The sequence below is a fragment of the Prionailurus viverrinus genome, chromosome A2 (genome assembly GCF_022837055.1).
Source record: "Prionailurus viverrinus isolate Anna chromosome A2, UM_Priviv_1.0, whole genome shotgun sequence".
In the NCBI taxonomy this organism is placed as follows: domain Eukaryota; kingdom Metazoa; phylum Chordata; class Mammalia; order Carnivora; family Felidae; genus Prionailurus; species Prionailurus viverrinus.
This window is the reverse complement of record NC_062562.1, coordinates 95948744-96210802: the sequence shown is the minus strand read 5'-3', so window position 1 is coordinate 96210802 and position 262059 is coordinate 95948744. Positions and strand designations below refer to the sequence as shown.

At 37.8% G+C, this 262059-nt stretch overlaps 5 protein-coding genes and 1 long non-coding RNA gene across 20 annotated transcripts in view; 3 read left to right on the top strand and 3 right to left on the bottom strand.

Moving 5' to 3' along the window:
• The window catches only part of PEX1 (peroxisomal biogenesis factor 1), a 66232-nt gene extending 57818 nt beyond the window's left edge, over window positions 1-8414 (top strand). Inside the window, exon 26 of the mRNA XM_047850927.1 lies at window positions 6564-8414. Within this exon, the coding sequence (XP_047706883.1) occupies window positions 6564-6610 (47 nt within the window). The 3' untranslated portion in view covers window positions 6611-8414. The remainder of the gene's footprint in view (window positions 1-6563) is intronic.
• On the bottom strand, window positions 2611-12302 carry GATAD1 (GATA zinc finger domain containing 1). Its single transcript, XM_047850939.1, has 5 exons — window positions 11845-12302; window positions 10933-11058; window positions 9184-9243; window positions 5485-5668; window positions 2611-3162 (listed from the first exon to the last, which is right to left on the bottom strand). Exons 1-5 carry the CDS (start codon window positions 12094-12096, stop codon window positions 2972-2974), a joined length of 813 nt encoding a protein of 270 aa, XP_047706895.1. The 5' UTR covers window positions 12097-12302; the 3' UTR covers window positions 2611-2971.
• Window positions 12303-22839: 10537 nt separating this feature from the next.
• LOC125161168 (protein lifeguard 1-like) lies at window positions 22840-53724 on the top strand. Of its 2 annotated transcripts, none has more exons than XM_047850820.1 (11): window positions 22840-23084; window positions 23225-23349; window positions 26557-26825; window positions 37407-37485; window positions 38197-38250; window positions 38938-39028; window positions 44520-44557; window positions 44641-44728; window positions 46459-46548; window positions 49115-49162; window positions 53207-53724. In XM_047850820.1, exons 3-11 carry the CDS (start codon window positions 26561-26563, stop codon window positions 53357-53359), a joined length of 906 nt encoding a protein of 301 aa, XP_047706776.1. In that variant the 5' UTR covers window positions 22840-23084; window positions 23225-23349; window positions 26557-26560; the 3' UTR covers window positions 53360-53724. The 2 variants fall into 2 exon arrangements, with proteins under 2 accessions (XP_047706776.1, XP_047706775.1); XM_047850819.1 differs by having other exon boundaries at window positions 23211-23349.
• LOC125161169 (uncharacterized) lies at window positions 44569-54626 on the bottom strand. Its single transcript, XR_007150493.1, has 3 exons — window positions 54306-54626; window positions 45833-45954; window positions 44569-44883 (listed from the first exon to the last, which is right to left on the bottom strand). It is a non-coding gene; the product is annotated as an uncharacterized LOC125161169 (long non-coding RNA).
• Window positions 54627-62156: 7530 nt separating this feature from the next.
• ANKIB1 (ankyrin repeat and IBR domain containing 1) lies at window positions 62157-215853 on the bottom strand. 7 transcript variants are annotated; one of them, XR_007146392.1, is made up of 22 exons: window positions 215342-215852; window positions 160773-161053; window positions 151168-151468; window positions 138658-138840; window positions 128437-128554; window positions 120480-120688; window positions 118965-119053; window positions 111973-112117; window positions 110314-110480; window positions 100181-100269; window positions 91902-92032; window positions 83970-84104; window positions 82937-83023; window positions 82784-82850; window positions 80272-80417; window positions 78996-79174; window positions 78131-78182; window positions 73966-74080; window positions 71980-72113; window positions 69118-71638; window positions 67250-67251; window positions 62157-62170 (listed from the first exon to the last, which is right to left on the bottom strand). XR_007146392.1 is itself a non-coding variant. In XM_047830709.1 (20 exons), the coding sequence occupies exons 2-20, from the start codon at window positions 160958-160960 to the stop codon at window positions 70898-70900; spliced, it is 3258 nt and encodes a 1085-aa protein (XP_047686665.1). In that variant the 5' UTR covers window positions 160961-161053; window positions 215342-215853; the 3' UTR covers window positions 68979-70897. The 7 variants fall into 7 exon arrangements, 2 of the variants coding, with proteins under 2 accessions (XP_047686665.1, XP_047686642.1); XR_007146393.1 differs by lacking the exon at window positions 67250-67251 and adding an exon at window positions 67237-67239; XR_007146394.1 differs by lacking the exon at window positions 67250-67251.
• A 65-nt stretch (window positions 215854-215918) lies between these two features.
• KRIT1 (KRIT1 ankyrin repeat containing) lies at window positions 215919-259011 on the top strand. Of its 8 annotated transcripts, none has more exons than XM_047830775.1 (18): window positions 215919-216248; window positions 221143-221273; window positions 221429-221532; window positions 222471-222630; window positions 228016-228108; window positions 229209-229338; window positions 231031-231274; window positions 231469-231584; window positions 231816-231959; window positions 238790-238946; window positions 239856-239963; window positions 242293-242449; window positions 244709-244860; window positions 249996-250162; window positions 250893-250980; window positions 251572-251778; window positions 257918-258034; window positions 258522-259011. In XM_047830775.1, the coding sequence occupies exons 3-18, from the start codon at window positions 221431-221433 to the stop codon at window positions 258588-258590; spliced, it is 2211 nt and encodes a 736-aa protein (XP_047686731.1). In that variant the 5' UTR covers window positions 215919-216248; window positions 221143-221273; window positions 221429-221430; the 3' UTR covers window positions 258591-259011. The 8 variants fall into 8 exon arrangements, with proteins under 8 accessions (XP_047686731.1, XP_047686723.1, XP_047686695.1 ...); XM_047830767.1 differs by having other exon boundaries at window positions 215919-216358; window positions 221211-221273; XM_047830739.1 differs by having other exon boundaries at window positions 215919-216358.
• The last annotated feature ends 3048 nt before the right edge of the window (window positions 259012-262059 follow it).

Below are 262059 nucleotides of genomic sequence, written 5' to 3'. Positions count from 1 at the left end.
GAAATGGTGTCGCCCAGCTACCCAGTGTCTGGTATCGGAACTCTGCTCTCCCCAACAAGCAATCGCGTACCCATCCTTTGTCTCTGGCTTCCATCCACTCCCCGCTTTTACACTGTCTGTGACGAAGCCATCAGGTTGCCAGGTGGCACCTCCCTCCTGAGTTTTATCTCAATTGTGGCTGTTTTTCCTGCCCCTTGCTTCTGAGGGACTGAAGCTTTGACCTGTTCTGACCTTCTGGGGGAGGGTCTCACTGAGCAAGGCTGAGTGCCGGCCACACCCAGGAATGTTTGCGGGACCATGCTGTTGCCAATGGCCAGAGACTGCAGTTGGGTGGCAGCCTGACCCAATAAAAGTTCATGGGATCGTGTAGCAGCAGTGTTTCATGGATTATGGAAAATCACAACACACATCTGGCACCAGGCTTAACCCTTAACAATCTTGTTCCAGCATCAGCAAATATGGTTGTTTTCCAGGGTCCACTGGGGCCTTTGCCTGTTGGGGGGGCCACACAGTCTCTACCAAACAACCTCCCTGCAGTGGAATCGCCTCTCCCCATGTGGCTCAAGGACCCCTGGATTCACTCTGCTCCTGGGGATTTGCCCTTCTCACCAGAGCACTGTCAGGTATTGACTTGCGGTGTTTCAGACTCTGTGCTCCCCCTGTTTATAGAGTCTTAATGGAATTTAAACGCTCTCCTTTCTCCCCTTTTAGTTCAGTCCTTGTGGCTGTTTTCACTTTTCCACTTTCCAGGTGCTTTTGGCGGGGGGGGGGGGGGGGGGGGGAGGGCTTTCCCATACTATCCCCCATCTTTGTCCTCTCTTTGCAAGCAAAAACAGCTCCCTGCCCTCCATGGCTTCTCTCTCCTGTTCACCTCTCTGCGCCTCATACCTGCTGAGTTCTGTGGTTCAGGTTGTGTAGATTGTTGTGTTAATACTCCAATCAGTTTTCTAGGTGTGCAGGATGGTTTAGCATTGATCTGGCTGTATTTCATGGCTAAGAGACACACACAAAAAAACCTTCCATGCTGTTCTGCCATCTTGGCTCCTCCCCTTGGTTTTTAATTTTTTTTTAAGTTTATTTTATTTTTTTGACAGGGGGTATGTGCACATGGGAGGGGCAGAGAGAGAAGGAGAGAGAGAATTCCAAGCAGGATCCTCGCTGTCAGCACAGAGCCTGACTTAGGGTACGATCCCACACACTGGGAGATCATAACCTGAGCCAAAATCAAGAGTTGGATGCTCAATTGACTGAGTCATCCAGGCACCCTGGTTTTAATTTTGTATACACATTTTACTGACAGAAATTTAAAAATTTTGGGGGGTACCTGGCTAGCTCAGTCTGTAGAGTCTGTTGAGGAAGAACGTGAAAATTCAATCTTTATTTTAAAAGATACTACAGAAGTATTTACCAATTTATAAACACATGGTATTTATTGTTTTTTCAATATTTCCTAATTTTATTCATTAATTTTTAAAAGATTTTAAGGAATCTCTACACCCAACATGAGGCTTGAACTTACAACCCCAGGACCAAGAGTACCATGCTCCCCTGACTAAACCAGCCAGGCCACCCCATTATTTTTACATTTTAATAAGTATCTTACATTAAGTATTTCTTTTCCCAAGTAGCCATTCTTTGAAATTTTCCTAAAATCAAGTATATGTTCATCAATCTGTTGCTCCAAATTAAGAGTATAACCTGGGTGTTTTCTATTTATACCATTAGAAAGCCCCACATTTAAATGTTTAAATGAAATAAATCCAAAGTGAATACAATATGAAAAATACATTTTAATCCAAAAGTTTGAATATTGGCACTTAGCTATTTACAATAGTATTTACAACAAATTTTACTGTAACTTTTGTAGAGATAACTATGTACATAGAGCTATCTACAGTTGCTTGCTTCTAACATACAAACCATCACTGTGTACAAAAATGTGAACAGGTAAAACTCAACAACTCAAAATCACTACGATTAAATAAGATTCTGACAAATTTTCCTGGAGTTGAAAAATGCTGGTTAAGTCACGACAGAATTGGAGGCACGAGTGTATGGTCCCCACTTCTTCCCATTTTCACATTGTTGTCCCCTTACTTAGCTGACCTGCATTTGAAGTAAAACTTACACCTGAATTCTGGACAATTTCATAGAAAACAGGGCTTCTAAGTCTAAGACTTTGTTTTAGGCCTGTTACTAGGACTCTATAGCAGATGGTAGGCTTTTTGAAGATATTAAATGCTTATGGCCGATTAATCATTTTTATGACTGCCAAGAGGTTGTTCTAATGGTAGTCAAGAAACTACCAAGTGGGATGCCTGAACACTAGGTGTCTCCTATGTGCTTTTCATGAAGTTCAGTCTGCTCTACAAAATTTTATTGTTTGATTGGAAACCTCAGTTTGAGAAAGGGAGGTAAAAACAATGAAGAATGAGCAGCTCTGTTAAGATCAACAAAATAATTCTGAATCTCTTTGCTGCAGAATAAAGTTTTAAAAAGCCCAGTCTAATACAATCATCCACCTATCAGTTTCTTTAAGGTTTAAGTGGCCAAGAGTCTACCTAACATTTTCTAGATGAGAAAATAAAGCTTGTGTAACTTTGTGATAGATACAGTTGGTCATAGCTATATTTTATTTGATTAAGTCCTTAGTCAGAAATCTAAACCTTAATTACCATTTTGTTCTTGTAGAAAAATACAATCCATTTAGAGAATACAATCCATGGAGAAAAATAGATACCACCTGTTCCTAATGGTCTCCCTGGAAATTATAGCCTTTGCCTGTAATTTAATTCCTTGTTATCCCTTTTCACTTTCCAAGTGACTAGTAATAAATAAGCTACTGGTTACTGGGTAGTAGGGAAAAACTTCTTAGTCTTCTTTCCATCTAGGAATTTCATGAAAGAAATATGTGGCAAGTCTTAGAGTACTATGAATCCAAGATAACTGGAAATAAGTTTTACTTTCTAAACTACAAATGGTTGGCAACTGTTTCCTTAATAGTGATTGCAGGAGTAGGTCCAACATGAGTCCATATATAGCCCTTCTCTGGTCTGGTTGGAACTGTGGGAAATGGTGATGAACGTGACTTGAAATATTCAGAAGGTGCGTGACACACAAATTCCAAGTATTCCATCTTCCTTGGAAGATCCTCCTCTGGTCCTAAAAGGCAGTCAGTGGAAAGATTAAATATCTTTTGAACATATATGTCATTTTCACAAAGGGTTAAAATTCCTAAATGGTAGGACAAACCACTCTGGTGACCTGACATTAGTCCTTGACACATGTATTACTCTGAAGTCACTCTCCCCTACGTTTTCTACTTTACCTGTTTAACTCCCCCGAACAGTGACTCAATATAGGAAGGACTCTAAAAATATTAGCACACCAGTGTTTATTATTACGTGCCCATACTGTTCTAAGTACTGCACATACACGGATACTTTGAGTCCTCACAACTTTGCTTGGAGGAAGGCACTATTATTATTCCTGTTCTATGTATCAGGAAAATGAGGCAAGAGAGATTAAGGAACTTGCTCAGGGCCACACAACTAGTAAGTGCTTGGCTATGAACCCAGACAGTCTGGCGCCAGCACCTGTGTTCTGAATCTCTATGCCATACTTCCCACTCTAGTATCTGAGGATTAGAGGAGGAGGTGGGAGAGGAGCCCCAGAGGTGATTCTTCACATCACCGCCTCTGCTGAGAACCCAGTCCTAGAAGTCAGGGAGATGAAAGTCCACTCTTCAATGTACCTACAAGCAGAAGACTTAGAACTGATTGTGTATCAAGCTTCACCCATAGGTGAGAATAACAGCAGTAGTTATTTGTCCCTGAGTTCCCTCTGGAAAAAACGAAAAACCCTTCGTATGAAAAGTAATGCAAGTTCACTGCAGAAAGGTTGAAAATATGGGGTAATTTAAAAACTCTGAACACGTTTTAAACTGTATTAATCAGCAACTTCTTCCTGCAAGTCTATGAGAAACATTTATACCACTTCTTTTGTCAGCTTTGAAATGCATAAAAGTACAGTGGCTGCCATTCCAACTGTACACAATGACATGTTATAAACGTCTAGGACGAATATGTGTGACATGTGGAGGGATACATAATGAAAATTTGTTAAGATGCCAGAAATAATAGGGACGGTTGCTTTTCAAATTATTTTTAACTAGATTTTTATAAGTCAATATGCCTAAATAAGCCTAACTCCTGAGCAATAAATTCTTTTAATAGAGTTTAACCTGGGTCGCTCAGAAAAATCTTATCCACATCACTTGTCAGTAGGTATGTATTGCCCCAACTCAAAAACTGATAGCACTCAAACCCCAACTATATAAAATATCTTTCATATTTTCTATGAAGTTCTTTCCTTTTTAACATTTAATGATGCTTATGTTTCTTTGCCATGGACTGAGTTATAGTCCCACAAATTCATATGTTGAGGTCCTAACCCCTGAAGTGATGGTGTTTAGAGATGTGCCTTTAGGGAGATAATTAAGGTTAAATGAGGTCATAGGTGGAAATGCAAGCTGGTGCAGCCACTCTGGAAAACAGTATGGAGGTTCCTCAAAAAACTAAAAATAGAACTACCCTACGACCCAGCAATGGCACTACTAGGCATTTATCCACAGGATACAGGTGTGCTGTCTCGAAGGGACACACGCACCCCAATGTTTATGGCAGCACTATCAACAACAGCCAAAGTTTGGAAAAAGCCCAAATGTCCATCGATGGATGAATGGATAAAGATGTGGTGCATATATATACAATGGAGTATTACTCGGCAATTAAAAAGAATGAAATCTTGCCATTTGCAACTGCATGGATGGAGTTGGGAGGTATTATGCTAAGTGAAATTAGTCAGAGAAAGACAAAAATCATATGACTTAACTCATATGAGGACTTTAAGAGAAAAAACAGATGACCATAAGGGAAGGGAAGCAAAAATAATATAAAAACAGGGAGGGGGACAAAACAGAAGAGACTCTTCAATATGGAGAACAAACTGAGGGCTACTGGAGGGGTTGTGGGAGGGGGGATGGGTTTAATGGGTCAGGGGCACTAAGGAATCTACTCCTGAAATCATTGTTGTACTATATGCTAACTAATTTGGATGTAAATTAATAAAAAATAAAACAAGTTAATAAAAAAAAAAAAATGAGGTCATAGGGTAGAGCCCTAATTTGCTAGGACTGATGTTCTTCCAAGGAGAGGAAGAGACACTAGGAGTGTGCAAACACAGAGGAAAGGCCATTTGAGGCCTTAGGGAGAAGGCGGTGCCTACAAGCCAGGAAGAAAGCTCTTATCAGAAAGTGATCTTGACAGCACCTTGATCTTCACCTTCTGGCCTCCAGCATTGTGAGAAAACAGGTTTTGTGTTTATGGCACTCAGCCTGTGCTATTTTGTTATGGCAGCCTGAGCAGACTAATACATTCCTTTATGTAATAGTGGAGACTTACCTGTGCCACTTGTCATACTCACCGATGATGTAGGATGCAGGATCAAACTGGCCCCGGGGGCTAGAGAGGGTGGGAATGAGCCACGTCAGTGCGGCACTCTTCTCGCAATACTGGTCCTGGATGAAGCCCCTGATCTGAGCATAGTAGGGCTTTCCATCTTGTTCATCAATCACAGAAACAACGTCTCCAATTTGGTAATAGACTCCCTGGGGGAGACAGAAGATAATCCCATATTTGAAGTGAAAATAAAAACCACAGCTATGAACTGAAACCTCCTTAACATGAAATAAATAGTTTGCAAAGTGGTCAGTAAAACACCTTTGAGATGGTCTAATATGCATCACCATTTATACTGTTGATGCCAATCCTGAAGTTTTTCACTCTTGAATGAAAACTACACACACACGAAACTTGCATCTGGAGGAAACATTTATTTATAATGACACTTTGATTTCATATCAGAATTTTCATATCAGATTTTCATATCAGACTTGCTGAAGGCTACATAAGGCAGAGAACGCAGCTGGGGCTCCTTTATCAGCTCAGTGGTCCTTCTCTGTCCTGTACTGAAAAGCAGTGCTTCCTGGATGAGAATATGCTCTATACATCTCCCTCATTGGCGTCCATAAAGAAAACGGACATGACAAATTCAAACCCAAAGAAATGACAGAAACTCTTCTGATTATAGTCAGTCTTCAGGATAGGTCCTTTCCCATTCACTTTGATATCCTCCCACAAGACAATTACCTGTATGTCTGGCACTCAAGCTTTCATGTCTTTTTTTAATGTATTTTTTATTTATTTATATTTATTTTTTTAATGTTTATCTTTGGGAGGGGCAGAGAGAATGGGAGACACAGCATCAGAAGCAGGCTCCAGATTCTGAGCTGTCTGCACAGAGCCTGACACTCCAACTCACAGACTGCGAGATCATGACTTGAGTCAAAGTTGGATGCTTAACTGACTGAGCCACCCAGGTGCCCCTCAAGGCCTCGTCTTATCCCCACTCTACTTCACAGCCAACTAACTAATCTGTACATGTCCTGTGTCTAGCCCTCCCTATGACTCTGTCTGCTATCTGTTGTATGTTTTCTCCCCTAGGTCTTGAAAAGGAAATAATCTCTCCTTCCAACACCTATAATGGCTGATCCAAATGATACTCAGCACTTCCTTAGGTACGTGTGGTTCTCAGCTGGTGAAGGAATCCTTGACTTGCAGGAACCAAGTGTGATTTATCACTGCTTCACTCAAAATAGGGCCTTGGCAGCCGGTAAAGCCATTAAAGATATTGTGCGTCTCAACCCTAAAAATAATTCTGAAGAAATACTTGCAGTGAGTGAACTGTGACAGGAGTTTCTCCAGGTGGATACTTCATTCATGTGTCTAAGGCTGACTGCTGTATGTAGATCACTATGGACAGGTAGGGTTAATGGGGGCTACCATCTGCTACTTCCTAGTTCACATCCATCATCATCTGGTCCTTGTAGACACTACTCAAAGTTCTTTGTCATATAAATACTTTACACTTATGGTTTACTTTGTCTACACATAGAATCATTATTCCCAAATTACCAATGATTAGTTTGTTTTTTCACACATAAAAAAACAGGACCTTGCTTATCGTAGGCACTCAAATATATGCTTAACAAATATTAACTCAAAATATATAATCATGTGAAAACAGAACTGCAAGGCAAAGACAATATCTTGGTGAAAGATTCCAATGGCAAGCAGTACCTGGCACATGGTAAGTGTTTATTAACATGTGTTGTGTATGTACCTACATAGAGCAATGGACGTGACTAAGGTACTTGATCTAAAGAGTCCCTTCATTTGCAGGGAGGTTTCAGGGTTTTTGGCAGACAAGAAAGAAGGTCAACACAACATATTGAAGAACACTGGATTAGGAGTAAGCAGAGTAGTTCATGGAGCTCTTTTGCCACAGGAAGGCCATTTAACCATCTGGGGTCTTGGCTGCCCATACTCTTGGCCATCAGACCCAGTGGTTCCCACTCAGCTCCCCCTAGCATGCCTGATCTGGACTCCAGTTCAACAGATGGCAGTGACCTTTTAACTCTCCTGCCCTGGTGCTGACCACAGTGGCACTGAAGTGATGGCCTCTGCAGTACTGGGTATGGTATCTGCAGCATTACCCGAATATCTTGTTGCACTTTGTCCTTATTGTTTAACAAATGTGGATGGTAGATAGCAATAAGAAATCCTGATGCTTGTGATAACAGGTCCCACACGCCATTGCCTTTTTGTCAGTTGAGACATGCGTGGAAATCACTAGTACACTAAATCCTTAGCCAAACCAGTGGCTTCTTTTTTTTTTACGTTTATTTATTTAAGTAAACCCCACATCCAGTGTGGAGATCCCCAAGATCAAGAGCCACATGCTCTTCTGACTGAGCCAGCCAGGTGCCCCCCAAACCAGCTGCTTCTGGACTCAATCTGTAAACTGTATGTTCAGCTGTGAGAGTGATACACAAATTTGAAAACATGATGGATATCAATTTCTACTCTTCATTGAGTGCTTACTCTGCTAAGTGTTTAACATACATGATCTTGCTTGACCCACTGAGGTAGCTGCTATTTACAATCCCTATTTTATAGATGAAGAAACACGAGAGAGGTTGCCACACAGCCCAGTCACACAGCCACTTGCCAGTGCAGCCAGGAGCTGAGCTCGCTCCATGACTTGTTGACTATTTTATCTTCGACAAGTTCATTAATTTCTCTGTGCCTCACTATTTTCATCCATAAAGTGGGAATAACAGCAGCACTTCATGGAGGGGATTGAATAAAGTAAAGCATGTGACATGCTCACCTCGGTGGCTGATGCATAGCAAGCACATGCTAAACTTCAGCTATTTTATTCTTAACAATGATGAAAGGCTGGAAATACAGGACAGATGTTTGCCTGTGTATACAGACCGTTAGTCTGGGCTAACAAAAAAAAAAAAAGGTACACAGTATAACACTTGAGTTTCTCAGCGTTTGGTCCACTTCAGTCAGGTATGAAGCACTAATTTGTGTCACTGCCCCCCAAAAGATAATTCAGATCCCAAAACATCAACAGTATTTAATGGCTGCTGCCTGTGCCAGGCCTGCAGGTTTTGGGGCTCTTTTCTATGTTGCAACTGCTTTCCTAAGGCTTCTGGTTAAAAAATAACAATAGGTCATGTCTCTCCGGAGTAGCAGATGTCTGTGGGCTTTGGATCCCAGGAAACCTGACTTCCTCACTCTTGTATCAAAACATTTTGGACTCTTTCACCATGGACTTCTAGTAGATGTTAATCACCACCACTATCCTTATTCCTCTCACTTCTCCTTAAAGGCATTTTAGAATCTCTGTGCCTCCTCTACCCACCAGATATCAGATCTATACAATCTCTACTAGTCCAAGCCCCTACTCTGCTTCTCACACAGTGACTGTCACGGTGACTAGGATGGTTCACTCTTTCATGACTCCACACTATACGTTAGCATTTCAAGATACTTAAAATAGTTAAAAATAACATGTTTCAATAAGCAACTACCCCTCAGCTCTGGATGAGATGTCTTATACCAGCCACCTATGAGGGAAAATAGTTTAGAAAAGAACAAGAAATAATCACATACCGTACAGAGGAGCAGAGACCTTTGGACTAACCCAACATTTGGCAGCATATCACACAACAGGTCCAAATCTTCCCTCAGTGACCCTACAGGTGCTTACCTTGTAGAAGATCGATTCTGCAGTGATTATAGTGGAAACAGACTCAGGAGCTTTGATGGGCTAGGAAAAAAAACAAAAGCAAACATATTAGCACACTCATAGTGTATTATATGTGTGTAGTGTGTATAGACATTTTCCCAGCCATCTATGAGAATTCTGTAACTTCAGAAATCTTAAATCTATTTATTGACAAGGAGTGCAAAAATCCTAAATCTATTTATTGACAAGGAGTGCAATAAAAAGACAAACGATTTTCTGAATGTTGTGGCAAGGCAGTTTGAATATTTCCACAGCTATTTCTGCTACCAGCAGCTTAAAAATTGCTGAGAACCAAAGCACAAGCTTCTGATTATGCTGCTTAGATCCACTGCATGCACTCTCAAAGCTTTATTACATATTAACATTCTAGTTATAAAAATATCCTGGCTCCGATGGCCTGGGCATGATAGAGGAGTGGAAGTCATAAAAAAAGTGTAGGTGAACACAAGGTGAAAAAGTGTCTCCTTTGAAGACATTTTCCATCTCAGCTTATCTGTGGAACTACTAGGATACTCATTGTCATGAGAAGTAATTTTCTAGCAAGGCTGAACTAAGGCTATATGAAGCTTCCTTGGGAGTTCTTAGTAAATTTGTCATCACCCAACCATTCCTGAAATCCCTTCTAAAGCTGCAGTATATGCTGTGTGCCACAACACAAAAACCAGACCTCCCCAAATATGTCTTGGCATCATCCTTGAAGAAAGGGGTTGCTAGAGAAATTGATACTGAAATAACTGCAGGGCATATTCAGCCACACATGAGAGGAAAATATGTGTTTAAGTGACACAACTATAGTCAAATGCACATTTACTTAACATGCTTTGTCTAGTCAATAAATGCCTCATTTTAAGAAAACTAAATTATAAAAGTCTTAAGTAAATTAGGGGCAACTCTTCTCAATAGGAAAAGAATCTGCAATCTGCACAAGAATATACTGCAGGGCCCCTCTGTGTTTTACAAATGAATATGCCCAACTTCAGAAATGCCTTTGCAGGTAAGTGAAATATTCCTGTTCCGAAAGAACACCATACTAAGGTTTATTTTATTTTATTTTTTTCACCATACTAAGGTTTAAAAAAAAGTAGTCTACATTTGTGTTTGACCATTTCCCCCTTGTGTTTACAAAAATCCTGAGTATTTAACTGCAAAAAAGGCGCTTTCAACTACCCCCAGCACAAGTCTGTCAACCATCTGTTTTCTTACAGCAGAAGAAGAAAAGGTTAGCAAAATATTTGATTCATATTCATCAAACTGATCATCATAAGTCAGTAAGATACATTTTCTGGGGCTGTAATAACAAACATGTAAATGAATAAGTTACGGTATTATTTACTTCAATCTTTAAAGAATAAAAAGAAATTTTTTTTCCTAATATACCTGGTGATACCAAGAACCATAATCCCACCTCCTCCTTTGCACAGAGGACCCAATAAAATGCATTTGAGGCTTAGGTTTCTTTTAGACTCATATTTTATATTTCCCAGTGGAAACAATTAAAAGCTAAAAAAAAAAAGAAAAAGGATATTATTAACTATAAACAGTAAGCCTCCTGCAACAGTGTTAACTTCCTTTCAGGTAGCGTGGACCACTCCCCAGAATACTGCAGAAAGGCTCCCAAGAGCGAAGTCCAAATGAGAGATGAAGGCAGTGACAGACACACTACACACACAATGCCATTACCGTAAAAGACACTGTCCACAATCATCTTACATTTTTTAATTTAAAAATATGTCTTCTCCCTTTTCCTTTGGTGGAAACTTTCTTTTCAGCAGCTGGAGCAGATTTGTATTTAGTGTTTCTCAGCCGAGCAGACCTCCTGTGAATTTCCTGCTTACTCTGTTATATGAACAATTAAAGAACAAAAAAGATAAATAAAACTATAGAAAGACTGCTGTCCCGATACAACCATCTTACAAAGACTCCAGAGTACGCACTTTATGCTGATTTATAAAAATTAAGTAAAAATGTACCTTTTCCTTTTATGCTGGGTAATCACAGGAACTGGGCTAATTAGAACGCCCTGGGCAAGCATCTCCATAGCCTCCAAAAACGTGTGAACTACTTACAGAAGGGCAGGGGGTCAGGAGTGCGAGTAAGTCTAGGCCAAGGCAAGAACTATTCATTTGTTGGCATTTATAGTAGTGAACAACCCTTAACGACTGAACTCTCCAGGGCGAGGGTTAGTTAGGTATGGCACTTCCTACAATGGAATACTTATGCTGCCATTTAAAACAATGACAATGATATTACTTAACATGACATAATGGTAAAATAACTTTAACAGAGAAAGGTCCAGTAGCGTGATCCTGTTTAGTGTCTGTGTATACGTGTGTGTATTGAGATGTCTGGTTACTCCTGCAACTGTTATTACAATGAGGGGGATTTCTGAAGGGTTTTTAATTTTCTTACTTTCTGTACACTTTCAATTTCTAAAAATAACAAAAGGTGCTTACGATGGGCCAAATCAACGAAGATCTTTTCGTGGTGGGAGGAGGCGGCCCGCTCTAGCAGGGTCCCACGGTCGGGGAAGGCCCCAGGGCGCGCCCCCTCCCCGCCCGGCCGGCCTGCGCCCACCTCAAGCCCAGTCGGCCTCCGCCTGCGGGAGGGGCCATTGAAGCTCACCTGCTTGCCGCCCCCGCCCCCGTTGCTCTGCGGAGGGGCAGCAGAGGTGCTAGCGAAGGTCGCCGCGCCGAAGCCGCCACCGCCGCTGCTGCCCCCCGTTCCGCCAGTCGCCCCTGTGCCGGCGCCCCCGCCGCCCGCGCCGCCCCGGCCCGTGCAGTGGTGGCAGAGGATCTCCCCTTGCGGGCTCTTCTTCCACATAGAGGACGACGTGGTCTTGCACACGCTGCAGGTAGGCTTCAGGCCCAGTGGCATCGTGGCGGGCTCGGGCGGCCCCCGCGGGCGCAGCGACACGGGAATGGCGACCGCCGGCCCGGGCCGCCCGCTGGTCGGCCCGCCACTCCCAGCGACAGGAAGAGCGGCGCGGGCGCCGAGCTGTCCACGAAGGGACCAGAGCGCGGCCGCTGCCCCCTGGAGGCAGGAAGGCGGTTCCACCCGCTCTGCGCGGAACACCTACACCCGGAGGCTCTAGCGCCGGGAGGTGGGCTCGGAGGCGGGACCCGGCCTGGGAAACTTCCGGCGATGGGCGGGGCCTGCGCGGTGCTGGCCTGCCCCCCCCCCCCCGACCGGAAGTGCCCCATCTGGGATTTCTGGAATTGGACCCTTGATCTCTTACTAGGGGAACTGATCTCCTACTAGGGCAGACTTTTGCAAACCTTTTGGCCTTAGGCCTGGGACTGGCAGGTAAAATGCAGAATGCCAAATTAATTTGAATTTCAAATAATATTTTGGTATGGGTGTATCCCATGCAGTATTTGTTTATCTGAAATTCAGACTTAACTGGGTGTGCTGTATTTTTATTTGCTAAATCTGGCACTCCTACTGAGGACCCCTTTACGGTCTTAAAAATTATAATTTGGGGCGCCTGGGTGGCGCAGTCGGTTAAGCGTCCGACTTCAGCCAGGTCACGATCTCGCGGTTCGTGAGTTCGAGCCCCGCGTCAGGCTCTGGGCTGATGGCTCGGAGCCTGGAGCCTGTTTCCGATTCTGTGTCTCCCTCTCTCTCTGCCCCTCCCCCGTTCATGCTCTGTCTCTCTCTGTCCCAAAAATAAATAAACGTTGAAAAAAAAAAAAATTTAAAAAAAAAAATTATAATTTAGAACGCCCTTCCCCCCCCACCCCCCAATACTCTTGTTTACAGGAGTTACATCCATGGACATTTATGCATTAGGAGGTGAAATACATTTTATTTTATTTATTTTTATTTTTATTTTTTTATCATTTCTTTTTTCAATATATGAAATTTATTGTCAAATTGGTTTCCATACAACACCTAGTGCTCATCCCAAAAGATGCCCTCCTCAATACCCATCACCCACCCTCCCCTCCCTCCCACCCCCACCAACCCTCAGTTTGTTCTCAGTTTTTAAGAGTCTCTTATGCTTTGGCTCTCTCCCACTCTAACCTCTTTTTTTTTTTTCCTTCCCCTCCCCCATGGGTTTCTGTTAAGTTTCGCAGGATCCACATAAGAGTGAAAACATATGGTATCTGTCTTTCTCTGTATGGCTTATTTCACTTAGCATCACACTCTCCAGTTCCATCCACATTGCTACAAAAGTCCATATTTCATTCTTTCTCATTGCCACGTACTACTCCATTGTGTATATAAACCACAATTTCTTTATCCATTCATCAGTTGATGGACATTTAGGCTCTTTCCATAATTTGGCTATTGTTGAGAGTGCTGCCATAAACATTGGGGTACAAGTGCCCCTTTGCATCAGTACTTCTGTATCCTTTGGGTAAATTCCTAGCAGTGCTATTGCTGGGTCATAGGGTAGGTCTATTTTTAATTTTCTGAGGAACCTCCACACTGTTTTCCAGAGTGGCTGAACCAATTTGCATTCCCACCAACAGTGCAAGAGGGTTCCCGTTTCTCCACATCCTCTCCAGCATCTATAGTCTCCTGATTTGTTCATTTTGGCCACTCTGACTGGCGTGAGGTGATATCTGAGTGTGGTTTTGATTTGTATTTCCCTGATAAGGAGCGACATTGAGGATCTTTTCATGTACCTGTTGGCCATCCGGATGTCTTCTTTAGAGAAGTGTCTATTCATGTTTTCTGCCCATTTCTTCACTGGGTTATTTGTTTTTCGGGTGTGGAGTTTGGTGAGCTCTTTATAGATTTTGGATACTAGCCCTTGGTCCGATATGTCATTTGCAAATATCTTTTCCCATTCCGTTGGTTGCCTTTTCGTTTTGTTGGTTGTTTCCTTTGCTGTGCAGAAGCTTTTTATCTTCATAAGGTCCCAGTAGTTCATTTTTGCTTTTAATTCCCTTGCCTTTGGGGATGTGTCGAGTAAGAGATTGCTACGGCTGAGGTCAGAGAGGTCTTTTCCTGCTTTCTCCGCTAGGGTTTTGATGGTTTCCTGTCTCACATTCAGGTCCTTTATCCATTTTGAGTTTATTTTTGTGAATGGTGTGAGAAAGTGGTCTAGTTTCAACCTTCTGCATGTTGCTGTCCAGTTCTCCCAGCACCATTTGTTAAAGAGACTGTCTTTTTTCCATTAGATGTTCTTTCCTGCTTTGTCAAAGATTAGTGCGCCATACGTTTGTGGGTCTAGTTCTGGGGTTTCTATTCTATTCCATTGGTCTACATGTGTGTTTTTGTGCCAATACCATGCTGTCTTGATGATGACAGCTTTGTAGTAGGGGCTAAAGTCTGGGATCGCGATGCCTCCTGCTTTGGTCTTCTTCAAAATTCCTTTGGCTATTCGGGGCCTTTTGTGGTTCCATATGAATTTTAGGATTGCTTGTTCTAGTTTCGAGAAGAATGCTGGTGCAATTTTGATTGGGATTGCATTGAATGTGTAGATAGCTTTGGGTAGTATTGACATTTTGACAATATTGATTCTTCCAATCTATGAGCATGGAATGTTTTTCCAGTTCTTTATATCTTCTTCAATCACCTTCATAAGCTTTCTATAGTTTTCAGCACACAGATCTATTACATCTTTGGTTAGATTTATTCCTAGGTATTTTATGCTTCTTGGTGCAATTGTGAATGGGATCAGTTTCTTTGTCTTTCTGTTGCTTCATTGTTAGTGTATAATAATGCAACTGACTTCTGTACATTGATTTTGTATCCTGCAACTTTGCTGAATTCATGTATCAGTTCTAGCACTTTTGGTGGAGTCTATCGGATTTTCCATGTATAGTATGTCATCTGCAAAAAGTGAAAGCTTGACTTCATCTTTGCCCATTTTGATGCCTTTGATTTCCTTTTGTTGTCTGATTGCTGATGCTAGATCTTCCAACACTATGTTAAACAACAGCGGTGAGAGTGGGCATCCCTGTCGTGTTCCTGATCTCAGGAAAAAAGCTCTCAGTTTTTCCCCATTGAGGATGATGTTAGCTGTGGGCTTTTCATAAATGGCTTTTTTGATGTTTAAGTATGTTCCTTCTATCGCGACTTTCTCAAGGGTTTTTATTAAGAAAGTGTGCTGAATTTTGTCAAAGGCCTTTTCTGCATCGATTGACAGGATCATATGGTTCTTATCTTTTCTTTTATTAATGTGATGTATCACGTTGATTGATTTGCGAATGTTGAACCAGCCCTGCATCCCAAGAATGAATCCCACTTGATCATGGTGAATAATTCTTTTTATATGCTGTTGAATTCGATTTGCTACTATCTTATTGAGAATTTTTGCATCCATATTCATCAGGGATATTGGCCTGTAGTTCTCTTTTTTTACTGGGTCTCTGTCTGCTTTAGGAATCAAAGTAATACTGGCCTCATAGAACGAGTCTGGAAGTTTTTCTTCCTTTTCTATTTTTTGGAATAGCTTGAGAAGGATAGGTATTATCTCTGCTTTAAACGTCTGGTAGAACTCCCCTGGGAAGCCATCTGGTCCTGGACTCTTATTTGTTGGGAGATTTTTGATAACCGATTCAATTTCTTCACTGGTAATGGGTCTGTTCAAGCTTTCTATTTCCTCCTGATTGAGTTTTGGAAGAGTGTGGGTGTTTAGGAATTTGTCCATTTCTTCCAGGTTGTCCAATTTGTTGGCATATAATTTTCATAGTATTCCCTGATAATTGTTTGTATCTCTGAGGGATTGGTTGTAATAATTCCATTTTCATTCATGATTTTATCTATTTGGGTCATCTCCCTTTTCTTTTTGAGAAGCCTGGCTAGAGGTTTGTCAATTTTGTTTATTTTTTCAGAAAACCAACTCTTGGTTTCGTTGATCTGCTCTACAGTTTTGTTAGATTCTATATTGTTTACCTCTGCTCTGATCTTTATTATTTCTCTTCTTCTGCTGGATTTAGGCTGTCTTTGCTGTTCTGCTTCTATTTCCTTTAGGTGTGCTGTTAGATTTTGTATTTGGGATTTTTCTCGTTTCTTGAGATAGGCCTGGATTGCAATGTATTTTCCTCTCAGGACTGCCTTCGCTGCATCCCAAAGCGTTTGGATTGTTGTATTTTCATTTTCGTTTGTTTCCATATATTTTTTAATTTCTTCTCTAATTGCCTGGTTGACCCATTCATTCTTTAGTAGGGTGTTCTTTAACCTCCATGCTTTTGGAGGTTTTCCAGACTTCTTCCTGTGGTTGATTTCAAGCTTCATAGCATTGTGGTCTGAAAGTATGCATGGTATAATTTCAATTCTTGTATACTTATGAAGGGCTGTTTTGTGACCCAGTATATGATCTATCTTGGAGAATGTTCCATGTGCACTCGAGAAGAAAGTATATTCTGTTGCTTTGGGATGCAGAGTTCTAAATATATGTGTCAAGTCCATCTGATCCAATGTATCATTCAGGGCCCTTGTTTCTTTTTTGACTGTGTGTCTAGATGATCTATTCATTTCTGTAAGTGGAGTGTTAAAGTCCCCTGCAAGTACCACATCCTTATCAATAAGGTTGCTTATGTTTATGAGTAATTGTTTTATAGATTTGGGGGCTCCCGTATTCGGCGCATAGATGTTTATAATTGTTAGCTCTTCCTGATGGATAGACCCTGTGATTATTATATAATGCCCTTCTTCATGTCTTGCTACAGCCTTTAATTTAAAGTCTAGTTTGTCTGATATAAGTATGGCTACTCCAGCTTTCTTTTGGCTTCCAGTAGCATGATAAATAGTTCTCCATCCCCTCACAATCTAAAGGTGTCCTCAGGTCTAAAATGAGTCTCTTGTAGACAGCAAATAGATGGTCTTGTTTTTTTATCCATTCTGATACCCTATGTCTTTTGGTTGGCGCATTTAATCCATTTACATTCAGTGTTATTATAGAAAGATATGGGTTTAGAGTCATTGTGATGTCTGTATGTTTTATGCTTGTAGCGATGTCTCTGGTACTTTGTCTCACAGGATCCCCCTTAGGATCTCTTGTAGGGCTGGTTTAGTGATGACAAATTCCTTCAGTTTTTGTTTGTTTGGGAAGACCTTTATCTCTCCTTCTAATCTAAATGACAGACTTGCTGGATAAAGGATTCTCGACCGCATATTTTCTGTTCAACACATTGAAGATCTCCTGCCAATCCTTTCTGGCCTGCCAAGTTTCAAAAGAGAGATCAGTCACCAGTCTTATAGGTCTCCCTTTGTATGTTAGGGCATGTTTATCCCTTGCTGCTTTCAGAATTTTCTCTTTATCCTTGTATTTTGCCAGTTTCACTATGATATGTCGTGCAGAAGATCGATTCAAGTTATGTCTGAAGGGAGTTCTCTGTGCCTCTTGGATTTCAGTGCCTTTTTCCTTCCCCAGTTCAGGGAAGTTCTCAGCTATTATTTCTTCAAGTACGCCTTCAGCACCTTTCCCTCTCTCTTCCTTCTCTGGGATACCAATTATGCGTATATTATTTCTTTTTAGTGTATCACTTAGTTCTCTAATTTTCCCCTCATACTCCTGGATTGTTTTATCTCTCTTTTTCTCAGCTTCCTCTTTTTCCATAATTTTATTCTAGTTCACCTATTCTCTCCTCTGCCTCTTCAATCCAAGCCGTGGTCGTTTCCATTTTATTTTGCATCTCGTTTAAAGCGTTTTTCAGCTCCTCCTGACTGTTCCTTATTCCCTTGATCTCTGTAGCAAGAGATTCTCTGCTGTCCTGTATACTGTTTTCAAGCCCAGCGATTAATTTTATGACTATTATTCTAAATTCACTTTCTGTTTTATTATTTAAATCCTTTTTGATCAGTTCGTTAGCTGTTGTTATTTCCTGGAGATTCTTCTGAGGGCAATTCTTCCGCTTGGTCATTTTGGATAGTGCCTGGTGTGGTGAGGACCTGCAGGGCACTTCCCCTGTGCTATGGTGTATAACTGGAGTTGGTGGGCGGGGCCGCAGTCAGACCTGATGTCTGCCCCCAGCCCACCGCTGGGGCCACAGTCAGACTGGTGTGTGCCTTCTCTTCCCCTCTCCTAGGGGCGGGATTCACTGTGGGGTGGCGTGGCCCGTCTGGGCTACTTGCACACTGCCAGGCTTGTGATGCTGGGGATCTGGCGTATTAGCTGGGGTGGGTAGGCAAGGTGCACGGGGGCAGGAGGGGCAGGCTTAGCTCGCTTCTCCTTAGGTGATCCACTTCAGGAGGGGCCCAGTGGCAGCAGGAGGGAGTCAGAACCGCTGCCGGAGGTTTGGCTCCGCAGAAGCGCAGAGTTGGGTGTTTGCGCGGAGCAAGCAAGTTCCCTGGCAGGAACTGGTTCCCTTTGGGATTTTGGTTGGGGGATGGGCGAGCGCCTTTGTTCCCCACCAAACTGAGCTCTGTCGTCCCGGGGCTCAGCAACTCTCCCTCCGTTTGTCCTCCAGCCTTCCCGCTTTCCGAGCAGAGCTGTTAACTTATGACCTCCCAGATGCTAAGTCCCACTTGCTGTCGGAACACACTCCGTCTGGCCCCTCCGCTTTTGCCAGCCAGACTCGGGGGCTCTGCTTGGCCGAGAGGCTGCCCCTCCGCCCCGGCTCCCTCCCACCAGTCCGTGCAGCGCGCACCGCCTCTCCGCCCTTCCTACCCTCTTCCGTGGGCCTCTCGTCTGTGCTTGGCTCCGGAGACTCCGTTCTGCTAGTCTTCTGGCGGTTTTCTGGGTTATTTAGGCAGGTGTAGGTAGAATCTAAGTGATCAGCAGGATGCGCGGTGAGCCCAGCATCCTCCTACGCCGCCATCTTCTCCACCCACATTTTCTGAAATACATTTTAAAGCCTACAATGTCAAGCATGTGTTCATTAGCCGTTGGGTGTTGATGTCGTCACATGCCCTGTAGCCTCTGATCTTGAGCACTCCACTGAAAGCATGAGAGTGGAAAGGCAAATAACTGGCTTGGCTTTGTTGGAAACACTTTTGACCAGGAGGACCTTCAGAAAGGGTCTTGGGGCCTCCCTGGGCCACACTGGCAAACAGCTGACCTAGTATGAGGGCATTATGACAAGCCAGCCCCCTTCTTAATAATATTGCTAGTCAAACAGGCTTCACCAGGTAAAGGGGTCTCTGCTTTTCAGCCTCACTTCATAGTGTAGTGGTTGCATACCTGTCTTCAAGATCCTGGGTTTTCTAGGCTTGATATACTTGGAGAGATCTCAATGAGTATGTTGGTGGCATCTCCCAAGGAGAAAAAGAAGAAAACTATACTGAAAGGCTATGATAATACAAAATCTCATTTAGTGCTTATGACAACCCTGAAAGGAGTTATTATCCCTATTTTATTGTTAACTGATGATTAATGGAGGACCATGATTTGGACCCGCTGCAGGCACATAGCCTCTGCTCTGGCACCACATCTGGAAAGACCTTCAAAGCAGGCTGTGGCTCAGGCATTCTTGCTCTGAGTCTAGGTTTCCCAATAGTAGAACAAACTATTAACTACTTTCCAGGACCGTTCTGGGGATTAAGACCAAGTGTAAAAATGGTTGAGAAAAATAGGTAAGGACTAATGTCTCCTCATTTTAGAATAGTGCATTCTGTGAAGGGCACCTAGGTGGTAAATTTCATGCCCCCTAATGCATCTCTCCGTCTCCTGATGTACTTCTCTTTGCAGTTCATCTGCAGATTACTCCCTCTCTTTCACTGAGAACCTTGACCCCTGGATCACCAGCTTCCTCTCCACCATAGGACACCATCCTGGGTTGGGTCAACATCCACATGTGTGAAAACACCCAACACTGTTTCCACCATTCCTCCTCAGCCCATATCTCCATCTCCTGTTTTTGTCAGCTCCTACAGCTCCTGGTCATCTCTTTCTGAGATCATCAGGAAGAACTACATTTCCCTCCCTTTTATCACAAAGTAACTCTGGCCACCAAATCAAGAAATAGAACATTACCACCATGAAAGCCCCTACTTGCCCCTTATCCAGAAATAACCAGGGTATTGGCCTCAGACACCATAGATTTTGTAGATTCCTCTTGTTGGGTTAAGAAAGTTGCCTTCTGGTTCTACTTTCATCAGAAATGTATACAGTTTTATCAAATAGTTTTCTCTATGAGATGATCACAATGTTTTTTCTTCTTTATCAATGTGTGGATAACACGGGTAGATTTCTGAATGTTAAACTAACATTACAACTCCTGGAATGAATCCAACTTGGTTGTGATACACCATCCTTTTCACATATTGCTGGATTTGGTTCAGTAATATTTTTCAAATTTTGTGTGTATGTTCATGAGATGGGCTTATAATTTCCTTTCTTGTAATATCTTTGTCAAATTTTTGCATCAAGATTATGTTGGCCAAAGTAAGGACTTAGGATTTCATTCTGAGTGACACATGACTATTTGAGGCTCTTCTATGTGCTTATATGAAGATAAAGGAAAGAAAGCAATTTATAAAACAGTGTATAAAATATGATAATTTTGCATACATTTGAAAGCTATATGTGTGTGATGAGTATTTGTGTTAGTCATTTAGAAAGAAAACTTGTCAGTTGATGGTAACAGAATTAGTGAGGGAGACTTTCACGTTTCATTTTGCATTGTTTGAATTCTTTTCACCACATCGTGTGTTCCTTTTATTTTATTTTTTTATTAAAAACCTTTTTTAATGTTTATTTTTCAGAGAGCGAGACAGAGCATGAGCAGGGAGGGTAGAGAGAAAGGGAGACACAGAATTCGAAGCAGACTCCAGACTCTGAGCTGTCAGCACAGAGCCCAATGTGGGGCTCAAACCCACAAACTCAGATCATGATCTGAGCCAAAGTCGGACGCTTAACCTACTGAGCCACCCAGGCACCCATGTTCCTTTTCTTTTAAAAACAGAGAGGGGCGCCTGGGTGGCGCAGTCGGTTAAGCGTCCGACTTCAGCCAGGTCACGATCTCGCGGTCCGTGAGTTCGAGCCCCGCGTCAGGCTCTGGGCTGATGGCTCAGAGCCTGGAGCCTGTTTCCGATTCTGTGTCTCCCTCTCTCTCTGCCCCTCCCCCGTTCATGCTCTGTCTCTCTCTGTCCCAAAAATAAATAAATGTTGAAAAAAAAAAAACTGTTGAAGAAAAACAGAGAAAGTATCAAATGGGAAAAAAGGAAACACAGGCAGTTTTTCAGTCCTTAAAATCCTCTCCCAGCTGGAGATAGTGTGCAGTGGATTGGGTCTAGTTCAAGGACTGGCAGCCGGATCTCCTCCTGTGGCTCAGGTCATTGTCTGTAAAGCAAGGATGGTATTACTCACCTTAGGGCTGTGTGAAGATTTGATCAGTTCTTGTACTTGGTTCGTAGTTCTAAGTCAATAAGTGGGGCTTCTCCCCCAAGCAGCAAAGCTGTCAGTCCTGTGCAGATGTACTAAAGTGTAACAGAGTGGTGTGCTGTGAGGACAAACTGGGCTGCTAGGCAGAGAAGGTGATGCGGTCAGGGGTGGAGAGACAAGTCAGGAGGTGAGGGAAATGGGTGGGAGAAAATAACTCAGGAAGGCAACTCGATGTAGGCTGTGACCCAATCCCCTGCTTCCTCACGGGTGCCTCAGTAAGAGCAAGAGCCACAATTGGCCAGGCTTGGCTCCCTGAGCTGCTAGAGGAGAGGTCTGAGACTGAAACAAAGACAGAGAGAGACACCCAGCCTGAACCCAAGCGAAGGGTTCAGTTGTTGCCCACAGAGACAAGTTGTACCTACGGGGATGCTTGAGAAAATTCTGTTCATGGTGTGTGTGTGTGTGTGTGTGTGTGTGTGTGTGTGTGTGTGTGTGTGTGTGTGACAGAGAGAGAGAGAGAGAGAGAGAGAGAGAAAGAGAGAGCTTTGAAGAGAGAAATAAATACTTCCTAAGGTCTTAAAGTTAACACTAAGGGAAAGGAATAAAGCTTAATTCCCCAGGGAATTATCAGTGTTGACAGTCTAATTTGCATGGTTCATTAATTTAAAGTCTTAAAATTAAAAAAAAAGAGAGAGAAGATGCATAAAATATATCACAGGTTGGTTTCAAAGAGAATGCTATTCATCCCAGTGAATACGGGCAGCGTGGAACTCCTTGACCACTCATACCTTTGTCCTTTACATCTCAGATGCAGAGCACCTGAGTCCCCACTTACTTACCTGTCAAAGGAGGATAATAAGAGCATATACTTCACAGGGTCAATGTGAGCATTCAGTGAGTGAGTACATGTGAGACTGTAAACAACTTCTGCATCTGATAAGTGCCCAATTTATTAATGTTGATTCTGAGGCCAATAAGAAAGGAGGAGGAGGAGGAGGAGGAGGAGGAGGAGGAGGAGGAGAAAGAGGAAGAGGAGGAGGAGGGGGAAGCATTTCTTTTGACCAGGTTGGTCAAGGCATTAGTTCTACTCCCCCCTGACATGTAACCTTGGGAAAACATAGTTAACTCAAGTTGTCAACTCACGACAAACTAGGGAGAGAGATTGTGGACGAGACAGAGATGGTGCAGGAGAGGAGAGCCTAGGCAGATACTCTTGCTGACCTTTCCCTTTGTCATCCTCAGGAGAGGCATCCTGATGTCCACATTCCCCCACAGACACACCTTCCGTGTCATAACCTAATACAGTTGTACGTGTGTCCCATGGCTCCCACCCCCGCGCCTGGAAGCCTTGGACCAAGGTTTTAGGACTCTCCTTCACCTGTAGTTAGTTTTGGAGGTTCAGGGGTAGGGCCTCATTGAGACTCAGGACACAGCACATCAGCCATGACCCTTTAACCACTGTGAGTCTAAGCACAGACTTGACTCAGAGCCCCTCTCCTAGGCAGCAGGGACTCTGTCCCACCCCAGGCTCCAACTGCCACTCCCCTAACTGTCACTCAGAACTTCCCTTCTCAGCCTCAGGGTCTGCCTATCCTTTGGATGACCTCTGGTTTAGGAGACAAGAAAGCTTTCTGAGGACCAGGTGAATGCCTTGTTCTAAGATTAAGGCACGGCTGACTGTAGTTTCAGGAGAAGAGCTCAGCTGCCTTTGATCTTTGTTAGTTTGTTTTTGTTTTCAAGTGCTTTGAAACTCTTGCTACCTCCCCAGCTTTTTATTTGCAGGACTGCCTGGGAGGAAACCAGCTCGGGTATTGAAGCAGCTTTCAGGGCTTGTGGGAGGACCGTTTTTCTCAGAGGAGCTCCAGACTTTATCAACACAGAGAAGTCTTTCTTTTTCTCTTAAAAAGGTAAATATCTTTTTTTATATAAATAATAAATGCTCATTATAAAAATTCATACAACTCAGAGTGTATTCCCCAACTCTGCTCTGTTAGAGATAAACATACTAACAGTTTGTAGTATATGTTTTCAGTCTCTGGAAATTGTGCGTGTGGTGTATATAATTCAAAAGTGTATCGTAGTGAACTTATGGCATGAATCCATATATATCTACCTTTTCTTTGCCAAAATCAATCTAACCATTTCCTTAATGGCTGATATTTAGTCTGTTTTAAAATTTGGGGCAATAACAGTGAATAAGGTAATGAGCTCCCTTATACCTGTATCATTGCCTGTTCAGATATTTTTATGGGATAACCTCCTGAAAATGTAATTGTTGGGCATTTTGAATCTGATGCTGCCAAATTACTACAAGAAAAAGCTTTACATAGCTGCCAACTCCCTGAGGTTATCTCAGGGCTGACTTCACCACTGGGCACAATAGGCATGTTGCCTAGGGCCCACTGTCCTTTTAGGGGTCATGAAAAAATTTTAATTTCTTTTAAAATCAGAAAAAAAAATGAATAAATAGTATACAATTAATCCATCCTGGATTGTACTTTTTTTACACTAGTGCAGTCATAAAATGTATATTTTAATATTTTTTGTGTGGAGGGGGATCCCCAAAAGCAAATGCACGTAGGACCCCCACAAGTCGTAATGTGGCCCTAGGTTATCCATTTTTTCTATACCCTCGTGACTCTGCGATTTATCTTTTTAGTTTTCACCGGTCTTTTATACAAAAAACAAAAACCACAATTGTTTTTACTTGAAGACTGTTCACAGTTGTTTTTACTTGCACTTCTTTGGATATTTGTGAGGGATTATCTCCTAAGTTCACTGACCATGTAACTTTCCTTTATGAATTTCCTATTTATATTCTTTTCTCATCTTTCTGTTGAATTGCTCATCTTTTTCTTGTTAGAAACTTTTCACAGTAAACATTGCAAACTTTATTTTCACAATTTTGCATTTCAGACTTATTGGTATCTTTTTATAATGATATTTTAAGTGTTTTTGTACCCCAGATTTAGCAAGCCTTTCTTTTATGGTATCATTCTTCCAAAGGCCTACGAAGATTTTTTTTGATATTTTCTTATAGAATATCTATGGCTATTAGATATTCTATATTTTATGAGAGATTATAATATCTTTAATTCATCTGGAATACATTTTTGTAAAAGATGTGAAATGGTTCTTAACTTTGTTTTCCATGCATAGCTAATTGTTCCAACACCATGGGACAATAATTTCAAACTCCACCTTCATCAGATTTTAAATTCTCATATATACATGGGTCTATTTCTTACATGTCTTCCATTCCATCAGTGCATTTATCTATTGACGTGCTAGCACCACACTTTTAATTCTATAGCTTCATGATATTTTGGTGTTTGATAAGGTAAATCGCTACTCCCCACCTCCCCATAATCCTTCTCTTTCAATTTTTTTGATTATTCTCATATATTTACTCTTTCTGATGAATTCTAGAGTTAACGTTTTCAAGTACTAAAAAAAAAATCCCAATGAATTTTGTAAAATTTAGAGATTAATTTGAAGAGAAGGACATCTTTACAAAACAGAATCTGTCTGTCCAAGAGTGTGGTGTTCTGTTCAGACCTTCTGTTTATGCCATTCCCAGTTGGTCTATGGTTTGCCCAATCCCTGGCCCTCTCAACAATCTCCTCAGACTTTGTGGGGCAGAAGGCCAGCAGCAGGGGCTTGTCTGAGTCTTCATGTCCTCCTGAAGTTAATGGTGGGGGGCCTTTATTTGCCACTTTTGGTTCATTTAGTACTGGTTTTCTAAGAACTGTGTTCTGCTCTAAAGCACTGTGGCAGAGCCACCGTAATCTCTTACCTGGATTTCTGGTCTCATTGCTTCTGTTTTTGCTTATTCTGGCTCTTTCTCCACACTGTGCCTAGTGCAACCTTTCTAGTCAGATCCCCATGGTGCCCTGCTAGAGAAGCTTCAGTAATTCCTCATTGTATTAGTTATCTATGGCTGCTGTAACAAATTACTATAAACATGATGCCTTAAAACAATACATATTTTCATCTTACAGTCCTGCAAATCAGAAGTCCAAAATCAGTCTCATTGGGCTAAAACCAAAGTGTCAGCATTCCTTTCTGGAGATGCTAGGGGAGAATAAATGTATTCCTTGTCTTCTCCAACTTCCAGAGACCTCCTGCATTCCTTGGCTCTTGGCCCCTCCCTCCATCTTCCAAGACAGCAACTCTATTACTCTGACCTCTGCTCCTGTGGTCACATCTCCTGTGACTCTGATCCTCCAGCCTCCCTCTTATAGGTATAATCCTAAGGATGCTTGTGATTCAGCTGGATCCTCCAGATAACCCTGGATCACATCCCTACATCAGAATCCTTAACTTACATCTGCAATGTTCTCTTTGCTATGGGAGGTAGCATTTGCCAGTTCCAGAGATTAGGATGTGCACCTCTTTGGGGGTGGGGGCATTTATTCTGCCTACCACAGTCATTACCTTCAGGATGAATTTGGCTTGCCAGCCCCTCACTGACCTGCCCTAACTAGTCCTCTGTCTAACCTCATTCTGCTTTGGAACCTGACCTCTCTGCTGCTTCCAGTTCTGGTCCAGGCTGATTCCCCTGCCTTTCCCCACCTCTTACTCCTACTCATCTTCCAACTTTGGCTTAAACTTCACTTTCTCTGGAAGCTTTTGACAACCTCTTCTACTTCCTGCATATTCCTCCAGATTTCATTGGGGGTTCTCATAGCATCCATTGTTCCTGACCCTGCTTATTTTTCCTTTTATATATGTGTTTTTTAATATGAAGTTTATTGTCAAATTTTGCCTTTTATATTGTTTGGTTATCTTCTCTTCCAAAATATAAGCACTTTGAGGGCAGAGGTGATGAGGACAGCTGCACACTTGGCACATAAGAGGGAGATTATTAAGTCTTTGCTGAATGAATTTATAAACATTAATTTTATAATAGAATGCAAGTTATTTTACTCTATAGACCTCATCTTAAAAGTATTCATCATTCATCCAATAAATATTTGTTAAGTACTGACTTGGTAAGTACTGAGCTAAGGCAGTTAAAATTAAGAAAAAAAATTCCTTGAATGGTATGAGGATGCTAAGGTTGTAGTGGGTTCATGAGCACAAGGACTTAAATAATGATTTTCGTCCTTCAGGAAAATGGACTTGGAGGTCAGTGAACCAATAGACTTTAGTTCTGGAGATCATCAGCGTCTGGTTCGGAAAGCAGTAGATAGTAACGTCCAGACCAAGTCTAGTGCCTCCACAAGTTCACCTTCATCTGAGCCACAAAGAAATCATGGAGAACCACATGCAAAGACTAGAGAGCCCATGGATAGCTATGTGGTACAGATTTCAGAGGATACCACCCCAGAGTTCAGCAATACTTTAAGCCATCCGTTCTCAGATTCATCAATCCGCAGAGGTAAGAATAAAGAAATTAACTTTTTGGAACAGAACAGCAAGTGTTCTCTTAAAATGTTTCCAGAGTGGACTGTTAGAAGACTTAACTTTGCCTTTACTGTTTCCAAGTCATACTTTACCATGAAGCATGATGTAGGGCCATGATGTAGATGGCCCCAGAGTGGTCCAAGGCATTCAGAAGTTCATCACAAACATATTATGGGGAATAACTTGTGGTTCCCTTAGGATATATGAATTACTCATTGATTGTGGAATGTTGTTACCTACATACAACGTGATGCCATGATCTTGTCTTAAGTTTTAAAGCATACTAATTCAGTGCCCTAGACATTAATTTTGTATAGGAAGTATATTCAGCTGTGAGCAACAGGAACCTAAAACACTATGGCTTAAATAAATATTTCTTTTCTCTTTCATGAAATGGGAAATTTGAAGGTAGGCAGTTCAAGGCAAATGCTGCAGGTCCCCAATGATCACTTTGTCACACTTAGACCTTCTTAGGGCCTAGACAACTTAAAGGTGGGCTGTGAACTTTGAATCCCATTGCCGACTCCCTGTGGCCCTCACCCCCCATCTTGTGGCTGGAAAGATGCCTTTTGGAGCTCTGGCCTTCCAGATAGGGAAAGGCAAGGGCAAAGAAAGGCCATGGCTGGTCTGCTGCCTTGACAACCGCAAGAGGTGCCATTCATGGGTCTCAGATGTCCTGAGAGTCAGCCAAATCTGACCTCTATTGAGAGGCTTTCCCAGAAACCACACCCACGAATTTCCAATCTCCTGTCATTGACCCTACCAGGATCATGTGGCCACCTCCACGTGTAGGTCTTCAGTTGGGCCCATTGCCATCTTTAACAAGATTTGGGGTGGATAGTGATGGAGCCAGGGAGAATGGATGTCACTAAGCAACTAGTCACCTCTGCCACGGGTACCAATCTTTCATCACCAGGTGTTGTGCAAGAGGAATATTTTTGCATTGGGTCCTTACAACAACCCTGTGAATGAAGTCACTGTAGTGTTATTTAACAGATGAGGGAATCAGGTTTAAGGGGTTGTATTGAAAACATATGTAAAGCCTCCTCACCACTGTTAGAGTTAATCATTTGCCTCTCCTGGAGGGCAGAGGCTGGGGCCTTTCCCACTTAAAAAAAAAAAATTATATGGTATATTGACAGCACTATGGAAACAAAGGAAAAATATAGCAGGGTAATGGATTAAAAGTTATGGTAGGGGTGCCTGGGAGGTTCAGTAGGTTGAGCATCTGATTTTGGTTCAGGCCATTATCTCATGGTTCGTGGGTCAAGCCCCACTTAGGGCTCTGTGCTGACAGCTCAGAGTCTGAAGCCTCCTTCAGATTCTGTGTCTCACTCTCTGTCTGCCCCTTCCCTGCTCATGCTCTGTGTCTCTCACTCTCAAAAATAAATAAACATTAAAAAAAAGTTATGGGGCTGGGGGGCTATAATTTTTTAAAGCAGCTTTATACAATTTCTATATCATAAATTCACTCCTTTTAAATGTACAATTCAATGATTTTTAGCATATTTACAGTTGTGCAACCACAAAAAGAAACCGATATCCATTAGCAGTCAGTCACCCCTCATCCCATCCTCCCCCTGGCCTCTGACAAACCACTAACCTACTTTCTGTCTCTATGAATTTTTGTATTCTGGATATTTCATATAAATGGGATCCTACAGTATGTGATCTTCTGTGATTGCCTTGTGCTTAGCATAATGTGTTCAGGGTTCACCCATGTTGTAGTACATGTCACTACTTCCTTCTCTATGATCATATAGTAGTCTATGGCTTGGATAGAACACATTGTGGTTATTTTGTAGCAGGATTCTCACACAGAGAGTCCTGACCCTGAGGCTTTTCTTTCTAGGAAGCAACTTTATTCCTGCCAGCACCACTCAGTTGTGTTCTAACCCGAAGAAATGAGCCCTGAACGCCACGTGGAGTAGTTTTTTTCTATGTATTTTTTACTTCTTTGTCTCCCATATATGGTAAAACACAAACATGCAGTCTGATTAAGTGGTCTCACGTTACAAGGTCCTGAGGGATGTTGTCAGGTAAGCGAAGAGCAGGGTTGCCTTGAGGTTTTTATTTTTTTCTTTCCTTAGGGAGGGGACCCTACCACATTCCCCCCTTTGATGCTCAGACTCCTCTATTTAGGGTCAAAGAGCATCATCTTGGTTTAGAGGTTTATATAGGCTGTCCTTCCACATATCTAGTATATAGTCCACCTGGGGCCCGCCATTTGATAGCTGCGTTGATGTTGTCCCAGGCCTCTCAGAGATGAGAGAAGTTAAGACAAGGAGTGGGGATCTGGCTCAAGGTGATCTGGGTCCCCCACCACTGGGTTTTTCAGGCAGTTGAGTTAGAAAATGTTTGGCCTAGGCATGTTAAGTTTTTAACAGAGATGACGATGAGCTTTTTTCACACTAAGCAAGACAGGTTTTTTTCAATAATTGACCTTTTGAGAAGCCAAACCCTGATAGTAGGACTGGGGTATTTTGTTTTACTATAAGTTTGTGGGGATCTAACTTTTTTAGTCTTTTATGGCCTTTGTTTCGCCATGTTGGTACCAACGAAGTATCCTATCCACAAAAGGAAGGTGAGTGTTAACAGAAACACATTTATCACATTTATCACATTACTTATCACATTTTTAGCTGGCCAGAGCGGCCTCAGCCCATCCTATAGCAAAGAGTAGAGCAAGAATCATAATAATAGTGAGAAGCAAGGTGTGACAGTGCATCACAGTAAGGAAACATATAGAAAATAAGGACAGTCTTTTGTTTCACTGGACTGTTGATTCCTCAGGCTTTTGCCCTGGGTAGATTAGTCAGCTTCTGGAGTGACTAAAGCGGGGCTGCAGTCTCCTGGAGCCTCTGGAGTTGCAGACCACTTCTTCCATATGGTGAGCTTGCACAGCATTGATAGATCAGGAATGCACTCCCGGTTTCGAGATTCCAGCTTCACTCTGCTGTAGTGAATCCAGGGACCCACTTCAGCGATCTGTACTGCAGTAGGGGTGAACAAAATGACAGTGAATGTGCCCCTCCAGAGGGGTTTTAGGGGCTGGACATTTCATTCCTTTATCCATGTTGCATCTCCTGGTTAAAAGGGGTGAGTGTCTGTGGTCAGATTCACATGTAATCGCTCCCTGACCCAGTGGTCTAAGGTGGTTAAGGTAAACCCAAGGGCCCGCATCTGTTGTCTTAGGGTTATATTGTCTGTCTCATTTAGATCCCCCTGCCTTATGCCCTTGATAATGGGGGGAGGGCACCTATAAAGGATTTTATAAAGGGAGAACCCCATCTGCTTCTTTAGCCTCCCACTGCAGCCGCAGTCTGCCTCCCTGGATGGCCCTTATATTTCCCTCCCTAATGTAACCCTTTCCCTATTTATTTCTCCCCTCGAACAGGGCCTGTAACTGCTGTTAGGGAACAGGGACGATAACTGTTCTGGCTTCTCCAAGCTGGTAAGGGATGGTGTAGGGGTATAGCAGTTAGAGTCTACCCATGGGTCAGTCAAGTGGCCCACAGTGTGGTTTTACAGGAAGGCTGGCAGGCATGAGGTGGCATAAACATTAGCAGACACAAAGAGAAAAACACAAAGTAAAGATTATACTGACCAATAAGATGGCATCTTAATGTCTACAGTTTCCAAATCTGTCAAATAATCTAGGAGAGACCCTGACTTTGTAAACAATATATGTCAGGGAATCTCTCATAACCCAAGTGATGGAGAAGCAGGAGCAGTAAGTAATCAATGGTGGCTCTATTTCGAAGACTTTGGCCCTAACTGAATTAAAAAAAATTTTTTTTTAAGTATCTAATGCTTGTAAGGTGTTACTTAGAGTTTTGCTGAGTATACGCAGTTTGTTTTATTTTGAGTTGTAAAACTTTTTCAAGAGCCAGGAGTTCTAGAGAAAGAGTCAAGGTAGCCATTTACCATTATTAATTTGTAAATTTTCAGTTAAGCCAAACCTGGGTATTATTTTATAAAGCAGAATTTTTATTACTTTTTATCCCTTTCTATCTTGTAGGGGAAAGCCTTTACCCAACTAGTAAAAGTATTAACCCCCACAAACAGATACTGGAATTTTTTTTTTTTTTTTTTTTACTTTGGCATCTGAGTGAGACCTTATTGTTAGTCTTTCCTGGATAGTCTCCAGTTCCTTGATTGTCTGGGAGAGCAAGTTTGTGGTTGAAAGGATTGTTTTTAAGACATACTTTACAGCCTGAAACTACTTGCAGAATTCTCTTTGACAAGTTTTTTCGAGAGACATCCTTTGGGCCATTTGATAAGTTTTGCCCCTCCCTAAATGAAAGGCCTGGTGCTGTATTTTAATAATCTTTTGCTCTGTGAGCATGGTAACAGTAATTGCCCTGCTCTGTTTGTAACCATTCCAAGGACTGGAGACAGTGTCTAGAAGTCAGACCCCAGTTTATTTGGGGGGGGGGTGCAGAGAGTAGGTGGGATTGAGTCTCCTTTAATAATTCATATAGGAGCAAACTATTTTCCTGAATCCTGTTATCTATAGCCTACAATATCCAGTAATTTTCGAAAGCTCACATAATTGTTGATCTGTTTGTAGTTAGTAGCACCCTAGTCTCTAATTTACTTATAATGTCCCTTTCTAGCTATGGAGTAAGGCTCTCTGGCATTATGAGAAAAGAATGAGAAGAAATTAGATTTCCCCATCTACATCCCAGGGGCTGAGAGAAAAATTTAGTTAGAAGTTTTCCAGAGGTCACGTTTGGGTAGTTGGCCTGGAGTGGAAAGGAGGACAGAAAAGGTAGCTCTGGTGTTAAGAAGGAAATCAACCAGTTTTCCTTCTATATTTAGAGTTACCCAAGGCTCTGGGTTTCTGATAGACAGTTGGTTTAGGGGAGCCAATGTGAAGAGCCCCAGGCCCTGGTTACTCCCTTCCAGGGACATTGGTTATCTGAGCCCTCACAGATAGAGGTCCCCGAGGACATTCAGATCTCCAGTGATTGTTTCTATACAAGGGGCATGGCTTATGGGGTTTTCATTTTGGTTGTCCCCTCTGAGGATGTTCTCATTTTAGTGCTCTGAACGGCCATATAAATGGCACTTGGTGCCAGGACCACAGGAAGTCCAGTCTGACATAGTACATAAGGCCACAACTAAGGCCTCAGACTTTTTTTTTTTTTTCCGTCCTCCTTTTCTGTTTTGTTTGTAATATACCCAATTGGCAGCTCATAAGAGCTCCTCCAAGGATCCCTTCAAGGCCAACAGCCAATTTTTGCATTTTCTCTGAATATCTAGGGCTGATTGACAAATTTGTCCTTTAAAATCATCTCAGCCTTAGGAGTGTCAGGGGAGATAGCCATATATTTGATGAGAGCCTCCCTCAACCTCTCCAGGAAGGCCATTGGGCTCCCATTTTGTGTTTGTAAAACAGTGGCTAATTTAGCATAATTTAAAAGCTAGATTTCCTTAAAATTTTTTTTCTCAAAACATCTATCTCATTAAGAGTCTGATTTAACAAAAGCATTGTATCTTTCCAGGTCAACTCAAAAAAATATGTAATATTCTGGAAAGGCTTTATATGCTTATCTGATCAGAAAATTTACCTAGATCTCCTATTATCTGTCTTAAACCTTGTAATGTAAACGTTTTTTCTTCTGGCATTCTAGCTTCCTGTAAGAAAAACATGCCTGTTACATTACAGGGAGGGCCTGGATAAGGTGGGTAGCAGGGAGCAGAATTGTATTTTTTTTTTGATAGATAGATAGATAGATAGATAGATAAAGGACCTGAAGAGGAGGAGGTTGAGGTGGAAGACTTCCCTTCCTCCTTCTCTAGGTCTGTTTTGGGTACAGGTAAGGGGCCCTTAATTGTTTCCCCTCCTGATTGCTGGACTTTAGAAAGGGTTGTCATTAAATTAGGATCCACCTATATATATATATATATAATGTGTGTGCTTATATATATGCTTTTATATATATGCTTATATATATATACATACATAAGATTTTTTCTTAAGGCCCAAAAACAATGAACATAAGGGAATCCTCCCCATTTCCCTTCACATTTGTAAAACATGTCCAATTGTAGGGTTGTATTGTCATTGATATTTTCCTCTGGTGTCCAGGTTCCCTTTTCCAATTTGTATTGCGGCCAAGCCTTGGTGCAAAAGAAAATGAATCATAATGCATTCCAAAGGAGTAATGGCCTTGGTTGGGGAATTACCCATCTATGGGAAAAAGGAAGAAAGTTGTCCCTTATCTCAATTTTCTATAGCTGGCCAGGAGAAACCTCATCTCCCTGGCCTCTTGTTTTGGCTGGCTATGCGACTGGCAGCCAAAAGCCCTGTCAGGCTTGTGAGGTGCTGGGAGTAGTCATTCTTACCCGGGCTTGACCTTACCTCTGAGAGCTGGCCTGGTCTTTCCAGTTTGTTTTGTTTTGTTTTGTCTTGTCTTTTTGTTTGTTTGTTTGTTTTTACCCCTCTGTTTCCCACCTGTAGGACCTTGGGAGTATGGACTGTGACTAAGCAAGACTTTCCTGGTTGCCATAGGATGCACTAATTTTATTTTGGCCCAACAGTAACTTACATATTGATCATTGGCCATTGAGGGAAGGAGTTAAAGAGCCAAAGTCAAGGTCTATTCCCCTGCCTTTTTCAACAACGCCCACATAAATATGTTTCAGTCATGTAGAAATCCATTTTTGGCATACAGTGGGCTACGTTTAGTAAAATGGCTCTCATGTATCTTAGTAAAAGCCCTTTGTATATTATCTATCCCTCATATGGCAGAGGCATCCATTCCTCTGCTAAATAGGAACAACACAAATATGAAGGATTTGGAGGACCGCACTAAGGGTATTGTCATCATTTTCCCAGCCTTTGGATCAAAGGAGGAAGAATTTTAATCTCAACCCTGTGTAGTTTTAAAATCCATTTATTTTAACCTTAGTCCATCCTGACCACACATAAAATTTCTTTTTAAATATTTTCCTTCACGAACATTCTACAATTTTTCCTTGCGTTTAGATTTTGTCCCAAGCCATTTCTCTCCAAATAACCAGTCTCATTTAGGACAAAATTACTTTCTTCTACCTTCAACAAAAATATATTTCCATTTCTTATATCTTTCTTTCATATCTACTACTTTCTACATAGAGAGTTGCTTTTCTTATTTTTATCAGTTTTAACTACATGTAGCAGAATTTTAACTCTTAGAAACCTTAGTCTTCAGTGAAAACTAAGTAGTAACCAATTGTGAACTCTATGTTACATCAGAATTTTTTTAAATGGCAAACTTATGAATCCATTAAGCACAAGGCATGTTTTTCAACAGTTCCAAATATGCTTTGTTTATTTCTGCAACAAGTCAGAAGCACAAACCTACATCTAGTAATTAGTGGTTTAGCCTCTTATCTCATTAGATATCGAATGAATTCAATCTCAATTTAGCATGCATGCAAGCAAAACTTTAACATTTTAGGTTACCAAAGACTTTAAAAGCTATCTTAACAATTACCCATGAAAACTTAAGAAACCAACAAAATTAACTGTCACTTTAAGTCATCCTTTTGTTAACAAATTGGAACAGAGATAACATGAGCTTATTTGACCCTCAGCAAATCAAGGTAGAATAAAAGTTTTTTCAATGTTGATAAACATCATCTATCTTAATATCTGTCTTAACAACAAACTTAAATTAGCTTAAACACTGAATACATTTTACTTGAGTCCATGTAAAACAATTTGTTCCCCTTGGTTAATTTTTACCTGCAATGTTGGTGGGGAAATCTGACATCGGTCATCTTTGTTCCTGGACATCTAGGGTGGGAGGAGGAGCTGATGGTGCCCGAGGCATTGAGGAGCCAGTTGTGCCAGCCGCCCCCCAGGTGGTGCAGAAACAGGATCGGGGAAGGGAAGACAGAAGAGACAGGTGCCAGCGGAAGGCAGAGAAGAGAATTTCCAGTTTTAAATCTTGGCAGCTCAGACAGAGGAGCCGACTCCAGGTTTCTTTTGTTTTGTTTGCCACCAGTGGAATGAGACAGTCCATGTCAGTCCTGAGAAGACAGGGAATTTCCCCGAAACAAAAGGAGTTTTGGCAGCTGCTTGGGAATATTCCCTCAAGTCCCCGTTCTGAGGTAGAATAACCAGAGACAGTTGGCTCGAATTATAGTCGTTGACCAAGGAAATGAAGGAGACACAAGTCCCCATACACAGTCACACGGCGACTCCAACCTGTTGCCCAGCACCAACACCTTAGTGTTGCAGCTTCGTTCCTCATCCCTTGTGGAACTACTAGTGGACCTCTGGGAGGTGATCAGGCTCCCCTTCTGCCTCTTACGGGCAGGTCTGCCAAAACGAACCTGGGTTCTTAGAAGGCTGATGGGGATCCCTGAGCCGGTTCCTGGGCCTCTTGGGTTCCATGAGCACATATGGGGCTTGTTGCCCTGGTGTGCCAGGAGGGCTGGTCTCCTGTGGATCAAGTGGTCTGCTGGCACCAGGTGAGTCTGCCTCTCCCGGCACCCCGAGGTTTGCAGCCCCGGTGGCAAAGGAGGTGGAAATGCACTGTCTGAATCCCAGACGAGCCCCCCAGTAATGTAGCAGGATTCTTGCACAGAGAGTCGTAACACCAAGGCTTTTCTTTCCAGGAAGCAACTTTATTCCTGCTGGCACTGCTCAGTTGGGTTCGTACCCAAAGAACTGAGCCCCGAACGCCACGTGGTGTAGTTTTCTATGTATTTTTTTACTTCGTCTCCCACATATGGTAACACACAAACATGTGGTCTGATGTTAAGTGGTCTCATTTTACAAGGTCTTGAGGGATGTTGTCAAGTAAGCAAATAGCAAGGTTGCCTTGAGGGAGGCAAAGTGACTGCATCATTTACATTCCAACCAGCAATGTATGAGGGTTCCTATTTCTCCCAAGTCCTTGTCAACACTTCTTATTGTCTATCTTTTTTTTAAAAAAAAAATATTTATTTTGAGAGAGAGAGAGAGAGAGAGAGAGAGAGAGAGAGAGAGAGAGAGAAATCACCAATGGGGAGGGGCAAAGAGAGAGAGAATCCCAAGCAGGCTTCGTGCTGATAATGCAGAGCCCAACATGAGACTCGAACTCACAGACTGGACTGTGAGATCATGACCTGAGCCGAAATCAAGAGTTGGACACTCAACCAACTGAGCCACCCAGGCCCCCCTCCATCCATTTTAAACTAATAATTAGTTTTTGTGTATGTATGACCTAAGGAAGGATCCAATTCACCCTTTTGTATGTATTGTTCCCCTCTCTTTGCCCCTCCCTCCCTTCCTCCCCCTCCCCCCCGTCAAAAATAAAATAAACATTAAAAAAAAGCATTCCCTCCCAGTCCCTGAGACATAGTAGAGGTGAAATAAATGTTGATTACATGAATGTTTTAATGTAGGCAGCCCAAAATCGGGCACATACGTTCTGGTATTTTTATTAACATAGCTCAGTCCCATTTCTTTGTTGTCACCCTTCCTGTGCATAGAAACCACATAGCAAAACGGCACAGTTGACAGTCCTTTAAGTCATCTTTAAGCAGCACTCTCTGTTTTTTTTTTCTCCTTTTAAAATTGAGAGAAAGCTACAAAACCGTTCATTGTCATCCCCAGGACCATATTCAGAGCACTCCAGAAAAACCTGTGCAGTAGGAAGTTAGCAAAAGGAGGTGCCGACATGTTCTGTATTGTGCTTGGGAGTGCGGCTGGGAACCCCTTGGTCTTGTAATTCCTTGTTTTACCTGATGTCTGCTCGAGTAGAAGGGAAGGGAGTTGCTGAAGGCAGGAAGGCTGGCAAGAAAAGTTGTGGGAAATCTGCAAACTTCAGGTGAGCCCAAGGCCATCTCCAAGGGCTAACCACCCTTGCTACCCGCAGCTTTGAGGCCTCTCAGTGCTCCATTCTGCATGCATGCGGGAGCTGGATCCCTAGTAATGGCCTGCAATATTCAGAGACTTTCAGGTCACTTGTGGTCCTAAGGAGGACAGGGTGTGAATCATAAGGAATTAAGTTCCTGGGTTTGTCTTTTAGATTTTTGGGACTTCTGTGGATAAATCCTCAGATGGCCAATAAAACACCTCTAACCATCCAAATGGAATATTTCCCACAAGTTCTGTAGAGCTGTATTTTTGTGGTTATTCCATTTGCTGACTCTAAACTACTACTCCTTTTCCTATCCTCAAAAAACAAATCAGAGGAAATATTCTTTTGTTAAGTATCAAAAATAGGTAATTACATTTCTATTAAAATTTTTTTAATGTTTATTTTTGAGAGAGAGAGAGAGAGAGTGAGTGTGTGTGTGTGTGTGTGTGTGTGTGTGTGTGTGTGTGAAAGAGAGAGAGAGAGAGAGAGTGAGTAGGGGAAGGGCAGAGAGAGAGGGAGACACAGAATCTGAAGCAGGCTCCAGGCTCTGAGCTGTCACAGAGCCTGATTCAAGACTCGAACTCACAAACCGTGAGATGATGACCTGAGCCGAAGTGACCACTTAACCGACTGAGCCACACAGACGCCCCTAAATTTGTTTTTTTACTTTTGAACATTGTATCGTAAACATAATGTTTCTGTCTCTTCAGCTTTCATTATAAAAGTGTTCCTGATCCTGTCGGCTCAGTTGGTGGTCACTGGGGCGATTATCAGCGTGTTTATTTTCTGGTAAGTCTTTGTTACTGATGTAAATGAAATATTAAGTTGTTCACATTAATTCTTATCGAATCAACTCAATTTTGTTCATTAAAAATTATCTATTTTTTCTTAATCATTCATAGGCTATAATATCTCTATAGCTTTGTTGTTTCTGAGGCAACTCTTAGACCAAGGTGTTGGTAGATTTCCACAGTTTTACTTCAACTTCCTAAGCCAAGATCTTTTTGTCTTAGTCTTTTTGGGACACTATTTCATTTTCTATTTTCCCTGGCTATTTCCACAGATGAAAGTGGATAAAGGAAAAAAGGTGAGATTATGGAGGCCTTGGAGACTTGGAATGTTGAAATTATTTCAGGGACTATGACCCATCACTGCTTAAACCTATCCTGTGAAAATCTCTATTTACAAAACAAATATATGAGAAATTGATTTTCTTTGCTTTGTACACTTAGCAGTATTTTTTAAAAATAAAAATGTCACCAGGACATTTGCATTCATACAAATTTAACTTACAACTTATTATGACTATCTTTTTATAAATATATTTTAAGAAGCAAGGTATGGTTATATGTTTCACCATTTAACTCCTCATTTATCATTGCCAATGATTAAGGGTTTACCCCTTTCCCATGAGATTGTTTTACTTCTACCGAAATATTACATTAGTTAGAAAAATAAACAATTTATCATTTAAAACTATATTAATTATTTTTTAACCAGGAAGGGTTTAAAAGCTTGGGTGCTCATGAATGCCTGGTTCACCTATGCAATCTTGTAAGTATTCTTGGATTTAATAAACTGTGGTTTTTTTCTGTTAGCTATTGACTGAGGTTCTTTATTAAAAATTAGGTGAAGGTATAACATTCTTGAAATGATAAAATCATAGAGATGGAAAACAAGCAACTTAGTGGTTCTAAGGAACTAGGGTGTGTGTGTGTGTGTGTGTGTGTGTGTGTGTGTGTGTGTGTGTGTTGTGTACCATAAAGAGATGGCATGAAGGAGATCTTTGTTGAGGTTTTAATGATGGGATAGTTTCAAATCTTGATTGTGGTGCTGGTTACACATGTCTACTCATAGATTTGTGTCCAAGTTCTATGACAGCATTATATATACCTTGTACCAATGTCAAATCACTGGCTTTGGTATTATACTATATTTATGTAAGATGTAACCTTTGAGGGAAACTGAGTAAAGGATGCATGGGACCTCTGTCTCTTGGCAACTTTTTGTGAATCTATAATTATTTCAAAATAAAATTTTTTTAAATTCTATGGATGAAAATGAGAAAAGTTAGTTTTAAAAGCTAAAAAAAAAAAGAAGTAAAGGTACTAATCTGCATGCACTTTTGTATATAATAGTGATTATCAGATAATAACGTATATTTCTGTCTCTATTCATCTACCTGTATCATTTGATAAAATCACTGGAAACAAATAACACATGGCTTTCAATTACCCTCAGGCCAGCATTTTTTGGTGTACTTATTGTATTTGCTTGTTGTGGGAATCTCCAGCGTCAGGTGCCTGTGAATTACATTCTCCTGGGAGTATTTGTAAGTAAACTTTGTTAGCATGTGTTGTTAGCTCACCTGTGAAATATATTTTTGACACATTACTAATTCTGCCTCTATTGTGGAAAATCTTCTTGTGGAATAATAGAGATAGAAATTATTTGTGAGATGTCCTCTGGGCTCAATCCTGGCTGTAACAAAGTCATAAACTTGTTTATGAGATTGTATCCATGCCCTTTTACTAAAGCTAGAGAATCTGGGGACACTGAGCAAGTCCTTATTGCCAGCGACCTTGCCTCTGGGAGGCCACGTGGGAACATGCTCAGAATCCAGGCTCCATTTCAGGAACAGTTAACTTGACTGTTAATGGCCCTCTGCCGGGCACAACAAACACATTCTGTTATGGAGAGTGGATTCCACATTTAGTTCACAAACTCATGTGTTTGAAGTATACTTTATTTTTGTAAGAGTTCTCTTATTTCTATTTCAAGTCTCACTGGGTGCAGAAACCCAGGTCAGCACAGGTTCCCTTAGTTCCCCACCTTGCACCTCTGGCTTTTCCAGAAAGTTGGGGGTGAGGCTGGGGCTTCTGGTCCTGGGCTCTCCTCATTTCAGCACAGTCTGGTTCCTGTTTCACCAGTGCCTCCTGTGGGGCTTCCACTCACAAGGTCTCACCACATAGGTCCTTTCTTTGTGGATCAGTGCTGCTCTCTCTGGGTCACAGAAAATGTGTGGCTCCTTTTCTTGTAGCCAGTTCCTTTCTGTGCTGCCCACAAGGATTCCAGGAACTCAGCACCCTTCCATTGTGAAGATTTATGTACCAATTGATTTATTCCTCATCTGGTTCCATATGAGTTTTGAGGCAGCTTATAAAAACACCCACACTATAAGAGGATAAGATAAACTGGTAGGGAAATCTGATGAAAGGAAAAATAAGGGTAGGAAAATAAAGTCAGTGGTTAGTGTACAAAATGCATATGCTCCCCGAATAGCCAAAGCAATCTTGAGAAAGAAGAACAAAACTGGAGGTATCACCATTCCAGATTTCAAGATAATTCTAGATTTCAAGATATGCTACAAAGCTATAGGAATCAAAACAGTATGATAGTGGCTCAAAACAGACACATAGATCAATGGAATAGAATAAATAAACCCACAATTATATGGTCAATTAATCTATAAAGGAGACGAGAATATATATTGGAGAAAAGACAGTCTCTTCAACAAATGATGTTGGGAAAACTGGACAGCCATATGGAAGACAGAATGACACTGGACTGCTTTCTTATACCATAAACAAAAATGAAATAAAAATGGATTAAATACCTAAGTGTAAGACCTGAAACTATAAAACTCTTAAAAGAAAACATAGGCAGTAAACTCTTGTAACATTGGCCTTAGCAATATTTTTTTGGATCAGTCTCCTCAGGCAAGGGAAACAAACAAACAAAAAAATTGGGACTACATCAGATTAAAAACTCTTGCACAGTGAAGGAAACCATCGTCAACAAAACAAAGAGGCAACCTACTGAATGGGAGAAGATATTTGTAAATGATTTATCTTAGAAGAAGCTAATATAGATCTATATCTTATCTATATAGCTATATAGATAGATACTCATACAAATGAAATCTAAAAAAATCTACCAAAAAATCATACCAAAAAAATCTAATTAAAAATGCACAGAGAATCTGAATAGACATTTTTCCAGAGAAGACATATGGATGGCCAACAGATGAATAGATGCTTAACGTCACTAGTTACGGAAATGCATTGAGATGTCACTTCACACGAGTCAGAATGGCTAGTATCAAAAAGACAAGAAATAAGTGGTAGCAAAAACGGAGCCCTCTAGGCATGTTGATGGGAATATAAATTGGTACAGTCACTGTGGAAAACAGTATGGAGTTTCTCCAAAAATTTAAAATTAGAAATACCATATGATCCACTAATTCCACTTCTGGGTATCTTCCCAAAGAATGAAAACACTAATTGAAAAAGATATATGTACTCTATGTTTATTGCAGCATTATTTACAATAGCCAAGATATGGGGGCCCCTGGTGGCTCAGTCGGTTGAGTGTGTCTAACTCTTGATTTCGGCTCAGGTCATGAGCCCAGGGTCGTGGGATCAAGCGCCCCATTGGGCTCCGCACTGAGTATGGAGTCTGCTTAAGATCCTCTCTGTCTCCCTCTGCCCCTCTTCTCACCTCAAGTGCAATCTCTCACTCTCTCTCTAAAATAAGAACAACAAAACAATAGCCAAGATATGGAAGCAACCTAAGTGCTCACTGATAGATGAGTGGATAAAGAAGATGAGGACATATGTACAATGGAATGTTATTCAGCCATAGAAAGAATTAAATCTTGCCATCTGTGATAACATGGATGGACCTTGAGGGTAAGTGCAAAGTGAAATAAGTTAGAGAAAGATGAATATCATACGATTTCACTTATATGTGGAACCCAAAACAAAACACAACAAAACAAATGAATAAGCAAACAAAACAGAACCAGATTCATAAATACAGAGAAAAAGCTGGTGGTTGTGAGTGGGAATGGGGAGGATAGGCAAAATAGGTGAAGGATTTCAAGAGTTACAAACTTCCAGTTATAAATGAATGAGAGGGATGGAAAGTTCCAGGGGAATATAGTCAATAATATTGTATGATGGCAGTTGATACTGTATTTATTGTGGTAAGCATTTTGCAACATATATAATTGTCAAATCACTGTGCTATATACCTGAAACTAACACAGTATTGTATGTCAACTGTACTTCAATGAAAACATTTTAAAATGCATAATCCTGTGCACTTGAGTGTGATGAGCCTAGATCTGGGCCTGTGCCTTCGGGTGGTCAAAGAGAGTAAGGACACATGACCAGTGGTGACATTCTCAGCATGCAGATAGCTCAGTGTCTAGTGTGATTTATATGTTGGGAAGCACATCTTCCTCTGGAGACTAGCTCTCTGATGCCCACATCTGGGCATCTGGGCATTCCTTGGCTGCCAGCGCATTGAAAGGCCTTTCTTACCTGGCGTGGATACCTTGCTCATCACTCGGGGGAGCAGATGGGGTTTCCTAGTTCCTGGACAGACTACACTCAGGAAGAAGTGCAGGTTAAAAGCCAGGCATAGAAAGCTAACTATACTAGAGCCTAGTCCTAGAGCAGAGGTGATAGGATGGGGAGAGGAGGTACTTTTCTAAAAATACTTGAATTTTTTATTTAAAAATTTTCCATGTTTTTAATGCTTATCACAAGAAGAGATCAAAGCTCTCATCTCTGAGGTTTTGTTGTTTATCCAGACGCAGGGAACAGCTTAAGAGAAGAAATATACAGGGGCAAGGAATTAGATGCATTTTGTAGACTTTATGTTTTGGCTAAGGATTAGGAAATATGTGGAGAAACCATTTCAGAAGAGGAGTTGAGGGGGAAAAAGCACACATACCGAAGACGGCTTTTGTCCCATAGAATTTTGAGCCTGTGTTCTGTGTTCTTGAAGCCATCAGGCAGGTTTGACTTCTAAGGCCTCTTGTTCTCCTCTTTGGAAAACTGAAGGGTGGTTTCCAGCTTTAAATCATTCTCTCTCCCTCTACTTCTGAGCCCTATCTTCCTCCCACTATCCTCCCCCCACACACACACACTTATGTGCTGCTAAAGATGGAAAAACATGAAGCATTTGAGCAAGTAGAAGAAGAAAATCTTAGGAAGTTTGGAAGCAAGCACATTATTAAAATATCATGTGGGGGCACCTGGGTGGCTCAGTCAGTTGGGCATCGGACTCTCGATTTCACCCCAGGTCATGATCTCACAGTTTGTGGATTTGAGTCCTGTATCAGGTTCTGAGCTGACAGCACGGAACCTGCTTGGGATTTTCTCTCTCCCTCTTTCTCTGTTCCTCCCTCACTTGCGTGTGCTCTCTTTCTCTCTTTCTTTCTCTCTCTCAAATAAACAAACTTAGGGGCGCCTGGGTGGCTCAGTTGGTTAAGCGGCCGACTTCGGCTCAGGTCATGATTTCGCGGTCCGTGAGTTCGAGCTCCGCGTCGGGCTCTGTGCTGACAGCTCAGAGCCTGGAGCCTGTTTCAGATTCTGTGTCTCCCTCTCTCTGACCCTCCCCCGTTCATGCTCTGCCTCTCTCTGTCTCAAAAATAAATAAACGTTAAAAAAAATTAATTAAAAACTTAAAAAAAAATCATGTGTAGGGGCACCTAGGGGGTGGCTCAGTCAGATAAGCTTCCAAATTTGGCTCAGGTCATGATCTCATGATCCATGAGTTCAGGCCCCATGTCAGGCTCATACTTACAGTTCAGTCTCTGTCTCTCTCTCTCCCCCTCCCCCCAGAGAGTCACACTCTGTCTCTCTATCGAACATAAATAAACATTAAATTAAAAAAAAACAATCATGTATACATGGAACAGATACACTGTTTTTAACCTGTGGTGGAAATAAGGACAGCTTTGGTAGATTTAACAAAGAAGAGAATCAGGCAACTACTCACCGAGTCTGGGAAATGCAAAGATGCAATCCAGGACTCTCAGGATTCCAGTTCTTCTCGTCTCTTATCCTATATGATGTTGGCCAGCTGGAGAAGTTCAAAGCCACTCTAGCAGTCCTTGCACCATGGTTAAAATGTGTCTTCATTCGTACTCCTGGAGACCAGAGCATTCTTTCCTGGCTCTTGCCATGGACCAGAGGGTTAGCCGAGTTTCTGGATTTGCCTCTGGTGGAGCTCCCTACCAGCTGGAGAATGTTCTCAGGCCCTTCAGCCACTGTTAACTGTTGCCTCACCCCACCTGCCCACTGTCCTGGAACCTGACCACGAACCCAGCTACAACCTCCTTGCCTTTTTTTGGTCTCTGGCTTGACCACCTGCTGGCTCTCAGCACCTGCCCCTCTCCCACGTGGTCCCAGCAAACCATGGAAACCCTCCGGCCTGATGCAACCTCAATGCAGCCCTCTTCCCAGCCCTGGATGGGCACCTACAGGTGCAGCCCCACCCTCTGTAGAGATCTGTCCTGGAGCCCCATCCCCAGTCCTGAAAAGGTCTCAATCCTCCTCCCTCATCTGGGGTTTGAAGTTTTCAACTCTCACCCAAGCCCTGTAGGAAAGGTCAGCACTTGAAACTGTTGGTGAAGCATTAGTAGAAACAGAATGTCCTGCTTTGATAAATTGTTAAGGTGTGTCTGTGTGGGTGGGCCCATTTGATCTGGTCTTACAGATAAACCTTTTGTTATGGTTTCCATATTCCTAACTAACACATATTTAATGCAATCAATATGCTACAAGTTACTCCTGCATTCTAAGGAATTTTTACTAATAGAAGAATCTTGTCAGGCTCGGGGGAATGTTAGGTAAATGTTTAGTTCTACTATTTTTGTCCCATAATTAACCTTCCCGTAGCTCTGGGCACCGGGGTTGTGCATATTCCCACTCGCTCCCTAGACCCCGCCAACACACACACTCTTTAAAAATCATCTCTGGATTCTGGGCCTGTGGGACCAGGGTTCTGATTGTGAATTTTGTCTTTAGACAGTTCTTCAAGGTCTGCTGCTGGGAGCCGTTTCAGTGTAAGTCTTTGATACATATTTCCTTTCTCGCGTGTGCTTTTCTTTGTATGTATGTGAACAATAATCACAGTCTCTGGTTTTAGTTTCTGTAATGCAGAGGAAGTGCTGTGGGCAACAGCAGCGACTGCTCTGGTGACGTTATCGCTCACTTTATTTGCTCTTCAAACAAAAGTATGTATCACCGAAAAAGATTTCTGTCACAAGGGAGTGTGTAGATGTGTTCCTTTGGCCCTTCCTGACCCATTCTTATCTCTCCTCCTTCCTGCTCACTGCTGTCCTGTGGGCCTCACCTCCGTAGCTTCTTTGCCTTCTGGCTTCTGACTTTCCTAGTAACCACGTTAAAAAAAAAAAAAAAAGCAAAAAGAAACAGGTGAATTTAATTTTAATCATATATTTTATTTAACTCAGTGTATGCAAGGTATTAACATTTCAGTAAACAATATAACGCAAATATTGAGACATTTTACATTCTTTTTTGAGCTAAAATTCAAATTCAGTGTGTATTTTATTATACTTACAGCATACTTTACTTCAGACTAGCCACACTTTGAATGCTTACCTAGCCACAAGTATGGAATGCATAGCTCTAGACAAGTATTTAAAAACAATTTTGGGGGGGCACCTGGGTGGCTCAGTCGGTCGAGCGGCCGACTTCGGCTCAGGTCATGATCTCACGGTCTGTGAGTTCAAGCCCCGCGTCGGGCTCTGTGCTGACAGCTCGGAGCCTGGAGCCTGCTTCGGATTCTGTGTCTCCCTCTCTCTCTGACCCTCCCTCGTTCATTCTCTGTCTCTCTCTGTCTCAAAAATAAACATTAAAAAAAATTTTTTTAAAAACAATTTTTTGTAAAATGTTTATTTCTGAGAGAGAGAAAGCAGGGGAGTGGCAGAGTAAGAGGAAGACACAGAATCTGAAGCAGGCTCCAGGCTCCAAGCTGTCAGCACAGAGCCCAACGCAGGACTCGAACCCACAAACTGTGAGATCATGACCTGAGCCGAAGTCAGATGCTTAACTGACTGAGCCACCCAGGCGCCCCTCTAGACATACATGTTTTAAACAGCCATCAGAATCCTCTGGAGGGTTTGTTAAAACACAGATTCTGGACACCCTGGAGTTGCTACTTCAGAAAGTCTGGGACACAGCCCAATAATTTGCATTTCCCAGATAGTGCTGGTTTGAGAACCACATGTGGAAACCTAGTGCTTCTAATTATTCTCTTGGTGTGCAAGAAGTAAGGAGTGAGGGGGGACATACAGGAGTTAGGAAAAAGCTCTTACAAGAAAGTATCATGGATTCAAGGGTCTTCTTTTGCTGTATAATATCATTCTGTTCAGGTCAGAAGATGAATATTCCCCTTTGTTTAAAAAAATTCCTCAGCTTCCCCAGGCTGTTTTCATCCCTGATTTACGAAGGCAAAACCAAAAGGCATATTAATAAATTTCAAAATTACAAAAGAATCAGCAATAATTTTTGAAAGCTTAATGTATATATTTTTATTAAAATATATGCATGCAAACATGGAAAGGCACCCAGTTCATTGCTGTATTTTATGCACATGCTTTCAGAAATATGACCATACTGTACGTACAAATGTACATTCTATTCCTATAAATACAAAAATAGAATAGTATAATGAGCCCTCGTGTATCCACGGCTCTTGTTATTTCATCCATACTCCTACCTTCTTCTCCCTCATGAAGCAAATTCCAGTCAACACCACACTTTTTAATGTAGTGTTTTTCAGTGATAGGGGCAAATGGATGTCTGTGGTTCTCAGAATTATCCAGGGTAGATTATTAGCAAATGGGCCAATTTCTATCTATGGGGCATAAGGTGCATCTCTAAACCTCCTGAAATTCCTTCCAGATGATAAGTGAGCTGTTTTTGTGTTATATTTCCTCAGTGGGATTTCACCATGCTAAATGGGATGCTGTTCGTTTTTCTCTTCGTACTGTTCATCTATGGAATTTTCTTCCTCTTCATACGCTCATATGTAAGTGGGATCTCGTTTGGGAACCTCAGAGAATTGTTAGAGGGCAAAGTGCTGGTTGTGTTGGCCTAGATCTTCTGTGAAGCAGACACTCGGTTGGGTGAACTGGATGAGGACTTGAACGGGAGAAGTGTCTGTGAGAGAAAAGGGGCTGGGGAGCCTCTGAGGGCTGGAAGACGTGCCCCACCACAGTAGCACATCTGACACCAGGTGAAGGGGAGGGAAGGTGGGCAGTGGGAACATTATAGACATGAAGTCGAGGAAGGTTCAACAAGGCTGTAGGGGGAGTGAGGGGGGGGGGGTTCCTTGAGCTAAAGTTGACTGTAGTTCTGTGTCTCCCAGGAAGTACTCTGCTGCTCCCCAGTGACTGACAAGTGATAGGCGTGGCCCAGAAAATCACTGCAGTGGGCTGCACAGCACAGCGGCCGGGCACCTCCCAGTTAGCTGGAGGTCTGTGAGGCCTGTCCTTGCGGCCGCCCAGCGTGGTGTGGTTGGGGTCCTGTTGGAAGTGTGGGGCATGAAAATGGAGCTACTTCTCTAGACTATAGCTGTCTTTCCCTAAGAGGGTCTTAGGGTGAACCTACCCACAGGGCTGGTCAGACTTCTCCCATACCTGGGTGCTGCTTGTTTGAAGTAATGAAAGTGGAGTGATGGGCTTTTCAGACTTTCCCGATGGCAGCGGAGAGTAATTCCAGCTTGCTTGCTTGCTTTACTTTCTTCCTTATATATATTCACTGACTTCTTACCAGATACCAGATATAAGCCTGTGGTTTTCTCGTAGGCATTACATTTAATTCTCATGACCTTTATGAAAAGTACATGTGTCATCTATTGTTTAGCTAAAAACACATGCTCAGAGAAATTAAATAATTCACCCAGGTCTACACAAGGAGTAAGTGGTAGGGGTGGGATGAAAGCCAGATCTGTGGGACGCCAGTGCCATGCTCTTCCCAGCGCACAATCTGTGGATGGAGGCTAGAGGGGGTGTGGGCCCGGCTTGTCATTGGCTCCTGTGGGGAGACCCTATGGGCAGCCAGCTCCACTGAGGATTGACCTAGAGCCTGTGACCTTTTGACTAAAGCCCTAAGGCCAACTTGGCCCAACTGCTGAATCCAAGAGTTTCTTTGGCAACAAGTAGACTTGTTCAGTGGTCTTCAGACATATAACTAAGAGTTAAGCCTGAATTGGTTTAGCTTTATGAATGACTATGTAGACTTATAGTTAGGGAGATTTTGTTTTATTTTATTTTTATTTATTTTTGTAGTATCTATATTTTAGAGGTAAACTCGAAGATATAACAAAGATGTACCTTAAAAGGCCACACAGCCCTCCATTTATTATTATGGCTGGTAGCCATAATAATACAAATTGGTAGGAATAATATTGGTAGGAATAATACAAATATTTATTAGGTTGGTTCCATAGGTCTTTACAATACCATTTAGGTGCAGTTAAGAAACAGTGTTTCCTACTAGATAGACCAAACTTTGTTCCCCCTGTAAACTTCCTTTCACAAATATTTACAATATTTAATCTTACACACATGTTTAAATGGAAGGGAAGACTTTTGACAGAGCCTTGTTGTAAGTATACAGGCTTGTTTGACTTTGGCAATTTTGAATTCTTCAGACTCCAGTAATCAGGTATTTTCTTACTATTAGCTCATTCCGGAAATACTGTCCCTCCCACACTATGTCACTGACTCCTGGTTTATGTCATCGGCCAAGGATCTTCCCTGGTTAGCAGAATGCTCTATTTGTCTAGGATGAGCTTTCTTGTCCTGAAGAGTGAATGACATTATTTTTCTCAGATGTTATATACCACTTCTTATCCTCTCCCTTTATAGAGCCAACCCCTTTGGCATTCATATCAGTCCCATATTCTGATCAGGGCTGTTTTGGTTGCAAGGAACAGACACTACCCAGACTAACTCCAGGCAAAGACCCAGGGAAGCTCATGGAACTCCTAGGTGGGAATAAGAGGCAGGATTCACAGAAATGGAAATCCCACATTGCTCTCTTGGGCTGAGTTGATCAGCCTTCTCTGTATAGTAATAGCCCCAACAGTAGCTGATGATGCAACAGCCTCTGGGAATTGATTTCTGACTGGCCTGGTGCATCTGTTTGATCTTACATTCTGGTCAGTCAACAGAGTCACTGCTGTTGGAGTAGACATCTTCCACCTCTTGTCAGTTAGCCCTAGCTAGGGTATATGAGGGTCACGATTTTCGCAGAGCCACCCATTCCAAGAGTGAGTATAGGGGCAGACGCCCTAGAAGGGCTATGCAATGGTGCATAAAGTGAACCATATCTAGTATGTTCTACTTGTCCTACCATGCGTGAGATGTTTAGCACTTATCTAGCAAAACTGATTCGGGAAGGGTAGTTTTCATGTGTTTGCTGAATGGAATTGAGTAGATGCTGTTGACCACTATGTTCAAAAAGATGAAATTCCCCACAGATGTGACTTTCCTTAATACTGGGTCCTTATCTGACAGCAGTAAACTAAGTGAGCCCTTTCGTTATTCCAGACCTTTTTCTTAACATACAATTGTTTCTTCTCTTTGCAGTGGTTGCACCTATTGTATGCTGGACTTGGAACTGTACTCTTCTCACTTGTGAGTCTAATTTCTCCCTCTCTTTGACAAAGAATATGGCCTGTGCATTGACAAGTGCTAGGCCCAGAGTCAACTAGAGTCAGTATTTCATTTTCCCCTCCTATGCCTCCCCCTCTTCCTTTCCCTCCTTCTCCTTCTTCTTTTTCTTTTTTTAAAAAATTTGTTAAATGTTTATTTTTGACAGAGAGAGAGAGAGAGAGCATGAGTGTGGGAGGGGCAGAGAGAGGGAGACACAGAATCCAAAGCAGGCTCCAGGCTCCGGGCTCCAAGGTCTCAGCACAGAGCCTGATGCAGGGGTCAAACTCATGGACTGCAAGATCATGACCTGAGCCAAAGTCAGACACTCAACCGAGCCACCCAGGCACCCCTATTTTTCTTTATAAAGACAATTTTTAGAGCACTTTTAAGTTCACAGCAAAAGGGAGAGGAAGGCACAGACATTTCCCACATATCCCTTGCCCCTACACACGCATGGCCTCCCCCCCGATCAACATCACTCACTAGGGTGGTACCTTTGTTACATTGCCGAATGTATATTGATGCGTTATAATCACCTAAAGTTCACATTAGACTTTACTCTTGGTGTTGTACAGTCAGTCTACGGGTCTAGATAAATATATATTGACAGGTTCCATCATTATGATATCATACAGAGTGTTTAAAGGCCCTAAAAGCCCTTTGTGTTCCACCTTTTGATTCCTCCCCTACCTCCAACTCCTGGCAACCACCAATCTTTTTCCTGTTGCCAAATTTTACCTTTTCCAGAATGTCATATAGTTGCACACCGTATATAGCCTTTTCAGAATGGCTTATTTCACTTAGTGATGTGCACTTAAGGTTCTTCTGGGTCTTTTCATGGCCTGATAGTTCATTTCTTTTTAGTGCTGAATAACATTCCATTGTCTAGATGTGCCACAGTTTATGTATCCATCCACCTATTGAAGGACATCTTGTTTGCTCCCAAGTTTTGGCAATTATGAATAAAGCTGCTGTAAACATCCCTGTGCAGGTTTTTCTGTGGACATAGTTTTCAACTCCAATGGGTAGATAGCAAGGAGTGTGATTACTGGATCAGATGGTAAAAAGTATGTTTAGTTTTTAAGAAACTGCCAAACTGTCTTCAAAAGTAGTTGTACCGTTTTGCATTCCCACAAGCAGTGAATAAGAATTTGTTACTTAACATCCTCAGCAGCATTTGATGTTGTAAGTGTTCCCGAATTTGGATATTCTAATAGTGGTATCTTATTGTTGTTTCAATTTCCGTTTCCCTTATGACATATGATGAGGAGTATCTATTAATGTGTTTATTTGCCATCCATGTATCTTCTTTGGTGAGGTATCGCTTATGTTTTTCAGCCCAGAGAACAAGTAATGATCTTTTTAAATCAGATTGTTTGCTTATTGTTGAGTTTTAAGTGTGTGTGTGTGTGTGTGTGTGTGTGTGTGTGTGTGTGTATTTGGGGCAACAGTCCTTTATCAGATGTTTCTTTTGCAAATATTTTCTCCCATCTATGGCTTGTTTTCTCATTCTCTTGACATTGTCTTTCACAGAGCAGAAGTTTTTAATTTTAATGAACTTCAGCTTATGCATTATTTCTTTCATGGATTATACCTTTGGGGTCATATCTAAAAAGTCACCACCCTACCTTAGGTAAAAGATCCTCTGTTATCTTCTAAGAGCTTTATAGTTTTGTGTTTTACACTTAGGTCAATGATAAAACAAATTTTTGTGAAGGATGTAAGGTCTTTGTCTAAGTTTTTTGGTTTTTTTTTTGTTTTTTGTTTTTTTTGCATATGGATGCCTAGTTTTTCCAGCACCATTTGTTGAAGAGATTATCTTTGCTCCATTGTATTGCCTTTGCTCCTTTGTCAAAGATCACTTGACTATATTTACATGAATCAATTTCTGGGCTCTCTAGTCTGTTCTATTGATCTATTTGTTTCTTCTTTCATCAATACCATACTGTCTTACTCCATAGTAAGTCTTGAAGTCAGATAGAATCAGTCCTCCAATGTTGTTTTTTTCCTTTAATGTTGTGTTGGCCATTCACACCTACCCCCAACCCTTTCTCTTTCTTTTTAGTGTAATCATACCATATAGAAGGTTCTACCTTTGCTTTTTCACTCAAAAATAATGGTATTCACATATTAGCAGTCATGGATTGAGCTTATTCTTTTTTTTTTAAGTTTATTTTTTTTTTTGAGAGAGAGAGAGAGGAGGGGCAGAGAGAGAGAGGGAAAGAGAGAATCCCAAGCAGGCTCCGTGCTGTCAGCACAGAGCCTGATGTGGGGCTCAAACTCACAAACCATGAGATCATAACCTGACTAAAACCAAGAGCTGGACACTTAACTGACTGAGTCACCCAGGCACCCCAAGTTCATTCTTTCTTAAAGGCACATAGTATTCCATTTTATGCTTTTATCATGTCACATATTTTAGGTTTTCCTTTAATTATTTTTGGCATTTCCAAACATACCCAGAAGTACCAAGAATGGAGTAATAAACTCCACATACTATTACCGGCTTAAAAATATCCACATTTTGCTTCATCACGTTCCTTTTTATTAGAATTATGTCTTGTCTATTTTCAAATGTCAGAAAAATTTAGACCAGGAAGTTATGTATGTATAATTCAGTTTTCTTATTTCTTCTCCTAATACCGAAAGGAACTAACTTGTGCTCATTTTCCTTTACTCTTATGCTCTCAGCCTTTGCAATTGATGCCTGCTGTTATATTTCTTGTGTCCTGTTTCAGGCTTAGTTTGTTTCCATGCAAAAGTACATTGGTGTTTCTGTTCCCAGTTTGGAGGCAGAGCAAAAATTCTTGTAGCCTCAGACAGGTCTACCCAACACTAAACAGATAAAGCAAGAGGGATATTGACATTTTTTCAGCGGGGTAGGGAGGGGATGCTTAACCACCAGAGTTGTAGGGAGTGAGGCAGGGTGTTACTCCCAAATGCCCCTGGGGATCTGAATCCCAACTGGGGCTTCCCTGTGGGCTGGCTGTGTCTTGGGTTGTGTCCTGAACCCCATTCTCCCTGAGGGAGAGGGGGACAGGTGGATCCCAGCTCATCTCACTCTCACTTTCCTGTCTGCTTTCAAAAACATAATTTCACCTGGAAGGTGTACTCCTAACCACCAAGGCATGTCTGTGAAACGATTAGAAGTTATTATCCCTCTTATGGGAAGAAATAAGGTAAATTCAGGAGTTCTTGGAGGGGATGAAGAGAGAAAAGCGCTTCTCTGTAGAAGTCAGGACCTCAGGGTTATAAATGAAGTCTGGAAGCTCAGCTGCTGTGCAGCCTGCTTTTTAGGGTGACCAACTGTCCTTGGTTTGCCTGGGACCGAGGGGTTTCTAAGGAAACCTCCTCTAATGTCCTCATGCTGCCCAGGGCTGCTCACCCAGCCACAAACACAAGCGTGAGCGAGCTCTCTGGCTCTTTTCCTGCAGTTTTAGGAGCTCCTCATTCTACCTACTGCAGCTGAGCTACACTTTTTATTTGGGGGAAATATTTAACTATATACAAATCCCACCTTCCCCTCATTCTATGTTTTGGAAATACTAACATCATCACAAAGCCATTCCAATGGCAAGGTTTGAAAAATGCTATCATCCAAAGCTCCAAGAATTTCAGCATTATTGCTGCACACCAATCTAAAGGTCAGGAACCATCTTTATTTTCATTCTTGGTTCACCAAGAACATGTGGGAAAATCCCAAATACAGGGCAGTTTGTAGTTTATCTCTGTGTCCAATTGTCCCACCTCATTGGCTAAAGGAACAAAGTTTTCTGGATTTGGAAAGCAAAAGAAGGCTCACAGACTTGATCCTGCTGGCCTCAGGAGGATGAAGCACTTGTAATAGAGTACAAACTCCGGGACATAGTGAATGGTTGAGGCTGTAAAAATAACCTAACTTAGCCATAAATCGACTTTATGCAGTATATTTTACTGATGCTAAAATATTTTCTCCAGGTAATTTAGGATACTTATTTGATAGAAATATACCATTTCTGTAATTAATTCTTCCTTCTTTTCTTTAAGTACTTGGTGATGGATGTGCAGCTCATGGTGGGAGGGCGCCACCATCACTCTGACCTGCACCCCGAGGAGTATGTTTTTGCTGCCCTGAACATCTACTTGGACATAATCAACCTTTTCCTTTTTATTTTGGAACTGATTGGACTGGCACGGTAGTCATATGGCCAAACTGGTTCATGTTGAAAAAAGGGAAGGAGGGACGCTTCTGAAATGTTGCCAGGCTCAGACATGAGAAGGTTACCGCTTCATAAACCTTTTGTTAACAAAAATACTTAAAGATACTTACTTTTTGTCAAATTAAATCAAGCATTCAGTAGATGGTAGCTGTAGCTGTGATATTTTTGGTTCTATTGTCACATTGCAAAACTATCTGGGGGACATTTCTAATTTTTATAAATTCAAAAGATGAGTATCAAAATTACATGCTTACAAACATTTGCAAGATGCCCATTACAGTGTTGAAGTTTTCCAGGCAGTATTTCAAGCAGTAAATAACATCTCTCTACATGAATAAATTTGATGACAGAAACCTATATGTACCCATTCTCTTCTCTTGGACATTCTGTGGACATTTTTGAATATTTTGGCATCTGACCTTTTTTTTTTTTTTTTTTTTGAGTAAGATAAACTAAAGAATTCTGCCTTTTCCCTGTATTCCAGAGTCAGACTGGAGAGAATAGTAGTATCTATCTAGTAGGGGTCAGAGGAAATTAAGAGTTAATGTGCAAAAAGGGCTCAGGATAGAGTATCAGCTATATTGCCACTGTCCCATCTATACTCCTGGGCTTAACTCAGCAACCACCTCCACTGATTGTCTGGAACAACTAAAAAAATAATCATGATAAAACACACATAACAAAATTTACCATCTTAACTATTCTTGTACGGTTCAGTAGTGTTAAGTACGTTCACAGTATTGTACAACCCATCTCCAACAAATGTTTCATCTTGCAAAAGTGAAGCTCCATACCCACTGCAGTAAGAAGTCTCATAGCATTTTCCATCACTTATTTATTTATACATATCTTATATAACTGGTTTGATTACGTTCCTGAAGGTCATAGATTAGACAGGTCTTTATATCCCTTCTGGAGTCTCTCACCTTGTTGGTGTGAGATGCTTGATGAGAAAATTTTCACTGAGATGTAAAAGTTCACAGTTTCAGAGCCATCCAAATGAACCTGTGGCTACATCCTTGCCTCACTTGTTTCTAATTTCAGCCAGTCTCTGGTGCTCGCCCCAGCAGGAAGCATGTAAGTCACGTCTGCAGGATGAGCAAAGGCATGAAGCAGGCCCACACCTGGTGTGCTTCAGGTGGCTCAGGGAGGGAGCTGGAAAGAAAGATTTATGTAGAGGAATGGTTATGCCAGGTGATTAAGGACCTCAACTTTCAGGCTCAGGATTTCAGACCTTTATCTTGTAGGCATAAGATTTGGATTGCAGTATCATGGTGAAGGTAGTGCTTTAGGAGAATTAGTCTGCATTATGGTGGGTGGGTTAGAGTAGAGAAGGGAGGTGTTAGAGAGGAAGGTTGTATGAGAGCTAATGCAATACACGGAAGGCACTAAAGGACAGTTGATAAATGGGGTAGAATGAGTCAATCATATGTGACCATGATAATGGCCAAAAGGTTTGATGGAGGTTGAGGTATGATTGGATGATTCTTCAGGGCAGGTTTTTACTGTGGGTAATTGTCACTTACTAAAGTAAAGCCTTCTGAAGAAAGAAAGAAATGGCTTGGGGAGTTGTGATGTGATAAAAGTAGGTTTGGATATTTTGATTACTTGAAAAGAGAGGAAATGTTAATCTGGCAGAGTTTCAGGAGATGAAGCTTGGGGCTAGAGGTAATTGGGGGCCATCACAAGCAAGAACTGAGGCTGAGAGAACAGATGAAATGGGAATGACATAAATAGGGGAGTCCAAAGACCAAGTTTTGGAAATGCCATAATTAGGATATGGAAGGAAGAAAAAGAATGTGGGACATGAAAACAGAGCAGTGAAAGCATAACATTATGGAGGCCAGACAAGCCTTTCAGGAAGGTGTTGATGAAGTGTACCTATAATTCACTTAGGGCTGTGGTGTTCTAGGCCCTTGAAAATACACATTGTTTCATTTAACCTACACTCAAAGGTCAAGGCACAAAAAAGCAATAACAAACCCAACAAATCTGACAACTACTGGATCACTGATCTGGAGAAGCAAGGAGAACAGAGTCCAGACTTCATGGAGGCAAAAATGGACATTGTGGAAGGAGAGGCCAGACCCTGAGAGAAGTCTGGTTGCTTCATCTCTGGAAGGAGAGAAACAGCAGGGGCAGGCAAAGGTTGTACGTTTTTTTTTTTTTTTTTTTTTTTTTTTTTTTTTTTTTTTACTTTTTGGTTTTTCACTTTTCAGGACAGGGGAAATTTGGGGCATATTTGAAGGCAGAAGGAAGTGAAGGTACTAGAAATGGGGGGGAAAAATCAAAATAAGTAGGGATATGAGGAGGGATAGCCTTGGATAGGCCCAGGGCCCTTTTTTCCAAAACTGGAGAAAAGCATTGGAACATTTACCTGTGGCAGCCTCTTTTGAGATGGAGCGGGGAGCTGTGGAGCAGAGGAAGCAGGGTCTGCAGAGCCCATGCTGGGGGAATCAGGGCTTAGAGAAGAATGGAAGAGGTTTGATCTGGCTGCCAGGGACTCTGCATTGGGAGTCAGCCAAAGAGAACTGGGAAAACTCCTTCCTCCTTAATCGAAAGTATTAGAGAAAATAAGGCTGTGAATCAGGCAAATGAACTTCTCAAAATTGATACTCCAAAGAGTTCCAGTTTGGGTAATGTTAGAACAACAGTGGATTACAATTCTGTGATGACTGGATTATGATAGCATAAATCTCTTATCATCTGTCTGAAATGGATCAATTGGCCAGAGATTTAGGCAAGTGTTGTCTGCACAGTCTGTTTTTGATGCTATGGTATTGCAAATTAGACAAATAGAATAAAGTAGAATCAGATTGAAAAATCCGGGCTGGGGGAATAAAAAGCTTACTGGGGAAGGAAGTTTGATTCCATTCATTGAGGAGGTTAGTCTTGGTTCTTCAGAGTTAATCATAAAGAAGGCTAACATGGAATTGAAGTGAACCTGACTGGGCAAAACAATTTGCAAATCCCACCTCTGTTTTCTGTTGGGGTCAGGCATCTGTCTCACAGATGAATTTACAGATCTCAAGTAATACATTTGAATTTAAGTACAAGCACTATAGTCATATACACCTGACTTTTTGGTTACCTATTGTTTCAGATTAGCCCTATCTCCACTATTTAAGTAGAGTTTCTTATGTGTTTATAACCACTTAATACTACTGGCAAAGTCCTGAAGATGAGCATAACCTTTGAAATATGGGCAAGTAGAAGACAAAGGGACTTTTTCAAAGCCACCCAGCAAAAAATCTGGGAGGGCCCTCTAAAGCTCCTGGGTCGGCATACATTAACAAACATTGCCACGTATACAACTGCCAAAGGCTTTGGTACCCAAGTCGTGGTGAATTAATTTCATAAAAGAAGAAAATTCAGCTGGGAAGCTTGAGGTTTTGCGTACTCTCCTGGCATCAAGAAAACCTTCCTGCATATAATAGGACATGCTGGCCAATTTCGGTAAGTTTCTGCTGTCCTAGCACCACATTAGGTATTTCTGTTGTTTTAGCAATGTTCACAGCCACACACAGGCTATTGTGTGAGTCTACTGTGTATGCCATTACATAGCGGTGACTTGATTAAAAGAAGTTCCAATATGTCTATGACAATCTTTTTTTTTTTTTAAATGACAATCTTTTGACTTTTGCATTTAGTAAGGACTCTGAGGAAGCCATACCTCTTGGCATCAGTCTATCCAGTAAGATAGACTATCCACTGAGATAATTTATTCACAGTATTGGAAATCTGTCTTCTGAGAAGAGTCCCCAGTTTGGAAATCTGTCAGGAGTGGTCTCAAATGTGTGACACACTTGAAAATCAACTCAGGATGTACTCAATAGGCAATGGAAGCTTACAGGAAAAGAGAGGAGAATCTATAGAATTCTATAATTTTAACTTCTTTTCTTATATTATCCCAAATGGGTTCCCTCATCTAGCTCTGGGTTTCTAGGTTGTGATGAGCACAAATACTTATCTACATACAAGTGGACCTTGCTGAAACTACTCATGTTAAAGGCTGTTGCACAGTCAACTTTGTTCATTTTTAAAAAATTTAGTTTGAGAGAGGAGCATGGTGGGGGGGGGGATGGGGAGGGGGTGGGGCGGGTGAGGAGGGCCAGAGAAGGAGAGAGAGAATCCCAAGCAGGTTCCATGTTGTCAACATGGAGCCCCATGCAGGGCTCGATCTCACAACTTTGAGATCATGACCTGAGCTAAAATCAAGAGTTGGATGCTTAACTGATTAAGCCACCCAGGTGCCCAAGCTTTGTTGTTTTTAATATCAGTATGCCACTTGGCACTCTGTGGCTCAAAGAATGTCAGTGGCTGAAATGCTGTGGCATATACTTGACATTACTGTCAAGAACAAATGTTGGCAGTTTCAGTAGGTTTACTTAATCCAAGTCATTGCAACAAGTCAACTGCTGAATATCTCATCAATGGTTCCCAAGCTGCAGCACTACTGACAGCTCATTATGCACTAAGACAACATTTTATTTATGATTGTTGCTCTAAAGATGCGGTCAGCAAACTATAGCCTGCATGTCAAATTTGGCCTGCTTTTTTAATTTTTATTTTGAAATAATGACAGATTCACAGGAAGTTACAAAGAAAATGTAGAGAGGCCCTCTATACTCTTTACCCACTTTCCTCGATGGTTCTTATATAACATACAACACCAGAACCAGGAAACTGACATTGGTACGACATGTATGTATATAGTTCTATGTGACTGTACCACATAACCAAGGTAGCCAAGATAGACTATGATATCACCACAAAGATGACCCTTGTGCTACCCCTCGATGGTCACACACACTACTCCCTGCCCCCACCATCCCAAACTCTTGATAACCACTAATTTGTTTGCATCTCTATTTTGTATTTTCAAAAATGGTAAATGGAATCACACAATATGTGACATGTTGAGACTGGCTTCTTTCACTCAGCATAATGCCTTTGAGATCCTCCCCAGCTGTTACAAATTGGGTCAATTGTTCCTACCCTTTCATTGCTGAGTACTAGTCTAATGCATGGATAGAATACAGTTAGCCATTCCTCTATTAGAGGACATTGTGGTGGATTCCAGTTTTTGGCTTCTATGAGTAAAGCTGTTCTCAACTGTTGTGTACGGGTTTTTACATGAACATGTTTCTCACTTTCACACCAGGTGTGCGGGTGCTGGGTCATATGGTAAGTGGATGCATGGTTTTTAGCTTCTATGAGTAAAGCTGTTCTCAACTGTTGTGTACAGGTTTTTACATGGACATGTTTCTCACTTTCACACCAGGTGTGCGGGTGCTGGGTCATATGGTAAGTGGATGCATGGTTTTAATACCCAACTATTTTCCACCGTGGCTGTGCCATCATCTATTCCAACCAGCGGTGCATGAGTGACCCATTTCTCTTCCTCCTTGCAAGCATTTGGCGTTGATGTTATTTATTTTAGCCACTTTTATAGGTATGTAGTGTGTCCTATTGTGATTTCAATTTGCATTTCCTGATGGAGTAATGTGGAACTTTTCATATGCTTATATATTAGCCATGTATCTTTTTTCGTCTGTGGTAAATATTTATTATCTTTCTCATATTTAAAAATGTTAAAATACCATTTTGAACATGAGTGATTCTAGTTTTATTTTTATTTAATTTTCTAATTTACATCCAGTGAGTTAGCATATAGTGCAACAATGATTTCAAGATTAGATTCCTTAATGCCCCTTACCCATTTAGCCCATCCCTCCTCCCACAACCCTGCCAGTAACCCTCTGTTTGTTCTCCATATTTAAGAGTCTCTTATGGTTTGTCCCCTTCCCTGTTTTTCTATTATTTTTGCTTCCCTTCCCTTATGTTCATCTGTTTTGTATCTTAAAGCCCTCATATGAGTGAAATCATATGATATTTGCCTTTCTCTGACTAATTTCACTTAGCATAATACCCTCTAGTTCCATCCACGTAGTTGCCAACAGCAAGATTTCATTGTTTTTGACTGCCGACAGATACACACACACACACAGACACACACACACACCCCACATCTTTATCCATTCATCCATCGATGGACATTTGGGCTCTTTCCATACTTTGGCTATTGTTGATAGTGCTGCTATAAACATTGGGGTGCATGTGTCCCTTCGAAATAGCACACCTGTATACCTTGGATAAATACCTAGTACTGCAATTGCTGGGTCGTAAGGTAGTTCTATTTTTAATTGTTTGAGGAACTTCCATACTGTTTTCCAGAGTGGCTGTACCAGTTTGCATTCCCACCAGCAGTGCAAAAGAGACCCTCTTTCTCTGTTTCCTTGCCAACATCTGTTGTTGCCTGAGTTGTTCATGTTAGCCATTCTGACAGGTGTGAGGTGATATCTCCTTGTGGTTTTAATTTGTATTTCCCTGATGATGAGTGACGTTGAGCATTTTTTCATGTGTCGGTTGGCCATCTGGATGTCTTCTTTGGAGAAGTGTCTATTCATGTCTTTTGCCCATTTCTTCCCTGGATTATTTGTTTTTTGGGTGTTGAGTTTGATAAGTTCTTTATAGATTTTGGATACTAACGCCTTATCTGATATGTTGTTTGCAAATAACTTCTCCCATTCTGTCGGTTGCCTTTTAGTTTTGCTGATTGTTTGCTTCGCTGTGCAGAAGTTTTCTTTTGATGACGTCCCAATAGTTCCATTTTTGCTTTTGTTTCTCTTGCCTCCAGAGACGTGTTGAGTAAGAAGTTGCTGCGGCCAAGGTCAAAGAGGTTTTGGCCTGCTTTCTCCTCAAGGATTTTGATGGCTTCCTGTCTTAGGTTTAGGTCTTTCATCCATTTTGAGTTGATTTTTGTGTATGGTGTAAGAAAGTGATCCAGGTCCATTTTTCTGCATGTTGCCGTCCGGTTTTCCCAGCATCAATTGCTGAAGAGACTGTCTTTATTCCATTGGATATTGTTTCCTGCTTTGCCAAAGATTAGTTGGCTATACATTTGGGGTCCATTTCTGGGTTCTCTATTCTGTTCCACTGATCAGAGTGTCTGTTTTTGTGCCAGTACCATACTGTCTGGATGATTACAGCTTTGTAATACAGTTTGAAGTCCGGGATTGTTGATGCCTCCTGCTTTGGTTTTTTTTTTTTCCAAGATTGCTTTGGCTATTTGGGGTCTTTTCTGGTTCCATACAAATTTTAGGTTTGTTTGTTCTAGCTCTGTGAAGAATGCTGGTGTTATTTTGATAGGTATTGCATGGAATATGTAGACTGCTTTGGGTAGTATTGACATTTTAACCATATTTGTTCTTCCTATCCAGGAGCATGGGATATTTTTCCTTTTTTTGTGTGTCTTCTATTTCTTTCATAAGCTTTCTATAGTTTTCAGTGTATAAATTTTTCACCTCTTTGGTTAGATTTATTCCTAGGTATTTTATGGGTTTTGGTGCAACTGTAAATGGGATCGATTCTTTGATTTCTCTTTCTGTTGCTTCATTATTGGTGTATAGGAATGCAACCAATTTCTGTGCACTGATTTTATATCCTGGTCATGTTACTGAATTCATGGATCAGTTCTAGCAGCTTGTTTGTTTGTTTGTTCGTTTGTTTATTTTGGTGGAACCTTTTGGGTTTTCCATATAGAGTATCATGTCATTTGCGAAGAGTGAAAGTTTGACCTCCTCCTGGCCAATTTGGATGCCTTGTATTGCTTTGTGCTGTCTGATTGCTGAGGCTAAGACTTCCAATACTGTGTTGAATAACAGTGGTGACAGTGGACAGCCCTGTATTGTTTCTGACCTTAGGGGGAAAGCTCTCAGTTTCTCCCATTGAGGATGATATCAGCAGCGGTTCTTTCATATATGGCTTTTCTGATCTCGAGGTATGCTCCTTCTATCCCTACTTTCTTGAGGGTTTTTATCAAGAAAGGATGCTGTATTTTGTCAAATGCTTTCTCTACATCTATGGAGAGGATCATGTAGTTCTTGTCCTTTGTTTTATTGACGTGAAGAATTACATTGATTGTTTTTGCGGATATTGAACCAGCCCTGCATCCCGGGTATAAATCCCACTTGGTCGTGGTGAATAATTTTTTTAATGTATTGTTGGATCCGGTTCACTAATACCTTGTTGAGGACTTTTTGCCTCCATGTTCATCAGGGAAATCGGCCTAGAGTTCTTCTTAGTGGGGTTTTTGTCTGGTTTTGGAATCAAGGTAATGCTGGCTTCATAGAAAGAGTTTAGAAGTTTTCCTTCCATTTCTATTTTTGGGAACAGCTTCAAGAGAATAGGTGTTAACTCTTGCTTAAATGTTTGGTAGAATTCCCCCGGAGAGCCATCTGGCCCTGGACTCTTGGTTTTTGGCAGGCTTTTGATTACTAATTCGATTTCCTTACTAGTTATGGGCCTGTTAAAATTTTCTACTTCTTCCTGTTTCAGTTTTGGTAGTTTATATGTTTCTAGGAATTTGTCCATTTCTTCCAGGTTGCCCATTTTATTGGCATATAATTGCTCATAATATTCTCTTATTATTGTTTTTATTTCTGCTGTGTTGGAGGTGATCTCTCATCTTTCATTCTTGATTTTATTTGTTTGGGTCCTTTCCTTTTTCCGTTTGATCAGACCGGCCAGGGGTTTATCAATTTTGTTAATTCTGTCAAAGAACCAGCTTCTGGTTTCATTGATCTGTTCTACTGGGTTTTTTTGGGTTCGATAGCATGGATTTCTGCCCTAATCTTTACTATTTCCTGTCTTCTGCTGGTTTGGGGTTTTATCTTGCTGTTCTTTTTCCAGCTCCTTAAGGTGTAAGGTTAGGCTGTGTATCAGAGACCTTCCTTACCTCTTTAGGAAGGCCTGGATTGCTATATACTTCCCTCCTATGACCCCCTTTGCTGTGTCCTGGAGGTTGTGGGCTGTGGTGTTATCATTATCATTGGCTTCCATGTACTTTTTAATTTACCCTTTAACTTCTTGCTTAGCCCACTCATTCTTCAGTAGGATGTTCTTTCGTCTCCAAGTATTTGTTATCTTTCCAAGTTTTTTCTTGTTGTTGATTACGAGTTTCATGGTGTTGTGGTCTGAAAATATGCATGGTATGATCTCGACTTTTTTGTACTTGTTGAGGGCTGATTTGTGTCCCAGTATGTGATGTATTCTGGAGAACGTTCCATGTGCACTGAAGAAGAATGTATATTCCACTGCTTTAGGATGCAATGTTTTGACTATCTCTGTTAAGTCCATCGGGTCCAGGGTGTCATTCAAAGCCATTGTTTCCTTGTTGAGTTTGTGTTTAGATGATCTGTCCATTGTTGTCAGTGGGGTGTTGAAGTCCCCTACTATTATGGTATTGTTATCAATGAGTTTCTTTATGTTTGTGGCTAATTGATTTATCTATTTGGGTGCTTTCACATTTGGAGCATACATGTTTACAATTGTCAGGTCTTCTTGGTGGGTAGACCCCTTAATTATGATATAATGCCCTTTTTCATCTCTTGTTACAGTCTTTATTTTAAAGTCTAGATTGTCTGATATAAGTATGGCTACTCTAGCTTTCTTTTGGTGACCGTTAGCATGATAGAGGGTTCTCCATCCCCTTACTTTCAGTCTGAAGGTGTCGTTAGGTCTAAAGTGGGTCTCTTGTAAACAGCACATATAGATGGATCTCGTTTTCTTATCCATTCTGTTACCCTATGTCTTTTGATTGGAGCATTTAGTCCTTTGACGTTTAGAGTGAGTACTGAAAGATATGAATTTATTGCCATTATGTTTCTTGTAGAGTTGGAGTGTCTGGTGGTGTTCTCTGGTCCTTTCTAGGACCTTTGTAGTTTTTGGTCTCTCTCTCTCTCTCTTTTCTCTTCGACTTTTATCCCCTCAGAAACTCCCCCTAAAAATTTCTTGCAGGGCTGATTTAGTGGTCCCAAGATCCTCTAATATTTGTGTGGGAAACTTTTAATCTCGCCCTCCATTTTGAATGACAGCCTTGCTGGATAAAGAATTCTTGGCTGCATATTTTTCAGATTCAGCACATTGAATATATATCCTGCCACTCCTTTCTGGCCTGCCAAGTTTCTGTGGCTAGGTCTGCTGCAGACCTACCTGATCTGTCTTCCCTTGTAGGTTAAGGACTTTTTTCCCCCTTGCTGCTTTCATGATCCTTTCCTTGCTTGAGTATTTTGTGAATTTGACTATGATATGCCTTGCTGATGGTTGGTGTTTGTTGAATCTTACAGGAGTCCTCTGGGCTTCCTGGATTTTGTGTCTGTGTCTTTCCCCAGGTTAGGGAAGTTTTCTGCTGTGATTTGCTCATGTAACCCTTCTACCCCTCTTTCTCTCTCTTCATCTTCTGGGACCCCCTATGATTCTGATGTTGTTCCTATTTAATGAGTCACTGATCTCTAATACTTAAATCATGCGCTTTTGCCTTAGTCTCCCTCTTTTTTTCTGCTTCATTATTCTCCATAAGTTTGTCCTCTGTATCACTGATGCGCTGTTCTGCTTCATCCATCCTTGCTGCCGTGGCATCCACTCGAGATTTCAGCTCAGTTATGGCATTTTTTATTTCATCCTGACTAGCTTTTCCTTCTTTTATCTCCACGGAAAGGGATTCTAATCTATTTTTGACCCCAGCTGGTATTCTTATTATTGTGATTGTAAATTCTGGTTCAGACTTCTTGCTTGTATCTGTGTTGAGTAAGTCCCTGGCTGTTGTTTCTTCCTGCTCCTACTTTTGGGGTGAATTCCTTTGTTTTGTCATTTTGAAGGAAGAAAAGGAATTAATAAGGTAAAAAAAAACAGTGAAATTAAAAAATAAGAAATGACACACACACACACACGCACATGCACACACATATCAAATAAATGATGCTAGATCATTGGTGTGTTTTGGTCTGGTTATTGAAAGGAGGTTGAAAGATAGAGAAAAGGAGGGGGGAGGGAGGAAAACGTTTGAAATTTTGAGAAAATGAATACAATGAAATAAAATGAAATGATGGAAGTAAAATAAAATTTGAAAAATGTACAAAAACCCAAAAAATATAGTAGAAAAAATATTTTAATAAGGATTGAAAATGAAAATAATTTTTTTCCCTTTCTGTATTGAAGAAAAAGAAAAGAAACAGAAAAGAAAATAAAGAAAATTGAATAGATGGGCCAGCAAACAGACTGAAATACGATTGACATTACATCATTTTCCCCTAGAAGTCAAACTGTGAAGCACTTCATAGTCCGTAAAGTAAGCAGGCAGAGAGATTTGTGGTGTTCCTGAAGAGTGTGGTTGGCCCAGTTGGGTGGGGTTAGTGCAACAGCTCCGTTCCCCACTAGATGGCACTGCTTAGCTTGCTGGGGTATATTGTTGTGGCGCTTGTAGGTGTGTATGCGCATGCGCGGGAGGGGTGACAATGGCCTCACACAGGTATCCAGTCTCTAGAATTGGAACTCTCTGCTCTCCCTGATCCGCAATCGTGTACCCGTCCTTTGTCTCTGGCTTCTCCACTTTACCACTTTCTCTCCAGCTGCTTTTTGGGGGGGGGGGGGGGGGGAGTAGTTTTCCTGTCTCTGTCCTGTCTCCACATGCAAAAACAGCTCCCTGCCCTCTGCGGCTTCTCCCTCCCCCAGTTCACCTCTCTGCACCACGTACCTGCTGAGTTCTGTGGTTCAGGTTGTGCAGATTGTTGTGTTAATCCTCAGATCAGTTTTCTAGGTGTGCAGGATGGTTTAGTGTTGATCTGGCTGTATTTCATGGACGCGAGATGCAAAGAAAACTTCCATGCTGTTCCACCATCTTTGCTCCTGTCCCTGAGTATTATAGTTTTGATGTTGGAAGGGATGCGTGCCACTTCTAAGTAATAGTTTTTAGCTATTTTTGACTTTGTGTATAAGTTTTCGAATATATCATCTATAGCTTAAAGCACTATTTCCTGGGATTTGGTACGAGTTTCTGCCGAGCAATTGAACCAAGTGCAGGCCTTACTGTGTACTGAGACCCCCCCACTAAGCCATTGCCTTTTTTTCAGGTTGAAGTAATATATCAAAGTATTTCCTGAAGGGGTACCTACTAATTTATTCATGTAAAATTGAGATATTTACTTCCTTGGTTACTTGGTTACTTCCTTACTTCCAAGCTAGCTGTACTCTCAATTATACCTCTTCTAACATAATTTCTATTTGACTTGCAGGGCCTGTTTGGCCTGTGTTAATTTTCTAATTCCAGCTAACTCACTTCAAATTGGAGAGGTCATCCCAATGAGTCACAAGGCCTCCATGGGTCAGGCATTCAGTTTCAACTAGGGCCTAGCAGCAGGTTGATAGGTGAATTTCTTTAAAATGGTTGTACTTAGTGGCTGCATCAGGCAGGTGGCAATGTTGTGCTGGGAAATGGTCTGCATACTTTCACAGGAGTGATCTTCCTTTCTCCTGCTGGGGTTTCTTTTATTGTTTCTGTTGGACCACTGGAGAGGAGACAGCTGGGCTAACCAGGGAGCAATTTACATGCCCCACTGTTACTTCTCTGGGTATGGCAGTCCTCGAATGGGAGAAATCCCAGTGACAATTATGAGACAGGTAATCGTAAGCATTAACCCATCAACTCCACATTTGGATTTGGAACCTGCAACATTACACTGAATCACCCATAAGGCCCCACTCATAAGGGAAGTCCTCCCTTCTCTGCTGTGGAGCTTGTGCAAACAGTGTAAAATATGTGTGAGTTGGGAGCTATAGCAGGTGGCATATGGGTGCAGGATCCTGCTATCCCCCTACCAAGAGAGTGGGAAACCTGAGGAGGTGGGAGAGGCTAACCTGTGGGGAAGAAACTGAACTGTTGGCTTTTTTCTCCTTTAGCCCCTCACTCCAGGGTCAGTGCTCCAACTAGCTCTCCCATGGCAGTGGTGATGCCTGTCAGCATACAGAGAGAACCAGGGCCCAGAGGCTCCTTTCTTTTCCACGTGCCACAATGTGTTTTACCCACATTGTGAGGGCCGCCTGCTCTACACTCTCAGGCAAGGCTTTGCATACACTTTTGCAGTTGAACAGTGTCATGACTGCTTGCAGCCCAACCAAACGAACCTTTAAAGTTTTTGGTCTACCTAAAGCTCTCAATCAAAAAGCAAATTTCTTATTGCTGACAGCATTTATTTTATGTTTGGGGGCTCCTTGACTCAGGAACTACAGCAATATAACCTTTCAGATAGGGTCACAGGAATTGCTGATTGCTTGTCATGAAAATGTTCCTTCCTCTGCCTGCCTGCAGGAATCACCAGCCATCAAGGTACCATTTGGGCAGCTTGTTTAATCCTAGCTTTTATGGTTAAGTCTTTAAACATTAGGTTAACTTCTGTTCAGTAGTAAGTAGGACAGAGGGAAGCCTTTCTCCCTCACCCCCCGTCACCTGGGTGAGAGCATTCACTACCAGGTAGATTCTGGTGAGTCTTAGATTCCCAAATCTGGCCCATGGTTCCTCTTCCAGAAAAATCATGTTTCTGTCAGCATTCCATCCCCATAGCCAAAATTGCCAGGTCTGGGATTTGATTTTACCCTATCAGTAAGAACCAGTCACAGTATCATGGCTGCTGACAGAAGACACAAGACTCCTGGGTCAGAGGTCAAGGATTTTATTTAGCATTCTTAACACAGCCTGCAGAATGAACATTAGCATGTTTGTTGCAGTTCCCATTGTCCCTAGATCCACACGGGCAATGCACTGGGCCCGGAGAGATGTCAAGCATGCAATTGAGAAACACAGGGTGAGGAATCCACTTTTACAGCAGGCCTGCTCCCTGTCCTCAAGGTTACTAACTACATACATCCTGAGAAATACCCAGGCAAAACTGTTGTCAGCCCTGTGGTCTTGGCCCACCCAGCAAAGTGTGTAGGTGCAGAAGAGGTGCAACAGAACTGGACAGTCTTGTCTGACAGCTTTTCCAATATTGTGTTTTGTTTGTTCTTTCGTGTATTTCTCTTTCATCCTCTCTGTAAGTGGACGCCCTGTGCAGGCTAGGCCCTTGGGCAATAGCTGGCTACAAAATGATGTGTAGCCTAATCAAGAATGTTTTCAAATTATAGTTTCAAAAACTGAAGAAGGATAAGTCCTTTAAAAGTGTGCCCACCACTCAGTATGTCAGCCACCTGTCAGTCCTAAGTGGGACATAGAGCTAAAGAAAACTTTTCTGGTCCATCTCTCTTTAAGAATTAGGACTACTGCCAGTTTCTAAAATAAGGACAGTCACATAATAGTCTGGAAACGGCCACTTGCATTTTTCTAGAAAGAAATCTATTCTGGTGAGAGGGTGATGACTGACAAGGCAGTAATATACCGTTGCTAAGGAGAAGACCCAATAATTATGCTGATGGTCCAAGGCTGACATAATATAACTCAGCCCAAGTGTAGAGCATGTGACAATTTTTTTTCTTAGAGTTTTTATTTCAGCCTTAAAAAGACTCCCAAAATTTGTTATTTAGATTCCAAGATTTTACTCTTCAGAGATATACTAACTGTAACTGTTTTAAAATTACAAAGCGAACTTCAGTTAAGTCTCAGCTTTTAATTCATGACAGGTAATAAGCAACAACATTTGAGAACTAAAAGGAGAAAATGAGATCGGTGGCTGCAATAAACAACATCTGAAGAATCATTCAGTAGATGGACATTAGTGATTAAGCTTCAGAGTCACACGATGAAAAACATAAATACATGACTAAGTAGTTATCCCTGGCAGACCCCACAAAGCCTGAAGTTCAGATGCAAAGGGCTGTTTTGGTAACTTAGAGGAGATAGAATAATACAATGATGGTGTTTCTATTCATTTGGCATAAACTCTTTTTCCTGTCCTAAGCAGTTTCACAAAACACCTTAAAATTCTATCTTTTCCTGTGTGTTTCTATTAGAGATTTCAAGGAAAAATCCTAACACTTTTCTCCTGAAAGTGATGAAAATAAAAGCACTGAAGTCACAATGTTTTAACACATTGTCATGCAGTGTTTCAGAGTTTATCTTTGGGGTATAAAATAGTGGGCTAGTGTAAAAAATATTATGCACTAATTAGTTACATGTAAGAACCAAATTAATCCCATTTTTTTGGAGAGAATTTCATTTGAAGAAAATCAGCTTCCTGACTTGGTTAAAACAAAGTCTATAATGTAATGAGACAAAAGTGAAGTAGTTTAAGTAATAAATGTTTAATCAAAGAATTTTACATATTAACAGCATTCATTTGGCCAAACATCTACACGTTTGTAGAATCCTACTGTATATAAAGTGGGAATGTATCAAGTATAGACTATGAAAGTGCAAATAACAAGTCAAGGTTAGAGTAATTTTTTTTTTTTACATTATAAAATTAACTTGTTTACAAAATAGGCTTTGCCAAACTTTATTTCTGAACTGTAAAGTCAATGACTGTGTTGTTTTTAAAATATGTACCAAGGAAATACAAATTGAATAATGATCATTTTTCATGCTCAGGAGATAGCACAGAAACAAAGGGTACTGCACAAGGCGCAAGGAACCAGAACCCATCACATACACTATCTTCACACAGAGCACTCTTTCTCACCTTATTGCAGCTTCGCAAGACGCCTCAATGTGATACAAAGACTCTTTCTATTGAAAAGTTACAACTCGGTCTAAAAACTGATTGGTGTTGATATTTTTAATCCAAAATAAATTTGTAAAAAAATCCTTTAATGGACTGTTTCAGTTGAATATACAGTAATACACTGTAGACAAAGTCAATATTTTCCCCAACTAATTTACTGGGGATTGATATCACTGTTTCTGAAGACCGGGGAAATAAAAGCTAATGTGGACCTTTGATATCCATGGCCTAGGAGCGATTCACACACAGTTTATTCTAAGGGAACCCGGGGAATATTAAGTACTCTAATAGAGTGTCCTAGCCATATGAATTCCAAGTACAAGAGTTTCAGAAACAGGTTTTGGAGGAAAAAAAAAATAAAAACCGTAATCACAACTCACATGTATATCCATACTAATGTTAACCTTTTACCCAGCCCAGGACTTGCCTGTACAAACTCAGTACTGAAATTTTGGTATCTGTAGATTTCTGGTAAGAATCTGGCAAAACATTAAATGGAGTGTTGCATATCTATTTTGTTTATGTTACGCTAGTTTTGATAATATGTAAGTAAAACAGCCATTCCAAGTTTACTCTAGTTTTAATTACACACTGTATCACTGTATCTTAATTACAACTAAGACCAGTATTTTCTTCACAGTAAGACACTGATAACTAGGAAGTTGATTTTTTTTCAACACTAAACAGTAATCACACAGCAAATGAGTATTGTGCAATAGAACAAACACATGTCAGCATTTGCTATTTAGGCAAACAAACCGATTGAACATTTAGTAGTTATATTTACTGTAAAGGCAAGGCCATGGGTGGTTTTATGGAGGTCTTTGCAATTCATAGCATAGTTACTTCAGAAGAGACACTGAAATTTCAATTACTCACTTATTTAACTGGCAACTATCCATTTAGTTAGGCAAAGGCACGGTAACATGTTGCGCAGGATGTTTTATTGAAATTTTTTAATAATTGTGGGATTTACTATAACTCATGAAACTCCACTTTTTTTCTATTTTATAAAACACCATTAAAAGTAATTGCACCCATTAGTAATTAGAATGCACTGTAAAAGTGTGAAAACAAAGAACTATGATTGCACTTCCAATAAAGTGTCTCTTAAAATACAGCACCGCTGTTGCTAATCAACTGTATTTTAATATTAAAATAAACTGTTTTTAACAGCAGCATTAGGTTTAGTTAACTTAAGCTACAGGCTACATTTATTTAAATGCAGTCTCCATGGCAACAAAAGCCCATTATATTCCGGTACCAAGTGGCACCTTTAACTCCCGAGAAGGCTGAGACTACTCTGGAGCCCTCTAGGACACTGCACACCTAAACGCCTTGTTAGTGCACGAGTCAGTTTGGCACAAGTGGACTGGAAATAGACATGAAAAGAAATCTTTGATTCATGTGACTATTAAAACTACACTGTGGTAGACGTAGCACTAAAGAGATGCCTTGGATACCTCAATTCACACCGCTCAGACAAAAAGGAATAAAGTTATAGAAGAGCACAAAGAGATTGAGGAACAACATGTTATTAGATCTGTCCAAAATAACTTCTAAAATGAAGAAAACTTTTTTCTTTAAAACAGGAAAAAACCACCCAAGGATTAGGGAGTAAGCCTTTAATTTAAACATTCAATTTAAGTATCGCTGACTTTAGGCTAAACAGAGGACTGCATTTTCTCACAATGTGGAATCTAGCCTATTTATTCCATTTGTGTTTCTCTTACTCTTCTTTTTTGTCAGCACAAAGGGGAAAAGCTATCCAATTAAATACAAAAGAAATTCCCTCTAAGGTAATAATCAGAAATGAAGCTACCATTCAAGGGAACTCCTTCGTATTCAATACTAATGTCAGTGGTTTATAATTGAGTTGGAATTAAGTGGATCAAGTCTCTACAAAGCATACTCCACTAGAATACCATCTGTACCTGTGATTCGTTTAGAGCCCAGAGGTGTGCAGTTCACACTAAATGTACTTGTTCAAGCCAGTCACTTGAGGTCTGAGGTGTTTGGCTTGAAGCATCTGAACCATCCCCATTGTTGGCTGCCTCATTACTACTAATGCCAGCTTGAGATGCTGCTTCCCCAGCCAGAATATTTTCTTCCAAAGGATTTTCTTCTTCTATTTGGGTTCCTCTACCTTCACTGACCACGGCATCTTCAAACACTGAATCTTCTGGTGGCACCAGCTCCACATCCCTCTTACCTTCTGATTCATCTTTGACACAGGGGAGCTGGGGATCTGCACTGATTTCTGTAACTGCTGGAGGAATCAGGGCGATACTCTGAGGATTCATGTCATGAAACCAAGCCATGATGTTGCCAAGAAGATTGTCATTGATGTTGGCATCCTGGCCAGCTGAGTCAGGGTCACTGGATGAGGGATAGAATTCACTTCTCGCCTCACTGAGAGGGTGTGAACTCAGAGTGTCAGTTGAAAATGGGTCACTCTCTGCTCCTAATCTCATGAGGCTGTCACCAAGTTCCAACAGCTCAGAGCTGCTCAGTGCAGCCCGAGGGCTATCTGTGTTCCTGGGGACTGAGTCTAGTCTGGAAGGTAAAGAGGTGCCTATCGCTCCTAAGGATGCTTCATTATTGAGGAAGTCTCTATTTTCCTCATCAATGGCCAGCCCGGATTCTTGCAATGACAATTGTATTGCAAGAAGTATATTGGGATCATCTTCATCCAAGGAACTCAGAGCCTGAGGCAACAGAAAGTTAAATCACTTTAAAATTTAAAAGGAAAAATTATTTAACCTAATGAAGTTTACCAACTATTCTTTCACCAGATAAATACTACCTCTATTTATACAGAATTATTGCTTTATCTACTCAAATCTTAATTTTTTCCTTGTCCATGCTAGCTAAAGAGAAAAAAAATTCCTTAAGATAACTGACATTTAGGAATCTTTTCCTGTAGTACATCTCTGAAACAAAGATTTTTAATGAAAGGAAGAAAAAGAGCAATAAAGTAAAAATAGGAAGTCAGGCTAAACAGAGAAAGAGCAAAAACAGGAACAATGAGGCTGCCCACAAAGGCTACCTGAAGAGAGTCCTGATTTTCAGAGCGACTGGCAGGGGTGTAGTCACGCAGGGAAGAGCTGTGCAGCACGCTCATAGATGCGGAACTTACCACAGAGGCACCCGGCCTGCGGCCACTGCCACCATCTGGGATGTCTGTTTCAAAGCAAGTGGAACCAGAGACAATCCAGTCATACAAGACTTCACACATGTTTTTTGCACTTATTTTTTTAATTTTTATGTTAGCAAGCAGGGGAGAGGGGCAGAGGGACAGAGAGGGAGAATCTTAAGCAGATTCCACACTCAGCGCAGAGCCCAATGCGGGGCTCAATCCCACAACCATGGGATCATGAGCCAAAATCAAGAGTCGGAAGCTTGGGGTGCCTGGGTGGCTCAGTAGATTCAATGTCCAACTCTTGATCTCTGCTCAGATCATGATCTCACAATTTGTGGGTTTGAGCCCCATGGTGGTGGGCTCTGTGCTGACAGGGTGCAGCCTGCTTCAGATTCTGTGTCTTCCCCTCTCTGCGCCTACCAGGTGCATGCCCATGTGCTGTCTCTCTCAAAATATATAAATAAGCTTTAAAAAAAAAAAAAAAAAGTCAGATGCTCAGTGGACTGAGCCATCCTGGCACCCCGACACATCTTTTTATTTCAGTCAATAATTTCTCTTTCAGTGCCGGTGAAAACCTGTGTTCACATGTTCACTTAATCTTTCAGAGATTCTCCTCCCTATATGTCTCATCAAAATATATCTAATATTACCACTTCAAACACGATTGCTCTTTACGTTTTTGTTTGCATTACATATGGTTCTATTCATAAATGCAAGTGCTACCACCACTCTTTTTTTCTTAAGCAATAACAAATAAAGGTATTTTAGTTTTCAAAGTTCTTAAAACTAAAGAATTTTGGAATTACAATAGCCTGAAGAACAAATCTTTAGGTTCATTGATCCTGATTTATTAAATATGATCTGCTGACATAAGAATTTGAAGATTTTCCATTAAGAATTTAACATTTAAAAGTTGACAATCAAAATAATTGATTTCTAGAGGCGCCTGGGTGGCTCAGTCGGTTAAGTGTCTGACTTTGGTTCAGGTCATGATCTCACAGTTTATGAGTTCAAGCCCTGCATAGGGCTCTGTGCTGACAGCTCAGAGCCTGGAGCCTGCCTCGGATTCTGTGTCTCCCTCTCTCTCCCTGCCCCGCCCCTGCTCACATACTCCTTCTCTCTCTCTCTCTCTCTCTCAAAAATAAACATTAAAAAATAAATTTTAAATGATTTATTTCAGAAATTTTCTTTTAAAGAATGTTAATGGGAGAAGTGAAGCTAAGAGGAAAATATTCCATGAACACAGTAACAGTGATCAACAGGTACAATTTATTGAGTGCTCTCTAGGTGTTACTAGTGCTTAATTAAGGGTGTTATACACATTATCTCATTTAATGCTCACAATGAGCCCACAATGTGGCACTGTTTTTATTGCTTCTTAGAATGAGGAGACTAAATCTTAGAGAGGTTAAGTCAACTTGACTGAAGTCTTACACTGATACATAGAGATGGGGTCATGAACGCAGGTTCCAGCTAACTCCACAGCCCATGTTTTTTTTTTTTTTTTTAATGTTTATTTATTTTTGAAAGAGACAGTGAGTGAGCAAGTGCAAGTGGGAGAGGGGCAAAGAGAGAGGGAGACACAGAATCTGAAACAGGCTTCAGGCTCTGAGCTGTCAGTACAGAGCCCAATGCGGTACACAAACCCACGAGTTGTAAGATCATGATCTGAGCCAAAGTCGGATGCTTAACCAACTGAGCCACCCAGACGCCACTCCACCGCCCATGTTCTTAACCTCTCTGGTTTTATGTATCCTGTGACATTCAAAGCATCTGCATATTGATTATATATCTACACTACAAACTATTTCACAAACATTTAAATTTGCCAGTTTTAAGAATAAATTCAAGAGAACTAAAAAGACTAAAAACCGAGCCAACTTAAGAGCTTACCTAAAGTGCTTTCACTTGGCTCATCAGGGTCTGGAGGGTTACTGAGCAGACTGTGCACATCTCCTCGACGGCGTTGTTGTCTGTGCCTCCTCCGATACTGAAATTCAGCATATTCCTGCATAAACCAAAGGTTATAAAATACAGAAGAGCATGCAATTTTTTTAATGCAAATAAAACACACACTTTTTTTCCAGGAAAAAAAAATGTGTGATTTTATATACATATAAAGTCACTTGGCATTAACGAAAGAAACTTCAGGTTTTGCCATGCCAAGGAAACAAAGGTAAAATGGAAAAAGAAAAATTTTAAATAGTCATTACAACTGCCTGGATAAATTGGGAATACTTGCAAGCTCCAATGCCAGGGCAGAACTGAGCCTTTTTCATATGCCTGGGTCTTGTTACATAATGTTTAACACCATAACGATTTTGCTAATATACGTTAGGCTTTTATTAATATAAGCTAGGCTCTTGGAGGTCTGGTTTTTAAAAAGTGACTGTGATATATGCAACAGAAAGGGGAAAAAAAAGAGTGTACACTACCAATTGCTTATCAGACTATGAGATTTTGTATTCCTTGGGACTACAACATATCATACAAGTTAAATGATTAAAAGAAAAATGTGAAATTAGCTTTAAAATAAGATGTTGGCTTCCTTCCTATATTAGTTAATATGTGGGGCTATCTACAACACAGGCAGAGAGCATATGGGAAGGATGAAGGTATGGGTGGAGGCAGAACCTGGGACCACCTGCTACTACCTGGGTATACACATACTTTTCCAGGTTTTAGTGATGGAAGAGATTAGAAGACAGGCCAGTCAGTGTGCATGACACTAGCACAGATAGGCTGATTTTGAGAATCATTATAGAATCTTTCAGTGATAAACACAAATATACTCAGGTTTATGATCATCCTGGTTACCCTAGGATATTCAATATGTTTATGTTGTGAAAGTACTAGAATAAAAACAAAGACAAGTTTTTACATCATAAATAATACTTTCACACCACACTACTCTGGTTAAGTTTATTTAAACTCCATTTATGTAAACAAGCAGTTGGAGTCCAATATGAAATGGGAGGCATCCTACCAGGTTAGAAACCAAGAAAGATCCTACAGGTTCTCAGAGGGATTATTTAGGTTCTTTAAAATTTACTGCTGAGCTGTGGTATGAGTTCTTCCTTTGCTGGAGGCCCATGATCCCAAACTGGATAACTATTATGTGTCATCATGGTTCACTAGACCTCTGAGGAACACTGCATTTCTTAGCCAAAGATGGCATGAAAATTTTATTTCAGTTCAAGGTTTATATTTAAGGACAATTTGCTTCCTTTGTACACTTGAATACAGTACAAAAAGTTATTCTGAATTAATAGTAAACTATTAGTTTGGTTACTATTACTATTACTAACCACATAATACACATATTTCCAATTTAAGAAAACTAAAATTTGGGTTAAAAACAACCATAAAAGAGGGGTGCCTGGGTGGCTCAGTCGGTTAAGCATCGACTTCGGCTCAGGTCATGATCTCACAGTTCGTGGGTTGGAGCCCCGTGTCAGACTCTGTGCTGTCAGCTCAGAGCCCGGAGCCTGCTTCAGATTCTGTGTGTCCCTCTCTCTCAAAAATAAATAAAACATGAAAAAAATTTTTTTAAAAACAACCATAAAAGAAACTTGTTATAATTACTCTGATGGTAAACCCAACAGCATTCTCTCATGATGCAATAGGCTTAAAAAAACTGATCTCATAAAATTAAACCTATCTGAAAATTTCTAAGAATTCCTAGATTTTTATGTAAGCATATGAAAAAGCTTTAGTTGTGGTACTCCAAAAGGTTGAAGAGTGTTAAGGTTACAGACAAGACTGAGAAATTTTAAGATTTATAGGAGAAAAAGCTGCTAGGAGGTTTTTGTTGAGCACTAATTTATTGAGCACCAAATTTATCAGTGACTTAAAGAGATGCTTTAATCCTTCTAGAACTTCCATGGGGTAGATGCTGTCATCCATATTTTACAGATGAGAAATTAAGGAAGAATGGGGAGCCTAAAGTGTAATAAGTTCCAGAGCTAGACCTTGAATTCAGGTGTCCCTCAGACTTTAACACTATGCTCTTTCCTCTGGGCTCCACTGCCTTTAAAGTGGTACAAAATACTTATGATTGTCACTGACTCAATTTAATTAAAAAAGGAGAAAGATGGAATTAACTTGACTGAAAAAATATAAATTCAACCTAAAAGTCTATTGAAGTTTGGTAACACTAATTTTTTTTTTCCAAAGTATATATGAAGGCAAAGAGTTAATTTTTAAAGATATTATTTTGGCAGTTACTCGATAGTCAGAATTTTAGAGTTTCACACTGTAGAGTAATTCTTTAGACTTGCAATAAGGTTTACATAAAAGCTTGGTGTTTCAATGTGTCAAAGACTTTAAAGAAAAATAAAAGTAGTTAAAAAATTCTTATAAAACTTATGAACACATAAAAATAAATTTAAGAAGGAAATGTTACTTATACTTTCATAATTCTCAATCTCTGGAGAACAAGAGCTCGATAATTTTATTCATAAATATTCACATGTGAGGTAGCAAGCTTTCCTGTTTTTTACAAAATGAATCTGTGTCAGTCACATTAGTAGGTCCTCAATATTCAAGGACAAATATTTAGGATTCCTAAAGTTACTGTCAGAGATAGAAGCTACAAGAGATGTGTACATGACTATGAGTACACTGGTAAAGGTTTTATTTTTGCTCAAATAAAGCTAAATTGTTTTCTACCTTGAAATACTGAAATCTTTAGTACTCTTTTTTTCATAACTGAAGCTTGTTTTTCATGCTTTTAGGTAGAAATTTTCCATAACATCCTCAAAGTTGTAATAGAATAATAAGCATAGCATAGAAAAAGGTTCATAATTTATTTTATAACAGTTTCAGTAATATATTAAAGTCTTTATGCAATTTAAGTGAATTAAAAATTTTCCATATCAGAGCTCAAAGCACAAATTGTTTTCTCAAGTCAGTATTTTCTTAGATATATCTACCAATACAACAGGCCACAAGGTGATTGCAAGTATCCTCAGTAGCTGAAAAGACAAAGTATCTGTTTTAAATAATCCACAGTCATTTCTAGATAATTTCATTCTCCTTCAGTTGAAGACAACAAATGGGCTATAAATTATAAAGTTTCACTGTTTGTCCTGCTCCCTTCTAAGAACTAAGTTAAAAGGTTATTGTAACATAAACACCAGATAGCATACTGTTTTAGAGAATAAGGAAGGAGAGACAGAAGTAGAGATAACTGCTAAAACCATTTAAAATCAGACTCAACAGGAACAGTGGCAATTTAAATCTCAGAAAATAGCAATGTGATTAAGATTTTCACTCTAATTTGTGGGAATTGCTACTTGTAGTGTTAGTATTTTAGACTGCATTTTATTTATTTACTTTTAAAGATTTTATTTTTAGGCAATATCTACACTCAACGCAGGGCTTGAACTCATGACCCCGAGACCAAGAACTAATAAAGTTCTTGGTGACTGAGCCAGTCAGGCACCCCCTAGACTATTTGTATCTTAAAATCTATCAATAACAACTAAAAAAAAACAAAACAAAACAAAAACCAAAAAAAATCAAGACAAAAAAAACCAAGAAGAGGGTGAAAATCTTAAAGAGCAGAAAGCAATTAAGCAAAGCATTTTTTCTGCATAAACATTATTAATGTCAAGTTTCCACCTTAGAAACTGATTTATAAATCAATTCAATCAGGTTGCTGCAGTAACTTAAAAAAATAGACTGTGCAGGTTTTTCATAGATTCAGACTGAAACAAGATTATGACAAAAAATGCATTTCTAATAAATAAAATTTATACTCATTAACCAATTTGAAAATACACTCCAAAATATATGCTATATGTTAGCCTTAATTGTGACTGTTCAGTAATTACAAATAATAAAAAGGGGGATGCATTTAACAATGTGATGATAATCCAATACCACAAATGGCTAAATGCAGGCTCTGCTGAGGCATTTTTATTATATAAGAAAGAGAAAACATTGCCAACGATCTCAGTAGGATTTAGAATAGATAAGGGTGGAAATGCAAGCAAGATATCACTAAGGAAAAATATAATTAAAAAACGAAACAAAACCCCCGCAAAACAATTACCTCAGGTGATGCAAATCCTAAATATTCCCAATCCCATGTTCCACCAGCAAAGCTACAAAGAAATTGGACATACCATTTGATTTATTATCAGCACTACAAAGTATGAACAATCAGACCCTTGCCCATTGAACATTATTTTTAATTCCTCTGCTTGCAACTTGCTTAACCAAAGTACACCAACTACTGAATATAATTAAAATTATCTTTCAATTATTTCTTTCAAATTCTAATTGTGTAAAATAGTATAAAAATAAAAATCATCATGTTATAACAGTATTTTATGATTCCTTCTATTTTTATGTGTTTATGTAAAAATAGGTCAAAGGAATTTCTAATGAGTATAATTGTTATGAATAAGAAAACATGCTTTAATTTATAGTGGCAGAAATAGTGTAAGTATCTGAAACAACCAAAACTCAGCTGTTCTTTATCGGATGAATATGAATCACTTAAATTATTAATATGAGATTTCTAATTTCTTTATAAGCTCTTACATAAAAATATAAATATAATAAGTTGGCAAGGCTTTCACCTTTGACACTGTAAGGTGTTTATGACTATCATATCACTACATACATTACATATTTGAAGTGATGCATTAGAATACTCTGAATTATGAGTTCAATGAAATGTGAAATTATCCTAATTTATTCCAAGAAACTACACAATGACAAAAAAATGAAAAAAAAACAGAAATAGCTCTGTGGGTGAAAATCACCAAAAAGAAGTTAACATGCTTTTATCAGCTATCCATATTTAAGTATAAGTAACTTCCAGGAATATAAACCCTAGTTAGATAAAAAATAAACCTGGTGGCATTTGTGGCTGGGGCTAGGATAATTTCCACAGTGTGCAACTTTTTTACCTGCGCCTTGGAGCTTCTGGTGAGTCTGCAGGAGCAACTCCCCGAGCCACAGATGCCAGGAATTCTTGTCTCTTCTGCTGTACAAGGCATGCTGCCTTGATGATCTTGTGGCGGGGTGTACGAAGGTAAGGCCTATTGACTTTTTGGGCAAGGTCTTCAGTGACCATTTCTAGGTCTGTCTATGGTTAAGAGAGAAAAAAGAAGGATTATAGGCCAAGTACATTAGTCAATTGCAAATCCATGGTCTATCTGGTTTCTCAGTTAAATCTAACTCTTTTGAAGTCAGAAATTAATCCAAATTATAAAATAACTTCCTATTTGACACATACTTCTTTTTTACAAATTTCACAAAAATAGCACTCATTTGATAGACATTTATAACAATGTAGAAATGGTATGGATTACAAAGACATAGTATACCAGCTGTCTACAGGAAATTTATCATTTGTCTATGTGAAAAAAAAAGAGTAAATTTCAAGGCACTACACATGCAAACACATGACTGCGTAGTGTAGATGTAGACCAAATGTAAATGCTGAAGGAATCTGAGGCAAGGCAAGACCCCTGTGATCTGGGGTTAGGTCTGAAAGGCTTCATGGAGAAAATTAATATTAAGCTTTTAAAAGAAATGTAGGATATACGTTAGTAGAGAGCAGTTCAAAGGGGTGACATGAAAATTGTAGCAAGAGAAGAAAGTGTGGTGGATTAAAAAAAAAGAATGTACAATGAAGTTGGTTAGCCACAGTGATGTCACTTGGCTTAGGTGTTTTTGTTTTTAAATGCTGTAACTTTTTCAATTGGACTTTTTAGTCCAATTTAATATAAATATAAACTGATTTATTTATTATTTTAAATTATTTAATTTAATATAAATATAAACCGATTTAATATAAACTGGTAAATAGCAACTTTCCCATCTAGTATGTAATATGGTTTCATCTTTGAAGATACAATTTCTAATTACATAATCAGAATTAGGCCATATTTCAACATCAGCCAGTGTAAAACAAACAAATAAATGTGGTAGGAAATGTTTGCTCAGTCAATAGCTCAGAATTGACTCAGATCTTACAGTGGCAAATTTAAATATAAAAAAATTTCAGTTTATTACTGGTTAACTTTTCCTTTATTTAAAAACCATTCTAAAAATGAAAACAAAATTGTTTACTGGTCACACCCAAATAAGATAAAACTTAGTTATGTGGTTGAAAAAGGACAAAATCTGTTTTTTTTTATAATAACTGCATTTAAATTTAATTTTAAAAAGATATCTTACTTGCATGAGTTCAAAAATTTCTTTCTTTGTGCTTTTAGGTTCTAAGAAAAATCCATATGGATAAGAACACTTGAGAATGCGTCGAGTTTTTAAGAGCACATGAACTGCATCTTCAATGAAAGTGGTATCTGGACAGCCTCCTTCAGCTATAAAGTAAATCAGGCACAGTGAAAAAAAACTGTTTTGCAAATATGCTGTTATACTATTAAATGACTGAGTTTTCTTAAAAAAACACTCACAACAAAGGATCTCTGGGAAGAAACTGAAGTAGCTGTATGATAATAATAATTTGGACGACTAAAAACCTACACAAAACATTCATGTGTGGCTTATATACATTTATAAATGAAGCACACACTGCAGCTACTTAGGAGCACTAATGGCAATCATGAAGGAATGTGTACACCAAGTCTGGATTCTGTTCTTACCCTGTTGGTTAAACAAATCTAGCTTTAGGTCAACTGCTCTTCACTATGTTTTTCAGGTTATCTTTACTGAAACTTTGCCGATTAAGAGATAGGGGCACCTGGGTGGTTAAGTCAGTTCAGCGTCCGACTTCTGTTCAGGTCATGATCTCACAGTTCACGAGTTCGAGCCCTGTGTTGGGCTCTGTGCAGACAACTCAGAGCCTGGAACCTGATTTGGGTTCTGTGTCTCTCTCTCTCTTTGCCCCTCTCCCGCTCATACTCTGTCTCTGTCTCTCTCAGAAATAAATAAAACATTAAAAAATTAAAAAAGAGTTAAAAACAAAGGCGGGTGGTGTCTGGCTGGCTCAATCCGAACAGCATAAGACTCTTGATCTTGGGGTCATGAGTTTGAACCCCACATTAGGTGTACAGATTACTAATACAAATAAACTAAAAAAAAAAAAAAAAAAAGGAATTAAATGCCCTGGTAAGTTGTTTGCTAGGAAAAAAAAAATAGCCTAATTATGATTATGCTTCTGCAAAAAAAACATTGTAAGAAAAAGATATTATGGAGGGACAACTAGAAAACTAATGCTAGTAAATAAAATATATCAAGGAGAGAAAGAAAGGGAGGAAGACTGAGGAAAACAGGAGATGAAACTGCCTTAATACTGAGACTATTCCTTTTCCAAGTATCATTATAACATTCTAGCTTTCTCCTCTAACTGCAAATAAAGGGAAACTAAGCAGTAGAATCTAGATTCATAAGTACTTTTGAAAATAAGATTATTCTTCATGCTCGTGGAAAGAAATTACATGTGTACGTACACACACTGATATATACAGACTATTCCAAAATACCTACCCTGTAAGAGGGATCTGAACTAAGATGTAAAAAAGGAAAAACAAAACAAACACCATCCCCCACTATGACATGTGTGAGAAGTATGTGAAGGTTTGTTTCTTAAACCTTTCCAATTCTTACATCATTTAATGTATCTTATTATGTTGTCTAGAACCACCAGAAGGTTCAATATAAGCAGTAATTCACACCTACAGATATTTACTAAATGTTTGCTATGTGTCAGGCATTGTTGTAAGTATTAGGGACAGCCTGAAAGAGACAAAAATCCTTGTTTGAAGAAATGTAGAATGTGTGAGGGTTTTGTCCTTTCAATTTTCACTGTGGACAGTACCTCAAGAGTTTGATAATGGCAATATAGTTACATCATTACCAAAGTCTAAAAACTAGGAATTAACAAGGAGACAAAGCTGCTATTGATACTTTTTCTCCTACTCTAATTTATTTAATTTATGCTTACTATCTTAATTAGGGAATTACCCTCATGAAAAGGGGCTTTTTATAAACTAGAGCAAATACAATTACAATTGCATTTTTAGGCTGAAAACCTTTTATATATAAGTTATGATTATTTTAAAAATGTGACTTTTTAAAACAAATATGGTAGAACCTATGCTCTGTGTGGTCATTGTGAGATATTATATTTTAATGATGCAAACAATTCTTAATCCAATTTAGGAATTTTTTTGGATTTCCATCTTAGGATCTGTAAGTCAGCCCTATCACGTCTTTGCTTTTAGACTCCGATGTGCATTATTTATCAGTGAGATGATTTCTCCCAAAATTGTACTTGACTTCCATCCCATTAGGCACTCTGCTAAATTTTCTCAAGAAACTTTGGGACTTCAGTCACACTACAGTTGGGGGGGGGGGGCATGTGAATCTTGCTCTTTTGACTATATCGGGGATGCTTTTTAGGCCCTTTTAGGGCCCATCCACTGTTTCTGATATTGTAGAACATTAGCAGTGGCGCAGAGGAAGCAAAACTATGATGTATGTTTATCTGCTAATAGCACAGACTACATTAAGAGAAGCATATGAGGTAGTCTGGGTATGAAATCTAATTACAGGGGACTCAGCTGCTGAGATGCACTCTGGGCTTCAGAGAACTCTAAGCAGTACCAGAATGAGCTAATGGAGATCATGTTTTCCTTGAAGGGCCTTAACGTCCTACCAATTAAGTGACTTAAGCATGGAAAAGGCTATTTTATATTAATTATCACACATACCACTTATAACTTACTTTCTTTGAGAGCTCTACTCAATTGCTCCATCTTTTCTTTGGCTGTTTTAAGAAGGCGTTGTTCTAACTAAAGGAATAGAAATACATAATTTATATAATTTTATTTATTTACAACAGTATAATTCAGAGCATTTGAAATGATTTGGGACATACCTGATAGCTATGCTCATGGTTTTTAAATCTTGTATAATAGTGCATAAATCTGTCAAGTTCCTGAAATCGTTTGTGTTTTTTCTCAGCCTAGGAAACAAAAGTCCATAAATGACTTTTATAAATAAAATACTAGCTATTAAGATTTTGTCACTTAAATTTGTCACTTTTGTCACTTAAAATTTTTATTAGTAATAGGTAATTGTGCATACCGATTTGCTGATTATTTTATTGAGAGAAAAAAAAAAACAAACAGTACATTTTTAAGGCTACCAGAACAAAGTCTTGCATTTGTATTCTCTGTGATAAACCATTGAATCTATGATCCCAGAATGTAAGGCAAAGATGCCTCTCGAGACCTTCATTTATCAGATCTTCGATGTTTTACTACGTTGCTTGTTGCTATGGGCTGAATTGTCTCCCCCCCAAAATTCATGTTGAAGCCTTAACCCCCAATGTGACTGACTGGATTTGAAGACAGGGCCTATGTATGAGGTGATCATTAGGGTGGGGCTTTAATCCAGTAGAATTAGTGCTCTAATAAGAAAAGAAAGAGACACCAGAGGTTTCTCTCTCTCCATACCACGTGAGGACATAGCAGAAAGAGAGCCAGCCCTCTGCAAGCCAGGAAGAGAGTCAACTACCAGAAATCGAATTGGCAGGAATCTTGATCTAGGCTCCAGAACTGTGAGAAATACCTTTCTGTTATTTAAGCCACTCACTTTATGGTATTTTGTTATGGCAGCCAAGCAAAGAGATTTATTATATGCTATAACATAATACTGTATTGTTGACATTATGCTAAAACTGTTAAGTCATTACAGAGACAGGGATATCTGAGACTTATCTCTACCAATATAAAAAAAAAAAAGGAATATTAAAAAAAAAAGCTCTCAAGTTGATAGACCTATTGTGTTTAAATTAAAGGCTACTATAAAGGCCTCATTATAACAAAGATAGGAAAAGAAGAAATGCAAAATACTTGCAATGGTATTAAGTGGCTTAGCCAGAGGCCTTAATTTAAACAGTTGTTTACCTCCACAGTCATTTCCTTGGATTGCTCCTCCACATGTTGAATGACTTCATAGCGAGTACATCTGTAATAACCTCCTGTGGAAGAACTATGTTTTTTCCATTCTTCTAGGCAAATCCAGCAAAAGTCATACTTGCACTTCAAAAGAAAACATATATGCAAACATCAACCTGTGTTAAGATGCAAATTGTTTCTGATTTCTAGTCAACCACTTTGTAGAGATTAAACAATTCTGCCTCTGTGACCAGGAATAAATCTTCATAAAGACATGCCATCTTTTTCAATGTGTCCTCTGGGAACCTCATCTGCACTATGAAAGATGTGGGGGTAGTTCAAAATTACTGTTGATGAGGATAAATGAAAAAGTAAATCATAATATTATGAAGTAGTATCAAGGAATCTTTAAAAATAACAATAGGAGGGGTGCCTGGGTGGGTCAGTAGGTTAAGTGTCTGACTTTGGCTCAGGTCATGAACTCGCTTTCATGAGTTCGAGCCCCACGTCGGGTTCTGTGCTGACAGATCAGAGCCTGGAGCCTGCTTCGGATTCTGTGTCTCCTTCTCTCTCTCACCCTCCCCTGCTTGTGCGTGCTCTCTCTCTCAAAAATAAAGATTTTAAAAAATTAAAAAAATATATCAATAGGATATTCTTTCCCAGTGATAAAGACAGATACAATATTTAATATTTGATTTTTCCAGTGCATGGTAGTCTTACTTTGGTCTCTGAAGCTTCACCAGTCTTCATCAGAAGTTGTTCTGATGACTTTGACAAATTGGTTTTGAAACCAGAAACAAGTTTGAAAGGTTTCTAAGTAGGAGGACTGATATAAAACCTGTTTCTCATTTTTAAGAAAATTTCACTTTCTTAATTACCAAAATTAGCAGATAATGCCAAAAATATGAGAATCCCAGTATGAAAATACATCCTTTTTAAATGCTTACAGATTGGGGGTCAGAAAGATCTTCTCATTTTAAGTATGTTTTCTTCTGGCACTTTTTTTTTTTTAAACAGTTAAATATTGGAGCTGTTCAGAATTTATCTGGGTATACTGTATACAGTATGGATTCAACTTTCTTTTCCACACAGCTACCCAGTTATTTCAATTCTATTTACTGAACAGTTCATGTTTCTCCACTGATTGGAGATCCTCCTTTATGTAATATATACTAAATTCCCACATATCTGTGTCTATTTTCTGGGCTTTCTATTATGTTTCTAGATTAATCTCTAGATTCATGTTCCACCACCATGATGTTTTAATTACTGAGCTTTTACAACAGGCTTAGTATCTGACAAGGCTAGTTCCTCCTTAATGTTATTTTTCAGAGCTCTCCTAGCTGTTCTTGCTTTGTTTCTCCATGTGAACTTTTGAATTAGCTTATCTAGATACAGAAACAAAACCTGCTGGTATTTTTGTTTGGAATTTTTCTATCCAACAACCTTTCCAATTATCATCTTTTGTGTCCTACACAAAAGGGGGTCTTAAGGTTTTCTTCATATAAGTTTTGTGTATTTCGTAAGTTTCTTTCTAGATAAATGAGGTTTTCCTTTTTAGTTTATATTCTATTTGGATGTTTTTGGTACACATGAAGGTTATTGCTTTCTGCATATTAATTTTCTACTCTAATTTACTGAATTTTGTTAGTAGTTTTAAAATTGATTCTTGTGGGTTTTCTGCAATCTGCAAAAAAATTTTTTTTATCACTTCATTTCTAATTTTTACATCTCTGATTTCTTCCTATTGTCTAAATATGTTGACTGGTATCACCAGTCCAAGTTAATACTATTTGAACAACTCCTTATCTTGTTCTTGATTTTAGTGAGAGTACCTCTAGTATTTCCCATTAAATATCATGCTAACTTTTGGACTGAAGTAGATTTATTTTTATCACACTAAGGAAGAGTCCATCTATACCTATTTCTTTGAGTGTCTTAATAAAGAATGGTTGTTGATTTTTTTTGTTAAATGCCCTTTTGGCACCTATAGAACATATATATGATTTTTCTCTTTGGATCTACTAATAAGACAAGGTATAGCAATTGCTCTTAAAAAGCAATAGCTTAAAAAAATTTTCTTTTGGATGTTTATTTATTTTTGAAGGAGAGAAAGACAGAGCTTGAGGGGAGGGGCAGAGAGAGAGGGAGACACAGAATCAGAAGCAGGCTCCAGGCTCCAAGCTGTCAGTACAGAGCCCGAGGTGGGTCTCAAACCCGTAAACCATGACCTGAGCCGGAGTTGGAGGCACAACCAACTGAGCCACCCAGGTGCCCATCATTTTATTTTTTAATGTTTATTTTTGAGAGAGAGAAACAAAGTACGAGTGGGGGAGGGGCAGAGAGAGGGAGACACAGAATTGAAGCAGGCTCCAGGCTCTGAGCTGTCAGCACAGAGCCTGACATGGGGCTGGAACTCACCCACCGTGAGATCATGACCCGAGCCGAGGTCAGACGCTTAACTAACTGGGCCACCCAGGCACCCCCAGCAATAGCTTTTTAAATACCGAACCATCCTTGTATTCTGGAAATACACCCCATGTGGTCAATTACTTCTTTTTTTATAAAACAAAATTTTCTAATTGAGATATAGTTAACAATTATATTAATGTTTTCTGCTGGATTATATTTGCTAAGATTCCCCCCCTCTAATATCTTATTTAGGATTTATGCATTATTGTTCATAAGTAAGACTGATCTATAACTTTCTTTTAATATTTATAATCTTGTCAAGTGTTGATATCAAGGTTCTCACTTTATAGTAATTTGAAAGTTTTCATTTTTTAAAAATGTTTATTTTTGAGAAAGAGAGAGACAGAGTGTGAGTGGGGAAGGGGCAGAGAGAGAGAGGGAGCCACAGAATCTGAAGCAGGCTCCAGGCTCCAGCTGTAAGCACAGAGCGCGACAGAGGGCTGGAACCCACTAACAGTGAGATCCTGTGCGACCTCAGCCAAAGTCAGATGCTTAACTGAGCCACCCAGGCGCCCCTCAATTTTTTTTTTTTTTAAACAACTCCCAGAAATAGTTTAAGTCACAATAGAATTGCCTGTTCTTTAAAGGTTTGATAAAATTCTATTGTGAAACTGTTAGGGCCTATTGCTTTAAAGGGGGGAGATTGCTGAAAAACTTTCTGTCTTCTATGGAAATAAGTTTGTTTGGGTATTTCTTCTAGGATCAATTTTAATAAATTATACTTTCTTAGAAAATCAATCCATTCCACTCCAGGGCGCCTGGGTTGCTCAGTTGGTTAAGTGTCCGACTTTGGCTCAGGTCATGATCTTGCAGTTTGTGAGGTCAAGGCCCACATTGGGCTCTGTGCTGACAGCTCATACCCTGAAGCCTGCTTCCGATTCTGTGTCTCCCTCTCTCTATGACCCTGCTCTGCTCACACTGTCTTTCAAAAGTAAAAATAAACATTAAAAAAAAAATCAAAAAAAAAAAAATCAATCCATCCAAATTCAAGTTTTCTTTATTTATTGATTAGTCCCCTTAATTCTTATACCATGTTTTTGAACTCCCTTATCTTCATTTTTTTCTTATGTAAGCTTAATGGTTTATCTTAAACAAAATATTTTTTGGATTTATTAGTTGTATTGTTTTTCAGTTTTTAAGTCACTGATTTCTGCTTAAAAAAAATCCTCCTGGTAGTCTCCAAGTTTATTGTTTTTCTAATTTTTAAAGTCATATGCTTAAATCATTCCTTATTTTGTATTGCTTTAATAAGGCTAGGGGACATTTCTGAGCAGTGCTTTAGATATAGGTACTCAGGTTCTGATAAAGTAATATTTTCATTATCCTAGTTTTCTATATATGCTTTAATTCCCACTTTTACATCCTTTTTTTTTTTTTTTACTCAGGAGTTGAGAGATTTAAATTTTCCAAATGGAAAGGCCTTTTGTACCTTTATTACTAATTTCTTTTTTTTCCTTTTTTAAATTAACTTTTAAAAAATATTTTTTTAAATTTACATCCAAATTAGCATGTAGTACAACAATGATTTCAGGACTAGATTCTCTAGTGCCCCTTACCCATTTAGCCCATCCCCCTCCCACAGCCTCTCCAGTAACCCTCAATTTGTTCTCCATATTTCTGAGTCTCTTCTGTTTTGTCTCCCTCCCTGTTTTTATATGATTTTTGTTTCCCTTCCCTTATGTTCATCTGTTTTGTCTCTTAAAGTCCTCATATAAGTGAAGTCATATGATTTTTGTCTTTCTGTGACTAATTTCACTCAGCATAATACCCTCCAGTTCCATCCACATAGTTGCAAATGGCAAGATTTCATTCTTTTTGATTGCTGAGTAATACTCCATTGTAGAGATATATATACCACATCTTCTTTATCCATTCATCCATCAATGCACATTTGGGCTCTTCCCATACTTTGGCTATTGTTGATAGTGCTGTTATAAACATTGGGGTGCATGGGCCCCTTCAAACAGAATACCTGTATCCCTTGGATAAATGCCTAGTAGTGCAATTGCTGGGTCGTAGAGTAGTTCTACTTTTAGTTTTTTGAGGAACCTCCATACTGTTTTCCAGAGTGGCTGCACCAACTTGCATTCCCACCTTTATTACTAATTTCTATTTCATTCCATTATGATAAGAGAATGCTGCTATTACTATTTCTATTTTCTGCAGTATTACTGAGATTTTCTTTGATGAACAATGGTCAATGTTTTTGCTAATGCTCTATGGATACTTGCAAAGATGGTGTAATCCATATTTTCAGGATATAGAGTTTGAATATACAGCAATCAGATATACCTTAGTAATTATGTTAAATCTTCTGTATCTTTACTAATTTTTTCTTTACCTGATAGGTCATGAACACAGAAATGAATTAAAGTCTCTGTATTCATCTAGCTCTTCACTAACATGCATTTACACAATAAATTGTGGATATCAAGGTTCTGAGAGTATGCAGGTTTTGTTGTTTGCTATTAGCAAACTCTGTGCCTAATTTGATACAAGTACCCTTCAGTACAGCTTTACTGATATCTCCAAATCAGTGGCAAAACTTTCTACAAAATAGCCAAATTTAATATTCTATTAGAAAAAGAATACAGAACTTAAATAACTTTTATTTTTTAGTTGCAGCATACAGTTTTACAGATTCAGTTGAAGAAAATTACTGTAAGTGATTTAAAATGTGTGAGAATGCAAAACTTAAATAGTCTCCTAAAAATTATCTAAAAGGAAATGAATAAAAGTGGGTTTTTTCCTGAAATATACAAAACTATTTTTATAAGGCTAAATGTGTTATTCTTCTGTTTTTTAAAAAAATTTTTTTAATGTTTATTTTTGAGATAGAGGCAGAGTGTGAGTGGGGAGGGGCATAGAGAGGAGAAACAAAATATGAAGCAGGCTTCAGGCTCTGTGTTGTCAGCACAGAGCCCGATGTGGGTCTCGAACCCACAAACGGTGAGATCATGACCTGAGCCGAAGTTGGATGCTTAACTGACTGAGCCACCCAGGCGCCCCACTATTCTTCTAAGATGTTTAACAGTTTGATTCCAGAAAGTAAAAACTGTGTATTGCGTCACAACACTGTGACATTAATAAAAGTAGATTATGACTTAGTCATTATATTACAGCATGGATTCAATTACACATGATCTGTTGTTCCACCTTCACATTTAAAAAGAAAATTCTAAAAGTATAAAATTTTTCTGTAGCAAGGTTATTACTTTCTAGATGTCTTTCTTCTTCTGTGTCCTAAGAATTATTTGTTAGTTTCTTTTGTTCAATGCAAATACTTCAGATGGTATATTAGACAAGACTATTACATTTACATAGTGTGCAAGTAAATGTTTCTTTTAAATGCAACAGAAGCTTAAGCAAAAAGCTGTTTAAGATAAAAAATCTTAAATCATTAGCCTGATGAATTCATGAAAATATTCACTCAATACGTATTTATCAACTACTTACTACTGGTAGGTGTTTGAAGGAAATAAAGGTAATTATCGGATCTTGCCTCTTTACTGACTCTTTATTAGTAGCCCAACTGCTGATTTTTTATGGTCAACCTGTATTTCTTTACACATCTATATAGTCTGTATCAGATTTTCTAAGAAAAAACTAATAATGGATATTGGAGAGAAGACCACAAATAAAATACTTTTGACCTGACCAGCTGAACTAATAATAAGCACCTCTGAGCATTTTGCTCAGAACACTGTACTACATTTTTTTCTTCTTCCTTCTTAGGAAATCATTACTGTCTCACTAAGACAACTAATTTATATTAATTTTATAGTACTAATTAGCTTATAAAAATGATCTGGTAACTGCTATCATTTTTTATGTAATAATGATAATGATCATTAGCTTTAATATTAAAGCTCAACTCCTAATGGGGCTCTTGGGTGACTCAGTTGGTTAAGCGCTGGACTCTTTTTTTTTTTTTTTTTTAATTTTTTTTTCTTCAACGTTTATTTATTTTTGGGACAGAGAGAGACAGAGCATGAACGGGGGAGGGGCAGAGAGAGAGGGAGACACAGAATCGGAAACAGGCTCCAGGCTCTGAGCCATCAGCCCAGAGCCTGACGCAGGGCTCGAACTCACAGACCGCGAGATCGTGACCTGGCTGAAGTCGGACGCTTAACCGACTGCGCCACCCAGGCGCCCCTAAGCGCTGGACTCTTGATTTCAGCTCAGGTCATGATCTCATGGTTTATGGAATTGAGGCCTTGTTGCGTTGGGCTCTGAGCTGACAGTGCAGAACCTGCTTAGGATTCTATTTCCCCTCCTCTCTCTGCTCCTCTGCTGCTTGTGCTCTCTCTCTCTCAAAAATAAATCAATAAACTTAAAAATATATATTAAAAAAATCAAGTAATACTTAGAAGATATTGATGTATTTAATATTGGAATCTTCTGAACTATTTGGGTTTCTTTCACAATGTAAATTAGAAAAGTTACATTATCCTCTCAATTTTAAGTAATTATTTTTTATATACATGGAGCTTCCAATGAAAAGAAAAAAATTGGATATCATTATAATTTTAAAACAAAAATGTTTATAAATTTGGCATGGATTAATAAAATATTTATTAACCTAATCCAGAGAATTTATTTTAAATATGGCAGTTTCTTTCTATGCAACTATGTCAGGAAGGTAGTCTTCCAAAAGTCATTATTTATATTATTTTTTGGTCAAGATCTTTGTTGGCATTTTCATTTCCATTATTTTTAAGTTTATTTATTTATTTTTGAGAGAGAAAGTGAGAGCATGAGCAGGGGAGGGGCAGAGATAAGGGAGGGGAGAGAGAGAATCCCAAACAGGCTCTATGCTGATTGTGTGAGCCTGATGTGGGGCTCAATCCCATGAACCATGAGATCATGACCTGAACCGAAATCAAGAGTCGGACACTGAACTGACTGAGCCACCCAGATGCTGCAGCATTTTCAATACAGGAAATAATTACTTGTTTGATTGATGATTTCATTAGCAGACTTAAAGTCTGCCTACAATCTTAGGTACCTTTATTATATAGCCACTTACACATAGACACCAAGATTTAGATTTGGACCTAGCGGAATTGCCTGGGTCCTGACTTGGGCTTTGAAACTAAGCTGTGTGCTCAAAAGCCAGCTTTGTAAGAGATCTCTATATAAAGTAGCACTTTATCATTTAATATTATTATTTATATACAGGCAAAACTCTCAAAATAATCACTAGGAGAGATGATTAGCAGGGAAAGATTCAGGCATTTTTGATCTTCTGGCCAAATATCACTGAATCCTTAACCTATTTTTAACATTCATCATGAATATAAAATTTAGTAGTATAAAGCAATACTTATGTCATTCAACAAAGAATATAGAATTTAATCTGCTAGAATCCATCTGAAACCCAGCAACATTTTTATGCTTGTTTCTTCTTTGGATTAACAGATTAAGATTCTAACAGCAAAGCATGCAAAATCCTCTTCAACTTCTTACCTTGGCACACTGCATGTGATTGCATCCCTCATTCTTCTGTATCGGAGACTTACAGTTAGCACAAGGCTTGGAGTTCGTTAACAACCAGAGACAATTGGCAGCATCCTCATAAGCTTCACTAACTCCTACAACTTTGGGATATTAAGCACAAACACAATATACATGATTTAGTGTATAACTTCAGAGGGAATCTTCCCCTACCCCCTGTGAAAGTGTTCTTTGTAGGCTGTCTCTAAGTTTTAACCACGTATTTTTCTTTTCTTTTTTTTTAATGTTTATTTATTTTTGAGAGAAAGAGAGACAGAGCACAAGTAGGGGAGGGGCAGAGAGAGGGAGACACAGAATCTGAAGCAGGCTCTAGGCTCCAAGCTGTCAACACAGAGCCCGATGAGGGGGTTGAACTCAAGAACCATGAGATCATGACCTGAGCTGAAGTTGGACGTTTAGCTGACTAAACCACCCAGGCGCCCCAAACCATGTATTTACTTTCTTATTAGGATCTATGGCAAAGTTTTAAAACTGCTTTATTCTGAATAGCAGGATTATAGGATAAGGAGGTGTATTCCAAAAGCTTGATATATGAAATATGATTTAAAGATTTCTTTCTAAAGTTGTGTTCAAATAAATTGGGGAAGAAAAAACCCATTTTAAAAAAGCAATATATTACTGTCTGTTTAAATTAACTATTGTAGAAAGAATGGCCCCTAGACCATAATTTCTTGTGGGTCAGTTGTAAACATAATGACCAGATACTTTTCACCATAGCAAAAAACATGAAAGTTATATTGAAATATCAATATTTTTAGCCATGAAAACTTCAGATAAACTAAAAATGAATCCCATGTGACATGTCTAAAACTAAACTTATCATTTCCCCCAAACCTGCCTCTTTCTCTATTCCCTGTCCTAGTAAATGATATGATCATCAACTCAGAGTCAATCCAGGAAGACCATGATTTTGGACACCCTCCTTTCCCTCACCTGCCACATTCCATTGTTTCTACCTCTTTCTCTTTGTTTATGTCTCCTCTCAATTCCCACTGCTTACTGCTTTAACTAAGGTACTCCACACCTTTTGCCTAGACAATTAAAACACACAAAAAAACAATCTATTTCCCTGGCTCCTTCTTCTGCCCCCGACTTCTACTACACTGCCTACACAGTGATCTTTTAAAAATACAAATTGCTTTTTGGGGTACCTGGGTGACTCAATTGGTTAAGCGTCCAACTCTTGATTTTGGCTCAAGTCATGATCTCACAGTTCCTGAGATAAAGCCCTACATTGGGCTCTGTGTCGATAGCGTGGAGCCTGCTTGGGATTCTCTCTCTCTCTCTCTCTCTCTCTCTCTCTCTCTCTCTCTGTCCCTCTCCCACTTGTGTGTGTGCTCTCAAAATAAGAGAAAAAAAAAATAAAAAAACAAGTCTCCTTTAAATCTTTAAGATGCTCCCCACTGACTGCCAAGATAAAATAAAACTGCTTTAGCAAAAAATGCAAAGTCCTTCATGATTTGGCTGCTGTCTACCTGGCAAGCTTCTCCTACCCTCTAACCCCACACTAATCTTCTATTCTTCATCTGAAACTCAATTTATTCTACTTTGATTTGAGATCTGCAGTCTTACGGAATGTCATGGTTTTTAAAGATTCTAAATCTTACATTTTATGTTTTATAACCAACACCCCTCCCAGCACCCCAAGAGGAGAGTTAGGAGCTAGAGAGAGTTGCAGATGCACAATTAAAAAATCATTTTTTTCCTCCCTGTCAGTATTAAGTTTGTTTTGTTTTCTAGCTCTAAGTGCACAGGGAAGCTCTACCTTTTCTTTCCTGAAAAAGATGTCCAAAACTCACTTTGACATCAATGCACATGGCCCATCCAATCAAGGCCCTGAGTACACGCAGCCACTCTCAAAAGGGTGGGGTAGTTAGTGTACTGTTAAAAGCAGTTGAGAAATCAGACTCTTTGAGTTTTGAAGTTTAAAAGGAAAAATTACCCAACCCTAGAGAGGGAAGGGAGACAAAGGTTTGGGCTGGCTGACCTCTGGGACGTGACTCAGTATATGAACTGGAAGAGCTGAGCACTATGATTAGCCCTTCGATGGAGCTTAGCAGTGGAGGAGTGGGCCTGTCTTGCTGCAAGGAACCCCAAGTGCCTACCTACTTACGTTTGTTCAACAACAGAACAGCAGCTACTGCTGGACTATGAAGCACTGTTTTTCAATTTCACCACATAGCAAAGTGAGACAATAACAGCAATGAACGGACCAGACTCCACTCCAGTACTAAACCCACTTGGTAGAAGATGGTTTGATTAGGGTGTTGCTACAGAGAACTCTCAAGTTAATTTAGTGGAGAACAGGAGTTTCAGAAAGAACTTACTATATTTATAGTTAATCAGCTCAAGCTGTGGAGGTAATGCCATTTACAAAGGGTACTGCTTTAAAACCTAATCACTAAGTACAATGTCTAGTTTTTTTTGTTTGTTTTTTTTTTTAAGGAGTGGCCTTTCTCCTCCTTTCAGCATCAACATTATTTTTAGCTCAGAGGCTCTAACATATTCTTATGGCCTTTATTGTCCATTGTTATAATAAATAAAGCACAAAGCCATTAAAACAAAGCAGCTTGTGTGGCCTGCAACATAACAGTTTTTTTCTACCACCCTCGGAGAGAATGCTAGTTCCTGTGTTCTAGAGGATTGTATGAAGTAAATTGTGTTCAAGAAATAACTATTATTAAAACAGAAACTTGTAGTGGGAAAAAGGCCTTTACTTCTAGTTCTCTGAACATGCTCATTTCATACATGTGCCTTTTGTATATACTCTTCTTCATACCTGCAATATCTATCTCCCTTCAGTCTACCTGGTAAGTTTTCTTCACCCTGAGTTCCAGACTCTTCTCTTCAATTACATGACTATTGTATCTTGATCTTCCTTCCTCAATAATCTAGTGTGCTTAGGTCTCTTTGTAAGAAATATTAACTTCATTTAATCAAGTATTAGAGCATAACAATCTAAGATCTACTAGTAGAATCAACATATATGTAAGTGAAAAAAATGTTGATTTTAAAGACTGACTTCTTAAAAAGACTATTTGAATTCTATTCAATAACCATTTATTATGTAGTATGGAAAAACTGGCCTGAAAATTTTTATAAATTAGCTATCTTTTCACAGAATATATAATCATTCTCCTTCTTGCTCTCATTAGACATAATAGAGGCGGTTTCAGTGCTGAAAAATAGTATTTGAATCCTTATATTGAATTCTTTGAACTAATCTTAGTATATCTTCTAATACTTTTTTCTCATTAGATTTTGTCACTCCTTTTGAGTCTCATAATTCAAAGACTTTGGAAAACTGGGCATAAAGGAGAAAATGATCTCAGGAATTGACAAGTTCAGTTGAAAATGCTTATGCCAAAGATATGTGACCATGATCCAAATTAATATGTAAACCATACAGCATTAAATCATACTTTTCTTTCTTGGAATATTATTTTTATATATTTAATGATGATGTTCTGCTTAAACATTTCAGTTGGTCCACTATTGTTTGCATTAAGCCTTATCCTAAATTTCATAAACTTCAGTGGCCATTAATAGTGGTCAACAGGTCATCACATTTCAGTATGGAGGACAATGAGAAAATTCCTAGGTTTTTCTCAGCAACTGGGAACTTTTCTGCAGTCTTGGCTTTGGTCCTTCTCTGGTAGACAACTTTTTAGGTATCCTCAGTCTTTTGTCTTCTATCCAATTTTCTAAAGTTCCTCCATTTTTCTGAATTAAAACCCTATTTGGAACTCTTTAAATGAATCTTCGGTTTTTAATTTGAGGTCTCCCTGTCTCTGGCCACCAAAGTAACTATGTATAGACTATATATACCATTTTCTAGTGCTTCTATTTCTCTTCTCTTTTCATTATCAGAATCATTATCGTATGTAAAGATATTTTGTCACAGTTCCACCAATAATCTGCACTTACTAGCTAGGTTGTTCTCTTTCTTTCTCCCTAGTAAAAACTTATTTGTGGGTATGGAATGATTGACCAATTTTAAATTTTACAATGTTAAAAGATAACTAAAAATAATCACCCATTTCAAAATGCTTGTTTTATATCTTAAATCAGACATGGCCATTTTCTACTCAAGAATTAAATAATATATTGTACTAATTAATTACTTCCTGTTGTGCATTAAGTCTTCTAGGCAACTGGTAAGTACACTAGATTTACAACTTAATAAAATTACATCTTCTTAACTCTCCTCTCCTACCTGCATTGCCTCTGTCTTGTTCCAGCCCTCATATCCTCTTACCTGGACATTCTGAAGTTTTCTCAGAAATAGTGTTCTTACCTACTGTCTCAATGGTCCTCATTCACCATCCACACTTCCACCTGAGTGTTCTTTCTCAGTAAGCATCTTTGATTATCACTCTCCGACTCAAAACTCCTTTTCAGTGTCTCAGGATGAAGTCAGACCTCCCAGCATTGCACATAACCTCTACCTCGCCGCACCTGTGACACCTGATTTGGACTTCTGCCTGTGCAGTCTCATCTCTGGTGCAGCACCTTCCTTTGCACTGGTTTGTACTCAGTATCTGCAGCCCTTGAATACACCATGCTATCTCACAGCTCTGCTTCACCCAAAGCCCCAATACCCTTCCTGTGTGCGTGAAGTACATCTACCAGTTCTCAAGAAGCAGCTCAAGCACCAATTCTTTTATAATGCTTTTCCTCACACTCTCGTAGAGAACTGGTCTTCTCTTGCTCTCTTCCCTCCCTCACAATGTGCCACAGGTATGCTGTTCTTTCATAGCATTAATAATATTTCTTTTTCTTAGTTTTGTATATAGCTGTCTTCATCTCTAAAATGTAAATTTCAAGTAGCGGTCACCTTATTTCCATATTCTAATATAAAATACCACTTAATAAATGTTAAATAAATAATAAAGATATCACTTAAAAGCAACAAGTTATTTCTAAATTTTCTCAGCATCTCTTCTAAGCTGCAGATAAGCACTTGTAAAATCCCACTGGACATCTCCACATATATGTCCTACAAGTACCTCAAGTTAACAATGTCTGTAACAAAACTCATTATTGTTCCCTGAAAGTTACTGTTTTTTAAAAAATATTTATTTATTTATTTATTCGTGTGGGGGTGGGAGGAGGGACAGAGACAGAGGGACAGAGAATCCCAAGCAGACTCCACGCTGTCCATACACAGCTTGATGTGGGGCTTGAATTCATGACCTGTGAGATCAGGACCTGAACTAAGATGAAGAGTCGAACGCTTAACTGACTGAGCCACCCAGGAGCCCCAAAAGTTACCCATAACTGAATTTCCTAGGCTGACCAATGATCTACCCTCTTACTCAAATTAAAAATTCCCCTCCCTACTTTGATCTCTCCTTCAGTCTAACCTTCCTAGTCATCACTTATCTTCATAAAAATATCTCAGATGCCACTTCCCTACTTAAAAAATGCATTCTATGGCTTATTCTGTTAATAAAATAACTTCAGACAATTTTGCAAAACTTCACAATCTGGCAACACCTATCTTTCCAGCCTCATCTCTTACAAATTCTCCCATGGACACTAATGTTAGGCTTCATATAAATGTATAAAGAAATGTAAGTAGGTGGGCAATAGCAAACCATGTCTAATAAATATGTTTCTTGGTTCCTGAAGCAAAAAGAGAAAGCAAAACCCAATTGTCTTGTCATGTTTAAAGGTGTTGCAGGATATTAGTATTAATCTATGGAACTCACACATGTACACAGACCCATACATATCAGGAGAATAGGGAAAATGGATGGGTGTCAAGGGAGCAATGGCAAGCTATTATCTGGGATTCAAGAAAGACACACAACGTACCTGGGGAATAAAAACAATCTATACAGGTGTTTTTGATTTGGGAAGTTCCTAGCATGTACCAGGTACTCAAACAAATATTTGCTGAGGAGGGTCTGGGTGGCTCAGTCAGTTATGAGTCCGACTTCAGGTCATGATTTGTGAGTTTGATACCCGCTTCAGGCTCTGTGCTGAAAGCTCAGAGCCAGAAGCCTGCTTCAGATTCTGTGTCTCCCTCTCTCTCTGCCCCTCCCCCGTTCATGCTCTGTCTCTCTCTGTCCCAAAAATAAATAAACGTTGAAAAAAAAAATTAAAAAAAAAATAAGCATAAGCAAAATTAAAAAAAAAAAGAATTGGAAATATTAAAAAGAATTGTTGATTGAATGATAGAACGTACAGGGTAGAAATATTTAATTGGATCTCACCATGAAATATCCTAAGATTATCCATTTCTTTTTCTCCTGGATAAGGGACATAAGCCTTCTCATCATGTGAAAGGTATCTCCCTCATTATCAATTAATAAACTGATATTCTGGTTTACACAGTAGTCTCTTCTTCATGGATTTGAAGTCAATGCATAAAATGAATCTTGTGAATCTAAAACGCTAAGGACAAGCTCTTAGGCAATGGTATATTGCCTGATAGAATACAAAACTGTAGGGTTTCATAGCTGTCAGCCAGACTCTGCCAGCGTCACTTCAGCTGCTGACAGGAATAACTGCCAGATCTCTGCCTCTGCAGATATGCTAAAACCCAATTCCTCTCTCACTGTCTTCAGGAGGATTCTTTAAAAAAAAAAAAAAAAATTATTTTTTTTAACATTTATTCATTTTAGAGAGAGCACGAGCAGGGGAGGTGCAGAGAGAGAGACACACACAGAATCTGAAGCAGGCTCCAGGGTCTGAGCTGTCAGCACAGAGCCTGACATGGGGCTGAACTCGCGAGCCGTGAGATCATGACCTGAGCTGAAGTCAGATGCTTAACCGACTGAGCCACCCAGGTGCCCACCTTCAGGAAGATTCTATGACACCCGCCTGCCCAGCCTGATTTACTCTCATCTTTATCCAACTATAGTAGTTATCATGTGATACTGTAATGATCTGACTGCTTCCCTTCTAGCCTATTACTTTTTGAAGGCTGGCATCATCATCATGTGCTTTGCTCATAATAAGTATGGGTTCACTGAGTGAAATTTTTTAAAAATTTTTTTTAATGTTTATTTATTTTTGAGAGAGAGAGGGACAGAGTGTGAGCAGGAGAAGGGCAGAGAGAGAGGGAGACACAGAATCCCAAGCAGGCTCCAGGCTCTGAGCTGTCAGTACAGGGCCCAACAGGGGCTCAAACTCACAAACTGAGAGATCATGACCTGAGCTGAAGTTGGACGCTTACCCTACTGGGCCACCCAGGTGCCCCTGAGTGAGTTCTTTTTTTAAAATTTTTATTTATTCTTAATTTTGAGAGCTAGAGCACATGTGCAGTTATGCATGAGCGGGGCGGGGGGACGGGCACAGAGGGAAAGAGAGAGAGAATCTTAAGCAGGCTCGATGTCCAGACGAACCTCAGTGAAGGCCTTGATCTCATGACCATGAGAACATGACCTGAGTCGAAATCAAGGGTCGGATGATCAACTGACTGAGCCACCCAGGTGCCCCAGTTAATTCTTAATCCTGATTTGTAATACCTGCAACTAATTCCATTATATAAAAAGTTAAAAAAATTAACTTTTATATTAATTTGAAAATAAACAGTTGTCATAAAACACTTTACGGGATGAGAAATTATTGCAAAGCAGATATATTTACTTGTTAAATGCAGGAATTGCTATTAGAAGGCTAATTCAAACCCATTCTGTTTCTAGGCACATACCCTGTTCCTGATGTCACTCAATCCAATCTAAGGGTTAATTTCCTCATCTGCAAAATGGAATTACTAACACCAATTTCATAGCATTTCTGTAGGATTAATATTTATAAAAATCTCAGTTAAAATAGTTATAGACATGGCATTTAATATAAGTAAATCTACAGAGCCACATAACACCAAGAAATTAACCTCTCTTATCATCCAATGGAAGATTCCAGGGAAGTGAGAAACTTCCTCTCACTACAGTTTATACATTTCTTCCCTTAAAGTACAGAAAAGCTAGTTGGTCCACCCCAGGATAAAGGGGAATGGCTGTAGGAGAAGGACTTAAATGTGACCCCTGTTTACCCTGTTTATCTTAACTTAAAACAGTCCATCAGAAATATGGAACCTCTGATTCACCATTGCAAAAACCTTGTGATGTCCAAAAGGGTGTTGGTTAGGGGTGTAATGTTAAACAGGAGAGCTATAGCATTGAAAACTTACTTAATGAAGACTCTAAGTAATATGACCATATTATCTTTTGAATGCTATTAGAACATATAGTATAGCTTTCTAAGATTCCTCTTACGTTCTTCTGGTTTCATTTCAGTTATTTTTTGTAGCCAATTTTTCCATGTTTGGCAGTCACAAGGCTCATGTGCTTCACCAAGGCACTCCCTGAAGAGGAAAACATAGAAAAGGCAATTAAATATTCTTTATCAACATCAAGGCAAAAGAACAGGTGAAAAGTGTTCTTCCAATTAAAAAAACATTTTTTTTAAGTTTATTTATTTTTGAGAGAGACGGATAGCGAATGAGGGAGGGGCAGAGAGAGAGAGAGAGAGAGAGAGAGAGAGAGAGAGAGAGAGAGATAATCCCAAGCAGGCTCTTGTCTGCAGTGGCATCACAGAGCCCAATGCCAGGCTCAATCTCATGAACCATGAAATCATGATCTGAGCTGAAACCAAGAGTTGGATACTTAACTGACTGAGCCACTCAGGTGCCCCAGTGCTCTTCCAATTTTAAAGCTGAGAAAACTGAAGCACAGTGACTAGTGAGAAATGAAGTATTTCAATAGAGGAAGTGAAAATATGATTCTAGAGCTTGATACTGCCAGGTCAATTTTTTTTTAAAGCAGCACATTCATTTACACATTTTTAAAAGTTCCAAATAGATTACCTAACATTTATAATTTAGTTTTGCATGCTATAAGTTATGAGCTATAAAATATTTTTATCAGTTAGGTTCTGTCCTCACTAATACTACTCAAAGTTTGTTCCCTGGGATAGCAGCATTGCCACTGCTCAGGAGCTTGTTAAACATGCAGAAGAGCAGGCCCATAAGACCTACTGATTTAAATCTACATTTTATCAAATTACCACGTGACCCGTCTGCATTTTAAAGTTTGAAAAGTACTGCTTTACATTACATTTTTGTTACTTTGACCTTGGAATCCCCAAGTAACAGCTAGGGCAATTTAATTTACCATTGAGTTTGCTGAATCCCAATTTTCTGTTTAACTGGAATTTGGCAAATTTTGATTTAAACAATTAAAAACATATCAATTTATCATTTGTAATTTGATTTTACATTCTTTCTATAGCTATATAGAAAATCCAACAGGCTTAAGGGGGAGCCTGGGTGGCTCAATCGGTTGAGTGTCTGACTGTTATGATCTCAACAGTCATGGGATTGAGCCCTGTGCTGATGGCTTGGAGCCTGCTTGGCAGACTCTCTCTTCCTCTCTCTGCCTCTCCCTCACCTCCTCTCACAATAAATAAATAAACATAAAAAAAAAGGCTTAAGGCCTTTAAAAATTACTTATTTTAATTCAATACAATGGTATATTCTGTAGTACAAAGGAAATTTTACAGTAAATAACAAAATATCATTTTGAAAGGAGAAAAACCCAATCTGTAGGTGCCGCCATCATCATCATCATCATCATCATCATCATGTGTTATTTTAAACAAAGATCTTATTTGCAAAGTTTAAGTCTTAAGAAGACACACCTGTTGATGCAGGTAGAGTCTTACCAACTCTGAAGAACATTTTACTATATTAAGAATGTTTTGGGGCACTTGGGTGACTCAGTTAAGCGTCTGACTTCAGCTCAGGTCATGATCTCACAGTTTGTGGGTTCGAACCATGCACAGGGTTCTGTGCTGACAGCTCTGCTAAATTTCAGTATCTCCCTCTCCCTCTGCTCCTCCCCTGCTCACTCCATCTCAAAATAAATAAACAACCACGTAAATAAACAAACAAACAAACAAATGAATTGAATGAATGAATGAATATTTCAATTCTCCTTAACTACTATTAAAAAAATAGATGCTAACTAGTGTTGGGAAGGATGTGGAGAAACTGGAACCCTTATGCAGTGCTGGTAAGAATCTAAAATGATGCAGTTGCTATGGAAAACAGTTTGATGGTTCCTCAAAATTTAAAACACAGAATTATTACATGATCTATCAATTACACTCCTAGATATATACCTAAAAGAATTGAAAGTTTCGCAATGACTAAAATTTTCTCACCAATGTTTATAACAGCATTACTCACAAAAGCCAGAATATGGTTTACAACCCATATATCCATTAACAGATGAACAGATAAACAAAATGTGGTATATATACACACAATTGAATTATTAGTTGGCCATAAAAAGGAATGAAATTCTGATACACACTACAACATGGATGAAACTTGAGACATTATGCTAAGTGAAATAAGTCACACACAAAAAGATAAACATCGTATGATACCACTTACATTAAATATTCAGAAAAAGGAATTCACAGACAGTAGAATGGTGGTTAACAGTGGCTATGGGGCAAGGGAAGATGGGGAATTATTGTTTAATGGTTAGAGGTTCTGTTTGGTATGAGGTAAAAAGTTCTATAAATGGATAGGAAACGGTTGCACAACATTAGAATGTACTTAAAACCTCTGAATTATATACTTAAAAATGCTTTGAAGGGAAAAAAAAAAGCATCAATTATCTTGAAAGAGTAATTTAGTTTGCTTAAGTTCCTGATATTACTGGGGTGCCTGGGTCACTCAGTTGGTGGAGCATCTGATTCTGGATTTCAGCTGAGGTTATGATCTCAAGGTCCTGGGATTGAGTCTTGAGTCGGACTCCGAGCTGAACATGGAGACTGCTAAAGATTTATTTTCTTTCTTTTTCTTTCTTCCTTTCTCTTTCTTCCTTTCTTCCTTCCTTCCTCCCTCCCTCACTCCCTTTCTTTCTTTTTCTTTTTCTTTTTCTTTTTCTTTTTCTTTTTCTTTTTCTTTTTCTTTTTCTTTTCCTTCCTTCCTTCCTTCCTTCCTTCCTTCCTTCCTCCTCTTTCTCTCTCTCCCCCCACCCTGCCCCCCCTGGCCCTCTGCCCCACTTGTGTGCTCTCTTTAAATTAAAAAAAAAAAAAAAAAAAGTGTTAAAAAAAAATTCCTGACATTACTGAATCTGGCATTTGGGAAATCTTTTCCGTAAGTGTGGTTTTATAAAGTTTCTTAGGAATTTAGTGGTGACTTAACAGTCATTCAAAAAATATTGGGTTGATTAAAAATGGAAGTAAAAAAAATGCAAGTAGACGTATTATATATTACATTCACTTTAGTACATATTAAAATCGACTCTGGGGGCGCCTGGGTGGCGCAGTCGGTTAAGCGTCCGACATCAGCCAGGTCACGATCTCGCGGTCTGTGAGTTCGAGCCCCGCGTCGGGCTCTGGGCTGATAGCTCAGAGCCTGGAGCCTGTTTCCATTCTGTGTCTCCCTCTCTCTCTGACCCTCGCCCGTTCATGCTCTGTCTCTCTCTGTCCCCCCAAAAAAATAAATAAACGTTGAAAAAAAAAATTAAAATCGACTCTGCTTTCCAGAAATATAAGGGATATCTGTGATAACTGTTAATTTTAATTTGGCACATATACTAGCATACACTAGAGTAAAAAATATGCCACAGATCTAGGAACAGTGTTTCCATATGGTGCTTAGGAATACATGCAGGAATAGAGTGTCTAGATTTGTCATGACTTATTAAAAAACAATTTAGGTGTAAAATAGACTTCTATATCTGCAGTATCTAAATGAAGCCAATGAAATAAATTATTTCTGTTAACTTTAAAGTTTTTTCCCCATGAAGATTAAACAACACATTGAATATTTTTTCCCTACTAGAATCAATACCAGTATGACTGGCTCTGGTGTCAGAACATTTTCTGACAGAACCAGGAAAATAATCATGAGGGTTGTGAGGGGAAAACCCAATGTTTACAAATGGAATCTGAAAAAATAAATGCTATTTCTTCAAAAGGCCATAATTGCTTATCGGTGTGCTTGGTTCTCTAAGGTGCTGCATTAGACAGCAATACAAATGTTCTTTTCCAGAACCTCACTGGAGGATATAGACCTGCTGCTTCCTCAGGTGCTAGCTCAATCAGCAGGATCACTCTGAATGTTATAACTAGGCGGCACAGTTTCCAGAGCAATGCTAAGAGTGGGTATATAAATAGGAGAGGCTTATAAATAATAAATAAGTTAGAGCAAGGACTGTAAATTAAAAAGGGAGTTATTTTAAAACTAAGGCATTTGCGAAAATAAGCCCAAACTACTTTAAAGTATGGTAATAACAATGTTACCAGACATTACATGGTTGAAAATCTGAATTATGCCATGTGTAGGGAAAGGGTTATTCTGAGAGAAGTAATAAAGAGACTGGAATATTCTGCAAACACTGGAAAGTTAAATATCTGAAGAAAGTTTCAACCAAGACACCAATAACTGGTGACAAGTTTTCTGACAGACCTAGCACCTGCTGTTGAGACTGTACCTCAAAATGTCACTAAAAACAAGTGAATTGGAAGAGGAATTTTGTTATATAGTTAAATGAAATGTAGACACACCAATAGAGTGAGTTCACTAAGGGGAAAAACTGCTTCGTTATAAAGGAAAAAGAGGTTATCTAATATAAAATCCTTAACCCTGTCCAAATATGATAGTTAACTAATATCAAGAGATCAAGGAATGGTTCTTTCCTTGAAAATTTGTCAATATGCACAACCATTGGCAGAAATATACAGTGACTCCAAAGGATTCTGGAAAAGTAAAAACCTTCTACTAAAGTTTCATCACCTGATGGAAGAAATTTCTATCAAGAAGTTGACAATTTCAGTTCACTGCCATTTTAGAACTATATTAATGACGAATCCTGATTAAGTAGAAATCCTCATTTTATGATTTTCTTCCTTTAGTTAACTTTCTCCCTTAATTAACAAATCAACTAAAAATAATAATTCAAAAAAACTAGAATTTGGGGGGCACCTGGGTGGCTCAGTTGGTTAAGCATCTAACTCTTGGTTTCAGCTCAGGTCATGATCTCACAGTTGAGGAATTTGAGCTCCAAGCTGGGCTCTGTGCCAAAAGCACGGAGCCTGCTTGGGATTCTTTCTCTCCCTCTTTCTTTGCCCCTCCCCCATCCTCTTGAGAAAAAAAAAAAAAAAAAAGCTAGTAGTTTTGAGTTTACCAGGCAATGTTGTAATACCTTACATATACTGACTCATTTAATCCACATAACAACTCTTTCAAATTGGTAGTATTATCCCCATTTTTAAAAATTTCTTTCTTTTCTTCTTCTTTTTTTATAATTTTTTAATATATATTTTTGAGAGAGAGACCAAACATGCACATAAGTGGAGGTGGGGCAGAGAGTGAGAGAGTGAGAGTGAGAGAGTGAGAGAGAGAGAGAGAGAGAGAGAGAGAGAGAGAATCTGAAGCAGGCTCTGCACTATCGGTGCAAAGCCCGACATGGGGCTTGAACTCACAAACTCAGTGATCATGACCCGAGTCGAAGTCAGATGTTCAACTAACTGAGCCACCCAGGTGCCCCTATTATCCCTATTTAATATTTATTTATTTTTGAGAGACAGAGAGAGAGGCGTGAGTGGGGGAGGGCAGAGAGTGAGACACAGAATCTGAAGCAGGTTCCAGGCTCTGAGCTGTCCGCATCGAGACTGATGTGTGGCTCGAACTCAAGAACCATGAGATCATGACCTGAGCTGAAGTCGGACACTTAACTGACTGAGCCAGCCAGGTGCCCTCGTATCATCCTATCTAAAATGCACAGAGAGGCTCAATACTCTGCCAAAGGTCACACAAGGAGCAAGCAGATGAGCTGAGATTTGAAGCCAAATTGTTTGACTTTGGAACTAGTACATTTTATGTTGACTGCATCAGTTACAAAGGCTTCAATTGTATCACTGTATTATAAGAGAAGATGCTTGTTTATCATCAAGTCACACAGCTAGTTAATGGCAGTTAAGTCTCAAATGCAGGTCCTATGTTTCCCATGTCAATCATGTGCTCCACTGAAATCTGATAAATTGAATTTTCAACAGTATTTATTTAGATGGGTATGATACTTTGTATAGAGTAGACACGATATTTAAACAGGGTCTTATGATCAATTTCTATCAAATAAATATCATGTTTCATTTCTGGGCCTAGGACAAGCTGGTGAATATATTCTGCTAGTTAGCAGGACTCTGATACTAAAATAGCTAAATACTGCCAATCTGGAAAATTTTTTTCCAGAGCCAGAGTTTATTAAGCTAAGTAAGGATTTGAGACTCTAATTTTGCAAGAGAAGATGAGACTCAACTATTAGGGTCCACAAACAAGAACAACATCATGTATTTTTCCCAGAGGACTCTTAAAGAGTCTGTTGCCTGTGAAGTCTGTGGAGGAGATGAAGCATGAAACTACTGCTTTAACTCAATCAAGATTCATGATCCTAACAGGAGAGTAGGTTTTATCAAAATCCTTATTGTGGGTATTGGAGGAAAACAGAATGAGCTGACAATATTAATGCAGACATTTACTTGTGAAGTTTCCTGAAATACCTGACAAGTCTGCACACTGTACTTTGATTCACTGGAAACTTCAGTGGACTAGAAACCTGACGCTGTTGTTTCTCATCAGTTGCATCACTATAATCCAAATCTTCTTCTTGGGTTCAATTTGTTTCATGGTGATGGTGACACTACGTTAAAGGGTTCTTTTGCACAGTTTCAGAAAATAAATGCTCCACAGGCTGGGTGATATATTAAAAACCACATAACATTACTGTTTAGAATATTCATGCCATTCAATTTTATTCAATAACTCAAAAATATGTTTGACAGTCTATGGATTTAGAAGAGATGAATTCTATTTAAGTTCTCCATTTCCAATGGCAACAATGGTGATTAAAGGGACTGGGGACAGTAATATAGGAGAGATATGACCATTATACATAAGGTTAAATTTGAGTTCTTCTCCTCACAGATTAGAATTTGGGTGGTATTAAGAAGTATTTTTGACAATAAATCTTTAAAAAGTTGCCTTGGAAAAGAAAGACTTTGCATTAGTTCAGAGGGCATAGAAGTTACATAGTAGCATATTCTACTTCATAAAGAGGAAAACAGAGGGGAAATGCTCATTGGCTCAAGTTATGAACTCGGTCTATGGACAATATTGTCAAGATCAGACAAAATACAATTATACAGGCTAAGGGAAGAAAGCATTCTAGGTTCAGTTATTAAGGGCACAGAACTGGTGGGTGAAAAAGTTACAAAAGAAAGGACTACTTTGTGGTGGGAAAGGAAATGTATACTCCTACCTTCCCTCCTATCAATAAATATGTTCAGTTATACCCAGGCCCACATCCCTCTTGGGGATGGCTCTCAACTCATTCTGTCACATGCAGCTCTTAAAAAGAAGGAACTATTAGGGGCACATGGGTGGCTCAGTCGGTTAAGCATCTGACTCTTGATTTTGGCTCAGGTCATGACCTTACAGTTTGTGAGATAAAGCCCTGTGTCGGGCTGTGTGCTGACAGCGCAGAGCCTACTTGGAATTCTCTCTCTCCCTCTCCTCTGCTCATGCACTCTCTCTCAAAATAAATAAACTTAAAAGAAGAAGAAGAAGAAGAAGAAGAAGAAGAAGAAGAAGAAGAAGGAGGAGGAACAATTATTGTCTTTTCTCATGGTTTTTGTAATCATCTTTAGAGAATATTTCTGAGGTTTCTGGGAAAAGAAAGAAACCGAGAATCATATACCTTTATTTTATAAAGATTTCTCTTACAAAGCTTTCATTTGCATAGAGCTGATTTTGCCTCTTTTTGAAATACTAGATAAGGGCAGTAGAATTCTACTTAGAATTGTTTTAATTTTTAGAATTTCTGATTACAGACAAAGCTCTTTTATTACATGAATAAGATTAGGAAGCTAAGAATGTAAAAACAGAGACTGCAAATTAATGCCTAGAGAGGTGAAACAGGCAATGTAAAAATCCTAGAATAGGATTTAGAACTAGAATTGCTATGTCCAGAAAATGATGGTTCTTTTTGCTAAGCCCTCTACTACCCTTATGAATAAGAGCAAGAGAAATGATTAACAAATGTGACTTTGAATCCATGTGGCCATTCACAGATCCTCTGAACTGGGATAAAATTCAAAAGAGGGCCTGTGATCTTGGCATACAGTACCACCTAGCCTGACTGGGGTGTGACAAAAAGCAAGCTAATATAATTCTCCAAACACTGGTCTAGAAATGTACAATTTGTAGCATCATATATGTTTATAGAAACATTGATACAGCTTTTAGAATCTGTCATTGGTAGGTTTTTCCATTAGTATCATCATGTTCAGTCAAACCAAATCTACTACTTGTAGCATACAAAGAAAGGTGGGGAAGAACATAAAAAAAATTAGCTAATCTGCAATAAAAACTAGTAAAAGCTAGACCACAGAAACCATAGAGCTTAAGAAGACAATGCCAATCATAGGTTCTTCTCTCCCCTTCAAAACTTTTTATTCTCTGATCTTAGCAAATACTATCTTCTTATTTTCTAAATGTTTTATTAATTTACCTTTTCTATTTTTGTAGCTTCTCCACCAATCCTCTGAATTAGCCTTGTTCAACCACGATGCTTACATGAACCAGAGAACTCAGAAACTGATTTATGTGGTAACTTGCCTCAACGTTCCCAAGGATAATACATAATTAGTACCATTTTAGATGCACAGGGTGCACACGATGGGGTGCCTGATGGCACATGTGCTTAAATTTCTGAAGGAACTCCACACTAAGTCAGAACAAGGAGCCCCTTTATTTTTCTTACTTTAACTTTCTTATATTGTAGTAAAGTGGGTTCATATTCATCTAAGGACTATTTATTCATGAACAATTAAACTCTTGTGTATTCATTAACCGACTTGTCCCTTCTGAGCTGGATCCTGAACTCCTCTGGTGAGGTAGTAAGGTGGGGTTAAGAACCAATGTGCAAATAGTAAAACATGTAAAACTAAAAATTAGGAATTTGTCTTTTAAATGTTTTGAGAAATTACTATAGTTCTTAAAATATAATAAATTACTATTATATGTGGATATAATCTATTACTCAGTAATTTGTTGCTGTTTTACCATCTGAGTCTGATTTAGCCATGAAAGTAGTCAATATGGTTTTCCTTTCATTAATCCCTTCATTGAAGCACCTAGTACAGAAGTCTAGCAAACTTTTTCTGTAAAGAACCAAATGATACATATTGTGGGTTTTGTAGGCCATATGGTCTCTGTTACAACCAGGCAATGCTGTCATGGCCTGAAAGCAGCTATACACAATAGGTAAACAAACTGGCATGAATGGGTATGGCTGTGTTCAAATAAAAAATTGGTGGAGACAGTAGTTTTCTGACACCTGACCCAGAGTTCAGTGGTACATATAGACTGACATTTCAAGAGATATTTTTAGCTAATGATAATGATGATGAGGGTAAGAAATAGACCTTTCAGGGTATGAATATTTCCATAACTACACCTTCTTACTACTTAACAGTGCTAGAATTTGACTTTGGTTTCTGATAAGTAGATAAGAGTTTTATACCCACCTAAAGTATATCCTTGCATATGTGATAAATTTGGAAATGAGAAAAAAGGAGAACAAATACTATTTCTTATTGTGATCATTTAATTAACTAAAACAAAACAGTTAATTATGACTGAATTGACTCTGAACAAAGCAGAATGCTGATGTCAGATAGTCAGCCTATCCATTACTGATTTATCACCAGTTCATACTTATTAAGTACTTTCTTTATTAAACAAAACACAAGACACACAAAGTGATTCCTAAGTAGGACTGTGCATTAAGAACCACCTAGGAGCTTCTTTCTTGGGGCCCTACTCCAAAATCTATTATCAAAATCTTACTTGTTGGTGTCTAGATGAAAATTTGGGAAAACTGTCTTAGTTAATTCTGGTTATCCCTGGAGTCTTCAATTTTAAGAAAAAAAGTTAAGCTCTAAACATGTTCTAATCTGTGGTCAGCAATTTGGTATTACTGTTTAAGTGCATGAGCTCTGGAGTCAGAGCTGGGCTCTAACCCATTTTTGCCATTTCCTAGCTGTATAACCTGGGCAATTTCTATATGCCTGAGTTTCTTTATCTGTAAATTGGATATAATAACAGCATTCAACTCATAGCATTGTTGGGAGAATTCAATAGGTGAAAATATCTGGCATAACACCTGGCACACATCAGTCACACAATAAATATAAACTATTACTACTTATCACACATTTTTTCAATTACTAACAATGATATCAAAATATACTACATTTTAAAGGCCTAATTCAAGGTGCATAGTCTGTTAAGTGAATAGGCTATTCCAACTTGTCTTGTACTGACCAGCAGAAGAGGTGTCCTTTTCCACAGTCAACAGCAGGAGCTCTGAGCAAGGGAAAGCTGAGTGTATCAGACCCAGATGTATTTGACCCTTGTTTTGTAAGTCTGACTGCTCTTTCACAGCCTGGAGTAGGACACCATTTAATGGCAGGATTATTTTCAACAAAGGCCTGTTGGAACAGCAATAACAAAACATGACAGAAAATATTTTAATACTAAATTCTCAGAGTATATCCCATGTCAATTTAATTTAGAGGGAAAAAAAAGGCGTGAAATAAAAAACAAAGAGTAATCAGTCTAAAGAGATACTTAAAATAGTACCAGAAAGTATGAAACTTAAAAGTAAGAAGGAAAAAAGAGGTAATTACTTTAGTAACAACATGACTTTTTAAATTTATATTTTCTTTAATATAAAAACCAGGTAGGGGTGCCTGGGAGGCTCAGTTGGTTAAGCCTCCAATTTTGGCTCAGGTCATGATCTCATGGTTCATGAGTTTGAGCCCAACATCAGGCTCTGCACTGGTGGTGTGGAGCATGCTTGGGATTCTCTCTCCCTCTTTCTCTCTCTGCCCCACCTCCACAGTTGCTCTCTCTCAAAATAAATTAAAAAATATATAAAAAACACAAAAGCCAGGTAGATGATGATGAAGTAAAACATAACTATTCACAAAGAAAATGTGTAATTTAAACATGTTTTCTCATACAATATGCTGCTTTTCTGATGGCAAATAATTATAGAATAGAATCTTGTATGTGATTATTAGTTACATTAGAACTGCAAATTTCTAAATGGTGCCCTAATAATACAGAAGTCAATATTATGATGCTTTCTACGTTATGAAACAGCAGAATGTCTTTTTAAAAGTCCATATGTTATAGGGGTTAGACTACAAAAAAATCTGCATAAAGCAGTCAAAGTATAATTTTTAAATCACACAAGAAAGTAACTTACCTATGCTTCTGCACAACTCTTAAACAAAAATAAAGAATGCATAAAAAGGAAACATAATTCATTATATGAAACTATTCTTTCAAAAAACCCATTCTAAATTGATAATCTTTATTTCTGAATATTTACATGTAGTAATGTAAAATATGTCTTTTAGAAAACTTCAAATAGGTACTACCTACTTTGAATACTGTTCTCATCAATCAGTTATAAAAGTGCCAACAGGCAAATCAGCATACAGTTCTGACCGACATTTTTTATTTTCTGTAAATTACTACTTCGGCTTTTAATTTTTACTTGTTTTTTAAAATTAAAAAAAAATTATTTTAGGGAGCGAGAGAGCGAGTGGGGGAGAGGGGCAAAAGTGGGGAGAGAGAGAGAATCTTAAGTAGGCTGCATGTTCAGCATGGAGCCTGGTGGGGGGGCTTGATCCCACAAACCTGGGATCGTGACAAGCCAAAATCAAGAGTTGGACACTCAACCTACTGAGCCACCCAAGTGCCCCTACTTTTACTTCTATCATGACAAAATAATGCTTTAGCTTAAAACTGTAATTAATGCCACCACTCCTTCATGCAGTTTTTCTGGGAGACAAAAGTCAGAGTCCATTATTTCACGTGTTTTCAAAAAAAAAAAAAAAAAAAGTTAAATAAAATCTGTTATACAGTTTTAATAAAATTAAAATGATGGAAATCAGATAATTGGCAGCATACCTTAATATCAAACTGTAGGTATCGTTTGTCCATCTCCTTAGAAACTACACTTTCTATGATATCCACAGGTACAAGTTGGAAGCAATCATATGCAGGGCAGAAAATGTTGTGAGCTTCACCTTCTTGAATTTTCAGATTCAAAAATCTATTAAAATTATCAATTGATAGAAAAAAAGGAAAAATATAACTTATTTTCACATTCTAAGAATTTTTTCTTTATGCTCAATTTTCTTTTAGAGTGTAATTAAAATAACACCAATGAACAAAGTGTGGAATATCAATTATAATACAATTGATTTAATAAAATATATATAATTCACATAATTCACAAATATTATTAAATATTATTTGCCCAACCATTCATTCATTTATTCATACATACACACATATATGAATATATATACTCATATTTATGTTATATATATATTTTATACATGTTCCTCTTTTGCTTTATTCTAAAAATCTGAAACAATATACATAACATTAAAATTTAAGAAATGAGTGATTTGGAAAGGTCACATTCAATTCTCAATATTTCGTACTTTTAAAGAAAAGGGAGCAATTGTACAGAATTAAAATCCTGGATAATCCAAGAGATTTGGGAGTGGCATTGCAAAATAGCATACCTTTTTGAAGAAAAGACTTTCTGCTTATATTTCATTCAGACGAGTATTAAGTTGCATGTCCTACTCCAGGCACACTAGTTGACCTAGTCAAACTAGTTCCCTAGTTGCCCAGGGAAAAGGCATCCTGGAGAGTGACAGGAATGTAGCCCTAGGTGAATTAAGTGCTTAAGAGCAGGATTTTGAGTTAGACAATTCCAGGTCTGCCACTAACAAGTCATATGATCTTTAGCAATCTGTTTACCTGTCTGCCCCTCAGTTTCACTATCTGTAAAATGGAGGTAATAATAAGCATTTCTTGGGGTTGTTACACAGATTATATGATATAATGTATGAACATCTCCATGGTGCCTGGCATAGATAAGAATTCATAAATTTTAGCAAGGGTTTTATTTTTATTATTAATATTTCCTATGGACAAACAAGAAGAAATGAGCTTTTAAAGTGTGATTTAACACTTAAACCTAGAGAAAATAAATGGAAAGCCAGGCAATTAAGTCACCATTCTCTAGTGGTCACTATCAACTGTTTGACTCTTCTGCCTGCAGTATTTTTCCTTCAGGTTCTCTCAGGCTCTTAATTCTACTGCACTTAAAAAAAAAAAAAAATCAAACTTACTGTCATCAGATCTACCCCCTCTGCTCCATTTCCTTCTTCCACAATTTCATTCTGGCACTTTAAGGAAAACAGAGCCCTCTCTTCTGTTTTTTTTTTAATTTACTTATTTTAAGAGAGCAAGAGAACATGTGCTGGAAGGGACAGAGAGGAAGAAGAGAGAATCCCAAGCAGGCTCTGCAGTCAGCACAGCCCAATGGGGCTCGAACCCACGAACCATGAGATCATGACCTGAGCTGAAATCAAGAATTGATGCTTAATCTACTGAACACCCAGGTGCCCCCAGAACCCTCTCCTAATACCCTTTCTAACATACCCCAGACCTAGCCATATCTTTAGCTGTCTCTGCCTTCTCACTTCAGTGAAAGAGGACTTTCTTCTTCACCCCCAAGCTAATCCTTAAATATTCTGGCCAGCTCTGGAACTTGCACAATCCAGAAACCTATCCCCTCTTTGTCTCTGTTTCTGTCTCTCTGTCTCCCTAATGGCTCTTTTCTTTGGCATAATACATATGCTCAAGTTTTTTCCCACCCTGAAACATTTCTCAACCAAATGATCCTTTTTAGCTCTACTTTCCTTTCATATCAAATTTTCTTGACAAAATAGTTCGATGATTTGTCATTACTTCAAGTCCATCCCATTCAACCTGCAACACTCTAGCTTTTGTCACCTCTTCACTGAATGGCCAGCTCTCAACAAGGCCATAAGACTACCCATTAGCCCCAGGATTCAAGACTTCTCAATTTTTATCTGCATTGACTTCTCTGGAGCATCAGACACCGCTAAACAGTTCCTTCTTTTAGATTCTCTCTTTTCTCTGGCTTCTAGGACTTATTTTTTTTCTGTTGGCATTATCTTCTTACTTCTGGTTGCTCCTTATCCATCTTTTCCACTAGTGACTTTTACTCCTCTGATCACTGATTTTTATGTTCTCTAGGGTTTTCACACCAAAACTCTTTTCTTCCCATTCCATTCAATCTTCCTGGGTGATCTGAATATTAACTTGGGGTGCCTGGGTGGCTCAGTTGGTTAAGTGTCTGACTTTAACTCAGGTCATGATCTCATGGTTTGGGGGTTCGAGACCCATGTCGGGCTCTGTGCTGACAGCTCAAGTTCCTGGAGCCTGCTTTAGATTCTGTGTCTCCCTCTCTCTCTGCCCTTCCCCCACTTGCACTCTCTCAAAAATAAACATTAAAAAACTTTTTAAAATACTCCTAACTTAAACTACCACCTATATGCTAATGACTCCGAAATTTAAAGCCCAGATATCTCTCCTTAGCTATAGATTTTACTACACACAATATTTGTTTAAATGCCTCATATGCATTTAAAATTCAACATGTTTAAAATCTTCCATTCTATTTCTCAGTATAATTTAAAAGCCACACACACTCCACAAAACTGACATATGTCAACAGAAGGCCACTCTGTACCTTAGTTACTAGTTAAAAATTACCTGTATATACTCTGTGTCAAGAAAAACAATTTCACAGAAATAAAGATGGATGAAGTGTTTAGGGGAAATGCTATGGAGCAGCAGTTCCCAAAGTGTGATCTGTGGACCTGAGACTTTTCAGGGGGTTTATGAGGTCCAAACTACTTTCATAATGGTATTAAAACTTTGTTTTTCAGTTAAAACTGCTGATGCTGTAGCAAGAATCATGGCAGTGGTGTTAAAACCGTACTGGTAGACTTTATATTCTTCACTGCTTCACACTTGTAGTTAAAAAGCCAGTTTCATTTAAGAATAGCCTTGATGGAATAATTATGAATTACTGGTTATTAATAAATTTTATTATTTATTTTATTATAGTAAGTCTTAGCCCACAAGTACACATCTTTTGGGTATGCTGTGCAAAGAAATGGGAAGTAAGCATAATGAACTTCTGCTGCATACCAAACCATGCTAGTTGTCTCGGGGAAAAGTACTTAGGAAAATGTTCAATTTAGAAGTGGACCTACCTACTTTTATCATGGAATGCTATTTTTATTTGAACACTATTTATTTAGAAAATTAATTAAATGAGCCTGTCATGTCAAGGAAAAAAGTTGACAGTATTTGTTGCCAATGATAAAGTTCAAGACTTCACATAAAAATTAGAATTTTGAAAAATTCTTAATGCTACTGTGAACTTGACAGCTTCCCAATATTTATAGACTTTTCTTTTTTTCTTTTAAAAACTTATTTATTTAAATTCAAGTTAGTTAACATACAATGTAGTATTGGTTTCAGGAGTAGAACCCAGTGATTCATCACTTACATATGATACCCAGTACTCATCCCAACAAGTGCCCTCCCTAATGCCCATCACTCATTTAGCCCATCCCCCTGCCCACCTCTCCTCCAGCAACCCTCAGTTTGTTCTCCGTACTTAAGAGCCTCTTATGGTTTGCCTCCCTCTCTGTTTTTATTTTTCCTTCCCTTCCCCTATATTCATCTGTTGTGTTTTTTAAATTCCACATATGAGACTTTTCTGATGAGTTTGGTGATGATAGTAATTAATGTGCTTTTTTTTTTTTTTTACTATATTTATGTGTAGTGAAATATGTTAACACTGGAAGATCTACATAACCCAGTGAATAAATGTTTTCCAAAATGATGCAGTGCAAGATAGACCAACAGATTTTAATGTAGAGGTACCAAAAAAAAAAATCTATTGATAAGGTTTCAGATTTTATACTGCAGCTAACCATTAAGAAACTACCAGTATGATGTATATTAGAGTATCTAAACTTATTAATATGCTTCTCTTTTTTCCATCTACACATCTTTGTGAAGCCACATATTCTTTATATATGTCAACCAAAACAATATATTATTATAGACTGAATGTATGGGAGTATAGCTGTCTGTTATTAAGCTAGACATTAAAGGGATTTGCAAAACAACACGACTCTTCTAATTTTTTAATTGAAAATAGTTAATTATTCACAGTAAATGTTATTTATGTTAACACATAAATAATGGGTTTATTATTATTCCTTTTAGCTATGAATAAGTTCTCTGAAGAGCTGAATATATCTTAATAGTCTCCTGTGAAAGTGCACTGTTTGCTTACAGTTCCTATATGATGATGTTTTGAATTTTATGTACTCTAATCAGAGCAGGTTTAACTATCTCTGGGAGTTTAAATGACAGAACTGAGAAGATCTCAACTGAAAGCAAGATCATTTCCCTGTGAGCCATGCTATTAATCTTCATCAAGATACAATTTCCCACTAAATTTATGAGCGGAACATGGAGTTGATGAACGTTAATAAAAGGGAGAAATCTGGGGCAAACTTTACTTGCATTTTTATCTTGTTGGTTACCCACCCTTAGGAAGATAACAATAACTACCATTTATCAAGTGGTAACTATGTGCCAGGCCCTGTTCATTCTAAGTATTTTACATACATTAAGTCATTTGACAGTAAACTGACAACAATCTTATGAGGTACTATTATCACCATTTTATAGATAAGGAAATGGAGGCACAAGGAGGTTACCACTTAGCTAAATTAACAACTAATAAGTAGCAGGAAGATATTCTAGGCTGGGTAGAAAATATTAATTTTTTTTCATTTAAGCCCTTGGAGTAGATGCTTCCAAGCACCTGGCTGGATTGATGACATCATGGGGTAGGGAAGAGTGAAATAAATTGAAAGGTTTTTCAACTATCTAAGGATCTTTTAAAATTCTTCCAATCTTATTAAACAAAGAAGTTTCTTTTCTATATGCCTAGAAAGGGCTACATTGAATTTAAAAATGATTTTATCAACATATAAGTCACCCAACCTAGAACCTGTTTTACTGCTGCTTGATTTGACAAGAACTACTGGCAGGCTGATGGAAGGGGAATCCTAGGTAGGTTGATAAAGTACCACAGAAAATAATAATTAGATCTTTCAAATTTAAATCTTACCATAAACTTCCCATGGCTAGTCTGATGAGTATGGGAGATGGTTCCTGTGACAGAAGTGTGGCGAAGGAGGTAAAGGAAGTTCAAAAAAATTCAAGTAAATCCCTTGGGGAGGCTGAGTTTTCACACAGAAACCAAGGTCCAAAGTAGCAAACTTGGTAGAACCCAGAAAATACTCCCTAATGCAACAGAGTTAACAATTAAGCTAAACAAAGTATTGTACTGTGGAAGATTTTCTGCATCCAGAACTAGGTCAAAGTTAGCTTTGGATTGTAAACCTTGACCCTTACCAATTAGGTTGCTTGTATTAGCTGTACTAATTTGATCTTATTTAATTAGAGTCTAGTCTGTTTAAAGAAAAAAAAAAACCGACCATGTAGTCTCATTTATTCTGACTTTTTAAGAAGCAGTATTTCCCCCTCCAAATGAAATCTTGCGCTATACCCTGACTTAAAAAACAAAATGTACTCAAAACCAGAATGACAGAAAGATGAGTGGTTGTCTACAAATTGGAGGCAGGAGGGTGTGCAGAGGATGAGGGAGACAGAGAAAGGAGGACTGGAGGGATTTCAAGGAGAAATGAAGTTTTGCGGGATGATGGATATTTTTATTATTTTGATGTTGGTAATGGTTTCATGGGTGTGTACATTTGTCAAAGCTTATCAAATTATTTATTTTAAATATGTGGTTTATCATATGTCCATTATACTCCAACAAAATTTGTTAAAAAAAATCTGTTTATAAGAACAACAGAAAATTTGCTCAGGTTCTTGCTCTCTCACCCAACACGGTATTCCCCAGGTCCCTATACTTGGTACCTGGTACTCCATGAAAAATAATACTTTGAAAACTTCTGATTTTTAAGATTCCTTAAATACTAATGACATGCTCTGCCTAGGTCATTAATCAGTAGATTTATGTGCTCCAGAGATAACATGGTTATTGTATTGCTCACTAATTACATTGATCTTCTCTTTCATTTTGTTTATAAACCTCTCTTGAAAAGTGCGACATTAGAGCAAAGTTAATGGATGGAAAGAAAGTATAACTCTTGGCAAGATAATGGGAAGGAGAACAAAAATAAACATGAGAAACAAAATAAATTTCCCATTTTTAAAATATACCCAAACCATGTCTAGAAGAGACATTGAACTCTGAATAGGTTAAAAGGGGATTTAAAAAAAATTTTAATGTTTATTTTTGAGAGAGAGAGAGAGAGGGAGAGAGAGCAAGGGAGGGGCAGAGAGACAGGGAGACACAGAATGCAAAGCAGGCTCCAGGCGCTGAGCTGTCAGCACAGAGCCTGATGCGGGGCTTGAACCAATGAACTGTGAGATCATGACCTGAGCCAAAGTTGGATGCTTAACCAACTAAGCCACCCAGGAGCCCCTAAGAAGGGATTTTAAACATCCATCCTGTTACAAATTTTCAAGGCTATTTGCTTGTCACAAAAAATTTAGAGAAAGCATAAAACAAATGTTTACAAATTACTGGAATATAAAAAAAGTTATTCTTGATATTTAGGTGTAGGCTTGAAACTTACATTAGATGTAATATAAATGAAAATACTAAGGAAACTTATTTATGCATACCTGCTTTGTTACCAGAAGTACCTTACATTAAGTGAAATAACATTTATTACTAAATCAAATGATTTTACTGTATTAATAAATGGGAAGATGTAAAAATAAGGGAAAAAAAATTCTTCCTTAGTAGTAAAGTATATTTCAGTGTAACTCTGAAACCAATATTAATAATCCATATCATTAAATATCAAAAACAAGCAATTTCATTACCAAATCAGAGTGCTGTCATGCAGTAAGAAATACTAATAAGCTGCACATATACTCACGACTCCCAACATCCTCTACAAAAGTCATGTCCACAGGGCATATCCACTGGGTCTTCAAACACAGAAATACTGCACATACAAATGTCACACTGGAGATGAAGAAAAGCAATGATTTAAATGAAGTTATACTTTGTAGAGAGAACAATATATTCATTCATTTGTTAGTTTAATACAAAAATGCTACTGTAGTAATTACAAAGTTAAGTGTTTCATAGTTATAAGGGAAGTTACAGTTAGTATGCTTATTTTTGACTGAATACCAAATACCATGCCTACTTCATTATAAACTATTAAGGGATTTAAATATTTTAATGTACAAGTCAAACTCTTTTTTTTTTTTTAATTTTTTTTTTCAACATTTTTTTATTTTTGGGACAGAGAGAGACAGAGCATGAACGGGGGAGGGGCAGAGAGAGAGGGAGACACAGAATCGGAAACAGGCTCCAGGCTCTGAGCCATCAGCCCAGAGCCTGACGCGGGGCTCGAACTCACGGACCGCGAGATCGTGACCTGGCTGAAGTCGGACGCTTAACCGACTGCGCCACCCAGGTGCCCCCAAGTCAAACTCTTAAATTCCAAATTTCCCAAATGCAACTATCCATTTGGGAAGAAAAATATAAGAAGCAAACTATTAGAGTCTATTCAGGTCCAAAAAAAATTAAAAAAATCTACTCAGGTCAAGATCAAATTGTCCACTGCAAAATAACCATTTCAATATCATGTTCTTTAGCCCATACTCATCCCAGAAAATCTACAAAAACAGAGTAACTTTGTGTTTTCAATATAAAAACTCAGGATATTTAGAGTAGCAATTTAAGGATTTCTACCCAGGGAACCCTGCTGCAAGGCTATGTATCTTCTAAACAATGACTTATCAGGAGCAAACATTCCAATGTTACAGATGCAAACTATAGAAGTAGAATCCTGTTTTCTGAGAAAGCCAAGATAAAACCCAGAATACTTTCATTTTCATCACATATTTGAGTATAACAGCATAACAATGGTATGCCATTTAAAAACGCAGACAATGGCAGTATTGTTTCTCAATAAAAAAAAAAAAAACATTTACTATGGAAATCTAGATGATACACTCAAGCTTTACTGAAACAAATACATAATTATCAATATTTTATTGTAAGCATTTTCATATTTTTTATTTAAAGTGCCTACATAAACTCAACTTTTAATATTTCAGCATGGTGTGTTTAAAACTTTAAACACCTGGAGATTTTAAGTAAAAATACAGTAGATGGCTTTCTCAAACTCTTTTCTGTTTTCTGTTTTGAAATGAGAAAAGAAGAGCTTTTGTTTTTCAATCTGTAATTCAGAGATCACCAAAATATTCTATGATAATAAATACTTACCAAAGGGTGAAACAACTGAACCCTTTAAGAAGGGTATAGGATTCAATTATAGGAATTTAGCTAAAAGGTTCCATGAAACAACATTAAATAAGTTAAAAGTTAAAAGACTAAACACAAAATTAGGGGAAATACACTGAATACCGAACCATACCAAACTGGTGTCCAAATCCCCAGGAGATAAACTTATTTCATCTGGAGAGGTGACAGAAGAACGTGTAGTCCTTGGAGTTCTTGGAGAAGGGAGTGTATCCCAGGCATTATACCCACTCGGTGGTGGAGTTGGCATTTGAACACCTGATCGTTGGCAGCAGTTCTCTGGGTTGGACATCCAAGCCTCAAGTAATTTCTCCCTGTCCCAGTCTTTAAGAAAAATGGAATAGATAGCTCTCAAAAAACAGAAAACATGGTGATGTTTTAAGAGTTTCATAATAACAAAAGAGGATAAATTAAAGTGATATAGGCTATCTCTTCTATATGAAAGTAGTAACTGCAAATGAGTATTCAGGTATGTTATATGCACTAATATTTTTAAACAAGAATTTAAACTTTTATAATCTACTGTGGTTTATAAATATATCAATATCTACCAATATCATCAAAACTCCCAGTCATTTCTAATAATCAAAAGAAATGCCTCATCACTTTTGGAAGTTACTAAATTTTTTTTTGGCATAGGTTTCATTTAGCCATTTTACTCTTTTCAAGAAAAATATGTAAATTTTCCAACTGGTTTCACCAGTGTCAAGTGGTAAAATGATTGGACAGCTTACTATAAACATGTCAAAATGTCAACAGTAAGTCCAAAAATCATTTGATATACAGCTTGAAAGCAGAAGAAACTTCTGAAGGGATTATGGTTATAAAGTTTTAGTGAATTAGGTATAAATTCTGTATTGAGTTCACATCTGACCGAACTAAAGATGATCTTCCTACTATGAACACTTTTTTTTTAAATGTCTATTTAGTTTTGAGAGAGATAGAGACAGAGCGTGAGTGGGGGAGGGGCAGAGAGAGAGGGAGACACAGAACCCAAAGCAGGCTCCAGGCTCTGAGCTATCAACACAGAGCTTGACGTGGGACTCGAACTCACGAACGGTGAGATCATGACCTGAGCTGAAGTCGGACGCCCAACCGACTGAGCCACCCAGGCGCCTCCCCTACTATGAACACTTTTAAAATAGCCAAGTGAAGTGTGTTATAAAGTCCAGAGCCATAAAAACTAACCCATTAAAAATAATAAATAAGTACATCCAATTTTGTTAGCTGTTTTATAGACATTACTTAATTTATTCCTCCCAACAAACCTTTCAATCATTATTTAGGTGAAGAAACCAGGACTCAGGAAAGTTATATAACTTGCCCCGGCTCACACAGATAGTGAGGAATTTGAAATCAATTTCTGTAATTCCAAAACCTGTTTTCTTTCCACTGTAGCACAGTGAAGTACAGGGTCAAGAGTCATCCTAGAGTCAATTATTCAACGTAGGCCCATTCTATACAATTTTACAGCTCTAACACAAAGAACTATAGGAATTTCCTATGCAAGACTTTTTCTGACCATATTAAATCAGTGCATTTGGTGGTTTAACAGCATAATTATTATAACTTAGAGGTGCAATACAGATAGACTGGGTGTGTTTCTGGCTGTGTAAACCATTTGTGAAAAGGCACAGAAGTATAATGAAGAGACATGAGCAATTCTGTAAAGTTATAGCATATCATACTGTGGTTTGAAAAGATGGAAAACAAGATTGGAAAAGGAATCAGATTACAAAGAGGAAGAAAAATCTAACAACTGAAAAAAAAATGTATGAGTGCATTCTGGGAAATGTTGCTACATGGACATCAGTGTTTTGATAGGTCATTACTTACTTAAAAAGTTAAAATTACTTTTCTTCGAACAGTAGGATTATTTTCCAAAGTATCCATTATGTCACTTTTTAATATATATATATATTTTTAATTTTTTTTTCAACGTTTATTTATTTTTGGGACAGAGAGAGACAGAGCATGAACGGGGGAGAGGCAGAGAGAGAGGGAGACACAGAATCAGAAACAGGCTCCAGGCTCTGAGCCATCAGCCCAGAGCCTGACGTGGGGCTCGAACTCCCGGACCGCGAGATCGTGACCTGGCTGAAGTCGGACGCTTAACCGACTGTGCCACCCAGGCGCCCCTATGTCACTTTTTAATAAAGGAAAAAGAGAGAACTACTATAATTTTTATAAACAGGTATTAAGTATGCTAAATTTTAGTTTTATCTACTAGAAATATTTTTCAGCACAAATTCTGCTTGGATTCTATAACATTCACTTAGCAAATATTTACTAAATGTCTTTTATATGCACTGTCAGGCAGTAGGGATACAATGGGAGGAATAATCAGGCATGATCCCTGCCTTCATGAAACTTATAGTCTAGTAAGGAGAAAGACATGAAGTAAAAACTCAATACAATAACAAAAGAATCATCACCGTCAGAGTGCCATGGAGGAGAGGGAGAGAATCTGAGTCAGAGAAGGTGACGCTGGAGAAACAGTTTGGAGTGGACAATTGAAGGATGAGTGGGAGTTAACTAATAAAAGGGGTGGGGGGGGAAGACATTCTAGACAGGCTGTACACAGCATGTTCAAAGACCCTGTGGTAGGAGGGAAGGTGGCATTCTTGTGAAATTAAAAAGGTCAGTGTAGGGGCGCCTGGGTGGCGCAGTTGGTTAAGCGTCCAACTTCAGCCAGGTCACGATCTCGCGGTCCGGGAGTTCGAGCCCCGCGTCAGGCTCTGGGCTGATGGCTCAGAGCCTGGAGCCTGTTTCCGATTCTGTGTCTCCCTCTCTCTCTGCCCCTCCCCCATTCATGCTCTGTCTCTCTCTGTCCCAAAAATAAATAAACGTTGGAAAAAAAAAATTAAAAAAAAAAAAGGTCAGTGTAGGGGTGTCTGGGTGGCTTAGTCAGTTAAGCATCCAACTCTTGATTTTGGGTCAGGTCATGATCTCACAGTTCATGAGTCTGAGCCCCGCATCAAGGCTCTGTACTGACAGTGCGGGGCCTGCTTGGGATTCTCTCTTTCTCCCTCTCTCTCTGCCCCCTCCCCGCCCCTGTTGTCTGCCTCTCTCTAAAAATAAAGAAATAAACTTAAAAAAAAAAAAAAAAGAGTCTCTTAAAAGAAAAAAAGGTCAATGTAGCTGTAGCATGGAGATCAGAGGGGAGGCATCGTATGAGATAAGGCTGAAAAAATAGGCTGGGCCTAGATCATGCAAGACTTTTTAATAACACTTCATCAGCTTAGGAGTGATAGAAAGTCACTGAAAAGTAGAGCTTAGGGTTAAGAAGGACAGGTTATCACAATCAGATTTGAAAAGATCATTGTGACTACAACAAACAAAGAAACTGGATAGGGCAGAAGTAGAGGGAAGATAGTCCAAATAGGATGGTAATGGGTAGTATAAGTGAGAGATGAAGCTAGGGCCAGGTGGCTGCAGTGGAGATAAAGAGAAAGAGAGAAGTTTAAGACATGGAAGGTGAAAGTGACAATTTGGTGATGACAGCACATAGGGTCTGAAGGACAAGATATGCCAAAGTTGGTGTCCCAGGTTTATCCAGTTGGCCGGTTGATACCATCTATGTAAATAGGGACTACCAGAGAATGATCTTAGTTTTAGACATACTGAGGTTTAAGGAGCTTCTGAGATATCCTAGAGATGCTTTAAAATAGGCAATTATGTATAAACATGTGGAGCTAAGAAGTCTAGTCCAAAGGGAAAAATCTATACCTATATAAACCTTGAGAGAAGATATAATTTCCTAGGAAGAGAGCAGACTGAGAAGATATAGGCCACTGACATTTAATTGCCTATAGAACATGACGAATCTCCAAAGGAGCTTAAAAAAATACTTCAATGTAAATGAACTCTAAGCACAAAATTAGCCTTGGTCTCATATTTTGTAAATTTTACTTGTTTTCTTATTAGGTAGCATTCAATTATGTATTACTTGTGTTAATGAGGCAATACTTAGATAATGACCTCTGTATTCCTAACAGAGTCTTCCTTAAAATTCAATTACTGCTCAGCAAATACTGCTCAACATTTCGGTCTTCTGCTTAATCTAGATCAACTTCATTACTTTGGGACTAAATTTGACAACAGATATATAGTGCTCAAATCTATTTTCCTGTGTAAAGCTGAGTGAATGTGACCAAGGATATAATCTATAAATCTTCCAAATAGTTCAGTTTAATAGTTCTGAAACAAAGCCTATTCAGGTTTTGAGAGCAATTAGTATAAATTGTGGTTCTGTGCACTATTTTATTCTCTAACATCATTTATATCTGTAAATATTATTTGATTGTCAAATGTCATTGTCACCAATACTACCCAAACAATTAGAAGAGATGTCCATTTGAAAACCCGCTAGCCTCTATTTTATTCCTTAATAGGGAAGTAAAATATAGAATATGTAAGTAAGTTATCAAGAAAGTTATCACAGAATAGATAAATGCCAAATAGGAAAATTCAATTAGATATCACCTTATTAGAACTGACCCCTATTATGTAAAAGAAGTAACAGGAAAATATCAATGGAGTAAAAATGGAGTTGATTATTTAATAATACTTGATATATGGTAAACAGATACAGATGAAAATGTTCTTTTAAAAAATTATTGGTAAAGTTAGCCTTGGATTCTCTCTATATTGTGACTTGGAGCTATGATACATTGTATTATCTAGGTGATTGTAGATTCCTAAGGCAAAAATGGTATAAATACAAAAAAAATCCTGCAGTGCAGAACTGTTGTTTGCAGTTAAGTGTGGCCAAGTGACCAAATTCTAGCCAATGCAATATGCGCAGGAATAATGTATATATAAATAACGTTTCAGGTATAGTACTTATTATGTATTATTCTTTCTGTAAACATTTTCTGAGGGCTTAATGTATGTCAGATATTTTGGAAACAAAAAATAATAAAAGCTATCCTCTAAGAGATCTCAGGTTAAGCAAAAAAAGAGATTATCATAATATTGTATTTCCCAGGTTAAGCTCCAAGAAAAGCAAAAAAAGAGATTATCATAACATTGTATTCTAAGTGTATGACAGAAGATTTAGTAGGAATAGACAGGAAGGGTCTCAGGGCAGACTTGGGAACACATAAGCAGAAAAGGCTTCCTGAAAGACATGGTTAATTAAGAAGGCGTAAGTAAAGGAATGGGGTGACTGACAGTTCAGGTAAAGAAATTTGGGTCATAAAGGTCTACTAAAGAGTCTGGATGGTTTTAAGTCTGTGGAACGCTAGTGAAGGATTTTTCAGCAAGGCAGTGACATGCTCAGATGTGAATTTTAAAAGAACAGTCTAATGGCAATATGAAAAATTAATAGGGTGAAAGGAGAATGGCAACATGGGAGACCAGGACTCAGGAGAATACAATTTAGATGGAAACTAATGACAGCCTGAATTTAAGTCAGTGACATTGGGAATGGAAAGAGCTAGAGAGGGTGGGGGTGGGTATGCTGGAAGGATGAGAGACACTTAAAAAGAGAAATGGTAAGATTGTGGCCAAGTTTAACAGAGATGGAGGAGTAAAGTAGACTTTCAAGTTTCTGGCAGGATAATTTAATGAATGTTGATACTCATGTATCAAGACAATGGGAGAAAAGAGGAGTTCAGGTGTGAACATCCTTAGATTGGGGAGAAAATTGTTAAAAAGATATTTAGAAATGCAAACCTTGGGGCACCTGGGTGGTTCAGTTGGTTTAGTGTCCGACTCTTTTGACGCTTGATTTCTGCTCAGGTCATGATCTCACAATTCATGAGATCAAGCCCTGAGACAGGCTCTGTGCTGGAGTCTGCTTGGAATTCTCTCTCTCTGCCCCTCCCTCCACTCTCATGTGCACATGCATGTACTCTCTCTCAAAATAAACAAACTTAACAAAATGAAGTATTTGAGGTTGTATTTCTTTTTTTTTATGTTTATTTATTTTGAGAGAGAGAGAGAGAGAGAGAGAGAGAGAGAGAGAGAGAGGGAGGTGCGAGCAGGAGAGGGGCAGAGAGAGAGAATCTCAAGCAGGCTTTGTGCTGTCAGTATTGAGCCTGACGCAGGGCTTGTTCTCAGGAACAGTGAGATCATGACCAGAGCTGAAATCAAGAGTCAGATGCTTACCGAATGAGCCATCCAGGTGCCTCTCAAATACTTTATTAAAGTCAGGTTGTAGATACACTCTTTATTCTTTGGGTGGTTTTTGAAACCTTGGGTTTCATTAGATAAATGTGTGCAGCAATGTTTCTCAGAGAGTGGCCCACTTGTAGGCATCTCTACAACACTTACTTTAAGCCTCATCCCTCACCTAATGACTTGTACTCTGTGGAAAGTCCAGGAATCTCTGGTTAGTTCCCAGGTAATAATCCTTATTTATATGAAAATTTAAGAATCACTGGCATATAAAGTGGAAAAGAGTCTCAAGTACAGAACCGTGGAAAATTTCAATACTGAAGGCAAGGATTCTAGAGAGTTATATTCCAAATTATTCACAGTGATGATCAAGGGATGATGAAATATGGAATTTTAAATTTTCTTCTGATCAAAAAAAAGATCATATATTTTTGAAGTTGACATTCTATTTTAGTATAGATGATACAGATTTATAGTTAAAATAGGTAAGCCAAGTAATGACTAGAATAGTTATTTACCTCTCTGTTTTTAAAACTAATTTTTATTTTATTTTTTTATTATCATCTTATTTTATTTTAGAGAGGGAGAGTGTGAGCAGAGAGAGGGGAAAAGGGAGACAGAGAGAGAGAGAAAGAGAGAGAGAGAGAACATCTTTTTTTTTTTTTTTATGTTTATTTATTTTTGAGAGAGACAGAGACAGAATACAAGTGGGTTAGGGGCAGAGAGAAAGGGAGACACAGAATCCAAAGCAGGCTCCAGGCTCCAATCTGTCAGCACAGAGCCTGATGCGGGGCTTGAACTCACAAGCTGTGAGATCATGACCTGAGCCGAAGTCGGACGCTCAACTGACTGAGCCACCCAGGTGCCCTGAGAGAGAAAGTCTTAATCAGGCTCCATGCTCAGTGCAGAGCCCAGTTCAGGGCTCGATCCGACATCTCTGGGATCATGACCTGAGCTGAAATCAAGAGCTGGATGCCCAACCAACTGAACCACCCAGGTGCCCTAAAAATAATTCTTAAATCGGAAAAAACTTAACTTTGAAACTAGACAAAATATCAAATATGAACTGTGCAATGAGAGGGTCCAGCTCACCATGTGACAACTCCCAAAATGGCTGCCTTAAGTATATCACAGAAAATTTAAAATAAGCTGAGTACTTTTCCTAAGTTGGTAATGTTCTTAAAAACAAAACAAAACAAAACAAACCTTAAAAGGGATAGTATTTCTGCATTGACTCTACAATTTCACTTTGTGCATTTCATGGCAAGAAACACCCTTTATATAAAATAAATATAACTGACAGTACTAATAACACAATTGTTAAATATTTCATTGACTTTACTAAAAATTAATGTCAAAACTAGTACTAGGACTACAGATTCCAACTTTCAATCCTGCTTAAATCAGACACATTTCTAAAATTAGACAATCTTTAAGCTGATTTAGTAGCCATGATTTTTATTTTTTTTTTAATTAAGAAAAAATGTTTTTTTTTTTTTAAATTTTTGAGAGAGAGAGAGAGAGACAGAAGAGAACACAAGCAGGGGAGTGGCAGAGAGCGAGAGGGAGACATAGAATCCAAAGCAGGCTCCAGGTTCTGAGCTGTCAGCACAGAGCCTAACGTGGAGGTCGAACTTATGTACTGTGAGATCATGACCTGAGCCGAAGTCAGATGCTTAACCAGCTGAGCCATCCAGGTGCCCCTAAAAGCATGATTTTTAAAAACAAATTTCCCATTTCCCCTCTAGGATTTACAGGCAGTTTATACTTCAAAATATAGAATGTTCTGAAGATGGTGGATACTGCAGTAACCACTGCACAAAAAACAACTTAGGCTTGTTTAACAAACTATTTTGTTTTATACTGAAATAGTAAAATGGCTATATTTTAACTCTGAAAAGTTTCAAAAGGCACTCATGTTCTCAGAAGCATAAGACATTTTTCATTACCATGAGCTCGAAGTAAAGCTTCAGCAGTAAACAGTGGAGCCTGAAGCATGTCTGCAGTTTCCACAATAAGCATATCTTTCAATCTACGAAGATCTTGAGGCCTTAATCCTTCATATGGCTTTGAAAAGAAGAAAATCAAGTTAAATTGGCTGTTATACTCTTAGGAAATTCTAAATGCCTAGAAACAAAATTATATGATTATCATTTATTCAGTCTTCCTATTTCAGTTTGATAACTGAAGTTAAAACGGTTCTATATGTTCTACAACTATGAACTTCAAACTACTCTTTCACAGGTCTTATTATAAAAGCTAGAAAGTGGAATGAATGCCAAGGTTCATGCACCTTATCTAAAATAAAGGTATCATACTATAATGACAAGACAAACTTACTTTATACCTTTGAAAGTTTGGATAATACAAAAATTAGAAATGAAAACCTTATAATATCACCACTGAGCAATAATCATTATTAAAGTTCTAAGTGTTTTTATCCAGTCTTTGCTTTTAGCAAATCAATTATGTGTAAATATATGTGTTCAATGAGTTTATCCACTGAACCACAAAACATTTACACTTATTAAGATCCAACTTGGATTATTAGTGGTTTACATGATACTTATTAATTAATTTTGGAAGAAGTGACTATGCCATACTATTCAGAGCTCTTAGTCACAAACGTATTACCTCTGTTTATTCAAGTGTTCGTTAATGCTCCTTAGTTTTCATTATATAGGTACTATATCATATCAGGTTTTTAATTTTTTTGTTATCCTTTATCTTTTCTTTTAACAGAAAACAAAGAATAAAAATCACAAGTGTTTCACTATTCAGAAACAATTACTGTTTTTGCTATACTTGTTTCAAGTCCTTTAAAAATTTTTTTTAATGTTTATTTTTTTTTGGTGAGAGAGCATGCCCGGGGGAGGAGCAGAGAGGGGAGACACAGAAACCGAAGCAGGCTCCAGGCTCCCAGCCGTCAGCACAGAGCCCTATGCAGGGCTTGAACCCACGAACTGTGAGGTCATGACCTGAGTCAAAGCCTGACACTTAACTGAGCGTCCCTCAAGTCCTTTTTAAAACACAATGAAACAAAAGAAGCGAAACTTTATATAGTAGTCTCCCCTGCAAAGCCTCATTGGTGGGGGAATGTGTGTTCCAAGACCCCCCACCAGTGATCTGTGAAAACATGGATAGTACTGAACCCTACGTATACTGTTTTTTTTCCTATATATACATACTTATGATAAAGTTTAATTTATAAATTAGACATAATAAGAGATTAACATCAATAAAAAAGAACAATTGTAATACACTGTAATAGTGGTATGAATGTGGCTTCTCTCTCAAAATATGTTAATGGACTGTGCTCACACTTCTTGTGATGGTGTGAGATAGTTAAATGCCTGCGTGATGAGATCAAGCGAGGTAAATAACATAAGCATTATGATAGAGTGTTAGGCTACTACTGATCTTCTGAGGATATGTCAGAAGGAAGATCATTTGCTCTGGATTGTAGTTAACTGCAGGTAAATGAAACCTCAGAGACAAGGGGTGAGGGATTATATAAAAGTAAAATAATCTGTGACATGTTTTCCCCATTATATTTACCTAACTCTCCCCATCCTTGCCTATGGAAATCACTATCATGAATTTGACATATGGTTGTCATAACATTATGGCATAACATTGTATCACTAGGCAATTTCCTTTTATTTTCACTCAATATTGTTATTATTATTAATATTGATACACATGTATTCAAATCTTTTTTTATTATAAAATTTTTTTTAATGTTTATTTATTTTTGAGAGAGAGAGACAGAGCACAAGCAGGGGAGGGGCAGAGAGAGAGGGAGACACAGAAACCAAAGCAGGCTCCAGGCTCTGAGCTGTCAGCAAAGAGCCTGACGTGGGGCTCAAACTCACAAACCCTGAGATCATGACCTGAGCCGAAGTTGGACACTTAACTGACTGAGCCACCCAGGTGCCCCCATGTATTTCAATTCTTTAAACAGTTGTAACCAGATTACTACAGTAAACATAGACTAAAGGCCATAGCTTAAAAAGCAGTAGAAATTCCAAAGAACTGAGAATGTATTTTGGCAGCATGTATCACAGTCTCTAGAGAATTCTGGGTAATTAGCAAACCTCATCCATTTTAGCTGATTTACAGATATTTTAAAATAATATATTATCTCTATTTCTTGCTTCATTTTTTTGGTATCATGGAAACCATTTTACCAAGTCTTACTTAACCTCCTATGACTGCGATTCAATAGGGATAATTTTTCTCAGTTGACATGATAAACTTTCCTGATCCTTACAATCCCAACTATCATGTATAGTTTGCTTTTAAACTAATTTATGAACCACATTTTCCCCTGCAAAAACTTAAGAAATCCTTTTATGGTTAAATTTATAGTATTCACTCCAGTATAGAAGTTACACACTATGTAGAACATTACTTCTAAAAAATATATTCCAAGTTTATACTTGGGATTCCAGGTACCTTTCCTGCCTCAGCAATGAGAATGGATATTTCTCTCTCTCTCTCTCTCTCTCTCTCTCTTTTGTTTTTTTAGAAAAAGAGAGAATGTGTGCATGATCAGAGGAGGGGCAGAGAGAGAGAGAGAGAGAGAGAGAGAGAGAGAGAGAGAGAGAATTCCAAGCAGGTTCCACGCTCAGTGTGGAGCCCGATGTGGGGCTCAATCCCATGACCCTGGGATCATGACCTGAGCATGACCCTAGGATCATGACCTGAGCAGAAACCATTGGATGCTCAACTGATTGAGCCACCCAGGCACCCCGAGATTAGGTATCATTCTGCTTTCATTTATGTAATCCAAATAAATTTTGAGTACACACATATTAAAAAAGAGAGACTATAAAGCACTCTGCATATGTTAAGTTTAAAAAATGCATAGTTTTAAACTTAAAAATGTTACATTGGAAGAAAAATAGTTCTTGAAGGAGAAAGATATACTGTCTTCATGGGCATGTGACATATTCACTCTGAATCTCTGCAACAGAACTATAATTAGGTCATGTGAAGCATTTCAATACATTGCTCAGTCCCAAGTGGGCACTAGCCATCTCTTCTGCAAGAAGAATGAAAATGAAGGTGCCTTTCTCTTTCTTGTTGCAAAGATAAACTGCTTCTATTTTCAGATTAAACACAATCTAGCAATAACCTTCAAAGCAGTCAGTACTGATACATAGAAAGAAAACGGAAACTAATTTAAAAAGGAAGACAGTGAATAAGAGTACCTCTTTTGCATCATTTTGCATCAATGCATACTTTGCTACCAAAATACCACTGAAGAAATGCGAAACAGCCTAACATACAAACTGTACCCCTTTGATATCAAGTATAAAGTGACAGTTATCTTCAAAAACTGTTTCAGAAAAAAACTATGACAAAGGATTTATGAAAGAAGAAATTTGTTTTTATGTTTTTCCACAATGAAAACAGCTTCCCCCTGACTATATAGGTAAAACATGCTTGTTGTTAAAAATGAAAAAAAAAAAGGGGGGGTGTACTTATTTACTCAATTATATTGGTAATTGTTACAATTTTAGAAGATGTGAAAGGCACTCAGGGAAAAAAGAGTATTTCCAATTTCTCTTAATATCAATCTCTCATTACCTGATCCATGAGCCTAGCCTGGAGGAGAAACGGTAAAGAATAGCTAAAGAAAGTCTTTAGAATTCTAGGACCCTTCCCTTTGTTTTAGTTTCCTTGCTCCTTACTCAGCTGTTCTCCCCTGGGATTAAGACAAGGTCTACCCTGATCTGTATTTTGACCTAAGAGGAAGGCAGCTGCTCTTGCACAGTAGGTTAAACCAGCTAAGGCAATGTCCATCATATGGGTTCCCTGCCAGAAAAACAGCCTGAGCCTTCCTGGGTTATAAGACCTAGAGAGGAATTGGGAGAGGGGATTCTTCAGATGGCTTTCATAGCAACATATTGCTCAGTTTTCCCTTCATTTACTACATGTAGCCACACAATCTACTCCTACAGAGCCTGACCCCTACCAGGCCCAATACCCACTAGTTTCTTTGTTCTGCCTTTCCAGATTTATATAAATTAAATACAGTCTTCCCAGCCATCACTCTAACACAACACCTTGTTTTTATGCCCCTATAGCAATTAGCACTCTCACAAACTGTGTTCATTTACTTTTTAAGCTTATTTGTGTGCATCTCTATCGATGCTGGAATATAAGCACCTAGAGGGCAGGGGTTTATCTTTGTTCCTCACTGTATCTCCAAGCTCCTAAAACAGTGTCTGGCAGAGTAGTCCCACTGCCAGTTTGTTGAATGTCCCTCAACAGTTTTGTTGAATGATGGGATGAAGTAGATTTTATTCATTTGTAAACTAATCTGAAGGAAAGAACTTAATTAAAATGTGTCAAGAAGAAATTATAGAGATATAATATTATACACTGTCCAGATCATTATTTGAATCAAGAAACTTAGCTAGAAAAAACACTTCACCTTGGGAACAGGAATCTTTTAAACTACCTAATTATATAGTTTAATACAATCACATAGTGGGTTGTATAAAACTATTAGCATTGGCAGAATAATCCAAACATTGGTCAGGGTCAAAGTAGAAAGTATAAAAATGAATTTTAAAGAAAGCAATTTTGTTTGGTTTTATTTTTATCTTTTTTTTTTAAGTTTATTTATTTTGAGAGAGACAAAGATAGAGAGCGTGCATGTAGGCACGAGGGAGGGGCAGAGAGAGAGAGGAAGAGAGAGAATCCCAAGCAGGCTCCTCGCTGTCAGCACGGAGCCTGATGTGGGGTTTGATTATGCAGGGCTCGATCTTACTAACTGTGAGAAGACGACCTGAGCTGAAACCAAGACTTGGACACTTAACCAACTGAAACACCAAAGCATCCTGGTTTTATTTTTAAAATTGTTATGAAACACACATTACTTAAAGTTAACAATTTTAAAGTGTATATTTCAGTGGCCTTAATACATTCAATAATGTTGTACAACTACCACATACATCTAATTCCCAAAATTCTCATCACCCCAAAAGAAAACCTCATACCCATTAAAGTAGTCACTCCCTAGTCCTTCCTCCTCTTCGGCCCTGGCAAACACTAGTGTGCTTTCTGTCTCTATGGATTTACCTATTCTGTATATTTCATATAAGTGGAGTTATTTAATATGTGACCTTTTGTGTCTGCCTCCTTTCACATAGCATAATGTTTCTGAGATTGATCCATATTGTAGAATGTATTAGTACTTCTTTCCTTTTTGTGACTAATATTCCATTGTATATGTATGTATACCTCACGTTTTATTTATCCATTCATCTGTTGATAGAGATTTGGTCTTCAACGTTTGGTTATTGTGAATAGTGCTGCTATAAACATTTGTGTGTAGGTATTGTTTGTGAAAGTATTGTTTTTAAACATTATAAAATATCAGACAAAATGATCCTAATAAGGATTAAAAACAAAACTAGAAAACTAGAAAAAAACTGGGGCATATGATTACAATATTAACATTAAAAAAATTCAGAAGCGGGGCGCCTGGGTGGCGCAGTCGGTTAAGCGTCCGACTTCAGCCAGGTCACGATCTCGCGGTCCGTGAGTTCAAGCCCCGCGTCGGGCTCTGGGCTGATGGCTCAGAGCCTGGAGCCTGTTTCTGATTCTGTGTCTCCCTCTCTCTCTGCCCCTCCCCCGTTCATGCTTTGTCTCTCTCTGTCGCCCCCCCCCCCAAAAAAAAAAATCAGAAGCCACGGAGTAAGAAAAATTTACATCTCTGAATATCCTAAGTGAAAACAGAAAAATACACAAACTTTTCTTGGAAAGCATTAAGAACACACAAACCATCCAAAGAAAAAAACTCAAATGAACAATCAATTTACAGAATAGTCAAGTAAAAAAATTCAAACAGGTACCATTTGTCTAAACTAGCAAAAATAAAAACACTGATAATATGTAATGCTAGCAGAAATATGTGGAAAAGAATTCTCTAACATGCTACTAGAAGAAAATAAACTGATATAATCTTTTAGGACAGCCTAACAACATCTATTAAACTATAAAATATGTACATCTCATGATCCATCAAACCAATTTCTACAAATTTATAGGGAATATACTTTTAAAATATGTATATAAATGCAGTAACAATTATATATGATGACCATGATTATAACAGCATACATTTAGATAAAACATAGAATGATTCAGGCACTGTTCTAAGTATTTACATATATTAACTCATTTAAGGATCACTACAATTCTATGAAGTAGGGACCATTATTATCTCCATTTTAAGGAAGAAGAAACTGAAGCAGAGGAATAACTACTTAAGGCCACATAGTATGTCACTCATGGGACTAAAATATGAATCCAGTCAGCATGGCTTCAGATCCATGTTTCAAACCACAATAATGACACAACTAGATAAAAATATATATGAAATAAATATATAAATATTCACTTTAGCCTGTTTTTAATATCAATAATATCTAAATTATTTAAATATTCATCAATATTTAATAGGAAAGATGGTCACGATATATTGTTAAGTTGAAAAAATATTTTAGAGTTGTGGAGGATGTGGAGAAAAAGAAACTCTCATGCACTGTTCGTGGGAATGTAAATTGGTATAGCTACTGTGGAAAATAGCATGGATGTTCCTCAAAAAATTAAAAATAGAAATACCATATTACTGAGTAGTTCCACTACTAAAGAACTCAAAAACACTAATTTGAAAAGATATATGCACCCCTATGTTTATTACAGCATTATTTACAATAGTCAAGATATGGAAGCAATCTAAGCATCCACTGATAGATGAATGGGTAAAGATGTGGTGTATACACACATACCTGATGGAATATCACTAAGCTGTACAAAAAGGATGAGATCTTGACATGTGCAACAACTGGATGGACATACAGGGTATTATGGCTAAGTGAAATAAGTCAGATAGAGACAAACAAATATCATATGATTTTACTTAAACATGGAACCTAAAAAAAAAAAACGAATGAATAAAAAAAAAAAAAAGCAGAAACAGACACACACGTACAGAGAACTAATGGTTGCTAGAGGGAGGGATGGTGAAGGGGTGGGCAAAATGGGTAAAGGGGAGTGTGAGAAACAGGCTTCCAATTATGGAATAAGTCATGGGAATAAAAAGTACACATTAATTTATTAGGGAATAAAATTAATGGTATTGTAATAGCATTGTATGGTGATATATGGTAGCTATATATTTGTGGTGACCACTGCATACCATACAAGCTTGTTGAATTTTGTACAACTGAAACGAATGTAACACTATGTGCCAACTATACTTAAATTAAAAAAAAATTTTTACAGAAAAAAAATATTGTAGCAGAACTCAATGACCTTCCTTTTGCAATAAAAATTCTATGTTATACGTTTGTTTATATCATATGTATGTTTCTTAAACAAGACATACACACAAGAAATTGTTACCACTGTGGGGTAGAGTCAGGAAGGAGGAAATTTTTTACATTTTTTTAGCAATAAATACTAATTATAAATTTTAAGAAATGCATGAAAATAGAAAAATAATAATAGTAAAAAAACTTATCCATACCATAATTAGCATTTTGGCATACTTCAATCTCAATATATACTAGTCTTTTCTATATAATGAGTATCAAATTGTTATGTAACTTTTTGTTAACTTAATAGTTTATTATAGTTACATTAAATTCATTTAGATCTTAAGTCTATTGATAATGAATACTATTATTTTTCTGATTTAATTATAAGTTAAGATAGTATCTTTGATAAAAAGCCTAAATATAGTCATTAAATGTTTTTCAGTTTAATCACATTATTTTTAGAATATTACTGTTTAAATATTTTATTCTGACTAAATTACATTAATTACTACAGTAATAGTATGTATATATATGTATGTATGACTCAAGACGATAGATTATGAAAAGACAGACAGTATAGCAAATAGAGATGCTTTGGTTTGAAGTCCGAAGAATCGGTTTAGCTCACTTTGATCCCGGTAGGTTATTCAACTATTTTCTGGTTTATCTTCCTCATTTAAAAAAAGAAGGGGGCATAACAGTTACTTAAGCTTACTGTGTGAATTTAACAATCATGTGAAAGTGTTTAGGACATTGGCCTCTCTTTCTATGTGTGACTTAACCTGAAAAAACATTCCGATAAAATAACCTAATTTAAGAAACACAAAGGGTAAAAAAATATAAATTTCTTAATTCCAAGAAACTCAGTTCCTCTGGTAATCTGGAATACTGAAGCTCAAAATACTTAAGAAATACCATCTATGGATGTTCACTGTGTAAGCAGTGTGTCAGACACCGAAAATACTCTGTTGAATAAGGCAGTTATGATTCTGGCCCTCATGGAGTTGACCATCTAATAGGAAAGAAGGGCAAAAAAAAGAATAAATACATAAACAAAATCATTACAGCATGTGATGAGTGTTATAAAAAGTAGGGTGTTATGGTAAAGAATAATGGAAGGAGAGGGACCTATTTGGGAAAGAATAGTCCAAGATTGCCTCTCTGAAGAACTACTGAGCCAGCCAAAAGAAAAACTGGGAGAAGATTTCTGATATAGAAAAGAGCAAATGCAAAAACCTTACTGTAGTCTAGGTATTATAATTAGAGCAAAATATGCTGGGAAGAAAGGTTTGAGATGATGTTGGGAGAGGTAGTAGTGAGATCATATAAGGTTTTATATCTGAGAGAATAGTTTGGATTTTATTCCAAGTACAATGAAAAGTCACTAAGTAATTTAAGAGATTTATATGATCTAATTTAAGTTTTAAAATGTCTTTCCAGTTTATGTGTACAAAATGGATTCTAGGGGGACCAAAACAGAAGGAAGGAGGTCAGTTAGGAAACTGTTACAGTACCTCAGATGAGAGGTTCGGGTGGAGAGGGCCTGGGGAGGTAGGAGTAGAGACTAGGAGGAGTAAATGGATCTAGGTTATAATCTTGGAGGTAAAATTGACAACATTCTCAGATTGTTTGGATATAAGGACAAATGAGGAACTGAAACGCTTGCCCATTTATGCTTAAGCAATTCAGTGGAGGGAGGTAATGTTTATTGAAACAAGAAAGACTTAAAGGAAAACCAAAGAACAGTGTCCCTGAAGCTAAGGGAAGAATGCTTCACTAAGAAGGGAGTGGTCAATTGTGTCAAGTGCTGCAGAGGAATTCAAGTAAGAGTGGGAGAGAACAGTACCCACTGGATTTGGCAAAATGGCAACTCTTGATATCCATGACAAATGCACTTCCAACAAAATAGAAAGGAGGAAAGTCACGCTGCAAGAGGCTCAGAGATATGGGGCTACAACTGAAGGGGGAAAGGGAGAAAAGTGGTCAATGGAGTGACTGTTTTGCTGTTTTTGTTTTGTTTTTTTTTTTTAAATTTTTTTTTTTTTCAACGTTTATTTATTTTTGGGACAGAGAGAGACAGAGCATGAACGGGGGAGGGGCAGAGAGAGAGGGAGACACAGAATCGGAAACAGGCTCCAGGCTCTGAGCCATCAGCCCAGAGCCTGACGCGGGGCTCGAACTCACGGACCGCGAGATCGTGACCTGGCTGAAGTCGGACGCTTAACCGACTGCGCCACCCAGGCGCCCCCTTTTGTTTTGTTTTAAGATAAAAGTTAGCAAAGCATGTTTGTTGATAAGAGCAACCTAGAAGACAGGAAGGACTGAGGAACAGGAGGACTGCAGTTTTAGAACAGTAGAAATGGTTAGGAGTTCATATTACACATTAGCATCTCTACTTAAATATAAGTAAACATATACATATTTTAGAGGACAGTTACCACCTCCAGATTTTCTAGATGTATTTTTATACTTACGGCTATATAACATTTTTTTTAATGTTTATTTATTTTTGACAGGGAGAGAGAGACAGAGCATGAGAGGGGGAGGGGCAAAGAGAGAGGGAGATACAGAATGCAAAGCAGGCTCCAGGCTCTGAGCTGTCAGCACAGAGCCCAACACGGGGCTCGAACCCACAGACCGCGAGATTATGAACTGAGCCGAAGTCGGACACTCAACCGACTGAGCCACCCAGGCACCCCTACTTATGGCTATACAGATGAAATGGTGTTAAGCATATTGCAGAGAAGACCACACAAACTGGATTTTAAAGTAGAAAAATAAAATTTAATATAAAATCCATATCATTTATTTAAAAAAAAAACACCTTACCTCTCGTTTGTCTAACGCAGCATATTCAGCTTCTATTTCTTCAGCTTCAGGATCTCGTGAGAATACCATTTGTGATTCCAGATTGAGGGCCAAATCTTTGTGGTGCTGCTTTTCAGCACAATCACAAGGAGTATCTTTATTCTCATTCTCAGCAAACAAGTCTCCTCCGTGTTTTACTAAAAGCTAAAAAAGATTTTTTCAAAAACTTGCAACCACAGATTTAAACAGGTTACTTCATGCTACGTATTTGAAAAAATTAACAATGAAGTGCAACAAAAATACAACAGTATGTACTTGAAATAACAATAAAAATTTAGATACCAGTGACTTTTTAAAAAATTTTTTTTAATGTTTAATTATTTTTGATAGAGAAACAGAGTGCGAGCAGGGGAGGGGCAGAGAGAGAGAGAGAGAGGGAGAGAGATGCAGAATCAGAAGCAGGCTCCAGGCTCCAAGCTGTCAGCACAGAGCCCGATGTGGGGCTCAAACTCACAGACCACGAGCTCATTACCTGAGCTGAAGTTGGACATTCAACCCACTGAACCACCCAGGTGTCCCAATACCAGTGACTTCGATTTTAAGATGGTAATTCTTGTTTATTAGCATTTAAAAAAATGTTTATTTTTATGTGTGTGAGAGAAAGAGAGAAAGAGAGGAGACAGAGACTGGGTGGGGAAGGGGCAGAGAGAGAGAGAGAGAGAGAGAGAGAGAGAGAGAGAAAGAGAAAGAGAGGGAGACAGAATCTGAAGCAGGCAGAAAATCCAAAGCAGGCTCTGCTGTCAGCCTAAGAGCTTGATGCAGGGCTCGAACCCATAAACCATGAAATCATGACCTGAACTGAAACCAAGAGTCAGACACTTAACTGACTAAGCCACCCAGGAGACCCAAACAATCTTTCAATTTTTTAAAAATATTTTATTATTTTATTATTTTTAAGAGAGACAGTGCGAGTAGGGGTGAGGCAGAGAGAGGGGAGACACAGAATCCAAAGCAGCTCCAGGCTCTGAGCTGTCAGCACAGAGCCCAGAACGGGGCCCGAACCCACAAGCTGTGAGATCATGACCTGAGCCAAAGTCAGACGCTCAACCAACTGAGCCACCCAGGTACCCCTACAATCTTTCAATTTTTAAAGGTGGGATTTCATTCCAAGAAATATCACCTTAAAAATACATGGAAAAGGGCACCTGGGTGGCTCAGTCAGTTGAGTATCCAACTTTGGCTCAGGTCATGATCTCACAGTTTGTGAGTCTGAGCCCTACATCAGACTCACTGTTGTCAGCGCAGAACCTGTTTCAGATCCTCTGCCCCCTCTCTCTGCCCCTCCCTAGCTTGCTCTCTCTGAAAAATAAATACACATTGGGGCGCCTGGGTGGCTCGGTCGGTTAAGCGTCCGACTTCGGCTCAGGTCATGATCTCACGGTCCGTGAGTTCGAGCCCCATGTCGGGCTCTGTGCTGACTGCTCAGAGTCTGGAGCCTGTTTCAGATTCTGTGTCTCCCTCTCTCTCTGCCCCTCCCCTGTTCATGCTCTGTCTCTCTCTGTCTCAAAAATAAATAAACGTTAAAAATAAATAAATAAATAAACAAACAAACAAACATTAAAAAAATACATGTAATAGTGACTTATTTATTACTATTGAGGTTTCTGACAGTTTTGCAGAAGTTAAATATGTTGTTACTAGAGGCTATAGGTTCAAATTTCCCCATTATGTCTACAGAAACATTAGGAAGGACATTATGCCATGAGGACCATAATCTAGGATGCAATCTACCTAAAGGACAGCCTGACAATTAGTCATGGAGCTGATTCTTTTATAGAATTCAGTCATGATCATAATAACATAGTAACGGCCACCATTTATTGAGTGTCTTCTAAGTTCCAAGCCTGATGTTAAGTAATTCAAGTACACATTCTTATTTAATATTAACAACCCCAGGGATATTATAATGTCTCAGAAAAGTTAGGTAACTTGACCAAAGTTACCCACCTGGCAAGCAAGAGAACTGGGATTCAGACAAAAGTTTGACAATTTCTTATAACCATAATTGGATATTGTACAGACACACAGAACAGGCTGATCACATAAATTAAAAGAAGTCAAATACATCCTGGGTCCACCATAAAGTTCTACCTAGATCTTACTTATGATCTAAAAGTGAATAGTTTTTATTTTTTATGGCATTTAATAAAAAAGGTAGCTTCTTCCCATTTTCTTCCATATAATTTTATCTTCTCTCCCTACAACAAACATTCAGATCTTCCTATAAAGTTTCTTTATTGCTTTTGGAACTGGAATCCTTATGATTCCTCTATAGCCATCCCAAGAGGCCTGACAACATAAAGGACTTATATCAATGCCGGGCCTGAAAGCCATGGGCTAACTTGACAAGCCCAATGGATATGACCTTCAGTTTCTTGCTCTAGGCTGAAGGTATACCTCAGAGCTAAAATGGTTTAAAAAAATTGGTTTTAATTGTTAAAAACAAGCATAGAAATAAATCAGGAAGAATATAGCTTATGGCCACAAAGCTTAAAGTATTTACTCTTTACATCTGGCCCTTCAAAAAAAATTGTTAAGCATATCTCTAAGCAGTCACTGCTGTAGCTACCTTCTAGAGCCTGCTATTTACCACCTAGAACCTTCCTAGTCAAAGTATCAACTGGGAGTTTGTTAGAAATGCTGAATCTCAGCCTTAACTACCCAAATCCCTTCCACTCCAGTCCTCTGAATCAGAATCTGATTCTGATGTCCAAGAGATTCTTAAGCACATAAAAGTCTGATAAGCAGTGACCCTAGACTATCACCTACGTGTCTGTGGAAATGGATATATTTACATTTTATAATATACTCAATACTGGGGACTTGTAGTAAGTCCAGAGACTTATCATACCTATAGTACAGTCTATTACTATTTTTTAGCCGTTCTGCTTCACAGGGTACCCAATCCTAACAGACAATTAACTATTTGCTTCTGATTGCTATTGCACTAAGAGAGCCAACTTTATTTTCTGGTTTTTTATTCAGAGTAGTTGGAAAATGATTTCTAAAATGAACACTGGGAAAGTTTTCAAAGCCATGATGTATGTGATTTACTTTCACAACAGATATTACCACAGAAGAGATTTAAGTATTAGCCAACAAAATAAATCACCTTTAACTTAATGCCCCAGTCCTTAACAAAAGCAAAGACAACAAAATTTAAGAGGTTATGCCATTCCAGAATACTGCTGTGGGGAACCTTCTTAAGAGGATATACTGGAGTGCAGACTGCATTCCTTGGGGTTAAAGAAAAATGGGGGGGGGGGGTGGCACCTGGGTGGCTCAGTTAGTTAAGCGTTCAACTTCGGCTCAGGTCACGATGTCAAGGTTCTTGGGTTTAAGTCCTGAAGTCAGGCTCTGTGCTGACAGCTCAGAACCTGGAGCCTGCTTTGGATTCTGTGTCTCCCTCTCTCTGCCCCTCACCTGCTCGCACTGTCTCAAAAAATAAATCAATATTAAAAAAAATTTTTTTAATTAAAAAAAATGGGTGTGTGAAGAGGGAATGTGTGAGAAGCCATCATTGAGAATCACTGCTGAACATGTTTAGAACTTGGATAAGATTTCTTGCCTTCATTGGTAATCTATCTTCAAAAGGGGTTCCCAAATGACTGGAGTGGAGGCAAGGGGACTACAAAGAACTATATCTCATTGCTGCAATTGGCACCTGTAGAGAAATTCATAATCGGTGATAAAATGCAGGGTCCATTTTTGTAGACATTTGTTTTGGCAAGTTAAGTCAGCATGTATGTACCTTTGGTATAGAAGCTAGCTAACAGCAGTACTGCTTGACACTGGAGCAGTACTTAAACAGTATTCCAGCTTGGGGTGCCTGGGTGGCCCAGTTGGTTAAGCATCTGACTTCAACTCAGGTCATGATCTTGCGGTTTGTGAGTTCAAGCCCCACGTTAGGCTCTGTGCTGACAGCTCAGAGCTGGAGCCTGCTTCAGATTCTGTGTCTCCTTCTCTCTGAGCCCCTCCCCCACTCATGCGCATACGCTCTCTCTCAAAAATAAACAAACATTAAAAAAATTTTTTTAAAAAGTTATTTCAGCTTGCTGAAATTTGGGGCATCAGGTTGGGAACACCAATAAGTGAAAGATGTTTTAGGTAGGGATATCCATGAAATCGATGCTGCAAAAAGTCAGATGTTCTGCTTTTATACAGTAAGGAAGTTACTTGGAGTTCTGAACAGGTAGTTGGTTTTTTTTTTTTTAATTATTATTATTATTATTTTTTGAACAGGTAGTTTTTAATCACCTTCCTTACTCTCAAAGCAAGGAGGACTGAATACTTTATTCAAACGTGATTTTTAGTCTATTTTATACACTTGGTAGTACATGAAATGTTCTACCTTAAAAGAAACATCTGATTATTACTATCTCAACACATCTGTTCATCTATTTTGCCTTCCTTTCTGTTTATAACCTCAAAGGGAGAGGGGTAGGGCAGCCCCTAGTATTCAAGACAAATCCCTCCCCAACCCTTTGACCCATAATCTAAGTGGCTGGTAACTCAGGACAAGTCAATTGACTTAAGTCTCAGTATACACAAATCCATGGGTAAAATGAGGTTTATACAATCTTGAGAAAAGATGTTTAAAAAAAGGTAATTGTTAAAGTCTGTTCTGGTTGAAAATTACCATTTCATCATCTCTATTTCCTGTATGACCTTGAGCAGTCCATTACCCCTCTATCTTCCCTCTACAACTTTTTATTGGCTCCTGGTACACGTGTTCTTTATCTTAGTTTTGTTATCCTTCTAGTTACTTTCCCAATGTTTTCCTTTCTTTCCCGGCCACATTTCTCAAATTAGTGACTGACACCCACTGTCTCTCCACTTCCCCAGCAAATGACTCAATTACTCCCAGCAATGACTTTTACCCTGATCATTTCACTAAAACAGTATTTCTGAAAATCGTAAGTACTCTCAAATTCAACAGCCATTCTTGGTTTTCTAATAGCTTTACCTCTTTGCGGCATGTCACACGACTGATTATCTTCTACCCTTGAAATTCTCTTGGCACCCTTGACAGTGTTATCTCAGTTCTTTTCTCTGCTTTTTCTTTTTGCTTCATAGGCCACCTCTTTTTTTCACTCCCTTTAAATAAAGGTATTCTCCAAATTGATGCTGTGACTTTAACCCTGTAATTTTGTCTATAAGTTAAAGTCTTTTCCTTAGGCTACTCATCTATACCTTGTTTTTAGTTTTTGACTCTATGCAGATGACACTTAATTCTAAATCTATATTCTTTACTCCCAAACAACTAGTCCTAATTTTCAATAACCTGAATACCATTTCATGTAGCTAATCCAGGACCTCAATATCCATCCTTCTAAATGAAAACTCAATTCAGTATTTGAACAAATTCCTTTACCTCATCTTACTTTTTTAATGTCTGTTAATTGATAGCAGGCTTCAAAGTAACCCAGGCTCAAAACCATACACATTCTACTTAAAAATAATTTGCTTTACTCTAATTATAAGTATGATAGCAGATTGTTATAGAAAATGTGGAAAATCAAATCATTGAAAGAGCTTAACATTAACATTTTAAAGTCTCCATCTTTTTTTTAAGGCACAGATTTTACTTTTTTAAGTAAGCTCTAGGCCCAATGTGGGACTTGAACTCCCAATCCTGAGATCAAGAATCAGGCAGATGCCCCTAAAGCTTCCATCATATTTAACCCTTAATCTCCCACACTTTCTTGTATCAATTGACCAAGTCACCAAATGCTACCAGGTCTTCACAATGTCCCTTGCATCTGCCTCATTCTTTCATTTCCAATACGACCACACAAATCCAGGCTTTTTTTCAGTTCATACCAGAATTAGTACAGTAATTTAGCTATCATTCTCTTTAGTACACTGGTTTTCAACCTTGGCTGCCCACTGGAACCATCTGGAGAAGTTAAAATACTAGTGTCTAGGCCCCCACCTCAGAAATTACAATTTTATTGATCAGAGATAGGGTCTACACTATGGGATTTTTTTGCATGCAGCCATGTTTACAACTACTGTTCCAGCACAAAGGCTTTCAAACTGTTTAAGAATCATCTGGGTAGCCTGATAGTCGTATTAGGGGGAAATGGGGTGGGGTGGGATGGGGACTAGATATATGCACTTTTTACAAGAAGCGTTATGATTCCACTATAGGTGTCTCACTGACTATCCTCTATGCCAGGACTTCTGAAACCTTAATGTGAATACGAATCACCTTGGTATCTGGTTAAACTACAGATTCAGATTTATTTGGTCTGGAATGAGTCCTAAGATTCTGCATTTCCAACAGGTTTCCAAATAATTAACGCCAGTGCCAGTCTGAGGACCACTGTTTGTGTGGCAAGGCATCAAGAAACACTGCTTTACAAGTATCCCATTCAAATCTATTTTACACAACAACCATTAGGCTAATCTTAACCATATTTGCTTTCATAATAGCACTTCTCTGATAAAAAATTTTCAGTGGCTCAACTTTCTAGAAATCTCAAATTCTTGGCCTTGGCATTTAGTATTTTCTACTTGGTATGGCCTCTATCTTTATTTTAAGTCATCTGTCTTATCATTCTTCTGCAAAATGCTTTAATCTGCATATGTCTGAGACCTGGAACAGTGCTTCTCAAACTCTGACATGTAAACAAATAACCAGCAGAACTTGCTTAAAATATTCTTGGAGTTTACCCCGAGAGATTCTGATTTGGAAATGTGGAGGCCTGGTGGGGCCAAGATTTTGTATTTATAACAAGCTCCCAGTAATAGCTGATGCTACAGGTCCAAGGGGCACACTTTTAAGTATCCTCCAAATACTAATATCTTACACACTCAAATTATACTAGTACCCATGAATTCTTCCAGGATAAGTAAAATTAAAATGGTCTTTCTCTTCAATGCCTTTAATATTTACTGCCCCAATAATTAATATAGCCCTTAGCATAGAAACATTTTGGAGGTAGAAATGAGATCACAATTTTCTTGATTAAATATTAGAAAACTGAGGCTCAGATAGGCAGTTACTCAGTTGCTGAGCTGGGACGACAATTTCTGTATTCTTTTGAGTTTTAAAACTCCAGGTGCTAAAAAACACAATATAATTAAATAAAACTCTTCAGTCTGACCTGTGAATGGTTTTTATGACTTTCCAATGAAGTGTGAAATGCTCTGATAGCTGCCAAAGTGTCAAATAGGCCTTATGGCTGTAAAGAGAAAAGTGATTTACCACCTTTGGTTTTCTAGTGACCTCTATTTGATCTAACAATAAGCATCCATACTTAAAGCTTTGAATAAGCAAGTAGGACAGGGGTGCACAGGAAATACCCAAGATAATGCTCATTTAAAAACACACTTTTCACAAAGAATGAAGCACTATCAAAACCAATAACCTCTGCACATCAACCATTTATCGAATGACTATGACAGGAAAAGCACTAATACAAATAAAATGAGGCTTAATGACTAGGCTGACTCTTAGGGAAGTCTGCCAAGAGGAGAAAGATCACTGGGCTTTTAATTGGGGCATGCTAATAGAACTAACCCATCATTCGTCTCCAAAGCCCATCTCTATTCTAAAGAAATAGAAAACCAAAAACTCAGCAACTAAGAAAAAATGCATTATTCACTGTATTAAATAAATTCTTTTAAGATTTATATTTTATTGGAGTTCCATTTTTGGGTACTGGGTATCCATTACATAGTATTTTAAAAATTATTTGTATAATTAAAGCATATAGGACTTGCTACACATTGAAAGTGTGTTATTTTATATATTTAAAATAAGCTTGTGAAGTGTGGAGTCATCTTTGCTTCCCTTTTCCAATTCTGTGCATAATATAGGGGTCGAAGGCAAAACCGTCTGTGAGCCAAATTCAGCCTGTTGTCTGTTCCTATACAGTCCATGAACTAGAAACTGTTCTTACATTTTTAAATGGTTGAATGAAAAATCAAAAGAATATTTCATTATATGTGGAAATCATATGAAAGTCAAGTGGGAGTGTCCATAAACAAAGTTTTACCGAACACTGCCATGCTCATTTGTTTACATATTGTCTATGGCTGCTTTCAGGCTACAATGGCTGAGTTGAGCAGTTGCCTAAAATATTTACTATTTGGCTTTCACAGAAAAGTTTGCTGACCCCTGGAAAAATTCTTTGAAATATAAAAAAATTAGAATTAGAGGGCCTTCATTTATCATTTGTCCTTATATATGTTTAACATACAAGCATTTTAAACTTTCAAACAATTGCAGCCCACTCCTCTGTGTTACTTTTATCTCCTAAATGAGTTTGAATCATTTGTGAAACTCCAGATTTTCCTACTTAACGAAGTTTTGATAAATACACCAAAATGAGGATTCAATATAAGCACCTGGTTACAGAGTAGTCAACAGAGATTAAAAAGGAGGCTGGCCAAAAGAGAAAAGGAAGAGCTCTATTCTGCAAATGAGTGGCATGAGTTTGATGCAAAAAAACAAAAACAAAACCAAAAACCAGTCCAAGGTAAATTCAGGTATCAAGATTAGATATAGGGATACTGATGGCATCACTAATAGAAGGCAGTCATGAGGAGGAGCTAGAGGGTAGAAACGACTAAGTACAGTTTTTGAAATGTTGAATTTGACAGACTCTTGGAATATCAATACAAGGAAGTCAACTCAGCAGCAGTATAGCAGGAGAACTACACACTCGGTTGCAGTATCTTATATAGAGCCACTGATACCGCCACACTTGGAAGTTCCCAGAAGAACTCTATGATTAAGAGTTTTTTCTTATGTTATGTTGCGTGTGTGTGTGTTTTGTACCTTTAGCTTACTATGCAACACAATTATTACAAGGAGAAGGGGAAGTTTTAAAGTTAATCTTTCATTTTTATGGTTTGAAATAATGAGCCAAAAAAAAACCATAAAGAAAAATGAACCTTTTTAATTATTAAATGTACATAAGAAATTATCACTTGATGAATTCATCAACTCTGTCTTTAAATAAACATAGAAAAACATTTTAAAGAATTAGAGAAGGTATATTTTCATAGAAATGAGTAAAAAGAAAAAAAAAAGCTTGGCCTTAACTATGCAATCAAATAATCAATTTGGCCTTAAAGGCTATACACTGAAAATGGGGTCTATTTTATAGCAATCAAAGATCAATAGAAAATTAGTGCTAAAAGGGGTCTTTTGAGGTAATGGTGATAATTTGCTCCTGGATGGTTGGAACTGATAATCTCAAAGAGATTTAGTGACCCACTCAAGGTACTACAGATGATCACTGTGAAGACTAAGTCCTTTAGCTTTACAAAAAAATTAATACCTGATAACACTCTTTTAACTCAAGGAGTATGATACTACATGAAGATAACTATAGACTAATACTGTAAGAAGTATTGTTATTAGGTTCTTTATTTCAATGTATTTGTTTTATGTACTAGTATTATTAGAAAACACAGTAAGACATCTGGAAATTAATTACACTTCCCACGGACATTCTTCTAGTTTAATTAGTAGTAAGCATTACCAAAAGTCATTCAAGGCCTAAGGCCGGGCAAGTGTACACTCATGTATATATACAAGATTAAAGATAACTTTATATAGGTAAAATGATACGCTGGATGTTGAGGAAAACAAGAATAAATACAACCAAGGTATTTATAGGACTCTTTTTGGATTTTTACATTTGGGCAAAGAGTTCCTCTGAATACAGAAAAATGAAAATAGTCCCCAAAGTGTGGTTTATGAATGTGATTTGCTGACAGATCAAACAGTTGAAACATACACACACATTCATTCACACAAAGCAAATCATCAGGCCTGTTAATTCAGAATAAACCTAGCACTAATCTCCTTCACTGAGCAAAAAATAAAACTGGTAAAAACACTGTACTCAATTTTGGAGAACAATTTAAAAAGCATGTCATTGTAAACATACTTCAAAATCAACAAGTACTAAAGCAATGCTTCTAGGGAATTTTTGGAGGCAAGATATTAAAGCAGCAAAATAAGAGAATTATTACTACTATCAAGAATGCACTATTATCTACTCTAACCCACTTGAGAAATATGCAATCTCATCAATAATGATGAGTTACTGTAGCAGAGATTCTTTCATAGGAGGTGGGCACAGAACAATACACAAAAAGGTTTGTATAAAAAGTCAAAAAGGTTTGTATAAAAAGGAATTCAGGGCACCTGCATGGCTCAGTTAGTTAGGCATCAGACTCTTGGTTTTGGCTCAGGTCATGATCTCACAGTTCTTGGGTCTGAGTCCCGTGTTGCGCTCTGCGTGGAAAGTGTGGAGCCTGCTTGGGATTCTCTATCTCTTCTCTCTCTGCTCTCTCTCTGTCTCAAAATAAATTAAATAAACTAAAAAAAAGTCAAGTCTCAGGAATTCTACTGATAGCACCACCATCCCCAAATCCTAGGATATCCTTCCACCACGCTATAAATCAGTGTTAGAAAGCACTGCTTAAAAAAATAGTCTCAGGTTAAATGACTGTCACTAACTTGCTAGTGGGCAAAGATGACACAATCTTAAGAGACAAAATAGCAAAGATTCTAAAAGATTTATTGATTTATTTATTTATATTTATTTTTGATGTTTTTAAATGTTTTATTTATTTTTCAGAGAGAGAGAGAGAGAGAGAGAGACACACACACACACACACACACACACACACACGCACACACGCACACACAGAATTCAAAGCAGGCTCCAAGCTCCAAGCTGTCATCATAGAATCCGATGTGGGGGGGAGCCTGGGTGGCGCAGTCGGTTAAGCGTCGAACTTCAGCCAGGTCACGATCTCGCGGTCTGTGAGTTCGAGTCCCGCGTCGGGCTCTGGGCTGATGGCTCGGAGCCTGGAGCCTGTTTCCAATTCTGTGTCTCCCTCTCTCTCTGCCCCTCCCCCGTTCATGCTCTGTCTCTGTCCCAAAAATAAATAAAAAAACGTTGGAAAAAAAAAAATTTAGAATCCGATGTGGGGCTCAAACCCCACAAAGCTGGGAGATCATGGCCTGAGCCAAAGTCAGATGCTTAACCGACTGAGCCACCCAGCACTCCTAACTAAAAGATTTTTTTAAAGTTTGTTTGTTTGTTTGTTTTGAGAGAGAGTGTGAGTGGGGAAGGGGCAGAGAGCGAGAGGGAAAGAGAGAACGCCAAGCAGCCTCTGTGCTGTCAGCATGGAGCCCAGTGCTGGGCTCAACCTCATGAACCATGAGATGATGACCTGAGCTGAAATCAAGAGTCAGATGCTTAACCGACTAAACCAAGGCGCCCCAAAGATTCTAAAAAATTAACTGGTATCACAAATAATACCAATAAATAAAACATAAGATCAGAAGTATATATTTATAAAGTGTATATAAAAATATATATTTAAATAGATACAAATATATATTTAAATATACAAATTTATGTATATTTATATTTTATATATTTATATCTATTTAAATATATATTTATATATGTAAGTATATACTTACATACTTATATATATACAAATATATATATATATTTAAAGAAACACTAAATTTTCAGATATGTATTTCAATCTGATTAGGATCATTGCTTTTCCATCAAAGATCTACATTTTTGGTGACACAGATATTCTGTGATCCAATCTATAATGATCCCCACACTTGAATATATCTACAAAAGAACTTTTATGAGTTATGTACAGATTGACATGAATGTAGCTGAGAAAAACCCATTCTGTTGTATGTATAGTAGTGATGATACTATAAAGAGTAATGATTTCTTAGCTAAGATCCTGTATTATATAGCTGATTTTACCTAAGCCTGTTGTTATATATGAAATATATATATGGAAAAATTCAAATGCAATATAGTCTTCAGGAGCACATTAACATTAATGAAGATTAAACAGAAAATCAGCACATTTTAAATTACAAATGTTTTGGGGCACAGAGCCTGCTTGAGAGAGGGGGATTCTCTCTGCTCCTCCCCAGCTTACATACTGCACATCCCCCAAAATAAACATTTAAAAAATACAAAAATAAATTACAAATGTTTTTTTAAAAGACTGAAATAAATATATTCATTAATATTTATCCCTTGCTTAGGGAACTGATGAATTCTAGATAATACAGCTGTAAGTGACACTTGCTAAGATGTGCCACATCTAATATGTATAAACTGGTTTCTAAAAATCAACGCAAAAGTAGAACATATCTCTACTAAAGCCGTTGCTCTCAGTGACAGGGTTTAATTGATGATTGTTATCTTCTGTGATGTTAGCCAATTTTTAACTGCTCTTGATTCCATTTTATTCCCAAGGTAGACTTGTTTATGGATTTGTTTTTAATCTTTCCCTAAAATAAGGGAATGAGTTTATTTAAAATGGGTCCAAATTCTTGTAGAACCACAAAGCAGACAAAAAGGACTAAAGTAACTGTTAAGCAAAACAAATTCTGATTATTATGTATTACCAAATACACAACTTTTAGAGTATTAGAAAACAAAGTTTTACCTCTACACAGGTTTTCATCCCTGAGGCAGCAGCATAGTGTAGGGGTGTGTTTTTTTTGTTATCAACAGCATCAATAGCTGCTCTCTCATATTCGCCTTGGTCAAGTTTTGCTCCTTTCCATCTTAAGATCATCTGTAGACAATCTGCTCTTCTGAAATCATCTTCTGCTGGGCGTGCTAAGCGAGGATGAAGGGCTCCTTCAGATATCATAATTTGAGGTCCCATACACAACAAATGCATAGATGTTTCATTGTGCACATTCCGTTTATTTGGATTTCCATCTCTACCAAAAAGAAAAGTCCTAAAATGGTAAAGAAAAAATGAAAACCAGTTTCTTTCTATCTTGAAATAAGAACACACAGAAGATAAATTTAAAAGATAAACTCTATTCCTAAGATGTTAATAAAATGTCTATTGAAGTACTGTTTTACAATAAGCTAAATGACTAATTTTTAGAGTTATAAAAACTCCATTCTAGAACAAAATACTAAAAGAAAGCAAGCTGAATATCTTTATGGTATTGGCTAATAAAAGAAGAGGGATAGGAAGAGGAAAAGGAACAAAAAATGAAGAAGAAAAAAGGGAAGACAAGAAAAAAGGAAGGGGAGGAGGAAAGAAAGCAACAGAAAGGGCCATGTATAGACTAATATGTCAATTACATAGATGCTTTAGGGTACATTCTTACACATTTCACAGCAACTTTTTTTTCTTTATTATTCTTCCCTATTTCTCTCAGGTACATCTTTACTTAGTAAGGATGGTGGCAATGAATATAAGTACAGCGAGTAATGCATAAGTCTAATTTTTAGACCTAGGAAAAATTTTTCTACTTGATAGTCATTGGCTAGCCTTTGAAAGAATAAGATATATATTTGTGCAGTGTAATACTGTTTGAGGAGAATAAGTTGTGGTTAGTCCTAGAAGACCAAGATCTAATTCCACAGTGATGGCCTTTACCAATGACAGGTCTAGGTGAGCTCCCTTAACTAATGCCAAACCTAGACCTGACAGTTATGCCTATTTCCCTGATACATCTTTGTACTAGGATCATAGGATTAATAATTGAGCCAATTTAGTGGCTATAATAGGATATTGGAAAATAGGGTGGGAAAAACAGCTGCAATATAGTCAGCCTATATGAGAAAACACACAAATGCATTATGAAATGGGCATATAAGTCCCATAACTGATGATGAATGCCTACATTTACTGTGGAGGGCTGATATCATTTGCATTTCTATGCCCAAGTCCAGAATAGCAATGGGAGGGTAGCAGAGCCAAACTCTAACCCCTAGTTACTGTTGGGTTGCTTTTAGGTTAGTTTCAGCTTAGACATATGGGTCTGATTGAAAAAACTGACCATAAAGGAACTAGGATGGACTCTTCAATTTGAATGAGTTAGCCAAGCTGGGAAGCTCTTATGAGAAAAAGGCTGAGTAAGAAGAGGTCCTATATATCATTTAGTCTCTCTTTCAGTTTATTCAGGAGACCTCAGGTCCTCATCAACACGGAAAATTTAATGCAAGTTGGAAGGAGGTCAGTTGATACAGAGAGATCTCTTTCTCTTATTAAAAATCTCTAGGTCCTCCCCAATATAGAGAAGAGACAGATCATTTTGCAAATGTTCTCATATCCAATCTGCCAGACTCTGATTAATCAAACAAAAAAGTTTATTATTCTGAAGTTAAAATATTAAAATAGCTTCTTTATACGTATTTACTCAGGAAAGGTTCTTAAATTTATTAGACATATTAATTACCACACCTCTATAAACATTCTGTGCTAAAACTATAAATGGGGATAGGAAAGGCTAGATAAAATGTGGCTTACACAGAACCCTACAGAATCTGAATTTTATTTTCGAAATAAATTTTTAAGAAATGAATTTTTTGTTGCGAATTAAATGCTTCTTAGAAAAGGTTTTAATTTTGAATATACTTTTAGAATATCATTTTAATTTTAGTTATCCACTAGAATCACACTATATAATTCAACCATTATAAATACATATTATCATCAATTGTTGACATGGGGAAAATACTGTATGTTTTCCTTTTTTTTTTTTAAACTTATAAGCAATATTATGGTCATATATACAAACAAAACTACCCATGTTCCTGCCTCCCTAGAATTATTCTGTATACTTGGGGCACCTGGGTGGCTCAGTTGGTGGCATCCGACTTTGGCTCAGGTCATTATCTCACAGTTTGTGGGTTCAAGCCCCTCATCAGGCTCTGTGCCGACAGCTTACAGCCTGGAGCCTGCTTCAGACTCTGTGTCTCCCTCTCTCTCTACCCTTCCTCCGCTTGTGCTCTGTCTCTCTCAAAAATAAACAAACTTAAAAAAAGATTTTTTTTAAAGAATTCTGTATTCTCTTCTAGTTTGAGGTATAGTATATGTGCTGCCGAAGAGAGCACTAGTTTGAGGTATAAACATTCATAGCTAGACTTCATAATTTTTTATTGTATAGAATACTAAGATTTATGTTTCCCATTTCTCCTATAACCAGACATTTAAGTGATGCCAAAGTTTTTCTATTTAAAGTAACACTGTGTTGAATGTCATTGTTCCTATAGATATTTATTTCTTATAAGTAATTTCCTTTAGGATAAATTTTCAGAAGTAGATTTACCTAGTCAGAAGATATGAACCATGTATTAGTTGTTAATGAGCTATTTATTATGTAACTTGCCCAAGATCACATAGCTTAAAAATGACAGAATTGGGATTAGAGCCTGGCAGTCTATATTACATGTCATGTTCTTGACCAGTCTATTACACTGCTGGCTTGAGAGATCTACGGTGCTGTCTTGAGAGATCCCCAATGCTGTGTCACCAGTCTAGATCATAAGAGTAATATATATTCAATTCATCTGTCAAAATTATAGCAAGAAGCTGCTGTGACACTGTATTGAGGATTTCAGGAAGAACAGGATATAGACCCTGCCGTAGAATCCCCACTTCAATGACTCTAATCTTATCAATGCGTTGAAATGGTCCTCGTCACATCACCAGGAATTTCCTAAGAACTAAATTCATCATCATTGTCCTTCTCAAATATCTCTTTTTTCTTTTAAATTTATTTATTTAAACTCAAGTTAGTTATCATACAGCGTAATACTGGTTTCAGGAGTAGAACCCAGGAATTCATCACTTACATATAACACCCAGTGCTCATCCCAACAAGTGTTTTCCTTAATGCCCATCCCAACTCAACTCTCTTCCAGTAACCCTCATTTTGTTCTCTGTCTTTAAGAGTCTCTTATGCTTTGCTTCCCTCTCTATTTTTATCAAATTTTTCTTAAACATTTTTTTAGCACTTCTCTTTACCCATGATGATAGCTCTACTTCCTAACCCCTTATTGGAAGCGAATTCAGTTCTTGAATCCATTTTCTTCTTCATATAACCTTCTTCCTTCAGAGAGCAAATCTGTTCTCAAAGCCATCTATTTTTCAATGGTTTCTGTGAATATGTTTTGAAATGGTAAAGTATTATCAGAACCCAAATGATAGACAATGGTGGTGGAATCACAGTTTTTTTTTTTTAATTAATTAATTTATTTTGAGACAGACATAGTGCAAGGAGGGGAGAGACAGAGAGAGAAGGAGAGAATCCCAAGCAGGCTCCATGGAGCCCAATACGGGGCTTGATCTCAGGAACCGTGAGATCATGACTGGAGCCGAAATCAAGAGCTGAACGTTTAACCAACTGAGCCACCCAGGTGCCCTGGAATCATGGTTCTCTTAAAGGGCTTCTATTATTACTTTTGTGATATGTGCTAATGCTCTATCATCCTGTCTGATTTCTTGTCTGACCTCTAGACCATATTCTAACTCTTTATAGGCTCCTTTCTTCTGCATATTCCACTATCATCTCATATTCAACTGATCTCCCTCCAAAATAATAGTCAGCCCTGCCAGGGCCTCAATTTCTTGTCATTAACATTCTTATTCTTCCAGTCGCTAACATGTATATATTCTCTTCAGTTCCTTTTAAACCTTCTCTTTCATGCAACAAGTATTTATTGAGCAGTTGTAACTTGGCAGGTATTATTCTAAAACTTAGGCATATTGTGAAGAAAACAAATTAAGTCCCTGTCCTTATGGGGTTTGCAGGCAAGGAGGGGTAGGAGAGGAGAACTTCAATCCATTTAATTCATTAAAAGAACTTAACTCCTAAAATACAAGAGTCAAAAAATAGAAATCAACAATTAGAAACTCTTTTCATTCTCAAAGCTTGATATTAATGTATGTTCTAATAAAGGTCTTAGATTTTATTTACACCATAAGATAGTCCCCTTTTATTTCCAAAGAAGCAAAAGAGGCTACTCTCTAAAATCTAAGGAACAGCATAATTCCCGTTTTATACATGACTTTCCAGAAGAGAGAACTAAAAAGTTATATATCCCAACTAGGACACACTGACACACTGACTGCAAAGTCTAACAGTCTTTTTGCTATATTAAGTAGTAGCTATTTATGAATATGGATTTAGTTTCTCATGAAGAAGGCAATGTGGTATGGTATAAGGTAAATACAGAGAATTTGGGTTCAGAGAGATATGGAGCTCCTAAACTGTAAACTACCCTTCTTTAACCTTATTATTCTGCTTAAGAAGAGAGGAAATTTATGCCTGCTGTTGCAGGTACCATAAAACTAAAGGAAATGGTGATAAAACCAAAGTCTTATTCCACATAGAGGCTTTATTTACTTTCTGGCTGCTAGGTCCTTGACTAAATATATCTACCTTTGTCTATCCATATATATTTTATGGGTTAGGAATCTAGCCAAGCTGAGCCTAGGGTATATACTGAAGCCAGCAGACAGGTACTCCAGATTAAATGAGGCATCATGAGAAAATAATGGCCATCAATTTGTCAGAAAGTCTACAAGGTTAAATACAGTGAAATATTTGAAGCTTTTTAACCACAAATAATTGAAACAGACTTGCTATTTTATTTAATATTGATGAGTAAATGCTATGTATCTTTATTCTATATGACAGTGTTAAGAAGAGTAATTTCTTGGGGCACCTGGGTGGCTCAGTTGGTTGAGTGTCTAACTTTTTTTTTTTTTTTTTTTTTTGAGAGCGAGAGAGAGAGGGCACAAGTGAGCAAGGGGCAGAGAGACAGAATCCCATGAGGGGCAGTCCCACAAAGGGCAGAGAGTGGTAGAGAAAGAAAGAGACAGAGACAGAGAGAGAGAGAGAAGCAGGGCTTGTGTTTTACCTGAAGTAGGGCTTATGCTCACCTGATGTGGGACTGGAACACACGAACTGTGATACCATGACCTGAAATGAGGTCAGATGCTTAATGACTGAGCCACCTAGATGTCCAAGTGTCAAGCGCTGGACTCTTAATTTCAGCTCAGGTCACAATCTCACAGTTCATGGGATCAAGCCATGCATTGGGCTCCACGCTGACAGTGCTAAGCCTGTTTGGGATTCTCTCTCTCCCTCTCTCTCTCAAAATAAATAAATATTTAAAAAAAAAAGATATTTAAAAATATTTATTCATAAAAAAACCATTACACAGTAAACATTCTTAACATCCTAAAATGAAAAAAAATATTTAAAAAATTAAGCAAGAGGAATGGCATTGTTTTACATGTTTATAAATTTTTTTTAATGTCTAGCTAACAGAAGACAAACTCATAGTATTCTATCTGTTGTGATACGTTACTTTGATTCAAAGCATATGAAGAAAATCTAGCCTTTATATAGTTAGAAAAGTAGTATTCTAAAATGCCTTTTCAGATAACGTGAATATTCATATTTGATACAATACCAGAAATTTACCAAGTGGCCACTTCTTAGGTTATTTGTAATGTAAAACCTAAAATCATATCAATGACTTTTTGTACTCTGTTACATTAAAAGCTATTGGTCTACCTTGCACTTTGAATAAATCTTTTACCCATGCATAATTTAAAAAAATCATATACTATCTTTTGAAAAATACTGATTCACTGAGTTATACAGATCTTCTAGATATTGTCACTTTTCACCATACAATACTAAGGAAAATCACGTTATCACACTGCCAATCTTATAATAAAAGTCTTTAAGTACTGGGAAGCTGCCAAGCTAAAGACAGTGATACAAGTTTTTTAAATTTGAATATTCACCTGAAAGCTCAAATTTTATAATTTTCAACAAATACTGTCAGCTTCTCTTTGAACTGATAGGCTCACATAATTCATTTTCAAGAAAATGTGAACCAAGTATCTCAGTCTGAATAACCATCATTTTTGTTGTGGTTAGTTTAAAATAGTGTTTCATGAAAAAAGCTGTGGTTGCAGCTTGCAACTCAAACAACAGTACAAGTGTTCTTATTCAAAGCTATCATGATACTTCAGTACGCAGAGCTGCTTCAGGCACTCTTCCCATCTGCCACATGGAATATTAAGATGTGTACTGAAGGATGGAGATTAATTAAAAATAATAATTTTTACTGCTTCATCAAGGACACTTCTAAGGGAAATGCTTGGCCTTTCTTTTCTAAAACAGCAAGTGGCTAGCAGTAATGAATACAATGATTGCTAGTTAAGGTTGGGTGCCACTGTTTTAATTCATCTACAGGCATCAGCAGTTTTAGCCTCCAGTTTTTGCGCTTTCACTGCAAACGTCAACACGGTGAAAAGGGCAAATAACACTTTAGCATTAGTACAAAAATAGATTTGACCACATGTACCTCCTAAGAGTCTCAAGATCCAGGAGTCCTCAGAACACACTTAAGAATTACTACATTAGATAATTTTCTTAATAGTGTTTTCCAATTTTAGAACGTATATTTGTAAATTACACTATAAACGGTTAAAAAACATTTTGCTACTTGTTTTTTATGTTAAAATATACACATTATTTTAGTAATAATATGTAAATATATTTTAGTTTAGTATTCCAAGCAAGTTTTAATTAATCATGTAACAAGACTTGATACTAAATATTATTATAGTGTTCAATGTTAGGAAGCTAATGCAATACAACAGTTCTGTAATCTCAATATAAATATTTAACTTCAAAAAAAGAAAGCTTTAATAGATTAAGCATTCAATAGCTAATCTATTGAGAACATTACCAAGTGTCTAGCACTGTATTTACAATCTTTAAAATGAAGTGGAGAAAATGAGCTTAATAATAAGATGGTTTAAAATCTAAGTTGTAGGAATTTCAGAAAACAAAAAATACTGCAGGTCAGAGTAGTTGTAGATAAATTAATGAAAAAGGCAGAAACCAAGTTAGGACCTAAAGGAGAGGGAATTAGAGAAGAAAGAAAACATTGGAGAATCAAGGAACAACAGGAATAAAGTGAAGGGGGTAGCATTTCTAAAGGTGGGGAAAGTACAAAGGAAGTCAATCAACTAGTCCCAATGATAAGAGCATACTAGAGAGTAATGAGATTGGGTAGAATGAGGGCAGAGTCAAAAGAGCTTTGGAAGCCAAAGAGAATAATGCAGACAATAGGGTATTGTTACAGTTTTGTCATGACAGAAAAATATTAAAAAGGATACAATTGAGCAAGATTAATCTGGCCACGAGATTACGACAAGAAAAGATTTGCAAAAAGAACATTTAGGAATCAGGTAATTTCAATATTGGGAGCACTGACTGATAAGAGTGAGCTAAGTTTGGGGCAATGGGAATAGAAAGAAATGAATTCCAGAGATAAGACTTAGTGAACTTCATATCAGCAGCAGGTTAGGTAAAGGAGAAGAGTAAGTCAAGGATGATTTGAAGATATTTAGGGTTACAGAGATGAGAAGTAATAACATTACTGAATACATATTGTATCCTAGGCAGCATGATAGACGTATAACACATTAATTAAATTGTCCCACAGCTGTATGTAATAGCAATCTATTTTACAGAAAAGGGAACGAAAGCCCAGAGTGATGAAGTAACTTGCCTTGCTAATAAGTGGCTTAGGCAGCCCTGACACATAGGTTTATCTAACTGGAGAGATAAAAGGCTATCACAATGGTTAAAAAGCCTGAAGCCTACAAGCCATTTGCCTAGGCAATTAGCTTTGTCACTTACAAGCTGCTAGAGACCTGACAAGTTGCTTAATCTTTCTGTTCCTGTTTTCTCACCTCTAAAATACAGACAGCAAACTACTTCACAGAGGTGTAATAAGGATTAAATGAGATAATGCATGGAGACACTGTTAATAGTGCCTAGAAAACAGTAACCACTCAATACATTTGCTATTATCATATCAGCACAATATACTAGTGTCATTAACAGAGAGAAAACCCAGTTTGGGAAGAAAAAACATAAAATTCCAAACAAGATGAGTTGGAGGTGGCTTCTTTAAAGTTAATATTTTCTTTTCTTTTCTTTTTTTTGAGAGAGGGGGTGCAAGTGAGCAAGGGGCAGAGACAGAGGGAGAGAGAGAGAGAATCCTATGCACTATCAGTGTGGAGCCTGAAGCAGGGCTTGAATTCACCCCATGCAGGGCTCGAGCTCACCCTATGCAGGACTCAAACTCAGAAACCATGAGATCATGATCTGAGCCGAAGTCAGAGCCACCCTGGAGCCCCATAAAAATATTTTCTTGTGTGATTTTATAAAACTGTTGTTTACTTTGTATAAGATACTATGCTAGATGCTAAAAGTACAAAGAAGGAAGGTAGATAAAAGGGTAATTTAGGTAGAGAGAAGATAGACAAATTATAAAGTACAATGATACACTATATACCAAATAAGCAATACATACAAACAAAAAAAGCCCCAGAAGTTAAAAAAAAAAAAAAAAAGATTGAGGTTCCCTTGACAGGCTAAGATAGATAAAGCCTACACAGGACCTTGGAGGAAGGATAAGACTTAGATAAGAAAGAGAAAGCTGAGAAGAGTAAGGAAGGAGATCTGTCAGGAGAGCAGCATGCACAGGGCAAACAGCTCACATGACATGTTTCAGAGAAACCAAAAGGAGCAGCTTAATGTGAACAACAATTTGCATTAAAAGATACATTAAAAAGGTTGAAAGTTTTTTTTATCAAGTTCTAAAGAGCTTTGAATACTGCTTTATGGACTGTATTTCACTATGTAAGCAAAGAAGCGTCTCTTTAGTTTTCTAGCATCAGACTTCTCTAGCTACATATCTACTTCTAAAAACACTAAATTTGTTTTAGAACTACCATCCTCTGCGTCTTTCATTTTATAAGCTAGCACATATAAAATACGATCATACTCAAATACGATCATGACTAGATGAGGCAAATGCATCTGTTCTGTCACCTTAAACTAGCTAATCAGAGCTTATAACTTTGCCGTAGGCACCATTTTTTGACAGCTGATAAGTACTTTTCTAGAATTGAAATGCTATAAATTAAACACTAAATTATTACCAAGATATCATGCCATGAAACATACTGAGGATCTAAATAAATTTACAGCCACAAGAATATGTGAACCAACCTCACTATTAGAACTTCTGGTCTAATTTAGGCATGATAAAAAAATCATAGTAACTTTAGCATTATCAGTTTTAAAAGTTTATTAGAATACCATAAAACATGCACATATGCACATATATATTTTCAAAGATCAAGGATTTTTTTCCCTTTCACTAATTTATTATTAATTGGTTTACAGTATTACTTACCCTAGTATTCTATTCATTCCATGTCTAGCAGCATAGTGTAATGGAGTATTGTGCTGGTAGGGCTCTCCATAAGATATATTTGGATCAAGGGATTCTTTTAGCTGAGGGTTGTTTTCATATATTTGGCAGGCCAGGTTTTCATCACCATTGATAAGTGCTTTACGGAATTTGGTGGTTGTATTTCCCATGTTTTCTTTTGTTTTTTTTTTTGATAGGCAGTGGCACTTTTTTCCTTCCCCGTTCAGCCACTTCTTAAATGTTTCTGCAACATGTTTCACATTCTAATGGAAGAAAAAATTATCAAATTAGATTGTGAAGCAGTACTCTAAAGAAACAATAACACAATTAGGAACACTAATAAAACATAGGAAGCATATACAAGAGAACAAAATAAATTACATTTTGCCAAATTCATCTTAACAGCCAAAAAAACTCAAATTTTTAACATTGCTCAAATTAACTTCTTGTTAAACTGTACCATTTTTCCGCACAAAAACTTTAAGGCTGCACTTTGTACTATGAAGGTTATTGTACTATGAAGGTTATCTACATATATGAGACTTTCAATTTTCCTCTTCACATAGGCAGGAAATAACTTGACTGAATTTTATGATTGCATACACTTAAATCTCTGTATAAATTATGTATAAGATGACTCGGCCAATTTTGGGGAGAGTAAAAAAATGTAGGAAATTTTGCTCATACATGAACTTCAGAATAGGTGTTAAGTTATAATAAAAAAACACACAGTACTTGGCTAGCATGCTCAATAAATGCTAGTTTTGCTCCATTCCAATAAATCTTCCTTCCTTCCATCCTTCCTTTCTTTCAGTTATTTGAGAGAGAGAGAGAGAGAGAGAGAGAGAGAGAGAAGGGGAAAGGAAGGGAGGGGAGGGGAGGGGAGGGGAGGGGAGGGGAGGGGAGGGGAGGGGAGGGGAGAGGAGAGGAGAGGAGAGGAGAGGAGAGGAGAGGAGAGGAGAGGAGAGGAGAGGAGGAGAGAAAATCCCAAGCAGGCTCCGTGCTATCAGCACAGAGACTGGTGCAAACACACAATGTGTGAGAGATCATAACCTGACCTAAAATCAAGAGCTGGACACTTAACGGACTGAGCCAACCAGGAGCTCCTCCAACAAATGTTTCTGAATCTATTCTTGAACTATGATCAAAATTAGTGATAAAGGAAATAGCTATGTGAAGGCAGGTATGAAATAAAAGGACTCTTCAAAGAACGATCAGTATAGATGGAGTTGAGGGTATCTAGTATTGAATTCACAGAAGATAAAAAATGAAAATAGGTTGGGGCCAACTAAGAAACTTATACGTTAATCTGTAAAGAATGGGTAATTAAAGGCTTTTATGCATGGCAGTGATACAATTATTTTATGCTTTAGAAAATTAACCATTGGGACAGCGTAGAAGATAGACTGGAAGGAGAAAAATTAGAGGCAGAATACAGAGTCCATCATGTTACCCGTTAACTCAGTGAGCGGCAGGCTGGACATTAAAACATAGCTTTTAAAAAAATTTGAAAACAATATGTACTTGTTCAATACAAGTTTTATATAGGGTAGTAACAGTTTCAACATAATACAAATTAACAGACTAAAAAACAAATGAGTTATTTTAAAAGCTTGCTACAAAACAGAGGCTCTCCACCTTGGCTATACATTGAATAACATGGAGAACCTCAGGGTCCCAACAGCCAAGCTACACTCCAGACTAATTAAATCAGTTTCTAGAGGGTGGCACACAGGCACTGGTATTTCAGCTTCCTTGGGTGACTTCAATGTGCTCACACTACTGTAAAAAAACTCCTAACTCCGTCTAGGCAAATGGTTACATCTGAGAATGCAGATGAAGGTGAACAGGCAGGATAAGACATGTACTAAACCTATTTTAGAGACAGGTGTTGACTACTGACTATAGCAGCATTGGCACACATCTATACTTAATGAAGTCACCATTTGAGTCTTTTAAGGGCTCTTTGTTATTGACATTTTTACTTTAAATATGCAAATACATACGCATAGTAGGATGAATAAAGAAAACCAAAAGATAACTGGAAGATAACCACAATTAGCATTTTGATATATAACTACCCTATTTATAATGTATGCAAATGTGTCTTATGCATAACATATACACTATAAATATTTATATACATAAACTGGATCACACTACATAATTAAAAAATTTTCATTTAATTTTCCAGAGGGTTGATGAACTAACTTTAGACTAATGTACTACTCTTTTATCATTTCATCTAGAATAAAGAAAATCCCTCCCAAAGACAGTCTTCTACTTATCGTAATATACTATAGACACTTTGGAGATTTTTCAGGGACACCTAGTATTTTTTTCTTTTGTTTTTTATAAAATCTAGGAGCCATGTGTTTATTCTCAGTGAAATAATTTGTGTTTTGTCGTATTGCTTCAAGCACTTTAAGGATTTATTATTTTTAATGAGAACTCCATTCAGTTTACTGTATATTTCAATCTATAACCAAATATAAAATATATCATGTAGATTCTAAGCGTCTTACCTAAAGGATTTGAAAACATACAGTTGTTTAGTCTTACCTTTCTTCCCTGTTAGAATGTAGCTCAAATTATAAACATTTTTGGAGTTTGGATTAGATTAATAAACAACGTATTTTCTTTGATTTACATTATACTTTAGCTAATATTCTATAAGAAAAGTAAATTCTTTTTTTTTTTTGTGTGTGTGTGTTCTAATAAAACTTTATTTATTTTTTTTTATGAAATTTATTGACAAATTGGTTTCCATACAACACCCAGTGCTCATCCCAAAAGGTGCCCTCCTCAATACCCATCACCCACCCTCTCCTCCCTCCCACCCCCCATCAACCCTCAGTTTGTTCTCAGTTTTTAACAGTCTCTCATGCTTTGGCTCTCTCCTATTCTAACCTCTTTTTTTTTTTTTTCCTTCCCCTCCCCCATGGGTTCCTGTTAAGTTTCTCAGGATCCACATAAGAGTGAAACCATATGGTATCTGTCTTTCTCTGTATGGCTTATTTCACTTAGCATCACACTCTCCAGTTCCATCCACGTTGCTACAAAGGGCCATATTTCATTTTTTCTCATTGCCACGTAGTACTCCATTGTGTATATAAACCACAATTTCTTTATCAATTCATCAGTTGATGGACATTTAGGCTCTTTCCATAATTTGGCTATTGTTGAGAGTGCTGCTATGAACATTGGGGTACAAGTGGCCCTATGCATCAGTACTCCTGTATCCCTTGGATAAATTCCTAGCAGTGCTATTGCTGGGTCATAGGGTAGGTCTATTTTTAATTTTCTGAGGAACCTCCACACTGCTTAAGAAAAGTAAATTCTATCCAAGATGTGAAAAAAAGAAATATCTAAGAAAGCAATGTTATCTTGGAGTAATTATTTGAAATAACAGGATACTTAAAAAAAAACAATAATTCTCTAAATGTGCATTGAACATTACTGTCACTCATGGTGAAAAGCATAATGGCATCTCTAAATCTTTTTGTGGTTCTCAGTTATTTTAAGGTCTGTTTCATTTTTTTAATTTGAGTTCAATAAACCTGAAAGTCAGCAGGAAATGCGTCACTTAAAATTCATAGCTCCATTAGCTCAGATTATTCTCATGTTTTATCTAGAAATTTACCAGATGTGTCCTTTAACTTTTTCATAGCCACAGCTAGTATAACCTGAAGTGACTGTTTGCTCTGAATCAAACTCTTAAATAATATGTTCCCAACTCCAAGATAAATTTATGTATAGAGTTTCATGAAGCAGGTGATAGATTACCAAAGATGTGAAAATAATTCCTTATTTGGGGGTTTTAAGTTTTACAGGAAAATCTATACAAAGTTTCAACTGTCAGTGGTAGAATACAGCATCTGATAAGTATTTTAATGAAAAAAGTAAGAAAAATATAGACTATCAATGGACTCTAGAAAGCTTTCTCCAATTCCTGATTAATTTAACTGTGAGGAGCTCTATAACTCTTGCTTTAAATCTTTGTCTCTCAACTTCTGTTTTCATAGGTTAATAATCTGCAACAAAAATTCAAGGGCACTTAAATTAATAAACTATTACCAGAAGTCTTTTATAGAATATGAAGTTCTTCAGAAATAACTTTCTCTTATCTGTTTCCACACAAGTAAATTATTTTTAAAGTCATAATTACGGAAAATTGTTGAGCTAAATGAAGTAATTGGCTTCTATTCTTCACTTACCTAGAAGAAAACCCATTACATACATACACACACAAACACATTCATTCACCATCTACCCCCAATTCATCTTTCTTCAACTGTCTGCCATATTGATAAGAATAACAATTGTAAATCTACAACTAAACATCTCTTTAGCCAGAATAGAAACAAATAGAAAGTTTATTCAAACAGTAAGTCCCAACCTCATTCCACTCTAGGTTGAGAGATGTACCTCAAAGAAGATTCGAGAAAGCTCTACACCCAGAGAAATGGATTGTCATTGCAATAATACTTACAGAGAAGGAGAGGATGGTTTAAGAACTGACTCTAAGAGAACTTTCAAAGGACAAGGTAAAAAAGAAAAAGAAAAAAGAAATAAGGATAGGAGAAAAAAAGCCAGGAAAAGTCAATATACTACAGCAGACAAAAACCACGTGGACAAATAATGTATTAAGCTATCAACTCTGTTCATTCACCATTCAACAAGCACTATTAAACTGTAGTTATTTTCATTTGTCACTATGCATCAGAATCACCTCAAGAGGTGATTTCAAGTGGTCTAGGGAGCACAAAGCCAGAACAGAATTTTAAAAGCTTCCTAGTTGATCAAACCCTGCAGGTCAGAGCTGAGGACCATGGACTCATTCTGAAATCATGCCAAACCATAGGTACTAGAAAGCAGTGTGATGGCATGGAAAGTGTAGGAGTTAGAAAGACTTGTGTTCAAATTCTATTTTTATATTACCAACTAACTTAACTTTTGAGTTGTTTCTTCATCCGTAAACCAGTAGTATTAACATCTACTTTCTTCAGCCAACTAAAATAAATGACCAAACATAAGCATCATTGTACCTATGGAATTTATATTCTAGTGGGAGTAGAGGAGATAAACATTGTAAGGCTTTGATTTTATTCTGTGTCCAACAGGAAGCCATTACAGGTTTTGAGCTACACCTTTCTCAGGGTTTAGCATTTTTAGAAAAATGCAATCATGGTTTATCCATGTTGACAAATTAATCAATAGTTCAATCATTATTATTGCTGAGTAGTATTCAATTGCAAGGATGTACCACTAATATTCACATATTAAAGGACATGTTGATTGTTTCCAGTTTGGGGCAATTGTTAATAAAGCTATCATAACATTCACATACAAGTTTTGTGTGAATGTATACTTTAATGTCTCTTGGGCAAATATCCAGGAATGGAATTGCTGGGACATGTGCTAAGTCATTTGTTTAACTTCATAAGAAACCATTAAACTGTTTTCTGGAGTAGACATGCCAATTCATTCCTATCAGCCATGTATGAGAGTTACAGTTGGTTCTGTACCTCAGTCAGCATTTTGAATTATCAGTTTTTTGGTAGGCTTTTGTTGTTGCTGTTGTTGTTATTGTTGTTTTGTTGTTGTTGTTGTTGTTTTTGTTTTTGATAGCCATTCTAATGGATGTATTGTAGTACCTCACAATGGTTTTAATTTCTATTTTCCTAATGATTAATGATATAGAACATGCTTTGATATGCTTACTGCCACAACTATATCTTGACTGTATATCTAAAATGTCTGTTTAGATCTTTTGACAATTTTTAAGGCGGATTACTATTGAATTTGAGTTCCTTATAGTCTGTAAAAAATAAGTCCTCCGTTAGAAATGTGATTCGCAAATATTTCTTCTCGTCAGTAGCTTCTCTGAAAAGTCTCTTAACGGTATACATAGGCCACAAGTTTTAAATTTTGAAGAAATCAAATTTATCATTTTTTTTTCCTTTGGACTGTGCTTTTGAAGTCATATATAAAACTTGCCTAACTCAGGTCACAGAGATTTTCTCCGATATTTTCTTTTAGGAGTTCTTTAATTTTACGTTTATATTTAAATCCATGATCATTGTGAAATCATTTCTATATAAGGTTGAGGTGTGGATTGAGATTCATTATGTTTTATGTATGGACAGCTTCCTTTATTGAAAAGAGAGTATCCTTCCTCCACTGAATTAATTGCCTTTTTACCTCTACCAAAAACCAAATGACGAGCAAAGTGAATTCAACAATACATTAAAAGGCTCATATACCACCACGATCCAGTGGGATTTACTCCAGAGATGCAATGGTGGTTCTGGAGTAACTGCAATGGTTCAACACCTGCCAATCAATCAATGTGATACACCACATTAACAAAATGAAAGATTAAAAAATCGTATAATTACTCAATAGATGTAGAAAAAGTATCTGATAGGACCCTGGGAAGATGGTGGCGTAGTAGGATGCTGGGCTCACCGCGCGTCCTGCTGATCACTTAGATTCCACCTACACCTGCCTAAATAACCCAGAAAGCTGCCAGAAGACTAACAGAATGGAGTCTCCGCAGCCAAGCGCAGACGAGAGGCCCACTGAAGAGGGTAGGAAGGGCGGAGAGGCGGTGCGCGCTACACGGACTGGCGGGAGGGAGCCGGGGTGGAGGGGCAGCCTGCTGGTCAAGCAGAGCCCCCGAGTCTGGCTGGCAAAAGTGGAGGGGCCGGATGGAGTGTGTCCCGACAGCAAGCGGGACTTGACATCTGGAAGGTTATAAGCTAACAGCTCTTCTCGGAGAACGGAAGGGCTGGAGGACAACGGGAGGGAGAGTTATTGAGCCCTGGACGACAGAGCGCAGCTTGGCGGGGAACAAAGGCGCTCGCCAGCGCCATCTCCCTCACCCATCCCCCAGCCAAAATCCCAAAGGGAACCAGTTCCTGCCAGGGAACTTTCTTGCACCGCGCAAACACTGAACTCTGTGCTTCTGCGGATCCATCCCTCTGGCGGGTCTGACCCCCTCCCAGTGTCACAGGGCCCCTCCCAAAGAGGATCTCCGAAGGAGAAGCCAGCTGAGCCTGCTCCTCCCGCCCCTGTGCACCTTGCGGATCCACCCCAGCTAATATGCCAGATCCGCAGCACCACAAGCCTGGCAGTGTGCAAGTAGCCCAGACGGGCCACGCCACCCCACAGTGAATCCCGCCCCTAAGAGAGGGAAAGAGAAGGCACAGCCCAGTCTGACTGTGGCCCCAGCGGTGGGCTGGGGGCAGACATCAGGTCTGACTGCAGCCCCGCCCACCAACGCAAGTTATTCAAGACAGCACAGGGGAAGTGCCCCGCAGTCCCACACCACTCCAGGGACTATCCAAAATGACGTAACGGAAGAATTCCCCTCAGAAAAACGTCCAGGAAATAACAACAGCTAACAAACTGATCAAAAAGAATTTAAACAACATAACAGAAAGTGAATTTAGAGTAATAGTCATAAAATTAATCGCTGGGCTTGAAAACAGTGTAAAGGACAGCAGAGAATCTCTTGCTACAGAGATCAAGGGACTAAGGAACAGCCAGGAGGAGCTAAAAAATGCTATCAATGAACTGCAAAATAAAATGGAGACAACTACAGCTCAGATTGAAGAGACAGAGGAGAGAATAGGTGAACTAGAAGATAAAATTATGGAAAAAGAGGAAGCTGAGAAAAAGAGAGATAAAAAAATCCAGGAGTATGAGGGGAAAATTAGAGAACTAAGTGATGCACTAAAGAGAAATAATATACGCATAATTGGTATTCCAGAGGAGGAAGAGAGAGGGAAAGGTGCTGAAGGGGTACTTGAAGAAATAATAGCTGAGAACTTCCCGGATCTGGGGAAGGAAAAAGGCATTGAAATCCAAGAGGCACAGAGAACTCCCTTCAGACGTCACTTGAATCGATCTTCTGCACGACATATCATAGTGAAACTGGCAAAATACAAGGATAAAGAGAAAATTCTGAAAGCAGCTAGAGATAAACGTGCTCTAACATATAAAGGGAGACCTATAAGACTCGTGACCAATCTCTCTACTGAAACTTGGCAGGCCAGAAAGGAATGGCAGGAGATCTTCAATGTGATGAACAGAAAAAAATATGCAGCTGAGAATCCTTTATCCAGCAAGCCTGTCATTTAGATTAGAAGGAGAGATAAAGGTCTTCCCAAACAAACAAAAACTGAAGGAATTCGTCACCACTAAACTAGCCTTACAAGAGATCCTAAGGGGGATCCTGTGAGACAAAGTACCAGAGACATCGCTACAAGCATAAAACATACAGACATCACAATGACTCTAAACCCATACCTTTCTATAATAACACTGAATGTAAATGGACTAAATGCGCCAACCAAAAGACATAGGGTATCAGAATGGATAAAAAAACAAGACCCATCTATTTGCTATCTACAAGAGACTCATTTTAGACCTGAGGACACCTTCAAATTGAGAGTGAGGGGATGGAGAACTATTTATCATGCCACTGGAAGTCACAAGAAAGCTGTAGTAGCCATACTTATACCAGACAAACTAGACTTTAAATTAAAGGCTGTAACAAGAGATGAAGAAGGGCATTATATAATAATCACAGGGTCTATCCATCAGGAAGAGCTAACAATTATAAATGTCTATGCGCCAAATACAGGAGCCCCCAAATATATAAAACAATTACTCACAAACATAAGCAACCTTATTGATAAGAATGTGGTAATTGCAGGGGACTTTAACACTCCACTTACAGAAATGGATAGATCATCTAGACACACAGTCAATAAAGAAACAAGGGCCCTGAATGAGACATTGGATCAGATGGACTTGACACATATATTTAGAACTCTGCATCCCAAAGCAACAGAATATACTTTCTTCTTGAGTGCACATGGAACATTCTCCAAGATAGATCACATACTGGGTCACAAAACAGCCCTTCGTAAGTATAAAAGAATTGAGATCATACCATGCATACTTTCACACCACAGTGCTATGAAGCTTGAAATCAACCACAGGAAAAAGTCTGGAAAACCTCCAAAAGCATGGAGGTTAAAGAACACCCTACTAAAGAATGAATGGGTCAACCAGGCAATTAGAGAAGAAATTAAAAAATATATGGAAACAAATGAAAATGAAAATACAACAATCCAAACGCTTTGGGATGCAGCGAAGGCAGTCCTGAGAGGAAAATACATTGCAATCCAGGCCTATCTCAAGAAACAAGAAAAATCCCAAATACAAAATCTAACAGCACACCTAAAGGAAATAGAAGCAGAACAGCAAAGACAGCCTAAATCCAGCAGAAGAAGAGAAATAATAAAGATCAGAGCAGAAGTAAACAATATAGAATCTAACAAAACTGTAGAGCAGATCAACGAAACCAAGAGTTGGTTTTTTTAAAAAAATAAACAAAATTGACAAACCTCTAGCCAGGCTTCTCAAAAAGAAAAGGGAGATGACCCAAACAGATAAAATCATGAATGAAAATGGAATTATTACAACCAATCCCTCAGAGATACAAGCAATTATCAGGGAATATTATGAAAAATTATATGCCAACAAATGGACAACCTGGAAGAAATGGACAAATTCCTAAACACCCACACGCTTCCAAAACTCAATCAGGAGGAAATAGAAAGCTTGAACAGACCCATAACCAGCGAAGAAATTGAATCAGTCATCAAAAATCTCCCAACAAATAAGAGTCCAGGACCAGATGGCTTCCCAGGGGAGTTCTACCAGACGTTTAAAGCAGAGATAATACCCATCCTTCTCAAGCTATTCCAAAAAACAGAAAGGGAAGGAAAACTTCCAGACTCATTCTATGAAGCCAGTATTACTTTGATTCCTAAACCAGACAGAGACCCAGTAAAAAAGAGAACTACAGGCCAATATCCCTGATGAATATGGATGCAAAAATTCTCAATAAGATATTAGCAAATCGAATTCAACACCATATAAAAAGAATTATTCACCATGATCAAGTGGGATTCATTCTTGGGACGCAGGGCTGGTTCAACATTCGCAAATCAATCAATGTGATACATCACATTAATAAAAGAAAAGAACCATATGATCCTGTCAATCGCAGAAAAGGCCTTTGACAAAATTCAGCACCCTTTCTTAATAAAAACCCTCGAGAAAGTCGGGATAGAAGGAACATACTTAAACATCAAAAAAGCCATTTATGAAAAGCCCACAGCTAACATCATCCTCAACGGGGAAAAATTAAGTGCTTTTTCCGTGAGATCAGGAACATGACAGGGATGCCCACTCTCACCGCTATTGTTTATCATAGTGTTGGAAGTTCTAGCATCAGCAATCAGACAACAAAAGGAAATAAAAGGCATCAAAATTGGCAAAGATGAAGTTAAGCTTTCACTTTTTGCAGATGACATGATATTATACATGGAAAATCCGATAGACTCCACCAGAAGTCTGCTAGAACTGGTATATGAATTTAGCAAAGTTGCAGGATACAAAATCAATGTACAGAAATCAGTTGCATTCTTATACACTAATAATGAAGCAACAGAAAGACAAATAAAGAAACTGATCCCATTCACAACTGCACCAAGAAGCATAAAATACCTAGGAATAAAGCTAACCAAAGATGTAACAGATCTGTATGCTGAAAACTATAGAAAGCTTATGAAGGAAACTGAAGAAGATATAAAGAAATGGAAAAACATTCCGTGCTCATGGGTTGGAAGAATAAATATTGTCAAAATGTCAATACTACCCAAAGCTATCTACACATTCAATGCAATCCCAATCAAAATTGCACCAGCATTCTTCTCGAAACTAGAACAAGCAATCCTAAAATTCATATGGAACCACAAAAGGCCCCGAATAGCCAAAGGAATTTTGAAGAAGAAGACCAAAGCAGAAGGCATCACGATCCCAGACTTTAGCCTCTACTACAAAGCTGTCATCATCAAGACAGCATGGTATTGGCACAAAAACGGACACATAGACCAATGGAATAGAATAGAAACCCCAGAACTAGACCCACAAACGTATGGCCAACTCATCTTTGACAAAGCAGGAAAGAACATCCAATGGAAAAAAGACAGTCTCTTTAACAAATGGTGCTGGGAGAACTGGACAGCAACATGCAGAAGGTTGAAACTAGACCACTTTCTCACACCATTCACAAAAATAAACTCAAAATGGATAAAGGACCTGAATGTGAGACAGGAAACCATCAAAACCCTAGAGAAGAAAGAAGGAAAAGACCTCTCTGACCTCAGCAGTAGCAATTTCTTACTTGACACATCCCCAAAGGCAAGGGAATTAAAAGCAAAAATGAACTACTGGGACCTTATGAAGATAAAAAGCTTCTGCACAGCAAAGGAAACAACCAACAAAACGAAAAGGCAACCAACGGAATGGGAAAAGATATTTGCAAGTGACTTATCAGACAAAGGGCTAGTATCCAAAATCTATAAAGAGCTCACCAAACTCCACACCCGAAAAACAAATAACCCAGTGAAGAAATGGGCAGAAAACATGAATAGACACTTCTCTAAAGAAGACATCCGGATGGCCAACAGGCACATGAAAAGATGCTCAACATCGCTCCTCATCAGGGAAATACAAATCAAAACCACACTCAGATATCACCTCACACCAGTCAGAGTGGCCAAAATGAACAAATCAGGAGACTATAGATACTAGAGAGGATGTGGAGAAACGGGAACCCTCTTGCACTGTTGGTGGGAATGCAAATTGGTGCAGCCACTCTGGAAAACAGTGTGGAGGTTCCTCAGAAAATTAAAAAAAGACCTACCCTAAGACCGAGCAGTAGCACTGCTAGGAATTTACCCAAGGGATACAGGAGTACTGATGCATAGGGGCACTTGTACCCCAATGTTTACAGCAGCACTCTCAACAATAGCCAAATTATGGAAAGAGCCTAAATGTCCATCAACTGATGAATCGATAAAGAAATTGTGGTTTATATACACAATGGAGTACTACGTGGCAATGAGAAAAAATGAAATATGGCCCTTTGTAGCAACGTGGATGGAACTGGAGAGTGTGATGCTAAGTGAAATAAGCCATACAGAGAAAGACAGATGCCATATGGTTTCACTCTTATGTGGATCCTGAGAAACTTAACAGAAACCCATGGGGGAGGGGAAGGAAAAAAAAAAAAAGAGGTTAGAGTGGGAGAGAGACAAAGCATAAGAGACTCTTAAAAACTGAGAACAAACTGAGGGTTGATGGGGGGGGGTGGGAGGGAGGAGAGGGTGGGTGATGTGTATTGAGGAGGGCACCTTTTGGGATGAGCACTGGGTGTTGTATGGAAACCAATATGACAATAAACTTCATATATGGAAAAAAAAAAAGAAAAAGTATCTGATAAAATTCAACATCAGGTCATGATAAAAAACTTTCAACAAAGTGGGTAAAGAGGGAACATACCTCAACATAGGCCATATATGAAACACCCACAGCTAAATCATACTCAGTGATGAAAAGCTGAAAGCTTTTCCTCTAGATTCAGGAACAAGACAAGGATGTATTCTCTTGGCCACTTTTACTCAACATTGTATTGGAAGTCCTAGCCAAAAAAATTAGGGACGATAAAGAAATAAAAGGCATCCAAATTAAAAAGAAAAGAGTAAAATTGTCACTACTTGCATATGATTTGATACTATATATAGAAAACCCTAAAGATTCTGCCCAAAACATTTAGAATAAATGAATTCAGTAAAATAGCAGGATACAAAATCAATACACAAAAATATATTCTGTTTCTATATGCTAATAAATGAACAATCAGAAGGAGAAACTAAGAATAATTCCATTCATGATTGCATCAAAAAAAATACCTTAGGAATAAGTTTAACCAAGGAGGTAAAAGACCTATTCAGCAAAAATTACAAGACACCGTTGAAAGAAACTGAAGATGACACAAATAAATGCAAAGATATTCTGTGGTCATGGATAAGAATTAAAATTGTTAAAATGTCCATTCTACCCAAAGCAATAATCTATAGATTCAATGCAATCTCTATCAAAATTCCAATGGCATTTTTCACAGAAATAGAACATCCTACACATTGTACAGAACAAGAAAAGACCCCAAATAGATAAAACCATCTTGAGAAAAAACAGCAAAACTGGAGGCATCAGATGCCTTGATTTCAAACAATATTACAATGCTATAGTAATCGAAACAGTATGGTATTGGCATTAAAAACGGACACATCGATTGGGGCACCTGGGTGGCTCAGTTGGTTAAGCATCTGACTCTTGATTTCGGCTCAGGTCATGATCCCACAATTTGTGATTTTAAGCCCTGCATCAGGCTCTGTGCTGACGGTGTGGAGCCTGGTTGGGATTCTTTCTCTGGCCCTTCCTTGCTCTCTCTCTCTCTCTCAAAATAAATAAATAAACTTAAAAACAAAAACAAAAAATAGACACATGGTTCAACGGAACAGAATATAGAGCCCAGAAATGAACCCATGCAAATATGGTAAATGAATTTATGACAAAAGATCCAAGAATAAACCATGGGGAAAACAGTCTCTTTACTAAATGGTGTTGGGAACACTGGACAGCCACATGCAAAAGAATGAAATTGGAACACTATCTTACACTCTACATAAAAGTTAACTCAAAATGGATTAAAGACATGAATGTAAAACTGAAAACCGTAAAACTCCTAGAAGAAAACCGGTGGTAAGCTCCTTGACATCACTCTTTATGATTTTTTGGCACTGATACCAAAAGGAAAGGCAACAAAAGCAAAAATAAACAAGTGGGACCATATCAAACTAAATAGCTTCTGCACAGCAAAGGAAACCATCAACAAAATGAAAAGGCAACCTACATAACGGAAGAAAATATTTGCAAATCATTTATCTGGTAAAGGGGCTAATATCAAAACACATGAAGAATTCAGTTAACTTAATAACAAAAACATCCAATCAAATTTGGACAGAGAATCTGGATAGACATTTTTCCAAAGAAGACCTATAGATATATGGCCAACAGGTATATAAGATGGTCAACACCATTAATCATCAGGGAAGTGCAAATAAAAGCCATAGAGACATCAACTCGTATCTGTTAGAATGGCTATTATCAAAAATACAGGAAATAATAAATGTTGGCAAGGATGTGAAGAAAAGGGAGCCCTTGTACACTGTTGGTAGGAATGTAAATTGATGCAGCCACTATGGAAATCACTGTGGTGGCTTCTCAAAAAATTAAAAACAGAACTACCATATGGATTCAATAATTCTGGGTGTTTATCCAAAGAAAACAAAAACACTAACCTGAAAAGATACACGCACCCTCATGCAGCACTACTTACAATAGCCAAAATATGGAGACAAACTAAATGTCCTTCAATGGATAAATACATAAAGAAAAAAATATATATATATAATGGAATATTATTCAGTCATTTAAAAAATGAAATCTTGCCATTTGTGACAAATGGTTGGACCTTGAGGACATTCTGGTAAGTTTAACAAGTCACACAGAGAAAGACAGTGTTATGATCTCATTTATATTTGAAATCTTAAAAATCAACCAACCAAACAAAAACAGCAAGCTCACAGACATAGACAGGGAGTCAAAAGGCACAAACTTCCAGTTTTAAAATAAGTAAGTCATGGGGATGTAATGTACTGCATGGTCACTAAGTTAACAATACTGTACTGAAACTTGATATGAGAGTAGACCTTAAAAGTTCTCATCACAAGAAATTTTATATGTGTGCTGATGGATGTTAACTAGACTTACTGTGGTGATCATTTCACAATACATACAATTACTTACTCATTATGTAGTACACCTGAAACTAACTTAAAATTGTATATCAATAATACCTCAATTAAAAAAAACAATTAACTAGGGGCACCTGGGTGGCTCAGTTGGTTAAGTGTCTAACTTCAGCTCAGGTCATAATCTCACGGTTTGTGGGTTTGAGCTCCGTGTTGGGCTCTGTGTTGACAGCTCGGAACCTGCAGCCTGCTTCAGATTCTGTGTTTCCCTCTATCTGCCCCTCCCCCATTCATGCCTGCGTGCTCTCTCTCTCTCTCAAAAATAAATAAACATTAAAAAAATTAAATTAAAAAGCAACTGACTATATTTGTATGCATCCAATTCTGGACTCTATTCTGTTCCATTTTTCTGTGTGTCTATTCTTTCAGCAATACTACCTTGTCTTGATTACTGTGAGAACTGACATCTTAACGATACTGAGTGGCCCAAGCCATGCACATGGTATTTCTGTCAATTTATTTATGTCTACTTTGATTTTTCAGTGAGTGATTTATAAGTTGCATCATACAAATGGTATACATATCCTGTTAGATTTATACCTAAGTATTTATTTTTGGGGGTGCCATTATAAATGGTACTATAAAAAATTTTAAGTTCTCATTGTTCATTTCCAGTATACAGTAATACAACTGAATTCATATATTAGACCTTGCAATCTAGAAGTTTGTTAAATTCACTTATTCTAGGAGTTTTTTGGTAGATATTTTGGGATTGTCTAAAGCAAGCTCATGTCTTCTATGAAAAGAAGCAATTTTATTTCTTCCTTTAAAATCTACATGCCTTTTCTTTTTCTTGCTTTATTACACTGGCTAGACTGATTTTTTTTTTTTTTATGTTTCTATTTATTTTTGAGACAAAGAGAGACAGAGCATGAGCAGGGGAGGGGCAGAGAGAGAGGGAGACACACAATCTGATGCAGGCTCCAGGCTCTGAGTTGTGGCACAGAGCCCAACGCGGGGCTCGAACTCACGAGCTGTGAGATCATGACCTGAGCTGAAGTCAGACGCACAACCGACTGAGCCACCCAGGTGCCCCTAGACTGATTTTTTAATTAGTCGGCAAAAGTTTGAGGAAAAATAGGATTATCTGTATAGAGTTAAAGTATCTCCCCTCAGATATTTAATAATCACAAAGTGAAAAATGGCAATTTTACAATGAAGAAATATGGGAAATATCACTTTAACCAAGGGATTAAGTTAATACCACCAGTAACATATTGACACCAGTAACACCACCAGTAACATGTTCCTTGAATTAATACGCTAAAAAAAGCAAGCACATTACTTCTGTAATATTCTTGTGAAAAAATGCATAACATCAATCTAAATATACAAAAACATTACATAAACTCAAATTGAGTGACATCTACAAAATAACTGGCCAGTACTCTTCAAAAAAGTGTCAAAGCCATTAAAGACAAGAAAAGACTACAACTGTTCACAGATTAGGGGAGACTAAGGCCATGTGAGAACTAATGTCATGTGGAATCCTAGATTAAATTCTAGAACAGAAAAAAAGTCATTAATAGAAAACTGATGAAATTCAAATAAAGCATATTGTTTAGTTAATGTTGTACCCATGTTAATTTCTTAGTTTTGATAACTGTACTATAGTTATGTATGATGTTTACATTAGGGCAAGCTGAGTGAAGGGTAGGTCTTCTCTGTCCTATTTTTGCAACTTTTCTGTATGTCTAAAATTCCTTCAAAATAAAAAGGTGGAAAAAAAATTTCTAGCTTCTGTGTTGAAAAAAGACCATAGGAAGGCACAGACAGAAACAGGGAGACTATCTGGAGGATACTAGGGTAACCCAGTCAACAGATGACAGTTTTATAGATCAGGATGGTACAAATTGAGGTGATGAAAAATATTTGCATTGTAGATATATTTTGAATGGTATCTCCTAAAAGAAACCTAAAGAGTGTAGAAAAGGGGCAGTCTGCGTTGTTATCTGATAGAATAACAAAAGGAATAAAATGGGAACAATGTCTTAAATTCCCAAATCTTTGAAGAACTGTTCCCCACTGGGAAATAAGTAGAATGGACACTCCAAGAAAAATCAATGCTATTTATTACTAATTTTGGTACCAAACTTCTAACCCCTACACAGTCTCTTAACCCAGAGTATTTAGCTGTGCCATGTGTAGGTCACAAGGTCCACTGGCCCTTCTAGCCTAGGTTTCTCTGATGGTGAGAAGAGACAAAGAAAGACAGGGGGAAAGGTTAAGACTAGCTGCCTGAATCCATCTACATTCCTGCTTCTTGTAACAAAAGGTACAAACCCTAGTAGTCAGGTCTGACCATATACCTAAAGATTCCATGATGTTAAAACATTTTCTTTAGAGTGGAATAAGGAAAAAGTCATATCTTGCCCTCTTCTAGAGCCTAAGGTGTAGAGTTAGCTTCAGTGACAAAGGGTTTAGGATGTGTTCACAGAAGTGTGCAGGTGAGGAGGTAGTGGTAGTCTTTTGGATTTACTTTCTATAAAATATTCAATGGCTTATGATGACAGATTACAGTCAAATTCTTAGGAAATGCATAACTAAGACTGTACCATAAAAGTGTTTTTAAATGAGTTGGGGATTTGCATAGAGGACTAAGCAGAGGTAAGGCTGAATAGCTAGATAGGACTGGACCCTTAGATTCCTGTCCTAAGTTTGGCTTCAGCTTTCAGCTTAATTTCAGATCATCACAGTTCTTAATGATATTTCCTATTTCTGAAATGATAGGATTATTATGATATTTATATAATTATTTTGACTTTAAACTTGGCCAGTGTAATTTGGTGTTATGTATATACTGTTTGCTCTGACAGATTAATTAATGAAATGGGGTGTAATGAGTTGAAAGAGCTGTTTTAAAAAATTTTTTTTAATGTTTTATTTATTTTTGAGAGCATGTGAGCAGGGAAGGGACAAAGAGAGGGAGACAGAAGACCGAAGCAGGCTCTGTTCTGAGAGCTGCAAGCCTGATGCAGGGCTCAAACTCACGAACCATGAGATCATGACCTGAGCCAAACCCGGATGCCCAACTGACTGAGCCACCCATGTGCCCCTGGAAAGAGCTTTTAAGCTAGGTAGACCTAGAATCCTGGCAAGTCTCTTAATGACAACATCCATTTTCTCATGAAGAAAGTAATACTTATTTCTGAGGGCCCTTGTAAATATTAAATGTAATAATATACATAACATTCCACAGCTTATAATAACTGATACAACATATCTTCTATTCCCCTAAAGACTATAATGTACACTGATACAATAAATACCTTTTATTTTCCTGTATGAAGAAAATTTGTAGTATTGAATTTTTACCAATTAAACTCACAAAATCACAGAAATAGAAAGGGCTACATTTAAATGCTATCAGCGTATATTCCCAAGACTTACCCATAAAAGCTTTAATGGCTTGTAAGTAACTAACTGCCTTCCACATTAGACAATCTAAAAAGTATATCCTGAAATTGACCATAAGATGATCACTGAAATCTTGTATGAAATGTATTTGGTACTCTTTAATACTTCATATAGATTTTAGAAAACCATGGGCATTTAGTGAGATACAAGTTGCCCCAAAAGATAATGCCAAGAAAACATGATTAAAAATTAACACGACTTAAGGTTCACTTTCCCCCCACCTTGTATTCTTTTAAGAAGTGGGATGTCAAAGATTAGAGAACTGCTGTTTTTTTTTAAAGTCCCATGCAGATTTTAGCAACTAGTAACAATAACAATAGAAAGTACTGCAGTAAAATGAAACTGGCATAGTTCCTTATGAAAATGACTTGAGATAAAAAGTCTGAATCTGATCGACCAAAGGGCAATAAAGAACGCCTTCAGCAATATGATGTCAAGCCAGTGAGACTCTACCGAGGAATCTTAAAACCTCCTGTAAGGTTACATACTGTAGCAGCTACTGTCTATGCACCTTTCACCCCCCAACATATATCCCTTGATCTTAATTCTATTACTATCACAGATTCAAAAAAATTAAGCTATATTATACTTTATTACAAAAAAACTGTATTTGAGTGCAATCATTAATTAACACAACTGAAGGTACAGCTTAAATTCATAAATATACTACTGAAATGTTAACTCATATTCACCAAAAATAAAACAAAAAACAAGGAAAGCAATTTAGGCTTGCCATCACAAGAAAACTTAAATGTTTACAAGTATTGATTTTTAATGAATTATAATACATAGAATCATAGATATAGAAAGGACAGCCAACAGTTTATTTGTCTTCCTCATTAGATTATGGGGAAACTACTTTATTGTTCTTGTCTCAGTCTAATGTTTCAGTAAGATTGAAATGTATATTACTGAATGCACACTCAGTTCAAATTCACCTCTAAGCAATGTATGGGGTGGTGCAGGTGTCAGCAAACTTTCCTTTTCGTTTTCTTAACCTTTTATTTAGAGATAATTGTACATTCACATGCAATAATAAGTACTTTTAAAAAGCACTTATTAGCACAGTACCTGGCACACAGAAACTCTCCCAGGAAGTGTTAGCTATTAGATAATTAGAAAAAAGGAAGAAGGCATTCAGGATGGGCCTTTGAGGACGGAAGAGCTTCTCTACAGAATGCTTGACGTGTATACATGCCAAGCTTAGGTGATCTTTCCAACGACCTTAACAAGCAGGGAAGAAAAGGAAGGGTGAATCAGGATGGTACCAATCCAGGCCTTGCTATTAACTGGCTATGCGCCCCTGGCTATCAGTCAGCCTCATTTTCTCATTGACCAAATGGATCTTAGGGCCCTGGTATGTTCTGGCCTTAGCCATCCCCTCTCTTACCTTATCTCCTGCTTTTCCCCTTATGGTGTTGCTCTAGTCACACTGTCTGCCTTCTAGTTTTTCTACATATATGCTCTTGACACCTTCTCACCTGCTCTTCTCCCAGTTTGGAATGATCTTCCTAAGAGAAGCCTTCCCTGGATACTTTTTAACACTTTATCCCTGCTTATCTTTTCTTCAGAATACATATGAAATCATATAACTAGTGATTTAACTTGTTTTGTGTCTTCTCCACTAAAGCAAGTTCCATGAAGGCAGTCTTTGTTTGCTTTACTACCATATCCCAGTCCCAAGAGTATACATCAGACATTCGTTGAATGGATAACTGAAGTGTATGTATGTATGTATATGTGGTGCCTAAGGTCTCTTTCCAATTCTGGTATGCTATGATTAACTCATGGGCTTGTGGAATTGGAGAACATCTCAGAAGTTCAAGCCTGAGCCTTAGATCTAAACTGCCCTTTTGGCTCCAACTTTTTAAAAAGAATTTCTATGCTCAACTTGAGGCTCAAATTCATTACTGAGATTAAGAGACACATACTCCACCAAATTAGCCAGCTAGGTGTCCCTTTTGGCTCCGATTTTTGATAACTGCTTTGTCTTAGTGGATCTTTAAAAACCATCTCCAAATATAACACACACATGCTAACACAGAGCTACACACATGTACAAAGATAAATATCCTTTAATTTAGGAATCATTATTGTATGCTGTGTGAAACACAATACACACACAATATTTCCTTAGCCTGGAATATTAGTCCTTATAAAGTTTAATACTAGCTTGCTTTAATAGCTTCAATTCTAAGCAAACTCCTTTCCAGAAATTCTATACCTTGGCTATAGTGGACTATTTATCCTTCTCTGAGACACACATGTAAGCTTCTATGCCTTAGTTCTCACTGGCCTGTTTGCTGGAAGGTACAGATTCCCTTCACAATTGCCAAACACCTCATCTTTTACAACTGTCAATGTCTCTTACATCTTTGAAGTCCAACTCAAATATCACCTCTTCTGTGGAGCTTCCTTCATCTCTCAGGGAATTAGTGTCCACTCCATATGCTTCCACCATAGTGATCATCATTGCAGTCTACTTACTTGCTTGTCCTCTTCAATCAACTATGGGCTTCAAAGGCCTCGACCATGTGTCTGCCTTCTCCTTATTGCTAAGGACCTATGTGTGCCTGGCACAAATGTTTATCAAATTGGATGTTAACATAGAATCACAACTAAGAACGCTTTCTAATGTTTACCGGCAGTCTTCATCAGGTAGTTTCTCCTTCATACTGTTCAAAAGTTGGTTCCCTTAATATTTCTACCCACAGCAAACTTCTTCTATAAAAGGCCAAATAGATATTTTAGGCTCTGTGAATCATACTGATCTCTGTTGCAACTAGTCAATTCCACTGCTGTAGCTTGAAAGCCACAGGCAATATGTAACAGAATGGGTGTGGTTGTGTTCCAATAAAACTTCACTTACAAAAATAGGCAGGGAGGTTGGGCCCATGGATTCTAGTTTGTCAACTCCTGATTTGATGGAAGGAGTATAGCATAGAACAATTTGGGTTGGAATCCCATATTTACTATTTCCTAGTTCTAGCACAAATTCCTTAACCTCTCTGTACCTTAATTTCCTCATCTGTAAAATAAGGTTAAGGCCACCTATCTTGCAGGACTGTCATGATTATCTAGGTAAAGTATGTAATATGGTGCCTATCAGATACTCAATAAATTTTATCTCCCTTCCTCTTTCAGGATCTGTAAAGCAACTGGTAAAGATTCAGTTGTTGCCTTTAAAGAACTCAATACTCATTCTTTTTAAAAGACAGTGAAACCTTAAGAAAAATGTCACCAACTCTATGTTCTATATCAGGAATGATATATAACTGGTAGTCTAGACTTTATCATTTATCAGGTGTCTGGCTGTTGGCAAGTTAAAAAACATAGTTTTTTCCACTGTCTTCTGAACCAAGTTTAACTCCATTTTCACTTTATTTCTAGGTCACTGCCAATATTCATAAAGGTCTCTCCTATGTAACTGCACTTAAAATTCCAAGTAAAATGGATATAGAATTGAATACAAAGCAAGGAGACAGAATCTCACACTGGAAATAAGTGCAAACACATATACACACAAAAATACCCACCTTTGGCAGGAAGCAAGAGGTCTTAGTCTTAAAATATTGCTAAAAATGAAGTCTGGTTTAAGAGCTTTGGGTTTAGCTTGCCTAATTGCATATTAAGTTAAAGTCAAATGTGGCTTTACCTTTGGTGGCTTCCCAGAAGTTCACGAATATCTCCAGTTTACAGGAAAACTTTATGAAAATGACCTGAGCTCAGAAAAATCTTTTAACAAAGAATGCAACTTCTCAATCATAGGCATTCCTGATTTAAAAATTACTTTGCTGTTATAACAGTATCTTAATATGATAGTATTCAAAATACAACTACACAAACACAAAAGCATTATCATGATAGTACTAAAAAACTCTGTGGCAGTTTGGCTGCCTGAGGTTTCTCAGCACCCAAGGTAAAGGAGATAATCCAACATATTCTGGCTGTTCTTGGCTATCTTTTATATTTACACAGCTTTCAGTGTAGAAAAGGATGCTGCAGTTAGAAAAGAAGAAATGAAAACAGCTGCAAAGGGCAGCAGCTGTCTCTTTTAGCCAAACCAGCAAATGAACACTGAAAACAGCTAGCATGAGGTCCACAAGTAGAAAACTGTCCAAACTTGGGATACAACCACTATATAAAACACCACTCTTACTTACTTTTCTGTTTCCTACTAAAACATAAGTATTTGGAATGAACACAGACCTCAGAACTCACCACACAAATATTTACTTATTTTTCTTTCTTTTCTTTTTTTTTTTTTTTTTTGGAATATAATTTACTGTCAAGTTGGTTAACATACAGTGTATGCAGTGTGCTCTTGGTTTTGGGGGTAGATTCCTGTGATTCATTGCTCACATACAACACCCAGTGCTCATCCCAACAAGTGCCGTCCTCAATGCCCATCACTCATTTTCCCCTCTCCCCTGCTCCCCCTGCCCCATCAACCCTCAGTTTGTTCTCTGTATTTTTTAGATAGCTGCAATTTTTCTTAGGCAATATTCTGCTTCCATCTATTTGACTTTCCAACTACTCAAAATGTTAATGTATTATACTCTAACTTGCCCTTCACACTACTTTTCATACTTTGAATTCAGAATTTCATTTGGTGCTGAAAATTTAACATTTTGGTCTCTAATGCTATAGTGCTGTCGGTAAATAGCTTAATTTCAGCAACTTTGGCATCTCTGACTATTGAGCAGTATAAGAGATGAAGGTTGCCTAGGAAATTTGAAAATAATAGACCCATCCCCATGAAAGCTGGCTCACAGATCCTCTTGGTGCTTCTGGCTATACTGGCTAAAGAGGGCAGGGGGTGGGAGGTGGGGACATGGAAAGGGAGGAAGAAGAGTATATCCCAGGTGATCTCTCTCTCTCTTTTTTTTTTTTTTTTTTTTTTTTTAACATTTGGGTTTTTTTTTTTTTTTTTTTTAATAGAGGGAGACAGAGAATCCCAAGCAGGCTCTCTGCTGTCAGTGCAGAGCCCAACACAGGGCTCAAACTCACAAACTGTGAGATCATGAACTGTGCTGTAATCAAGAGTCTTAACCGACTGGCTTAACAGACTGAGCCACCTAGGCAGCCCTGGAGGTTTGTTTTTTTGTAAACATATATTTTTATTTTTTTATTTTATATATAGAGAGAGTGCTAGTGGGGGAGAAAGGCAGAGGGAGAGAGAGAATCTTAAGCAGGCTCCACACTTAGTGCAGAGCCTGATGCAGAGCTTGATCCCACGACCCTGGGATCATGACCTGAGCCAAAAACCAAGAGCTAGATGCTCAACTGACTGAGCCACCCAGGTGCCCCCACTTCTGGAGTTTTAATAAGCAGTTTTTACTTGCTAATGAGCTTGTGTAAATGAAATTTCTGATCCTTAGAGGCTGATGATTTTTCAGCCCAATGTATATATTTTTGAGTGGGTCGATTTGGACTCTATGATGGATAAGACACAAAGGCTAATAAGAAAGCTTTGCTTATTACTTGGATTTGGAACACAGTTGTTGGGCCTTGTAGAGTGTCAGCTTTGCAAAAGACTAGCTTTTTTGGAATTCTGAATTCACGGGGCCTAGTTGCTTGATCCTGACTCTAAGCTAAAACCTACAGCTGTCTGATATTGGCTGTTTTAGTCTCAGCACAAGCTCCACTGAACTGAAAGTAAGCAGAGGCTCAATGAACAGAACTCAGACTCTGGAAGCGTTGTATATTTAGGACACTCCCTGTGGGGCCCTAAACTATGAAAACATCAATGGATGCTAGCTGGATTGTCTGGGTCACATCCACATGCCCACAATAAATGTCTTATTCTCTGATGGGACCATCTAAAATTAGGCTACTAATAGGCTCTATATTTCTGATGCAGAGGCCAATTGCATTCCTAACTTGTGATTCTTACCAAAAGGTGCAAGTTGGAAGAGGGCACATCATAAGGAGTGTGACCCCACCACTCAGTACTGGCAGAATGGATTCTGGACTTCCTCCCGGGGATGGCCCACTCCTGTTGACTTGTGTTCAGGTTTCCAGATTAGTTACAATTTACAACAATGGACTAATAGCCTTACTCTAATTCCATCACCTTTCTCCTGGTAGATATGCATCAGTGAGGCACTCTGATTATTTAATACAGCTGTCCCTAAAGAGGAATTGATCTTTTCTAGGCTGCTCACTAGATAATTAACCAGGACAAAAGAGAGAAGTTATGTTAACTGATTTTGAAAAATTTTGAATTGTCAGTATTTAATCCTGACCAATTCCTTAACATAATATGTCTTTCTGGTCAAATTACATAAAAATGCTTTTCTATGAAAATGCTTTTGTCCTTTTTGTAGTCAATCCTTGTGGATAAAAGGTCTGGGTAAGAACAGGGAATGATTGAAAAAATGTAAAGTTAAGATTGTTAAATGAGACACAATGATTTTATAACAACATAGACCAAATAAAAAATCTGGCAATTGGGGAGGCATGTAAAAGAGTATTAATAATGATCTTTGTTTCTCCCAGAAACAAAGAACTATTCTTGGAGGTGTTCTTTTCTTCCTGAAGGAGGCTGCCTTTCCAAGAGGCTATGAGCATTCCAAGTTCATACTAACTGCTGAGCTATGATCACACCTGACAGTCCTGACTACAAGACAACAAAGTGTGTCCCACTTCTTGTACTCTCCATGCAGAACATCTCTAGATGTGGTCCATACTTATCAAGCAAATCATGGTCAAGCAAATCTGTTTGGAACTGTCTGCCTTTAGGCAGTCCTGAGGCCACATAATGGACTGAATTATTTGGGACTGGATGGGGAACCTTAGGGTGGAACACCGCACAGTAGGTGGTCACATTAGGGGCCCTGTTACCTGTACTGCCTAATATATGTCCTGCTGGGGGTTTCCTAACAATTGTGAATTCTTTGTTTCCAGGGGTATTACATATGGCCTTTAGAATTATACTTCTTTGTGTGTATGCTGACTCTTGAGGACACTGCTTCAGCCCTAAAAGGCATTTAGGTCACTTTCAACTTATCAGTCAGATTTGTGCTGTGTCTTAATTGATGCCTTTGGCTAGATAAAAAAAGAAACTTAAATACAAAAACTTAAAGAGAAGCCACCTGGCTTTCTAAGACAGACCTTTATGATTAATTAAATTTAATCATTTAGAGGTTCAGCCTAAACTCTGAACATCTTTTTTAAGTTTATTTATTTATTTTGAGAGAGACAGAGACAGCATGAGCAGGAGAGGGACACAGAGGAAGAGAGAGAGAACCCCAAGCAGGCTACATGCTGCCAGCTGCAGAGACCGACATGGGACTTGAACTCACGAACCATGAGATCATGACCTGAGCTGAAACCAAGAATCCGTGGCTTAAATGACCAAGCCACCGAGGCTCCCCCTAAATGCTGAACATCTTAGAAGCACAGGTATCAAGGACTTCCAGATTTCAAACTACACTACAAAGCCACAGTAATAACTACAGTATGGTACTGGCACAAAAATAGACACACTGACCAAAAGAACAAAATAAAGAGCCCAGAATTAAACCCTGACATATATGGTTAATTAATATTTAACAAGGAATCAAGGAATACTCAATGGGAATGGAGAAAGGACAGGCTCTTCAACAAATAGTGCAGCGAAAAGTGGAGAAACATGCAGAATAATGAAATTGGACCCCTATCTCACACCATTCACAAAAATTAATTTGAAATGGATCAATGACTTAAAACATAAGACCTGAGACCATAAAACTCCTAGAAAAAAATGTAGGAAAAAAGCTCACTGGTATTGGTCTTGGCAATAATTTTTTGTTATGATGCTGAAGGCAGAAACAACCAAAGGAGAAATTAGCCAATAGAACTATGTCAAACTCAAAGTTTCTGCACAAAAACAGATGCAATTACCAAAACGAAAAGACAACCTACAGAATGGGAGAACATTTTTGCAACCTATAGATTGGATGAGCGGTTAATATCTAGAATACACAAAGAACTCAGTCAACTCAATAACAAAAAGCTAAACAATCCAATTAAAAATATGGGCAGAGGAACTAAATAGACACTTCTCCAAAGAGGACATCAAAATGGCCAACAGACACTTGAAAGATGCTCAAATATCACTAATCATCAGGGAGATACAAATCAAAACTACAATGAGATATCATCTCACACCTGTTAAGAATGGCTACCATCAACCAAGAAGACAAAAGACAACTGGTGCTGGCAAGGATGTGGTGAAAAGGGAACCCTTATACACAGCTAGTGGGAATGTAAATTAGTTCAGCCAGTATGGAAAACAACATGGAGGTTGCTCAAAAAATTAAAAATAGATCCATGGAACTATACAATCCAGCAATTCTACTTGTGAGTATGTATTTAAAGGAAATGAAAACAGGAGTTTTACTAGGTATATGTACTTCCATTTTTACCGCAGCATTATTCACAATAGTCAAGATATGGAAACGACTCATGCTGAGCATGAAGCCTACTTAAGATTCTTATGATAGTCACATTTCTCCCTTGATACAATCTTAGGAATTTACTTCACACAATAAAAATCACCAATATTAAATTTGAAAAAAAAATAAACAAAACCAAATGTAGCAGCATGCAATTGGAAAATAAGAATTTTAAATTCAATTTCTATTTAGCATCAAAAATATATTTAAAAATAAATTTAACACAAGAAGTGAAAGACTTCTGTGCTTAAACAAGTATTGTTGGGATTAAAGACATAAAAATATGGAGAGATAAACCTTGTTCATAGATTGGAAGACTAAATATAGAATTGTAAAATCCCAGAAAATCCTAAGCAATCTTGAAAAAGGGAGCAGATCAGAAAATTTTATCACCTGATGTCAATATTAAGATGGTGTGGTACTGTCAAAAGTTTCAATAGATAAATGTCAAAAAATTAAGTGCTCACAAATAGACTTAAACTTAAATAGCACTATGACTTTCAACAAAGGTGCCAAGGCAATCCAATGGGAGGAAATTAAGTCCTTTTATCAAATGATGCTGGAATAAATGTTTAGTCATATGGAAAACTTAGATCCCAGGGGTGTCTGGGTAGCTCAGTCGGTTAAGCATCCACTTCAGCTCAGGTCATGGTGTCATGGTTTCTGAGTTCAAGACCTGCATCAGGCTGTCTGCTGTCAGCACAGAGCTCGCTTCAGATCCTCTCTCTGCCTGTCTCTCTCAAAAATAAATAAACATTAAAAAAAAAAAAAAAAAAAAAAAGACTGGATCTCAGACTGGATCTCAGACCTAAGTGTAAAAGCTAAACTCACAAGTTTAGTATCCAGAATTTATAAAGAGCTTTAATAAACTAGTAAGAACAAAAATGCAAAAGGATACAGTGACAGTAGTATTATTGTTTCCAATTATTCACTCCCCTCCTTTATAGAAAGATTGTACTTCTGGGGCACCTGGGTAGCTCAGTCAGTTAAGCACCCGACTTCAGCTCAGGTCATGATCTCACAGTTTGTGAGTTCAAGCCTCATGTTGGCTCTGTGTTGACAGCTCAGAGCCTGGAGTCTGCTTTGAATTCTGTGTCTCCCTCGCTCTCTGCCCCTCCCCCGCTCATGTTCTGTCAGTCTCTCTCTCTCTCCCTATCTCAAAAATAAATAATAAACATTAAAAAAAAAGTTTTAAAAAATATGTTTAAAAAAAAAAGATTATACTTCCCTACACATTTATGCCACTTCTGGCCATTTGTCTTGCTTTGGCCAATGAAATGTATATAGAAACGAAAAAATGACATTTCTGAACCAAAGTTTTAAGAGCCCTCATGTGGTTCTACCAACACTCTTTTTCTCATTGTCAACAAGACCCTGGCAGCAATTTATCCTTCACCTTGGGTCCCAGAATGAAGACATAGGAGCATACCTCAAGCAGATCTGCAGCTGACATGTTTAAGTGAATGAAAAAAGAAATGCTTCTTTTTTTTTTTTAAAGTTTTTATTTATTTTTGAGACAGAGAGAGAGACAGCATGAACGGGGGAGGGTCAGAGAGAGAGAGAGGGAGACACAGAATCCGAAACAGGCTCCAGGCTCTGAGCTGTCAGCACAGAGTGCGACACAGGGCTTGAACTCACAAACTGTGAGATCATGACCTGAGCCGAAGTCGGATTCTTAACCGACTAAGCCACCCAGGCGCCCCAAGAAATGCTTCTTATTATGAGCCACTTAAATTTTGTGGTTATTTGTCTCTATGGCATAATTTAGTCTAAGCTAACTACTACAGGAACAAGCAATTGACATTAGAGTGAATACTCAAAATCCTGTAAGTGTGGCTTAAACAGAAGGGTTTATTCTTTTCATGTAACTATAAATCCAGAAGGAAATAACCCTGAGTTCTTACATAAGCTACACAATGTCATCAAGGTCCTGAGCACCCCCCTGTTGTTATACTCTATTATTCTTACCATGCTGTTTTCACCCATGTGGTCATAAAATGGCTGCTACAGCTCCAGACTACAAGCTTGGTGTGCTACATTAGTCAGAACTGGACCATATGGCTACTTCTAACTGCAAGGAGAGCTAGGGAATAGAGTTTTGACCTTTTAAGGTTTCCATAGTTTACAGAGGAAGAATGAAAAGATTTAAAAATAAAGATTGGTCAGCATACATACAGTGTCTGTCACACTGGGAATGTGGGATTAGTAGAAGAGTCTGGAAACACTAGTTGACATGCTTAAACACTGCTGGTGAAGTATAATTTGGAGCGATGATTTTGTAATTTTCTAATATGTGTTCATGTTGAAGATGAATATATAGTAGGCCTAGGAATTCTATAGACAGTTCATCTGTATATGTTCTTATACGTGTTACACACACACACACACACACACACACACACACACACACACAATTTGCTTATATATTTAAATGAGGTACATCAGGGCCAAACTATTTCTTTTAATAAGCTAAAAATATCAGAGCATATTTGTGTAGTAAGGGTTGTTCTGTGAAACTTTTGTTTCAAATAAATAAATACACACACACACACACACACACAGATACACAGATACATATAGCATGTATGTATATGTGTATACCCAGGTTATAATAAATAAAATTACTTCTTACGGTGGGTTATGGTTACAAAAAATTAGCAGATATTGTCCTAGGTAACCCCTGACAGGTACACAAAGAGACCTGTATACTAATGCTTATTTTGTCATTATTTATAATAACAAAGCTTGGCAACAAGCAGGTTGCACTGTAGCATGAAACTGGCTGGGCAGACCAGCTGCAGGATGTTTACACCTATTCCCTCAGGCTAAATGGAGGAAAGAAGCAGCTGGGGTAGGTCTCACTACATAGTATGTATATTTCCACCTAAAGTCATTTCCAGAAATGGTGCATCACTCTCTGCTGTCTGTCCTTGTGTTTCTGTCAAACTTTGTGCAGATGATATTATCTCCTGTCTTCTTCCAGCACAGAAATGGAGCAATAGCTCAGCTGCACAGAATGGATAGAGGATCTGGCTGATCTTTTACTCCTCATCAAGATTTTTAAATCTCTGCTGTTTTTAGCCATGTCCCTTCTTCATTTAGAGAGACCTGTGCCTCCAATTCCTGCCTTTTTTTCTTTCACAATTGTTGATTTGACCTCTGATTCATCAGTTTAGTTTTGCTAAATAATTTTTTTTTTCAACGTTTTTTTAATTTATTTTTGGGACAGAGAGAGACAGAGCATGAACGGGGGAGGGGCAGAGAGAGAGGGAGACACAGAATCGGAAACAGGCTCCAGGCTCTGAGCCATCAGCCCAGAGCCTGACGCGGGGCTCGAACTCACGGACTGCGAGATCGTGACCTGGCTGAAGTCGGATGCTTAACCAACTGCGCCACCCAGGCGCCCCTAGTTTTGCTAAATAAATCAGCTGTCTTTTGTGCAACTGCTGTCAGGCTTTCAAAACATTTTTGAAGTCTTTCTTCGGCTATTATTTCCTCTCTTGTTCTTTTTGACCTTAACATAAAATTTACCATTTTAACTATTTGTAGGTGTACTGTTCAGTGGCATTAAGTACATTCACATTGGTGTGTAACCATCACCAACACGAATCTCCAGAACTTTTTCACTTCAAACTGAAAGTCTGTTCCCATTAAATGATAACTCTTCCCAGTTTCCACCGTTCTATTTTCTGTTTCTATACAGTTGTGTGGTTCTTTTTTAAATTCACTTTTCCAAAACGGAGCTCTATCTCCTTAATTCAGTTCTAGGACAAATTCTTTGATCATCTCTGCCTCTCCATTTGTATTCTCCTTTTCCGGAACAACTATTATTTGGATAATGGATTTCCTAGCTATATTGTCTAATTTTTTAATCTTTCTCTTCTTCTTTACCTCTGCCTTTTTGTTCTACTTTCAGGGAGATTTCCTTAACTTTATTTTCCAGCTATCCTATGGAATTAACTTCCAGCTGTATCATGTTTTAAACTCCATAGTTCTTTCTTGTCATTTGGTTGTTCCTTTTCCTATAGTATTCTATTTTGGGGTCATTGAGGTAATAATATCTCATTTCTATGAAGATAGTAATCTTTTTAAAAAGTTCTGTAGACTTGACAGAGTTAGAGATATCAATTCTTCATAAGCTGACCTACAGAGTTAATGAAATTACAATCAAAATCACAGCGGGACTTTTTATAGATATAAACAAGCTAATCCTAAAATTTATATGGAAGGGCAAAGGAACTAGAATAATTAAAAACAGTTCTTAAAAGAAGAATAAAGCTGTAGGAAAAAATACTAATTCAAAACTTACCCTAACACTAAAATAATTAAGACAGTGTGCTACTGGCAGAGATATATATACAAAGACCCATGGAACAGGGGCGCCTGGATGGCTCAATGGGTTAAGTGTCTGACTCTCAATTCTGGCTCAGGTCATGATCTCACAAACTGTGAGATTGAGCCCCACATCAGGCTCTGCGCTGGCAGGGTGGAACTTGCTTGGGATTTTCTCTCTTTCTCCCTCTCTCTTTGCTCCTCCCCCACATGTGTGTGTGCATTTGCTTTCTCTCTCTCAAAATAAACAAACATTAAAAAAAAAAAAAATCTCCAGGGGCACCTGGATGGCTAGGTCAGTTGAGTGTCCGACTTCAGCTCAGGTCATGATCTCACAGTTTGTGGGTTCGAGCCCCACATCAGGCTCTGTGCTGACAGCTCAGAGCCTGGAACCTGCTTCAGCTTCTGTGCCTCCCTCCCTCTTGTGCTCTGTCTCTCAAAAATGAATACATGTTAAAAAAAACAAACAAAAAAACTCCAAAAGTGTACCTACATCTAGGGATTGCTTTTCTTTCTATGTTGTGCTCTGTGCTGACAGAACAGAGCCTGCTTGGGATTCCCTCTCTCCTCTCTGCCCCTCCCCCTGCTCACATGTACACATACTCTCACTCTCTCTCAAAATAAATAAACATAAAAAAACAAACCAAACCAAACAAAAAAACAAAAACACAGGGCTCCTGAGTGGCTCAATTTGTTGAGTGTCTGACTTTGGCTCAGGTCTCACCTGATCCTGAGTTCAAGCGTCTCACCATTCCTGAGTTTGAGCCTCGCATGGGGCTCTGCGCTGACAGCTCAGCACCTGGAGCCTGCTTCAGATTCTGTCTCCCTCTCTGTCTCTCTGCCCCTCCTCCACTTGTGCATGCACATGCGGGCTCTCTCTCTCAAAAATAAATAAATATTAAAAACAAACAAACTAAAGATTCGTGAAACAGAAAACAAGAGTCCAGAGATACACCCATACAAATATGGTCAAATCATTTTTGACAAGGGTGCAAAAGCAGTTCGATAGAGAAAAGAGGTTTTTATTTAAATAATGTTGTTCAAACAACTAGATATCCACATATAAAAAAAAAAAAAAAAAAAAAAGAACAGAACCATAATCTAAAGAGTAAGAACAGCTTACACAAAATTATCTAAAAACAGTTCATAGATCTAAATGTAAAACTATAAAACTTTAAGAAGAAAACATAGGAGAAAGTCTTCATGACTTGAGATTATGTACAGTTCTTATTTAAACAATTTTTAAATGTTTACTCATTTTTGAGAGAGAGCATGCATATGAGTAGGAGTGGGGCAGAAAGAGAGGGAGACAGAGAATTTGAAGCAGGCTCCGTGCTTTCAGCGCAAAGCCTGATGTGGGGCTCAAACTGTGAGATCATGACCTGAGCTGAAGTTGGACACTCAACGGAGCCACCCAGGCACCCTGTATTAAGTAGAGTTCTTAACATGATACCAAAAGCTTAACCTAAAAAGAAAATAAAAAGATAAATTAAGACTTTATTAAAATTAAAAACCTTTGATATGCAAAGACAGCTGTTAAGAGACTGAAAACACAAACTGCAGAATGGGAAAAAATATTAACAAATCACCTATCCAACAAACAAAATGCCAAAGTGGATGACTCTCAAAGGCATTCTGCTGAGTTTAAGAAGCCAGGCTAAAAGGATTACGTACAGTATGATTCCATTTATACAACATTCTCGAAAAGACCAAACTATAGTTATGGGCAACAGATCAGTAACAGCCAGGGGCTATGGGTGAAAGAGGGTAAGACTATAAAGGGACAGGACAAAGGAGTTTTTTGGGGGTGACAGAACTGTTCTGCATCCTGATTATGATGGTGGTCGCACCAATCTATATAACATTAGAACTGTATACCCAAAAAAGTCAGTATTACTATAAAATTTAAAATTAAATGTAAAAGATTTCTTCTGTTCTCCAAATTATGGAAAAGTCATATGGACTTCTCTACTCTTTTTATTTGTTTGTTTCAGCCTCTATCATGGTACACATGTTCCTCAAATGTCTTTTTAGCTCACTATTCACAGTTAAGAGTGGAAATTGTAGTTAGGCAAGAAAGATAGTGGAATGCTTTCAGTTGTGGGAAAGGAAGAGAATACGATGCTGATTAACCAATATATTTTGGGCGATGCTGGCTAACTCCCTGGAAGTACCGATGAATCTAGTTGCCTTAGGTTCATGTAAAGTTAGAAATATTCTTGTCCATACTAGGACTACAGGATCCCACCAAATAAAATCTTGATAGGAAAAGAATTTTCAAAAAAAAATCACATATTCAGCCATTCTTCACAAATTCAGATGCTGTTACTGAGCAATCACTATGTGTTGAGCAAAGCACAAAATAACAAAAGAACTTTTCTATGTGGTTAGCTCTACTTCCTTTCTCTTACTTAAGGAGTAAATCACAATACAAAAACATTTGTTTTTCTATCTGGTTCTACTTCCCTTTTTTATATGAAAAATCATTCCAGGATCACAGATTTACCTGATGAAAGCCAAACTCTTCTATTGCTAAACAGCTATAGCCCTCAACCTAAGAAAACTAGTTTAGAATCTGGGGACATTTTATTATTTTCCTGTCCTTCAATGCTATCCTACTGATTCAATCTGAAAAACATGCTATTCTGAAAGAGATTTCAGAAGAAAGTGAAGCTATCTTACAGGCAATGGTATTGTATTTCAATTTTAAGATGAAAGATAACCATTTCCAATGTTCTTTGTGTTTAAAGTCAAACATTTTAAGAAAAGTCTGGCAAACACTGTGTGGTCCATTGCCAGGTCTGCAAAAGTTATCTTCTTGTGGTGAATAATTTATACTTTGGAGTAATACCCTCTCCCAAATACCTTACTGCAAACTGGTAAAGAAAGAAGAAATGCAAGCTGAAAGGAAATACCTATAGTCCATTGTTTTTTTGTTTGGTTTTGTTTTTAAGTCAAAAGACACTAACAGTAAAGACAAATTCTAAAGTAAGATTAAAACCTTTTAAAACATAATTGCTTCAGTTTTTAATTCACTGATTTTATAAAAGAGACTATCATACTCCTTTGAAGATAAAGGGTCAAGGAATGCTTTTCTCCATTATATTCCAATATATTTTTATCTCCTTAACAGCTGCTCCTTCCTTTTCTGGTAAAAGCAATCCAATTTTTCTGGAGGAACCCCCTTCCATCACAGTCAAGAAATGGTTTTGATGGGGCTGGCTCCACCAGGGGGTAGGGGTTAAGGCACAAATTTGGCTAATCGGTTTTCTATTCACCTAACCACAACGATTGGTTCATGTCATCCAAACTGGACCACTGACTTAATTCTACGACTTTTGTTGGAGGAACCAAGAAGTGTTTCCTTTTAAGCAAAAGACAGACATGTGTAAGTTGCCATGTTTTATATCATGTGTTCCCTGCATTACCACTGGCCCATGGCTACTTAGACTAAGGATGGACATCTGATCCAAAATGAACGTTTCAGGCAAGTTAGTCACCTATTACAAGGTTTAATTCCAGGGTTTTACCCCAAAAAAGGGGCTCTATACTGGATAGTGACTAACTTAACCAATCAAATTCTCTCTCAGAGAATCTGAAGGTATGAGAAAGAAAGAACATGAATGAACTGGGCATTCACACTTTATCATTTCTCCTCAATCCTCCACAGCCCTTCCCTCCTATACCTACCTTCTCAAGACCCACCCTTATTTCATGAACAGAGCAGACCACACAGAGAATTCCATGGTCTTCTCATAGCCAAGCTTATAAACCAACTTGCATTTGCATTCATTTTTCTCTTCTTAGAATGAAAGTGCATCCCTTTCAAAGCAAAGACAAATATGCTATGGATCCCTTCCTTTGCAAAAATGTTTCTTTCCTCTTCAGAAACTATGTCCTTTCATTTACCTTATCCCATTCCTATGCCATCAGTTCCCTAGAATATAGAAAATGATCTAGGTCTAGATCACCTTTCAACAAGCAAACATGTTCTATTATTTTCCATCATTAAAAAATCTCCTTCTTTAAAGAATGTTCTTCTCAACAAACGCTTGGTCATCTGTATCCACATGGAAAAAAAAGAATCTTGAACCCTACCTACAGCTCCACACAAAAGTAAAATTCTATATGAATTGCAGATCTAAACTGGGGAAGGTAAAACCAATAATGCTTTTTCTTTCTTCTCTTTTCTTAGAGAGAGAGAGAGCATGCGCACAAGCATGCTCAGGGGAAAAAGGGGGGGGGAGGGGGGGAGGGAGAGAGGAAGGGAGGGAGAGGGAGAGAGAGGGAGAGAGAGGGAGAGAGAGGGAGAGAGGGGGAGAGGGAGAGAGAGAGAGAGAGAGAGAGAGAGAGAGAGAGAGAGAGAGAATCTTAAGCAGGCTCCATGCTCAGCGCAGAGCCCAACAAAGGACTTGATCCCATTACCCTGGGATCATGACCTGAGCTAAAATCAAGAGTAGGACGCTCAACTGACTGAGCCACCCAGGCATCCCATAATAATGCTTTCAAAAGAAAATATGGAGGGGCATCTTCATAGCTGCAGGGTAAACAAAGATATCTTAAGACATTGTTAATGTTAATTTACTTCATGTCCAGAATGTCACTGTCTTTTCCTCTGTAATTGTTTCAAATCTCTTTATTTTTCAAAGATATATAATTAGATTTTCCTTCTGCCACAATTCTTTCCCTTCCTCTCTATCAGAAAAACTACTTTGAGGGGCACCTAGGTGGCTCAGTCGGTTGAGTGTCCGACTTTGGCTCAGGTCATGGTTTCCAGTTCATGGGTTTGAGCCCCACGCTGGGCCCGCTTCTGTCAGTGCACAGCCCACTTTGGATCCTCTATCCGCCCCCCCCTAAAAAATAAATACACATTAAAAAAAGAAAAAGAACAATCACTTTGAAGTTGGTTTTTTAAAACTGGAATAATCTTGTTATTTATCAGCAGGAGAACAGAAAAATAAATGGTAGTTAATCATGTAATAGAAAACTATGTAATAGCTCAAATATACCAAAAAGTCTACATGATCACTGTCTAATGGAATGTTTTTTAACCAGTCAAAATGTAAACTTATAGTTAAATATAGTTTCCTATTTCTTTCCATTTCCCATAGAGAAGAGTGTCCATATTTTCCAAATCCAAAATTAAGAAACTTGAATAGAAAAATATACAGCCCAAATGTAATAATTGATATCATAGTTGTCCTGGACTTTCTGGAAGGTGGTGTTTCATGTGCCCATAAGCAACAGTGTACTCTGAACATCAAAGTAAGCAATGTATATTTACCTACCTACCTACCTACACATTATATTGCCTATAATAGTTATCATCAGCTAGACTCAATTCACCATACTTAGGTGTTTCAGCAGCCTTTTACACTAACTTCTAAACAAAAGTACGAAACTTGAAAAAGATGTTGACAGTAACACTTTCCCCCATTCCTAATGATTTCCTCCATTTGCAAGGAGCCCAAATGGTGTAATATTCTTGACCCTTATCTACCTCAGGGATTTTAGCATATCTGGAGAGGAAAAAAAAAACTGGATATGCTTACTGTTTTGACCTCTCAACTAGTTCAGAGCTCAGGGGAGGAATAGAAGCCCTTGCAAATTTAACAAAATACTAAGTTTCTTAAAACATCTTTTAAGGAAGCTAAGAAACATAAGCTTTGCTCCTTTTAACAAAGTATCATTGATTCTCATGAAAATGAAACTTCCAAAAATGACTGCAAAAATGCACTATATAAACATAAAAACTATAAAAAGCGAAATGCCAATCAACTGATTTTGTTCTTTAAAGAAATGCAATTTACAGGTTTACTATTATAGTAAATTTCAGATAATGTTGTCAATGGAAATATTCAACAACAGTTTAATACATGTGCAGAATCTGGGGCACCTGGGTGGCTCAGTTGGTTGGGTGTCCGACTTCGGCTCAGGTCACGATCTCACAGTTCGTGAGTTCGAGCCCAGGCTCTGTGTGGAGCCTGTTTTGGATTCTGCATCTCCCTCTCTCTGCCCCTCCCCTGTTCATGCTCTCTGTCTCAAGAATGAACATTAAAATATATATATATATATATATATATATATACATATATATATATATATATATGTATATGTGCAGAATTAGACTGAAAAAAAAAAAAAAGCCAGAAGGCTGTAACTATAACAAGATCTCATGAAGCGGCGCCTGGATGGCTCAGCTGGTTGAGCACCGACTTTGGCTCAGGTCATGATCTCACGGTTCATGAGTTCAAGGCCCACATTGAGCTTGCTGCTGTAAGTGTAGAGGCCTGCTTCTGATTCTGTCACTCCCTCTCTGCCCCCACCTGCTTGCACATTCTTTCTCAAAAATAAATAAAAAACATTAAAAATAAATCTAAAAAAAAAAATCTCATGGGAAAAAAACTTTGCTTTATGTTCCTTGTGCCATTTAATATGCACAACAATTCCACCACCGACATTTTACAGTAAAGAAACACAAACTTTGGGAGTTAAATTATTTTGGAATGGCCTTATGGTATATACAGAAAATTCTGCAAACTGCAGTACTAATCCTGGCTGTAACGTTCACTAGCGTACAAGCCACTTAAAAGTTTTGAGACTTTTTCCTAATATGTAAAAGTAAATAATTAAGCCTCTGTTGCTGGGCAATTATAAAATAGGGTAACGAAATATATAAAATACATTCAATATTTGCCAAATAGTAGGTAATCAATATAATGTAGTCATCGTCACTGTTATTAGTAACTTGCCTAGAATCACATAGCTGTATCTAGTTTCAAAAACCTTTTTCCTTCTTTTAAAAATACTTAATAAAAAGAGTGCCTGGGTAGCTCAGTGTTTAAGCATTTGATTCTTGAATTTGGCCCAGGTCATGATCCCAGGGTCATGGTATCGAGCTCCACGCAGGCCTTCATGTTGAGCACGTAGCCTGCTTGAGATTCTCTCTCTTTCTCCCTCCCCTGTTGCTCACATGCTCTCTAAAAGTCATGTTTAAAAATAAAATAAAATAAGAACACTTAATAAGGTTATACAGAGTATAAAATTGGAACGTATATAGAAAAATATAAAGAATAAAATAAAAAGATCACTCAAACCCTATAATAATGACTAATAATAATCCTCAAACCCTATAATAATGACTATTAACTCATTGGCATGTCTTTTATAGAGAGAGAGCCTTCTTTTTTTTTTTTTAATATATGAAATTTATTGTCAAATTGGTTTCCATACAACACCCAGTGAGAGAGCCTTCTTTTAAGTGAAGAACTGGATTGTGCTGTATAATGAAGTTGCAATTTTTTTCTTTTATATTTAGGTTTTATCATTAGTCTCCTCCCTATAACTTTACATTAAGCAGGTTCTAACGTATCCACTATAATAAGTAAACTTATGTGTATCTTTGAACCTATGCTTTTTTTCCCCCAAAGAATGTCTTTTTTTTTTTTTCATTTTTATTTATTTTTGGGACAGAGAGAGACAGAGCATGAACGGGGCAGGGGCAGAGAGAGAGGGAGACACAGAATCGGAAACAGGCTCCAGGCTCCAAGCCATCAGCCCAGAGCCCAACGCGGGGCTGGAACTCACGGACCGCGAGATCGTGACCTGGCTGAAGTCGGACACTTAACCGACTGCGCCACCCAGGCGCCCCCCCCCCCAAAGAATGTCTTAAGCCAAGTAGCAATATCTCTGTTTTTAGCAAAACTCCAGCGACTACATGTTAACATTCAAGTATTGGTTTGCATCTAAAAGAATTCATTTATATACTTTATATATTTTTACTACTGATAGTGAATCTTAGCATTAAGATTCTATCACATTCTATTGCCATAGCAATGAAATATAATTAAGGCTAAGGGCTTCCTCATGTTTGTTCCTGCTGTCCAAATCACAGCCCCAGTCTGAGACTGGAAACTCTCCAACATCAGAAAATAAGAAACTGAGTCCTATGTATTTGACTTAATGTTTTCTAATTCATTTTATATTCCACATATCTTAATGAAATAATGAAGGACATAAGAATATAACAGTCTTTAACACCTAAAAGAATTTAACACCCAAAAAAGACATGAAGAATTGAGATTTGAGCCATGCTTTCCTGCATCCTGAAGAAATGGAAAACTGAATGAACATAAGTGCTTCAATGACCCTTTCAGACTGAAAAGTTAGAGGACATGATTCAAAACATGAGCTGATAATAAGGCACAATACCTGAAATGAAAAATCTAACATGTATGACCTCCATAGCAGGTACATAAAATTCAAGTCTTTTTGAGCCACGAGAAAATGAGTAAGAGAATGAAGTATGTCTGTGGGACCTAACTGATCCAATAGTGATTAAGCACTGGCTACACAAACAACATTAAGACCTACAAAACTCTCTCAAAAATCAAAAAAGGACCAAGTACTCTCAATCCAGATTTACAAGGGAACAGGTATTGACCTTTCTTAAATAATACGAAAGAAGCATGGGGCGCCTGGGTGGCGCAGTCGGTTAAGCGTCCGACTTCAGCCAGGTCACGATCTCGCGGTCCGTGAGTTCGAGCCCCGCGTCAGGCTCTGGGCTGATGGCTCAGAGCCTGGAGCCTGTTTCCGATTCTGTGTCTCCCTCTCTCTCTGCCCCTGCCCCGTTCATGCTCTGTCTCTCTCTGTCCCAAAAGTAAATAAACGTTGAAAAAAAAAAATAATAATACGAAAGAAGCTATGGTATACAGTTATAAATCATGATAGTCATGTAAAAGCAAGATGCATACCAAAATACCACTATGACTGTTAAGAAACACCATATCCAAGAACAATAAATCATTCATATACTTTACAAAGGATTAAAGAATGCTTAATTATTTCCCAAGATAATACATGAATTTAGGAACTACAATTTATGCAAATTGTATGTTGCAATAAAAAACAAACAGTAATTTCAAATTGAACAAGAGAAGCATAGGATATGTCATTTTTAGAAATGGGACAAGCCGAATAATAAGTATTGGAAGTCAATGATTGGTAGTCTATGCTAGAAGCACATGATTATCAGGTGCATTTTTCAAAGGAAAGGCATACTCCTCAGGCAGATAAAATCATAATTCATGCCACAGATATTTACTGAGCACCTACCATTTGCCAGACAAGTAGGGAAATACAACAAAACAAAATAAACTAAAATCCCTGTCCCCATGGAGTTTACAACATATTCGTGTAAGATGTTATTTTAATAACAACAACAATAACAACAATAACAACAACAACACAACAAAGCCAAGAAGGGGATGGGGTTTTGGGATGCTGTAATTATTCAAAGGACGATTAGGGAATGTAACATTTGAGTAAAATAGGTAATATTTTATTAATTCCAATTATAATATTCCAGGCAGAGGAAATAGGCAGTGAAAGGAGCGTGCTCAATACATTCAAGGAACAGAAAAGAGGCCAGTATTATTGTAGTGTATACTGAGGAAGAAAGGAGTAGGATATGAAGTCAAGAAAAGTAACAGGGCAGACAGACTTTTGAGGGTCTTAAAGGGTCATCGTAAATTGCTAGGTAAAAAGAAAAAAGAAAAGAAAAACCACTAGAGGGTTTTTAGGAGAGGAATGAAAGACTTGACTTAGATTTAACAGGATCACCCTGGCTGGCTATCTACAAGACTAAGGGGAGAGGCAGCAATGCTAGAAGCAGGGAGACGACTTAGGAAGTAGCTGCAGTAATCCAAGTAAAAGTTGATGGTAGCTTGGACCTGGGAGGTAGCAGTGGAGGTGGTGTGAATATTTGATCAGATTTTGGATGTACTCTGAAGGTAAGGATGGAATTTGCTGACAGATGGGAAGTAGGAGTGAGGGAGAAGAGGAAGATAAGAATGACTCCACGGTTCTTGGCCTGAACACCTAGAAGACTGGAATTACCATTACTGAGAAGGGATGATTGCAGGAGGTGAAAATGTGAGTGGGAAGGTGGGGAATCTGCTTAAAATTGAGCATACTACATTTGAGAGGCCTACAAGATGTCAGGTAGGCAAGAGGATATACAAATGTGATCCTCAGGAGAGAGGTCTGAGCTAAAGACGCAGTTTGGAAGTTAACAATGTATAGATTGTATACTATTTGTGTAAGTGATTTAATATTAAATATAAACCCACTGACATTTTCTATACATATTTTCCCAACTTTAAAATACTGAGATTTTTCTCCTGCCAATCTAATAGAAACTAATGACTTATAAGTTATTTAGTATATACATGTTAAAAATGATTCAAAAATAGAAGCCAGAAATTCAATTAGGGACAAAACAAACAACATCAAGGAGTAAAGGGTATGAAAAAGGAAGGTAGTGAAAGGAATCATTCAGACCTTTAGGCTATATGACTTTTAGGTTATGCATTGGCACACTGACATTATGGTACATACTCTATTTAAAACTGGTCCTTGACATGTGGTTGATATGACCTAGGTTTAAGGGCACAAAATTCCAAATGAAGAGAGGTCTCTTTAAATCATATTCTAAATAGCAGGTGGGTAAGAGAAGTTCCTAAGTAAATGGACTTGAAACCTGTTTTTTCCCACTCCGATCCTTCCTGCACCTATTAATCTTATGTCCATACAGCTATGTGTTTACCTTCTCTTATAAGATAAGATTTGGAATTATAGTAAATTTCCTTCATTTTATCTCTCCCATCAGAGTTCCTCATCTAAAGAACTTTGGAGACAGGGCGCCTGTGTGGCTTTGTTGGTTAAGCGTCCGACTCCTGATTTTGACTCAGGTCATGTTCATGGTTCATTGAGTTCGAGCCCCATGTTGGGCTTTGTGCCTGCTCGGGAGTCTGTGTCTTCCTCTCTCCCTGCCCCTCCCTGCTCTCTCTTTCTCTCTCAAAAATAAACATTAAAAAAATAAAGAGCTCTGGACACAGAAAAATGATTTGAGGAACAGTTTTTAAAATTCTTCCACTGCTTCTATACAACTAGTACTATTTTAAGGGCCTAAGAGAGACATAAATTAATTTCATACAATAGATGCCAGGAACATCAGCAGCACCTGAGACATTACTGGAAGTGAAAACTCTCAGGTTCCACCCCAAATTGACTGAATCAGAAACTTTGGGGGTGGGGCCAGCAATCTGTGCATTAACAAGCCCTCCCAGTGATTCCAAAACATTTTAAACTTTGTGAACTTCTAGCTCAGAACATTAGGGATCAATTCTCTCAATGAATATCAATTGAAAAGGCTGCTAGGCTATAATCCTTGAGCATAAGAATCTTACTACTTTGCACTTTCACTGCATGAATCTGGCATTTAAGCCACATTCAAAGATTGTGAATAGTTAAAAAATCAGAAGTAACACCTCCCTCTGAATTTGTTTTTCTCCATCCTAGGATACCAAGTTCTCAGTACAACTTCTATCTTTCCTTCCTAGTCTTCCTTACTCTATAGAAAAGGTAATTTTTTTTCAATCAGAATATCATACACTAACTTTTAAAGTAATTCTGTGGATGTCATGTCAAGTCACATTTCAGAGCAAGAAATACTCTAAGATTACAGTTGACCCTTAAGCAACATGGAAGTTGGGGTGCTGACCCTACAGTCAAAAATCCACATATAACTTTTGACTCCCCCAAAACATAACTACTAATAACCTTCTGTTGACTGAAAGCCTCAATATAAAGTTGATTAACACATATTTTTAAAAATAATATATTTTTTAAATGTTTTTTTTTTTTTTGAGAAAGAGCAGGGGAGGGGCAAAGAGAGACGGGGGGGGGGGGGGGGGACACAGGATCTGAAGCAGGCTCTGCGCTGACAGCAGAGAGCCCAAAAGCGAGGCTTGAACTCATGAACCGTGAGATCATGACCGGAGCTGAAGTCCAATGCTTAACAGACTGAGCCACCCAGGCACCCTGATTAACACATATTTCATATGTTATGTGTATTATATACTGTATTCTTGCCATACAGTAAGCTAGAGAAAAGAGAATGCTATTAAGAAAATCATAAGAAAAACACATTTATAGAACTTTACTGTATTTATCCCAAAAAATCCACATATAAGTGGGCCTGTGTTCAGATCCATGTTATTCAAGTATCAACTGTATTTATCCAAGTGTATCAACTTACAAGTAAGAAAATTGGGGCCTACAGACATTACATGGCAAGTACATCCTAACAGAGGTGGACAGACACCAAAGGATAAAATTATCGTCTCCAGTCATCTCTACCTGGACTGAGTCAAAATAGCTCCTCTAACAGATTTAAATAAAGTAAGGCATTAGAAAGACTGAAAGAAATACAAGATAATCTTTACTTTTCCAACTGTTTTCTGGAAATACAAATAAATACATCATCAAAAACCATCATTGATGGGGCACCTGGCTGATTAAGCTGGTTAAGCATCCAACTCTTGGGTTTTGGCTCAGGTCATGATCTCAAGGTTTGTGAATTCCAGCCCTGAACCGGGCTCCACGCTGACAGCGACAGCAAGGGCCTGCTTGGGATTTTTCTACTCCCCTTCCCTCTTTGCCCCTCCCCGTTTGTGCACATTGCTCTCTCTCTCAAAATAAATAAATAAACTTGAAACAAAGAAACCCATCACTGCTTTACTTCCTTGCAATAGTGATGCCTTTTTCTCATTTTGTGCTCTATATACTAACTGGAGAAAAGGACCCTTAACACTAATAGGAACACTCTGCAGCTATCTAGTGAGGTGGCATGCCGCATGCACCAGAATCTTGTTCTCCACTGTCCTATCAGTTCAATACTAAATTTCCCAGAAATGAATCTCAAGACTGTTTACAGCAACTATTTCATTCAGATAATGTGGCAATTTTTCTGACCAACACTTACCTTCCTGGTTATACCCCATTCAACACAGAGACTGCCTGGAGAAAACTAGAGTGTAGCTCCTTTGATACTCTGTGCCCCAAGCTGAAAACCATTTTTTAAAGTTATTTTAAAAATTTTGTTTAAGAGACGAAACAGATGAACATAAGGGAAGAGAAACAAAAATAATATAAAAACAAGAAGGGGGACAAAACATAAGAGACTCTTAATATGGAGAACAAACAGAGGGTTACTGGAGGGGTTGTGGGAGGGGGGATGGGCTAAATGGGTAAGGGGCACTAAGGAATCTACTCCTGAAATCATTGTTGCACTATACGCTAATTTGGATGTAGATTTAAAAAAAATAAAATTTAAATAAAATTAAAAAAAAATTTGTTTAAAGTTTTATTTATTTATTTTGAGATACACAGAGAGTGCATGAACTGGGGAAGGGCAGAAAGAGGGAGAGAGAGAATCCTAAACAGGCTCTGCACTGCCATTGAGGAGCCTGACAGCGGGGCTGTAACTCACAAACTATGAGATCATGACCTGAGCTGAAATCAATAGATGGACACTTAACCAACTGGGCCACCCAGGCGCCCCAAGCTGAAAACCATTTTAATTGTACTCTAATCTTATTTCACAAGGGTTCTGCGGTAACTTACAAGCAACATTCTGATAAATAAGTTAAGGGGAAATAAGTGTTGTGGAAGGTAGCACAGCCTTCCACGTGGAAAGAATATGAGCTTTGGAGCCATGAAGATCTACTGGGTTCACGTTTTATTTCTAGTCCTTAGTTGCCCTCATTTTAAAGGACAGAAGCCATAATATTAGGATTCTGCCTTACATTGTTGATATATTTAAGTTTTTTAGTTATTTTAAAATATAAACATCTTGAGAACAGGAAGTACATTTTATATATCTCTGTATCACTCACATCATATCCACATAGGTGTTCAACAGATATTTAACTAATATGGAATAGATTTTATTATTATTTTTTATAGTAAGCTCCCTGCCCAACATGGGGCTCAAACTTACAACGCTGAGAGTTACATGTTCTACTGACAGAGCCAGCCAGATAGCCCTAATATGGAATAGATTTTAATATATCAGATAAAACTCCTAATAAGTGCCCTTGCTTCCAGATTCCACTCCCTAAAGCACCCCCCCCCCAACTACAACTAGCTTACCTTTATCAAAAGACAAATCTGATTTTGTCCAATTCCATTTTAAAACTTTCCCAAGGCTCATAGCCTTTAAGGAATTAAGGGAAAGTCTCTGCCCAAACCAGAATTTATCTCATCCTACCCTATCTCTTATAACTCAGGCCCACTTCTGAATTACTGAAGCTCCTGGAATGTTCTTCCCATGACCCTAACATGCTCTTCTTTAATAGGCTAACTTCTACCAGTCATTCAGGTCTCAAAAGCCACAGTTCTTCAACTCTTAACTAACATAGTTAGATGTCCTGCCTCCCTAACTTGATAATACACCCAACTTACCATCTAATACTGAATACGTACTAGAAATGTATCTACTATCTACTATCTAGTATCTACTAATACTAGAAATGTTTATTCTGCTTCTCCAATTATCTGTAAACTTTTTGGGGACAAGGGTCACACTGTACTGAGTTATAATGCACTGTTTATCATAGTTACTGACACATAAAACACCTTTAATATTTATTGAACATAATGATAAAGTCCAATGTTCTCAAAATCATTAGTTTCCAATTTGATAATATAATCATGTTTATTTCCCTGTCTGTCTATAAATAATTTTGGGGGGAAAAAAACCATAGCTGTCTAGTAGGTTAAAGAAAAAGATTCTGGTGCCTTATTCTGTACATACATTTATTATGACAAAGAAGACAAAATGAGCATTATTACTTTCAAAGAACAGAGAAAATATTTCACAAGAACCTGTTATTATCAGGGGACCTGCTTTGTGCTGGCCTCATCCCCAGAAATTATAGTCACCAAACTGGATTTGATCCTCAGTAAAAATAAGCAGAGCAATGAATGATAAGAGAAGAAACACAAAAAAGTTGCTTCTCAGCCTGGAATGCCATCCTGGGACCAAAAGTTGACATGCACCTGCTACAGATGACTGAACCAGAAAGACAAATGAGCCTGAATTCCTGATAGCATTATGGAACCACCATAACAGCTCTGGACGGCCTGTTTCTAATTTCTTATTACTTAAGGAAAATGATACCCCTAATTTATTTATACCACTCTTTTTATAAGATTTTTAGAGCAATTGAACATGATTCTTAATTGATAGGAAAGACAATATAAAGTTAGGAGAAAATTTAATTTAGGAAAAAGCTGAAATTACCTAGGATAGGAGAGAGATAGTCTCAAGACAGGAACAGCAGAAGCCATAGAGGAAAAAGACAGACACCAATGATTATATGAAATACAAAAAAACAAATGTATGGCAAATGATGCCATAAACTAAGACTAAAAACAAAAGACAGACTGACAAAACATATTTGCAAACAAAGCTAAAGGATTACATTCATAACATATCAAAGAAAACAAAAAAATTGGTAAGAAAAAAATCCAATAGGAAAAAATGAATAAAGATATGAATAAGGAATTCATAGAACTGAAAAATCAGAAGGACCAACAAATAGAACAAAGGATGGTCAGCTTCACAAATAGTTAATCAAATACAGAATTAAGTACCACAAGAAACTTTTTTTTTTTTACTAATTTTATTGCCAAAAACAAAAATCAGCAATGTTTTGTTTGTAGGGGAAATATTCTCAGTCATTAATGATGGCAATAAGAACTGCATCAACATTCCTGAAAAATAATCTGACTTTCCTTTTCTTTCTCTCTCTCTCTTTCCCTCCCTTCCTGTTCCTTCCTTTCTTTCTTTCTTGTTTATTTATTTAAGCAATCTCTACACCCAACATGGGGCTTGAACTTACAATCCCAAGATCAAGAGCTACATGCTCTACTGACTAAGCCAGTCAGGCACCCTTGGCATTATTTGTTAAAATTAAAATGACACGTACTAGGTATAAGATACTCACTGCAATACTGTTCATAATAGAAGACTAGAGACAACCTAGATGTCCAAAATGAACACAGATATGGTTTCAGACATCTATTACTACACCTTAAGCTTAATGCCTCAAAACAATTATGTTTTATCTCACAATTATGTAGTTTGGCTGGGCAGTTTTTTGTTGTTGTTTTTTTTTTTTTTTTTTTTTTTTTGCTGGTTTCACCTCTGGGTCTTCTGTGGGTTCTTCTCTGAGTGCATTCAGCTAAAAAGTCAGCTGAGCAAGCAGATCCAAGAGAGTCCACTTTCATGTTTGCTGGTAATGCTGTCCACTAGGGAGTCTAGGTTCTCTTCCAAGAGACCTCTCATCCTCCTGTAGGCTAGCCCAGCTTCCTTATATGACAGCTGCAGGAAATCATCTCTTGAAGGCCTCCTAAGGACTAAGCTCCTACTCTTACACATCACTTCTACCATATTCATCGTTCAAAGCAAATCACAAGGTCAGCAAGACTCAAGAGATGGAGAAACAGATTCTGCTTCCAGACAGGAGAAGCAGCAAAGCCACAATGCAAAGGGGAATGCATGCCAGGATGGAAGGAATTTATGGTCATTAATCATTCTGCCATAGGTAGGTAGGGGTGTGTGTGTGTGTGTGTGTGCGCGCGCGCGTGTGCGTGTGTACGCATGTTTGTCTGGATGTACACACACACAATGGAACACCATATAATCGTTAAAAACAAAGCATAGAACATTTAATATAGTATGTTATCATTTCTATGTGGGAAAACGATATATATATATTTCATGATATATATGTATGTTCAGATATCCTGGAAATATACTTAAAAATTAACAAATGAAAAACTGGGCCATGCAAAGTAGTCTGCATGCTGCCTGAAGATAAAGGGCACTGAGGGCATGTTAGGAAGGCCAGCAGAGGTGTGAGTCAACAGGCTGGAGGCAAGGATAAAATGGGTGTTGTATGGAGACATGGAGCTGCACAGAATTGTGGGCCCAGTTAGTGGTTGCAGATCCACAAAAAAAGCACAGGCCAGCAGGCCCAGTGGTCAATGATGGAGGGTGGTAGAAGATGATCTACACGGCAGGGAGAATGGTAACACACTGAGCAAGTCAAACAACTGGGCAAATGATAACTATATTGAAGCTAATGTGAAGCCAAGTTTCTGACTGAGAAGGCATTTATTTATTTATTTACTTATTTTTTAACATTTATTCATTTTTGAAAGGCAGAGAGAGAGCGCGAATGGGGGAGGGGCACAGAGAGAGGGAGACACAGAAACAGAAGCAGGCTTCAGGCTCTGAGCTGCCAGCACAGAGCCCCACGCGGGGCTCGAACTCACGGACCATGAGATCATGACCTGAGCCGAAGTCAGCCGCTTAACCGACTGAGCCACCCAGGCGCCCCGAGAAGGCATTTATAAACATGGAAACAAAGAAGGTGAGAAAAAATCCTGGAGTATTAGACTGGAATTGGAAGTACAGGGACGAACTTATGGTTTTATAAAATATACACCTAGATACAGAAAAAAATTATGGATATATATGTATGTATTACATATGTGTGCATGTATGCAAACCATACTTGCGTAGTCACACATTTCCTAGTCCCTATAAGTAATGACAGCCCAGAAAGCAAGAGCACACTAAGCCCCTAAATCTTTTTTTTTTAATTTTCTTTAATGTTTTTATTTATTTTTGAGACAGAGAGAGACACAGTATGAGCAGGGGAGGGGCAGAGAGAGAGGGAGACACAGAATTCGAAGCAGTCTCCAGGCTCTGAGCTGTCAGCACAGAGCCTGAAATGGGGCTCGAACTCACGGACTGTGAGATCATGACCTGAGCTGAAGTCGGACGCTTAACCGACTGAGCCACCCACGTGCCCCTAAGCCCCTAAATCTTTGTTTTTAAATACCGTCTTTTACAAAAACAAACAACAATGACAAAGACCAAACAGGGCTCCTTGGAGATATGGCTGATTCCAGGGCTAGACCAGGCAAAGTACAGAATGAACAAGGAACAGCATGTTCTGCCAGAAATGCAGAATGAATGAGATGGGAGAATGATAAATAGGCAAATAAGCCAGCTTGAAGGGGCTCCCATGGGTTAAGTCAGGAACAATTTAAACAGCAAAGTAAGTAATAATAGTAACAAATCATAACAAATTAAATAAAATTGAAATCCATGAGTCCTTACTGATTTAATACACAACTGGGGGAGAAAGGAATGTTCCACCTTACAAAAAAATACCAACTAATACAAGTAGAAGGAATAATAGAAATAGAGGAATATCATTTGGCAATCATCATGTAAGTGGTTAATTAAGGTGAGAGCCTTCACTGATACCCACATTAAGGCTAGTAGTACAGATGTCTGATGAGAAACAAGATGCTGGCATAATTTTGGAATACCTCTCCACAAATACTGATCAAATGCAAAAGGATTTCAATATGATCAAGGTTTTAATCACCAACAGTGGCAAGGTTTGACATCATATGCCTCTGGATGCAATGCACTAAGAAGGGGACAGACCTATTTCTGTGGTATTCCTGGCCAGGAATGCATGAACTGATTGGAGTCATGAGGAAATATTACATGAACCTAGGCTGAGGGTCATACAGAATGTAGGGCCTGTGCTTCCTAAAACTGTCAAGGACAGGAAAGACAGGGAAAAATGAGGCTGAAGAAGTCTGAAGAAACATGACAACTAAATGTAAAATGTATTCCTGAACAGAATCCTGGACCAGAAAGGAATGAGATATTGCTCGGATTGTCAATGAAATATAAATTGGTTCTTTGCACTAGATGGTAGTGTTGTACCAATGCTTTTCTGATTTAGAGGGTTATATGTTGGTTATATAACAGAGTAACTTTTTTTGAAAAATAGACACTATAGTGTTTACAGGTGCTGGGACACCATATCTGCTGCTTGCTCCAAAATGTTTAGAAAAAGACTAATAAATATGTATATTTATATATATTTTTACACACATATATACACACGTATGTAGCATTATGTATGGAAACAGAGGACTGGCAATAAAAGAAATGCAGTAAAATATTAACAATGGTGAAATCTGAGGGAAGGGAATATAGGAGTTCTTTGCTATCTTCTGGCATCTTTCTGCAAGTCAGAGAAAGTTACCTTTTCTGTAAATCACTTTTTTCTGCCAGAGGCCAGAAAACAGAATAAAAACCCTGGCCTAATATGTTTATTTACATACTTTCCTTTATAATACTCTGAGGGGATAGGTTAAGAAGGAGGACAATGTTTTTAGGCTTATTTGGAAAAGAGCATCATTGAGTTTTTAAATGAAGTTTCCTCTCTTCGTGGATTTTCAACAGGCATTTTACAGTTCAATGAGGAAAGGAATCTTGACTTACTCATCTTTATGGTCCTAACACCTAATGCATTTATAATTTAGTCACTATTATATACTGGGACAGGAATTCTCAACATTGTTCTAATCAGAAAACAGTGACCTGAGTAACAAGAATTCTGCTACACAGAAAGGGAAAAACTGTCTATGTCAAGTGGAAATACGTCTGAGAACAGGAAAACAGCAAGGATTATCTTTCTTAGGAACTTGAAGGAGGATTATCTGCTCTATAGTCCTAAAAACAGAAGAATGTGTAACCAGTAGCAAAGGCCTTAACTTAAAGAATGGCAAACTGTTGGGAGTTTATGGTAAAAACAAACCAAACCAAACATGCAAACAAAAACAGAATAAAATGTTTAGAATAGAAGTGAGGTTTTTGGAGAAAACAATGGACAGTGGAAGATCATCTTTAAAAAAAAAAAAATGTGAGGGTGGGACGTGTGGGTGGCTCAGCTGATTAAGCATCTGACTTCAGCTCAGGTCATGATCTCATGGTTGATGAGTTTGAGCCCTGCATCAGGCTCTGTGCTGCCAGCACAGAAACTGCTTCAGATCCTCTACATCTCTCTCTCTCTCTCTGCCCCTCCCTGCTTGTGTGCACGCTCTTTCTCTCACAAAAATAAAAAAATTAAAACAAACCCTTTTTTTTAAATGTTAGGAGAGTCTTGGTGGCTCAGTATGTTAAGCATCAGATTCTTGATTTCAGCTCAGGTCACACGGTCTCACAATTCAAGAGACTGAGCCCTGTGTACCGTGTTGGGCTCTGCACTGTCCATGCAGAACTTGCTTGGTATTCTCTTTCTCCCTCTCTCTCTGGCCCATTTCTCCTTTCTCAAAATAAATAAATAAACATTTAAAAAAAGTGAGACTTTGGAAAATGATTAGATAGAACTATATTAAATCATTAGGATAAACCATATATATTTAAAGATTTTTAAACCTGAAGGAATACATTTTCACTGAAATATATTCAAACCTTCAAGACATCAGACAGTTGTCAAAGTTAAACTCAAAACTTAAAAAGCTGAATAGATTTCATATAGCTCAACATCCTATCTTTCCTGGAGAATTTTTTTGGTACATTTTATAAGCTGTTGATCCCATTGCTAAACTAGAAGAAAAAAGAAGTTATGTACCTGAAGATCTATAATACAATTAACCATAATGAACTTCCAAATTATCTTTTCGAAGGTTTCAATAACTACTGAAAATTATATTTATAGTACATAACTCATCTGGTTTAGAAAATAAAAGATATTAATACCTTATGAAATGAGAATTTTTCTATTCAAAGCATTAGAGAATTAAAAATTGCTATATCTATATTACAACTTCTTTTCCTGATGGAGGAATCTAGCATATTACAAGTAAAACAACATTCAGTATTACTATAAATCAGAATCTGTATGGTTTTTAAATGGAGATAAAACACGTCTTATGACTATTATATGAATTGAATGAAATTATGTATATAAAGCATTTAGCATGGTGGCTAGTGTGAGTCAAGCACTCAGTAAATGGCATTAAATGTGTTTATTCTCATAGAAATGATGTGAAACAACCCTGAAATATGGTGAAGTGACTTCAAAACCTATTAGAGATGTCTATAAAGGCAGATGGATAGAATCTAGACTGACAAATTCGATAAGGAAAGGAATTCTTACTTAAACTTGTAGTCCCAGAATCTAACATAGTGCCTGGCACACAAAGTAGGCATTCAATAAAGGTTTACTGACATGAAGTGAATATGAAAGGAAGTTATCTGTAAAAGAAAAAAAGAGCCTGAGATTGTCTGAAAAATAAGCTTACAGTCCAAGATTACTATTCCCTAAGCAAGTCACTTTGAGAAAGTAAAGAAAATACAGAAACATTTTTAGAACCATGCATACAAACTCCTCTGACTGGCTTTTTAAATAATAACAGAGTCACTCTCAAGTCTGTTTTGGCAAATGTGTCACATATGAAGTCTAATATTATAGAAAAGTACTTTTAGGGGCACCTAGTTTGCTCAGTCGGTTGGGCAGCCGACTACAGCTCAGGTCATGAACTCACCATCTGTGAGTTCGAGCCCCGCATTGGGCTCTATGCCACGAGCTCAGAGCCTGGAGCCTGCTTCCAATTCTGTGTCTCCCTCTCTCTCTGCCCCTTCCCTGCTTGCTCTCTGTCTCTGTCTCCCTCACAAAAATAGTAAACATTAAAAAAAATTTTTTTAATAAAAATAAATAAAAAAAGAAAAGTATTTTTAAATTTCATCTAAATAACTGTTGTATCCATCCTCAAAGAGTGAAAAAGCACCCAAGGCACTGAGGAATATCTTCTATATTCCATTCAAGGAGAATCAGATAAGCTTAATTCAAGTTTTTCCACCTATTTATACAGAAAAATTACCTCGGAACTTTTACTTACAAGTACATTGTAAATATACATATTTCACTTTCACAAGTTCATCTTGAAAATCAACTCTCAAAAGTAAGCAGTGCTACCGGAATACAAAAGAGTAGCTAACGAACTTTCCTCCCTTGTCTCAGCAGCCACCTGTTAGAGCTCATCCTTATGGCACAATCTGCATGGTTTTGCAACATTTTCATACTGAAAACTCTAAATTCTCAGTGCAGCTGGCAAGGAGAAAAGTATAATACGAAAATACAGTCCTATCTTCCCCACTCTATTTCCAAAGATAATAGGGATCAATAGACTTTAAAAAAAAAAAAGCCTTTTCTAAGTTATGGCCCATCACCTCACTTTTATTTGGAAACTGATCAATTTTATGCAAAGCAAATCACGTCTTTAATAATACACTCAGTGCTTGATTCTGAAACAAGCCAGTAAAGTACACTTCTAGACAGACAGCTGGAGCTACATCTCCTGAGCCTACTTCAAACTAAAATCTGTGAACAATGTGAAGTTACAAATCAAATAATAATCCAAAATCAATTGCTGGAAGGTTTTGAAAACAACAATAAAAATCATCATTAAACACATCTACCTTTCCTAACAAAATGACTATGTCTTCAGGAAAAAAAAAAAAAAGACAAAGCTACCAGTTTACATTACAGAACAGTTTACAGAATAGTAACAAGGAACCTGCAATATGCAGAGAAAAATTATTCTTAAATTATTATTTGCTTCCTGCAGTGCCCTGTAAAGTGTCAAAAGCATGAAGGCCACTGAAAATATTACAATTATTTTTTAATCTAATTTCTGGAAAGTTCTGCAGTGGCAGTTTAGAAAGCAAACTAAATTTTGAAGAGAAAAAATGCTTAGCCGGAAATCTGGAAATAAACATTTCGTTTATTTTTTAACTAAGAAGCAGTAAGGTCATAGGGGCCAAAATGTGTAATATCTGTAGGTGGCTGATCCAAATCAGTAAAAATGGGTCTCTCTAGAATTAAGGACTTAAAATAATATCTTACCAATACAATCTGACATGATCTTTAAAAATCACTTTTTTTAATCACTGACAATGCAAAACTTTCCAATACAAAATTTATTTCAACAAACACAAACACATACTTCATAAATTAAGAACTAAATGTAAATCCAAAACACTAAAAATTACTTAAAGACATGAAAAAACATATTTGAAACATCAGACTTTTGTTTTTACGTTCATTTCTTAGATCTACTAGCAAAGCTCTTCTGGAAAGGGTCTTCATTCCAATACAAGATTGTTTAATATGCAAATTCCGTGTGAATAGAGCTTTTGAGACTAATTCTTAAAACCTCCTTAGGAGATGCTTAATTACAGCTGTAGTTCCAATCTCCTGCGACTCAAACAGTAATGCACAGAAAAGAGCCTATACACAGTTACAGTGAGGAATGAAGGTCCAGGAGAGACCCATCCTTTTGTTTTGGTGACAGACGCTACAAAAATAAAGGTCCAATAGAGCTATCTGCACCTATCCCCACCCATCACAACCCTACAGAGCACTTTCACCCATCCACTCAAGACCCTCTAGCTCACGAGATTTGCCCAACCCGTGGCTTTCCACGTCTTAAAGGATGGGCGGGGGAGGCTGCGAGGTCTGGGATACAGATAGAAAAAGGGGGAGAACATAGATCTTTGAGGACAGAGGGACAAGGAACTGCATCTGGACGAGGATGGGACGTGCCACGGAGACTTGCAAATTCACTGGGAGAAAAGCCCCATGGGACCAACAGAGGCTGTTGCCTATTCAAGGATGGGGACAGGCAGAGGTACAATCCTCCACAAGAGGAAGGAGACACATTTGTAAGAGTCCCGGGAGGGCGTGGACTAGGCAGCGCCGAACTCAGAGCCCAAAAAGGGTTGAGATAATCTCAAACACATTCGTATGGTGAAGCTGAGACTTACGGTTACTTCCCGGGCTGAGGATAAGGGTCAGGTGGACCCCGAAGCTCTGCAGTTCTGCCAACGCCGTGGCCGCCTCAGCCTCTCGCGCCGAGCAGGTGACCTCAGGTACCCTCCCGCCCCACCCACCCAGGCGGGTGCCCCCTCCTCGCCGGCCGGAGTGCGCCGGGAAGAGGCTGCTGGGGCCGAGGGTGCGCACTAGAGGCCCGCGAGGAACGCTGCGTGAGACGGAGGCACCCGCGACGAGGCTCAGACTGGGCGGGCGCCCCCCATCCCTCTCTGGCCGCCTCGCCGCCTCACTCAAGAGAGGGGAAGAGGGGGCGGTGGCTTTTGCCTCCGCCTCGCGGTCAAGTCCGGCTCATGCTCCAGCCTTGCACGCGCGCACGCAGCCTGGGCCGCCCTCCTCCCCACCCCCGCCTCCGGCTCAGCCGCTAGCGTGCCGGCCGCTGCCACCCCCGTCCTCGAGCCGCCGGCACCACCAGCACCAGACAGCCCGCAGCCCCAGCGGGAAGCAGCAGGAACGGCAGCAGCTAACCCGTCGACCCGGAAGCTTTTCCGTCGCCAACCGCGACGCTGCAAGGCGCATAAACCCGGAAGTGATTTCCTCGCCCCGGTAGCGGCGATATGGAAATCAAAGGCTTTTGAGGACCTGGAAACCCTTACTTTCGGGAGAGTGTGATATGGTGCTGAGGTGCGAGTAGAGGGAAGGCCAATAAAGAACTAGGCGGCAAGAGTTTCTCCGAGTCCAGAGACTCGAGGGCTTGAGGCGCATTTTGGGAAGAGCGGCCCAACACTCCAGGAGGCTTCTGGTGGCTACGGAGGGTTTTCCTGTCACAGGAAGTTAGGCCTGGCTGCTGGGAAAGAGAAGGAAGGAGGAATGAGAAAGCGGTGACAGCACCCCGCCCCGCAGGTGACTGTCCCACCCAGTGAGTTGAATGTAGCGGTCCTGGAAGTGCTCGGCCGCCCGCACGGGTGAGACGAGGAGGAGCGAGAACCAGATTCCCGCGAGGGAAAACAGAGGTGGGAGGCTGAACTACCTCCACATCTAGTTTCTCCAGGCAAGGAATTTATTTCTTAAAAGTAGTAACAAAGAGGCCAGAGCCACTTCTGGGGTGGCAGCTCTTTGAGCAAAGAGACGTGCAAGTCCTTTCCCGGTAGTGGACGTTGGGTGGTGGCGGAGGAAAAATCTGGCAGAATGTTGGAGATTTTTTTGTTGTTTTTGTTTTTGTCATTTCGGGGAAGGCGATTCACAGTTGTCATTCCAACTCATCTAACCTCTTAACACTTCTATCTTTTGAGGCTTTGGGGTTTCTCTGCTTTTTATTTTTGGTGTATTTATCTTCAAAAGAAATCATTGATCTAGATGGCCTAACTCAGGATCTCACTCCCATTCCCTTCTGACTCGCTTAGAGAACTTGTGCGCCTTCACAATTTGTTTGCAAATGCTTCTTTCTCTTTGAATCTATAGTCTCTTAACTGCCTTGGTGGCCTCATCTTATTTGGGTGAAATGACAAAAATTCAAATATGTTTTCAAAAAAGTATAAAAACGATTCATTCCATGATCTTCTCCAGCCCTCACACCATGCTTTACTGTTAGTTGATTCACCTAAATACTGGGTTGCAGAACTATAGTGGCAGCTGATACACAGCATATTTAGTACACTATGTATGAAATTATGCTCCCCCAAATAACCTTAAGTAACATTGGTGTTCACTGTAGGATTTCATTTGGTTCCCAATGTCAGTATTACTTAGTTCCTTCCGTATTAGCCATATTTAGTGTAATTGCCTTCAAAAGCAATTTGAAGATTATTAAATATCTTAAGTTCCAGAACGGAATGTCACTTAACAGAAAGAAAGTCTTTGAAAATTATCAGTGACACTTGTTGACCTTGATAAGTGATGATTAGAATTGGTGGGAGGGACAAGGAGGAAGCAAGCTTACTTAGAAGTAGCACCAATGGCTATTTTCTGTTCTACTTTATTAATAATTCCTCTCTTTTTAGCAAAAGGATGAGATTTCTATGGTCAATAAATCCCTATGGAGGAATTCTTACTGATAATTTAGTTGCCATCTCTTCTCTTTAACGTTATAATGCTATAAAATAGTGAATTGTTCCAAGGGAATAGGGAAGGGTCAAATAACTTAGCTACTCTACTTCAGCTTTTTTCCTGTAACATGGGGATAACAGTAATACCACCTATTTCATCAGGTTTAGGGGGGAACAATGAATTAATGTATGTAAAGCATTTAACATAATGTCTAGTATATAGTAAGCATTGTAAGCGTTATTCGCATTATTTTTAAAACATATTAAGTGTTATATTGAGAAAATGAAAGCAACAAAACCTAAGGACAACTTGATAAAATCACTTTGGTGGGGATAAAAAATATGCTTTCTCAGTGATTTTCAACTATGTGAATAGAAACATTTTGTGGGTTTGGCTTGGTTTGGTTATTTCAAGTTGACGGGAGTTAAACAAAAGATTGAGAAACATTGTTTAAGGATGAAGAAAGGGGATCATTTTCTGTCTCAGGAACATCTTACAGAGACCTAACATAACATCCCAATTTTTGGTTTTTACTTACGAAGATATACTTTCTGATCACTGCTGGTAATTTCCTTTTTTTTTTTATAAGTGAAATATTTTATTTATTTACTTATTTTAATTTAATTTTCTTTTTAAATTTACATCCAAGTTAGTTAGCATATAGTGCAACAATGATTTCAGGAGTAGATTCCTTAATGCCCCTTACGCATTTAGCCCATCCCCCCCTCCCATAACTCCTCCAGTAACCCTCTGTTTGTTCATATTTTGAAGTCTCTTATGTTTTGTCTCCCTCCCTGTTTTTATATTATTTTTGCTTCCCTTCCCTTATGTTCATCTGTTTTGTCTCTTAAAGTTCGCATAGGAGTGAAGTCATATGATTTTTGTCTTTCTCTGACTAATTTCACTTAGCATAATACCCTCCAGTTCCATCCACATAGTTGCAAATGGCAAGATTTCATTCTTTTTAATTACTCAGTAATACCCCATTGTATCTATATACCACATCTTTTTTATCCATTCATCCATTGATGGACATTTGGGTTCTTTCCATACTTTGGCTATTGTTGATAGTGTTGCTATAAACATTGGGGTGCATGTGCCCCTTTGAAACAGCATACCTGTATCCCTTGGATAAATACCTAGTAGTACTATTGCTGGTTTGTAGGATAGTTCTATTTTTAATTTTTTGAGGAACCTCCATACTGTTTTCCAGAGTGGCTGCACCAGTTTGCATTCTTACCAGCAATGCAAAAGAGATCCTCTTTCTCCGCATCCTCACCAACACCTGTTGTTGCCTGAGTTGTTAATGTTAGCCATTCTGACAGGTGTCAGGTGGTATCTCATTGTGGTTTTGATTTGTATTTCCCTGATGATGAGTGATGTTGAGCATTTTTTCATGTGCCATTTGGCCATCTGGATGTCTTCTTTGGAAAAGTTCATGTCTTTTGCCCATTTCTTCACTGGATTATCTGTTATTTGGGTGTTGAGTTTTATAAGTTCTTTATAGATTTTGGATACTAACCCTTTATCTGATATGTCATTTGCAAATATCTTCTCCCATTCTGTCGGTTGCCTTTTAGTTTTGCTGATTGTTTCCTTCACTCTGCAGAAGCTTTTTATGTTGATGAGGTCCCAGCAGTTCATTTTTGCTTTTGTTTCCACTGCTGGTAATTTCTACTAGCGTGTACTTTTTAAACTGGTAAGTCATCTTGTCAACTTTGACTTCTGCTTACTAAATTTGCAATACCCATATTCACATACTGAATCTTCTCTTCTTCTCCTGTGTAAAAGGCTCTAGTTTGTTCATCTGTACTCAATATAGCAAATGGTTTTTTTTTTTAAGTTTATTTATTTTGAGAGAGAGAGTCGGGGAGGGGCAGAGAGAGGGAGAGACAGAATCCCAAGCAGGCTTTGTGCTTTGGATCCTCTGTCCCCTTTCTCTCTCTGCCCCTCTCCAGCTTGTTCGTTCTCTCTCTCTCTCTCTCTCTCTCTCTCTCTCATAAATAAACCTCTGTCTCTCTCTCTCTCTCTCTCTCTCTCTCTCTCTCTCTCTCTCTGTCTCACTCTCCCATAAATAAACCTAAAAGAAAATCATTCCTTTGGGGAAAAAAAAAAGTATTTTTGATGTTTTGTTAAACTTTCTGGAATAGCAAAGAAATGTAACAAGCCTGCCCATGGGGACTAAATGGCATTTGTACACCTCCCCTTTTCCAAAGTGAAAACCAGAAATCCCCCTACTTTTCCAAAGTGAAACCCAGAAATGCTTTCAAATGATCCCAGGTAGGGTACCACCCTTAGTTGAGAAACCACTTCTATATATTTGTAAGACCTTATCGCTTGGAACATTACCAGTTATACCTAAGCATTTTTCAGAATAGAATGAGCCATAACAAAATGTCACCTATTTCCTATACTTAGTCACTTGAACTTTTATCTAAAACTCAGTCTAAACATATTGCTAACTGTAGTTACACCTTTCTCTATTATTTTTTAGCTCAAGTTATTCTTTTCCAATCCCTCTGCATGTGTTTCTGCCTTAGCAGTTTTGCCTTGATATGTTAACAACTTTTGTTCTTTTCCTAACTTAATTAAGCCTTTGTTTTCTTCTTTCATTTCACTGAAAATGTGTGTGTATTTAAAATATTCAAGTATGAATATTTCTTGAAAATCAATTTTTAGAATATTTGGAGGATATGTTAACATTAAATGATGTAAAAACAAAATACTGTAACCCTCATGGTTGTGCCTTTTTTCTATTACATCACATTTGTTTATGTTTTAAAAGGTGAGTGGACTGTGTAGTACTATATATTCCAGAGAAATTATGAGTATTAATAAAGTATTTTCCTAGATTTTTAAAAATGTTTATTTATTTTTGAGGGAGAGAGAGAGAGAGAGAAAGAGACATAGAGTATGCATGAGGGAGGGGCAGAGAGAGAGGGAGACACAGAATCCGAAACAGGCTTCAGGCTCTGAGCTGTCAGCACAGAGCCCAACGTGGGGCTTGAACCAACGAACTGTGAGATCATGACCTGAGCCAAAGTCAGATGCTTAACCGACTGAGCCACCCAGGTGCACCCCTCCTCATTTTTTTAATGGAAGTTTATCAGCACAGGAATTGATTATTTTATATTGTGTCTAGAAGATAAAGTATTACTTGATTTCTCTTTTAGGTGCTTAACAGAAAAAAAGGTTTGTGTAATTATGCTACATATGTTATACAATGTATTCACAACACAGTGTCTTTTTTTTTTTTTTTTTTAAACAACCAAGAAAGTGCTTGAAATTCAAATACTTTTTGGAAATTCACCAGTGGATACTTAAATTAGTCTGGGGAAAAGGTGTGTGTGTGCCCACAAGCGTGTGCATGTGCATGTGTAAAATACATATTTGGAAGAAAAAGTTGGAGTTATCTAGGGAATTGATAATGGAAGTGGAAAAGATTCTTAAATCATCAGAAAGATTTTATCAACTGACCAAGTGTTTTTGATTCTGCAATAGGCATCTCCAAAGAAAATTTGTAAGGTATATTTTAGCTAATCCAAATGTCAAATATTGAAGTTCTTTCTAAAGATTTTGGAGAGAATGTCAATGGCAGCTGCCTATTTCCAGCTTCCAAGCTTTTAACAATATGACATTTACTGGTGTAATTTATGGAAAATAAGTGTGTAGAATTCTGAATTATGATCTCAGGTCATTATTTGCTTAGTATTTATAAGACATTTTGTAATCTTTTTTTTTTTTTTTTTAGGTCCAAAAGGCAGATTCGTACACAGTTTAGACATACAAAATTATTATCTCCATTAAATTTTTTCACAGAAAAGAAAAAAGGAACATGAGAAAATCTTAAAATTATAAGCCAAGATTTTGAATAGTTCAGTGGTAAGATCGTCATCTCTGGCTTGCCTTTTAGGCAGTATATATATTCTAAGATAGAAAAATAAACATGTTATTTTTGAAATTGTTTTTCAAACTGATTATGTTGATTATGTGTTTTTTAGTATTTCAGAGGATTTCTGTTTGTTTGTTTTATAAAGCAATGGGAAATCCAGAAAACATAGAAGATGCATATGTTGCTGTTATTCGTCCAAAGAATACTGCCAGTCTCAATTCTCGGGAATACAGAGCTAAGTCCTATGAAGTGAGAACAATTTACTAACATTTGATTTGCTACCATTGAATGTCATTTTTGGTTATTTTCATTTACATATATAGTCTTCTCATATCCTGTGAATTTTGGTTGACAACCTAGATCTTGGAAAAGTAGAACTGATGCTTCTAAAATCTCTGCTCCTCACCGTCTGCTTATCTGTTGCATGCCTTGTGACCATTTTTTAATTGATAGGTGTAAATTATTAGATATTAAAGGCAGTCATTTGTGTTTTCTTTATAATGTATAAATTTAATTTTTAAAAAGTACAATTTATGAAATGACTCTCAAAAATTAAAAAAAAACATTGCAAAAGTCAGCTTATTCCAAGTTCCAATGTAAATATTGTTCTTGGTTATTTCCCCAAAGAACTCTTTTTTAACAGTTCATTTTAAAATATCTTTTTAACTTTAGTTAAAATTTTAGGCAATTAAGTTACTTCTCTGTAGTCCGGAATTGTATTACATATACTAATAAACGTGATTGAGGCCAAAAAAAACCCAACAACAACAAAACCTAAAACAGAATTATCTCTTCTATGCGACAGATTCTAGGCATCATAAAATACTTCTAACTCCAGCTAATTTCTCTAGCTTAAATTGCTTTCTTAAGGTTAGTTATCTGAAACCTATTAAAGGATATTGCAGAGGTTCTCAGGAGGTTGCTGCTTCAGTAATGCTCTGGCTTACCAGTTCTCAATCCTGAAAGTACTGTTGAATCACCTGGGGAACCTTAAAACTTTCACTACCAGGGCCCCACTCCCCACACATGCTGATTTAATAGGTCTGGGATGAAGCTAGGCATCGCTATTGTTTTAAAAGCTTCCCAGGATATTCTAATATGAAGCTAGGGTTAAGAAAGACTGCTGGCTTATTATAATCTAGGGCAAGTAAATTTTATTTTAAATTTTAATATTTTTCTCATCTAAGATTTTGTTGCATGAAGTTCCCATTGAAGGACAGAAAAAAAAGAGAAAGAAAGTTTTATTGGAAACTAAACTTCAAGGCAACAGTGAAGTAACACAAGGCATATTGGATTACGTAGTAGAAACTACCAAACCAATTTCTCCTGCAAACCAGGGTATCAGAGGTAGGAAACTTTTTCTTTTCTTTTTTTTTTTTTTTTTTTTTTAATACAGTTTCCTTCAACTGATTGTGGAGAAAGATATTTTTAAAAATATATTAAGATCAATTTCTTTGGGTAGCCAGGATAGCTCAGTTTTAGAGTGTGTGACTCTTAATCTCAGGGTTGTAAGTTCGAGTCCCACATTGGGTTTAAATATTACTTAAAAATAAATTTTTTATTTTTTAAAAAAATGTTTATTATTTTTGAGAGACAGAGAGACAGGGTAGGAGCGGGGGAAGGGCAGAGAGAGAGGTAGACAACCGAATTTGAAGCAGGCTCCAGGCTATGAGCTGTCAGCACAGAGCCTGATGTGGGGCTTGAACCCATGAACTGTGAGGTCATGACCTTAGCTGAAGTTGGACACTTAACTGACTGAGCTACCCAAGCACCCAAAAATAAAATCTTTAAAAAAAAAAAAAAACTCAATTTCTTTTTATGTTCCTTTCCATTAAAAAAAAGAAAAAAGCTTGAAAAAGACTCAGAAAACTTTTTTTAAGGTGTAGCAAAGCCCTTCAAGAAATAACTTGACTGTAATGTTCTTTTAAGTTGAAAAATATATTTTTTTAACGTTTATTTATTCTGGAGACAGAGACACAGCATGAATGGGGGAGGGGCAGAGAGAGAGGGAGACACAGAATCGGAAGCAGGCTCCAGGCTCTGAGCCATCAGCCCAGAGCCCGACACGGGGCTCGAACTCGCGGACCGCGAGATCGTGACCTGAGCTGAAGTCGGATGCTCAACTGACTGAGCCACCCAGGCGCCCCATAAGTTGAAAAATATTTAAATAAGTTGCAGTGTTAATGATTTGTTCAGTAGAGATAGGAAACCAAGGGGTGTCTTGAAAACTAAGAGAAAATTCAAATCACTTTGACGAGAAATATAGTTCTCAATTTAAGTGTCTTTGAACTACAATTTTTATTTATAAGGAAGCTGTTTAAAAGTTAACCAATTGGGGGGCGCCTGGGTGGCGCAGTCGGTTAAGCGTCTGACTTCAGCCAGGTCACGATCTCGTGGTCTGTGAGTTCGAGCCCCGCTTCAGGCTCTGGGCTGATGGCTCAGAGCCTGGAGCCAGTTTCCGATCTCTGTCTCCCTCTCCCTCTGCCCCTCCCCCGTTCATGCTCTGTCTCTCTCTGTCCCAAAAATAAATAAACGTTGAAAAAAAAATTAAAAAAAAAAATTAACCAATTGGGGTATCTGGGTGGCTCATTTGGTTAAGTGTCCAACTTCAGCACAGGTCATGATCTCGTGGTTAGTGAATTGGAACCCCGTGTTGGGCTCTGTGCTGACAGGTTAGAACCTGGAGCCTGCTTCAGATTCTGTGTGTGTGTCTCTCTCTGCTTCTCCTTCACTCACGCTCTGTTTCTGTCTGTCTCTCAAAAATGAATAAATGTTTAAAAAAAAAAGTTACAAAAATTATAAACTATGTCCAAGATTCAGGCATTATTATTAAGAAGCTAAGGGGCGCCTGGGTGGCGCAGTCGGTTAAGCGTCCGACTTCAGCCAGGTCATGATCTCGCGGTCCGTGAGTTCGAGCCCCGCGTCAGGCTCTGGGCTGATGGCTCAGAGCCTGGAGCCTGTTTCTGATTCTGTGTCTCCCTCTCTCTCTGCCCCTCCCCCGTTCATGCTCTGTCTTTCTCTGTCCCAAAAATAAATAAACGTTGAAAAAAAAAAATTTAAAAAAAAAAAAAGAAGCTAAAGCCAATTTCAGTCAAATAGCTGTTGAAAACAGTTGTTGATGAGGTAAGGCATACCTCTCTGTGCCTACTTTTTTTTTTTTTTAAAGCTTATGCGGTGGTTTTTTTTTTTTTCTGTTACTCTGTCTAGAAATTGTCTAATTCATCTGTTTTCAGTAAAGAGACTTTATGTTGCAGAGATAGGGTTGAATCCTGTGGTTTCAGTTATTAGTTATTTTGGGTATTTGTTGTCTAGAGACAGTTGAACTGTAAGCCTCTGATTCATAATTTTTAGAGTATCATTCACCATATTTTACCTTTTTTTTAATGTTTATTTTTGAGAGACAGAGACAGAGCATGAGTGGGAGAGGTGCAGAGAGGGAGACACAGAATTTGAAGCAAGCTCTAGGCTTTGAGCTGTCTCCACAGAGCCCGACAGAGGGCTTGAACTTGTGAACCATGAGATTGTGACCTGAGCCAAAGTTAGGCGCTCAACCAACTGAGCCACCCAGGTGCTCCCATATTTTTTTTTTTACCTTTCTAATAGGTAATCTCCCTAAGAGGGCCTGAAGGGTAGAGGCTCTAAGGCCTTACAACTCAGTTATAATAAGTTACTGCATAAATTTATAGATCTCTGATACATATTCTAAGTCCCTTAAAGAGATCTCCTTTCCCTAATCATCAGATTGATTTTTTAATAAAATGATCTAGAAATTGATCTTAGCTAAAAAGGGGACTATCCTTGTTGGTGATCAAGGCACATAAAAGGCTCTTTTTGGACGCCACAAATTTGTCAGTCTTTTCTACCTTAGTCTTGAACTTCTCTGATAAATTTTCATCTAGACTTGTTCTACTGTTGCCAAATTGTTGTCGTTATCAGGATTGATCCTGAGATCAAATTCCTGAGACATATATCCAGATCACATATTTGAGCTAAGACAGACGAGTCATAATTTATTATGTGAATTAGCCATACTCTGCCACTCAGTCCATTCACCCAGAAGGGGATGGAGTGGTGTCATTGTTAACAAAGGTGTCCTCTGGCCCAGAGAAATGGGTAGTGCTTTTAGAAGATTTTCCAGGAGATGTAAAAAATTTTTTTAATGTTTATTTTTTGAGAGAGAGAGAGAGAAATGGAGAGAGAGAAACAGAGCATGAGCAGGGGAGGGGCAGAGAGAGAGGGAGACAGAATCCAAAGCAGATTCCAGGCTCTGAGCTGTCAGCACAGAGCCCGATGTGGGGTTTGAACCCACAAGCTGTGAAATCATGACCTGAGCTGAAGTTGGACGCTTAACCAACTGAACCACCCAGGCACCTCTAGGAGCTTTTAATAAGAGAAATTAAAATGGCGAACTTTAACCTAACTAGTTATGTTAGTTATAATAAGCCATACCACATCCTGACTATACTTTTTGTATTGAGTTTTCTAAATATATGAAATATTTTTGTAGAGTAAGAGGATTCCTTATACAAGCATCACATGTAAATCACAAAGACTTTATAATAGCAGTGGTTATACCTTAATTTTTTGTGCAGTGCTATATATCGTTTATAAAAGCACTATCACACCTACTTATTAATGAAATTCTTAAAAAAAATTTTTTTTAATGTTTGTTTATTTTTGAGACAGAAAGAGACAGAGCATGAGCAAGGTCGGGGCAGAGACAGAGAGGGAGACACAGAATCTGAAACAGGCTCCAGGCTCTGAGCTATCAGCACAGAGCCCGATACAGGGCTCAAATTTGGGAATGGAGAGATCATGACCTGAGCTGAAGCTGGATGCCTAACTGACTGGGCCACCCAGGTGGCCTTTAATGAAATTCTTAAATTGGTCCTGTGAGTTGGTATATGGTCATCTTCACATCTGTAAAATGGAAATGCAGACATAGGATATTACTCATTAAGGTCATACTGCCATTAGTGGAGGAGTTAGGACTAGAACCTTCATTTCCCAACTTGTAGTCAGTGCTTTTATTTTTTCCCCACAACAGATCTCATTACATCTGTCATTTGCAAAGTACACAATTAAACAATGGATCAGAACTGGGTTTAGGGATGCAGCAAAACAGGAAAGATAAAGTGGGACAGGACCTCAAGCTAGACAAAAGAAATTGCCTCTGAAATTTATTAGATGTTATCCTCTATGTAACACTTATATTTTGTACACATGTCCAATTTGTAAAATAATTGGGGGCTATAATAATCACATATATTGACTCCAGTATTTTGTGAATAAATGAAGCTGCTTGAACTCTTAGATTATCTACCTGTCCATAGAAGGTATCCAGTCAGTCTTCCTACTTGGGTCAGGAACAAGTTTCTGTATCTTGGAGTGGGGAAACTGGAAGAGTTGACAAAAATCATGGCAAAGGTGTCCAGATGAGAGGTTTTAGAGGGCACGATTTGTAGGTTATTATTTATAGCCCCCTTGTGGCCAAATCTGGAAAAACACTAAGAATGGAGGTTACAATTCAGAATACAGTAGTAGTTTGTAGCCCAATCAGATTTTAATAAACACTGACATTGACGGGGCGCCTGGGTGGCGCAGTCGGTTAAGCGTCCGACTTCAGCCAGGTCACGATCTCGCGGTCCCTGAGTTCGAGCCCCGCGTCGGGCTCTGGGCTGATGGCTCAGAGCCTGGAGCCTGTTTCCGATTCTGTGTCTCCCTCTCTCTCTGCCCCTCCCCCGTTCATGCTCTGTCTCTCTCTGTCCCAAAAAATAAATAAATGTTGAAAAAAATAAAATAAAATAAAAAACACTGACATTGAGGGTGGAGGTTGAGTGTTAACTTTAAGACTTTGCAACTTACATATACCACCCTCCTTATCCACCTGAGATCATAGTAAAATTCTTCCCATCTGTATCTCAGCTGAATGAGGAAGTACTGTATATGGCTCTTGCCTGCAGGGTGCCTTGCTATTCAGCTGCTCTGTCAGTCTTTAGCAGGACAGTTTTCTTTGCTATACATAGGAAGCTTCTCTTTTAGTCAAGACCAGGACCATGAATCTACTGGTTGATTGTGCACAGAATAATTTGCATTATTATCAGGATTAAGAGTTTTCATTAGGACATATAATAAAATTGGTTGTTTTTATATTTTAACTCCTCTTAATGTTGCCATTTAAAAATTTTTCTAGGGGCGCCTGGGTGGCGCAGTCGGTTAAGCGTCCGACTTCAGCCAGGTCACGATCTCGTGGTCTGTGAGTTCGAGCCCCGTGTCAGGCTCTGGGCTGATGGCTCAGAGCCTGGAGCCTGTTTCCGATTCTGTGTCTCCCTCTCTCTCTGCCCCTCCGCCGTTCATGCTCTGTCTCTCTCTGTCCCAAAAATAAATAAATGTTGAAAAAAAAAAAAATTTAAAAATTTTTCTAGTTCTCAAAAAATAAAAAATGGGATAAACTAAAAAAAACAAATCTTAACATATAGAGAACAAATTAGTTGTTACCAGAGGGGACGTAGCTAGGGGGTATGGGTGAAATAGGTGAAGGGGATTAAGAGCACTTATCCTGATGAGCATTAAGTAATATATGATATTGTTGAATTCCTATATTATATACCTGAAACTACTACAACACTAGATGTTAACTACATTGGAATTAAAGTATTTTTTTCTAATTCTCAAGGTAATTTATAAAATTTAAAAGACCTTTTTTTTTTTTTTTTTTAATCAAATGGTTAGGAAAACGAGTGGTCCTAATGAAGAAATTTCCTCTGGATGGAGAGAAGATTGGCAGAGAAGCGGCATTATTTATTGTTCCATCAGTTGTCAAAGGTAAAGTCTAAGATTTATCTTATGGATCTTTATATATTTTAGACACTAAGTTAAAATCTCCTGAGGAATTTAGGAATTTATATTCATAGTTACTATTCTAATATTGTTGTAAAATACGTATTTTTAAATTAGTAGAAGGTGGGGAAATTTGTTACTTAAAAAAAGATGTTTTGATTTCAAAGTAATATTCAGCCTTCTGGACTAAACAGTAATGTTTTTGTTTCTAGTTTTAAAAATAGAATACAGAAGTGAAGAAGGAAGCCATAATTGAAATAAGTTTTCAGGTTATAAGGGATTTTTCAAAGGATATGACTAGAAATAGATATTTCATTATTTTGGAAAATTAACAGACTATCATCAGGACCTATCTGGCATAAGAAGGTGTTAATAACAGTTCTAAAACACTCTGCCCAACAAACAGTATCGGTATTATTTAAAGACTTTAGATCAAATATAAAAATTTGAGCCCTTGACATCCTGGAATAATTGAAAAATTACTAAATTTCAGTGCAGAACATGTAGCCTACTAATTTTGTGCTCTTGGGCAAATCACCTCTTTAAGCCTCAGCTCTGTTTGTAAGATGGGTATCTGCTCCTACCCAAGTTCATTGTGCTGGAAGAATTAATTAAGGTATTAGGTGTGAAGATCACTTTGGAAACTTTAGAGTACTACTCTCCTATAAGGCAGTAATAATACTGACGATAAATTAATGACCCAGTGGGGATATGCCATCAGCCTGCTGCTAACATAGTACTTACACATATTTTATTAGCCAGCTCTTTCATTCCAATTATATATTTTTTTTCCCAGTCATACTTAGACTAAGAAGTGCAGTATTTTAAATGGTGTTGGAAATGTTATTAATCAGAGTTTTGCTACATTGTTAAGGAAGAAAACAAGGAAACAACTTCTGCAATCCTCTAAGAATATAGGTCTTCTAATTCCAAGTGGATAAGGTCACAGAACTGGTCATCAGTTTAATCAAGGTCTTCTAAATCCAAATCTAAAACAATTCATGTTACACTTAACTGTTTTTTTAATGAAAAATATGTTATTGTAAACCTTATATGTGATGACATTATTCATTTTTCTTTTTCAGATAATACTAAATATACATATACTCCAGGATGCCCAATTTTTTACTGCTTACAAGATATTATGCGAGTCTGTAGTGAATCCAGCAGTCACTTTGCTACACTTACAGCAAGGATGTTAATAGCCTTGGATAAGTAAGAAATACCACTAAAAGTATTTTTTAATAAGCCAAATACAGCTTCATAGTAGAAATTAGCTCTGTTAGAACAGAAGCAAATAATATGTATGTAACACAATGGTAAGTTTTTGAAGTAAAATATAAAAATGAAAAGCTCCAAAGACAGGATTTTCCTGGTTTGCTTACAATGGGCTAATTTTTTTTCAAAAATGACAAAGACTGCCCTGGATGAAGGATTAAGATTCCTTGATATAAAACTAGATTTGGGGGATTTTTTTTGTTTGATTTTTGTTTTAATTTTCAAGTTGAGTTAACCACTGCCTTTGTTTTCCCTCCTACTTTTATACGAGATCTCTTATTTCCATCTTTCCTCCACTGCAGTAGTTCAATAGAACTAATTATGTCTTTAAAAATAATTAGGAGTGCCTAGGTGGCTCAGTTGGTTAAGTATCTGACTTCAGCTCAAATCATAATTTCACAGTTCATGGGTTCGAACCCCGTGTCAGGCTCTGTGCTGACAGCTGGGAACCTGGAGCCAGCTTTGGATTCCGTGTCTCCCTCTCTCTGTCTCTCCCTTGCTCGTGCTCTGTGTCTCTCTCAAAAATAAACATTAAAAAAAAGGTTGTTTTTTTAAACAGTTAAATAAGCAATTGACTGAAGTTCTCTTTCTGTTTTCCCTAATGCTGGGCCAAATGGCTCCTCAAGTTGTTCTGACAGATTTAGTATTGAGTTACTTTGAGTGAGAGTAGACAAGAGTAAGTTAGACAAGTTGTTTAAACCTATCATGCCTTTGTCTTTCTGTAACAACAGAGCAAATGTCACCTACATCTCAATGGTTCAGATCTTAAAAGTACTTCATGTTTTTTGAAAGGCATTTTATTATAATGGTATATGCATTTTTTAAAATTTATTTTGAGAGAGACAGCACGAGTGGGGGAAGGGCAGAGAGAGAGGGAGAATCCCAAGTAGGCTCCATGCTATCAGCGCAGAGCCCCATGCGGGGACTGAACCTACGAACTGTGAGATCATGACCTGAACTGAAATCAAGAGTCAGATGCTCAACCAACTGAATCACCCAGGTACCCTGGTATAAACATCTTTAAAAATAGTTTGCTGTGTCTATTAACAAAAACTTTGATTAATACTAAATGAAGTATTTAACACTAGCTAAAAATATAAAAATCTGAATGTGATATTAGAATGTATCACACAATAGGGGGCACCTGGGTGGCTCAGCTAAGCATCTGAGTTCGACTCAGGCCACGATCTCACAGTTTGTGATTTCAAGCCCCACATTGGGCTCTCTGCTGTCAGTGTGGAGCCCGTTTCAGATACTGTCTCACTCTGCCCCTCCCTAACTTGTGCTTTCTCTCTGTCTCAAAAATAAATACAAAAAAAAATTTTTTTAAAGGGGCACCTGGGTGGTTTAGTCAGTTACTGAACTTTGGCTCAGGTCATGATCTCACAGTTCGTGGGTTCAAGCCCCACTTTGGGCTCTGTGCTGACAGTTCAGAGCCTGGAGCCTGTTTCATACGCTGTGTCTCTTTCTCTCTGTCCCTCCCCTGCTCATGCTCTGTTTTTATCTCTCAAAAATAAATAAATTAAAAAAAAAAAAGAATGTATCACACATCAGAGTTGGATGGGCTACTTTCTTCATCTTCACTTTTGAACAAATACTTCTACTACCTCTTCTTTTTTATTTTGCCAGGTGGTTAGATGAACGCCATGCACAATCTCACTTTATTCCAGCTTTATTCCGGCCTTCTCCTCTTGAGCGGATAAAAACTAATGTCATAAACCCTGCATATGCTACTGAATCAGGTCAAATGGAAAACTCATTACATATGGGCTACAGTGCACTAGAAATAAAGAGTAAAATGTTAGCCCTAGAGAAAGCAGATACCTGTATTTACAACCCTTTGTTTGGATCAGATCTTCAATATACGAACCGGGTAAGAGTTGAATGAATTTTGGCTCTGATTTCAAAAGACATTTTATGTCAAATGTAATTTTTTCCTAAGGTAAATATACCTGTTACTAATTGTAACCATAAGATGACATATACAGTTAGTTGTATATATGTCTATTAAAGCCAAGTATCTGAAGCTCTTAAGGGGTTTTTGTTTTTTCTATTTTCCCGTTTTAGGTAGATAAAGTGGTAATAAATCCATACTTTGGTCTAGGAGCTCCAGACTACTCAAAAATCCAAATTCCCAAACAAGAAAAATGGCAGAGAAGCATGAGCAGTGTCACAGAAGACAAGTACTGTTTTGGTTTTACTCCACATTGCTTTTTTAAAACTTATATTCTAATGTTAAAATATTGTTTAAAATGATATATGCAATTAGTATGCAGTGTAATCATTGCATAGATGATTTAGTTTGCAGCTGCTAAGTGACCAAAGCTTTCATATATATATATCATGTTTGTTTTGAAACAGTTTGAATTTCAAAAGTGCTTTTTTAAAAAAAATTATTTGTTTTTAATAATTAGGGAACGACAGTGGGTAGACGACTTTCCTCTCCATCGAAGTGCCTGTGAAGGAGATTCAGAATTACTAAACCGTCTTCTGAATGAAAGATTTTCAGTCAACCAATTAGATAGTGACCACTGGGCGCCCATTCATTATGCATGCTGGTAAATGGATTACTTTTTTTTTTTTTTTCTTAGAAGGAATGAATCTTTAGTTATAAACGTTAGTGCTTCTTTTCAGAACTATTCTCATTCCGTCTCCTTTTTCTCTACCACGTTTGCCTTATGAGCTTTCTATTTAGATATCTGATTACTATATATACATACCACTGTTCAGAATTACAAGGTCTGCCCCATGAGAAAAGTATCATTGGTGTTCTTATGCATTACCAGGTCATCCTGTGTAATAGCTAATCACTAGCAAGTGTCATTATTTAGCAGTAGGTCCTTTATTCACCCTTGTAATTTCTATTGTTTTGTATTAGATAAATGTTTGTTTTACTCTTCTCTTGCTATAAAACTTACATGAGGTAACTACTTATGTTTTGATGTTGATCATATTAGATAAGTATCCATTTAGTACTTTGGAAAACCATGGCATCAAGAAACTCCCAAAAGCCTTCATTAGAATCAAAGCCTTCCATTCTTTATTTTTTTTTAAGCGGAATTAACTCACAAGATTGGGGTTATTAACTCTTTCTACTCACTGTGAACTTGTGTTCATTACAGTATTTAAGTGTTAGCTATAGTTTATTCTCTAAAAAGGATGTAATGAAGTGATTTACCATTATTTCTTATGGGTAAGCTGCTTTTGAGTTACTGTTGAAAGTGAACTTCCTTGGCTAGTTTAAGAAGTGCCTACATTATTCACTGCCTGTTAAATGTCCACCTTTTCTTTTTGAAGGTTTATTTCTTTATTTTGAGAGGGGTAGAGGGAGAGAGAGAGAGAGAGAGAGAGAGAGAATCCCAAGTAGGCTCCGAGCTGTTGGTATAGAGCCCAACGTGGAGCTGGAACTCATGAACTGTGAGATCATGACCTGAGCCAAAATCAGGAGTCAGACACTTAACCAGCTGAACCACCCAGGCACCCCAAATGTCCACTACGTCTTATCTGAGCCACATTTAACAAGATATTTCACCTCTCCGCGTCTGTTTATTTATCTATATGTAAAGGCATTAATTCGATCATTGCTCAAACTTATTTTGATTTCACTGATACCAAAATTTGTGATCCAGTAGCTAAATATAGTTGCTTTTAATATATATCTTTTCTCTCTTAAAAAATATGCTGTTTCCCTAAAACTATGCTAGTTTATTCAAGAAATATGCTCTTAATTTTTTTTCTATTTCCTCAAAACTAGGCTTCTTTATTCTGTGTGTTCTTAATTGTTTTCCCATTACAGGGAATTTTCTATTCATATTTGGAGTTACCTTAAATATATATATATACATATACGTATATTTGTATACATATATATGTATATATATATACACACACACACACACACACACACGTATATATTTTAATTTTTTTATTAGAGAGCTTGAGCTGGGGAGAGGGGCAAAGGGAGACAGAAAACCTTAAGCAGGTTCCACACTCAGCACGGAGCCCAAAGTAGGGCTCAATCCCAATACCCTAGGATCATGACCTGAGTAGAAATCAGAAGTCAGATGCTCAACCGACTGAGCCACCCAGGCATCCCTACCCTAAATATTTTTTAACTGAACTTCTGTTTGTTTCTTCAGATTACTAATAAATATTGGTAGCAGCAGCAGTACAAAAAGAAATCACGTGCCTTATATGGAACTAAACGAAAAGAGGTAGAGAATATACTTCAAATCACAAGAAAGTACACTGTGGAATTGGGAAGGATGGAGGCAGAGAATTTTAGTTGAGAAATCCCAAATTTATATTTGGTTAATATTGTCCTTTTTTTGTGGCATGGGTTATTTTCTAATAAAAGAATGGTAATACTTTTAAGTATCTATTACATAAAAACAAGTATGGTATAGTATTTAATGTTCTTTGGAATGTACTTAGGTTTTAGTCGTAATAATTCTTATTTCCTAAAAGTATGACCTTTGGGAAGTTACTTAATGTCTCTAAGGACCTGTGTCTTTATCTACAAAATGAACGTAATATATTTCTTAAAATTAAAGGAGAAAATGCAAATAAATGCTTTGAGGGTACCTTGCACATAATAAGTATTCAATAAATGTTGGTTGTTATTAAAATATTGTAAAAATTTAAAGATTTTGATTTCTAAATCTGAAATTTATAAATCTGTAGTTTATTTATTTTGTTTATGTATTTATTTTTTTTAGAGAGAGAGAGTGTGCGTGCCAGCTGGGGAAAGGGGCAGAGGTTGAGAGAGAGAGACAGGGAGGGAGGGAAGGAGGGAGGGAGGGAGGGAGGGAATCTCAAGCAGGCTCCATGCTCAGTGTGGAGCCTAACATGGGGCTCAATCCCATGACTCTGGGATCATGACCTGAGCCAAAATCAAGAGTCTTAACCAACTGAGCCAGTCAGGCGCCCCTAACCCATAGTATTTTTAATTGGAAAATCTTACTACTACAGTATACCAAGGAAAAGAGTTTTATCCTTAGATAACATTTTCTGTCAGTTAGAAATAATAACTATAATATATCAGGAGTAGTATGGGCCACCTTGCAATACTTTCATCAGATGAATCATTTAATTAATGTGAATTTGAATGAAGGTAGATTTGACCATTTAGTAAGAACTTAAATTACTTTATCTTGGAAATGTACTTTTATTTCCTAATTAGTATAAGGATCGAGGAGGGGAATACTAGGTTATCTCATTAAAAGTTGGATTTGAGGCCTAACTTTATAAGCTTAGACAAGATGTTTTACCCCTCTTGGTCTGTTTTCTCATCTTAAAGTGAGGGTTTTTATTAGATTGATGGTTCTCAAACATTTTGGTGGCAGGACTCCCTTTTCACTCTCAGAAGTTACAGGATCCCAGGATGCCTGGCTGGCTCATTGGTTTTAGCTCAGGTCATGATCTCGTGGTTTGTGGGTTGGACCCCCACTTGGGCTCTGTGCTGGCAGTGCAGAGCCTGGTTGGGATTTTCTCTTCCTCTCTCTGCCCCTCCACACTTGCACTGTCTCTGTTTCAAAATAAATAAACAGAAACTTTTTAAAAATTATTAAAAAAAAAAGTTACAGAATCCCAAAGAGCTTTTGTTTATGTAAATTATATCTAGTGTTGTTTATCATATTAGAAGTTAAACCTGAAAAATATTTTAAGTATTTGTTAATTCATTTAAAAATGTTTATGAAATATGCCATATTTTTCAAAATTAAAAAAAATTAATGAGGGGCGCCTGGGTGGCGCAGTCGGTTAAGCGTCCGACTTCAGCTCAGGTCACGATCTTGCGGTCCGTGAGTTCGAGCCCCGTGTCAGGCTCTGGGCTGACGGCTCGGAGCCTGGAGCCTGCTTCCGATTCTGTGTCTCCTTCTCTCTCTGCCCCTCCCCCCTTCATGCTCTGTGTCTCTCTGTCTCAAAAATAAATAAACGTTAAAAAAAATTAAAAAAAAAAATGAGAAGAGTAGAATTGTTCTACATTTGTTGCAGTATTATATGTCACATGGCTTCCTGAAAATCCCACTGTACACTTAAAAGAAAGTGAACGTTTAAAGGATCAGTAGCATTTTAGTATTATTATTAACATATGTTTGACCTAGAGGATACCTTGAAAAGATTTCAGGGATTCTCAGGGGTTCCCAGATCACTCTTTAAGGACCACCCCTAAGATTACTCCAAGCTTTTAAAATTCTCATATTGGTGACCATCTACCTGAAAACTTCTGTACTATTTTCCAAAACTGTTTAAGTTGCCTTTCTTCCCATATGGGTAACTTATCAACCACTCAGTAAATGTTTCACCGACATCACATAATCTATGACCTTTCTCAAATCAATGTCTTTTTTCTCTGATCCTATTTTTAGGTTTCATGTTACTGCTAGAGAGTATTTTTGAACTATGAGTATTTTATTCCCTTCAAATTACCCCATCTTCACAGTAGCTTAGCTGTCTATCCTTTTGGTCTCATTTATCCTGTCAGCCATTTAGTCCTCCTTTATGAGCTGTTCTAAACCTTTGTAGTCATAAGCACTTAAACTCCCACTACTTCCTTTCTCTCCTCTTATCAGGTAGCTTTACCCCCCTATTTTCAAAGAAAATTGAAGCCATCAGAAATGTCCTTCTGTATAGTTTTTGTTCTCATCTCTCTCCTGTGTCATTCAGTATGCAAGTAAAAGTCCTTGTTTGCCATTAAATTCACTCTCTCCTTTTCTGCATTGTCTTTTTTATTGCCTTCAAACATGTGTGGTCTCTCCCTCTTGAAAAGAACATTAATTTGGCCCTGCTGCCTTTTCTGGCCACTATCCCGTTTCTATCCTTCCTTTCACTGCTAGATCTCAAAGGTGAGTGGGTCACACTCACTGTTGTCTCTTTTTTTACTCTTCATGAACCTTCTTAAACTTTTCTGAGACTTTAATCTCTTTCCCTGCTCTCCAGCATTAAATACTGTTGACCATCCCTTCATTCTAAGAACAAATTGGAGTTGAAGGGGCATAATGGAGCTATAATGAAGGTCAATACAAATGCAAATTATTATTGTTACATTATTAGTATTCTTGAAATACTGGCTTCCATTCTGTGACCTAAGCGTGTGTTATCGTATGGAAACTGCTATACTAAGTTTCAGAAAACTGGATTCTAACACTGGCTAGTAACCATGGGACCTTCAGAAAGCTACTTACCTGGTTCAAGTTTCATTTTTCTTAACTGAGCAATAAAAATACTTCTGCCTGCCTCATAAGTTGTTTTGAAGATTATATTAAGTAATTATATATGAAAGTACCTTGAAAACTTTAAAGCATCATACAGAATGTATGTTTATATTAATTATTTGTATTACTTCTTGAATTGCTGTCTTAGACATGTCTTTTCCTGTTCTGAAAGATTGTTTTTCAAGATGCATTTCATTGGTCTAAGATAATTTTTCTCTAAATTCGCTCTCAGAAGGATTTCATCCATTCTCCCAGCCTTAATGGTAATTCTTTTCAGTTAGGTGAATTTGCCTATTCTCAGATAGATATGCCAAGCCTTTGCCTTCCTCCTGAGTACTAAGCATGCATTTTCAAATGCCTACTGAACAGTTACTCATTTTTTGTGCGTAAGGCAGTTTATAGAATGCAGAGCCAGTGTACCTACCCTCCAGGAATTTCTGGGCTACCTCTTTGTGTGTTATATTGTATTTCCTCAAAAAATATATTTAAGAAGGAAAAAGGTTTTCTACCCATTGTTCCAGAATAATAAGGGGGAAAGTACATAAAATAAGTCCCACAAAAGAATGAAAAATGAAATGCTGCAGGTAGTGAGATTATAGAAGGGGAAGATTTTAAACTGTTTCTGAGAAATAACAGAATTTAACCTAAACAAAATGAGGAGGAGGGAAAGGACATCTCAAGAATAGCAAAGAACATAAGCAAAAAGTGAAATGAATAAAAAAGAGTACCATACAAGTGGCAGGTTTAGGGTATAAGAAGGATATGTGAAAGGAGAAGAAAGGAAAGTGGACGGCAAATCAAATCACTTTTAAAGATGTGTAATTTTCCCTCAAATGTACCAAATTTCCTTTCCCTTTCCCCCTCCCACCCATTTATTTACAAACAATGAATATACTTTTCCAATATTGCTTCAGATTGTAGCCTTATAGAAGTCTTTGGCTCTGACCAAATTGTGGACTCAACTGTGTCTGACACAAGCCTTTGTACTCTTTTGTTTTTGTTTTTGTTTTTGTTTTTGTTTTTGTTTTTAAAGTAGGCTTCACACCCAGTGCAGAGCCCATTGCAGGGCTTGAACTCACAGTCATCATGAGATCAAGACCTGAGCTGAGATCAATAGCTGGGTGCTTAACCAACTAGGCAACCCAGACACCCACCATGCTTTGTACTCCTCTGGGTCTTTGTTTACTTACTCTTTTTCCCCCTACCTAAAATATTTTTACCTCTCTTCAGCATCTCTTCAGTTCCTTCCTATTTAAAGTCCAGTTCTAATTCTTCTATCAAAACATTTCAGGAAGTCTTAGACTGAAGTCCTGCCTTTTCTGACATTTTTTTAAAGTGTTAGTTATATATCATTTTGACTTGAGAAATAAACAATGCTTATTTTGTTGTTACTCTAAGCTGTTACTTAAGTTTTACAGCATAATGTAACATCCAATGTTTTTGTTTTACCTCTGTGATTACACTGTAAGCCTTTATCCAAGCAGAGACCATGTATCTTCTCCATCTTTATGTCTCCCACATTGCCTAATACAACAGCTACATATCAAATTATATCTTTGGGCTTATTTTACAAATCACAATCAGACCTAAGTGAAAAGCATTATGAAGTTTATTTATGTGTTACATTCTGATTCTGAACCTATTTTTGACTAAAAATTTTATTTCCTTAATTTGTAATTTTTGTACCTTGCATGTGGTAGTTCTTTCTCATCTTGTATTTGAGGTTATAGTCCCTCCTAGTTGATCAGAAACAGAAACAGTTGAATTGAACCAGAAGAATTCATAAGAAATGCTTAGACACTGAAAAACATTTATGTTGGTATCTTACTAAAAAAAGATCTTAAATTTCTTTGAGATAGTGTCTGAGATTTAACTTTTTAAAACATCTTGGGGGCATCTGGATGGCTCAGTAGTTTAAGCATCCAACCCTTGTTTTCAGCTCTAGGTCATGATCTTGCAGTTCATCAGATCAAGCCCTGTGTTGAGCTCTGTGCTGACAGTGTGGAGCCTGCTTGGGATTCTCTCTCTCCTGTCTCTGCCCTTCTCCTGCTCACACGCACATTCTCTCTCTCTCTCTCTCAAAATAAATAAATAAATATTAAAGATAATAATAATTTTTTTTAATGTTTCAGATTATTTTGGGGGGTAAGTTTCATTTTTTTTTTTTTTTACAGGTATGGAAAAGTTGAGGCCACTCGCATATTGTTAGAGAAAGGAAAGTGCAATCCAAACCTTTTAAATGGACAGCTTAGTTCTCCTCTTCATTTTGCTGCTGGAGGAGGACATGCTGAAATAGTACAGATTCTCCTAAATCATCCAGAAATTGACAGAGTAAGTTATTTTCCAGGGTTTTTTTAAATGTCTAAGCAATGAATAACCAGTAATGACACTAAAATGTTCAATTGTATACTTGAGAAACCAACTGAAAAAAATAAATTTTACTTAGTATGTAGTATACGTAATATCTATGTATAAGCTTTGATTTTATACATGTTTTTATTGTGATAAAATATGCCCCACATAAAATTTACCATTATAGCCATTTTTAGATGTATAGTTCAGTGGCATTAATTACATTCATTTTTTTTTAATTTATTTATTTTATTATTTTTTTCTTTATTTTTTTTTTTTCAATATATGAAGTTTATTGTCAAATTGGTTTCCATACAATACCCAGTGCTCATCCCAAAAAGTGCCCTCCTCAATACCCATCACCCACCCTCCCCTCCCTCCCACCCCCCCATCAACCCTCAGTTTGTTCTCAGTTTTTAAGTCTCTTATGCTTTGGCTCTCTTCCACTCTAACCTCTTTTTTTAAATTACATTCATATTGTGGTGCAATCATCACCACCATCAATCTCCTGCATATACATAAAATTTAACCTCTTTTTGTGTTACGTTGTATTTCCTCAAAAAAATAAGAAAGAAAAAGAATTTCCACCCATTTTTCAGAATTTGTGTTAATAAGTATTTTAAAGGGGAAAATAATCGTTTTAAACAAAACCTTTGTTGGATCTTATAATCAGAACTTTTAAAAAAACAATAATCACATTGATTAGTGCTTTGAGTCTTTCATCTTTATCAATTCATGTTTATTTTAAGTATTGTATGTGCTAAGCATGGTTAATATTTAATACTTGACAAAAGTCTGTTTTTTGTGAAACTGTGACATTTTCACTTACAATACCATTTATCTGTAATACTTTTTTCTTTATATTTTTATTTTTTCCAACGTTTCTAGCACATAACGGACCAACAAGGAAGATCCCCCTTAAATATTTGTGAAGAAAACAAACAAAATAACTGGGAAGAAGCTGCAAAACTGTTGAAGGAAGCCATTAATAAACCAGTAAGAATTACTTTCAGAAATAGAGCCACACCAACTGTTTAAATTAATAAGCAATTTGAGGATCTGTGGCAAGAGTGGAATGGATGAATGGTTTCTTTATTGCTTTTAGAAAACCTCATAGTTAGATCTCTTAAGTATTAAATTTGTTATCATCCCTAACATTAAGACATTTATTCTTGAATAACAAAATAAAATTGCATGATAAATCTTTCAAGCACTTAAAATTAACCTAATTTCCAGTATAATCTCAATACTTGATAATGTCTGAAATAATTAGCAATAACATTAAGATAGAGAAGAATTAAGAATTAGAAAAACTCAGTTTGCCTAATAGTTACAGTTATGATAAAATTATGATTAATTTAAAAACTGAAAACTTGCAAACCAGATAAAAGGATTTATATCAACAGATAAAGTGTAAAGGTTTGATCTCAACAAATATAATCTCTGAGCCTTTCCAGACCTTTCCATCAGTTAGGCAATAAGTATTTGTGGAGTATTTCTGTGAATTTAACACCTTGAAATGCTGAAAGTGACAAGTGATAAAGAGTAAACATATGATCTCTGCCTTTAAGAATATAAACACACAAACTCACCACACAACAGATTTTGTCAAAATACTGTTCCATGAGCACAAGACAAAGTCAAGGAAGTAGGTAACAGTACAGGCACCCTTCTATTATACTTCATTACAATTTTTTTGAAATTTTTTTAATGTTTATATATTTTTGAGAGAGAGAGAGTGTGTGTGTGCAGGCGAGGGGTAGACAGAGAGGCAGACACAGAATCTGAAGCAGGCTCCAGGCTCTGAGCTGTCAGCACAGAGCCTGACGTGGGGCTCGAACTCATGAACCACAAGATCATGACCTGAGCCGAAGTCAGACTCTTAACCGACTGAGCCACCCAGGTGCCCTCAATTTATTTTCTAATTATATAGAACACATTATTATTCCTGGCATAATTTTTATATTCTAAATGGACACGATAAGAGGAATTAGGTACTTTTATCTAAAATGAACTGGCCTGGAAGTTATTTGGGGGCTTCCAATATAGTAAAATGTGTTGAGAACATATTGAGTTACTTCCAGTGACAATAAAAATGTATTGAGGATATATTGAGAAACCACAATTAGCTATTACCTCACACCAATCAGAATGGCTAGTTTCAAAAAGATAAGAAATAAGAAGTGTTGGTGAGGATTTGGAGAAAATGGTGGAACCCTTGTGCAGTCTTAGAATGTAAATCGGTGCAGTCACTGTGGAAAACAGTATGGAGGTTCCTTAAGAAATTAAAAATAGAGATACCATATGATCTGGTAATTCCACTACTGAGTATTTACACAAAGAAAATGAAAACACTAAATTAAAAAGATACATGAAATCGCTTCTCGACCTTTTGGCTAAAATCAAATATAAAAAGATACAGGTACTCCTATGTTTATCACAACATTATTTATAGTAGCCAAGATATGGAAGCAAACTAAGTGTACATCAATAGATGAATGGATAAACAAGATGTAGTACATATATACAATAGAATATTAACCATAAAAAAGAATGAAATCTCACCATTTGCACCAACATGGATGGACCTAGAGGGTATTACGCTAAGTGCAATAAGTCAGACAGAAAGACAAATGCTGTATGACTTCACATATATGTGGAATCAACAAAACAAAAACAAAAAAACAGACTCTTAAATATAGAGAACAGAGTGGTGGTTGCTAGAGGGGAGGTGGGTGAGAGAAGGGCAAAATAGGTGACAGGATTTTTTTTTTTAATGTATTGAAAATATTATTACTCTCTGAGATTTTTCTGAAGAGGAGGAAAGAAAATGGCTCAAGGTCCGTTGTTCCATAACTTTCATGTGTACGGTCTTCCATCACAGATTCCCCTAGGACAAATTACTGCTAGTACACATTTCTACCATATAATCTTTAGCCCACTAGACTCACAAGATACTTGACTAACACCAGATTTAGTAACCAAGTCTGTATCCCCCATAGGATACCTACTTTGTACATGAAGAGCTTTAAAACATTTCCTAGAAGAATCCAAAGTTGAATATTTTTTAGGAATCATTCACCTTAGTCTCTCAAGCTTACATGATCATGAATCATCCAGAGGAAAAAAAAGTGGAAAATATACATAATGGAAATAAAACATTTTTAAATAATGCCAACAGATACTCACTTGAAGTAGTTTCCTGTTATTTTCCATTTTAGAAATCTATAATAAAGCACATGAAGTTGAAACTGAAGCATTTTGTTAGGTTGGGATATATAATTTTTAACTAGATTGCATAATTTATTATTGTCTTTTGTCCTAGTATGAAAAAGTTCGGATATACAGAATGGATGGATCATACCGTTCTGTTGAACTGAAGCATGGAAATAATACCACAGTGCAGCAGATAATGGAAGGAATGCGTCTCTCTCAAGAAACACAGCAATATTTCACTATTTGGATCTGTTCAGAAAACCTCAGTAAGAAAGTTGTTATTCTGTTGTGTAAACCTCACTATTTTTGAGAGTAGGTTGGCAAACTTAAGTATAGCATCAGTTTTTTAATGACTTTCACATTTTCAAATGATACAGTGATCTTCTCTTTTATATAAATTACTAGCATTCCAACTGCTGAAATAGGTAAGCCTCTGGGCCCTGCATCCCTTGCTTCATTCAAAGCAATATTTAATCATTTTAAAACTTCTTCTTTAACCATGGAATTTAACTTGAATGCCATTAAATGTATTGCTCATCCAACTTGCCTTTATTGTCAGTGCTCATTTCACCTGAAATAATGCAAATTTTTTTTGTATTAGTTTTCTATCAAATCTTTTTTTTTAATTTTTTTTTAACATTTATTCATTTTTGAGACACAGGGAGAGACAGAGCATGAGTGGGAAAGGAGCAGAGAGAGAGGGAGATATAGAATCTGAAGTAGGCTCCAGGCTCTGAGCTGTCATCCCAGTGCCCAACGTGGGACTCAAACTCACAGACCGTGAGATCATGACCTGAGCTGAAGTCAGATGCTTAACCACGACTGAGCCACCAGGCGCCCCTCTATCAAATATTTTCATTTAAAATTATCCTGATGTCACTATAGAATTGTCTTTCAAGCAAATATTGCAAATACATAAAGGAATTAATTGAGGTTATTATGATTGGTTATTTAATGATTTGTCTTTTTTTTAACTCTAGATTCTACTGATTGTATCATAAATAGGCTATCATGGAATTAAAGATCTTATATACATTTGATACATTTTGTTTTAGGAATTATCGTAATTCTTATATTCTTTAATTTTTTACAGATTTTGTTTCTTTCTTTCTTTCTTTATAAGTAGACTCCTTGCTCAGCACAGAGCCCAATGCCAGGCTTGAACTCATGACCCTGAGATCAAGACTTGAGCTGAAAGCAAGAGTTGGAGGCTTAACTGACTGAATTACTCAGGCACCCTTTTAAGATTTTATTTTTAAGGGGCGCCTGGGTGGCTAAGTCGAATGGCCTGGGTGGTATGTCGGTTTAGTGTCTGACTCTTTTTTTTTTTTTTCAACGTTTTTCTTTTTTTTTTAATTTGTTTTTGGGACAGAGAGAGCCAGAGCATGAACGGGGGAGGGGCAGAGAGAGAGGGAGACACAGAATCGGAAGCAGGCTCCAGGCTCCGAGCCATCAGCCCGGAGCCCGACGCAGGGCTCGAACTCACGGACCGCGAGATCGTGACCTGGCTGAAGTCGGACGCTTAACCGACTGCGCCACCCAGGCGCCCCAGTGTCTGACTCTTTTTTTTTTTTTTTTAATTTTTTTTTTTCAACGTTTATTTATTTTTGGGACAGAGAGAGACAGAGCATGAACGGGGGAGGGGCAGAGAGAGAGGGAGACACAGAATCGGAAACAGGCTCCAGGCTCTGAGCCATCAACCCAGAGCCTGACGCGGGGCTCGAACTCACAGACCATGAGATCGTGACCTGGCTGAAGTCGGACGCTTAACCGACTGCGCCACCCAGGCGCCCCTTCAGTGTCTGACTCTTGATGTCAGTTCATGTCATGATCCCAGGATTGTGGGATCAAGCCCCATGTTGGGCTCCATGCTGAGCATGGGGCCTGCTTAAAATTCTTCCTCTTCTCCCTCTGCCTCTCTCCCCTTTGCCCCATGCATGCTCTCTCTAATTAAAAAAGAAAAAAATTTTATTTCTAAGTAATTTCTATACCCGACATGGGGCTCAAACTTAAAACCCTAAGATCAAGAGTCATATTCTCTACAAACTGGGCCACCTAGGCGCCCCTCATAATTCTTAAATTCTTTTTTTTTTTAATGTTTATTTATTTATTTTGAGAGTGAGTGAGTGCATGTGTGTGCAGGAGTCAGGGGGCTGGGGAGGAGGTAGGGAGAGAGGAGAGCCAGAGAATCCCATCCCAAGTGGGCTCTGCCCTGTTAGCACAGAGCCTTGCATGGGGCCTATCCCAGGATCCATGAGACCATGACCTGAGCTGAAATCAAGAGTTGGGTGCCCAATCAACTGAGCCACCCGGGCACCTCCATAATTCTTATATTCTTAAAAACAAAAGCTCTTCACCTAAAATTGGGTAGTAACATTATTGGTTAAAGTCAGCGTTGATTAGAATTTAGACCTTTACTTTGTGTGTATTCAGCACTTAAGTACAGATAATTTAATACAAATTTTCCATGTGTTGATATAATTTATTTTTACATTATCATTTATAAAAGGAAAGATGTTTTTCAGGCCTTCAACTCAAGCCTTATCATAAACCATTGCAACATGTTCGTGACTGGCCAGAAATACTTGCTGAATTAACTAATTTGGATCCCCAAAGAGAAACACCACAGCTTTTCCTAAGAAGAGATGTAAGACTTCCTTTGGAAGTTGAAAAAAAGGTTTGTGTGGAAATCTTATTTTAGTCATTTAAATACACAGAATCTATTGAGTTCCTGTGGTAGGCACTAGAAATAAAAATTGTGCTTTTCCTGTATGAGGACAAGGAGATTTTCTGTTTTTCTGTTCAATCCTCACATCCCTGGGGTAAGTGGTAGAGTTTGAGTTAGTCTACTTACAAAGCCCCTGGTTGGTTTTCCTATTTCTACCTTCATTGTTGTAGAAACAAAAGAAATAGAGAATCTATTGTAAAGAGAATTAGCAACCAGATGGAAAATGGATTATACAAAAAAAAAGTTTTTAGTATAGTTAGGAAGTACAGTATCAAAGATAAATTTAATAAAGGGCTAATCAGTGGTAAATTTCAGACGAGCAAAGAGATATGTTGATGTGGGAGGAGAACAGAAAATATATTCTGAATGGAGAAGATTATATTTGCAAAGGGGATATAAAAAAGTTATTCTCAAAAGTCAGTAAGTGGCTATTCTCAAATCAAGCAGAAATTATATAGATAGTAAAAAATGAGAATAGAATTTACATTTGATAAAAAGATCTGTTCCATGCAAGTACACTTGGATTTGAATTTCTGTAAATTTTAGAGGATGTGGGATAATGTTATCTGAAAGATGAATGGACAACAAAGAAATTTAAGGTAGATATCACAAGTTAAACTAAGTGTGAAGGCTAACTACAAGAGTAGCTTTGAAATTGAAGAAAAAGTTTCAAGGTCTCATAACTTTGGTGAAGAAAAAATATACAGTGCATTTCCTGATTGTTATCCAAGGGAATATTAAACAGACAAGGTTAAGCAAAGTTATATGAAAAGTTCAGTGGCCATGTACAAACTTGATAAATGTTTTGTATCTAACTATTCATATTGTCCCTTTTATATTATCAAACCAAAGATAGACTTGATCCTCTCACTGAAATATACTGGCAGTTACATAAAGAGTGTATGAAACTTACCAACAACAAAGATCTTAATTATTCATTAAAAAATGTGTTAGATTTTCATAAGTAGAACAAAGGGGAAAAAAAACAATTTATCATCTCAATTGACACAGAAAAGATAGTTGACAAAATCCAATTTCATGATAAAACTCTTATAATAGGAATAGATGGGAACTTCCTCAACATGATAAATGGCATTTATGAAAAACCTACAGCTAGCATACTCGATGAAAGGCTGAAAGTTAAGATCATGAAAAAGACAAGGATGCAGCTTTCACCAATGCTATTTAACACTAACCAGAGCAATTAGATGAAGGAAGGAAGGAAGGAAGGAAGGAAGGAAGGAAGGAAGGAAGGAAGAAAAAAATAAAAAGCATCCATACTGGAAAGGAAAAAATAAAACTCTATTCGCAAATGACATGATCCTATATAGAGGATCCACAAAACAGCTATTAGGGGTAATAAATAGATTCAACAAAGTGCAAGTTAGAAGCTTAACGCACAAGAATCAGTGGTTTCTACATACATCAATGAACAACCAAAAAAGGAAATTAAGAAATTAATCAAAATAGCATCTTAAAGAAAATGCTAGGAATAAATTTAACAAAAGAGGTGCAAGACTTGTACACTCAGAACTATAAAACATTACTGAAAAAAACTAAAGATCTGTGTAACTGGAAAGACATCTGTGTTAAGGGTAGGAAGATTTAATATTGTTAAGATGTCCACACTAGCCAAGCATGTACTGATTTACCACATTATCTAAAAAAAAATTCCAAAAGCCTTTTTGTAGAAGTGGAAAAGGCAATCCTTAAATTCATATGTAATTACACAGGGCCTTGAATAGCTAAAGCAACCTTGAAAAAAGAATAGAGTCGAGGGATTCACACTTCCAATTTCAAAACTTACTACAAAAGTCGCAGTAATTAGGGACAATTATATAGACCAATGGATTAGAAATGAGAGTACAGAAATAAACCCAATACATCTATAACCAAAATCTATAGTCAGCTGATTTTTGACTAGGGTGACAATGAAAAAAGAGTGGTCTTTTCAACAGATGGTGCAAAAGTATGAAATTGGACCCTGAATCACACCATATATAAAAATTAACTCACTGGATCAACAACTTAAATATAAGAGCTAAAAACCATAAAGCTCTTAGAAGCAAACCAACAGATAAATCTTCATGACCTTAGATTTGGCAATGGATTTTTTTTTTAAGCTTACTCATTTATTTTGAGAGTGAGAGAGAATGTGCAGGGGGAGGGTGACAGAGAGAGGGAGAGAGAATCCCAAGCAAGCTCCACGGTGTGGGCCTGATATGGGGCTTGAACTCAAAAATTGTGAGATCATGACCTCAGTCGAAACCAAGGGTTGGACACTCAACTGACTGAGCTACTCAGGTGCCCCTGACAATGGAGTTTTAAATAGGACACCAAAACTGTGAGCAACAAAAGAAAGTATACATAAATTGGACTTCAAAATTAAAAACATTTGTGCATCAAAGGATATTATCAAGAAAGTGAAAAGACGATTTACAGAATGGGAGCTACAACTCAACAACAAAAAGACAACCCAGTTAAAATGGGCAAAAGACTTGATTTCTCCAGTGAAGATACACAAATGACCAAGAAACTTGTGAAAAGATGCTCAACATCAATGGTCATTAGGGAAATGTACATCAAAACACAATGAGAATCTACTTCACACCTCCTAGGATGGCTATTTTAATTAAAAAAAAGAAAATAATGAATGTTGGTAAAATTACAAAGAATTTGTCATCCTTATACATTGCAGGTAGGAATGTAAAATGGTATAGCTGCTGTGGAAGACAATAGCGGTTCTCAGAAAAACTAAACACAATTACCATATGATCCAGTAGTTCCACTCTTTGATATATACCTGAAGAATTAAAAATAGGAACTTAAACATACCTATATGCCAGTGTTCAAAGCAGCATTAGTCACAATAACCGAAATGGTGGAAACAAACTAAGTTTCCATCAAGAGATGAATGGATAAACAAAACGTGGTATATACATAAAATGGAATATTATTCAGCCACAAAAAGAAATGAAGTTCTGATACATGCCATGACATGGATAAACCTTGAGAACGTTATGCTAAGTGAAATAAGCCAAGCCAGATGCAAGAAGAGCACAAATATTGTATGATTCTACTTACACTAAGTATCTAGAATAGGAAAATTCATGAAGTAAATTAGTGGTCACTACAGGTGTTAGAGAGTGTGGAGTTACTGCTTAGTGGTTAAGTTTCTGAATGATGAAAAAGTTGTGTAAATAGTGATATTTGTACAACATTGTGAATGTAATTAATGTCACTGAATTATACACTTAAAATGGTTAAAATATTTTTTGTTATGTGTATTTTAGCACAGTTAAAAAAAATATTAGGTCAATAAAGTCTGCAAGTAATTTAAGTATACTCAGTCTATCTTCCTTCTCCACCTAAGTAATATTTTAAAAGTTGATTGGTGGAGAAAAAGAGCAATAACGATAAAACTTGGATGATAAATTAATTGCATTATTATAAAGAATATAAAGTGAACTCAGGTGAAAAAGAAGCAAAGTTTAGTAAGTACCTTAAGACAAATCAGAATATAATGATTATCTGATAAGATAGTTGTGTTCTTTCATTATGTAATTAAGAAATTCCAATTTGTACCGTCTGAAAAATGGAAGAATTACATTTATTGGTTGCATTATTCCTTTAGGATGAAAATGGCCTGATTTCATTAGTAAAGAATAATTGTTGACTAATGCTCACTAAATATACTGTTAGGAATTATAACGCTTAACTACTCAAACTCTTTAAATTCACTGTTAATTTTGAGAAATTAAAGCCCATAGGAAAGTTGAAAAGGTAATAAAATTCATTAAATTCACTAATGGCTAATATTTTGCTTTATTTCCTTCATCTTCTCTATTTTTTCTTTATGAACCATTTAAAAGTGTGTTGCAGACATCATAGCACTTAATCCCTACATATTTTACATATATCTCCTAAGAAAAAGGACATATGAACCTTTTTCAACCATTTTCAGCCTAGAAAAATTAATATTTCCATAATAATGTCTGATATGTGATCCATATTCAGATTTTCCCCAAGTCTTTTTTTTTATAGCCCCCATATGTAGGATCTAGTCAAGGTTCATAATTTCTATTTGGTTGTTATCTCTTTAGTCACTTTTAATCTAGAACACTCCTCCCACCTTTTTTCCCCGTGAAATTCTCTTTTAGGTTTTTAATATTATATAGAGCATTATAGGATATTATTTTAGTTAGTAAGACAAAAGTAACTTTTACCACAGGGAATTGAGATCGCTTTGAATTATATTTGGAAATCCTTTAAGTATTCATTCAGAAACTCTATAATTGGTGACTATTTCTAAGCATAGGTATATTCTGTAGGCTAGCTTTTTTCAATCTTTGTTAATCCTACTTGATAAAGTGAAACTTCATAACGTTTTTGAAACTTAGGGAAAAATCTTCTGCTCCCCTTTAGTGTTATTTGGAAGTACCAAGTAGTTTTAGTCAAATGAAATAAAAAATGTTTTAAAATAAAATTTTTTAAAACTACATGTACACTTCTAGGAATTAATACACTTTCTTGTATTTTCCTTGAGGTTCACTACTATATCATATGAAACATGTAGAATAATGTTTGAAGAATATAATTGATTTAGGTAAAATTGTGGTAGAAATTATCCATATCCATAAACTAATGATAATCTTTTATTAGACTGTAAATCAGAGGTTAACAAACTATAGCCTATTGCTGTATCTGACCTGCTGTTTATATACTCGGTAAGCTATTAAAGTTTGAAAAAATTCAAAAGGATAATATATCATGTCATGTGAAAATTTTATGGGTACCAAATTTTGGTACCCATATGTAAAGTGTTATTAGAACACCATCACAGACCTGTTTGTTACTGTATTGTCTATGGATGCTTTTGTGCTCAGAGAGACTATGTGACTCATAAAGCTTCAAATATTACTCTCTGGCCCTTAACAGGAAAAATTTGTCAACCCCTGCTCTAAATAACAGCTCATTTATATACAAATATGTAGCGTTTGCTTTTCCATATTAGACAGTGACAAGTTGTATATTTCTAACAGGAAATTGTAGCCCAATAACCAAATTCTGCTTTTTCTTTTAAGATTGAAGACCCACTAGCTATTCTTATCCTCTTTGATGAAGCCAGATATAATTTATTAAAGGGCTTTTATACAGCTCCTGACACTAAACTGATAACATTGGCAAGTCTACTGTTGCAAATAGTTTATGGAAATTATGAGAGTAAGAAACACAAGCAAGGTTTCCTAAAGTAAGTATTTAATACAGTATGTGGTCTTGTGCTATGTTCAAGATTCTATTTAACCAAGAAAGTTTAAAAATGTTAAGAAATATTTATACTTTGGTTTGGAACTAGAGGATATGAGGAGGCATGAAATGAAGGGAAAAAATGGTAAAGCATTCTTAAAGTTATATTCTCTCCAAAATTATTTTTCTTACATTTGACTCTGGTTTGATACACCCTTTTTTTTTTTAAGATTTTATTTTTTTAAGTAATCTCTACACCCAACATGGGGCTCAAACCCACAACTCTGACATCAAGAGTCACATGCTCTACTGACGGGCACCCCTTGATATACCTTATATTTTTTCTTTAACTTATCTTTATTATATGTTTAAATATAAGTTCATTAAAACCTGACTTGATAAGTAGTAGAAAATGTCATAAGGCAGATTTCAGTTTTTGAGAAAAAACACTGAGGTTTTAAACACTGAAGTTTGTTTATTGTAGTTTTCAATTTTCAAAAGTATTTTGTGGTTATTGAAAGAAGAAACATTCTCTTAAATGAGAATGTTAGGATTGTGGCTTTTGCTTAAAATCTTTAGAGTTCTCTAATATTTTACAATATATATTTTTCAGCTCAAAAATCATGTTACTTAAAAAAAATCATGTTATTTAAAGCAATTTGTTTCTGAGTGATTTATGTACTTTAGCTACTAAAGATGATTTATTTAAAGCATGTTGGCCTGTTTGCTTACAGTGAAGAAAACCTAAAATCCATTGTACCTATTACCAAATTGAAAAGTAAGGCACCTCACTGGACAAACCGAATACTTCATGAATATAAGGTAAGCTGTTTAACAGAAATAAAAAGACATTTTATACCCTAGTTGAAATTTTGTAAATTAAATCGTGTAATATGTTTTAAATGTAGTTACATTAAATTTATAGTACTGAAATTAAAAATTCATCTTCTAGTTCACATGAAACTGAAAGTAGCATATTTTTATTTTTAATAATGTGGAATCTTTTACTGAATACCTTCTATATGCTGGATACTGTGGTAAGGAATAGAGATTAAACACACACACACACACACACACACACACACACACACACACCCCTCACACACCATGTTCTATATGCTGGATACTGTGGTAAGAACTAGAGATTAAACACACACCTCACACACCATGAAATTATACACTATCCTTGTCCATGAGACACTTAAAACCTAATAGAATAGACAAGCACTATTTTTATACTTTGATATTTCTTTCTTTTTTGAAGTATTAAGAACTGCTCTTGGGATAGTTCACACAATTTTATTCTTCTCTGGGGGCAGCCACGATTTTAGAAACTGCTTAGTTGACCTACTTGGATTATCAAAAGTGTGTTCTCTTTTCACATCTCTTTTATTTTACCTTATTTGTTTTTAGAATCTTAGTACAAGTGAGGGTGTCAGTAAAGAAATGCATCACCTTCAGCGCATGTTCTTACAGAATTGTTGGGAAATTCCTACATATGGAGCAGCTTTTTTCACAGGACAGATATTTACAAAGGCAAGCCCCAGCAATCATAAAGTCATCCCTGTGTATGTAGGAGTGAATATAAAAGGACTTCATCTTCTCAACATGGAAACTAAGGTAGATTTTCAGCTTTACAGCTGTTTTTGACCAATGTCTTAAAAAAATTGTACCAGCATACCTGAAAAATCTAGAAATGACATATATATAAAAGTATTCATTGCAATTTTATTTATAATAGCAAAGGAAGAGGGATGAAAAGTAAATGATTGTCAACAAAGTGTTAATTATTAACATTAATTGTATTCTATAATTATGTAGTGTATTAATCATAGTACATTTCTACATTGAAATACTGTGCAGCCATATAAAAGAATGAAGAATGTAGAGAATGATTTCCAAGATATATTTAGTGAAAAAGTACAGTGGTGGACCATATGTAATATGCTATTATTTGTGTAAAAATGAGGGGAAGTCAAGACCATATTTACATGAATACATATTGCTTGTGTATGAATAAAAAGTTTCATGAAGCCTTTAGAGAAGGCAACCAGGTAACTGGAAACAAGAGTAGGAGGGAAACTTTACTAAGTACCATTTTGCAACTTAAAAATTTTTTAACTGTGATTATATTACCTATTTTAAAAATCAATTAAGTTTAAATGAAAAAAATACAGGTTAAAAAAAGAAAAATATATTGGGGTGCTCAGTCGGTTAAGCATATGACTCTTGATTTTGGCTCAGGTCATGATCTCATGTTTTGTGAAATTGGGCTGGTGTTGGACTCTGCACTGACAGCACGGAACCTGCTTGGGATTTCCTGTCTCCCTCTCTCTCTGCCCCTCCCCTGTGTTTGCACACGCTCTTTGTCTCTCAAAATAAATAAATAAACATTAGAAAAAAGAAAAATGTAATACCTGTCACAAGGGATTCACTTTGAAAAGCAGAATTAGTTATAAAAGCCTTTTGGGGAACAGACAAGATGAAGTATGGAAGGGATTCAGACCTTTCCCATCAGAGGCTTGTTACTATATTATATTCCTTTTTCTAATCAAAGTCATTATATATAAAATATGGAATTATCAATCATTTTTAGCATATTTCACACATTTATCTGGATGAACAGCTTTCTAGCTTTAATAGCTAATAAAAATCAAATTTATTTTGTTCATTCAGATTTGTTTAAGAATAGACCATTTCAGGTCTGTTAAAGTAATAACTAAGCTTATACATTAGAAAAGGTATTTTAGGGGTACCTGGGTGGTTCAGTTGGGTAAGCGTCCGACTTCAGCTCAAGTCATGATCTCACGGTTCGTCAATTTGAGCCCCACATTGGGCTTTGAGCTGATAGCTGGGAGCTTGGAGCCCAGATCCTGCTTCGGATTCTGTGTCTCCCTCTCTCTCTGCCTCCCTTTCTCCCCTGCTTGCACTTGGTCTCTCTCTTTCTCTCTCTCAAAAATAAACATACATTTTAAAAAAAATTAGAAAAGTCATTTTAGATTAGGAAATTTTATCATAAACCTAATTTTTATTTTCATCATTTTTATAACCCTTACTTTGTAATCACATAACTTCTGAAAGTAGTTTAGTCACTTCATGATAACTCAGGATCATCCTTATGGGCAACAGCTATTTTTACCATGCTGTTAGATATGCCCGTGAATGGAGGTAGAGAATATGTACAGACATAGGGCTGAATAGGGACTGAATTCAGTAGTTTATCTAGAACTTGATTTTTTTTGAAGCCTCTGATGTCAGCTTGCTTTTGGATCATTTGCTTATTATCATTTTCTTTTTAAGCTACTTTACTCACAAAAAATAGGCTGCTTCTAATTAGTTTGTAACCAGTTTTCTATTTCTTTTGTACTAAGTTTATTAAAGGAAATCAAAGGAGAAACTCCCCTCACCATTTCAATAAATTTCTCCTCTGCTATTTCAGAGCATTTTATACAACATTTACAAATCCTTTACCAAACTGAATGGTGACGCTGTGGGTGTGATGCTGAGCCTTTTCTCTAAGCTATAGTTTATATTTGCCTTGGCAGCATTCCAGGTTTAGGCAACAATAAAATGTTTTATTTAGTTCCTAAATGATGGTTCAGCATTATAACATTTCACATGAATAATACTATGGTCCAGGAATTGAGTAAGTGAGATAGCAATTGCAGGCAGAGGATGATAACAATGTTATTAGTGAATAGTCTGCTTTTTTTAGGATAAGATGTTCGATTTCTAGAAATATAAATTAAAATGCTGTCCTTGGGTGATTAAACCAAAGAGTAATGATGTTTTATGTCCACCTGATCATTACCTTGTGTTCTGTAAACCACTGATAAATTTACAGCACCTATGAAAGCTTTAAGATGATTATATTTTCTAATCATCAAAGTTGTGTTAGAGTCATCAAGATATGCTAGGGTTGAATTTGACAAATTTAGAGTAAACAACTTCATTTGCAAAAATACCTTCATTTACATTAAAACTCTGCTTGGGATACAGTAGCTTCAGAGATTAATTCTCATGAAAACCCATAGAATACAGCTGTATTTTTTATATCAATTACTTCTACCTTCTATATCTTGTTTCTCTTTGAAATAAGAGAGTTTCCCATTAGGGAGTAGAACTCAGCCAATTTCATATGCTCATCAGAGCATACTTACATAAAATGTAGACACTATTGAATATATAACGCACTGTGTTGTGAATCATTGTTTTACTATAGTGAATGTATTTCTGTTTCATAACTAACTGTGCTTGTTGATATATCTTTAACCATAATAGTACTATTGCCACACCCAAGCAATAGATACCCTTTGCTGATGTCAGTTTATGTTGGCCATAATGAATGCCCTTCTGAAATAAAACTGGTTATTTAGATATCCACATAGTGTCATTCTTCCTGATCAGTTATCAACATCACTATTTCTCCTGTCCACTGGCTGGCTATTTGCTACTTGTCACTTCTGTGGTTTTCCCTTTTCTCTCTATTCCTGACATTTTCTCTTGTGCCTTTTGATTTCCCTCACTAAACAACTTGACCCTTTGTAGGTTTTATCTTGTAAAGAGAACTACTTTTTCCTTCTAGAATACACTGTATCTCTCAAAGCTACCATATGGACTCTGACTTTTCAGTTCCATTGAGCTGCTTTCATTATTATGGGTTTCTCAATCTCTTCCTTTGTGCATAGCAACAAAACCTTTATTTTTAATTTACAACCCCAGTATTTTTGTAACCTAGCCCCCATATAATTGAGGACTTATATATTTTTTTCTATATATTAAACTGTTTTGAGACCATATTAATGGACTATTTTTTGCTTCTTGATTAAACAAATTTCAAGCATCTGATCTAAAAAATAGACAATGTAAGGTATTACGATATCTTGACTCAAATGTTTCAATGTGTTCCTTGGTAAATAGCTATTTTAGCATATCATATCCATAAAGTTATATTTTACAATATAAATACAGGTGGCTAATTTTAAAGAAGATGTCCTTAGTTTCCCATTATACATAATATACACTCATGTAAATTAATTGTACTGTTTCATTTAAGAACCCCACTTTTTTTTTAAGCTTATTTATTTATTTTGAGAGAGAGAGAAAGAGAGAACACAAGCAGGGAAGGGGCAGAGAGAGGGGGAGAGAGAGAATCCCAAGCAGGCCTTGCACTATCAGCACAGACCCCTATGTGGGGCGGGAGCTCAAACCCACGCATGGGAGATCATGATCCTAGTCAAAACCAGGAGTCGGACACTTAACCAACTGAGCCACCCAGTGCCCCAGTTTAGGGCATTTTTAAAGTGAGGTTCTTGGTGTGCCTGGGTAGCTCAGTCTGTTAAGCACTGGACTCTTTTTTTTTTTTTTTTAGTTTTTGTTAATGTTTATTTTAGAGAGAGAGACAGCTCGAGCAGGGTGGGGTAGGGGGGAGGGCAGAGAAAGAGGGAGACACAGGATCTGAAGCAGGTTCCAAGCTCTGAGCGTTAGCACAGAGCCCCGTGAGGAGCTCAGACTTGTGAACTGCGAGATCATGACCTGAGCTGAAGTTGGATGCTCAACCAACCAAGCCACCTAGGCATCCCAGCACCAGATTCTTGATTTCGGCTCAGGTCCTGATCTCATGGTTTGTGAGTCCAAGCCCCATGTCAAGCTCTGCGCTGACAGCACAGAGCCTGCTTGGGATTATGCTTCTCCCTTTCTCTGCCCCCCACCCCACACTTGCTCTCTGTCTCTCTCTCTCTCATAATTAATAAATAAACTTCAAGAAGTATGAAAATTATTTTTTAAAATGCCCTAAAACCATATCCTTTTCACATAACATTAATTACCTGTAATAAGGGGGCCAGGGTGGCTCAGTCATTTGAGCATCTTACTCTGGATTTCAGTTCAGGTCATGATCTTATGGTTGTTAAGATCAAGCCCCGCCTCAGGCTCTGTGCTGAGCACCCAACCAGCTTGGGATTCTTTCTCTCTCTCACTCTCTGCCCCTCCCCTGCTTGTGCATGCACTTTCTCTCTCTCTCAGAATAAATAAAAATAAACATTTTATCAACATTTTAAGAACTGCTAGTCATAGAAAGCAATTTTTTTATGCTTTATTTATTTTTGAGAGAAAGAATGTGAGCAGGGGAGGAGCAGAGAGAGAGAGGGAGGGAGGGGCAGAGAGAGATGGGGACAGAAGATCAAAGCAGGTTCTGCGCTGACAGCATCAAACCCGATGCCAGGGTTCAAACTCACAAACCTGAGCTCAAGTCTGACGCTTATCCAACTGAGCCACCCAAGTGCCCCTGAAAGCAAATGTTTTTAAACGTGTATTTTGAAGGATGCACAAACACTTTCTTTGTATATGTGTATATAAATAATATATTTTTAGGGCAATAAAATGCAAGTTGCTAGGAGAGATTCATTTTAAAATAATCAAAAAAGTATATTAAATGCTTATTTAAATTTAAGTTTTTTGTTAGGAAAGTGTAGGAATAGGGTTTTTTTTAATAGTTTTTTTTTTTTAATTTATTTATTTATTTTGAGTGGGGGGGCAGAGAGAGACAGAATTTCAGGCAGGCTCCACACTGTCAGTGCGAGCCCCACATGGGGCTTGAAGCCACAAACTCTGAGATCATGACCGGAGCCAAAACCAAGAGCTGGGTACTTAACTGACTGAGCCACCCAGGCACCCCAGAAATAGGTTGTTCTAATACTGGTTTTAAATAATTTGATGAATTTATGAAGGCTATATTAATTATTAAAATTATGCTTATTTTTACCATAAATATATCACTATACTTACTTTCAGTGAGATGGAATTGCTTAAGTCAACCTGTTACCTCATTACATAAATTTCAGATCTGAAAGTACTATGTGAATATTCAAAAGGTACTGAATAAAGTGAAAGGGATTTTTTTTTAACATGCGGAAAGTAAAAACTTGTACATTTAATTTTCTTGAAAGTCACTGAGAGAATAGGCATCTTCTCAACTTTACTGAGACATAATTGACATAACATTGTGTAAGTCTAAGGTGTACAATGGGTTGATTTGATATGTATTGCAAAATGATTAGTACCATAGCATTAGCTAATACCTCCACCATGTTACATAATTACCATTTTCTTTTTGTGATGAGAACACTTAAGATCTACTCTCTCAGTAACATGAACTATATAATATAGTATTATTAACTATAGTCACCATGGTATACATTAGATCCCCAGAAATTACTCATCTTATACCTGAAAGTTTGTACTTCATGGCCGACATCTCATGTTGGCTGTCCCCCAGCCTCTGGTAGCCACCATTCTGTTTCTCTCTGTTTCTAAGAGTTCAGCTTCTTTAGACTCCACACGTAAGCGATATCCTGTTTAGTCTTTTTCTGACTTATTTCACTTAACATAATGCCCTCAAGGTCTATCCATGTTGTTAAAAATGGCATTATTTTCTTCTTTCTGATGGCTGAATATTATTCTTATGTGTGTGTGTGTGTTTATACATATGTGTATACATACCACAGAATGGGCATCTTTAAAATGTTTGTCAGTGTGATACAAAAGATACCATTGCTGAAGGCAGTCTCCTAAGAGTCTACCATCTATGTGGTTCTGCACTTGAGGCTCTGTAAGGTTATTGAGGGAACTTTGAATACAATTTATTGTAACATTCAAAACCATTATGTTTGGACATGACTAGATCATTGTAGATAGTAAGAGAAGATAGGTGTTGTTTTTAACATACATTTCAATATAACCATTTCTAATTACATTGCAGGCTTTACTCATCAGTCTTAAGTATGGTTGTTTTATGTGGCAATTGGGAGATGCTGATGCATGTTTTCAGATCCATAGTATGGAAAATAAAATGAGCTTTATAGTACACACAAAACAGGTAAGTACTTATCAGTTGCTCTGGACTTCTAATAATGAACTATTGTATTAGTAAAGATTCTTTTTTTTAAGTGACAATCCATTTTACTTCAAGGAAAACCTTTGATATTATGTGAAATTAAGATATTTAAGACCAAGGATAAAAGGCAGGCCTTTCCTAAGCAAATAAGCCAGAAACTTATCTGAATAATTTATTTAGTTTTATAACAATGAAACTCTGTTTTCTGGCGTTTCTTTTAATTCTAGTTAGTATTCCCTATCTCTTTTATCCAGGTGTCTGTCAGGTAATCCTTCCCTCTTGATAAGTATTCTATCTGAGCCACTAGTTGCATCCCTTCAGAGCCTTAGTACCCCCTCTATTCTTGATAAACTTCCTCTAATAAGAAAGTTTCTTTTCAGATAGATAGGGAACTGCTCGCTGCCATGTATGTAATTTACACATCCTTACATGTTTCACATTTACTGTTGACATATATTTTACTTTATAGGCTGGCCTTGTGGTAAAACTATTAATGAAGCTAAATGGACAGTTAATGCCCACCGAAAGAAATTCATGAGAGGAAAGCAGCTGATACTTAAACTACCACATTTTGTAATGCAGATTTTTTCCATGAAAGATTTCTTAAACTATCACTTTTAACAAGGCACTTAGTCTCTTGTAATATATGAATGTATACTACTACATTGTACAGAATCTGTACTTACGTTTGGTGTGTAATATACCAATTAGTTTTGTATAATATCCTCATAAGCTATTCTAATTTTTGAGAGAAACACATAAAAATATGTAGATTGATCATCTGTATAATATTGGACAAAATAGTAAGCTTTATAAAAAGTTATTTTTGGTAAATGGTAAAGAATTTGGAGTGGGATGTAATGAAATTAAAATATAGCTTTGGTATAACTTTGTGTGTCATTTCAGAATATACTGAAACTCAACATATTTGAATAAAGAAAATATATTTTCTACTTAAACCATATAACACTGTTATTTCAAACATTTTTCTGTAATCTATGAACATCTCTCAGTATGTTTTTAAAATTCTTAGTTAAAATGTGTAACTAGTATAAGCTAGTATTTCTCAAAGTATAGTTCTTGAATCCCCTGCATCAAAATTAACCTGATGCTTCTTTAAACAAAGATTGCTGGGACTCAGTATATACAAGTTCATTCACTCTCTAGAAGTAACAGGGCCTAGGAATCTTAAGTTTTGGGGTTTTTTTCTGTTGAAATGATTCCAGATGCAGTAATGAATTTGGATTATTAAAGTAAATTACACAAAAGTGTCTGGCACATAAGTACACTCATACATAGACACACAGAGTAAGTGACAGTCTCTGGATATCAGTAGTTGCATTTATTATGTACATGTTGTATTTTTATGATTTAGCCTGATGAATTATATTGCCTTTGTCAAAGTAGATCACCAAATATCTGTTTCATTTAGGGGAGTACTGATATCATAGATGAGGAGCTAACTGAATTATGATGCTATTTAATAACCTTAGAAACTGGTCTTTCCGAGCCAGTAGATGGATATGTTCTTAAATTTTTTTTTAAATTTTTTGATGTTCATTTTTGAGAGAGAGACAAAGTGCAAGCAGGGGAGGGGCAGAGAGAGAGAGAGAGACAGAATTCGAAGCAGGCTCCAGGCTCTGAGATGTCTGCACAGGGCCCAATGCAGGGCTTGAACATATGAACTGAACCATGAGATCATGACCTGAGCTGAAGTCAGACACTCAACTGATGGGCCACCCAGGCGCCCCTAGACTGATATGTTGTAGGTAAGTTCAGAGATACAATAGTCATATTTGAAGCTGTCCTAAAGATTGCAGATAAGTTTTATATATCAGAATTTAACCTTCACATTAATTTCTGTTTATTTCTAATGGTGCTCTGTCTGAGCCTTATTAAAATTATATATGATTAAGTAAATTGAATGAGAAAGCCTGCTTTATCTCTAATTCTATGCTAAATACTTTTGATTCTACATAGACAGTGCTCTGTTCAGTTTCATACCTTCCAGTGGCCTCAACTATTGACTCCCAAACCTAATATTTCAGCCTCAGATTCTCTTCTGAACTCTGGATCTTAATTTCCAATTTCTTGCTGTTCTAGCTCCACCTAAATGGCCTACAAAAAGAACGTCTATTTCATCACAGCTGGAAACCGTATTTGTTTACTTGCTCAATTCTGTCCTTCCACTTGTATTCTGTTTGGTTAGTGGCACCATCAAATTGCAGCCAGTTGCTTATCCTGGAAATCTTGGAGTGGTCTTCAACTTCTCTCCCCTTTATTACCCTCGACATTCCACTTATCAAATCTTGTCAAATTTCTTATGAGTCCTTTCCCGTTTCCTTCCTCTCTAGTTGCCCTGCATCCGCCTTAGTTAAAGTCCTTCCCACCTGTTCCTAGGTTTGGTGTTACTTCCTCCCTTGCCTCCCCTGGCTGAGGCTGTACACTCTGCCCACTTATCTGCCACACTGGTGCCAAGTTCACCTTTCTTATGGATCTGATCATTTCATTACCCTCTGAAAGCTTTTCATGGTTCCTTACTACATTACAATTAAATTCTATGTCCTCAGTATTGAATGCAGGGCCCTTAATTACATGGTCACTAATGTTCCTATCCAAATTAATGTGTAACCACTTTTCCCACACTTATCCTGTGCTCCAACCCAGTGTTTCCTAATCCTGGCACTGCAGTCACGTGAGAAGTTTCAGTACATTATGACTCAATAAATCTAGGGTGGGGTTCAAGGATTTCTGTTGGTAAAGTATCCAGTGTGATTTTGATATACAGCTAGGGTTTAGAACTCTTATAACCAACTTTAACTAGGAGTTAGCTGAATGCTTTTCCTTTCACAGAGGGAGGTGAGGATGCAATGCTACTACATCAAACAACTCCCTGCCCCATAGAATACAGTGTACCCTCCTGGAGTTACACAGTAATGCAGCCTTGTAGAGAAGGGAAGGAAAGACTATTAACATAGCATGGCTATTAAAGGCTTAAAAATATATAGCATTAGAAAGTCAATTTTCAGGGGTACCTGGGTGACTCAGTCAGCTAAGTGTCTGACTCTTAATTTCAGCTCAGGTCGTGATCTCTTGGTTCATGGGATGAAGCCCCATATCAGGCTCTGTGCTGGCAGTGTTCTCTCTCTCCTCTTTCTGCCCCTCCTCTGCTTGTGCTTGCCCTCTCTCTCAAAATAAATAAATAAACGTTAAAAAAAAAAAGTCAATTTTCAAATAAGGTATTGAGAGGAAAAACTGATCATTGTCTGTCAGACCATAACAAACCAGAAATAACCAATAATGGAGAAATGCAAGTAGGTTTTAATGAGTGCCTAGGATTGGCCAGGCATTATATGTGCACTGGGGATAAAAGACACCTTTTTCCTTTTCATCATTTTTCAATAAATTTGAGTGCCTTTTATGTGCCAGGGATCCATTGCCAAGAAAAACAAAGCCCCTGCCTTTAGGGAACAAATTTTAATGAGGGAGACAATAAATACTCATGGAAATATATATTTATAAAATCTAGTAAGTGTGATGAAAGAAAAATAAGTGTATTATGTAAGCATAAAGAAGGAAACTTGATCTAGCCTTAGAGATCAGGAGAGGCACCCCTGAGCAAGTGATGCTTAAGCTCGCATCTGAGGGATGGGAGTGACAGAAACATATGAGGGAGAAGGGAAATGGGATGAGACGTTTTGACCTCAAGAGTGGTCCTGAAGAATTGATACAATTTTCTCATTTTTAGCTAAGAAGTAAATTTAAACAATTGTTTATCCAAATCACAACAAATGAGTTTCCATTGTAGAAATAAAACCAGAACAGTTAACATTGCACATGATAAATGTATTAGGAAAAAAACTTGGCAAAGAACGTTACATCTTGTAAGATTTAAAGTTACCAAAACTGACACCCCCAAAAATTAGACTTGATAGAAATATGTAAAAAAGTAAAACTGGCCACAGGTTTTTTTTTTTTTTTTAAGTTTATTTCTTTTGAGAGAGAAA

Coding starts and splice junctions, on each gene's coding strand:
- GATAD1 (XM_047850939.1), bottom strand. CDS start 12,096: ATGCCACTGGGCCTGAAGCCTACCTGCAGCGTGTGCAAGACCACGTCG. Junction 9,244..10,932: donor ATATTTTTAAATTAAAAAAT/GTAAGATGATTG, acceptor TTTTTTTCCTAG/CCCATCAAAGCTCCTGAGTC. Junction 5,669..9,183: donor CAGAATCGATCTTCTACAAG/GTAAGCACCTGT, acceptor TGTCTCCCCCAG/GGAGTCTATTACCAAATTGG.
- LOC125161168 (XM_047850820.1), top strand. CDS start 26,561: ATGGACTTGGAGGTCAGTGAACCAATAGACTTTAGTTCTGGAGATCAT. Junction 44,558..44,640: donor CTGCTGGGAGCCGTTTCAGT/GTAAGTCTTTGA, acceptor CTCTGGTTTTAG/TTTCTGTAATGCAGAGGAAG. Junction 46,549..49,114: donor TCCTCTTCATACGCTCATAT/GTAAGTGGGATC, acceptor TTCTCTTTGCAG/TGGTTGCACCTATTGTATGC.
- ANKIB1 (XM_047830686.1), bottom strand. CDS start 160,960: ATGGGAAATACAACCACCAAATTCCGTAAAGCACTTATCAATGGTGAT. Junction 100,270..110,313: donor AAAGGACACCTCTTCTGCTG/GTCAGTACAAGA, acceptor TTTCCTCTTCAG/GGAGTGCCTTGGTGAAGCAC. Junction 72,114..73,965: donor GCCAAGTGAAAGCACTTTAG/GTAAGCTCTTAA, acceptor GCTTTGAAACAG/ACATCCCAGATGGTGGCAGT.
- KRIT1 (XM_047830785.1), top strand. CDS start 221,431: ATGGGAAATCCAGAAAACATAGAAGATGCATATGTTGCTGTTATTCGT. Junction 238,947..239,855: donor ATCATCCAGAAATTGACAGA/GTAAGTTATTTT, acceptor CAACGTTTCTAG/CACATAACGGACCAACAAGG. Junction 250,163..250,892: donor CACAAGCAAGGTTTCCTAAA/GTAAGTATTTAA, acceptor GTTTGCTTACAG/TGAAGAAAACCTAAAATCCA.